This window comes from Globicephala melas, chromosome 17 (genome assembly GCF_963455315.2).
Source record: "Globicephala melas chromosome 17, mGloMel1.2, whole genome shotgun sequence".
NCBI classification, from domain to species: Eukaryota; Metazoa; Chordata; class Mammalia; order Artiodactyla; family Delphinidae; genus Globicephala; species Globicephala melas.
The window spans coordinates 5,533,952-5,777,744 of NC_083330.1; the positions used below are offsets into that span (position 1 = coordinate 5,533,952).

Consider the following 243,793-nt stretch of genomic DNA (forward strand, 5'->3'; position numbering starts at 1 on the left):
TATTCATTTAGGAGTTATTCTAAATAGTCTTATGGTTCCTACAATAAGGCATTTTAAGAGGTTTGTTGTTTTGCTGAGCCTTCAGGATAATGTTCTGTGTTCTTAGGTTCCAGAAATGGTGAAGGATTTTTTTTTCCTTCTGGAGAGATTTGGCCAGTGTATGGATTTCCCTTGGCCTCACTGCAGAAGTTAATTAGGATAATTTTCAGTTGAATTCCCAGTGCCCAGTAACATTTATCCAGCGCTGCTGTGGACAAGGATCTCGACTCTTTCCACGTGGACCATTGGCTTTGCACAGTCTTAGAGTAGCTGCTGCTTTCTAGCTGGAACTTTTATTAAACTCTGTACCTTCTTAGGTAGATTAGAATAATGTGGATGTAGAGGGGCCCAAACACACCCCCCGACCCAATACCTCAGAACTGGGAGGACAATAAGAGAGGTAGTTTCCCTGTAATTTAGTTGTTGTGTCACAATATTCCAAGCACATGTGATGTTTTCAAGGTTTTCTATTTCATGTATGTGTGTCCTTTTTTTAGCTTTATTGAAGTATAATTGATTTTTAAAATGTATATATTTAAGGTATGCAATATAATGATTTAAATCATTGTGAGATGATTACCAAAATCAAGCTAACTAATATTACCTCACATAGTTACCATTTTCTTTGTGTTGAGAGCACTTAAAATCTACTCTCTTCACAAGTCTAAAGTATACAATATAGTATTAACTATAACCACCATGTCGTACATTAGATTCCCCAGAACTTATGCATCTTATAAGTGAAAGTTTATACCCCGCGACCAACTCCCCATTTCACACAGCCCCCCAGCTCCTGGAAGCTTGCATTCTCTACTCAGGTTTCTGAGTGCTAATTTTTCAGATTATGTTATGTTAGAGAACATTCCCACTGCTCACCTTATGAGACACTATGATATTTCCCACCTCCCAAGCTCCACAGCCACTTATACTGAGAGTTTTTAAAGATTTTTGAGGAAAAAAGAATGTCAGAAGTCTTCAAAGCATAATTGCAGGTTTAAAGCCTTTGGCAGGATCAGAGAGTGTCAACAGAACTGCTCTAACATTACAAGGCCTAGTAATTAATGAAACTATTTACTGAAATAAATTAAATAAATAATAAATAAATTAAATAAAATAATTCATAAATAATAAATAAAATAATTCATATGATAAGATTATACTAATAAATGAAGCTATATGAATAGATAGGATAAACTCCCAGTGATCTCTAGAGAGCTGAGGGTCTCTGAAAATGAATAGTTCTATAGCCTCATATTTCTGCCTGGCATTTTATTACATGTAGAAACTTCAGCTCCTCTTGCCTTACCTTTTGGCATCTAAAAATAAAGACTACTTTTATGCATGGTGCTCAAGTTTTAATGGTGTTTATGAGTAACGAAAAGCATTCATGTTTAAAATTTAGAAGTTATGCCAGGATCGACATTAGGGTTTTCTATTAGCACAACTGAGGGAGATTTCATGTTCATAATTTAATTGAAACTCATTGCTTTAATTTCAATTAATGTAAAAACTTAGATGGTAGTGCAGCAAAAGAAAGAGGGGCTGAAACAAGGCACTCATGGCATCAGATTTCGTCTCAAGACCTTTTGTCAACTGCCCAGAAGCTGAGCTCGAGGAGGGGCGGGGGATCAAAGACACATGTTAAACTGAATAAGAATATAAAAGGTTAAAAATAGAAAAAGCCCTGAGATTTTGCATTTTTCAAAGTAGATGAGGTGAGACTACAGTCCAGACCTGCATATGACTCCAGCCAACTGGTGACCAGAGCATGTTCCCGGCACTTGACCGTATCCAAAACCTTGGCTTCTCCCAGTCTTTCAGAACCACCTGGAAGTCTAATGCTGGGTCCTCCTTAGTATTAATGGTGTTGTGAGCGCTAACTATGTCCAGCTACTGTCTACTTAAGCTTTATATACACATTACCTCTCAGTGAATATTCATAACTTGTCAACTGAGGCAGATCATTTTACGCTTGTTTTGCAGCGAACACATCTGGGTTTGGCAAATTGACTGCTTTTCCCGAGTCACACTGCCCCTAGGTGTGAGAGCTGGGAAGTGATCTCAAGGCCTTCTCTTAAGCAGCTAGTCTATAATACCACATCTTAGAGTTTGTCTGCTTCTCTCCACTGCTGCCATGATCCCTGATGATCATGACAATGGTAACCAAAATCCCCCAAATACAACAATAAATCTTAGGGGTAAAACAAAGTGCTGGATAAACATCCTCTTAGGCAAGGAGCCCAGCCCCATTCTGTCTGAAAGAGACAGGAACACAGAGAACACAGGTATGCACAGTACAGTGAGCTCACCTCCGCTCTAGACCTTGTGGGAATACAGGAGAGATTCTGCTTATAATTGTCAAGGAGTAAGCCCTTCATGCATAAATTGAAGAGTGACGTCTTTGCTTAAATGCTGGACTCTAGGTTGAATTCGTGGACTGTTTCTCCTGGCTGTCAAATAAAAGATGTGAAAAAGGAAGTAGAGGCTTATCAGCTGGGCGGGGTGGGGGGTTGTATATTTAACAGTTCGACCTCAGTTGGCTCAAACAGAGCATCACTGAGTTAAGAAGACAAGACAAACATAACCACCAACTGATACAAAAACCACACACCATCACGGGACACTTGGAGGGACCAGGGAGTGAAAGTAAGAGGACCAGCATGGTCGGCTACGCTTTCCCTGGAGGAACATTTTATTTGGCCATTGAGTTGTAGGCGAAGGGGGACAAAAAGAATTGTCCCTGAGATGTGGTACAACTACTACTGAGAAAAATATTCAAAAGGTATCTGTGGCATTGATGCATTAGAAATTAAGATCTGAGGGAGGTGTTTGATACTAAATAAGCATTTGTCAAATAAGAAATGGAAGGATGAATGAATTCATCTGACTAATCTGATTAGAGCTGAACTCTAACAAATGCTACAGTCTAACACCCCATGTCAAACATCAGCTGGGGTCCATAGTCACAGGATATAAGTGTGGTATTAGTGTCATAGGGTTCCCATAACAAATGCCACAGACAGGTGGCTTATAAAAACAGAAATAGATTGTCTCACAGCTCTGGAGGCTAGATGTCTGAAATCAGGGTGTTGGCAGAGCCGTGCTCATTCTGAAACCTACAAGGAAGGACACTTTCTAGCTTCCTCCAGCTTCTGCTGGCCCAGACGCTCCTTTGCTTGGGCAGCATAACTCCAGTCTTCACTTGGCTGTCTCCTGCCTGGGTCTGTTCACACAGCGTGGTTGTCTTCTTCTGTACATGTCTCTGCATCCAAATGTCTTCTTTTTATAAGGACACCAGACGCATCGGATGAGGACCCTCCCTAATGACCTCATTTGAACTTGATTACCTCTGTAAAGACTCCATTTCCACATGAGGTCCCATCCAGAGTTCCTGGGGGTATGATTTCAACATATCTTTTTGGGGAGCACACAGTTCCGCCCCTAATTAGCACCTCTCATTCTCCTGACGTCCTAGCAGGACTCAATGAAGACAGCTGATGGCAGGGGAAGATCATTCAGACTTTAGCCTTGAAAACTGGAACTACTGATGACACTAGTTCTTGGGAGGCAGACTAGGGTTACCAGTCACACCATCACTGGCATCCCTGTGTCCACCTCAGACTCCCCCCAACCCCGTGCCCGCTGAGCACCCTCCTCCCTTTCCGAGCCAGTCCTTGACAGAGGTTTTCTATACGTATGTTCAGATCGGTGTAAATTTGTAAGAGCAGCTAATGCACGGTCTTTGTTCTTTTTGACCAAATTATTCCGCTACACTGATAAAGTGTAGAACTAGAAATCTAAACTTAGTCAAACACAGAAGTGAAATTAAATCACACAACACAGTTAAAACTTCTGACTGAAAGGCCAAAGAGAACGTATCTGCTTCCAAAGGCTGATTACGTTGAAGGCTGATTACTAATTATCATCTTGTGATAGAAATGCAATCAAAGGTTTGCATAGAGAAGCAATAGCCTTCGTATTATTTGTAACAGGAAAAAGTTAAAACCCAAATGACCAATTAGGAATTGGCTAAACAGACTGAGGTTTCTTCTCCAAAGGATGGAATCGGATGCGTCTACATTAAAAGCGCATCGTCAATGAGTATTTAAGGTAAGAGAAATACTGAGCCACGTTCAAAGCTCAAACACAGCACATATAATCTGCCCTTGATTTTGCAAAGATTTATTTAACATACATTCTTATTTACGTGCCACTATATATCTCATAGCTAATATATAAATGTATATATATCAAATGCATATGTTTATTTATGCACGTGGAATAGAGCCTGACATGTAGGAGGCATTCAAGGAATATACGTTGAGTGAAATGAGTGGATTTGATCAATGACATGAATGAAAGACAACAGTGTGCTCTGGGCACACGTGGTGGGAGGGGATCTGGGCAGAACTGAGTCAGGGGAGACTTTCTGGAAAATATCACACCAGCTGAGTCTGCTTCGTCTAGCATAGTTGTCTATCTGTCCCTCTACACTGTAAGCCTCTTCAGGATGGAGACCATGTCTAATTAATCCCTGTACCACCAGCATCTAGCCCAGTGTTTATTACTTAAGTGGGATTCTAATGAATGTTGGTTACCTGTGTGGCCTGATTCTAGTTGGATATAAACTCGAAAAAATAAGTTACTTAATCTATTTTACGAAGTCAATCATTTGGCTTCCTCATTTCTTCCTTACCACACTGAAACACTTTATAAATGGAAAGTTTCTTCCCACTGAGAGTTTAGAATGGAAAGAATATCCATATATATGGCATCATGTTTCAAAATGAAAGTAAAAGCCAAAAAATTTTAAGGCACATAGAATCTCTAGAAAACTTTGATTTAGAGTGCCTTCTTCCTTTCTTGTGCAAAGATGAAACTGCTGTTTCCAAAGACTGCAGTGGACCCAAAACTTGGCCTCGTAACCAGGCAACGATGTTGAAAGTGAAATCAGATGCCTGTCCCCATCAGGAACCTGGCGATCCTCTAATTAGCCCCTAGTGCAGAGGTTGCAAGCTATCAATAAAAGAGTTATTAGGAATAGTGACAGCAGTTATAAATGTTGGTAGAAGCAAGTTCAAAGCTGGCCACTCCAAACACTGTCTTCCAAAGACAAATGTAAATCAAGTTAATCTGACCATCTTCTATCATAGCCAAATATGCGTGGATGTGAATAGTTCTTGATAGTTATCCATATAATTACTATCGGCAGTTGGTATCATTTTTAGTGCCCTTAAAATTATTCTAGACAGTTTTAAATAAATAGTTATTCATTTTGTTATTTATCTTCTTTTGAATCTTAATGAACAATCATAGTGATAACCATGCAGTTACGGAAAAGAGCGATTTTGTATTTATCAATCCTATATTCCTGAATTTGAAGGATCACCAGCAAGGTTGGAAGCGACAAAGGTCGTTTCAATATCGTAAATTATATTACATGCCAAATGGTTTACATTTGATTAATTGGAATGAAGACCTATTATGTTTATGGAAATTTAAACTATTAAATTTATATAGTATTTGAAGACCTTATTTATACATTGTTTGAATAACCACAATAAAATCAGGGCATGGAAGTAACTGAACTGTAGAAATAACTTTATGGTTTCTTTTCCTTGAGATTCTTCACTGTTGCCCATAAGTGATGTCATAGGCAATAAATATATCAAACATGCCGACAAACATTTAAACATCAACTCCTATGAATATGAACACATAATTGGAGACTTCCCTCCACAACTAACTTTTTATGCAGTACCCGTGATGTACCAGGAGCTGTTCCAGGCATGGAGATTCAGCCACGACAAAATGAACAGAGTCCAAGTTCTCATGAAGTTTGATTCTAGTGGCTAAAATGCTGTGCTTTATAAAGGTTATTTGTTCTCAATTATACATTTTCTAAAATATTGGCATGTTATTAACTCTCTTAGCAAGGCAAATTCAATCAGAAAACTGTGCTTTGGAAAACAGAGTATTTCAAGGCAATTTTTTTTTACACTTTTAATGTCACATTCCTTTTTCTCATTGCCTCTGTCCTGGACTGAAAAATTTGGTAGTTCCTAAGGACATGCATAACCAAGAGACAGTTCTTTTTATCATGCCTCTAGTTTTAAAAACTCTTAATTTTTGATTCAACACAATCCAGAGTCTTGGCAAACATCAGGTAATTTAGACTGTGCAAAAAAGAGTTTGGTCCACATACCAAGGCTCCCATCTCCTTTAGCCCAGGTACACCTAACCTGGGCATGCTTGTGAAGCAGAGAGCACAGAGAAATGGTCCTGCTTCCAAATCCTGCATCCTTAATTCTTATGTGGGCCAAGCAAGCCTCTGGCTAAGACAGTGAGATCAGTTGTGATGGCGTAAAGGCACGTTCAGTATGGCTCGCTGACCACTGTCTCCTCTGTGAAGCTGGCCAATAGCATAGTTTCTCAACATCTCACTCATTTGTCTCTCCCACTCCCACTCTGACTGCCAAAGTTCCACTTCAGAGCTCTCCACCCCTCTCACCTGTGTTACTCCCATCACTCGCTCTTAAGGTGATGGATTTCGAGGGGTTTCTCATTAAGGAGGTGACTGGACAGGGAGACCCCAGAGCAAAGCAGGAAGTGCAGGCAAAGCTGCAGCTTGAGGGGCAGAGTTCAGCCGGGAAGTGTGAAGCTGGCTGGATCTGGGACGCATCCGCTAAGCAGATGGGCATGCTTTGCAAGAGCTCCGTAGGTTATAATGTTGCCAGCTAAAGGCCACAGCGAAGTCTGCCAGGGAGAGATTGCAGGCGAGAAGCCAAAAAAATGTTCTGATTGTTAGAGATATATTAAGAACTACTAGCGCAGCATAATATTTGATGGTGGTGGTAGTAGAAGCTTGTTAATTTCTCTTTTTTCTGAATCTTCAGGTACAAACAAGTCTGACAACACTCCTTCCTGAGAGTTCTTACATGTCCTGAGAAACGTGGCATACGGAAAGGGTTGCTTATGTACCAGTTTGAATTTTGACGCTACCCCTAAACCTGTGAACCTGACCAAATCATTTAATCTCTGTAAGTCTTTGCTCTTTATCTGTAAAGAGAGAACCATGGGGGACATGGATCGTTCCTTAAGGAAAAGCAGCCACTGGGGAAGGCAGAAGGAAGGGTCAGAGAACAAGGAGGAAGGAACGATTGGGTCCTTAGAAACCGAGGGTAGGGCCTTCCCTGGTGGTCCAGTGGTTAAGACTCCACGCTTCCACTGCAGGGGGTGTGGGTTCAATCCCTGGGTGGGAACTAAGATCCCGCATACCACAGGACCAAAAAAAAAAAAAAACACTGAGGGTAAAAAAAAAAGTTTCAAGGAGAAACAAGTTGTCTATAACATGCTGCAACGAGGGGTAAGATGTTAGGGCTTGCTGTCAGGATCCCCAGTAATGTTTTCCAGAAAGGCTCAGTGGACAAGGGGAGGGATGCTTTGGGGCAGGAGGTGAGGTGGGGAAGGAAAAGCTAATGATTAGATGATGCTTCCTTGGAGTTCAGCTGTGAAAGGAAGGGGAGAAATAGGCAGGCACAGAATGGAGGAAGGGATTTTTCGCGGTAGGAGAAACCTATCATGTTTTAGACCATGAAGGAAGATCCAGGAGGGAGGAGGTGCTATAAATAAAGAAGAGCAGTAATGATTGAAGGAGAAAGAACACACAGGGAGTGGAAAGGGTGGGATTAGAGCACCAGAGGGAAACTGTCCTTGAAAACGAGAGAAGCGTGAAAGAGCTGCAGGTCCAGGTAAGTCAAAGTGTGGGCATTTGACTCACCTGGACCCGAAATTGAGCAGAACCTGGGACGTGGGCAGAAATTGAGAGCATTTCTAATCCATCTCTCTATTCTCTGGATGACTCATTTCATTCAAGTGACACCCAACTCCTGCAGAAAAACCATGTGTCAAGCCGTCTGCCACCCTCCTTCAGAGAAAAAATCAGTTTCCCTTTTTTTTTTTTTTTACTCCCCGCCTTGAGTGAGTTATACAAACCCAGTTTTTTAAACAGGATCTAAAGTGGTATTTCTCTTTAAGCTTAAAAAATGAAAGTTATAATGATGAAAATAATGAAATTAATAGTTTCTTGCCTTAGCAAGTAACAGCTAATATTATTAGCTGACCTGGTGGTGACAACTTTTATTTATTTATTTGCTTTATTTATTTATTTAATCTGTTAGTGATAGTAAGAATTAGTTGATTTTTTTTTAAAGCTTTTTTTGAAAGAGGTAGATGACACTGAAACGAAAGCCATTTTGTTTGGCAGTCGTTCACAAACATTTAGTCAGACAAATTTGGCTTTCAGTAGGTGTACTCAAAATTGACAGCTAGCTAAGCCTGGTGGTGCATTTTTAAAATCTAAAAGACAAGAGTCTTATTGATGTATTTTAAGAAAGGGACAGGAAGCTATTTAACTTATTTTTTAAATGTTTAGATTAATCTCATGTTCTCATGTTATAGGATATAGACTACACTTTGGTGGGTAAGCCAATCACCAGAATGACAGCTTGACATTCCAAAACCCTTTTTGGGGAAAAAAAAAAATCACATTTGCTCTATCTTCAGGTTCCCCACTGCCCCTGCCCTGCTGAGGGCTAGCTGCCGTCTGAACAAGTTCCAAGTCCACCCTCAAAGGTCCAGGGCCAAATGAAGCTCTTCTTCTTTTATGACTAGTGGCCAAACGGTTCCCTCACTGCGGTCTCTAAACGTTTTTCACTTGGTATTAGAAGACTGAATTGTGAAATGACTAAAATTCAGAATCCATTCAAAGATTCAGAAGTCACGTTATTATTAGAACTTTCTAGATGCTTGCCCTACCTTTAAACTAAATTATGAGAAAACAAACTATTTATTCTCTACTAACACGCTCCTCCAGGGTTTCCTTTATTATCGCGTAATTCAATATTGTGTTTTTGTCCTATACAAAGAGTAGGTGCTAATGTCCAACCAAACATTTCTGTATTTTTCTTGTTAAAATTGGTTTAAGGGTCCTTTAAAATAGACCTAGTCAAAATTTTTGAAATACTTTGTTCCAGGAGAATAGCCAGCACGCAGACATGTATGCTTTTTAAAATCAAAAATTAAAACCATTTTACTTAATGTGTTTGGTGTGTTGTTTTTGTTTGGTTGGTTTTGAGTCTTGTTGTTTTGTTTTGTTTTGTTTTGTTCTCCGTTTTTTGTGTTTTTTTGTTTTGTTTTGCCTTACTTGCCTAAAATCATAGAACTAATTTTTTAGTGTCCAAGTATAAACTTGTGCTTTATTATATAAAACTTTTAGAAAACTGTGTTTCAAATCTTAAAATACTTAAATATCTTTTTGCTTTTTTAAAAAATAGGTGAGCAGCCCCTTCAGGTAAGGGTACAGTTTTGTCCCATTATTTGCAGGGTCAATTCCCCACTCCTTCTTACCCACGACAAGTACCCCAGACCCCAGTGGCACAGACCTCTGCACCCACCCCTCCTGGATCTTCTCTCCCCAGCCCCAGAGCCCATTCCTCTAAATAAGTCAGGCCTGGGCATGAAATCATGGGCAACCCTTGCCTGTCTCTCAAAACATTGGAAGTAAGCCAGAAATAGCTGAAACAAAGGACCCCTCTGATGATTTTGCTTCCATGGTTAGTAAGACCCCTGGGTTGTTAAGCTCTGCACAGCTTGGCCTGTCTGTACTCCAGAGCCCTGTATATTTGACTGTAAAAGAAGCATTTCAAGTTCACATAAATCTGTCAACTTTTTCAGCCACTGGTTGAGTTCGCACTTGGCATGAGGACATATTCAGGTCACAGCAGCAGTGATTACCAAAAGGAGACAAACAAAAGACAAGTACCAGAAAGAGCTGAAACACCTAGCTCTGTGCTGACTGCCTTCATGTCTGCATGTCTCCGAAAGTCCATGTGCAGGGGGCAGCCATGATGCTGTGTCAGTTCCAGGCCACAGCCACCAGCCACTGCAGCACAAAAATAAACAGAGGAGAAGGCCGGCTTGGAGCTGGAATGGGGAGGTCAGCTCTTCCGGAGCTCAGCAGATTTTCTGCCTGACGCTGATTCTCCAAGCTCTCTGGGTGATCCCACCACTCAGGGGAGGCAGGGGTTCATGTCAGCGGAGTGGAACAGACTCCTTGTCCCTTCAAAGTGGAGACTGCTACTTTCTAGACCCTTTCATCTCTCCATATAAATAAACCAAGCCTGGAGAGTCTCCAAGCCACCTTTGTTAAACAAGACAGAATTTAAGCTCCTCCTGAGAGCTTTCTGGTAACCTGATTTCCAACCCAGTGAAGAAGTAAAGGTACCAGTGTTGTGGTGACAAAGCAGAAAGAGAATATGAGAAGCCGCCTGTGGACACGTGGTCCAGTGGTTACATCACTCACATGGATTTCCTGTTTCTTCGTAAAATAGATATGAATATTGTCACATTGAAAATTCACAAAGTTCCACGTGTTTGGTTTCATCCTCACCTTCTTTGTTGATGAAGTGAAGTAGGAATTTTCTATCCAAGTTCCAAAAATGTGATGATGCTGAGAAAATTAAATTTGATGTGATTTGGCTACTCTTAAGTCCTCAATCAGGAAAGTCAATAAATAAACAAAACCATGAATAACAAGTTTCTTGTGAAATCACATGGCTCTTCTTCTCTGTAGTCAGAAAACCAGCTTTGGCCTGACTGAGGAATGAGAGCTTATCGTCCATTAAATTGAGTCGACAGCCATGGTAACAGGAGGTGTTTCTGGCCTGGGTCCTTGGGTATCTGATGCCAACACTCAGAACAGAGCTGGACAGGTGGACAAACTGTGTGTGTGTGTGCGTGTGTGTGTGTGTATGGTATGTGTGTGTGTGTGTGTGTGTGTAACATGGTGGTCTAGCAGGCACTACTGCTGCTTTCTGTGATGTGTGTCTGCCATCAAAGGAGAGGCACAAAGGCAGTAGAAGAGAAAGGAAAAGCAATAGAAGAAGTAACTGATTTCGAATATAGGATATTGTTCTATAGAGAAATGAACACCTCCTGGAAATAAGCTCATGTGTGCCTCTCTGCTATGGGCTGAACTGTGCCATATGCTGAAGCCCTAACCCCCAGTACCTCATTTGGAGACTGAACCTTTAAGAAGGTAATTAAGGTAAAATGAGATCATTAGGGTGGGCCCTAATCAAATATGACTGGTGTCCTCATAAGAAGAGATTAAGACACAGACGTGCACAAAGGGAAGACCACGTGTGGACACATCAAGAAGGTGGACATCTGGGCTTCCCTGGTGGTGCAGTGGTTGGGGGTCCGCCTGCCGATGCAGGGGACACGGGTTCGTGCCCTGGTCCGGGAGGATCCCACATGCCGCGGAGCGGCTGGGCCCGTGAGCCATGGCCACTGGACCCGCATGTCCGGAGTCTGTGCCCCGCAGCGGGAGAGACCTCAACAGTGAGAGGCCCGCGTACTGAAAAAAAAAAAAAAAGAAGGTGGACATCTAAAAGCCACGGGCTGAGGCCTTGGGAGAAACCAACTACTTATAGCTCAGAATTTCAGTCTTCAGAACTCTAAGAAAATAAAGTCTTGTTATTTAAGGCACCCAGGCTGTGGCACATTGTTAAAGCAACCCTGGCAAACTAATACCCTCTTTTTGACTGACTTCCTTCCAGATGACGGTAGTTTCTGCCTCTGATCACAGTAAAGGACATTCCAGTCTTAACGACCAGTCACAGGCCTGGGTGACTTCTCAAGCAGGAGGCTGTACCAGGAGCAGGTAGAGGAAATGTCCCTTCTTTCTATGTCTTCCAGAACCCATAGCTATTCTGAATCCATGGGAAACAGACACTAAGTTTTTGCTATAGAAATATCTTTTTTTCATGAGCCTTTTCTAAAAGAGTCCACTATCACAAGTTAGTCAGACTCCTTTTCACAGCTCACAATTTTAACAGGAGAGAGACATTAATAACACATCCCTCTCAGGAAACAAGAATGTGTTTCTACCCTTGGAAGTGAATCCCAACTTCTGTGTAACACATTAGGCCACACAACTATTTTCTGTTTTAGTAACATAAAAGAGCCCTCTTGAAAGAATTATGAAGCGTTTACAAATATAAGCAAGTCAAATGAAAATTAAAGGTTTTTTCCCTCCGAAAGTCTATCCTTTTATGTGATTTCATCACTGTGCTTCATTTTTCTCTCTTAGGGAAGATGTGAGTTACATACGTAGTATACTAGGTAAACAACAATATCCTTAATAAAAAAATATATCTAGTTAAAAATATATATTTATATATATATAATATATAAAATATATAAAAAATATATATATAATATATATAATATATATAATATATATTATTATATATAATATATTATATATAATTATATTATTATTATATATTAATGTATTATTATATATATTATTATATATTAATATAATATATTATTAATATATAATATATACTATATAATATATAGTATATATTATATATATACTATAATATATATAATATATATTATATATATTTTAGTTAAATATATAAGTTAAATATATTTAGTTAAACTATATATATATATAGTTAAATTCTGAAACTAGATTGTTTGAGAGATTTAATACTATTATTGATGAAATTACATGCATAACAAATGAAAACCTAATCAACTAGACCAACAAAGTATGTAAATTTTCCTTTTCTTCCCAGTTGTGAACAAGGACAAAAGTTCAGATTCAAATATGCATCCTTTCCAATAATTTTCCGAGGAAGGCAATGTTGATTAGCTAACTCAATTGATACTCAAGCCCCTCTCTTCGTTTGCCTGTCTTCATTAGAGTTTGTGGAAATTACATACTTACTTTCTAGCCTCCCTTGCAACCCAGGGTGGCCAAGTGCTACACAGTGAGATGAAACCACATGTCTTTGCTGTGAGGGATGGAGGGGCTTCTTGAAAAGTGTTTGGATTCTTGATAGAAGAAATTGATGGGATTGTACCATCCATTTTTCTGTCTTCCTCTCTTCAATATGCATGTAATTCTTAGAACTGTGCAGTCTTCTTCTGATTAAAAGACAATGTGCATATATATGAATGACTAACACATTTAAAGATAGTCTAACAGAAAGATAGGAAAAAAAAGAATTTGAGTCTTTATGGTATTGGTGAGAAATCTAACACTAAAATCTAACACTAGCAACCATTTTCCTCTAGACTTCCTTTTATATGAGAAAAATAACCCCTTATCAGTATAAGGGGCTGTTCGTTGGATATTCTGCTATTTTCAACTGAAATCATTCCCAACTAATTTGTGGTCCCAATCACTCAGTCTCTCTATTGTCTGTAAGAGGATTGCATATCTCCACCTGTCCGCATGTAGCTGGCAATACCTCCTCCATGTGGAAAGCAAAGACACCCTTTCCCACTGCTGCTGGGCTTGTCCATAATATACACTTTGGTAAAGAGGCATCCGGAGTTTCTCCCAGCTACCTGTTCTTTTCCCTCTGCCATGAGAATGAACTTTCCCTCAGCTTGTATCACAAAGTGAGGAGATATGTGGAGAAGAGGCACTGCCCCCAACTCATAACAACTCACGTGCAGCATGCGTGAGATTTGGAGGTTACTTGTTACTGCGGCTGGTTGCAAAGCAGACAAATACAAAACCAATACCAGAAATGTGCGTGGTTATGTGACATGCTTTGGCCAAGGAAATATGACCTACAGTAATATAAGTAAGAAGGCAAATCTTTAGAGGATTTCCACCTGCTATTTTCCCTTTGCCATAAGAACAGCTTGTCTAGATCCCAGAATGAGAAGAAATTAGAACAAAACCCTGACAGCCAGCCTGCATCTGCAGAAAGGTCGTGTGAATGAGAGAAATATTATTGCAATCACGGGATTATTTTGGCTTAGGTTATCAGAGCAAAGCTAAATGATATATATGCTCCTTAATTTTTTTCTCTTTCTCATTGGCCTTTTTAAAAACCCCAACCCTTGTGTCCTAGTCCCAGAGGAGTGAGCAGGGGGTCACAGGGTCACATAGCCCTGGGCTGACCTCTTACACACCACTTAGCAGCTATGTGTCGATTTGTCTGTAAAATGAATATGATAATAAGATAGCATAACATTTCTCAAAGGGTGTTCTGTGTAACCTAATTACTGCTGACCTAATAAGTGTTACATAGAGAGAAGATGATCCGTGATCAGCTAAGTTTGGAAGACACTGAACTGAATAAAATCAGAAAATGTGTTACCTTAAGGTTTCTCAGAGCATTTAGTGTTACTGCAAATCTTGAAGACCAGAATTTAGTCTGTGGGTCTCCTAGATTTTTCTTTTGTCTTAATACCATTTTTACTTTCAGAACATCTCTTAGGAGATAAGATAATTTGGACCACAATGAGATAACGGATATGAAAGAACAGTTTGTACGACACTGACCTTGAAGTAATGATGCATCTGTGCTCCTGAGCTGCTGCTGTCAGGAGGAGACCAACACCCTTATACAGAAGGAGCCGTGAACCTGCCCCTGAGGGCACTGAAGTTTAGCTCACACTCCAAGTAGTAAGTGGTTCTTCCCACCAAAACTGCTTTAAAAAGTCCCTACAGCTCACCAAGAAAGCTGGTTATGCAAAGAGAATTCAGTGTGTCAAATAACAGGGAATTCAGAGTGAAGCAAGAGACAGAAAGTTCAAGAACTTTGAAGACATGTTCATAAACTAGTAGGACAGCCAGCATTTTGCAGAGGCTGTTGGAGGGAAACACGCCTTCTATAGAAATTTAATTGTAAAAACTCAGTACTTAAAAATTGTAATTCAATCAAATATATAATCAAAAACCACACGTTCTCTACAATGACTAGGACTCTGAAGCCAGAAAAGGCCATTGCACTAGACAAAACATGATAAAAAATATGAGACATAGAACCTAGAAACGAGAAGATGAAGGAAGAGGAGGGGTGTAGATGAAGTGAGAAGAAGAAGAAAGAGGAGGTGACCCACAGCACACTGTAAGACCAGCTCAGCAGGTCTAGACACCCTCAGGAAAGAAGAACCAGCAATTCAGAGAAGGCCACGTTGAATACTCTTCATGTGAGTGTGTAGACTTCTCCAATGATGTGGATTTAACCCTGGAGAGAGGGGAGGAGGAAAGTGCCTGGTTTCTACTCTTGCCTCTCAAGGGAGTGGGAGTAATTAGATCCCATCTCGGTCGAAGCGGGTGGAGTGTTTACCTTGTGCTACCCAGGTGCTGATGACATTAGAATGATTGCCTTGGAAAGCCGAGATCGTGGTGGAACTTCAGGCCCAAAGGCCAAGGTAAGGATGACCATGAGAGAGAATATCCTTAGGTCACTAGCAAGACACAGCAGAATCCAGAGGAAATCAGGTTTGCCAAGAGGCCCACAGGAATAGCTCAGTACGGAGACTGTCTGAGGCAGCGGTCCCCAACATTTTTGGCACCAGAGACCGGTTTCATGGAAGACAATGTTTCCTTGGACGGGGGTGGGGTGGGTGGATGGCTCAGGTGGTAACACGAGTGAGCGATGGGAAGCGGTGGGGAGTGGTGGGGAGCAGTGGGGAGCAGTGGGGAGCGATGGGGAGCGGTTGGGAGAGATGGGGAGTGGTGGGGAGTGGTGGGGAGAGATGGGGAGCGGCAGGGAGCAGCAGATGAAGCTTCGCTCACTCACCGGCCACTCACCTCCTGCCGTGTGGCCAGGTTCCTAACAGGCCGTGGATCTGGTACCGGTCCTGGGCCCGGGGGTTGGGGATCCCTGGTCTAAGGGATGGGCATGCAGAGGCCCCCAATTTCCTGATACTTGGAGCGGGTTGTGGGGTCAGACAGGGCAGTTTGTGGAGCTACGATGTTTGAACAGCATATTTTGAGGGAAGTTTCCTCCTTTATCTGTAGTTTCACAGCAAAAGCCCAGACCGTATTCGTCCATTGGCTATACTTCCTCGTGGTCCTGTCTATAGAAGAGGAGAAAAATCCTGTTCCTCTGCCTATCTTGGGCTCTCCATCTGGGACCCTGTGCATTAGACTAACAAAAGGCAGATAAATGAGAGAACAGAGACAGAAGTTTGTTTCCATGCTTAGTGCGCACACATGGGAACACTCAGCCATGAGTAATTCAAAGGGGTGGTTAGAACTTGAGCTTATACAGCACATCAACAAAAGAACAATAAATTTTCAGAGCAGTGACAAGACAAAAGAAAAGGATTTTGAGCTTCTAGGGGTGGCAAATACTGTGCAGGCAAATATGGGGGAATTAATTGTGGATAAAGGCTGGTTTAAGCAAAAATTGTTATGCAGATTTCTCTGGTGCCATCTCTGGGCTAATAAGGGTCTAGAATTTTCTCCAGTGATCAATTTCTATTCCTCATGGTAAAGAGGGAAAGGAGGACACTTTTGCAAATATATGTCCTACTTTTTAGGCATATGGTGGGGGGGGGGCAGTGAGGGCAGAAAACTTCTCGTACCTGCTTCTCAATTGCTTTCAGCTCAAAATAATCCTTATGTCAAAGTGGCATGGGTTTGGGGTGGTGTATGCTGCTTGAAAGATAAAAAGATAAAGAATTGTAAAGTCAGACATAACTACAATGATCGACAGAGGTATAAACATGAAGATGTAACATATGACATCAAATATATTCTAAATAAACAGTGATAGCACAGGGACTGTGAAAACAAAAAGAAACAGAACTTGAGTTACTTCCATCCTGCCATCCCATCAAAACTGCCAGTTGTAGATTTTATTTATACCTAAATTTCAAACAGTGAAAGGCATGTTTTTACTTGGTAAGTGCAAATTTTAGTTTACGCATGAAAAATTTTGCTGAATTTGAATAATACCTTTAAATTAAAAATTTGTTTTTAGTCATTAAACAATGAATCAAGAAAATAAAGTGTAATATTTTTGATGGTTACCTAAACTAGACCTTTTACAGACTTTTTGGCTTTGCTATATTTTACTTAATATTGTTGTTTTTATTGGCATGATTAGGAGATTCAACAAAATAACATGTTCATTGTCTACGTTTCTTTTTGGCCACTATTATTATTTGTGTCACTTCAATATTATTACTGAAAATAATTTTCCTATAGAGAGGAGAGGAGTTAAAAGGGGTCCACACCCTAGGTGTGGAAGCCACTACCTTCCACTTCCATCACTTTGTCCTTTACCGTATCAGAGTGGCAGTGGGCGATGGTGATGTGGCCCATGCAGAGCTGTTCTTGTCACAGAAAAGAAGGGTATAGTGGGGTCCCAACTGCTCGAAAGTAATCCATTAAATAACTTTGGCACGATTAAAATAATTATTTTAGCAGAATAATGTTTTAAGTTAATTTAAATATAACAAAAGGACGAGGCAGAAGAGGATCAGGGAGGAACTGAACCATAAATGTCATCTATATCACAACGGCTTCACTAAAGGCTCCCGTTGAATTTCCTCCATGAGCGAGGGTTTCTCACGTGAACCATGGGAAAGCTGCCCAAAGTGTGTTGAGTTCCGATATACTTAGTCTGGAAAGATCAGCAGAAACGAGCATGAGCAGTATGTCTCAGAACATCCAGATAGGAAGGGGGTGATGCCAGGAGAGCCACCCAACAGTTTGGAAAGCAGCATGAAATCAGGTCAGAAAGCTCCTGGTGGTAGTTGTTCAATGTTGAGCTCAGGCTTCCAGAGTCAACTCTCCTCATCCTTCCAGTTGGCTCTGGGGAGTGAAAAATCAGTTTCCTTAAATCCAGAGCTGCCATAGATGGCTGTCCAAACTGGTGGCTACCCTTTCTGCTCCACAGAAATCTTACTGCCTACGGTCTCAGTCTCCCTTTCCTTTCAAAATAAAATGTGTTTTCTGCATTTGACGTCTCGCAGAACTCCTCTAAGGTGGGGTAGATAAAAATCCATGCAGTATTTCAGAAAAGACTGGAAACTTGCTGATTCTCCGGAACCCAATCCGTTTCTTAATTTTATACTGAAATGTAACATGCAACAGAAAAGTGCACAAATTCCAAATGAGGAGCCTGATACATTCTCACAAAGGGAACCCACCCTGTAACCAACACCACATCGAGAAAGAAAACATTACTAGCGTCCTAGTAAACCCCCCAAGTCCCCTTCTACTCACTGCTCCCCAGCAAGGATAACCGCTTTCTTCACTTCTATCATCAAAGGTAAATTTTGCTGCAATGAAAAATTTATGGTATTTGGTGTGTATATTCCTACGTGTCTGGTTCTTTAAACCTAACACTATGTATGTGAAAATCATTTTGTTGTATTTGTTCATTTATTCTCCTTGCTCTATTCCATTGTAAGAATATAGCACAATTAATGTATCCCTTCTACTGTTATGGGCATTTGTGATGTTTCAGTCTAGGGCTATTACAAATAATGCTGCTATGGAAAGTCTTATACATGTGTTTTGGTTCACAAATATACATATATACCTGAACAGTAGGCATCTACCTAGGAGTGAAACTGCTAGGTCATAAGATGTGGCATGTTCATCTTTTAAAAATACTGCCGAACAGTTTTCCAAAGTAGTTATGTCAATTTACACACCCATCAGTTGTGTAGTCATGTGGTTGGTGCCTAGTGGCGTTGAATTATAGTTTGCATTTCCCTGACGGCTAATAAAGATGATGGCCTTTTCATATGCATATTGGAACTTTGGAAATCTTCTTTTGTTAAATACCGTTCAAGTCATTTGCCTATTTTTCTATTGGATTCTCTGCCTTTTCTTATTTGTTTTTATAGTAAGAAGCCAAGGATATGAATGACTCCTTGGTCAGATGGATAACGTTGCAAATATCTTTTCACAGTCCATGGCTTGTCTTTGTACACTCTTAGTTACATGTTTTAATAAACTGAAGTTTTTAATTTCAGTGTAAACCAGTTTGGCTCTTTTTTCTTTACAGTTAGCGTTTTCTGTATCCTGTGTATTAAATCTTTGCCTTCTCTGACAATTCAACCCTCCGAACTTAGGCACGATGGCCCAGTATCTCATTTGGAAGCTGTTCTCCCTATGATGAGTCCTCTGAACTCAATTTGTCCTCTCTCCCCTCCCCCAAAATATATAAACACTGAAAGTGGTATCCAATTCCTTGAGTCTCACTACCTTGCTTTGTCCCAGAACAATTCAGAAAATTCCCTCTTGAGCCTTTTACGCATAATGACATCTCAAGCCACTAGACAGTAAGACAATAAGGGTCTTATTGCCACTAGACAAAGAGGACTCCTGTACCCACTGGTCCGGTGTAGCTGCCTGAGGCTGCCCTTTTCTGGGAAAGAAGCAGTTGTCCCTACACTGACAGAAACCTGCCGGCAGCAAAGTCCTTAATCTGCTTTTTTTTTAATGTTCTTGTCCAGTAATGTGTTCTGAGATTTTTATACACAACCTATCATACTAGAAGTCAATTTTTGCTGCATTTTTTTCACAGAGTAGGGTACGTGGGATCTGGGGGATCTGGAATCAGAAAAATTTCTACTAACCTACAATTCCATCACTGGCTTTTTACTGGCCCGTGGGGGGACTACAGTACTTCAACTTTCTGAACCTACTTAAACTTTCTCCACCTGAACTCCAGTTTCCATCCCCTGTAAGAGGGGGGTGGTAATGACTATTTCACACAGTCTCGGGGAGGTTTACATGAGATGATCTGTCTGAAAATATTTGTATCATCTAAAACACACATATACCATAAAAACTGTCCATGTAATTACTGCAATGATTAGGAATTTTAAACACTTAAATGAATTAGAATTAGAATCTGAACAGATATTTAATAATACGAGAAAATTCTGGAAACTTAATCAATGTGTCAACAAATGCATTAAAAACACACTGAAGAGAAGTCACTAATATATAAACCTTTTTTTCCAGGATTATAAAACCTACCAGGAAAATTAGCAACAATGGCAATGAATTGTCCTTTGATTTTATAGGATTAAAAAGACAAGGGAAAGCAAATTCATTTTCTAGATGTATGTACATCCACACATATGAGAAATCAGAAGTGTATGTCTAAGGAGAGCCAAAAATATGTTTGTGTGTCTACAGATAATATGGGTCTGGTATTTTCTCCCCTTTAGCAGGGAAAGAATGCTACATGTGAAAATTTTTACGACTTATATTAAAGATTTAATATATTTAGGATGCAGAACTATATAATGTTAAGCTAGCAGTCATTTTATGACCTTGTAAAATAAAACATATATTATTAATCAACAAAATAAGATTTTTATTACAATATGTGATGAGCCTGATCTTGCCACTTGTAGGTTAAAGGTCGAGCTAAAAATAAAACTCAGTCACTTTACAGGGTTAGAATACAATTCATATCTTCATTCTACGGGGATGGCAAAAGAAATCTGCTCTTGCTTATCTAGATATTATATTCTTTCTTCCTACAGCAAAAGGAAGGAGAGAGTTTATGGGGGAAAAGGCTAGTCCTAAAATACACAGATTGGAAATAAAGTAAACGAGTGGCTAGACTTCACCCTTATCAGTCTTCCATGAGTCTTCTAGACCTAGCGATCAGGATATGATAGCCTCAAGTCTTTGATTTTTGCAGCCATTCTCTGCTCTGCGGCCACCATCACATCTGGAGCTTCCTCTATCTCTCCTCATCTTCAATTCAGGGACAGCACAGAAGAAGGAGCCTGCAATAAGCCAGTTCTCGTACTTTCTTGTCCTTTTCTCAAGGCTGCCAGGATGCAACGCTGTTGATTGAGCTACGCTGCCAGCGGGACAGGAGAGCTGATGGAAGTCGGTATGCCTCAGAGATCAGTCACAGAAACTTAAACAGCTACTTTTGAAACAACAAGGTAACAATTAAATTAAGTGAAATTGCATTTTAGAAGTTACCTAGTATGTGAATGCAATTTGCAAACAAACTGGCAAAAGAAAGATTGGATTGAATAGGAGAACTTTCTGGAAGTCCTTGGAGATGGCGAAAGAAAGCATTTGGGAAAGAAAGGTACAAAGGCTTGAATATAACTGAGTGACATCTGTGGGAACACAAGCTGAGCTGAGGGTAAGCAAGCACAGGATTGGGGAAGTGTCTTGTTGGGATAAATGTGCGGCAAGTTAGGAAATCTAGACTAGTGTTTCGGTATTCAAGAATAGGTAACGGGGGCTTCCCTGGTGGCGCAGTGGTTGAGAGTCCGCCTGCCGATGCAGAGGACACGGGTTCGTGCCCCGGTCCAGGAGGATCCCACATGCCGTGGAGCGGCTGGGCCCGTGAGCCGTGGCCGCTGAGCCTGTGCGTCCGGAGCCTGTGCTCTGCAACGGGAGAGGCCTCTCACTACAGTGAGAGCCTGCGTACCGCAAAAAAAAAAAAAAAAAAAAGAATAGGTAAAGGGAAAATTTAAAAGGGAGTAAATTAAAAGTAAATAAATATGTGCCTCTATGGTTAAAAGATTGGTCCATTTTCTCTTTATTGATTTTCAAAATCAGACCATTTCCCCTTAATGGATTTGGGTTTTTTTTTCTGCTGACGTGATCATGTTTACTGCGCTCTTTTTAAAATTTCCTTTTACAACTCTTCAATAACAATGTTAACTCCTATTATACCAGAAAACTCCCTCAGCAAGCATGACTTACCCTTTTTCTGCTCTCCACCCCCTACCCCATCCTGCCAATACAGCCCTGAACTTCGTTTCCTTTTTCCTTTTGTCTTCACTTGTATAGTGACAGCACACATGAGCCTCCTTCGTGCTGCACAAAGCGAATTCACATACACTACCCTTCATTCATTCAGTAGACGCTCACTGGGCCCATATTATGCTAAGCACTCTACTCGGTATTAATAAGCTAGAACCATCAGATTAGGTACAAGGAGTGGGCAGGGTTGTCTTCCTCTTGTAGGCAAACTACGCTCCGCAACACTGACTGGCTGAGGTGAGTTTAATGCGGAGAGCCTATGGTACAAGACACCAACCCACTGGGGACCGTTACTCATCAAAGGATCCTGAGTTCATGGTTTAATCCCTTCAAGTCTCAGTGCTCTCGTCTGGAACTGGAAAACAGTGATGTTTACCTCCTAGTGTATTCTGAAGGTGAAAGCACACACCATGTGCAACGTGCCTCATGCAGGCGTGGCTCGTGTATGCACTCCGCGAGGGAGAGAGCTGAGTGTCCTTGTGAAAAGTTAAAAGACTGCGGTCCTGCAGACACGTGCTTGAATCCTTGCTCTGCACAACAAACGTTTTTAAAGTATAATTGACCTACTTACAACACTACGTTACTTCCTGGTACACAACCGTATGAGTCCATATTTCAGTCCATTTCCAAATGATCCCCATGATAAGTCTAGTTACCATCTGCCCCTATACGAAGCTGTCACATAATTATTGACTCTATTCCCCACACTCTCCATGTCGTACCTCGGACTCATGTATTTTGTAACTGAAAGTGTGTATTTCTTAATGTATTTCTTTTATCATCTGAAAAAAATATGAAAATACCGATATTCTCTAAAATTGAATTGGAAAGATATACCATAGCACGAATGACATAATATAGTTTCTCATCATTTTTTCCACAATGTCACTTGGTTTCATCAGCTGACAATCCTGACTCTGCAATCTCTTGGCTGGGGGTATGCAAGTTGGAAGATCTCCATCAGTAGAAAGCAGAGGGCTATTTTAAGGATATTATGGTCCCCATGAGAGCCAGGGAAAAGCTAGGCAGGGGGCTAAAATATTTTGAAGTTATTTGGGGGGAAAATGGCAGATCCATTTGGAAAAATTCTCTCATTTCTGGAGGCAAAACCATTTTAAGTCATACTTCCTGAACAAGAAAATAAACGATTCTTATTGGGTGATGCGATAATGGCCTTGTGCAATAGTTTACGAGGCTTACGTTGTAGGTGTTTACTGTAAAATATTTGACTTCTACATGTAAGTTAAGGAAGAAACAGTCTGTGTCAAAGAAAAGCACAGCCTCCTCACAGCTGGTTTTTCCAGCAGCGTCTCTGCATGTCTGTGGTGGCGAGGGGATGTACCAGCCACTCATCCGTACCCAGGAAAAGAGGACATGTCAGTCTGCCCGCATGGTTCATTTCCACGCTCTGAAACGCTGTGCAATGCCACGGTCACGTTGAATGGCCCAGACAAAGTACAAGAGGAAACCTGCCATCCTCTTAAAGCTATGAAGCGCTGGAGAATGAAGCTGGGACCAGAGTGTTGGGAGTGTGCACCTAACACACTTCTGAGTTCTCAAAACAAGCGAGGGCTGGTCCCCGGGAGCCCTATCCACTTTACAGGCACAGCCTCCTGAAGAATGATGTCAGAAAACGCTCTTAAATCATTTCCTGTATTGTGCTCTGAAAGGGCAGCCTTGTCTAAAACTATCCCGAGCACTTCATTCTATGGCACAGGGCATATGTTTATCTTAAAGAGAGCATTGCTTCCTTACGTGGAAAGTGATCTAAGGATGAAAGTGGGCTTGGTCTGGTTGATTTTTTTTCAGAAGAGGGTCTACATGCTATTAAGAGCAGGTAATCCTAATACCTGCTCCAAGGCTCCAATACGCACAATAACAAGACCTCATCACTACCGTCTCCCGCCTGAAATAGACTCCACTTGATTTCTTGCAGACCTCAGATGGGTTCCTGCCGGGGCCACAAACCAACCAGACAGCATCGTCTCCCCTATTGTTCTCTTCCTTCTGACCACACTTGCCACTTGGAGAAGCTTTGTCACCATCACATCACATGATGAAAAGGCCACCGTCCATCCCCAAAAGGCATCTCTGAGTGTCTCTAAAATGTACAGGCCTCAACGTGTCACAAGCACAGGGTCCAGGGCAAAAGTATGGGAAGTTCTCCTTTCCATCCAATGACAGTCCTTTTGAGTCTTAAAAAGTGACACCCAGATAGTTCTGTTGACTCCTGGCCTTTGCTTCTTGCACAGAAAAATACCATGTTTCTCAGGAAAATTCGTTTCAAACATCCATAGTCCTGGTGTCGCAAACAAAACCTGTGGAATTTGAAGAGGAAGAGCTGCCATTACATTCCCTGCGCGTTCTACCGCTTAACCAAAAGCCCCTTCATCCTCTCCAATTACACAGGTTCCCACGTGGGCATCGGTAAATTCCAGCAGATGCTGGGTTAGGGGAGCAGGAGGGGGGGTTGGGGAAGACGACAAGTTTCTAGGGATAACATCCTGGTCTCGGCTTAGCCAGACTAAAAGCCCCAGGCGTCAGATTCAGGAATATTGGTTTTTACCTGCAGGCGAGGATGAAGGATTCCATCGGCAGGAGCATTCATCACACGTGGCACTTGCCTTCCAGCTGAAATAATGTACTGTAGAGTTCAGAGCTGTTGACCAGAAGTAAAGAAATTTTGATTCCAGTTCTGGTTCTGCCTCCTTCTCGCCTGGTGTCCGTGGACACACAGGAGGGAAAGCACTTTGTCTCGTCTGGACCTCTGTCTTCACAGCCTGGCAACTGCTTGATTAACACTTGTAGCCCAACGTCCTCTGAGCTCCCCGCATCCGTATCCATAAAGCTGAGATGATAACACCTATCTTACCTGCCAAATGGGGCTGTAAGATTAGATACATTAGACGCAAACATGTCCACCAACTAGCTCCCTTCTTATGAGTCGAAACACAACCCCCGTGAAGTTTGATGGGCATAGGATCGTGCAGCTGGACCTCCTCACCCGGGAAAAGGACCAGCACCCAGCTTTTCAAATCCTTTCTGGAAAGTACTCAGACGTCTCCTCCAGAGGCTCCTGCACCATCACAATATATGAGCACCTCCTCCTCTAAAGAATCTGCTTTGTTCAAGCATGAGCATTCAAAGAGAATCTTTAATGTGTTTATTATTCATTTTATCCCAAGTATCTTCTACTATTTTTCACTATAAAATGGCTCATGCCAGAGCCACCGAAAGGGCCACACGTGGCTGATAAAACAACCACAAGGCCATGGACCCTCTGCTCACATGGGTTCTCCAATGACTACAGAGAGCAGAGCCCCTGCCGACCCTCGCTGGCCACACAGCGAGAGCAAGGAGACAACTTCCTTGCGTTCAGCCACGGGAATTTCAGGGCTAGTCTGTGATCTCGGTGTAAACTAGGCTACTGGAGAGATTCAGGCTCGTGATAAAAACCCACCTTTGTTGGGATTTGATAATAGTTTGTAACTATTGCATGAGTTGAGAACATGCTGCAAAACAGTGATCACAGAAAAATTCTTGTACGCTAGGGCTCAGGAGCCCAGACTCCAGCCCCACCCGGACCACTCACTGTTGTGTGGCTGTAACATCTCATTATACGATACAGGCCTCACTCTCTTTCTTTAATAAATGAGGAAAGAGGACTAGGTTGGCTTTAACGGCTTTCAAGTCCAGCATGTGATAAATCAACTTCTGGTTGCTTGTTTAGGAACCTACCCATTGGGGCAATACGCTTATTTAAAAAGTAAAAAAAAAAAAAAAGAAATACTGACAATTGTTTGGAACACAGCATATTCACGGGCATGGGATTACGTTAAATTCAAAACCTCATTTACTGTCAGGTTACTTATAAATCCTGTATTTGTATGAAGTAGTTCTACCTTATGAAGCAAGTTTTGTTTGTGTGTGTGTGTGTGTGTGTGTGTGTGTGTGTGTGGGTGTGTGTTTTAACCACGCCACGAACACGCCTACAATTTATGCAATTTGAATACACGAAATGTGTGTTCCAGATTATCAGTGAGTGAATTAACAAAGTGATAATAATAATACTCATATTCAGAGTAATAAAGGAGAAGATACTCTAGAAAGAAGCATAAATGAACAATAATGAAATTAAGCTACCGTCATAGCAAATGGAACCGAGACGGTCAGGGAGCTTCCCATACGATGTGGAAGCAAGCCTTGAATCCAGAAGGTCCAGTTCTGCCTTTTGATTCTTATGTCACGGAGCTTTCACAGAACTTTAGAAAAATTGGATTACAACAAGAGCACAAACGTTTCTGGAAAGGGTATGAGGAAGCCAAGCCTTTGTATTTTCCTATGAACTAAGTTTTCATCTCTGGTTTGGAGCTGAACTTCTGGCTTCGGCTCAGGTTTTCCCTGTAACGTTTGCCTTGGCTGCAGAGCTAAGCTGTAACGGCATCAGTTAACATCTCCCGCTTTGCCCCATCCATTTCCTGCTTGTCGCACAACATTTTACTTGAATCGTGTTCAGATTCCCCCTTCTGAAAAAACCTGTGCTTATCCCATGATCGGGTCCCAACATAATCAAGTCATGTTTGTTCATGTATTCTCTTTTACTTTTATAGAGTGGATAAAAAAATGCAATTATATTATATTCTAAGATATATATATATATAATATAATTATATTCTATTTTTTTTGCTTTCCAACACTACTTTGTATTTTATAAAAATATGTGTAAAACAAGGAAAATAAATATAAATGGAATAATATTTTGAAAATCATTTATGAGTTTTCCTTTTTGCCTTTTTGCCTTTGCCAGCCCGAAGCGTATGTGTCTGGGAGGAGATTTGTACCTATTACAGGAGTTAAGGAGAAAGACGGAGGCAACATTCAGCGTCTGACATTCATAAGATTTTACAACAGGTCGAGGGTCTTGAGGGCCAGGTGTTGCTCGGGGAAAGGCCTTCCCATCCCCTTCTCTCCTCCCTAGGCTTATCTACCGCAACACTGGAGGCCCAAGCTCTGTGTGTTCTCCTATAATTCAGAGATTCCCTTTCTGCCCAAGAGGTAGAGGCTATTAACTTGATGCTCTGTGGTAAAAAGAAGATAGATTTAAGGGAAATGAAAGGAAAGCTTTCTCCTTCTGGTCTCCAGAGACGGTAAGAAGAACAAAAAGAGGCAGAGACAGAAGCCTGCCCCACATCCGCCCGGGGCCCAGAAAGGGGGTGAGATAGAAGTCAAGGGACAGAACACCAGCGATGGCTGAACCCTCTGACTTCCATTCTCCCTGGGGTTTCTGGGAGAACCCCTTCCTCATGACCACCTACAGCCCATGTGTAGCTAAGCCGGCAGAGGCAGGACTTGAGGTCTTACTCTTCCTAACTGTCCTTGGCTTTCTCACGGGATGGACAGAAAACTGTGGCCACTGAGGGTCTGGCGGCAGAGCTTGCCAGAGGGCATATGCCAGAGGGGGACGGACAGTGTCCTGTGGCGAGGAATGCAAGCATCCAGTTAAGGATGCCTGACCCACAGCCAAGTGAGAATCCCAACCAGGCCAGAGAGGAATCTGTGGTGCCAGGGAGAGTAGAGCCAAGGGAAGCTGGGAGCACTGCTGAGACACGACCACGTGTTCCCCAGCCTCAGCCAGCGGGGACCCAGCACCCAGACTCACACTGGAGAAGCCAGAGGACCCTGGGCCCAGGGGCTCCCAATGTCTCCTCTGTGCTTTGTGGTCAACCAAGCCTTAAATGTCATCTTGAAAAGAGGGAGCCAGGAGAGAGATGGACCACTGTTCAGACTGGCACCTCACTGTTCATCTTTATGGACTGAAATGTTAGTTATGTTTGCCCAACGACCATCAGTGGAGATTCATAAAGGAAACGAGATCACTATAAATGAAATAAATTACATTTTTTTTGCAGATCTAAGCTGTCATCGGAGTTAAAATGCTCAGTGCACTACACAAATATGAGGAAGTGAATCTAAAGTAGATTCGAAAGAAAATAATACTCTTGTGCTAACGGACGGTGTTAACTTACCTTTAAAAAACATCATCGTGATGGGATTGATTAGGTTTAAAAAAGGCGTGAAGCGCGTACATCAAAGCAAGATGTTTACCTTCGGAGTCAGCTTTTGAACAGTCCTGTTAAAACTGCATTAATTAGGGCTTCCCTGGTGGCGCAGTGGTTGAGAGTCCGCCTGCCGAGGCAGGGGACACGGGTTCGTGCCCCAGTCCAGGAAGATCCCACATGCCGCGGAGTGGCTGGGCCCGTGAGCCATGGCCTCTGGGCGTGCGCGTCCGGAACCTGTGCTCCACAACGGAAGAGTCCACAACAGTGAGAGGCCCACGTACCACACACACAAAAAAATACTGCATTAATTAAAGTCTTTCGAAAACCAAATAATAATAATAATACTCTTGTGCTTATTGATTCTCAAATGGTTCCATCTTTGGTCCATGGCAACCTTTTCAAGATGGGTCCTGAATCTTTGTGCCATGACCCTAGTAACCTTGGATGTCTTCCTTGGTTTAGGTATAAGATGTTCCAGGGTTGTTGCTCATCTCCTGCCCCAGACCTGGGCACTGCCATTCTCCAAGAAGTGTCAGTTTCTTTAGCATAAATCTGCACCCTCAGTTACTCCCTGCAGCAGAGTTAGTCATTTTTTTCTAAATTTTTTTGATTAAAAAAAAGCTAGGAAATGTATGTTTTAAGATAGAATACATCATGAATTTCCAATTTTACATTCAAAATTAGCTCTACAAGATTTTTACATAATCTCATTCATTTTACATCTCAAACAGTCTGAAAATCCAGTTTTTAAGGTCAAAAAGCTAATTAGCTCATTTGCCCCAGCGCACACTACATACACAGCCTCAGAATAAGAAACCAACACAATCACCGAAAATCTAAGATTTGGGCAGGGAACCATTGTTACCACCGTTGGCCTTTTTCTCTCTATTTGTAGAAGTTTTTATATATAAGGAATACTCATATTTTGTGAATATGGTACAAATATTTTTCCAAGTGTGTTCTTTTTCTCTCTCTTTTTTTTTTTTTCTTTTTGTCTTGGCAATGGGGGAACTGCCACATAATAGTGATTATTTAACATACAAATTTATCAGCCTTTTTCTTTTTTTTTTAAATTTATTTATTTATTTTTGGTTGTGTTGGGTCTTCGTTTCTGTGCGAGGGCTTTCTCTAGTTGCGGCAAGCGGGGGCCACTCTTCATTACAGTGCGCAGGCCTCTCACTATCGCGGCCTCTCTTGTTGCGGAGCACAGGCTCCAGACGCGCAGGCTCAGTAGTTGTGGCTCCCGGGCCTAGTTGCTCCACGGCATGTGGGAATCTTCCCAGACCAGGGCTCGAACCCGTGTCCGCTGCACTGGCAGGCAGATTCTCAACCACTGCGCCACCAGGGAAGCCCCAGCCTTTTTCTTATTGCTTCTGAGTTTTGAGTCATACTTAAGAAAGTTTTCCTTACTACCAATTTACAGAGAAAGTCACCTACATTTTTGTCTAAAGTCTTTGCTTGATGTCATATTTTACATGTAAATCTCTGGTGTATTTGCAATTTATCTGAAGTTCAATGAGAGGAATAGTTGTTTTTTATAGTATACTTTTTCAGTAATCCCAGTGCGGTTTATTAAAAGTCCATCTATTACCCATGTATTTGAGTTGCTGCTTTTGTTGTACTGCTAAATGTCACTATGCACGTGAATCTAATTTTCCATTTTGTTCCATTGCTCGGTCTATATAAACCAAAACCAAATTTTAATTACAGAGGCTTTATATTATCTTTCAGTATTTTGTAGGGAGTATTCCAATTCATTGCTCTTCTTTTTCTAATAGGGTTTTCTAGCTATTCTTGCTTATTTTCTCACAAATAAACCCTACCCCCCAAATCTGATGGCATTTTGATACAGAGTATATTAAATATATAAATCATTTTTTAAGAATAGCTGATATCTTCATGATGTTGAATCTTTCTATTCATAAACATGGTATGTCCTGCTGCTTATTCAATTTGAATTGTGTCTCTCAGGATGTCATACAGTTTTCCTCATAGACAATTTTGAAATTACTTTTTAAGTTAATATTACAATATTTTTTTCTGGTTTGCTGTCATAAACACAGTCTTTTATTCCATTACATTTTATAACAGGTTAGTGTTTGAGTATATGAATATAAGAAGCTTTTGGTAACCTACTACGTTACAAAATTTTTTACTAAATTATTATTTAAAGTAACTTTCCTTTCACTTTTTGAGGTTTTCTAAATATATAATCACATCATCTGCAAGTACAGACAGTTTTACCTTTTCCTTTCCAATCCTTATGCCTCTAATTGTTCTATTTTTATCTAATTGCACTGAGTAATTCTTCCAACACAATGTTTAACATAAGAAGGCTTTTCCCCCCTGAATTTAACAAGAAAACCTCTAGTGTTTCTCCATTAAGTAAGATGAAGGCTTTGGAGATAGTGCGCGCGCACACACACACACACACACACACACACACACGCACATATGCACGCACACACACACATATGCACGCACACACCCACACACACGCACATATGCAGGCACACACACACACACACACACAGTAGAGATATTGTAAGTTTTAAGGAAGTATTCATTGATTCCTACTTCATTTTGTCTTTTTCACATGAATGGTTGTTGAATTTTGTCAAATGTATTTTCTGTGTCTATAAAGACAATCATATTATTTTTCTCCCAAACTCTATTAATATGATGGATTATACAAATGCATTGCCTAATATTGATCTATCCTTGTATTTCTGAAATAAAACACATTTGGTCATAGTTTCTTAATTTTAATGTACTTTTAGATTGTATTTGCTGATAATTTATTTAAGATTTTTACATCAATACTAATAGGTGAAACTGGCCTGTAATTTCCTTTCTGTTGCAATCTTTGTCAAGTGTAAGGATCAATGTTACATCCACTGTATACAAAGTAGAAATTCCCCATTTTATATATACTCCGAGTTGAGTAGAATTGAGATTACCTTATCCTTAATAATTGGGTAGATAGAACCTACGAAGCCATATGGACCGGTTTGGTTGGAGGCATTCTAACTGATTTCTTTGTTCTGTTGTAATTAGTCTGTTTAGGCTCTCTGTCTTCGCTGAAGTCAATTTTGGTAAGTTGTATTTTTCTTTAAAAATAATTATCAATTTTATTTATTCATCATTCAGTTATTTCACTTACTATGTGGTTTGTTTCAGACAATGCAATTTTGCAAATGTGACACCAGCTAAGGCTTGAAAAACACTTGTGCGCCGAGGCTTGCTCTCTTGCTGCAGTTGAAGTGTTGTGACCACCATGTAAATGAGCCTGAGCTAACCTGCTGGAGGCTGAAAGACCACGTGGGAAGAACCAGGATGCCGCAGCCATCAGCCTGCCAGTGGTCAGATGCCCTAGTGAAGCCAGGTTGGACCCTCCAGACACCAGCTGATCCAAAAGCCCCATAAAGATGAGCCAAGGTGGCCTAAACCAGAGGACCATCCAGTCAAAACACAGAGAGAGGAAAAACAGTTGATTATTTTCAGCTGCTGACCCTGAGGCTGTTTGTTTTGCAGCATAAGCCTATTGATATAGAAGCCAACCAAACAGAATCACAAAATTCTGCGGGGGGAGCTATTTAAATGGAGAGCCACTGAAGAGGTGATGTTTAAGCTGAGGTCTGAAGGGTGAAAAGAGCCGAGGTTTTGAATGACGTGAAGGTGGGGATGGGGATGAGGATGGAGAGGGAAGAGAAGAACAAAAGCTGAGGGTAGAGCCGTAAGGCTTTTCAGGGGATTGTAAAACAACATATGGAATTTGGAGTTTACATGCGCTAAGAAGCGTGAAAAGGGTCATGAGGAGGAATGTAACATGGGGTTTCTTTTAAAGCTTACAGATGATTCCGATATATAAGCCGAAGTTGAGAGTCACTGGTTTCGAAATTAAAGGAAAAGCCAAAAGGGAGACTCTGAAATAAATCACTAGCTATTTTAGCCTTCCTTCATTTCTTCAGTCATTTATTTAGTGTCTACTCTGTACCAGGCACAGCTGGTGATTTAGCCCATAGGAGCTCAAGATACAAAGAAGAATGATACTATGGAGAACAATAGGGAGGTTCCTTAAAAAACTGAAAATAGAGTTCCCGTATGATCCAACGATCCCACTCCTGGGCATATATCCAAAGAAAACTAAAATTCGAAAAGATAGATGCACCCCAATGTTCATAGCAGCACTATTTGCAATAGCCAAGGCATGGAAACAACCTAAGTGTCCACTGACAGATGAACAGATAAAGAAGATGCAGTGTATATACACAACGGAATATTACTCAACCATAAAAAAGAATGAAATAATGCCATTTGCATCGGCATGGATGGCCTAGAGATCCTCATACTAAGTGAAGTAAGTCAGACAAAGACAAATATCATATGATATCTCTTATATGTGGAATCTAAAAAAAAGATACAAAAGAACTTATGTACAAAACACAAATAGACTCACAGACATAGAAAAATAACTTATGGTTACCAAAGGGGAAAGGTGGGGTGGAGGGATAAATTAGGAGTTTGGGATTAAAATATATACACTACTATATATAAAACAGATAACCAACAAGGACCTACTGTATAGCACTGGGAACTATACTCCGTATCTTGTAATAAACTATAATGGAAAAGAATTTTTAAAAAGAATAGATACAGATATAGACACGTATAACTGAATCACTTTACTGTACACCTGAAACTAACACCACATTGTAAATCAACTATATTTCAATAAAAATTTAAAAAAGAAGAAGAATGATAAAATGGCCTCCACCTAGTGGGACAACCAAATAAAAATAAATAACATTAATGCAAATCAAAATGAAAGTTTAACTTTGACTAAAGTCAATACCATGGTTTATGTGCTGAGACCATCTTACACTTTCATAATTTCAGTTATTCACTTGACCTGTGAATACTGAAGAGCAGTAAAAGGTGGGGAAGGAAGTACCCCAGAAAAATGGAAAATAAAGGCATTGCAAAATGTGCAGGCTCAGCACATGTAAGTCATGGCGGAGGGTGAAAAGAAAAGAAACGTGGCAACAGCATCTGGGGATCAACCCTACAGCCAAAATGTGAGTGTCCAGAAGGAAGGAAAGGGTGAGCTCAGCTAGTGCACGCAGGCCAGGCTTCAACCTCCACCAAAGACTGATTCTGCTGGTAGCAGCTCAGGCTTCCGAAGGCCTGGGCATCCCTGATGGTGTTAGGAGAGCAGCAGCCTGGGGCCTGGGCACAGCAGACTTTGTCCAGCACAGCAGTTCAGCCCGGTCCCCATTGGGCCTGGCGCTCCCACCTTACAATCTGATCCGACCAAGGCTGACTCAGGATTTAGGTGGGGATCACACACCAGGCTATCGTTTGAAAGCGTATGCTCTGCAGGGTGGACAAAACAAATGCCAAACGTGCAGGAGCAAAGCAAGTAAAGTAAAAGAACAAAGCAAAAGAGATTTTAAAATTTGGGACATTCTACGGCATCCTACTTTTTAAAAGCAGGACAATAAGCCCCAAATGGAGTTGCTTATGCTAAGCCCCACCTAACCAAACTGAGACTTATTTAATTACAGTTTCAGTTTTCCCAGAAATGGAATCTTAAACCAGTCAATCAGGAATCACCTGATCAGTTAGGTCATCTTCCTGAGAGACCCCTGCCTTCCCCGAAAGTAAAATAACCTTGCAATAACTAACCTGCTTTTTTGCCAGGATAGCTTCCTTGTTCCTACTTCCTTCTGCCTATAGAGTCTTTTATTCAGCTCCTCAGAGCTCCTTTCCATCTGCTAGATTGGATGCTGACTGATTCGAATTGATTTTTGCTCAGATAAACTCTTAACTTTTTAAATATGCCTCAATGTATCTGTTGACATACTGGTTTTGATTTTCTGTCTTTCACCTCTGGGCTGGAGGGTAATAGAGAAAGGTGAGGACTGTAGCAAAGGGAAACAGACATGCCCAGCTAAAGGCAGCTGACAGACTCCAGTAATTCAAGTGCAGAAAGAAGGCCCAGTGTTACTATGGTTTTTGAATTTTTTGAGAGAAGCCAGGAGATAACTAAAAGAAATCCTCCAGGGTTTTTTTTTTTTTTTTTAATATTATGACTTTTTAAAAGTTTGGTTGCTCTCCCCCAAAAAAGATACTGCAGATGACACACCTATATGCCGAATCAGGTCCTCAAGTCCCCAGTTGAAGACTTGTGATCTATAAAAATTTCAGTTGAATAAGAGAGAAAGGGGCAGAATCTGACAAGTGAGGTTTTCAGTAACAGAAAATTCCTGCTGCTCCAGGGGACAGAGAGCAGAGGTTCAGGACTTAAAAGAAAGTTGGCGGACAGGCGGGAACAACACACTTATAACATCAGCCAGCGCTTTGCGGTCACTAGAAGTTAAAAGCAGATCTTGGTTATAGAAACTTAAAGAAAAAAAAAATCAGACTGTCTTTGACTTCAAGAATCTTTTTTCTCTATCCTCTTCCTCTGACTTTTCTAGCAAGATTTTATTCTCTGGCTTCTTTCTAAATGCTTCTAGCTCCCTAATCAACTAAGTTAATTGTATCCTTTCCCCGTTCCAGGATTTATTGCTTCAAGATTCTTCAGATGAACCATTTTCTCAACCCTAGAAGTTCATCTCATGGCAAATAAGCACATAAAAAGATGTTTAACATCATTAGTATTCGGGAAACGCAAGTGAGAACCACAATGAAATACTTCTACACACTCATCAGTGTGGCTGAAATAAGGAATCGTGACAACACCAAACGCTGGCAAAGATGCAGAGAAACTGAATTACTCACATCTTTTTTGGTGGAAAAGCAAAACGGTATAGCCACTCTGGAAAGCAGTTGGACAGTTTCTTATAAAACTAAACCTGTAATAGCTCTGTGACCCACTAATTTTGCTTGTGGGCATTTATCCCAGAGAAATGAAAACTTATGTTCGTGCAAAAATCTGTACACAAATGTTCATGGCCACTTTATTCATAATATAGCCCAAATGGAAACAACCCAGATGTCCTTCATGAGGTGAAGAGTTAAATTACGGCACAAGTTATTGGTGGAACAAACTATTGACTTTGTAATCTTGTCCTTCTTATTAAGATCTTTAATCCATCAAGATTTCTCCTTTGTAAATAGTGTAATAAAGACATTAAGTGTTATTTGTCCTAGCGAGTTAGTGTTCTCAATACCACCCGACTGAAAAATCCACCACTTCCCCAATGTTTGAGGCCCCGTTTTTATCACACATCAAATTCCCTTAGATACATTTATAAGCTTTCTATTTTGTTTCACTGGTCCTCTTGCATGTTCTTGTACCCACCGTTTAAGTTTTATATTATCACAGTTTTTATAGTGATACTTGATCTGGTGAGTTTCACCTCTTTGCTCTTCTTTTTCAGAGCTCTCTTAGCTGTTTAGGCATATTTAATATCCTAAATGCAGTTTAGAATATCTGTCGAGTTCCATAACAAATCCTGCCAGAAGTCTTATTGAAATTGCATTGAATTTGTATATTAACTTTGAGAAAATTTACCAAATACTGTTGAGTTGTCCCACCCATGAACAAAGTATACGTTTTAATTTAATCAAATTTTGCATCCTTTAATAATGTTTTTAATTTTTCCTATAAAGTTCTTATTCATCCCTTGTTAGTTTGTTTCTTAGATACATCACTTTTTGGTTGGTTTTGCAAATAAAACTTATTTTCTTTTTTTTTTTTCTCGTTAACTTTTGCAGAATGGACGAATATTGTTGATTGGATGCATTTATCTTGAATACACAAACTTGCTGGACTTTCACCAGCTTTCATTGTTCTTCTGTTTATTCCATTGCTTTTTAACTTAGATAATCATATCACCTGCCAAAGATGGCATTTTGTCAACCTTATCTCATTATGACATTTCCAAATATTGCACTTCTTATGTGGTTTTCTTATACAAAATTAACATCACCTTCAGCCACATTAATCAGTAACGGTGATATTGAACATCAGTGTCATGTTCTAATCTTAACGGCACTGCCTTTCTAGCTTCTCCACAAAGTATGATGCTGCTTTGGTTTGGGATATAGCCCTTGTGCCAGGCAAGACCTGTTTGCCCTTGAATCCACTCCTTGCCTTTCCCCTGCTAAGTAAGCTCTTAATTCAGAAAAAAAAAAACGCAGCAGTTGCATATCCTGGTGCCCGCGTCGGCTCGTTCCCAGCTGGGTCTAGCCTCCTTTGGCTCCCAGCCAACAGTCCTACTGCGATTTCTTCTGCCAGGTGACCTCAGCTCCGTCTCCTCCCTGTGACCCCCACGGTTGGGGTATTAGTGGCTTCCTGCTTGCCGATCTCCTCGCTATCTGTGCCTGACATTTCAACCTTTATCTGTGTAACGAATTCCCTGCATTAAATTTCCTCTGTTGTAAATATTAAAGTGCTTTCTGTTTTTCTGGTTAGACCCTTGGAAAGTTGGATAAAAGGTAGAGCCTTTATAGGGTTGATAAATCTCCTTCCATGGCTAGTTTTCTGAAAGCGTTTTTAAAATAATAAGCAAATATTACATTTTGGCAAATATTTCTTCTGCATCATTTGAAATAATCATACGCTTTGTCTTTTTTAGTCTATTAGTATAGAGATTATACTGGTAATTCTGCTGCTATTGAATCATCAAATCATTTGGTTACCTACTATTTCGTTTATAATGATGGCATCCTCCTGCTACGTCTGATTACCTGAGTCATGTCTAAGCTTCTGTGCTCCTTGGACAAGGCTGCCTGGGACAGCCCAGCAGCTCTTCCTTATCAGCCTCTGCAGCCAAACCCAGCCTGGCAAAGGCTTCCCCAATGTGCTTACCCTTCCCTATTCCACACCCACACCCTACCAATGAACAGAATTCCACCTGAAAACGAGCTTCCTCTATTGATGGACCAAATTTCTTTCAACTGCCATCGTGAGCTTCCTACTGCTCACATGCATTCAGTCCTAGTAAATTGTTATGGCTGAATTGTGTTCCCCCCCAAAACTCCTATGTTGAAGTCCTAACCCCTGGTATGTCAGAATGTGATTGTATTTGAAGATAGGGTCTTTAAAGAGGTAATTAAGTTAAAATAAGGTCAAAGGTGGGCCTTAATTTAATATGACTGGTGTCCTTATAGGAGGAGGAGATTAGAATGCAGACATGCACAGAGGCAAGACACGTGAGGACATCTTGGGAAGAAGGTCACCTGTAAGTTGAGGAGAAAGCCTTCAGAAGAAGCCAACCCTGCTGAGACCTTGACCTCAGACATGTCGCCTCCAGAGCTTTGAGGAAATAAATGCTCACACCCAGTTTAAGCTGCCCTGTCTGTAGTACTTTGTTACTTCAGCCCTAGCAAACCAACGCAGAGGTACATGAGAGGAGAAGTATGTGCGTGTCACAACTGGGGTGGACCTGGAAGTGAGCAGACACCATCCCCACCCTAGGGCAACATGTGCATTCATTCCCCTTTACCCACACGTGTACATGAAAAGCGTTTACTGAGGAAAAGCTGAACGACATAAAAATGATTTCTGATAAGTAAATGACCACTATCGTATTTGGGGTGGGGATGGGAACTGATAAAACAGAAATAGTAGTAGTAATAAAAAATAATAATAACAATAGTTTAAAATATTAATGATTATAGAAACTGGTTACTGAACACGTACTATTAGTCAAACCCTGCACTGTAAGATTTGCAAAGGTTGGTTTTTTTTTTAATCCTCAGAATCCAACGAAGTGATTCTCATGAGCCCCATTTAAGCGATGGAAAATGGAAGCTCTCAAAGCAAGTAACAGATCTGAGGAACACAATAAAGGGCAAAAGAAGATTTTAACTGAAGACCTGACTCCAAATGTTCTTTCCATCTCAGCATAATGCTTTTTAAAATTACTCTATCTTCAGTTGATTTTTACCAGGGAGAATAAATGTAAACAGGATTTCATTTAACACCTCTGGTAACGTAAATGATTTTACGTCTTGTCCTGAGAGGAAAGTAAACCTATAATCAGCACAAGATAAATCGCCTTTATCTTTCACAGAAATAACTATAATCAAAGCTGTTCTCATATCTCATGGATGCTGACTTCCTTCTTAATGGCTTGTATTTCAAACTTGAGCTCAGGCACAAATAGAAGACAAAATGGAATATGAGTACATCTGCATTAGCCAGAAGAATTCTCGGACTATCTAGTATTAACCATTTTATACTCCAAAAGTAGAATCTAAGTATTTTACCCATGTTAAAAGGTATAGGAAAAAAGTTTCAATGCAAAAATTGAAAAATACTAACCAGGTTTAAGTGGATGGAAGAATTTGAAATCTCTATAGAACTTAATATAAGAAATGGTAATAAATACATTCTGACAGGAAAAAAATTGAAGCATATTTTAAATAGATTATTCCTATTAGCATGTTTGGGGGACATTGTGTTTTTCTCCTTGACTTATTTCCATGTATCTTTTGTTTAATTTAAGAGGATTTATTCAATTTAAGAGGATAATAGGAATCCTCTTACATTAATTTCATCAAGCAGTATCTTGCTTTTACCTTTAATATTTTATCCAAATTCACCTAATGTAAGACAGCTGTGTCTCACTTTGCTATCATTAAGAGTTGGGACTAAAATCTTTATCTAGGGAAAGAAGTATAAAGAGAGGCCACCATAACTTTATGGATGTGTGCTTCAGAAGACAGATGGAATTTAAAATTTGGGAGAACAATGTTTAACCTTTTAACTACATTAATAAAGATTTTATCTTTGTCCAAAGATGTGATTATATTTTATAGATGAGGTCTGGTCTGAATAGAATGTCTTGTCTCTCCCTCACCCTACACCCCTCCAAGATCACTGTTGCCTGAGATTTTAATGCTATATTATTGGGTTGTTTATTTTCCAGATACATGTTATGACCTTAGAATCTGAAATCAAGAAATGATTAGATCACAGTAGTTTTTAAGGAACTATGGAGAGATTTTAAATTGAGCTATCTTCTGTTTTCTTCCAAATGCAACTTAGTTTTGAAGGGATCCCTGGTGAATGAATGGCTGTTTTGCATAATGCCGTCAGTGTTTCTCCAGGAGGATCAGACTTAGATGGTGCACATGAGGTAAGTTCTATTCTAATCCTCATTGTACCAATGAGGAAACTGAAGCACATGTTCCTGCCTCAGTCTTCTGATTTATGAATGGAAGGGTGTATTAGTTATCTACAGCTGCATAACAAATTACCCTGAAATTTAGTGTGAAACAAAGAGTGCTGTAGCTGAGTGCATGTGGATGAGGTTTGCATCACAATGTCAGCTAGGACTACAGTGACCTAAAGGCTCAACTAAGATTGGGGAAACCACTTCCAAGATGTATCACCTGCATACTGTTGGCAGGGGGCTGTGGGCAGGAGATTTTCTACACAGGAGATTTGTTTATTCTCCCCCAACTATTTATTTATTCTTGTATTTATATCAATATGGACTCATGGATATTTATTTTGTATTTTGGGTTATAATCCTAATACTCCTTTATTTATTTTATTGTTCAAATTGTTCCAGCTTTGACCCATCAAAGCTCTTTCAAGTCGACTCTTGTCCCTTTGATATACCCCTAACATTATGTGTATGGGGTTTTGGGATTCTGTTTTATTTTTTAGCACTGTCTTATTTTCTTGCACTCTAAGATGCTCCAGGATCATCTTGTTTATTTCCTGCCTCAGTCCTGGAATCAGCCATTTCTCCATAAAGCCCTAATTCCTTTTGTTATAGAATGGTATTAGAAACCCAGATCTGGGCACTAGGCCTGCCTGTTGCTACTGAGATATCATTTCTTTTAGGCCATCTCAGCTAACAGAGGAAGGAAATACATATGTGTATAGTAATCTGTGGATATACATATATCTGTAAGTATTTCTAATATGTAACCATCTATCTCTATATTAAGCTAAACAGGGGTTCATCCTGATGTCTTCAACTCTTATCCATTACGCTATGGGTCATTCTAGCCTCTCCTTTTTACATACAGTAACCTCTCACTCCAACAGGGAGGGGACCATCCACCATGCAGTTTTCTTAATGGCTCAATTCCAGTACACGTGTGCAGCAGTGTCAGCATTGGTAACTGGCATCTCCATGGGAATCATCTTTATCAACTTGAGTTCAGTGCTAATCTAGTTTCTTTTGCCTGAGTCTTACAGGTTCCACTCATTTCTGAAATTACTTAGGTCAGGACCTGCTTCCCTTTCACCCCCAACTGGCTTTATTTTTGCAAGAGAAAGGAAGCAGGAAATAATCAAGTGGTAAACTTTGACACTTTGGTATTTCCACTTACAAATTAGAAAACTGAAGCAGGAATGAATAACTCGCCATGCAGATCACAGTTCTAATATTTTATGTGAAAAGAAAAAGCCTTTAGAACAAGAATTAGATAGGTTCTGAAGGAAAGCATTCTTTTTCCAAAGAGAAATATAGAACACAGCAGTTCAGGATATTGATTTTATTTAAGTTTAACTACCCAGCTGTCCCTTTGTGTCAACAGGCCAGCTACACAAAGAAAAAGCATAACATAGGAAAGGAGATAAGACAGGATCCTCCTGATGGAAGAATTTTGCAAGGCTCCTTCAGGATCCCCAGGATAGAAAGCACAGCTGTGCAATTTATCTTTTAAATTCAACATAGTCTCATATATAAATATATTCTTTTAACATGCTCTTTGTTATTAGTAGTAGGATTGTGAAACAATAGCTTAAAACCTCTTTAAGCTGCCAATCTTTAAGGAAATATTTTCTTTGTAAGTTCAACTCTCAAACTAACCCAAATATTTGAGCACGGTATTGATTGGAAATGAAGGTTCTTATTACCGAAACATAAAGACAGATAATCGTGGACTTAACGTCTCTTTAATTACTGGGCACCTACCTCAGGCTCTGTAGCACCTACTTGAAATAGTGTTTCTCCAAATTAATTTTCCTTTCTTCTTAGTTGTATGATGTCTAATAACCTGAGAGCCTATTTTTGAACAAAGATGAATAAATTAGTCAATTATGTAGCTGAGTGTATTTATCATGATTATGCAAGTGGTACATTAAATATATTAATAATATATATATTGTCCTAGCTCAAGGTAGAATACTAACCAATAACAACAAAGAAGTCTAATTTCTAAAAGAGACAATGCTTTCCTCGCTGAAGTTCATATGATCAAGACAAAATTTTGTAGCCTTCTTGGAACATTGCATTTGGAATCGTAGTAAGAATTTAAAGGTAGTTTCTTTATTTGGAATTAAGTTTGGGGATGCTAGCATTGACTCTGAAAAAAAATCTTCTCTCTTTCTCTCATCTTCAAATTTTATCAACTTTTCTTTTTATGTACAGAAGACACAAAAGAAAATTAACCACTTTTCTACATTGAACACCAAACAATCGGCGGAACTTTTTCACTGATTGATTTGTTGAAATACCAAAGGCTATCTTTATTACACAGAGGCGTTACCACTGCTTGAAACGTGATCAGTCTCATTCCTGTCTCCCCTTACTTTGTCAGACAGTCAGTCTGCAAATATGTCTCCTATGCTGAACTCCAGTTGATAGTTAGTTGCTACTTAGATTTCTGGGTTGAAAAGGATTCTAAAAACACATGCATGATCAGAGAAGCCTGCTGTGAGTGACCAGCAAGGAAATGAGTGGCAAAAATTCTCTGTATTTACCTTTTCTAGTCTATAAGACTGACTGACTGTGATGGAATTGACTCATGTTTTATAATCAAGTTCATACTTTATCAGGTAAGCATTTATGACTTTTTCATTTTTCACAAAACTGATTCCATTTCTGTGCTCTGTCCATAGAAATTTGTGCCACTCCTGAGAACCAAAGACTATCAAATATATTACATTAAGCCACACAAAGTATAATTTTTCTAAGTGATTCTTCCTAAAATCCACATTATGGATTATACACTCCATGAGGGCAGAAATAAAGCCCTATTCATCTCTTAACTTCCCGCAATGCCATAACTCAGAATTTACAGTGATGACTCTTGCATGACCCCTGCTTCCCACCCCACTAATGAGGAAGAGTCCAAAGTCCTTACCGTGACCTCCCGTCCCTACATGATCCGCCTTCTGACCCCTTCTCTGACCTTCTCCCACCCCCTTCCCCTCACATCAATGCAGCCTTTCCGACCTCAGTGCAGGGCTTCTTAGGGGTTAAACCCAATCCCACGCAGGAGTCTTTGTACTAGTTCCTGTGACTGCCACACTGCCCCTAGGCCCTGGCATGGCCCACCTACTCCCTCGCTACGTTTAGGTCTGCTCTGATGTCACCTCCCCTGGGAGAAATAGCCTCAAACTCTGACCCGTCCCCCTCCACCTCTTTTGTTTTTCTCCAGTACTTATCACTGTCTCATTATTATATTACATACTTAGGTACATTATATCTTTCTACCACTGGAAGGTAAACTCTACAGGGCAGGCAATGTATCATTTTTGTTCACTGCTAGAGTCCCAGCACCTAGAACACTAGATGACACATAGTAGATGCTCAATAAATGGATTAATTGATGAATAAAAACTGTTAGAAAGAGCTTCTCCTAGAGGTCAACCCCGTGTCACAAGCTCTGCCTAGACCCCAGATGCTTTAGCAGTGAGGGAAAGAGCTAAATCCCCACCAGTCAAGACCTGGGTTGAGGGGTTTCCATTTCAACTTTTTTTGCAACAAAACCCCTCTTTCACACATAGACACAGATATAGAATCTTAAATATATAAAACAGTTTAAAAAAAAAAGTCACGCTGGCCCAGTCAAAGGTAGAGCAGCCCAGAACACTCATTTTCTTCCTTGAAGGGGCCACAAAGGCATCTCTCCAAGACCTTCCAGCTCTCAGATTTCCACGGACCCCTCCCAGCTTCCGCCTGCTGAGTCTGGGCATCTGTACACCATGTTCTGGACACAGCCTGCTGTTCACGGTAGCAACACGGGTGGTTTACCCTCTCTTATTCTTGAGCCTTGAATCACAGAGACGCTGACCTGAAGCATATCGTTAGATTTCACAGGGTAACTGCAGACCACACTTTACTGCATCAAGTTTCTCAGGGGCAGAATGTGGACTATTGCCCTTTTCTCTAGCTGGTACACTAACTAGAGCACATGTGCCCTTAATAAGAAGGTAAGTATTTTCGCTAAGAATTATATATTTCTAAATGTATTTGTACTTGAGACAGGAATTCTTTACATTTAATAAGGTTTTAGGATGCAATTGATACAGAGCCCTTATAGCAACAATTTTTAAATATTCATGAAAATATTATCATACAGTTTGCTACTTTTTCGGCTGAAAATAAACCATGAATAATCCATTTCCATCTTCTGAGAGGACAGAAAACAAGGAGTCTGCAGAATAAGAATGTGTGTGTTTAAATGAGAGCTCAAGGAAGCCACTGTGACAATAGACATCCAGCAGTAGAAAATGTACAGATGGAACTGGACTACAATCATGGTGATTTCAGACGTTGCAACCAGTGTAAATAAGATTTTAAAAGTCAAGTGTGTGGGATGGAGGGAATGTAAGTAAGCCCAAGAGGGAAGTAGCATTTTTCCCTACCTTAAAATTTTCTAACTGATATAACTTCATACGCCAATCATCCAGGCCTTCCAGCTAATTTTACAGTAACACTTCATTTTAATCTCCAATTTTCAGACGGAAATAATGAAGGGAGAGAAGTTCAGTGCTTGGTCCAAGGTTCTCCACCTTCCATATTTTATCAGTTCTCATCACCCACTTGTGACGTGGAAATGGGCAAATCTTGTAGTCATATTGTTTACACTCTGGCCTTTACTAATACAGGAAACAGCTTTAACATCTTCCACACGGACAGTCACCGAATAACAAGGGAGCTATTATTCAAAATCGACTCTAGGCCAGTGTATCAGATTCTGTCGTCTTCACTCTACTCCTTGGCTGTATCTGGAGCTTCCACTCAAGATTTCCTGAGCCTGTGGAGGAGTGGAAGTGGAGCTGCCGTGGAGCTGGTCTGTTCTACAGACGCATTGGTACTCTCTTCCCGTGTGGGCAGCGTCCCATTTGGGAACAGTTATCTAGTTAACAAGCTAATGGGTTAAGGCAGTCATTTAGACCTGGAATATATTTCCCCACGGAAATTGTGTCACAAATGGTATTTAGGTTTTCAGGCAAGACCACAAAGACTGTCTAATTCATAATGAACCAAAATTAACACGTTAACGCACCATTTCCATCGTGCTGAAGCCCATTTTCAACTTTGTATCTATAGAAAAATGGACCCTGAAACCCAAATGGGACCCTCAGGAATATGTGTTTTCTGAGGAGGGGACACTGGGGACCAGGAACTCTATATGGGGTGCAGGATGGATATTTCAGGCAAAAGGAACTTACAAATCTCTTTACCACTTCATAAAGAGAGGCAGCTAAGTTAAGCAGACTCCAAATCCAAAAGGTTGAGTTAAGAAACCAATAGCGGTTATTCCTGATGGGTAGACAGATCAATGATGGGACTCACCTGCCAGACGTGTATTGGGGATTCTTTGTGGGTCATGTGATTGTACAACAGGTTGAGATCTGTTGTTAATGAGACAGACCCTGTAGGTTGTTGTCAGGGACCAGACAGTGTGCTATAAGGGGCCCTGACTAAGCCAGCTTCCCAGAAGTACTTTGCTTCCTTCTCTGGCGTAATACTGCTACCTTATAGTAAAGTGGAGTTAGCAAGCTACGCATCGACAGGTATGCACTGGCAGCTTCCACACTGAAAATAAAAGCACAGGCATCCGAATGCAGATGGCCATTAATCAGTTGGACTTACATCAGTCTGTATCTCAAAAGTGAGATCTGTCCAGGAGATACAGACAGTGTCGACATCAGTGTATGGCTTTAATTTCAGCTTTGAGAGAAGATAAAATTGTTGCAAGATATGTAGAGGGAGGAGGGAAGAGGCAGATGAAAGAGGAAAAAAAAATCAGAAGAAACGCCAAATGTAAGGATGGGCAGAGGAGGAAGAGCTTTGAAGGAAACTAAGAAGGAGGAACAAGAGTTCACAGCATCCAGGGAAAAGGAACATTTCAATTCTTTCAAAAAGGTTAGCTGTGCCCAGGAGAGATGCAGGGCAGCAGCTGGGGGAAGGAAGCAGAGTTTAAAGACGACTTTTTTAAGGTAGAAGAGACTTAGTACACTAAAATGCTAATGGAGGATCCAACGGAGAGGGAGAAGTTGAGGATGCAGAAAAGTGAGATGAGTGATGCTCCCAGGCAGGGGGAGAGGATGCATTCTGAGCCCGAGAGGAGGGTTAAGCCTTGGACAGCGTGGAAGGCTTTGCATATCAGGCTGAAAGCAGCACTCAGAATCCACAAGCACTATGTCTTCACTTCATCTCCAGGAAAAAGGCAACAATCTTGTATGAGAGTTCCTGGAAAGCTGGATCAGTGGTTAGGATGCAATGGAGTCTCTCGAGCTGGAGCAGAAGTTTGAAAGGGCACACTGAAAACATTTGGAAGGAAGGGGAGAAATAGGACGTTGAGCCTTAGAGCAGGAACCTAGAGCATATGGAGATTCAGAGGATGGGGGAGCCTACAGGAGGCACCCAGTATTGACATTGGTGGGAGTGACCAAGGATAATGGCACAGGATGAGACGACCTGACCCCATTTCTGTGAACAATTAATCAACTTCAAAATATAAAGAACCTGGAAATCGTCAATAACAACTGTCCTTACAACAAGAAAAATCTGGACAAACTAAAAATCAATAAATTTTCTTGGACCTGTCAGAGAACTGAAGTCATGGTACAAACCGTTACCCAGGAATCCTGAGTCAGGTGCGTCTAGACAGATACAGCAACAAAGGTCTGCTGACCCAGAGCAGAAGCTACTAGAGCCATAAACAAGTAGGAACACTTAGGTAATGTTGACAAATTGCTGGGGCCTGAACATGGCTATCATGAGAGTGAGAAACTCTTCGAGGCCAGAGTCTTAGGGAGACTCCCTCACTCTCATGGGTTTTTCCTTTTCAGAAGCCCCACCAGGTTCTCACAGTGAGAATCCAAAAAAGATCCCCTTCTCTCTGGACTGACACCCAGTTTCTAAAACCAAGCACTATTGCTTTTCGTTTCTTCTAGGTTTAGTGAAAGAGTCACTGATGATCTGTCCCCAAAATGACCAAGCCTTTCCTCTAAACCCCGAGGCCCAGACTAGGGTTTAAATTCTCAACTCAGTGCTTCAGGTCACCCTACTTGCGTATCATCCCTGCCTTGGGTTCAGGACAAGTTCTTTTACTATTTATCAATCCTTCTGCAAATGCTACTTCATCTTATTTTTACAGCAGGACTGTTAGGTAAGAATTAGTACCCCAGTTTAGAAGGGGTAGAACCGAGCAATGATGTGATTTCAGGCAAAGCCCCAGCCTTAACCTGATTCAGCAGGACTCCGCAAGGGAGCGGGCTTTTATACCCCTTGCGCATCCACACATCACACCCTTTGTCTCCATGATTTGTCCCTGGCAGTGAGCTGCCCCTGGGCAATGGATGGTGAGGGTTAGGAATACAGACTCCCAGGCACTTTGGGCAAATCGTGTCCAGGAGCCCGATTACAGGTATGCAAAGACAGCCACAGTCGCCAACCATTAGAAGCAAAAGCTCACAGATGCTAGGGGTAGAGCGCAAGATATGGCCAAAAGGATTCCAAGGGATTTGGATAGAACATTGACAGAATCAGCTACAAAAAGACTAAGTGATTTTCCCAGGCAAATTTGAAATTAAAAATAGATCTTCAAATTTAAAATATCACTACTGCACTGAGTCTTCCATTGTCTAAAACTCACACTTTTTCAGAACGTTCTTTGATATTCCTATCATGGCATATACCGAAGACCTAATTGCCACTCATTCTGTGCAGCCTCTGTTACAAAGCTACCAAAGACACCTAATAAATCCCCAAAGATAAAATAACAAGCCCTGCTAACTTGACTGCTGAAAAAAAATAAGGAACGTATTTTGTCAGGTCACTAATGCGACTGTGGCTTCTCTCAGCAAAACGCAGGCTGGGACCGAAGCAGAAGGACCAATGACGGCTGAAGGAATGACTGGAATAGAACACCTAAAGTAAGATGAATTCACAGGAAATGAACCTTCATTAACTCAGATGCCTCCATATGGAACTAGTTGGGTCAAGAGCTTTCCAGAAAACCAGATGAAACCCTGGGAAATGTCTGTTTTGGATGCAAGAAATCTCAAGGGATTTTATGGAGTCAGATCTTTGTTATGGAAAAAGGAACTTTGAGTTTAGCCTGGGAAGTTTGCTTTCTGGGAGGCATGCCAAACTCCAAGCTGACGTGATTTGCAATAACCTAGTTAATCAACCATAAAAAATCAAGGCTTTATCGTTTTTTTAGAGATAATCACACACAGTAATTTTGGATAGTAAGACTTCTTGTGAGAAAACCATGTGTTTAGCTAGGGTGTATGTTTGTTTAAAAGACAACTGAATGTAAAAATCTCAGCCAGCAGCTTGCCTTGTACATAAATATCCAACAGACTGATCTCTTCAGATACCTTATGCCCATATTTTTAAAAGACAAAGTGACTTCAGAGACCTTTCATCACTTCAACTTGGCTTTAGTAATTAAAGAATTATTCTTTAAGTCAAAGATATTGACTTCCACTGACAAAAGTCAGAAATTCATTCATCACTTATGTGTTGTATGAAGCTGAAGTTTCATGCAAACAAATCATCATTTTGAAACCAGAGCACAGGCAGGCAGGCTCGTTCCTACCAGCATGACTCGGTCTGAGACTGTTATTTCTCATAAGTAATCAGAATTGTACCTGCTTTTTTTCTTTTAATACAGATTATCTGGAATCCTAAACTGAAATTTTATAAAGGGCCTAGCACAGCAGTTTGTAGAATCTGGAAGGAAACAAGGATGAAATTGAAGAGAGGAGCAGATCAGAAAGGTCAATCCCAAGAGAAATAATGAAGAAGCAAAAGTGAGCCCTTTGTCTCCCACTTCAGGCCCCTCTGTTTGTTTGTTTTTAATTTTTTTAAAATTTATTTTATTTATTTTTTATACAGCAGGTTCTTATTCGTTATCTATTTTATGCATATTGGTGTATAAGGGTCAATCCCAATCTCCCAGTTCATCCCACCACCACCCCTGCTTCCCCCCTTGGTGTCCATACATTTGTTCTCTACATCTGTGTCTTTATTTCTGCCTTGCAAACCGGTTCACGTGTACCATTTTTCTAAATTCCACATATATGCGTTAACATATGAGATTTGTTTTTCTCTTTCTGACTTGACTCTGTAGGACAATCTCTAAGTCCATCCACATCTCTACAAATGACCCAATTTCATTCCTTTTTATGGCTGAGTAATATGCCATTGTATATATCCATTTATATATATATATTTATATCTTCTTTATCCATTCATCTGTCAACGGACACTTAGGTTGCTTCCATGACCTGGCTATTGTAAATAGTGCTGCAATGAACATTGGTGTGCATGTGTCTTTTTGAATTATGGTTTTCTCTGCGTATATGCCCAGTAGTGGGATTGCTGGGTCATATGGTAATTCTATTTTTAGTTTTTTTAAGTAACCCCCATACAGTTCTACATAGTGGCTGTATCAATTTACATTCACACCAACAGTGCATGAGGGTTCCCTTTTCTCCACACCCTCTCTAGCATTTGTTGTTTGTAGATTTTCTGATGATGCCCATTCTGACCGGCTACCTCACTGTAGTTTTGATTGCATGTCTCTAATAATTAGTGATGTTGACCAGCTTTTCATGTGCCTCTTGGCCATCTGTTTGTCTTCTTTGAAGAGATGTCTATTTAGGTCTTCTGCCCATTTTTGGATTGGGTTGTTTATTTATTTATACTCAGCTGCATGAGCTGTTTATATATTTTGGAGATTAATCTTTTGATTTGCAAATATTTTCTCCCATTCTGAGGGTTGTCTTTTTGTCTTGTTTATAGTTTCCTTTGCTGTGCAAAAGCTTTTAACTTTCATTAGATTCTATTTGCTTATTTTTGTTTTTATTTCCATTACTCTAGGAGGTGGGTCAAAAAAGATCTTCTTGTGATTTATGTCAAAGGGTGATTTTCCTATGCTTTCCTCTAAGAGTTTTATGGTGTCCGGTTTTACATTGAGGTCTTTAATCCATTTTCAGTTTATTTTTATGTGTGATGTTAGGGACTGTTTTAATTTCATTCTTTTACATGTACCTGTCCAGTTTTCCCAGCACCACTTATTGAAGAGACTGTCTTTTCTCCATTGTATATCCTTGCCTCCTTTGTCATAGTTTAATTAACCATAGGTGTGTGGGTTTATCTCTGGGCTTTCCATCCTGTTCCATTAATCTATATTTCTGTTTTTGTGCCAGTACCATACTGTCTTGATTACTGTAGCTTTGTAGTATAGTCTGAAGCCATGGAGTCTGATTCCTCAAGCTCTGTTTTTTTCCCTCAAGATTGTTTTTGCTATTCGGGGTCCTTTGTGTCTCCATACAAATTTTAAGATTTTTTTGTTCTAGTTCTGTAAAAAATGCCATTGGGAATTTAATAGGGATTGCACTGAATCTGTAGGTTGCTTTGGGTAGTATAGTCATTTTCACAATATTGATTCTTCCAATCCAAGAACATGGTATATCTCTCCATCTTTTTGTGTCATCTTTGATTTCTTTCATCAGTGTCTTATAGTTTGCTGAGTACAGGTCTTTTACCTCCCCAGGTAGGTTTATTCCTAGGTATTTTATTCTTTTTGTTGCAATGGTGAATGGGATTGTTTCCTTAATTTCTCCTTCTGATCTTTCATTGTTAGTGTATAGGAATGCAAGAGACTTCTGTGCATTAATTTCGTATCCTGCAACTTTACCAAATTCATTGATTAGCTCTAGTAGTTTTCTGGTGGCATCTTTAGGATTCTCTATAGTATCATGTCATCTGCAAACAGTGACAGTTTTACTTCTTTTCCAATTTGTATTCCTTTTATTTCTTTTTCTTCTCTGATTGCTGTGGCTAGGAATTCCAAAACTATGTTGAATAATAGTGGCAAGAGTGGACATCCTTCTCTTGTTCCTGATCTTAGAGGAAATGCTTTCAGTTCTTCACCATTGAGAATGATGTTTGTTGTGGGTTTGTAATATATAGCCTTTATTATGTTGAGGCAGGTTCCCTCTATGCCCATTTTCCAGCGAGTTTTTTTTATCATAAACGGGTGTTGAATTTTGTCAAAAGCTTTTTCTGCATCTATTGAGATGATCATATGGATTTTATTCTTCAATTTGTTACTCTGGTGTATCACATTGATTGATTTGCATATATGGAAGAATCCTTGCACACCTGGGATAAATCCCACTTGATCATGGTGTATGATCCTTTTAACATGTTGTGCATTCTGTTTGCTAGTATTCTGTTGAAGATTTTTGCATCTATATTCATCAGTGATACTGGTCTGTAATTTTCTTTTTTTGTAGTATCTCTGTCTGGTTTTGGTATCAGGGTGATGGTGGCCTCGTAGAATGAGTCTGGGAGTGTTCCTTCATCTGCAATTTTTTGGAAGAGTTTGAGAAGGATGGCTGTTAGCTCTTCTCTAAATGTTTGATAGAATTCACCTGTGAAGCCATCTGGTCCTGGACTTTTGTTTGTTGGAAGACTTTTAATCACAGTTTCAACTTTATTACTTGTAATTGGTCTGTTCATATCTTCTATTTCTTCCTGGTTCAATGTTGGAAGGTTATATCTTTCTAAGAACTTGTCCATTTCTTTCAGACTGTCCATTTTATTGGCATAGAGTTGCTTGTAGTAGGCTCTTAAGATGCTTTGTATTTCTGTGGTGTCCATTGTAACATCTCCTTTTTCACTTCTGATTTTATTGATTTGAGTCCTCTCCCTCTTTTTCTTGATGAGTCTGGCTAAAGGTTTATCAATTTTGTTTTTCTTCTCAAAGAACCAGCTTTTAGTTTTATTGATCCTTTCTACTGTTTTCTTTGTTTCTATTTCATTTATTTCTGCTCTGATCTTCATGATTTCTTTCCTTCTACTAACTGGATTTTGTTTGTTCTTCTTTCTCTAGTTCCTTTAGGTGTAAGGTTAGATTATTTATTTGAGATTTTTCTTGTATCTTGAGGTAGGATTGTATTGCCATAAACTTCCCTCTTAGAACTGCTTTTGCTGCATCCCACAGGTTTTGGATGATCGTGTTTTTGTTGTCATTTGTCTCTAGGTATTTTTTAATTTCCTCTTTGATTTTTTCAATGATTTCTTGGTTATTTAGTAACGTATTGTTTAGCCTGCATGTGTTTGTGTTTTTCATGGTTTTTTTTTCCCTGTAATTGATTTCTAATCTCATAGTGTTGTGGTCAGAAAAGATGCTTGAGATGATTTCAAATTGCTTAAATTTACAAAGGCTTGATTTATGACCCAAGATGTGATCTGTCCTAGAGAATGTTCCATGTGCACTTGAGAAGAAAGTGTAATCTGCTGTTTTTGGATGGAATGTCCTGTAAATATCTGTTAAATCTACCTGGTCTATTGTGTCATTTAAAGCTGTGTTTCCTTTTTAATTTTCTGTCTGGATGATCTATCCATTGGTGTAAGTGAGGTGTTAAAGTCCCCCACTATTATTGTGTTACTGTCAGTTTCCTCTTTTGTAGATGCTAGCATTTCCCTTGTGTATTGGGGTACTCCTATGTTAGGTGCATATATATTTATAATTGTTATATCTTCTTCTTGTTTTGATCCCTTGATAATTATGTAGTGTCCTTCCCTGTCTCTTGCAACATTCTTCATTTTAAAGTCTATTTTATCTAATATGAGTATTGCTACTCCAGCTTTCTTTTGATTTCCATTTGCATGAAATATCTTTTTCCATCCCCTCACTTTCAGTCTGTATGTGTCCCTAGATCTGAAGTGGGTCTCCTGTAGACAGCATATATATGGGTCTTGTTTTGGTATCCATTCAGTGAGCCTGTGTCTTTTGCTTGGAGCATTTAATCCATTCACATTTAAGGTAATTATCGATATGTACATTCCTATTACCATTTTCTTAAATGTTTTGGGTTTGTTTTTGTAGGTCCTTTTCTTATCTTGTATTTCCCACTCAGAGAAGTTCCTTTAGCATTTGTTGTAGCATTGGTTTTGTGGTGCTGAATTCTCTTAGCTTTTGCTTGTCTGTAAAGCTTTTGATTTCTCTGTCGAATCTGAATGAGATCCTTGCCGGGTAGAGTAATCTTGATTGTAGGTTCTTCCCTTTCATCACTTTAAGTATATCGTGCAACTCCCTTCTGGCTTATAGTGTTTCTGCTGAAAAATCAGCTGTTAACCTTATGGGAGTTCCATTGTATGTTATTTGTTGCTTTTAATAATTTTTCTTTGTCTTTAATTTTTGTCAGTTTGATTACTATGTGTCTTGGCGTGTTTCTCCTAGTGTTTATCCTGCCTGGGACTCTCTGTGCTTCTTGGACTTGAGTGGCTATTTCCTTTCCCATGTTAGGGAAGTTTTTGATTACAATCTCTTCAAATATTTTCTTGGGTCCTTTCTCTCTCTTCTCCTTCTTGGACCCCTATAATGCGAATGTTGGTGTGTTTAATGTCCCCAGAGGTCTCTTAGGCTGTCTTCATTTCTTTTCATTCTTTTTTCTTTATTCTGTTCTATGGCAGTGAATTCCACCATTCTGTCTTCCAGGTACTTATCCATTCTTCTGCCTCAGTTATTCTGCTACTGATTCCTTCTAGTGTATTTTTCGTTTCAGTTATTGTATTGCTCATCTCTGTTTGTTTGTTCTTTAATTCTTCTAGGTCTTTGTTAGACATTTCTTGCATCTTCTTGATCTTTGCCTCCATTCTTTTTCCAAGGTCCTGGCTCATCTTCACTATCATTATTCTGAGTTCTTTTTCTGGAAAGTTGCCTATCTCCACTTCATTTAGTTGTTTTTCTGGGGTTTTATCTTGTTCCTTCATCTGGTACATAGTCCTCTGCCTTTTCATTTTGTCTATCTTTCTGTGAATGTGGTTTTCATTCCACAGGCTGCAGGACTGTAGTTCTTCTTGCTTCTGTTGTCTGCCCTCTGGTGGATGAGACTATCTAAGAGGCTTGTGCAAGCTTCCTGATGGGAGGGACTGGTGGTGGGTAGATCTGGTGTGCAGAGCTCAGTAAAACTTTAATCCTCTTGTCTGCTGATGGGTGAGGCTAAGTTCCCTCCCTGTAGGTTATTTGACCTGAGGCGACCCAACACTGGAGCCTGCAGGCTCTTTGGTGGGGCTAATGGCAGACTCTAGGAGGGCTCACGCCAAGGAGTTCTTCCCAGAACTTCTGCTGCCAGTATCCTTGTCCCCACAGTGAGCCACAGCTGCCCCCCACCTCTTCAGGAGACCCTCCAACACTAGCAGGTAGGTCTAGTTCAGTCTCCTATGGGGTCACTGCTCCCTCTCCCTGGGTCCTGATGTGCACATTACTTTGTGTGTGCCCTCCAAGAGTGGAGTCTCTGATTCCCCCAGTCCTGTCTGCAATTAAATCCCGCTAACCTTCAAAGTCTGACTCTCTGGGAAATCCTCCTCCCATTGCCTGACCTCCAGGGTGGGAAGCATGACATGGGGCTCAGAACCTTCACTCCAGGGGGTGGACTTCTGTGGTATAATTGTTCTCCAGTTTGTGAGCCACCCACAAACTGGGATTTGATTTTATTGTGATTGTGCCCCTCCTACCATCTCATTGCAGCTTCTCCTTTTGTCTTTGAATGTGGGAGATCTTTTTTGGTGAGTTCTACTGTTTTCCTGTTTATGATTATTCAGCAGTTAGTTGTGATTCTGGTGCTCTCACAAGAGGGAGTGAGCACATGTCCTTCTACTCCACCATCTTGAACCAATCTCCCCAGGCCCCTCTGTTTTTAAATACCTAATACTTTGAAGCTGCTCAGGATTCCACAGTAGGTCTCAACCAGGCATGTCCAGCAGAATAACCTACAGTGCTTACAAAATAAATACAGTTCCTGAAACTTCAGGTTCCCAAAGTATGTTCTAGGTACCACTGGAGAACCCTGAGACACTGTAAGAGAGCTGCACAGGTCAAAACCACTTTCATAAGAATACTACAATGCTATTTGCCTTTTCACTCTTATTTTCCCTTAAGTGTGCAATGGAGTTTGCCAGAGGCTACATAATGTGATAGCGTAACAGATTGAATGCATATTAAAAATAGCTAGAATAACAACTACATAGACATAAAGCATATAATTTCCCAGCAGGTTTTGATTAAAAAAAAAAAAAAAGTAAAAAAGTCTCAGTCCAAAAGAAGGCAGGGAAGTTCCTGGTTGTCCAGTGGTTAGGACTATGTGCTCTCACTGTAGAGGGCAGGGTTCAATCCCTGATCGGGGAACTAAGATCCTGCAAGCTCTGCAGTGTGACCAAAAACAAACAATAACTGTAACTTCTTTTTAAAAAGGCAAATACAAGGTGGGGGGGTGGACAGCAGAGAAGAAAAGAAACAGAAAAATATGTAATAATGGGAAATAAACATAAATGTATGAGAATTCACAGAAGTAAATGGATTAAACCATTGAGTTAAAGGATAAAAATTAATCTAGAAATTATCTTTTAAGTTACTACACATTGTTTATAAGTAAGACTAAAACAGAGTTGGCAAACTACAGTCCACAGGCCATGCTCCACCCCATACCCCACCTATTTTTATATGGTCTTAGGCTAAGAAAGGTTTTTACAGTTTTAAATGACTGGGTAAAAAAGAAGACAAATATGTGACAGTGACCACATGTGGCTAAGATATTTAGTACCTGGCTCTTTACAGAAAAAGTTTGCCAACATTTGTTTTAAAACATAAAATCATTAGATTATTGAGAACAAACTTATGGTTACTGGGGGGAAGGTGGGGGGTAGGAATGGATTAGGAGTTTGGGAATGGCATGTACACACTACTATATATAAAATATATAACCAACAAGGACCTATGCTGTATAGCACAGGGAACTCTGCTCAATATTCTGTAATAAACTAAATGGGAAAAGAATTTGAAGAAGAATAGATACATGTATATGTATAAATAATAAGTAAATAAATACTACGTCTTAAAAAAACCCAAATATCTATTAGGTCAAATCAGTAGATAGTGTTCTTCAAGTCTTTTGTGTCTTTACTAATTTTTTGTCAACTCATTCTATCAATTGTTGAAAGTTTTGAAATCTACTCTAGTTGTGAATTTTTTATTTATCCTTTCAGTTTTACCAGTTTTGTTTGATGTTTTTTGAAGCTCTCTTACTGGTGCATAAAAAAATTAACTAGGGCTTCCCTGGTGGCGCAGTGGTTGAGAGTCCGCCTGCCGATGCAGGGGACGCGGGTTCGTGCCCCGGTCTGGGAAGATCCCACATGCCACGGAGCGGCTGGGCCCGTGAGCCATGGTTGCTGGGCCTGCGCGTCCGGAGCCTGTGCTCTGCAACAGGAGAGGCCACAACAGTGAGAGGCCCGCGTACCGCAAAAAAAAAAAAAAAAAAAAAAAAGAATGCGTTAAGAATTCTAAAACTCCTTTATTTGCATACTAAGTTTGATCAAATAAGTAAATACAGTGTAGATAAGGAGAACCAGATTTCTTATTGTTAGAGAAAGAAGACACAAATAAGGAAAGGGGAAAGGCTAGAATGAACTCTGTGGTACCAGATTGGACATATCAATATGGAGTCATAGTTTATTACCTTCACACACACACACACAGGTAAGTTGATTCTCCAATAAAAGAAACCAGGGATTCTTGGAGAAATGATTGATTCCAGGGATGAGGCTGGAAAAATACAAGGTGAGCCTGGAGCATCTTATGGTTACAGAAAGTAAGAAAGAACTGAAAAAGAAAGAAAGAGAAAATGGCAGGGAGAAAGAAGAGAAGGAAGGAAGGAGGGAAGTAAGGAAAGAAGGAAAAAAAGAAAGAAAAGATGGGGACTTTGCAAAAGTCATAGGAACCAACCTGAAAGAGCTCCTGGTGGCCAGCATTAGAACAACTTAAGCAGCAAATCAGTAACAATAATTTCATATTATGGGACAAAGATAAAATAGATATCCATGAGTTCATATTGATAGAAATAACTATTTTTGGTCTATAATCCAAAAGTATTGTTACTTATTTCTTACTCGAGTTGTTCTGTTTTTGCATTCTGCTCAGCGTTCCACAGCTACTAAGTGGCAAACACAGGGTTGAAGCCAGATTTTTCTAACACTCAAGCCCATGCTAATTCTCCTGTAACCACATACCAGCTAATAAGATACTTCGTTTTACAGTTTACGATCAAGCGATTTTTACTTGTTTTACTAGCTCCAAAGCTGGCTTCACATGCTTTATTTCTCCATGATGAGTCTTTACCTTTAAAACTGAAGAGTGAGCCCCATCCTCCCATAAAACTCTCTCCTCACAAAAGGAATTTTCATCTATCTTATCTTGATGGACTCATCCTAAGTGTGTGAGTAAGAAGAAAGGTTTTCTACAATCTGTATAAAACCAGCCCTGATCCGTGTTCTTATGTGTGAGTCTGGCAACAATTCTTTCTTTTCAAAGTGGCACTTGAATTCATCTGGCATAGCAAGGCATCCTAGTTTGAGCCTTACTGATGAATTATGTCTCCACTGGGTTTTTTTCTAAATAATGTTGAATTAGATTTAATCTGAGAACTTCTCCAGTCGGCTTATTTCCTTATAGCAAGTATTGAACTGGATCTCTCTTCTGACTCCCTTGGTTCTTTTCAGATGAGAATAGCCCATCTAATGAGACCTACATCATTCCTGGATTTGAACAAAACCTTCAAAGCCCATGTGACTTAGCACAGTAATAAATACCTCCAATGTAGGTAACAGAAGCCAAGGTAGAAAGAGGTACCAGAACTAAGGCAAAGAGGGAAGGAGTAGGCAGACATTCTTTGTGGTTAATTGCAAATTAAGTCTGTCTGCCAAGAAAAGAAACCCTTCCTGGTATGCATAACACGGAGTTATGCAAAATCTTTTGATAGTGATTGTCAGTGAATATTGCCATTGTCTTGATACATATTATTTGAAAATTGGTGTTATGGAAGTAATACTCCAGAGTAAGTTTTTATTTGGATGTTTACTCGTCACCCCAAACTAATCATGTTCTAAACTGAACTTACTAGTTCCCTCCTCCCATTTTGTCTCTGGCCATTTCTCTTCCTTGGGTTACCTCGCCCTGGCAGCAGCCTTACCATTCTCATGTTGAACTTGGAGTCATCTCCAGTTTTACATCTTCTTTAAGAGGAAGTACAGTGCTGAGCAACTGGGCTTTGAAGTCAGATCAACCTGGGCTCCTACCCTGAGTCTACCTCCTGTTGGTTACATGCCACTGACCAAGTTATTTTAACCAATTTCCCCTTTGGTTTACTCCTTGGTGATACCAGGAGCATAAAAGTCGCCCTTGCAGCACTATTGTGAGGGTTAAATGAGATAAAGTAAATAGAACATCAGGGCCTGATGCATATTAAGAGTCCAAAGTATTATAATTAGGTTCTCATTCTTAAAGATAGAAAAGAGGGGCTCTTGAAAACATTGCCTGCTTTTTTAACCAAACCATGGGGTTAGTAAGCCAATTTGAAATTGCACCAGTAAGCTGCCATAGAACAATGGAAGCTAACAGAGGAAGGACTCAACAGAAATACTCAGTAACAAGAAAACAGCTTGGTTTATACCCACTACCTCTGGTCAACCAGGCTGAGAGGAGAAATGATTACATGACCCAGAGCAGAATTTCTCAAAGTATGACGTTTGGGGGCAACTGGCTGGTTGCGAAGGACCAACCAGTGGGCAGTGAAAGGCTCTCAGGGAAATGCAATGTCCACGCCCACAGTGTTTTTAATTTCACATTTCACGGCAGGCTCTGTATTAGTAACCTACTACGTGAGTTGTTAAAGATTAATATTATTCATTATTCTTATTCATAAATAATCATGCATAAAGTGAGTGTAACCATTTGTTTATAAATTGTAAAGTTCATACCATGCACACCCATAGAGTTCAAATGCCTACATTTCTCAAGAAAGTTCCAATCTCCGTGTTTTTGCCAGATACTTATGTAAAGGATATTTCTTTTATATAATATGCCCCACATACAAGTGCTAATAAGTAGTAATTATTACTGTTATTTAATTCCCCGTAACCATTCACTTGCCAAGTCCTAGATATTCTTCCTCCAAAAAGTTTCTCTCTCCACTTCTACCATAACCACCTTAACCCAGGCTGGCATCATCTCAGAGTTTGATACTTTCCTACTAACTTTAGGCTCCCTGCCCCTTCTGCTAATCCACCCTACAGCTAAATCAAACTCCCTGAAATACCACTTGAGAGTAGCATTCACTTTCTTAAGATATCTAAATCTAAACACATTGACGTGTCTGATTCTTAAGACCACCATCCGTAATCTGCCCTTCCTATCCAGCTATCCTTAATTCCCACAGTTTGTTGATAAAAATTCTCCCTTCCCAGCAAGCCAAGCTCTTCACAGATTCACAAGGTCTACTGGGAATCCGGGAGTGGGAAGTAGGTGGAGCTTTAATTGTAGATAGGTGGAGATCTTCCCTCCACCTCTCCCAGTCTCGCCAGTCACGATCCACACTCTCTGCCTCCTCTTCCAAACGTTCTTTCCAAACCGCTCCAGCCCACTTTCATTTCCCATCAACCAACCCTCAAAGCACTTAAATACTGTGCCACCCACCCAATTCAACACTGTATAAATAATAAATTAATTATGCATTGTCTCACAAAGTTCTTGAACCACTCCGTATAAACTTCCTGTAAATCATCATTTCCTTTCCAATAGATAATTTCCCCAAGGATGGAAAGTATGCTTTATTCAGCTCCTGCATTTTAAAATAGTGAGCATGTAATATAATGAGTTATCACATAGCATACAGTAATTACTATGAGCAAATTACGAGGCATTTTAGCTGAGTTATTTAATTTAATATAACAGCAATCCTATACGGTAGATATTTATTATAAAGATAAATATTCTGAGATCTGAAAACAAAGTGATGTGCCCAAGGTCACAGAGCTACGAAACAGCAAAACCACGCGTTAATTCCGGGAATAACTGATGCTTGAGTCTTGACTGTGGCACGTACTGAACACAAAGTTGACGGGTTGTTGATCTTTAATACCTGCCTGCCCTAATGTATACAACTTCAATAACTTCCCCACCATGGAACGGGGCAGAGCAGAGTCTCAAATCTCAGTAAATACTTGTTGGTTGATTGACTATAGGCAAAAGTCATGTAATTAGCCTAATAAGCTCTTAGCATTTCAGTGATGAAGAGAGCACATGACTACATTTTCCAACACCACTGAGAATTCTTTCAGCTTATTTTCAAAAACTTGGAGTTCTACTACACATTTTCCACTTGGGGAAACGCACAAAGGCTACCCAGATGAGAACAAAGGGATACTATTTATTCAGAGCTTGTAATAGCAATGGGAGTCAGCCACCATCACTTGTGTTTGGCAGGCAGCAGGGAAGTGGGAAAGCTTTATGTTGTAAAAAGGCAAGGCTTCAGGAACGCCCTGATTGGAAGTTGTTGGCCTGAGGGACGTGGCGTCGAGCTAACCAGAGAAGGTATCTCATGGGATGGGTTTGGGGAGCATATGTACCTTTCTGTGTTTGGCCCTGAGTTGAAATGGAGGTGGGATTGACAAAACTAGGAAAGCTGGCGGTCACTGACCAAGTTCTGATCTTTCTGGGCCACTTGCTGCAGAGACTGTGGGTCAGAGATCCATTGTCCTGGCCATTGTCCGTTGGTTTATTCACTCTCTCACATTTAACTCTGAGCCACGTTTTATCCTAATTTATATTTTGCAGGTATGTGGAGTCCTGCTTTTATTTGTTATTATAGAAATCCAACTTGATTTGTTTCCAAAGACTTAAGTTTATTGGGTTAATAAATTGCTTTCTTGGGAAATGCAATTTTCTATAGAGGCTCCTCATTTCTTAAAAAATAAGCTTTTCTCCCAAAAAAAAAAGTATGAAGAAGCAATTAAATCAGAAGATGACTACAAGCATCACTTTTCCTACATAAAGCACTCAGGGAAATTCTAGTGCTAACAAAGAATGTTATTCCAGCAGCCATAGGTTATAAATAAGGACATTGGCCTGGTTTCAGTATAGATTACAGTGAACCCTCTCCCATAACCACACTCAGCACTATTTTAAATCTCTGAAGGTTTTGACATTTGTAAAGTTGTTGGGGTTTTTTCTCCCACTTTTACAAGATTCTGCCTAGCTTGTTTCTGAAAGTACCTAAAATACAAAAGGCAAAAATCCTACAAGATAATACACGTACTGGGGCAAGGGTTATATGGGAAACCGTTGTGCCTTCTTCTCAATTTTGCTGTAAGAGCAAAACTGCTCTAAAAAGAAATGTTAAGTCAAAAAAAAAAAAAACCCTATTAGGTATCATATTTTTTCATGATAGCAACTCTATACCCAACTCATTTGAATTTTTGTCAACTAGTTTTGTCAAATACAGGTGTTGAAGGACTTTATTCTCTGAGACACTTATCTTTTTTGATGCTCATTTCACTGAATCACAAGCCAATTTCTCCAATTCTCTCTCTCTTTCTTTTTTTTTGGCCGCAATGGGTCTTCGTAGCGGGCTTCTCTCTGCTGCGCATGAGTTTAGTTTCCCCGCGGCATGTGGGATCTTAGTTCCCCGACCAGGGATCGAACCCACGTCCCCTATGTTGAAAGGTGGATTCTTAACCACTGGACCACCAGGGAAGTCCCTCCAATTCTCTTTATGCAGCTCATACTGGGTTGGAAATTACAACTGGTTTTATTCAAAGCTTTAGTCCTGGGTCCAAGAGAATACAGTACTTCATTATTTAGAATTGTGCCATTACCTGTTACCTGAAAATTATGGACAAGTCAGCGTATGCTCATCCAAAAAAAAAAAAAAAAAGCAGTTTTCTCAGGAAAAAGGTAAACTAAGAATCTTTTTAAAAATTAGGATTCTTAAAAATTAGAATTAATTAGCAGGCAACACTTTGTGCTACTGAGTAAACCGAAGGACATGGAAGCTGACCTGGTTTTCAAGAAGTTCTGATCTAGTCAAGCGTCACAGTCCTAAGTAAACACACGGAAACCACCAGCCCAGGTAGAGTGGAAAGAGGGAAATGCAAAGTGCTGGAATGGGGTCATACGCATGTGGGCCAGGAGTGGGCACAGTAGTGAATAAAGCTTCCCAGAAGAGGCCAGTCTTTAGCCAATTCTTGAACTGGCAGAAGCATTTATGATAATAAATATATATTGTAGAGTATTTTAAATATGTTCTACACACCCTAGGTGGGCAAGATAACTCACCTACCCACTGCTACTTAACTTGATGTCAACTTTCAAGCTGTACTTCCTGCCACTCCAAACTATGATTTAAATGGGGTCTTAAAAGGGAAACAAGTTCGGAATTCAGCATCGCATTAGCCCAGCTGCCGGTTCGAATACTATGCCTTAGGAAATAGTTCGCCATATTGTCTTCTAAAAGTGCTTCTAAAACAATTTTTCTTTCTCTCTTCTGCTGCCATAAAAATGAAAATAAGAAATTCCTATATGCCTGGTGTTAGAAAGATAATAGTGAATTAAGCAACATGAACACACACACACACTCAATACACATCTTAATTCTCGCGATAGTATTTGCACTGTAGCTCAGTTGAATGGGTGAGTGGTAATGGTTCAGGTGTAGTTTTGAAATTCTAGCTCAGTCTGCTTTTTCTAGTTATGACTATCAGCTAAGTCATCTGCATTGGAGGTCAGCCCTGGGAGAGAAGGGAAAAGCTTTGTTTCTGGCCCCCAGGCCACTCTTTCCAGGGAAGGAGAAACGCTTTCTTATTTCAGTCCCATAACAATCATCTCTTTATGTGTCCACCTTCCTCACACTAGACTGTGAACCTTTCCAGGGCAAGGGCTGAATTCCCCACGGGGAGATCAAGGAGAGACTGCATCAGGGGGCTGGATGCCTGCACGGTATATCTGCCCACCTGCGTCACTTTCTTTCCTTGGCAAAATCGAACCTTTAAAGCATTTACAATTTTAGCTTCGCGGCAGCCATCGTGGAATTCCTTCTATCAATAGTTTAACAACGGCTTTAGTTGCTTCACCTCTGGAACCAGCAAAACAGCCCTAACGCTCTCCGCTTGCGTGTGTCTGTGTGGTTACTGAACACTTAGTGTGTGATCTTCAAATTTCACTGTCTGACGTTTCTAGTTTACCAGCATTTGGGGAATAAATGCCCTTGACAGCTGCACTTGAGCTGGGTTTTGGTGATGAACTAGACCAGAATGAGCGTGCCTCTGGGGTAGGATGTGTGGTCCCATCTGTTTCTTTGGGGTTTTTTTAATCACGTTTTCCTTTTAATTGACACGGTTTCCTCTCTCGGGTGCACTTTGGTAATGATTAGGCGCCCACCTCTCAAGAACGTTGCATCTGAACAGGCTGAGACAGAGCCAGTGTGAACGCAGACCGCAAAGCAGGGCTTTTGGAATAAAAAGAACAGGAAAAAACAGCCTTTCTCTTCACTTACAAAGGGAGTCACTCAGAGGGTCCAAAGCTCTGTTTTCCAAATATAGAAAACCTGGAGCTCAATGCAACTGGAAACCAAAATATATCAGAAATGAAGCAGAGGTCTTCGTCCAATCCTCCAGGTCTGATCATCCCGCCTCTTCTACAAGGAATGGCCCCCCTCCAGCATTTCTAAAGGAAGATGTTTTGTTTCGATTTCTCTTTCCAACTGGGTATAAAGTCTACTAAAAGGGATGCAATGAATCAGAATAAGTCCGCTCACTCACAAGATACTCCCAGGTAATGATTTTTGGTTTCTGAGATTATTCAGCACATTATTTCAAAGTGGCAAAATTCAGGACAATCAGAAGAGAATTCAAAAGTGGCAGCTACATTCGCTGATAGGTTCAGGTGAGACACACATACAACCCATGTTTCAGTGTATATGTCAAGGGGCCAAGACCCCTGATCAGCTCAATAAGTTATTTTGTACATTACAGTGCACAGAACAACAGAGGGAGAGACACTTTCTTGGAGGGGTTCAATCTCTCTGAAGGAGGCTGGAGCCCAGAGCCCAGGGCCCTCATTAGCTGGACCTCTTCTCTTCTTTGGTTGCGATGGCCTCCGAGACAGCCGTTTCCTCTAATCGATCCTCCTCCTCCTGGGGATAGAGGTCCGGGTACTTCTGCATGCACTCCTGCATGGCCCGGATTGGTCTACACAGTCCGACCCCTTGACATCCTCTGTGCTGCAATGGAAGCGGGAGAAGGCCGCCTTGAACTGTTCCCCACACGGGCCTCCGGCCAACCCCCCCCCCCCACCCCAGGCACGGGCAGTTGCAGTTGATGTCGTCTCGGTTGGGTAGGATCGGTCCGTGCTCCTTGTACGGATCATTGGGGTCGTCGGCCACCAGCTCCGCGTTGCTTGGAGTTTCACGGTCTTCTCTGGTCACCAATGTGATTCTATCCTTCCCTTCGTGCCGGCAGTAGGCCATGGTGCAGCCCGGCGCTCCGACCTCGCGGCGATTGCGGCGGCGGCCTCACGCCGTCGGTCCCATCTGTTCAAGGCTGATGTTGAATAACTGATAATGAGAGACCAGACTCAAGTCGTGTCCTGGTAACAAGACTGTTTGGAACAGCAAATCCCACTTAAAAAAATACTACAGATAAATGGTATCTCTTTGAATGCCTGGTGTAGTACTTAGAGGCCAGTTTACAATTTTTCAATTAAAGTGATTCCTTCTTGGTTGCATTAGTGGCAAGAAAAAAGGGACACTTTATTTATTTATTTTTTGGCTGTGTTGGGTCTTCGTTGCTGCATGTGGGCTTTCTCTAGTTGCGGCGAGCAGGGTCTACTCTTCGTTGCGGTGCGCGGGCTTCTCACTGCGGTGGCTTCTCTTGTTGTGGAGCACGAGCTCTAGGTGCGCGGGCTTCAGTAGTTGTAGCTCGTGGGCTCAGTAGTTGTGGCTCACGGGCTTAGTTGCTCCGTGGCATGTGGGATCTTCCCTGACCAGGGCTCGAACCCGTGTCCCCTGCATTGGCAGGTGGATTCCTAACCACTGTGCCACCAGGGAAGTCCCCCCCAAAAGGGACACTTTAGAAAGAACAGCAAATCATCCGGGTAGAGATATTTTAAGTATAAACAATGATTTCAGGAGCAAGACTAAATATGTAATCACTTTCTCCTTAACTTCAGTGTCAAACTACTAATGATCACAAAATAAAGTTAAAGAATGTAGAAAAAGGAATAGAAGGAAGGAAAGAGCTTTTGTACTTTTTCAGGTTTATCAGCCAGTTTTCTCCTTCCCAACACTATAGCCGTATTATTTAAAATATAGAATGAAAACCCATATGTATTAAGACATGCTTGTTATTCACACAGCAACCCAGATTTGAAGAGAAAGATTAATAAAAACTAATTATGGCACAGAAATAGAATGAGAATTAGAACTCCAGTTTCTCTTGGTGTTCAATCATATTTTTATCAGCCTTAGAAACTATAAGGGAAAAATCCAAAATCAATAAAACCAGTAATTGATGGAAATGTCTTTTAAAGAGGCAGCAATGGATATAAACTTTCTGCACACAATTTTAACGGTAGTGCTGTTTTTCCCCAACATTTCCTAGATCTGTGGCTTTGAGCCCGGCCCCATGCTGTCAGTCTGCTTTAGCACATCATGAAGGGAAGATGGGAAACACTACTTTTGGAACTGCGTGATAGGATTTTCTAACACAGTGCCTGAGTGTGTGCTTGGTATCTTACCACTTGACTTAAAAACCACTTTGAAACTTTGAATTAGGATCATCAATATAATAATTTGACAGCATTCATTCCCCTTGGTAATAAAACGTGATTCTTTTTTGGATTCTCTTAGCCTTACCAAAAAAACAGAGTATTCAAAGATCTCCAACACAAGTTCTGGCTCAAGGACACTTTTGTTCTAATATATATTCCTAATATATATTTGTGTTTAAAAAACATTAATATCCATTAGCCTCATAAATCTCACCATTATAATTTTATTTGTCCTTATTATTAATCTCGTATGAATACTGAGGATCAAGGAATTGAAGTATAATTCGATTTGAGACCGTCTGTGTCAACAGACTCTCAGCTAAAGCCAGTTAAATATGATTTTAGGTTTCTGAAGAGCCCATGGATTATGAAAAATAAATTAGTCATTAAGAGATCTAAGATGTGGGTGATGGAAAATGTTCCAACCAAAAACACTCTGAAAACAAACTGACATAGAAAACAAATGTATGGTTACCATAAAGGGAAAGGGCAGGGGAGGGATAAATTAGGAGTTTGGGATTAATACAATAGCTATACACTACTGTATATAAAATAGATAAACAACAAAGACCTACTGTATAGCACAGGGAACTATAGTCAATATCTCGTAATAACTTATAATGGAAAAGAATCTGAAAAAGATCTGAATCACTTTGCTGTACACCTGAAACTAACACAACATTGTAAGTCAACTATTACTTCAGTTTTTTTAAAAAAAAAACTCTGATAAATTAGGAACTAAATAATGGCAGAGTCTGTGACACAGTGTAGAGAAGAACAAGAGGATTAAACAGTAACCTACCACCCAGATCCATCACACGGGGCCAGAAGAGGAGGAAAAGGAAATAGCACATCTAAGGCGTTAGTGACAACATTCTGACACACATTTCCACAATAGCTTCTATGGTACAGAAGACACACACCAAAATTTTTCTGTTTGCTTCTCAAAATATATGCATTTTTAAAAGTTTACTCAGAAGTGAGTTAATTTAGTAAAGCACAAATTCAATTTGACTGTTGAAACAGGTGCAGGTAATTGCCTAGACTAATAAAATGAGCTGTAAAAACGACTGAAAATGTTAAATGATCTCTTAAAGCTCTAATTTGTCATGGAATAATAATAACGCCATAAGGAGTCAGCATTAGGACTGGTACTGAAACCGTGCACCTCAGGTTGGGACTTGAACCCATGTGCCCAGACTCAAACCCGGCCAAAACCCACAGTCTTCCAACTGAGATCACACACCTAGTTTCAGAACTTAATGAAACTCAGGTTCTCGATGTCTCATCATAGAAAGAATTCAGTGAGAAACAAAGTGATAAATAAGAAGTGGATTTAGAGAGAAACACACTCCACAGAGTGTGGGCCATCTCAGAAGGCGAGGGCAGCACCAGGGTATGGAGGCTGTCAGTTTTTATAGGGCTGGGTAATTTCATAGGCTAATGAGGGGGAGGAGTATTCCTGCTTTTTCTGGAAGGGGCGGGGATTTCCAGGAATTGGGCCACCACCCACTTTTTGATCCTTCTGGTCGGCCTTGGAACTGTCATGGTGCCTGTGGGTGCGTCATTTCACTTGCTGATGTGTTGCAGTGAGTGTATACTGAGGCTCAAAGTCTAGTGGAAGTTGACTTGTCAGCCATCTTGGACCCATTTGGTTCTAATCAGTTTATGTCATGTCCTCAGGCTACGTCATTCTTCTAAAGGTTGTGCCCTACCCCTTTCCCTCCTGTTTCAGTACCCTGATGTAGGTTATCGAGAAATCACGCTTTGTTGTTAATTGCCTGCTCAAAGTTAAGAGAGGCTTCCCTGGTGGCGCAGTGGTTGGGAGTCCGCCTGCCGATGCAGGGGACACGGGTTCGTGCCCCGGTCCGGGAAGATCCCACATGCCGCGGAGCGGCTGGGCCCGTGAGCCATGGCCGCTGAGCCTGCGGGTCCGGAGCCTGTGCTCCGCAACGGGAGAGGCCACAGCAGTGAGAGGCCCGCGTACCACACACACTCAAAAACAGTTAAGTGAGATCAGAATTTGTAGGCTCGAGGCCAGATTCGAGGAAGCTGGGAGGTCTGTGTTTTAGGCTCTTCTCACCCAATCCTTCCATTTCTTTGAGAACCCTGGGAATGTCTAGCTAAACGTCATTTCCTCCAGGAAAACTTTCCTGAATTTTCCCAACTCTGAAAGTTCGCTGTTGTCTGTTTTTCCTACACTTTTTGGCACACATCCCAGCAGGCTTGTGCATGCAGAACAAAGACTGACTCTTCATATTTGAATTCTCAACCTTTCGGAAGTTAACCGTAACGGTAACTAATACGCAGCAATCAGCGTGTGCCAGGCACTGTTCTAAGCACTGCGTGTTTATCAACTCACGTCTTTTCTCATAGCAGCCCTCATGTAGGTAGTACTCTGATCCCCATCTTTCAAGTGAGGACTCTGAAGCACAGAACTGGTAGGTAGGTCACCCCAGATCGCAGAGCGGGCACATCCTAAATGACCTCACCTCTGTCATGCGCTAGACAACGGCACTCCGTGAACGTGCCTGGATTTTGTATTTGACCAACTACCCAAAATCATCCATGGAGAGTTTCCTAAAGTCTTTTCCACACCCTTAACAATTTATTCTTTTAGGGTGTGTGTGTGCGTGCGTGTGTATGCGTGTGCGTGCGTGTGTATGCGTGTGCGTGCGTGTGTGTGCGTGTGTGTGTGTGTGTAAAACCTAAACCTTTTTAGCCTCATAAAATGCAAATTTATTTTGAGTGTTAAGACTTAGTACCATACTAATTCCATTGTGGCAGCCTCCCAGGGCCTGGGATAGAAGCCTGGGGCCACCTGCCTTTTGCTTAGCGATACAGGGCTGGGACTAAGCCCAGGTCCTGGTTTCCTCCAATCCCGACAGAAAAGCTGCCAGTCCGTGTGGCTGTGGATGTGTGTTCTCAGGAAAAAAAAGTAACTTTCTTAGTTCCTTTTCTTTTTCTTCATTTTTCTTTTTCTTTTTTTTTCTTTGCACATATCGGTTCCTTTTATTTACAGGGTAGCAAAATAGTTATATTTTTGTGCACTTTGTCTGAACAAATCACCACAAACTTAAATACATACACCACGAACTTAAATAACATTGGCTCGCAGTGTGTAGGGCAGAAGCCCCAGCGGGCTCAGCTTGTTTTTCTGTTCCAGGCTGCACAGAGCAGGAATCAAGGTGTCAGCCTCCCTATTTGGAGGGAGGCTCAGAGACGGATCTGTTTCCAGGCTCACTCAGATGTTGGCCGAAGGCCGTTTTTTGCAGCTGTAGCACTGACGTCTGTCAGCTTCTGGAAGCCTCTACACTCCTTAGCTCACGGCCCCCTTCCTCCATCTGAAAGCCAGCAAGTGTCCCTCTCCCACTTGGAATCTCTCTGACCTCCCCCTGGACATCCTCATTCTGACCCTTTGCTTTCCTTTTTGTCATTTAAGGTCTCATGGGATTACACTGGGCCCAAACCCGTCATCTGGGATAATCTCTCTATTTTAAGATTAACTGATAAATTACCTTAACTCCATCTGAAAAGTCCCTGCACAGCAGTATCTAAATTAGCATTTGATTGAATAACTGGAGGACAGGAGTCCTGGGGGCATCTTTAGAATTCTGCCAGCCACACCCTGTTGACCCTCAAAGTGTAAACATGAAAATGTTTCCTTGACCACAAGTTAAGAATGCTCATGTGTTTTCATTTTTTTTTTTAAATAAATTTATTTATTTATTTATTTTTGGCTGCATTGGGTCTTCATTGCTGTGCGCAGGCTTTCTCTAGTTGCCGTGAGTGGGGGCTACTCTTCGTTTTGGTGCACAGGCTTCTCATTGCGGTGGCTTCTCTTGTTGCGGCGCACGGGCTCTAGGCACGTGGGCTCAGTAGTTGTGACTCGCAGGCTCAGTAGTTGTGGCGCACAGACTCAGTTGCTCCGCGGCACGTGGGATCTTCCCGGACCAGGGCTCGAACCCGTGTCTCCTACATTGGCAGGTGGATTCATAACCGCTGTGCCCCCAGGGAATTCCCGTGTTTTCATTTTTTTACTCCACATATTTTCCAACTTACTAGCTATGGTACCTGTTAACAACAAATACACTGAAACTAGGAATTTAGTTAGAATTCTAATAAAAAGACGTTTTTACCAGTGGGTGGATTACTTTCTATAACATCCCTTTATGATGTGTAAATATACCAATTGAATTGAATGATATGAAATATATGAACATGTGTATTAGTATCCGGGATTTTTTACTATCAATAAAACTGTCTATAAAAATAATTTCAACGTGGTGATTACATTTTGCTTCAGGTTTTACGTGCAGCACAGTGATGCTAACAGGGAAGATCTTGGCAAGTTGATGGCACATAGCCTCTAGGTGTTGTACGCCTAGAACATTCCAGAAAGACAGTGTCGATCTTTCTCAAAAATCTCCCCAGTTACCCTACTGCATCAGACTCTCAGTGTTCACGTTTCCTCTCCTCTGACATTTCCACTGCGGCAACCAAAGGCCATTTCCTCTTGGCCTGTCAACAGTGAAAATTGAAAACAGCTGCTCCCCAATCCTTTGGATAATAGGTTCTCTGTGTACGTCGGGTTACCAAGTCTTTAAGGTCACCTCCAATACCTGAAGAGGTCACAGAGGTGGAGAGTTTTGAAGTTGAAAGTGGTCTTTGTAATCATGTAATCCAATTTCCACCCAAGGCCGGGGTCCCATCTGTAACTTCCATCCCCCAGCCATCCTCTGGCCTCTGCACAAACACTTCCAGAACAGGAAATTCGTGATCCCTAAAGCAACATATTTCTCGTTTAGATGACTTGAATTGTTAGAAACGTTATTCTTTTTTTTTTTATGGCTATACTATTTTATTATCGCTTAAATTTCACCAAGAATGAACTCAAGTACATGGTAGCCATATGTTCAGATTTTTGAAATAAAGATAAAATGGAAAAACAGCTTTAAGGGTGCAATGTACTTAACACTGCATAATATATTCAACTAGACAATCTAGGGGGTGGCATAACTATACACTTAGGAGCACTTAGGAGCACAGAAAATATAGGGATAAGCTGTGGAATTGGAGGGAAAACCATTCGGGACTGAACAGAGGTCCCTGGTTGCTGACAGAATGTCCCCTTGACTTCAGACTTGAGATAAACCTAGGGAGTCTGTCAGTATACAAAAACCACTGATTTCAGAACAGTAATAGGATAGATTGGCCACAGCCAATTCAGACTGCGGGGTCCAGTATGAAGCGAGCAGGGTTGGCTGGAGGTTGGAAATGTTGTAGCTGGAGCCCAGCATAGGTAGACGAGCAGCCATCTTCTAAAAATCGCTGATTTATACACAAGTTCCTAAGATGCTTTTCCCAAAGAGAATAGAAACGTTATTCTTATATTTAACTGGAATCTGACTGTCATTTCTACAGAAACTTATGAGAATGCATTCATGCATTTTCTTTTACACAGTAGTTCACCTATATGAAGAGGTCTCCTGTTCCCTTACGTGGTTTATTTAAACTTTATCACTTCTTCATGTGAAATGGTTTACATTCATCTTATCCATTTTATTAATTTCTGTATGCTCTTTATTTTGTGAATGCCCCTCTTTTAAAAACGTATCCAAATAATGAAATAAGTGACCCACAGTTACAGTCAAAAATATGATTGACATTTAAAAAACAGAATACTCAGTAGCATAAGGAAGGCTCAAAAGAAGATAGTATATTTCCATTCCTATAAATTCAAAATCTATCTTGTTTACAGTTGCATATATAGATAATATTATTATAAAGAAAAGCCAGTTAACAATTATTATAAAAGTCACTATAGTGCTTAATTCTTGAGACAGAATGAGGTGTGAATAGGGAAGCCCATGGGGTTGGGTTTAGGGAATGTTTTACAGTATCAGCAGTGTTTTTGTTTGTTTGTTTGCTTGTTTGTTTTGATTTTGGCCATGTGGTGCAGTTTGTGGGACCTTAGGTCCCCAACCAGGGGTCAAACCTGTGCCCCCAGCAGTGGAATTGGGGAGTCCCTAACCACTGGACAGCCAGGGAATTCCTCTCAACAGTGCTTTATTTCCTGACTCTAGTGGTGATTTCATGATATTCACCTTACAGTTTCATTAATTGTGCATATACTTTTTTTTTTTAGATTCCATATATATGTGTTAGCATGCAGTATTTGTTTTTCTCTTTCTGACTTACTTCACTCTGTATGACAGTCTCTAGGTCCATCCACTTCACTACAAATAACTCAGTTTCGTTCCTTTTTATGGCTGAGTAATATTCCATTATATATATGTGCCACATCTTCTTTATCCATTCATCTGTTGATGGACACTTAGGTTGCTTCCGTGTCCTGGCTATTGTAGATAGAGCTGCAATGAACATTTTGGTACATGACTCTTTTTGAAGAGTTACTGATTAACTTTGTTATAAAGCAGAAACTGACACACCATTGTAAAGCAATTATACTCTAATAAAGATGTTAAAAAAGAGAAAAAAATTGTGCATGTACGTTGTATGTATTTTTCTGAATGTATATTTCACATCTGTGCCCAGTTAGTTATTAGCATTTTTCTCTAAAAATGTGGATGCATATATTTTGACTGAACAATTCACTTTCTAGAAAATTGTCCCAAGCAAATAATTAAGAATATGCACAAAATCTAGCTCAGTGTATGTTTAATGCAGTAATGATTATAATAGGCAAAAAAAAAAAAAGGCCCAGAGTAAATTAAATACCCAAAGTTAGATTGAGTTATTTATGATATATGTATGTATATATATTATATATAATGTATATATAGTATATGTTATATTATATTATATATATGTATATATATTATATATGTATATATATTATATATGTATATATATGTATTTATGATATATGTATGTATATCAATACATATGTATGTATTGATAGAAAAACAGTTACGATTTTTTTTTGCTAAATATAAAAAAAATAAGATAAAAACCTGTATAATTACATTTTTAGAAAATCTGAAAAGGACTTCAATGAAATATTAAGATCATCTCTCAGAGGTTTAATATGGTTTATTTTTATTTTCTTCCTCTTTTCCATCTCTGCTTTTAGATTATTCTGTAATGATGTGTGCACAGTACAATTTTGTAATACAAGTATTATTAAAAATAAAAATATAATGGACCTCGTGGACATAATACTCTAAATGTGGTGTGGATCCTGGTGACTTGCCTCCTACATAGAGCCCATGTGCAGCCAGTTTTGCACAGCGTTTATAGAAGCAGCTATAGGACACTGTGTGAGAAAAGAAATGGGAATAGTCAAGTGAAATACAAGATCAGCTGAATTCAAACCACACCTTTTTAAATTTAGGTTTTTAAAATCAAAGTTATTTAACAGCATAAAGAGTCAAGTAGTCTCGTCAAAGCCTTGGTAGGAGAAAAGCAAGCATCAGGCTCCTCTCTTCCCCTCTTTTCCACTTCCCAGATGCAACAATTTCAAACCGTTCTGCTGATTCTTGTAGTACCTGCCTCCCTATTCTAAACAACAGGTGGATATGTCTCCATCTTGTAGCTTGAAGAATTATCTATTGATTTCCCACTACAGGAGGTAAAGATTTATCTCTTTTCACTATTACACACATGCACATTCCTGTCCTCCCAACTTCACAAGATCACAATTTAGCTTATAAATATTTAGTGTTTACATCATCATGACAAGATGCAACACAGCTGAGTCATGTAGTAGTCATCACTGAAAACCTTTTTGTTTGCCTTGGCGTTAGTAATTGTTTCCGTTTATTTGCTTGGTTTTCAATGTTCTTATCTTCCTCAGTTGTACAAACCCCAAACTCATCCCCAGTTGTATAAACCTCCTCTCAGTTCATTCAATACATTCTCTATTGATCAGGTTAACAATTTTTTTTTTAAGAACTCTTTCCCAGAGCTCCTGACTGTCTCTCATAGACCTGGATGCTCACGCCGACCTCTTTTGTCATCCTGGGTATTCCTTTCCCTTCTCTTGTGTTGACCTGTGTCCTGGATCCTGTGACATCCTCCTTCTTGAAATGTTTCCTCCCATATTTTGGTGGAACACATTCCTTTGTAGCTTCCTAAACAGAGCTGCATGGAAAGTCATTTCTTTTGCTATTTCAAATGTCCCAAAAGTCTTTATTCTACCTTTTCACTTAATTGATGATTTCTGTAAGTACAGAACTCTAAGCTGGAACCGTTTTCTCTCAGAATTTGGGAAGCATTTCTCCCTGTCTTCCAGTTTCCAGTGTTGCAAAGTCTGATGCCAGTTAGATTCTTGAATTTTTACAGGTAATCTTGAGTTCTTCAGTTTTGGAACTGTCTTGAATTCTTTCTTTAATAATTTTTTCACCTCCATTTTCATACTTCTTTCCTCCTGAGTCCTCTCTTATCCAGATGTTGAAACTTCTGGAAGAGCCTTAATTTTCTTGCCTTTTTTATCCATTTTCCATACTTTGTCTTTTCCTCTGCTTTCTGAGAGCTTTGTTCGAATTTATCTCCCAATCATTCTATTGAGCTTTCCATTTCTGCTATTACATTTTTAATTTCTAAGAGCACTTATTTTGATCTGTGAATGCTCTTTTTTGTTTTTTTTGATAGTACCCTATTCTTCGCTCATCAATGAAATAGCTTCCCTTATCTCTCTGATAATAGTTTCTTTTTTATTATTATGATTATCTTCCTTTTGTATTGTCTCTGTTTCTTCCAAATTGCTTTTCTTTCTACCCCCTTGTTTTGATCTCTTATTTTCTGTGATTCTTGGCTGGATACCAAAAAGCTGATTAGAAACTCTACAAAAGAGAAAAGGACTTGTCAATTATGGGTGTCACTGTAGGGTCATCTGGCTGAGCCAATTAGCTGGAGAATCTCCAATGTTCATACCTTTAGATCTTCCTTCCTGGAGTTACTTGGCTTGACAGAGAGGAATTTTCTAATCTCTGCCTGAAACCAAGCAGGACCCTGTGGGGCTCCTGGGTACGGAAGACTTTCCGTGTTCCCCATTTCTTGTATGTAGAGAACAGACTCCAGGCTCCATGACCTCCCCTGAATCCCAAAGGGCAGATTTGAACAGCCTCTAATCAGGGAAGGGAGGGGATACAGAGACTAGGGAGGAACAGCAGAAAACAATAGTGCAGCCTTAGGGCAGAGACCTGGATTCCCCTCAAGGGATACACATAACAATATCTTTGAGCTCTTTACAGAACTAAAATCCCCAACAATGGAAGATGTCAGCATTCTTCATTCCAGAGAAGATCACCTGAGGCCAGATTAAAAGAGCACAGGCCCTGCACACACCCTAATCTTATCAGCAACCCCATCCTTGAACCCCTGCTATAAAACTCCTCACCAAATTCTCCTGGGCTGGGAAGCACAGTTTTTGAGGGCAAGAGCTCGAGTTCCCTGCGTCCCTCTTTGCCTGGCGGAGCAATAAAGCTATTCTTTTCTACTCCACCCAAAACTCTGCCCCGAGATTCAATTCGGCACCCGTGCACAGAGTCTGAGTTTTCAGCATCACGCCTAGAGTGAAGAGGCCAGCATCCTAGGTCTAGCGGGGGGAAGAAGACTTGGTGGTAAGGGGGTCTCAGTGTCGAAATGTGCATGCTGTCACATAATCCACCCGTCTTCAGTAGAGAACACCAGCTTTCAACTCTCCCAGGAGTCCTCCAGTTCAGCCAGACCCACCCCAGATACTAACGTCCAGTGTTTCCCAAAACAGGAGGGGAAACTGGGAGTACCAATTTCTTAAAAACACTTTCATGGAGTCTTTCAGTTTCTAGCTCCCCTCTCAGCCATCTTCCAGGGGTACTTGGTGCTGTCAATCCTCAGCTCTGGGGATTTTGTCCAACGTAAATCAGGTGCTTCCCAGCTTTCCCGCAGCCAACAGAGATTCAGCTTTCTTAAGTCTGCTAGACCAGTAACGATTCATCCATCTGCTTTCTAGCTTCCAGCTATCTTCTCTCCCTTTTCTTTGCCCTGGACAGTATACATATTTTTTTTTAATAATCCAGTTTATTAGGGATTTGGCAATGTGCATGGATAAACACGTGTGTCTAATTCGCCATCTTAATTGGAAACTACCCATATGCTTTGTCATATGAACTTCTCTCATTACAAGTTTTTCCGTATTTTATATGTTCCAATCTACTCCCTGAAAAAAAAAAAGTAGGCATGTATACTTTCAAATTTTAGCCTTGTGGTTTTTTGCTCGTTTTTCACCATTTAAAGGTAATTTGGAAACTCAATCGTGTGGTAGAAATGACAATAAAAATAAAGAGAGCTACTATTTTATGTGTACACAGCACTCTACTAGATGAAAGTAATATGTATCCCTCATAAATGTATGTTATCTGCACATCTGAAAGCTACGTTCTTTGTCTTCATTTAAGTCATGGGCTGGGAAACTGCAGCCATGGCCCCAACCTGGCCTGCTGCCTGTTTTTGTAAATAGTTTCATGGGAGCTCATTTGTCTACATATTGTTTATGGCAGAGTTGAACACTTGCAACAGACAGCATATGATTTGTAAAGCCTAAAATACTTACTCTTTGGCCCTTTAAGATGAAGTTGGCCAACCCCTGCTTTAAGTTATTGATAAAACATATTAAATATGACAAGACTGGATCTAATCCCATTAAGTGAGGCACTAACCTCCCTGTCGGCGGACATTGATTAATTAACCAGGACAGCTAGACGACGAGCAGTAAGCCTACTTAACTGCATGGTTTTTAGATTATACATATCAATTATATAAGGTAAACACTTAAAATTTAATGCTGACCTTAAACTGAATGTATAGTCTTATAAGAAATCCCCTTTCTCCTTGCATTTAAGTAGTGATAACATTCAAACACAAAAGAATCACTGTAGAAACATATTTGGGTACAGGTTTCCCTAACCCTGTGCATGGGATTCTAAGGAACGTGGAATTCTAAGGGATTCTCGGAACTCTCAAAATGGGTTCTAAGGAATATTAGACCTGTGGAAGAAGAAAAGGATTAATGCTACAAGTTTGTCAAATACCATTTACTAAATTCTCCCTCTTGGAGATTACCAATATGTTAGCACATGAAAGATTTTGAAAATTCCTGCGGTAGAAAAATCTGAATACCTTTGTTTATGCAAATGTTACCCATTGGAAATTATCTCTTCCAATTCCGAGCCTCTGTGATTCCATCTTACCTGCATTTATATCATTAGAAACATTGTCAAATGCTTTGCTGACATCATGGGTACTAACTAAAATGATTAAAAATATTTTTCATGGTTTTCAGAAACCCTAACTTTATGGTTCTCTGGGTATTCTAGCAGTGTTTTTCATGGAAGCTAGTCTAAAAGCAGCAGATGGTTAACCAAGACAGAGTCCAAGGTGTTTGTCATTCAGAATCATTAGTCATCAGGATAATGCAAATTAAAGTGACAAAGAGATACCACTACACACCCACTAAAATGGCTAAAATGAAAAAGATTGACTCTGTCAAGTGTTGACAACGATGTGGAACCATCAGGACAGTTGTACATTCCTGTGAGGACTGCAGAGCGGTACAAACACTTTGCAAACAGTTTGGTAGTTCCTTAAAAAGTTTGACATATACTCACCATGACTCGGCAGTTCAATTCCTAGGTATTTACCCAAAGAGATGAAAATGTATGTTCCCACAAAGATTTGTCCTTGAATGTTCAGCAGCTCATTATAATAACCAAAATCATTCAGTAATACCTGAATGCATAAACAAATTATGGTGTACTTACGCAACAGAATGCTATTTGGCAGTGAAAACAAAGAACAACGGATAAATGCAGCAACATGGATGAAGCTAAAATAATTAGGCTCAGCAAGAGTTGTCAGACACAGAAGAGTGATGCTGTATAACCTCATTGTATGAGATTCTAGAAAGGTGGAAGCAATGCATAGGAACCGAAAGCAGACCAGGGCATTCCTAAGGTTTGCAGTACAGGTGGGGCAAGATGGAACCGTTCCTAGACCTGATAATGGTGGAAATTACACAGTTGAATATACTTGTCAGAACTGTGCACTTAGAATGGGTGTATTTTATTGTATGTAAATTATACCTCAGTAAAGTTGATTTCTTAAAAGTGTCCATACAGAAATAGAAAAAAAAATCCAGAAGTACATAATTAGGTGGTGAAATTATGGGTGGTTTTTACTCCCTTTATTTTGCTCTTCTGTGTAATCTAGCATTTCCACTATTATATATAATGTTAGTGATTAAAAAAGATTAAAAAAATGGTATCTATTCATTAAAAGAGGAAAAGCCATGTATGTGTTTTTCTCATCCCCCAGAGTAATTGTCTTATCTTCTCATGAGAGCAAGGACAGGCTTATTCATCTCTTAATCTCCTTAATCCAACTGTAGAAACTCTAGTCCAGGTGCCTGAGCAGAGCAGCCCTTTGTATTTGGTGAATTGAATTGAAGTGTTAGATTCACTTTAGATTCATCCATACCTACTGCCTGGCCTGCTGCTTCTTGAGAATCATTTAGAACTTTCTCCATCAATGCTCTCTTTCTTAACTATTGTCCTCCACCTAGTTTTATAGCTCTACAGAGTGTATCAATGAAAAGCTAGAGATGGGCGGGAATTAAAGCGGTAAAAAAATTTTACTCAAGAACTATTGCAATGGGGGAAAAGAAATCTCAGTATAAAACTAGGCTCAACTCCAAAGACAACAAGGAAAAGTGAGGATTTACAACCAAGAAGCAGGGTGAGAATTACTAAGATAAAACATCAAGAGTGAAGGGGATTCTGGCTAAGCTGAGATCACATATCATTGGGGGACCTGGAGGATGAGGAATTTGATCAGATACCAAGGGTAGCGATGCTCACTAAACGGACTTAGCAGGATTCTTGCTCTTGGTCTCAAGATGACCCAGGGGAAGAAGGGCTCAGAGAAGCCTGATTCAGGTGTGGTCTTTGCCAGGTGTCTTTTCTCTTCCCACTCCAAATTTCAGGTATCTGCCCTGTGTCGGCAGGCCCTCCTTCCCTTGTAAGACCCAGGCAGGTAGCAGTCCCTGGAGGGAGTCCCTGGCTGCCGTGACAACCTCTTCCCAGAGCAGGGCTGTTGCCCATCCCTGGCCCTGAGCCCACTTCCTGCTGGTAAGAGGGCTCCCCCCTCCCCCAATGTGGGGAGAATCACTTGTGCCGTTCCCTCCTCCTGGTCCCTTCACTCCTGGAAATCGTCTTTTTTTTCCCTTCTCATTCCTCAGGCAGGGAGAGCAGCCTGCATTTACATCACAGCCCTCTGGCTTTTGCCTCCTCCAAGAGAAGATAAAGAACGTATCTAGTCTGTCCTGTACAGCACAAGGGGCTCCCCTGGGCGGGGGTGACAGACCTGATTAATTGAATCAGGGACAACGGGTGAATTCCCAGGCAGAGGAAGTAAACCTCTAACACACCAGGAAGCCAGCCCGACAGGAGGCAGCAAGCTGTCGAAGGTTCCTGTGTGTCTTACCGTCTTGCTTCGCAGCGCTTCCTCTAATGTTGGGTTTTTTTAATCATAGTCTTTTAACCACGATGTCAACAAATCATCTCAAAGAATTGCTGAAAAGGTGCCACTTTCAGAGGATGTGATCAGGAGACTTGCAGCCCTGCCCAGCTGTGCTTCTGCTCCCGGGATGTGCAGGGGGCCTCACAGAGGGCACAGAGTCCTGGTGGCACTGAGCCACTGGTGCAGACAGGACTGACAGCTGTGATGAGCCCTGGGCTGTGGAGACTCTAGTCCGGGTGCCTGAGGAGTGACCCAGACACGTGCTTAACTGGAGGGCATGGTTATATGCATTCTGTGTCTTCTCCAATACAATGTTCCACCTTCCTGACTCTAAATGTTTACTTTTCTGTAGAAGGAAGACAAGGAAATATAGTCATCTCTGTAGGACTCATGGAGTTGCAGATAGATCTGTTGCTAAATAATTTTCAGTTATTTTAGTTCTTATAGAAAACGATAAAACTGATTTAATTCTAATGGGGAAATCGGTGGTGTTGGAAATGCCGCAGACCCAGCAAGGTCACTGTCATAGTCAATATTTGATAAGAGCGTCTGTGAAGGACGAAGACGGGTATTTGGTGGAGAAATAAACCGTTGAGCCCTGCACGGGGTAGTCTCCGTGAATGAGTGTTCAGGGCTGAACAGGGTTAATGGGAGAGAGATACAAAATAATCCAAAGGTTTGAAAAATACAAACCTTTCCTCTTTCCCTTGTTATGTCCTATTTCACTTAAAGGGCAGGCTTTTTAACATGCCCTGTCTATTATCAGTATAAAAGGCAAGAGTAGGAGTCCTTAAGTTAAACAGTTGCTAACTAGAACTCTTTGAGACCTGGTGTGAGTTCTTCCCTTTCAGTTCAGTGCTCTTTGGTCTGAACAGAAGGGACACACAGTCAGTAAGTGGGGTCAATGAGATTACCCTCCTAAATTCTTAATTAAGTATAAGATAGAAGGAGCTACTCATTCTTCTGAAAACTCCCATTTTGCCTGCAATCTATGGCTTTAGTAACTAAATAAAATATTGTCATGATCTTCATTTACTCCAGAACAGGAAATTCATTTATTCTAAAAAGGAGAGAAATACAGACTCATATAAATTTTAAAATTCAAAAACAAATTTTTAATGCATTTTTGCCGGCCAAAATGTTTTCTTAGTATTTCTGTAAAGCAGGCTCACAATAAGGTTGTTCTCAAGATCGATTACAATGTCATTACATGAAAGTAAAATCAAAATCAAAATATATGTATTACCAACTTTTCTATTTTGGTCAAATTTATTTATGGGGGGGTGGGATAAAATACATTAAGGTGTTCTCCAGCACTCTTCCCTGAGAAATAAAAATAAAGTTGTGCTTTTGAAGTACTATGATTTGTGTATTCCTGAAAAAAACTGAAGAATATTTGAATTTGTTCTTCAAACTCATGAGACAAATAGGCTTGATAGGTTGACAACTTAAATGCATCATATTTTCATCAAATTTATGTCTTCATTCTGAGTGTATAATAAGTAGTTATTGTGGGATTTATTGGCACCCGTTATTAGGAAGGGAAAGGTTAGTTATGGCTAAACCTCAGGATCTGGTGACAATCTGTCTCAGGGCCGAACTTGTGGAAACAGCCGGTGATCCTGCTCACTGAGAATTTCTGGGTTCTGCTTTTGTACCAGTCAACCCAGTTGAGCACTTTTGCCAGCAGGAGCCTGGTGAGTTCTGGTGGTACTGAATTTTCCCTGGAACTGTAAGTGCTACATGGAGTAGACACAGAAGGGGGCTCTGGCTCTTGTGGGACCCACCTTGAGTTCCCAGTACCTTCTAGTAGGTCAGAGATGCCTGCTCAACAAGTGCCTGCTTTGGTTCATGGATGCAATTTTTAACTCAGGGGAGAAAGCAAACCACTGTCTACCCAGGTTTCCACCTATTTTGGAAATATGAAAAATTCCCAGGCTGGCCCTTTACTGGACTCCTTCCTCCAAACATCTTCTCAAAGTTTGGTCTGTAAAAGTGGAAACTAAGTTATGGGAGGGAGCTTAAATCAGCCCCGTTTTCCTGCCAACTTTCTAAGATTTCCTATTTTCCACCGAGATAGAAGAATTAGTGGGAAAACCCTTACTGTAATGTTTTGTACCTCTTTGTATACAATCCAAACTCAAAAATGGAAGAGAGCTGTTTGTGGAAACTTAAAAACAAAGGAAAACAAAATAAAACCCCACATTCTTAGATCTGCAGTTGATGAATCCCAGACCTTTGCAACTCTCTTGAATCTACCGTTCTTAAAAGTACTTAATTCTGGAAAAAAATCATCAAAGAAAGGTTTCATTCCCCTTGAATTTAAGATAAAGGCTGGGGGAGGAGGAGGAAGGTGTATAAATTGGAAACTTGATTCAAATTGTTCTCCAGATTCCCTGATTCTCTCCTTCCTTTTCCTTCCTTACTTGAAGTGAAATTTTTTTTGAGAGTCAAATCTTAGTTTATAAGTGCATGAGCTGAAACAGCCATTCAGGGTTTTCTCCTGCATTTCTCCTTCTCTCTCTTTCCTTCTTCTTGCCCTTTGGTTCCTCCTCTGCCCAACTCCATCCCAAGTCTAAATTACAGCAAGTCCCGTACATACAAATGAGTTCCGTTCCGAGAGCACATTTGTAAGTCCAATATGTTCCAAAGTCCAACGGTGTTAGCCTAGGTACCCAGCTAACACAATCGGCTATATAGTACTGGACTGTAATAGGTTTATAATACTTTTCACACAAAAAAGAAAGAAAACATTTTTAATCTTACAGTACAGTACCTTGGAAAGTACAGTAGCACGGTATAACAGCGGGCATCCAGGGGCTGGCATCGAGTGAACAGGCAGGAAGAGTTGCGGGCTGGAGGAGGGACAGGAGGCGGGAGATGGTAGGAGATGGAGGGTGAGCTGCAATTTCACTCACACCTGACGCTGATGGCACGGGTTCTGGCTCCTTGCTGGAACCAGATGCACGTTCGAATCTTTGAAAGTTGGCATCTTGAAGGTTCGTATGTAGGGGACTTACTGTATTTTGTTCCTAAATTATTTAGTCATTATACATTTCCCTCAGTGTTTCGAAGTCTCTTTCTCATAAGTGCCCTAAGGAGCTCACCGTGCTTCCTCCAGACTCGGCCAGGAGAGAAGGACATTGGATTCCTCGCCCTTCATTTCTCATCCACCCCATGAACAGAGAGATCATGGCTCCAATTTTCTCCCCAGAAACCTAGGCTGCTTCTGAAGCTCATTCTGGTGCAAGGAACTTTCAGTGAACGTCGAGAGAGACAAACTCAATCTTGTCCCCGAGCAGAACTGGTAGCTTCTGTGCAAGTTTATCTGCACATAGAATCATTCCCCTCCACACACACCCCCTTGGCCAAATCCCTACCCCCCTTGGACTCACGATTTAGGACTTGGAAAGTTCTGAGGGAGTATCATCTATCCTACATCCTCAGGAATGCATCTAGTAATAACTTCCTCACCCCAAGGAAGCAATTCAGGCACAGTGGAACTTGGAAAATTTTCAAATCAGAGCTCTTATTCTTAGCAGACGTTTCCAAAATCGCGTTGAACCAAATTCATGAATTTTCACTTATAGAAGTCACAAATTCTTTTGTCTCAAATCATGACATTTAAAAAACTAATTTGGATTTCTTAATTAGATAGAATAAGTAATACAATCATTTGCTTGCTTACGAAGTTTATGTCACTTTGCTTAATGATGCTAATAATTGCTATTCACTAGAAATATCAGTGAGTTAAACATACACTCCTCTTCTGTTTTCATTTCAATCATTTAGTGGAAAAGAAAAATAAGTTGAGATATCTTGAGTTACACTCAAATAACAGAAAAAAAATATTTTCAAGGGATTTCTTTGTAGAAATGTTGATGTACTGGTTCTTAGCTAAGAAGAATCCACTTATGAAAATATTCTTAGTGGTCTGTGGAACAACATTAAATTCAGGAGAGCACTCTTGGGTAAAAATTGAAGCATCAGATTGCAATGCCTAACTTCATTTATATGATTGCTATTGTGCTGACCTTCAAATCAATATTTCTACATAAAGAAGAAAGAAGTTTCCCTGGGTAATAATGCATTCCCGGGACTGAATCTTGATTTTCATATCTGAATGTCATTTCCAAACTTACCAAAAGTAGATAATGAAAAAGTGAGTCATGAGACTTCCCCTTACAAACCAAGCATGTTGTGGTGAGGTCAAAGTTTTAAATTCCTCTCCAGAGTCACTTTTCACAAATCTCAAATTTGATGCATTTAAAGACGATGCAATTTTTGAAATGGATGCCACAAACACAGCCTGATTAATATCTACCAAATAATGTTTTTCAACCTGACGAGTCATTTATATAGTCTGGTGAAAATTTGGAATTCAAATATAGGGATATGTCCTAAATCCGATATCATACATGGATACTGTACACATACTCTGCAGATGTCAGCTTGAACTTACAAACCTTTCCCAGGAAACTTTGTGTAGCTCAGTGCAATTTTGGAGCTTCTGTGATTCCCCGATCTATAGCTAGAGTTCAGCTTGGGAAGGGTCGTTACAAATTTTTCCATTTCAGAACTGTCCCTAGGAAATGGGGAAATGAATGACCTCCAAGTGGGCTGAATAGCCTCCAGGATGGGCTTCGCCACATTCTGAATTCAGACACAGTTGTAGAGAGTTTCCTAAATAGCTTATTATAACTCCACCACCACGCAGATCCAATAGTGTTAGGTTAAATCAAAGAATAAGAGTAGGTACCAGTGTGCCCTTGTGAATATCTACTCTCATTTACAACCTGAGAAACAAAAAGTAACTTGCTTTTGTGGGTCATTATTGTTTGATGTCCGTTCTTCAACAGCATATTCAGTGATTCCTGAATACTTTGATAAAGTTACTGCACTTAAGGGCAAGATGGTATAGGCACATGTATATGCTATGTAAATATGTAGAAACTTCTGGTTAATGAGTCTTAGAGTAGCACACTAATAAGCCCTATTCTATTCAGTCATGTCTGCTTCAAGGACCTATACTGAAAAGCCTTATTCTTTAAAGTTAAAGACCTTGAGAACTTTGTGTTTAAAACCATATCTGGGACTACAAAAACAAAATAACTAAGCTGGGTCGAATCAGAATGGTGAGCATGGTGACACAGCCTCACTTCAGTCTGGGGACAATGAAATTCTTTTCCTTCTCTGATAGGTCCCATGGTAATTTTCCCACTTCTATTAGAACTAGTCAACACCCTGTTCATTCACCCAACGTGGTATGTGTACGATCTGCTCCTATATTGGTGAGTGGTGTTTCCAAATGCAGGTCTTTCTTGCCCAGCAAGAGTAATAAATTCAGTTTTCTCTTTTAGCTGTTTTGTATTCTTATTAACACTTACTCTACTAAACGCATTTGTCTGATCAGACTTTTATGTTCATGTATAATTGCGACGTAGACAAAAAACTTGATACCTGTTTGCTCTTAAGCCTCTGACCCGGGCTTCCCTGGTGGCGCAGTGGTTGAGAGTCCGCCTGCCAATGCAGGGGACACGGGTTTGTGCCCCGGTCCGGGAAGATCCCACATGCCGCGGAGCGGCTGGGCCCGTGAGCCATGGCCGCTGAGCCTGCGCGTCCGGAGCCTGTGCTCCGCAACGGGAGAGGCCACAGCAGTGAGAGGCCCGCGTACCGCAAAAAAAATAATAACAATTAAAAAAAAAAAAAACCTCTGAACCATTTCTCCAATATAAATAGAGGTAAATATTCACAGGATTGTCATTATGACTAAATGGATTAAAAACACAGAAACAGTTTGTAAGTTAGAAAAAGTATTTACAAATGTTGTTTATTATTATTATAGTATATAAATGCATTTACTGTATTTTTCCTTAGATTATATCATAAGGAGAAAGAAAAATTAATACTTCAGTAGTAGACTTTGTGAAAACACTTATGGATTTAAAATACTTCTTACTTTTGAAGTAGAGGCTGAAATTCATTAACTTGACAAAAGGATGTAGAAAAAAATTCGTAACTTTTGGAAACTATCAACTTAAAAGCATTATTCACCATTGGCATTACCTGCCCACAGCACACTAGACGTTGGTGTGAAGATACAAATATGCATAAAAGACAGCTCCTAACCTCAAATAATATGCAATTTGTTTAAGCAGATGAAAACTAATGTGTACAAAATAGAGATTAATGTAGTACTAAATGCCATGATCCGGACTAAAATTAATATGAGTTCAAATAAACAAGTATAAATGAAAATTTAGCATTCTTTGCCACTTTTTAAAACAGGAGAATCTCACTAAGGAAAAAAAAAGAAATCCATAAGACTAAAAGAAATAGGTCCTGAATCAGACTAATGGTACGAGAAAAAGCAATTCTGAACCTCAGTTACAGGCCATAGGAAATTATACTCTCATGGTTCATTATATAATAATTTTTGTCTTTAAAAAACTTTACTGTAGTTAATAAAGTACTCTTGAGGAAGCAAATCTTACTGTTTTGATGAATAAAAGAGGTTAATTAAACAAGGAGAAAATATTAGGGTTAACACTATTATATAGCCAACTTCCAGTTGACTAGTTTCTATAACCTTGATTCTCAAACCTTAAGAATCATGTTAAAATGCAGATTACCTGTCCTAGAATCCTTGACCTATTGAATCAGAATCTCTGGAAGGTAGGTCCCATATATCTGAATATTTAATAAAAACGCTGGAGATTCTGGTGCAGTTAGTCGAGGGAAAACTCATAGAGAAACACAGCTCTAAGAAGTGAAAAGAAGTCATAGAGAATATGGCGTCTTATCACTTAAAGGAGTAAGCAGTTTAGTTTACAAGTTAGGAAAAATGTTTTATTTAATGGATATAATTAGAAAGATTTACCCAACTTTTAGAGAATATATATATATATTTTTTTCACATGAGGCATTTATAAATATTTACCACATTCAGTATCATATGAGTTACAGGATATGTCTATGAGAAGAAAATATTTAAAAACTAGAGTTATGTTTGTAAATTTTAAATTATACTTCTAAATAATTAATTTATTATATAGCAGGGGGAATTAGAAAATACCTAGAACTGAACAAAAATACTATATATTGAAACTTGTAGGATATAACTTCAACAGTACTTAAGGAGAAATTTATAGCCATAAATTCTTTTCTTAGGCAAAGAGAAAGGTTGAAATTTAATGAGCTAATTGTCAAAGGTAAGACAGAGAAAAACAAGAAGAATTGATCCAAAGAAAATGAAAGTAATGAGATGATAAAAATAAGAGCAGAAATCAAAGACAGCAATTATATAATGAAGATCAGCATAGCCAAAAATTGTGTTTTTCGAGATATATAGCAGAAAACACCACACACACACACACACACACACGTACACACATTTTCACGAGACCTTCCATTTCAGAGTCTAAAGGACATTTGGTTCATGTGGGGACATATTTCATAACCTTAAGAACGTGGAGTGGCCAAAGCCCACGAGAATGAAATATCATGGAAAGTATATTCAGCGTTACTTGAAAAGAATTTTATTGCAAAATGGTAAAGATTTATGACTGAGTCATGAAGATTAACAGTACAATTTTCTCACTTTCTTTAATAAATAAATCATATTAATAATAGTTTTGTAAAACATCAACCGGTACTGTATAATGTTTAAGTTACATAATACATAGTGACTGGAAATATTACTAAACCAATTAAAACTTATCTTCAAAATTCCCTAGTAAATTTACCTATAATTATTTTAGAGGTCTGTGAAGGTTTCCATCTTGCTGACCTGAATTTAATTACCACTTGATGTATTTTATGCACATATGTTCAAAATTTTAAGAAGATCTACATAGATTATTAATCACTATGTCATATTCTCCCCCTCCAGTTGAAAGGTATATGGAAACAGCGAGAACAAACAAAGAGTAAAAGTTTGCTGTGCGTTCTTCCATGTCCTGTTCAACAGAGTGTAAATGTTGTTCGTTTAGAAATCTGCTCTTCAAGGATCATCTTTCTGAGCATAAAAAAAGAGATTCCTAATGGTATAAAGACAAAGGGAGCCAGCCAGCAGCAGGGCAATGGACTAAACGTCCATTATGAAAAGCAGATTTTTCTGACACAATATAATGGGAGAAATATTTCAGCACTTATCACAACTATTCTGACTTCAAATTTTATGACATTGTTTTATTCTTTATGAGTTTTAAGACCATGGGTGGAATTTTACCGTGATTCTCAGAGCCCTGTGGTTGGTGTGATATCAGCAGGTTTTCAGAGGCGGTTTTCACTGCTCACTCTGCCTAGCTGAGCTCTAAGAACACCATCTGCAGGCTCCTTTGCCCATAAATAAGTCCATTTGCTCCTTTTAAGGAGGTATATAAGACACTTACAGAAGTACGGTGTAAAGCATAGACAATGCCCCGCCAACAATTCTAGATTCAGGTAAGAATATTGTCTTACTGGGAGGTTCAATTTATAAAGCCAAGAACTTCTGGGGAGAAAGTATGTTAAGACCCCAAATATAAATATCCCAAGAGCAAGTTGCCTGTTCCACGACTTTTCTCCCAGCCTCTCGGCCTCTATCTGACCATAGCTTGCCTCCCCAACTAGCTCTGTCATGGGAGGTCGCTAACTGGCACAGAGCATCTAAGAAGCAAACATGGAGAGAACCCTCCGAGTCTAGTTTGGGGAAGGTTTCCACAGCTTTCTGTTGCTGAGGTGTGTGCCCCGACTTCCAGAGTGTCCTCAGATATTATTCCTCTGTTCTCTGCTCTCTGACCTTTTGGAAGCAGGGCCAACTCCACAGTTAATACACTGAATAGATACTGCCCCTTGGGGGATATTAGGCAGGCTCTTTCTCCAGAAATATCTCTCCTTCATCCCCTTAAGACAACTGACATTTCACCATCAAAGAAAACTTCACTTATTTGGGTTTCCAGAAAAAGAAACACCACTGGAAGGTTAATAATGTCTCTAAGACTTGCAAATCCAATAGACAAAGGGACTAACTCATACGTTAAAAGCCCAAGTTGTCAGACTTCTCATTGAACAAGGAAGGGTCTGAGCACCACTTGGCTCACCTTTTCCCAAATTTCCATTAATATCCCAAGGCAATACACAAACAAAAGCATGAAAGCTTATATCTGCATTTTAAACTCAGAATGAGAGAACATGATATGCCAAGATTCTAGGCAAGCTTTTACTCACTAGTATTAGGGCTCAGCTGAGAAAAAGGAGAGTGGGTCACCCTACACTCAAACCAGTACAGCATAGTTGGGAGAAGGAAAACATGATGATTTCTGCTCACTATTCATTTTAAACATCCATCCCTCCCACCCACCAGAAACTGAAACTTCAAGTGCAAAATACAGAGAGCATCCCAGAAAGCAAAGAAACATTAAGGGGGAAAAAAAATGAACATTATAGGCAAGAGAAGAGAGAAGATTCCTCAAAGAAATGTATGCTAACAGACGTTGTCCCTTGTGTACCTAGCCTGGACCAAAAAGAACTGCTTTCTAAGCAATAAGAAGGCAGCGGGTAAAAGAGAATAATACAAATCTCACCTCTCACCTCGGTCTAAAAGATGGTACTGAATAAATATTGGATCAGTCAAGACTCTTTCTGTTGGCAGTGACAGAAACCTGGATCATCGTAAGCCAGAGGGAAGTTTATTGGCTCAGAGTTTATCTACACTCCAGCAGTGGCAGAGGTGAAGCTGGCCTCAGGGGAGGCCTGATACCACATCTAATTACCTCCCTCTCCCTTCCTTCTTTCCATCCTTTCCTTCCTTCCTTCCTTCCCAGTCCCTCCCTCCCTCCCTCTCTTCCTGTCTCCTTTCCTCCCAACCCTCTTCTCTCTGCCCCTTTCTTCATCTTTCCTTTCTTCACCTCAGCTTTATTCTAAGTGCAGACAGGCAACTCCACGTAGTGGGAAAACAGGCTTCCAGCTGCCCTGGGCTCATCCCCAGGGCTCTAACAGCAGAAAGAAAAGGTGTCTTCCCTGTTAGCTCCATTTTAATCTTGAAAGACACCGAGAGGCTTGGCTTGGGTTACAGGCCCGTCTCCGTGACAGGAGAGACAGTAACATGACCAGCATGGCCAGGATCACATGTCCCCATCACCATGGCTGGACTGGGAGGAAAGTCACCTGAAGGAAAGGGAAATGCTTTAGAAGAAAGGGTGAAAAATTCACATTATGTTTTTACTGCAAATGCCTGCAAAGCATTGGAATTTTTGCTAGGTCAGTGCTAACCTCCTCTCCAGGTATAGATTTTTTTTTTCCACAACTTTATTGGAGCACCATTGGAGCACATTAAACTTCACATATTAAAATGTACAATTTGATCAATTTTGACATACGTATACACCCTTGAAATCACCACCACAATCTAGATAATGAACATTTCTATCACCCACAAAAACTCCATCACGCTTCTTTGCAATGTATCCTTCTCTCACCTAGGCAACAACAGACCTGCTTGCTATTACGATAGATTAGTTGGCTTGTTCTAGAATCGTGCCTAAGCAGAATCATACAGTAAAGCCTCTTTTGTGGCCTGACTTCTTTTACTCAAGATAATGTGTCTGAGAATCATCAACGTTGTTGTGCACATCAGTGGGGAGTTCTTTTTATGGCTGAGTTGTATTCCATTAGATGGAAGTCCAATAATTTGTTTATCCATTAAACTGTTGGTAGACCTTTGGGCTGTTTTCAATTGGAGGCTATTACAAATAAAGTCATTATATATACTTGTGTACAGGTCTTTGTGTGAACATATTTTTTTGTCTTTCTTGCATAATTACCTAAAAATTGAATGACTAGCTCATATAGGTGATGTATGTTTAACTTTTAAAGGAACTTCCAAATTGTTTCCAAAGTGGTTGTGCCTTCTCCCTTTCCCATCAGCAGGATATGAGCCTTCCAGTTGCTCTACATCCTTGCCAGCACTTAGTATGATAGGTCTTTTAAATTTTAGCCATTCTATTTGATCTACAGTGGTATCTCATTTTTATTTCAAGTTGCATTTAAACCTAATGATTAATGATGGTGAGCATCTTTTAACGTGTATACTGTCCATTTTTGAACTGTACACTCAAATCTTTTTAAATTGGGCTGTTTCCCTTCTCGTTATTAGCTATAAGAGTTCTTTTTATGTTCTCCTTGTAAGTTCTTTGTCTAATATATAGGCTGTAAATATTTTCTCCCAGTCTACGGCTTGCTGAGGTATAATAACAAATAAATATTTGGTGCTTGTACCCTGTTCTTGGCACAGAGCTCCTAAAACTCTTGGGATTTCCTGAGTGATAGGAAAGTCTTTTGTTATTCATAACAGGTCCCTTTCAACCACACCTGAGTTTTACTAATGAGGTGGCTTAAGGGGAGGCCAGTAAATAGCCTCAGAATGGGGTCCCCAGAAAGACCAAATAATTAGAGCATTGTTGGAACTTTAAGTCCCACCCACCTATCTTAGGGGAGGGAGTCACCTGGAAACTGAGCTCTATAGAAGCTCTTGAACATGAAGATTTGGGGAGCTTCTGAGGTGAACACATCCACGTGCTGGGAGGTACCATGCCTCAACTGCATGAGGTGAGAAGCTTCTGAACCAGGATCCTTCCAGACCTTTGCCTTATGTATCTCTCTATCTGGCTATTCATTTGTATCCTTCACAGTAAACCAGTAAACATAAGTAAAGTACTTTCCTGAGTTCTGTGAGCCATTCTAGAAAATTATCAAACCTTAGGAAGGTGTCATGGGAACCTCCAACTTATAGCCAAGTGGTCAGAAGTGTGGGAGGCCTGGGACCTACAGCTGCATCTGAGATGGGGGCTGGTCTCATGGGGCTGAGCCCTTCAGCTGTGGGGTCTGTGCTAACCCTGAGTAGGTAGCAACAGAACTGAATTGCATTGAATTGTTGAACAACCAGTAGGATTGTTGGAGAATCAGAGCTGGTTATTGGTGTTGAAAAACACCCAAACTTGCCTTTTCATTTGCTTAATGGTGTCTTTCACATGATACAGTCCAATTTCTCAATTTTTCCTTTGTCTTTCATGCTTTTGGTGATCTAGGTAACATATTTTTTGCCTAATCTAAGGTCTCAAAGATTTTCTCCCTATGTTTTCTTCTAGAAATTTCTAGTTTTACATTCTATATTTAACTCTATGATCCATTCCAAGTTAATTGTTGTTTATGTGAAGAGTTGAGGTTCTTTTTTTAATGCAAAGATCCAGTTAATCCACCACCATTTGTTAAAAAGTCTTACCTTTTCCACATTAAATTTCCTTGGTATCTTTGTCTAAAATTAATTGATACACATGTGTGGGTTTATTCACAGAAAATGGGAGCAAAAAGTGCCCCAGCAAATCTCCTGCATTCCAGATACACTGTTTATATATTCTGTTCCACTGATCTATAGTTAACCTTTTCACTAATTTCAAAATATTTCCATTTACTGTAAGGTAAGACTAAAATCGAAGAGTAGAGTAAGCCCTACTTGTGAGAGATTGATAACCTGTCTCAAAACTGTTTCATCTATCATAGGTCCATTGCATTTTAATATATATTTTATTACCGGCTCTTTAAATTTGTATAAGAAATAAATGGAAGATACGTTGGGAGTGTACTAAATCTATCGATCAATTTGGGGAACTTGCATTTTTACAACATTGAGTCTTCCAATCCATGAGCATTGTATACATCATTTCATTTATTTATCCAGGTCATCTTTAATTCCTCTATGCCGTACTTTATAGCTCCCAGTGTAAGGGGTGGGTGCTTCCACTTCTTTTGTTATATTTATTCCTGTGTATCTGTATCAGTTACAGTTCAATCAGAGAAGCAGAGATATTAGATACATATATACATTTGTAACAGGAATTTGATCTAATGCACTTGTGGGAATCTCTAAAACTGTTGTCTTTGTGTTTAATGCTGAAACCTGAAGACACAGAGCAGGCAATCCTGAATGCAAGATAGTTGCAAAGTGAGGAACAGCAATCCATGAGTCCGAACTGGAACTTATGAGTACGAGCTGCTTGGAACCCACAAGGACATACTGGGTCCCTGTCAGTTCTCACTGCCTTCGCCCTGATGAACTGCGTGTCCTGCAGCAGAAGTGAAAACCTCAGTCATGGAGATAAACACACACCTGCAGAAGCTGAAGGATGACTCATGGGAAAGTGGAGCATTTGCAGGCCCAGGCGTTGCCCCAGACCAGCGAGCTGAGCCGGCAGATAAACACCAGCATGAGTGAGCTACAGAAGGTGTTTGCTCCAGCTTCTCAGGTAAATACACAAAATGGCTCCTTCTTTACTTCTGCGTTCCAAATCTCAGTTAAAAATATCTCTCGTAGGGACTTCCCTGGTGGCACAGTGGTTAAGAATCCGCCTGCCAATGCAGGGGACACAGGTTCGCGCCCTGGTTCAGAAGATCCCACATGCCGCGGAGCAACTAAGCCTGCAAGCCACAACTACTGAGCCCACGTGCCTAGAGCCCGTGCTCTGCAACAAGAAGCCACGGCAATAAGAAGCCCACACGCCGCAACACATAGTAGCCCCTGCTCGCCGCAATTAGAGAAAGCCCGCGCACAGCAATGAAGACCCAGCACGGCCAAAAATTAAAAATATAAGTTAATTAATTGATTAAAAAAAAAAAGAAAATATCTCTGTGGCCCTCCTGGACTGGAAATATTCAGGGAAGGGAATTCCTGGAAACGATGATCTTGGACGAGTTGACACATTACAAAACCACACCAGTCCACACCTTGTCAACTTGCCACTCATACACATGTCTTTAAGCCATGCTTAATTTCCAAGTAGAAATAATAGCAAAGTCACATTTCTCCAAAACATGAGGCATACAACAAAAACAGGGTAACCCTTTGCCCAAAAATGAATGCAAAAACCCTTCTTTGTCTTAGGTTGATGTTTATTCTTCTTCTAGATGAACTCCTCATTTGCTATCTTGTAACTTAAATACTGAGCCGTAAATAAACCACTATTAACATATCTTATGTTAGAAGATTGGGAAAAGGGGAAGAGAAAAACATTGGTATTAAAAAACATTCGTATTAAAGTCAGGAAAAATGCTCAACTATTACAATACTCGGTTCTCTAAAGGGTACACGGTCATAGGTGGGAATTATAAATAAGTTCTTCCACCACCCATTCAAAATTCCCTTTGTCTTCAGGAAGTGCACAGTTGATGGTGGCTGGGCTCTCGCAGGTGACCCAAACCTTCCTTCCTGAATGGTCTGGTCATTAGCAATCCTGCCTGAATTGGGTTTTTGTAGTTTCCATTGAATTTACTCTCAGGACAGAGAAGTACTAAGCCGTGCCCCCAGGGGACTGTGTGCATTCCAGTCACACTGCTTCTCACCCCACTGCAGAGTAGAACCCAATTTTTCCTTATGGTCATGATTAATCATCCCAGCCAATAGAGTAACTACCTTCTTTGCCTGTTGGTTCAGTGGCTACAGCATCCCAAAGTGGCCAGGTGATAATCTCTACTTCCATTTTCATGGAATGACTGCTGTTTTCCCTGATGGAAGCATTCCTCCCACTGGAATTTAGATCTCCAGATAAAGAGTCTGAATTTGAAGGAACAGGAAGTGCACATTTTTTCTCATGCATCACCAAGAGTCAGACATTTCCAATCCCTGATTCCCAGATGCCTGAAGCCAGGGTACGAGAGAAGCAACTGATGAGGAGTATTACCGTATCCTGGAGGAAATTTCCCTAGCTCCCCAAAGTGCTGCTGTAGAAATGATGCTATACGTGCGTCTCCAAGGTCAGTGTATCCGTTGTTTCAGGATGCTGGGGGACGTGGTAAAACCAGGGCCCAGAGGTGCACTGCATTTGCTATGAAGTGAGTTTCTTATCAGAAGCAATGATATCTGAAATACCATGATGGTGGAAAAGGCATTCTGTAAGTCCACGGACGGTGGTTTTGACAGAGGCATTGCGGGCAGAGAAGGAAAATCCATACCCAGAGTAACTGACTATTGAAGTGAGCACAAAGCACTGCCCCTTCCATGATGGAAGTCGTCCAAGTAATCAACCTGCCACCAGGTAACTGGCTGACCACTGTGGGGAATGTGCCGTAGCTGGTGCTCCGGGTTAGTCTCCACTGCAGCCTGGGCACTCATAGTGGCTGTAGTCACACCGGTCTTGGTGTGTAGAAGTCCATGTTGCTGAGCCCAGGCAGAACTTCCATCCCTGCCACTAGGGCCATTTTGTTCATGAGCCCACTGGGTGATGACACGGGGGCCTGGGGAATGAGGCTGACTGGTATCTACAGAATGGGTCATCCTCTCCACCTGTTTATTAAACTCCTCCTCTGCTGAGATCACCCTTTAGTAAGCATTCACATGGAGCACAAATAGAGTCACATTTATTTTCCAATCCTCAGGCCTATCCCTTCTCCCCTTCCCCTTGTGACTGGCGCTTACACTATCCTGAGAGCAAGAACCTCCTTAAATCTTGTGCTCACTTGTCTCACCGTCATGCTGACCCACGCTCATATCTCCAAGTCCACGTTACTGAAAGACCAAGCACATTCTACTTTAGAACTTCTAGTGTCTAATTTTTTAGAAATTGAGGAAAATGGAAAAGCTGCCAGAAGACTGAAGAGGAAGAATTATTGACCAATCCTGCCCAGAAATTCTGGAAGCTATCGACTCATGCATCTCTTTACATAACCTCTAGAGCATGTCAGGCTGGGCAGTTTGGACTTTATGCTGAAAATAATAGGGAGTTATCGAAGAGATTTAAGCTTATGGAAAATGACAGGTGTCATTAGAGTTGTGGTATTCAGAGAAGTCTCTCTGATCGCAGTGTGGACCAGATTGCAAACGAGGAGGACATGTGTTTTTCCTGAATAAGCTTAAAAGAAATGGTGGTCATTACACCTCAAAAAAGTTGATAAGAAAAGAAGTAGTGTTCAGTTCTCATGCTAACCTAGTCTAGGGGTGAGGGTAGGGGTATTATTGGAGTAGGAGAAACAGAGAAGTTGTAAAGATGAGATAATACTTACAGAGTCTTAGAAAAATGTGTAGATAACAAAGAGATGAGAAAAAGGGGAAATCAAATTCTAGGTAAAAAGTGAGCTGATGATACGGATCTAGTTTAAGAATTATCAGGATATGTACAGAGTTGTTAATATGGCCCCGGACAAGATAATGTCGGGGAACATCAGCCCCTAGGGAAGAAGTCACTTTTTTCATCAAACTCTGAGAAATTCTAGTGCACGCAATGACACGCACATATCTATCTGAGTACTAACTGTCCTATTTCCTGTTGTGGTCCTCAGACAATTAATTTATTTAACCTCTCTCACGCCCAGGTTTGTCTTATGCACAATGCTCTGAAGGTTGTTTGGAGAACTGTGAAAAATTTAACTCCATGCCCTTGTGCCTTAATTGCTCACAAATGCTAGTTATTATTATCACAATTATTAATAATGGCAACTTGAAGAAATGTATAGTTATGTAAATTTGTGAATCCCTCCCCAAAACTGATCCATTGGTTACTGGATGTTATCCTGAAATAGGATTTGGAATTGATTCTCTCTTTGGGTTATTCTTGATTTGGTCCTATTCAAATTATTAGCAATAGCTTCAATGAAAAATAGAATATAAGTTTATTAAATTTACAAATGACATCAAGCTGGGAGAAAAAGTAGGTTTGATAGCAAACTAGAATTCAAGAAGGAAGCAAAAATGGTGTCATGGTAGATCATTAGATGCAATTAGCAGAGATTTCTTTGTTTGGTTTGGTTTGGTTTTTTGTGCTACGCAGGCCTCTCACTGCTGTGGCCTCTCCCGTTGCAGAGCACAGGCTCCGGATGCGCAGGCTCAGCGGCCATGGCTCACGGGCCCAGCCGCTCCGCGGCATGTGGGATCTTCCCGGACCAGGACACAAACCCGCATCCCCTGCATCGGCAGGCGGACTCTCAACCACTGCGCCACCAGGGAAACCCAGAGACTTTTTTCAAAAAGAATAAACCTGCATAAATTTTCTTTTTATTGTTCAAACACGAAAACATACTGAGTTAATTCTTGCATTATGGCCTTTGTGCTAGTTTTTTTCTTGCCAGAAATGTTCCACTCACTTGGCTGGCTCCACAGTGTCATTCAGATCGCAGCTCAAAGGATCACCTCTTTGGAGTGGCTTCCTTGACCCCGTCTTAGACAGAATATCCTCTTCCTACCGGCAAGTTATCTTATCATTTTGTATCATTGCTGTCATTTCATTTATCCAAGTCTAACAGGTTTTCATTTCATGAAGCTCAGTTGGAATATGGCAGGTTCTTCCTTTTGTCTAATGCTTATTTCTCTGACAAGATTCTTCTTCAAGGCATTTATAAATCCAAGATCCTACACATCCAGGACTCTTCACATCTAGGCTCTGCCTAGACTCAGAGTGGGCGCTGCTGGTCCCATAGTCAACTGCCTTCCATCATCTCTTTAGGGAGCTGCAGTCTCCAAGCTAGAAAAAGAGCTACTGGTAACAGTGGGGAGAACAAATAGGGAGGCCATTGTCTTCTCTCTGAATAGGGCCAACTCTTGTTTTCTGTTTGGGTTGGCAGGAAACGAGGGAAGGAATTGCTGGATTCCAACATTTATTCTTGCTCGGAGCTTTGCTCCATTTTATCTGACCACATAGCTTCAGGCTAGTGATAGAAATTCTTAAAACTCCACTGATTTTTAAAAAAATACCTTATAGAAATTCTTAAAACTCCACTGATTTTTTTTAAAAAATACCTTCTGGAAAATTGTCCCAGAAAATTGTCTGATTTTTGCAATAGGTTGACTGACATTTTGGTCTTTTCATTCTATTATCAGCATCTCTATTGCTATTTTAGAGAAGGGTTAACAGGGGCTTGGGGACTACTATCTAAACAACATTTTAACCACTTCAACCCCCCATTCATACCCCTTGGACAACTTTTACATGTTCTGTTGACTGCGTAAGAAGAGGTTATTTGTGGTTCTTTTAAACAGATGAGAATGACTTCATACTTATACCTATTGAGCTCCACCTTGTAGATTTGGTTTATTGTCCCAACCTGTTGCAATCCTTTAAAAATCTCTTTCTGTCAGTTTTTTCCCTTAATTAGATGCAACTTTGTGTTTCTTGAGATATAATAGGTTATGTTCATTGTTAGTAATTTATCAGTGTTATTTTAACTCCTTTCTTTGTGCGTTTTTAGTACAATTTTAACTGAAACATAACTGACATGCAGATATTATTTACACATATTTAGTTAAAATGTAACAATACAGATTTACATATCTATATATTTAATGAGTATAACTTAGTATACAAATCTTGAATGTAAACTTGCTGAATTATCACAAAGTGAATCCCCACGTAGCCACAGCCCATTAAATAAACATCGAATTACTATCAACTCTTTTTTTTTTTTTTTGCTGTACGCGGGCCTCTCACTGCTGTGGCCTCTCCCATTGCGGAGCACGGGCTCCGGACGCACAGGCTCAGCGGCCATGGCTCACGGGCCCAGCCGCTCCGCGGCATGTGGGATCTTCCCGGACTGGGGCACGAACCCGTGTCCCCTGCATCGGCAGGCGGACTCTCAACCACTGCGCCACCAGGGAAGCCCTACTATCAACTCTTAAGCCCCTCTTGTGCTGCTTCCAAATTACTAACACCACCCTGTTGCCCAGAAGTAACCTTTATTCTGACTTCTAAAACTATAAATTAGTTTTACCTAATATAAAAAGATACTCAACATTGTTAATTATTAAAGAAATGCAAATCAAAACTACAGTGAGATACCACCTCACGTCGGTCAGAATGACCATCATCAAAAAGTCTACAGACAATAAGTGCTGGAGAGAGTGTGGAGAAAAGAGAACCCTCTTGCACTGTTGGTGGGAATGTAAATTGATACAGCCACTATGGAGAACAGTATGGATGTTCCTTATGAAACTAAAAATAGAATTACCATATGATCCAGCAATCCTACTCCTGGGCATATATCTGGAAAAGATGAAAACTGTAATTTGAAAAGATACATGCACCCCTATGTTCATAGCAACACTAATTACAGTAGCCAAGACATGGAAGGAACCTAAATGTCCATCAACAGATGAATGGATAAAGAAGATGTGTCATATATATATATATATGTATATATATATATATATATATATATATATGTCATATATATGTGGAATGGACGACCACTCATCCATAAAAAAAGAATGAAATAATACCATTTTTAGCAACATGGATGGACCTAGAGATTATCATACTAAGTGAGGTAAGTCAGAAAGAGAAAGACAAATATCATATGATATCACTTATATATGGAATCTAAAAAAATAATACAAATGAACTTATTTACAAAACAGAAATAGACTCATAGACATAGAAAACACACTTATGGTTACCAAAGGGGAAAGGGGGAAGGGATAAATTGATAATTTGGTATTAACAGATACACGCTACTATATATAAAATAGGTAGACAACAAGGACCTACTGTATAGCACAGGCAACTATATTCAATATCTTGTAATAACCTATAATGGAAAGAATCTGAAAAAGGAGATATATATATATATTATATACATATATAATCACTTTGCTGTACACCTGAATCATTGCAAATCAACTATACTTACTTCAATTTTTTAAAAAATAAAGAAATAATAAAATAGTTTTGCCTATTATTAAACATTTTATAAATGGAATCATGTGGTTCTGATTCTCTTATATCTGGCTCCTTTTATTTCATGATGTGTTTGTGAGTTTCTCCCTTGTGGTTGCACAGATCAGTAGCTAAATTATTTTCGTGCTGTGTAGTATACCATTGTATGAGCATACCACAATCAACTTATCCATTTTGTTGAAGGACATTGGCTTTTCCAGCGCTTGGCTCTTGTAAATACTACTACTGTGAACATTTTTGTGCATGTCTTCTGGTTCATGTGTGTACATATTTGTTGGGGGCATATATCTAAAATCAGAATTGCTGGGTCTTAGCGTATGAGTATGGTCAGCTTTGGTGGACACTAACACAGTGCTTGCACAAACTTACACACCTCTCAGCTATGTATCAGAGTTGCAGTTTTTCCACAACTAGTCAGTTTTTTTGTTTTTTAAGTTTACCCATTCTGATAGTTGTGTAATGATAATTTATTGTGGTTTTAATTTTCATTCCCCTGATTGTTAATGAGGCTGAACACACTTTTCTTATACGTTTTCTGGCCATAGGGGCATCCTTGTTTGTGAATCCTGTTCAAATGTTTTGCCCAGTTTTCTTTGTTGTCCGTGAGTTCTTTACATATTCTGCATATGAGCCTTGTGTCACTCATGTGTGTTGCAAATGTCTTCTCTTACTTCATGCTTTACCTTTGGATGAACTGAACTTCATAATTTTAATGTAGTTCATTTCAATAATCTTTTATGTTTTAATTACTATACCTTTATAACAAATCTTGGTATTTAGCAGTAAAATTCCTCCAACTTTGTTCTTTTTCAAGGTAGTCTTGAATAAAATTGTTGAAATGTTATTTAATTATTCTTTTGTGCATTTTTTAATCCAATGGGTTATAAGTTACTAAAAGGCAGATCATCATTTTTCCTAGGAAAATGATTTACAAATTGTGAAAGTTTCACATCTGTGTGATAAAAATCTCTATCCCTCTGTTCTTTTCTGTAAACTAGATTAAAATCCTTGCTGACCCCAAAATGGGATCAACAGTGTTTCTGTTGTACTTTGGCTTATCCTCAATCATATCAAGCAACTGGGAGAGTTTTAATTCACTCAGAAGACACATAACCCGGTTTTGACATTAGAGAATCATATGTTCCTCTGCTTTCAATAGATGGTCTTAATTACCCTGAACTAATTGTTTTCTTAGTCTCCTAGGGATACAAGACTCAAAAGAATTGTGAAGTATACTTTGTTTCTTAAATCTACAAAGTTCTTCCTGACCTCAAAATGGAATATTTTCCATTACTAATTGATGTCACTTTTTCATGCCTAGTCCTTTACAGAAATACGGAATTGCTCAATCCACTGTCCTCCCCACTACTCGAACTCTCAAAAATTTTAAGGGTCGTCTCTCTCCTCAGTCCATCTATGACCTATTTCTAATTCCCTGAAAAAATTATCTTTAAAATGTGATAATAAAAGCTAGACAAAACAGAAAGTGAGGGAAAGGCTATTTCTCAGACTTCGAAATTAACATTTTTTTTCCAAATATACATTTCCACTATCATACTGACTTTTGTAAAACAAAAAGTCTCAAAATTGTCTCATATGCAACTTATGATTAGCTGAATGAGGCTAATGAAACCGTGGTTTCCAGATGGGGTCTCATCACTGGAGTGTTTAAACAGAAGCTCTGTGACCACTGCCCACAATGAAGTAGGTAGCTGGGGCTTGAGACTAGACTATACATCCCATAAGAGCTAAGGCTAAGATTATTTGACCCCTGAAACTGTTCCTATTAGTACTTCCTTAGCCTGCATTATATTGTATTTTCTTTTATTTATTTATTTATTTTTGGCTGCATTGGGTCTTCTTTGCTGTGCACGGGCTTCTCATCGCGGTTCCTTCTCTTGTTGCTGAGTACGGGCTCTAGGCACGCGGGCTCAGTAGTCGTGGCTTGCGGGCTGTAGAGCGCAGGCTCAGTAGTTGTGGTGCATGGGCTTAGTTGCTCTGCCCTGGTCCGGATATTCCCGGACCAGGGCTTGAACCTGTGTCCCCTGCACTGGCAGGCGGATTCTTAACCACTGTGCCACCAGGGAAGCCCTATATTGTATTTTCTATTGTCAGTATTTATCATTAAGGGTTACCATTTTTTAAAATTCTGTATCTATATCTAATTCAATACATTATACCATCCATCTTCAAGTTCGATTCATTGAACGTTCATTACACATTCCTCCGTCTTCGTTACGGCCACCACGTAGCAAGCTGCCTCCATCTGCTTCCCTAGACCCCTGAGAAACTTCCAGACTGGTTTCTCAGTTTCCATTCTTAACACCATCCACCTCCCCTCACCTGCCCCCTGCAATCCCAGCGAATGTGTGACACCTCAGCTAGATTAGTCTTGCAGGAACACAGGCAAGTTATACAGCTTCCAAAGGTTCTCACCACATGCAAAATAAAATGTACATTCCTTATCATGACCTTGCCTCTTCCCCAGCCTCACCTCCAATTCCTCCTTGCTCAATAAAAATCCAGCTATACTAGGCTTTCTTTTTCTCAAACACAGCTAGCTCCTTCCTGCCGCAGGGCATTTGCAATAGTTATTCCTTCTGCCTGGAATGCATTTTCTCCTTATTTTTGCATGGCTGGTTCCTTCTATTTCCTTAGCTCTCAGCTCAGATGCCATCTCTCCAGTGAGACCTTCCTGAATACCTGGTCTAACAACTCCACACCTCCATAGCCACTCCCTTTTTATCCTATTTAAAACAAACACACTCACCATCATCTGAACTTACCTTATTCATTTATTCATTTATTATTATTTGATGATTTTTGCTCTTCCACCATGAGAAAACGGTACAAGCACCTTGTCTACTTACCTCCTGTTGTATTACCAGAGACAGAAACTTAACAATATATGTTGGTTGAATAAACAAGTGAATTAATGAATAAATGAATGAGTGAACTCTTTTTATGATGTACCCATCCTTTCTGCATTTTCCTTTACTATCTTCCTCCTAATTGACTTGTTATTGTAAAAACAACATAATGTAATTTATGTTTATAGTTTGTAGAGTATATAACTGCTAAGGTCTCATCTTGCTTGGTGAATTCTATAAGTCTACGTACATACAATCAGACAACCATTATCTTCAGCTTATAAGTGTTCTAGATTCTTTAATCTTTGGTTGGTCAGGTTGTAAATGATTGGAAGGCTTTGCCTGTCATCTGGAGAAGCAACAAAGATACATCATACTATTGCTGCGGTCCAAGTAACCTTATACATACCTGGAAATTCTCTTATATAAAATACTAGTCTTAGCCTCTCTTTTAAGAGTTTTGAAGCTTTTCTGATCACTGCAGAGAAAAAGTCCAAATAAATTAAAAGGAACAGAAGCTGGAAATATGCAGGCATATTTGTGGCTGGAGTTATTCCACTACTTGTACATTACGTGGTTTACCTCAATGTGTGGAAAAATACAGTAAGTGCTTCATTGTATGGGGTGTAGTTACAGTATCGTGTAACTTAGATGGTTTATTCTTTCTTGGAAATATTTTATGATAAACACACAATATGTTGAAGTTTTTTCTGAATAATTAACATCTACTTACTTAAAGAAACCTAATTGTTATCTATAAAGGCTCTTTTTACAAAGTATGTTTCTGCCTGCTTTACCTTTACCTTTACTAAAAACCTTCACTGAAAACATTCCAACCCCACAAATGTGGGAGAAAAAGTGTCTTCGGGTTTACTGAAGTCATTTATGCATGGGAATATATGGAATTAGTAAGACCTGCCCATCAAGAAAGAAATAAAGGAAGAATTCTGAGTTATAACTATACCAGACTTGCTTACAACAGGAAATTTACAACTTTTCTATTCCAGTTAGCAACATTTCTCTACTATTGTTTGGGGAGGGTGTGTAAATTAATGTGTATAGTGTTTACAGAGTTTTATGTTCCATGTTTTGCATTCTTCAATATGAACTATTTAAAAGTAAAATCATCAAAATATTTGGCTTAGTTCCTGACACTCTCAATAGTGTTATCAATTTCACTAACAACAAAAAGAAACACTTTTTTCTGTATTTAATCTTGAAAATTAAGAGGGTCTTCAAGATCTACTGCTTTATTTTTCATTGCAATCTTGAGAATTATGGGGACTTAATGTTATTTTGCTATATCTGTAATATTCTGATTTAGACATTCTAATCTGAATATAAAATTAAGGTGATTTCAAAAGCATAAACTAAAACTCTTTCTTATTCCAAATGCTCACAGTTGGTTTTTTATGTACAATTTCAAAACATCTGTTTTATATTAAAATTTGTTGAATAGTAAATCATACAATTATGACTCATATTACTGTATACTTCAACTAATCCTGTCTTTATTTGTACATTAGAAAGTCTTATTTTACCAATTAGTCATGCCTGTCTATAGAGGTCAAAAATACCCAACAACAGGGCTTCCCTGGTGGCGCAGTGGTTGAGAGTCCACCTGCCGATGCAGGGGACGCGGGTTCGTGCCCTGGTCCGGGAGGATCCCACATGCCACGGAGTGGCTGGGCCCGTGAGCCGTGGCCGCTGAGCCTGTGCATCCGGAGCCTGTGCTCCGCAAAGGGAGAGGCCACAACGGTGAGAGGCCTGTGTACCGCAAAAAAAAAAAAATACTCAACAACAATATTCTATATTAAAGTTAGAGATAAAGGAACAGTGACCCTCTTGTGACTATCTAGAATCTTTGGAAACACTGTGTAGAAGCAATAAATGGCTGGCATGCTACTGGTCATTCACTGGTGATTCTTACCCTCTCTACTTCCAAACTGTCTTCCTTTAATAAATCTATCTACCATAGACTCTTCAGAGTAGTTATCAATTTTTTTCTAATTTGTGCCTTATTTAATTTATAATTGCAATTTCTCTGTAAGAAAAACATGACCCTCCTCTTTTTAACCCTCTCATTATATAAAGTCCTATTAAAACTTCACTTTTCCTTAAAGAAACTTTCATAATCTTCCTCCATCTGATTTCTCTATAAAGCATCTGTTTGCACTTATTTGAAACTGATCCTGCATTATATTTATTAGACCTTTTTCGTCTGCTCAGTTTTTTTCATGGGTGTATTATGTTACTTAAAGAAACTGAAAATTACTTATGGATAGAAATCCCATCTTATAATTTGCTATGACTCCTCGCAGCCCTCCTACATCATATGCACAATGGATGTTCTACAATTTAGTGAGTGATCATTGTAAAACCTCTTGTTATGACAGGACACAATTACCGATGAGGTTCATCTCCGTAAATTATGTAATCGCTTTATTCTGGTGGGACAGGGCAGAAGATCGCAACCTGTATATGCCAATCTATTCCTCATGCAATGGTTTATTAAAATGCCCTTTAAAATACAATAACCTCTGACATTTAAGTAGTTTTGTCCTTGTTTAAACGATTCTCTCCTTAAGAACAGCAAAGACTTTCTTAGTGAAATTATTAGTACGTGTACATATATAGAGATAGGCAGAGAGATGCTAGTGTACACATAGAACACTGGAAGCTTATGAACAATACAGTTATTGCCTAATGTCACTGTAAGTCACAAAACACTTTGCAAAATGATTTATAGTACAGCATTTATAGTTACAGCATTGGGTCTGTTGTGCCAGGGCGGAAATCAGAGTCTGTGGTGGGGAAAGACAGAACAAGTTACAAAATAACATTTTCTAGCACCAGAGTCGGTGTGTGCAGTTCCTTCGTAGGGCACTGTCTGGAGTGTGGCCTGTGGAGTTGGGCAGTGGAAGCTGTGTGGTTTTGTGTGGCAGCCCTGCAGAAACCAGAGGGTATAGAGATGCATGCTGTAAAGTCTGGACTAAACGTGTTGGCTAAACCTAGTGTGGTGATCACTTCACAATATATACATGGACCATATTATTATGCTGTACACCTTAAATTTATACAATATGTCAGTTATACCTCAATAAAATTGAGGGGGAAGGACAGAAAATATTAGCACAGCCATATGCTCCTAGAGGGAGAGAGCCGAGTCAGGTGACAGGCAGGCATGCCCAGAGGATACCCCTGCCTCCAGGGTGCCAACATTCTGAAAAGCCCGTTCTCCTGCAGACCCTCCATCACCCCCATAACCCTGCCCGGGTGATTCTCGTATCTTGTTTGGTATGAGAACTCGCATCACAATTCTATTTTCTCAAATATAATATTTACTTCTAGAGAAAAATAACACCTTATTCATAGGAGATTAACAAGAATATTTTGCAATTCATATTCTTAAATGTGTGACTTTATGCATCTTTTCAGATCCAAGAAAGAGTTAGATCTTCCTGGAATGCCCCATTCTCATTCTTTCCTGGATTGTGGTGGGTGTCGCCAGCTGGGAAAGGTGCCCTGCTGACTCTCAGTAGCTGCACTCAGACTTGGCCCTTCTCCAGAATGACAACACTTCCTGTGCTCAGGACTGTGCAAGAAATGCTACCGTGTCCAGAGTTTGTACCAGTTCCTGGGGACTGGAAGTTCTTGACTATAAAGTGACATCATAATTATGCCACTATTGGAGGATCTATGTACCTCAGTGAGTGTCTGATGAAATTCTGTCAGTTGCCTCTGCTTTTGCTAAGTAGTGTGAGAAATCGCACCAGTGGGGTCAGCTCCATCCCCTGTTTTCACGTAGCTCACAGTCTGGAGAGGTTAAGGAAGAGACACTCGGATACCATCTGTTGAGCTGGACAACTTATTAGTGTGTAGTGAGATCTGAGTTCCACTCTGCAATCGAATCCAATGTAACTTAGAAAGACCTTCTAAGAACAGCGTGAGTAAGATGTTCACTCAGAGTTTGCGAACCCAGCCAACGCAAAATTCATAAGGAACTCTTCTTCTTTATGATTATGAGAAAATTGTGCTGGTATTTAAATTACCTACCACTTTGCATAAAACTCTCAGCTAACAAATAATAGGAAGTACAGGCTGTCAGAGGAAGACAAGTGCAAATTGATAAAATGCCATAATTACACACGGACATTTTTGTAGTCGATGCTGATGTGTGTGTTTCCACACTTCTATCAGAAGCATCAAAATGGCAACATACGCTGATTTGTTTTCCCCAAAGATTTCAAAACAGACTCTGATTTCGTTCTCCAGCTGAGTTTGGACAGAGCTTTTCTGATTGGGTGGAATGGTGCGCTGGGGAGTAGAGACACCCCCTCCGTCAGCCCGTTTTGTTTTCTCCCAACCGCCCTTCCTGCATTCCTCTACCTCATCCCTCTCCTGTGACAAACTGGCTGGCAATTCGCAAATGTTGATATCCCAAAAGGATATCTACTTAGAAGTATTGGCTGCTGGTGGTGAGACTAGCAGAAAATTAAGGGTATGTGGAATTTGTGAGTAAATAAAACAAGTTGGAATCATTGAGTGGCTGCTCAAAAGATCGATTTTTACCAATTTCGAGAAAGGAAGAATAGTCATAGAAGAGGTAACAAAGAATCCATCTGACTGGTTGTGTGATTACACAATGAACAGGGAAGCTATTGTACTAAGGGCAGGTAAGATGTGAATGATTGGATGCACAAGTGAAAACACTGACAGTGAGAGATTCGGTGACAGATAAGTGAGGGAAGAATGAGTGGGTGGATTAGCTAAGATGCACATCCCTCCCCAAAGCATTCTGACATTTTGCTAAAATTTCCCGATAATTTGCAGGTGATTTCTACAAATGCCAGTTATAGCATTGCTCATCCTTACGATTGATACCAGGTGACTGAACAATAGAATGCCTACATGAAATTCTGAATATATCTTTATCAAACGCTGAGAAACCAGAACATCCATTTTAAAAAGAGTTCAGGAAAAAGATACACATTGAACCATAAGACTCAGAGGTCTGTGTACCTACGTACACGTGTTTTAAAGAGAAGAAACTGGTGATTAAGCGTCGTTACCATCTGTGGCTCAGAGACCTCCTATTCCCTTACTTGTCCTTTTCTCCTTGTTCTCTCCTGCTTATTATCTATTTTGCTCGTTAGCTGCTCTATGATATAATGGTAGAAAGAGGAGAAAAATCCAAATTAGTTCATTTTTCTGACTACTAATGAACTGCTTTAATATTTGATTAGGAAGAGGTTGGCATGAAATTAGAGATTCCAGTTATTTGTGTCACCTCTGATTTTTGATTCCAGGGAAGACGAGAATTGGTGAGCTCTGCACAAAATAGCTGGATGAGAGTTCTATGAAGTAGACGAACATTCTAAGTTCACCTTGTCACACATAGTTTAACTATCCTTAGTACATTATTCCACCCTGTCTATGAGAATACAGAGGGCACATAATAAACCTAATATTCCATGTACTCTGCAAGCAAATTCTGACAATTTAATCCTTTTGAAATAGTTGAAAATCTTGAAGTAAGTGAAAGTTCCCAGCCAAATGAAAATAAGAGTTCATGCATTTATTTCACAGAAGCAGACACAGCATCTCAGTGCTGAAGCCTAGATCAGTTTTAGAGGTGGAAAGGGGACCTGAACAGCTTCAAAACTTCTGCATCACTAACTTGTTATGTGCAATATTTAGCGATCAAGAGTTCCCCAGGAAATTTCTATATGTGCTCAGTGTCGATAACAGAATAGGAAATTCAGTTCAGTTCAGTTAAACAGAGATCATCTGCCTGCCCTGTACCGTCTCAGCTCCTGGGGGCAAAACTCGTTATTCCTGGTAACTGATCAGTTCATCAGCTCCAAATCCCAGGGCCCAATGACACCACCTTCTCCTTTATCTGCTCTCTTTATGGGAGGGTTTCCTGCTCCTGCTAAAATCTAGGTTGGCTCACCTTCTCTTGTTTGTCTTTTCAGCTTCTCCAGCATTTTTGTAAGTGGTTCCCTGTATTCACTTCCCTGTTTCCTGCCTGGATCCTGACTCATGCTCGGGGGATAATAATAACGTCAGTATTGACAAGTATAGGTAAAGAGCAGTAGGGACCCGGGAGACAGTCATGTGGAGTCAAGTGCAGTGTTTGTTTGTCTGTTTGTTTTAAATTTCCAATCCATGGCGGTTTGTTATTTACGTATATACTACGGAATACGACAAATCATGTCCCAGCAGTGTCAGATTGCTATAAAAGTGTCTAAACACAGGCTTCCACCTTCTAAACCCATCTTGTCCTAGAGCAGTATCAACAATTCACAGACCACTGCTGTGGTCCAGAGACAGCACTCTGAGTAGCACCGGTCCGGTAAAGGGGTAGAAAAAGAAACTGTTCTGAAGATCAGAAACTGGGGTGGGAGTTAGAGATGAAAATTCTGCAGTCACTGGCAAACTGGTGGTAGTTGGAGAGATGGAACTGGGAAAAAACCCATAGGAAGCGTGCATGGATAAAAGTAGAAGCAGGCTGAGGGCGGAACATCAGCGAGCACCAGAATGTGGCCAAAAGCAGGTAGACAGTCTGAGAAAAACAAGGAGTAAAGGTAGAAAACAGAGGGGCCAGTGGACAGAGAAACATGGGCTTGGGGTTGGCCATTTGGGTCCAGTGAGGTGGATGCCTTGCCCTGAATGCTTCAAAGAGACATTTCGTTCAGTGTGCTCTGCTGATTAAGGCAAGCTGCAGTGTTTGTGCACTCCCAAAATTCATTCATTGAAATCTTGTCCCCTCTCAAAGTGATGATATTCATAGCTAAGGCCTTTGGAGGTTATTAGGTCATGAGGGTGGGACTCTCAGGAATGGGATTAGTGCCCTCATAAAGGAGACCCCAGAGAGCTCCCTGAGGGCATTTGAGGGCACAAGGAGAAGCTGGGCTCTCAACAGACACCAGATCTGCTGGTGCCTTTGTCTTGGACTTCCTGGCCTCCAAAACTGTGAGAAAATAAATTTCTGTGGTTCATAAGTAACCCAGTCTATGGTATTTGTGTTACAGCAGCCCAAACAGACACAGGCACATAAATGTATGACATATTTTAGAAAAAATTCCATCCAAACAGTTAACATAAAGTTGGAATAATTTACTTGAAAAAATCCAGTCACAGAGAACACGGCCTTCATTGATGAAATAGACAAACATGTGAAATGTCACTGCTGCTAACAGGGATTTCTGGGATAATGTTTTTTATCTGCGCCTCCAATGTGTGGCTAGTGGCACTTGAAAAGGGGCTAGTGTGCCTGAGAAACTGAAGTCTTCATCCAATCTAATTTTAAGTTATTTAAATTTAAATAGCTCACATGGTCAGGGACTGTCTTATTGGGTAGATGAGTCATAGACAAGTTTGGTTTAGAGTAAAAGACACACAGGCTTTGACACCACGTGGACCAGCCTTTAAATCCCCTAATTACTAACTCTATGACCTTGGATGTGTCACTCACCTTTCCTGGGCCTGAATTTCTTCTTTATAAAATGGGGTCAAAATATTTATGTTTAGGGCCATTGTGATGGCTGAAGATTAGGCAGGTATACAGCCTAGCACAGACCAAATAGTCAATAAATGAGAGCTATTACTGGTATTAAATGATGTGAGTCTGTATTCATGAACATAACTCAACTGCTTTGACTCCTCTGGTCATTAGCATGAACACGTAATAAACAGTGAAATATGCAATAAGAGATCCCCCGGGGCAACTGTCCCTGGAGGAGTCACCTCTTCCCGAAGCAACTGGCCATGCTTTTCTACTTAGAGAGTCTCTTATCTCCGCCTTGCTGTGAGCTGTCCTTTTTCAGCGTGATTGCTTCTAGCAAACCCTCCTCCTCCTAAGGAGCATTCCTCTCTGTTTTTTCTATAACCTTGGAGGAACTAAAGGCTGTTCAGAGGAAAAGATAAATTGAGCTTGTTCAATCAACAACTTTAATTTTACATACAATCTTAAATCAGTGGAGTCTGATCAGAGGGTTTCTCAAGTCTCTTCCTGTGGAATTAAGAGCAGGTATTCACAGACCTTATTTAGTTTCACCCTGGCTGATCATCACAATCTCTTAGGGGAATTTCTTTTAAAAATACACGTCTGTCCCTCCTCCCCACAACCTGGAGACCTGGAATTCAAGAGTACTCAGGTGATTCTGTTTCAGGGTTTGAAATCCAGTGGTGTATGCCCCGGGGTGGGTTCTACACAGACAGATGAGGCTGTCGGAGCCCAGGTGAACTGGAAGATTGCTCTTTTCACTCTTGGGTAAGAAAATGGCACAGACATTACTTGGATCCGGTACAGGGATGAGGGCAGACTCTGCATATTTGATAGACATTTTCCCTGGAGAGTCATAGCCAGTCAATTTGGAGGTGTCATTCAGAGCCGGGCTAGGATTCCAGAACTACTTTTTCTTTACTTTTCCTCCTAGGTTGCCCTGTCATGTTGCTGGAGATGGTTCACCTCCGTGTACTGTTCTTTTCTGGGACTCAGATCGGTTTATGATATATTATTATTTGGCTCGTGGGCTTTTATACATGAAATTTCACTAGTTGTCCACACAACTGGGTACATATCCATGTGAACTGAGATCAGAGTTCCCATAAGAAAAAACTCTCGGAATCAAAGGCTCAAAGCAATGCCTTTGGGTGCATCCAGCCCACTCCCTTGCCCTCAACTCTCCTACTGTTCACAGTGACCTGTGAGTCATGGTTAAGCAACACACTGATTAGTGTGTGAGTGCTCGTTAGGGTACTAGTCAAATATTTTTACATACTTTTAGAGACAAAAGTCTCTGTGAGACAAAGAATTCCAGGCATAAGCCAATGGCCTACTTCTCCTCAACAGTAAACTTCCAGCACAACAAACCAATCTCACCAGTCCCCAAAAGTCTGAAGCTGACCCTACAATTGTGAGTCCAGAAAAGTAGAAAGGTCTCATATCAGCACATATTCGGGATTATGAAAGCAACTTTTATTGGAATAATTGATAAGACAAAAACATTTACTGGGATATTCTAGTTTCGATGCGTTTTTCTCTTCTCTCTCATTTTCTAACCACATCTTTTATTAATTTTTGGTTTGGGGAAGGACAATGTGAAAATATGAAATCTACCCTGGGCAACAGTAATTCTCTAAATGAGACCCTTAGTCCTGCCACAAGGTAGGTCTTCCTGGTAAGTGGACTTCTTGGTATCTACTTTATTATGAAGATGCAATTTTAGTGACAAGGAAGCTACAACTCATTGGTTACCTTCCTGATTTTCAGAGCATGGGTCATCTAGGAACTTCCACGGCTTTTTATATGAGTATTTTGAAAAGCAACCTAGCTCAAAATAGAATAAGCTAAAAAGACAATTTATTGGTGCATTTCCTCAGATGTCCAGGAGTCTTGACCGGTTTCAGAGATGGCCGCCTGGAGGGGCTTGTTAATGTCATCAGGACTCTGCCTGTTTCCGTGGAGCAGGTGGCTTTCTTCTGGTTTGGCTTTCTTCTCTAATAGGCTACCTCCAGCTGCTGTAGGCTTTCATGGCATGGTCTCTGAAGCTGCCATATCAGTTCAGAAAAAGGACCCTCCCGCCTTTGAACATGTGCCAGCCCTCTCCCCTTGGATGGGGGCTATGAGATGCACTCTGGTGGCCAGACCTGGTTCTTGAGCCCCTGAAATGGCAGGGGGGAGGGTGTCACACACAACAGCACAGAGCAATTCCCAGAAGGAACTTGTTGGGGCAAAGAAGTTATTATTATTATTTTTTAATAGACTACTTTGGAGTGAGAGAAGTTGGTTCATTTGCTATGGGAATGATGAAAAATAACTTCATTCTACTGTTACAGGACTTTTGGAGTTAATGGAGACCACAACATAATCTGTGATCACATGGAATGCATTAGTATGCCAAAGGAAAGTTCCATTGAAAACCCAGTATCATGTCACTTTCTTAAAATGGTTCTCTTGTAAATGACCAAAAATTTATTATGGGAGCCTGAGTTTTATTTATTTGATAATTTCTGAACTAGAGTGAAATAAGAGTCATACAATTCAAATATAGATGATCTTTCTGAGAAAATGGGATGAATGCAACTGTATTTCAAATGTACTAAAAATACAAAATACATATTTGCTACATATTTTAGAGACGTAATCATGTTGTGAATTCGTGTCGCATTCAAAATCAACCGTTTTGATAAATATAGATTTTTGCCTTTTAGAATTCCGAGTAGCAAACACTCAACCGGAATGGGTTTAATCTTCCTAAAACAGTAAAACCCTCAAAACCCCAATCAAGTTATTAAGCAAATCTAAAGAAAAAGCATTACCAAACCATGCAATATGAGATGAATAAGGATGCACCCCAAAACGCTTACTTGATTTTGAAACATCAGCTGGCCCATTCTCTAGGGCCAGTACCTTGTGCTCAGAGATTTTTTTTTCTATATTCTCTACTGTCTTCTTCAAATCTTTTTTGGAGTCTTAAAAGTGCCTTCAGAAGTTTAGTCTACAAATACTAAGGCGGTCCGTCTTATGTATGAAAGTTAGTCAACAGAGAATGTTGTCAGGCACCGGGATCTGGACAGGCTGACTGGCGGGTTATCACGCTCACAGAACAGGCTCCGGGTCTGGGGTTTCCTGGCGGTGGAGGTCGGGCGGTTCTCCACCGGGGAGGGAGCGGGGGTCGAGCGCGGGGGGTTTGGAGGCGGGGCGGGGGTTTAGGGGCGGGAGTGAGGGGAGGGGGTGGGGCCGGGGCGGGGCGCTCGGGGGCGTGCACACTCGGCGGAGCCACGCGCTCGGGGCCGCGGCGACTCGCTCCAAGTTCCCTCCCTCGCGCCCTGGCGAAGGCTGCCCGAGCCCTCCCACTCGGCGCAGACCGAGCCGCCGCGGCCGCCGCCGCCAGCCGGGCCCTCAGCCGCCCCGCGCCCCAGGGCCCCTCGGTCGGCCCCGTCCACGCTCCGCCCTCCCGCGACCCCGGCGGCCCGGCCCCCGTCCCTCGCGGGCCCCGACTCCTTGTCCCCGCAGCCCCCGGAGCCCGGAGCCCGGCTCGGGCCGCACCGCTCGCGGCCGGGGAGCGCGGCCGAGGTAAGGCTGGGCCGGGGGCCGGGTCGGGGGACCGCGCCGCGCCCCGATCGCGGACAATGCGGAAGCCGCGCGCGGCCGCGGAGCCGCCGGGTCCGTCTCTGCCGCTCCGGCCCTGCCTGGGGCTCGGTCCAGCCGGGCCTGGGGGCCGCATGGCCCGGACCGACGCCGGCCGGCGTTCCGGGCCGCGAGCTCGCCGCGCGCCCAGGGTCGGCGGGAGACCGGGCGGAGGCCGGGGCGGGGGCGGGGTGCGCGGGGCGGGGGGCGGCGAGTGGACCCCCTCGGCCAGGGCTCCTCGCAGGGCCTCTCGTCTTGGGGGCTGGGTGCTTTGGGAGCATCGGGCTCTCCCCGTCGCGGGCTGGGAATTCCTGCAAGAAATGCAGATTCGGAGGCAACGAAAGTTTGTTTTTGGTGGCCCCCTCCAGCTCCATCCGTGGTCTCCGTTGTGTCGACTTTATTTGAAAGCGTACAGATTTGAAATGGAATTAAGTGACCCCTGGCGCACTCGTGCCCCGTCACGCCGCGGAGCTCGGAACTCGGCCGCCCAGCGCTTGCAGGTTGGGGGAAGCCGCGGAGCCCGCTGCCCAGCCCGGGGGGCCCCGCTGGTGGTGAGAACCCGTGCGGCAGGGTGTAGACGGGGGTGACAGCTCTCCCTCCGTGCAGGGTGCAGGCCGGGCAGGGAAGCGGAGAGAACTTCGCTGTAAGCTTAAATCACTCTGGAGAGCGGAAAGCAAACACCAGGTGCCCGGCTTTTTAACCCTTTCGAGTTGGTATTCAGATGTACTTAGCCACAAAAATAAGCAGGCTTTATTTCCCGCAGGAGATGCAAGCTAACTTTGCACTTTTCCTCCCGGCCACGTCCTGTGCAAAATCTGGCTCACATCTGTGACAACAACTGCATGGCTGGCGTGGTGAGGACTGCACAGGGGTGTGATTCTGAGAAGGGGAATATGATAGTAGACTAAGCATTTTTGCAGCATAAATAGTAAATGACTGTAAATGACTTCCATTTTCTTCATTTCCCCTGTTGGCCGTGAAGATATTTATTTAGCCTTTTCCCCCCGATTTAAACTTAGAGTCATTCCATGGAAAATACCTATATTAACTTGTACTTGTTTTGTGACATCACCACCCCTGGTCTTTCCAATGAGCTATTTATTAAGCATAGTGTTTTTTTTAACATAAGGGTGAGTTAATGGTAAGCCAGACTTCTTCCTCGGGTTAACATTCCATTGCCTTACCCTATGGTACTTAATTTATGGTATTACTGTAGATGGTATTTTGACAGCCTGATAATCTGTAAAGAGCTTAGAACAGTGCCCTCCCTCCGGAACACGGTGCTAGGTGCCAGCTGGTTTTAGTTTTCATTTGTATCACCGGGTCATGTGTTTTTTCTCTTTGGAAAATGGTTGTTTTGGTTTTTTAAGTCCCAGATCTTTTAAATCACGGTCTATTTTAAGTCTGCAGTTTAATTTTAGATCAGAATTGAGGTTGGGCTGTTGTTTTGCTTATGACGGACGAGCTGTTCTGTGTATCCTTATGTATGAAGTATAGCAGGTTTGTGAGGACGAGAACACAGTCCTGCATCAGGTCGTATGCCGGTACGTTTCGCGAGACTTCATTATCCTGAAGGGCCTACCTGTCTAAGGAAAAGCCTAGACATTAGGAGAAACCTGGGCTCTGAACCCCTCCCCGAATCCCCTCGTTCTATAGGTTGAAAATCATACTTTCCATTCCGCGTTGCTGCTAGCAACAGCCGTTAGGTAACTCCTACCATGTCAAAAGGTAATAAAAGATAAATATATGTACTGTATACACACGCATCAACCAGCGCATATAAATCTTACCCGTGCTTTAAAATCTGCAGAGCAGAGTTTATAGCGTAACTAGCCAAGAAAAATTAAAACTACTTAATTGTTGTATGTTAGTAACCAAAAGATTATGTTTGTTGTCTAGGTATTTGAAAAGATTGTCAGGCGTTTACCTTCATTCTGAGGTCGCCCCCGCTTTTAACTTTGAAGTGACATCTTTTTCATTCCTAAACAGTTAATTTAGCTAAGCCGAGGCTTGGCGTGAATTCTTGGGGGCCCTGCAGAGCCAGGGCTGCTGTGCGGACAGTTGGGCAGTAGATGGTGCTGAGGATAATGCTGGGGGACAGACGTGTGCTCAGGGAAAGCTGCAGGGATTCCTTTAGCAATTTCATTGCTTGCCCTCTCCGCAAAATATACTCTGTCTGCACTGACACATCCTAACAGTCTTCTTAGGAATAAACTTTTAAAAAAGTTTGTCCTTTGTCTTTTCAACTTTTAAAGAATATTGGCCAGATTTTTCTCTCTGAAAACCAGGGTATTCCAGGTATTAAAACATTGTCAAAATATTATTTAGTCGACTGTACCCTTTACTCTTATTTTCCCATAATAGAGTAAGATTGACTGTTCTGAGCGTTGGGGATCTCCAACAATCCTGGACTTTTTTTTTTTTTTCTTCGGTATTTAACTTCTAGGAGAGAGAAACAAATGATAAGAAACCTACTTGCTTGTTGACTTTATTTAAGACAACAACTTCCTAGGGTGAATTCTCATTTATTCTGGTTTTTACCACCATTCTGCCTCCCAGTATGATGCAGTGAGAATTGAAATTCAGGCTGAAGGCTCTGGAGCTCTGCAAAGCCATGACTCATCCACGAAAACATATATTCATTCTACTTAGTACAGCGCCAAGGAGAGGAGGTGCGCTCGGAACAAAGGCTTTGTGGATTGTGATGGGAGTTATCTCTGCGGCCGGCGCGGGGACCGGTCCAGTCCCAGACAGATGACGGTGCGTTCCCTTAACTCCTCCAGCGTGGGGTCCTTGCTCTTATCTCCTTGCTGCAGGTGAGGCAGGTGACTCACGGAGCTCAGAAGAAGCAAAGCTGATTTCATGTTGTAATGGTGATCTTGTTTGGTATTGAAAGCATTATAGAAACACACAAAAGTAATGCTTGAGAATTTTTCAGAGGAGAACACAAATTATGCCCAGAAATGTTCACCGAAGAAGCTAAATGTAACATTCATTCTGAACTTCGTCAGGATAAGTTACGGGGTGATTTGCATGGAAGATTTTGGAGAATAGTAGTTAAGAAATTTAGTGTTTCATTGTTCATGGATGTCATGGTCCAAATAATTAATTGCAGGTAATTAGTTACTGGCAAGGAAGTGTATTGCAGAATACATTTTCATCCTGTTTTTAAACCGGGGTTAGTTTCTGGATGATCTTTTGTAATACAACATTAATGAACTTAAGTCATGCATATTCACTCCTATTCTGACATGTTTGGTTCCCTCCTGCTTGTGAGAAGGGCCTGCATGTGATTTTCACATTTTTAACTTTTTGTGGTTTGAGTCTCACAAGGAGAATCACGTAAGAACACAGCATTTGAAGTCATCAGTCTTGTTTATTAAAAAATTAAAAAAAAAATTTTAAGGAAATGTTAGTAGGTGAAACAAATTACTTCCTTTTTCCAGTACGATTAAACAATTCTAAAGTGGAACTGGCACTAAAGATGGGATTTTTAAAATTGTAAACACTTTAGGGAGAAGTTCAGAGGTGAATCCTCAGCCCAAGGAAACAATACGTCATTTGGCAGACAGGTGTCTAGAAGAACGATAAGAATTCTCTGCTGTAGTTTATACCTCAGAGCGAGCTCAGTGGGTTTTGAAATTGTCCAGTTCCGGATAAAGCTTTTCAAAATACAATTCGGAAGCATATGGGAAATTTTGGAGTCGTTATGTTGTAATGCAAAGCATTTTACCCCTCAGGGCCCCTTCAGAAGTTAGTTGCATCTTTTTGTCTTTTTCAGGAAGAATCACTGGTATCCTTCAAAACGGTCATTTTGACAGCAAGTTTTTTGTCCCCTTGACTGGACTGTGATGAAAAGGAAGTAATTATGTGAAATAATGTAATTTAGTAATTTCTTCTCTTATGATTGTTATATATTTTTTCTTTATTTTTTGGCTGCGTTGGGTCTTCACTGCTGTGCACAGGCTTTCTCTAGCTGCGGCGAGCGGGGCTGCCGTTTGTTGCGGTGCGTGGGCCTCTCATTGTGGTGGCCTCTCCCGTTGCAGAGCACGGGCTCTAGGCCCATGGGCCTCAGTAGTTGTGGCACGTGGGCTCTAGAGCTCAGGCTCAGTAGTTGTGGCGCACGGGCTTAGTTGCTCCGCGGCATGTGGGATCTTCCCGGACCAGGGCTCGAACCCATGTCCCCTGCATTGGCAGGCAGACTCTTAACCACTGCGCCACCAGGGAAGTCCCGATGATTGTTACGTTAAACAGATATTTATATATTGATTGTGTGCCAGGTGCTGGGGATAAGCAGTGCCCAGGAAAGACAAGGTCCCTGCCTCTCTAAGGCATCCTAGTGTCAAGTGGGGCAAAATAGATGATACAGTAAACAAGCAAATAAAAAGCTAACTTGAAGCAGTAATAATTGCAGTCAAGAGTGAGGGTGGTGTTCTAGTCTGGGCTGGGCGGTCTGGGAGGGCCTCGTGGAGGATGTTTGAGCTGAGACATATGTGAAAAAAAGGGGCAACCTCTGGAAGGCCTCTGGGCAGAGAGGACAGACAGCCTGTGCAAAGGCCCCGTGGCCTCTGTGAGGAACAGGAAACAGTGGCAGAAGAACCAGGTCAGCAGGGCCTTCCTTGTAGGCCACCTCTGCATTGGAAGCTGCAGTGGAAACCTGCGTCCTGTGCAAGTGGTCTTACTGATTCTTACAAACCACATGAGAAGGTATTTGCAGATGCCGTTGCTTCCAGGTGCACTGAAGGCTGATGGTGTCAGAGATTAAGGAGACTGGGACAGCCCGGATTTGTCAGGTTCAAGGGGAGTCACAGACACCATGAGCACATTCAGAATGGGTGGTAGATCCCTTGGGAGTTCTAGCTTTGTTCGTCTCTCTTACTCCATTGAGGGCGGGGCAGGGTGAGGGCTTGAGCTGCGGGGATTCCAGGCCAAACACTTAGCTGTCCCAGCAAATAGGTAAGTCGGTGCCCAAGGGGCTGGGAGGGGGAGCATTTCTAGTTGAGCCTGTCTGGGCGCAAAGATCGGCTCTGTAGGTTGAACAGGTTACCCAGGCTTCTGGAACCTCAGTATCCTGATCTGTAAAATGGGGAAAGCTGCAGGAACTACTTCATGGGATCGTTGTGAGGTTTTAGGAGGATGATGCTTGCAAAGTGCCGGGCACTCCATGGCGTTTGATTGCTGTTGGGTGTTACTGTCTCGTGGATGTCATCCGTCCCTCCATCCGTCTTGTATATTCTTATCACACGGGTAACAGGGTGAAAGGCCCTTTTTCAGAGACTCACCCTGACTGCTGAAGCTAAGGTTGCCCCTCCTCCAGCCACTCTGTGTCCCCCAGTCCTATGTTATTTTATTCACAGCCCTCATTCCTAAGGGAAATTGTATACTTTGTTTACACATTGTTATTAGTACATTTCTCCTGGTTGAGAGGGTCACTGTCCTGTCAGCTGCTGTATCCGCAGGGCCTGGGATGGGACTTAGTTACCAATCAACTGTGCAGGTGACACTGCTGACTATGGGGTCCTTCCCACGGGAGCCAAAGGCACAGCAGAAAGGCCTGTTCTCAGGCAGGGTTCTTCTCTGACTCTGTTTTTTGTGCTGAGATGATGGGCCTTCCAGCCCAGGTGTATAAACCCGGGGTCCAGTGGGCAGGCTCCAAGCCGGCCTTGAGAGAGCATTTTGGGGACGGGGGTCAGAGGAGAGGGAGAGTTGGTATCTGGAAACGTGGGTTTCTCGGGGTAGTGGGACATGCTTATGGCTTCACCCCGGCCCTTCAGAGGGTGTCACCTGCTTCATCTTCCATAAATGTCAGCGGGGGCTTGCCTAACACCTGTGATGCCAGCTTAGAGGCACCCACCTCCTTCTATAAACCACAAGAGGAAACATGGTGGGGAAGTGCACCCGCTGTGAAAGGGACCATGCTTGCCTCCCCCCTGCCCCCGGAAGCGGGCACTGAAATCAGGACCAGAGCTGGCAACCTGGTGGACCTGCGTAGTCAGCACTCGGGACCGTGGGTTATTCCCCCCCGTTTCCAAGTCATATCTTGTCACTAATGATACTGTGTCCCATTATAATGACGTTTGTTGGTGCACTGATTTTGATTCTATATTTTTGTATTTTTCAAAAGGAAATCATACCCATTTTACAAATAAGAATATTTATATGTTCTTCTCCAGGCTTTAATCTTTCCCAGTACTTGCTTGTTGACTGTAGTCTTTGGGTGAAGTTTAGTGAATGAAATGTAAAGACGTGTTTTCAAATCCTTGTGCAGACACTCCACCATCCTAGAGGTGTGAGCCTGTTTATTTGCACACACGCAAGCTGTCATCTTCTGATCCCTGGCTACCGGGGGGGCCACCGTTTCCACTAGGGGGTCAGAAACGGACAGGTGGAAACGGGAAACTCAGTGGTGTTGGGAAGTACCAGTGAATCCTGACAGCACTTCTGTGTTTTGACTGCATCGTTAGAACAAGGTGAATTGGGAGTTTCCCTGTACACTTAACTTGAGTTGGGGATTTTTCAAATCCTTTTAATCTATCCCTGGCCGTTGCTCATTCAAATGGTCACGGATTGGAATGTTGTGATTTTTAAGAATCAGATGTTTTTCTTCCCAGTAAAGTTTGTTCTTGTTCAGTGACCATGAAGGAAGAAGAGAAATCATTGTGTTGGTTTGGAATTTGACAAGTCCTGGGTGCTCCTCACAGCTTCTGTGAGCTTTGTTTTAACTTACAGCAGGACTCGGGTGTGTAACTACAAACCTTCTGACAGTTTTTGGTCAACGTGGCCACCATATTTTAAGGGATAGACTGGCTGTCTAGTAACTTAGTTATTTAATTTAACGGAGTTTTTTTTTTTAATCCTTGTTAGTGAATTTATATTTACAGTTCTTATAGGGGGAGAGTATTATAGAGTCATATAAATCTATTTTCTGTGGGAAGTTGGGATATTCTGTTAGGTCATGCTAGAGGAGATTTGGGCTTTATCTGTAGAGTCTGGAATTTGGTTTTAAGAGAACTTTCCATATAAGTGATGGGAGTCCCACACATGTCACACAGTTGGGGTGTGTGTGTGTGTGTGTGTGTGTGTGTGTGTATGTGAGAACTTCACTTCTCCAGCTCTAAGCCCTGTGTTCAGTGTGAGCTTCCCACGGGCCACGATTCCCCGGTTAGATGCCGCCCTGCCCTCGCTGCAGCATTGAAGGGTTCCAGCTCCCGTGGCCTGATCGGCTTATCGGGTCTCTCCCACAGGTATTTTTCCTTTCAGAATCCACTGGCACGGGACCGAACCGCTTTGGTTCTTAGCCGCCCATTGCTCTTTCCACATGCTTTTTCCAGAGGGATTTCAGCACGAAGCACTCAGCTGTTGAAAAGCTCTGTCCTTTCCTTGGATCTTTCCCCAAAAGCGTTTAGGTGAGTTCAGTTAATGATAGAGAGACTGCGTCCCAAAGCCTTTTAATTCAGCGCGCCAAGACGTTATCAAACATCCTTATACGTTTTGTGTCGGAAATACCTAAGGATCTTCATTTGAATTTGGATTTTTCATGTTACCAGGTAGTACTTATTACTCACATATACCTGGTGTCAGTCAGGGTACGCCAGAGAAGCAGAACCGATAGGATCTCAGTCTTGATCTCAAGGAAGTTTATTGTAAGGAGTTGATAGGCGCGTGTGGTTTTGGAGGCGGAGAAGCCCCAGGATCTGTCGTCTGCAGGTGGGAGACCCCAGAGAGACGAGGGCTCAGCTCCGGTGTGAGGGCGGGTGGAGACCCGGGTCTCAGCTCAGCCGGGCGGAGGGATCTCCCTCTCCCTCTCCCACCTCTTGTTAGGTTCAGGTCCTCCTCGGATGAGACAAGGCCGCCCACACCGGGGAGGGCCACCTGCTTTACTCAGTGCACCAGTCTGAATGTTAATCGCATCCAGAAACGTCCTTACAGACACACCCAGAGCCACGTTTCACCAAATACCTGGGCACCTCGAGTCCCAGTCCAGTTGATGCGTAAAATTGACCCTGACACATGGGCAGTATAATCAAAGCATTTCAGGAACTAGATGAGCTGTTGTGAAAACATTTTGTAGAACTACTGTTTCCCAAGCCTGTTTAAATGAACTGCCCCCCGGAGGGCTAAGGCCATGGACCCGCCTCCATGAAGGCTCTCCCAGAAGGACCGGCAACGTTGCACCTGTGCCTTGCCGGCCAGCACTTCCTGCACTCATTCAGTTGATCGCTGTATTTTATGATGTGTTCTTGGTTCCTGGTTCCTTTAGTGAGACAGTGAGTTCATCAGGGATGGAGGCACTGGGTGTATTTCTCCGCATGAGTGTCGCCTGCGTGAGGAAAACACGGTCGTGTCACTGACACCCCTTCTTCTCCCTACTCTGTGTGGTCCTGGTGTAGCCCACACCCATGGAGATGACCTTCACAGCCATGAGCACGGAGGCCTAAGTCTCCACCTTATGGTGGATCCCCGACACAATTTACGTTCAAGTTTAAAGCAGTTTCCTTGTATAATTATGTCTGATTTCCAGTTTGTTTGTTTTGGGCTGCGGCTTGCGAGATCTCAGTTCCCCAGCCAGGGACTGAACCCAGGCCACAGCAGTGAAAGCCTGGAATCCTAACCACTCGGCCGCCGGGGAACTGCCTCCCTTTTTCTTTTTTTGAATGAAAGATAGGTGCCTTTTGTTAAGAGAGTTCCCCTCACTCTTATTTGGTCTTAAGATTTCAACCTGTTAGGGAAATGTCTCAAAACTTGGTGCTCTGTGATGAGCTCGATTGGTAGGATGGGGGCGGGAGGCTGGGGGGGAAGGAGGTCCGAGATGGGAGGGGACGTATGTACACATAGAGCTGATTCACTTCGTTGTACAGCAGAAACTAACACACCATTGTAAAGCAGCTGTACTCCAATTAAAAAAAAAATGGAAAGAAGAAACTTGAAAACATACATTCCTCTGGTTTCAACAGAAGGTAGTTTTCAGATTTGATGGTAGATACTATTTATTATCGCATAACCTAGTGCATATAGGAAGGAATTGAGTGCAGTATTGGTTTTCTATAGGATTATTCATACCTCTGATTTTTCCCCGCCTTGGCCTGTGTAATCAATGATAATGATAGCGATATCGTTATCACGTCAGACCCTTATACAGTGTTTAGTACGTTCCATCACTCTTTTCAGCACTTTACCTATATTCTTGGTACTTGCATGGTGGCTCTGCCATCTTCTAGTTGAAATAGTTGATGCATTTACGCTTCTTTTCTTCAGTGACGTTGAGCTTTAAGAGGTAAGTAACTGATCAGTTGCCTATAACTAAAACTTTAATTTCTCCCAGAGGTCACTTTTAGGTTGACTTGTGTAGAATGGTCTGGGCTTTCCTGAGGTTCCTTATCTGGCCATGTTTGGATTATGAGTTGGTTTGAGACGAGAAGCAACCACAGGCAGCGGTTTGGTACAGGGCCTGGTGACCTTGACAGTGGTGGGTGGCCTTGGCAGGTTCCAGAAGGCTGACTTTCAGGTCTGTACTAGACCCCAGAGGAGAGCTTTATCTAGTATCCTGATCTCCTTAGATAAAACTGGCTGAGGCCAAGGTACGTAGAGCTAAAATCTTCTCACCTGCCACGTTTCACCATTAGGCCATGGACGCCATGGCTTCACTGAGCTGTTTTCCGAAAGCAGTGTTCAGATTTGGGTCAGCTGATGCAGGGACTAGTGGTGTCCCTAGTCACTGGTACCACTTCCATTTCAGCACATACATGCTTGAGAGCCTGCCGTTGGCCAGGGACCGTGCTGCCACCGGGTCGCGTGGACGTCGCATCCTCACTCGTCTTGAAGCTCTGCGTGGCTCCGGGCCTATGGGCCACCTCCCTCAGAACTTCATCCTCATCTCAGCCATCTTAGACCTTCATTTCTTCAGTTCTGACCCCAAGACCCTGCCTGTCATGGAGCATCGACGTGACCTCAGGGTGCTTCCAAACGCGTCCATCCTCTGAAATGTCCTGTTGCTCCTGTTGAAGTTGTCAGGGTTCCTTGTGAGTGGGGTCACGTGATCCACAGTGTTGCCCACTCACGCGGGGACGGCAGCAGCAGTGAAGCGAAGACTCTTCTTTTTATTCTAGGAGAAAAATAGAGCTTCGTCCCTTTTTCTTTTTACCGTTACTTTTTGGCCCCTCTATCCCCACTTTGAACAAAAAGTAATACCGAGTAAAAAGAAAAAAAAAAAAAAAAGTAATACCGAGAGAATATTATTCAGAAAGTATTTTTTTCTTGCATCTTGAGAAGTAGCAGCAAAGCTCCTGTAAGAAACTTCCTTCTACCGATAAGAGCGTGAATTCCTCAAACCTAAAAGAGCAAACTTAGTAGCACGCAAGACAACTTTCATCTGTGCTCGTAGATGTTACATGCTTTGTGGTCTAATGAAGCGACAGTGTAGGAGCCGTGGAAAGCTTGCCTTTGGGAAGGGGTGACTTCTCCACCCGCCCCTGCATCTGAACTGACGCTGCCACCCTGGGAGTGGGAGAAGCCTCCAGGCTGATGGCAGAAGGCAGGTCGATGTTCTTCAGCCTGTGCTCTGCCAGCTGATGCTTATTGGCTCACCGTCACCCCATCCTGAAAGGAGGACCCTCGTCCCGTTTGACATTCTCTCTGGGTTTTCCCCTCCATCTGATTCTGAAATGTCTCTCCTGCCCGGCCCAGCTCTGCGTTCCTGGCGTACCTTCCGTGACCCTCGGTCAACTGAGACCGACCCCCAGGCCTCCATCCTCTCTTCTTTTCTGGCTGATACCCCCGCCTCGGCCTTCTTCCCTTTCCTGCCTCTATTGCACTTTCTCGGGAATTAGCCGCATCGCCGGTCTGTCACGTTGCTCAGCTGCTCCAGGCCCCGCCCAGGTGCCCAGGACAAAGTCTTGTTAACCCACCGTCCAGGCTTCCCTGACTTGGCCCCAGGGCCCCTCCAGCCCCTTTCCTGGGCGCCTCCCGTCCACTGCACCTGGTGTTTCCTCTCTCTCTGCTCCGTGAAGTCCTGGTCATCCTAAAAGGCTCCGTCATGCCTCCTCTCTGATTCTTTTCCTTGACTTCATGTGGTCTGAATAAAAAGAACAGAGGAGACAGTCACGTCTTTTGTGATGCTCAAGTAATGTGAACGCAAAGGCGTGAAAGTATGTCTCTGCCTTGTCATTCGATAGAGGGACGGGAATCATATCCAAACCAGTAGCCTCTTGTGAGAATCTGCTTCAGTCTTAGTCTGCTCTGCTACCCTGAGAGTGGTTTGCATCTCACAATTGAGGTGAAGGGCCTCTCAGGTGCGGAGGGAGTTTGCAGATGGGATCAAGGTGGCACTATTGATAATATCCTGAGAGATCGTGGAGAAGACAGGGCGTGCCAGGATTAAAATAAATGCCCTGAATTTTCAGAAAACGCCAAGAGATCCTAGCCCTGCACTGTCCAGTGTGCTGGCCGCTGGTTATGTGACTGGCCTGAATTGCTATATCCTCTAAGCGTGAAGTACCAGATGTTGAAGATTTGCTTGAAAAGAGAATGTAAAATGCCTCATGAATAATCTTTTACGTTGCATGTTGACATGATACTATTTTGGACGGATTGGATAAAATATATCATCACGATAATTTCACCTGTCTTTTTTTTAATTTTTACTACAGCTACAAGAAAACTTACAAGAACGTACACGGTTCACGTTTGCGGCTTGCATTCTGTTTCCCTGGGAGGGTGCTGTTTTAGATTCTACGATTCATCGCTTTTCCTTCACGTCCTTGGCAACATCCTACGGCACAGTGTGGAACAGATGGCTGAGCCCTCGTAGGAAAGGAAGTAGTCAGAGCTCAAAGCAGGATAGTCTCCCGAAGAACAAATCATGCCAAGCCAACCTCATTTGTTTTCCGTAAGGTTACGAGGCTAGACGATCAGAACGGTTCTGCAGGTTCCTATTTGAAACGCCTCCTCTGATGAGCTCGAGGACAATTTAGGGAACGTAGAGTTGTGGTTGACGGCATGGCTGTGTCTGTGGCTGACTGAACTCAGTTCCCAGAATGTCGTATATTGATGGTGGTGTCGGGAACAGGCTGGGGGATGCTCTCAGGCTTCCCAAAGAGCTTGTTTCCTAAACGAAGGTCATTTATGAAGATGTCAAGTTTGACCAGGTTTTGGTAGTCTGGAGAAGGTTACCCACGCCAGCTGCGGTCTGGAACTCGTTCACTGAGCACGTGTGTTGAGGGCACGTGTGCCCAGGCACCTCGTTGGTTGGGTGCTGGGAGTGAGGACTAAGGATGTATTGTCCCCGACCTCGAGAGTGACCTTCAAACTGTTGTTTCTGAAAGAACATTCTGGCTTTGCCCACTAGGTACCTGTTTGGCTGCATCCGTACAGAAGTGGATCGTTCGGCATCTGGTCAGGGTTTCTGAACTTTAGTTGAAAGTTATGGACCTTCTGAGCTCTTAGCAATCTGAAGCTTGTGGAAAGTTCTTTCTCATGTTTATGCAGCCCATCCACTGCTCTGCTTCCCTCAGAGTTCATCTTCCACGTGTGTAGGAAGTAGCTGTAGGCAGAGTTTAGGTGACCAGGAGTTATCTTAGACCCTCCTAGAATCACCTTCCTGACCGAGAAGCCCTCTGGTCCATCCTGCGCTCTATTGTGGTTGGAGGATATTCCAGAAGCGGCCACGTGACACCTTTGCCTGTATTTTGGTGGAGATGTTGTCAGTATGTCCTGCATTGTTATCACTCAGTGCGCTCAACAATTTACACACTTACAAATTTGTCAAAAACATGCAAGGCAAATCATTTGATGATAAACGGTAAACTTTAGGCAAAATTGAAGCTCGACTATAACAACTTAGTAGGAAATTATGGCTGGTTTCTTCTCTATCTTGTCCTGTTTCTATGCTTTAATTTTCTCTAAGTCCTGAAATTTTAATTTTCTGTTTGTCTCTGATTTTATTTTCTTTTTTCTTGAAGGTATCTCACATCTTTTTGTGAAAGAAAGCAAGGCTTAAAGTAAAACTAGGCGCTTTCTTAATGGTTATTTAAAGTCTTTACATTGGGAAGGTAGGAGTTTTATATTTGACTGTATCGGAGCTTTCATATTACCTATTTAGATCAGCAGTGGGCAGCTTTCCAATTTTTTATTTATGTATTTTTTTGTAGATGAGAAAAATATTTAGAGGTTACATTTTGTTTTTCCATTCAAAATTACAAGACTTATTGATAGCTTTGTGTGGAGGAAGGGTGGGGCAGGATTCTTACAACTTAATTATCTCTTGGGTAGAAAATCTCCAAGAGAAGTTTGGTTATGTTTCTGGGCCCTGAACGGGGCCCTCTCTGGGCGTGTTGGGGTGGTCGCAGTACCTGGCAGGCAGGCTTCTGGGCTCCCGTGCTTGTGCGGGGATGCTCGGGGTCCCCTGGGGTTGGCCCATACATTTCTCAGAAAAGCCTGCAGGGCTGGTGTTTCTACTGTCCCACCGAACTTGGTGCCGAGAGCTGAGGTGGAATCTGCAAGCTGCTGGCGAGGGGCAGAGCTGGTCTAGTGCCTGCACTCAGGGAGCCAGGGCTGTGGCCTTGGCCGTGAGCAGAAAGAGAGGCCCTCACCGCCCTCCTGGCCTGGCCTCCCCTTTCCTGGGGTCGTGCATCTCACCACCCCCGACCTGGACTGGCAGAGGGTGGAGTAAACATCCCCACCTTTGTCTTCCCCAGCTGGAGCTCCCTGCCCGGGGCTGCTCCCAGAGGCCCTGAGGTCCACTCTACCCTGGGCTGTCCCTTCTGCCCACCCGCCCTCTCCAGGCCTAGAGGGGCTGTTGATGGGATGGCAGGGTTGGGGTCCAGAAGGGGCTGGACAGTCAGCTCTCTGTCTCCCACGCCGAGGCCCAGATGATTTCCATCCTGACACGTGTCCGCTTCACCCATAACCTGCTGTTGCCGTTGCCATTTCTAGCACCATCTTTTTTTACTTCTCATTTTGGGTTTATTCCATCTCGTTTAGAAGCTCTGCGTTGGCTCCACAGTAGATTTAACAGTCTATTCAGGGCGCTGTCTCGGGCACATTGCTGGAAAACAAGGTCACGTCTCCCTTTAACACCAAGACAAACTGATAAATGCTTGCAAGAGGAGCGAAGTAGCGGCCTTCAGCTCTGGAGTGTTTGTTCCCGTGCTGGGAAGGAGGTCGGGACCCGTGTCTCCTGGGGACGGGGGTTTTCTGTGCCCTGAGATCCGGGCCTCTCGTGTGCAGCGTTATGCTTCTGCCCTCTGTTCTCTCTGGCTTGGCAAAGGGCCAAGCAAAATGGGAACTCTTAGGGTGAACTTGGTGTCACAGTGCTTCCTCAAAAGGCCCTTCAAGATTACCTGCTCCAGCGGTCCCCACCGTGGACCCCTTAAGGACACCTGGGATTCTGTAGCATCCGAGTGGGAGCCGGGGGAGCACCCAGGTTGCCTCTGGGGGGGCCAGTGATGCACAGGTGGCTTTAGGAGCCCTTGATCTGGGCCATTGATTCCCAGACTCTAGCACATCAGAGTTAACCTGGAGGGTGAAACACGAATTGCTGGTCTGTCCCCAGAGTCTCTGATTCACTGGGTCCTAGAGGGCCTGAGAGTGTGCATTTTTAATGGATTCCCCGGTGATGTTGAACCTGATCTGGGGGAAGTCCTCATTCTTAAAGATGCCTGGTGCTTGCTTTGCGAGCCCCCAGGCACCAGAAAACTTGGCAGGATCCTGGGCTGGAGGGAGGGTGATTGAGGGTGCATGTCTTAGAGGCAAAATGTTGGGAAGACAGAAAGGGTTATAAGCGCTCACCCTGAGGAGGTGAGCTGTGTGTCACAGGTTTTAACTTTCTCACCAAGAATCTGAAACAGCGTGGATAGTTTTTACTGTAACGCTTCTGCTTATAAGCCAGGGATGTGTATGTTTTCCTGTAGCCGCTTTGCCTTTGTCTTTAGTCCGTGTGCATTTTCACAGTTAACGTATCAGTTCCTTTATGGTTTGCTTTGGGCGGGTACCATTTATTAAGCATTTTAAGACATCTGGAAGCAAAACTATGAGCTTCATATTCTATTTTAAAAGAAAATAATTTTAATGGAAATCTGTTCTTGGAGCGTATTCAACTTCTATAACATATTTTAAAATGAAGTGAGTATAAGATATCCTTGTTAATTAACATCAAGACTTTGGACTGTGAAAATGTACTTTATTTCCCTAGACTGAAAAAAATGTTTTTATGAAATAATATCCTTGTCTTGGGAATTTTCGTTTTTTCAGCTGAGTTAGTTCTGTTCCTGCCCTCAGACAGCTTGCTTTTTTTTCTAATTGTTTTAGAGTACATCAAATTTACATTCTCGGAACACTTTTTCTTATTTCAACAAAAATTAATGTAGGTACTATTAAATGGATTATATTTAAATGAATATAGTGAAGATAATTTCTAAATTTAGTTTAGACCCCTTAAGTAAAATTGCCCTCAGTGAGCTGAAACTTTTTTTTTTTTTTTTTAGTTACAGGGATTTAAAATGACATCTAGTGAAATGTATATTCTATAATTAAAATAAGTCCCATTTGGAAACAAATTTGACTCACAGATAGAATGTTGAACTATTTCTTATTATATCATTCAATGCATTCTATTTTTATGGTTTAATTATAGAGTTGACCCATTTAATCTGAGTATCTCACAAAACAGAAACTAGGGTATCTTTTAAACTATTTTAGAATCTGAGCAATCGGCTGTCTCTTTGGTGAGTGTGGCCAGAGGGAACCAGAACACGTATTCTCTGTGTCCCTTTGATGATCTTTTTATCTATGAAATAGATACTTTTAGATAAATGATTACACTGGGCAAAAAGAACACTAGGAGTTGAAGTAAAATCTGTATTATCTACTGTTGCATAATGAGTGACCCCAAAACGTAGCATCCCCAAATGATAAAGGTTTCCCATCTTCACATTTCTGTGGCATTCGGGTGTCTAGGGGGTGGCCGGGTCCACAGTCACCTGGAGGTGGGACAGGGCCCGGAGGAGCTGCATCCGAGGTGGCCCAGCTGGGTGGCAGGTGGGTTGATGCTGCTCTAGGTGGGTCGGGAGAGCTGGGTTCACCCTCACCTGGGACCTTTCCCGGCACTCTCTGAACTGTTTTGGTTAGAGGTCCACCTCTTGGCCAGGGAAACGCCAGACGGGTGGTCCTTTGCAGTGTCCCAGACTGGCTCGCTGCCCATCTCCACGTGTTTGTCCTGAGGTGCCACCTTGTGCCAGGAAGTGCCAGGCACCACGTTCCGTGCCCCCGGTGAGGTGATGCCCTGAGCAGATGTGCAGGTGTGGGAGGGATCCAGCCCAGGGAGGCTTTCCTGTAGAGGGTCCCATCTGGGCCCAGTCAGATCTTCCTACCTCTTAGGGAAAGGTGGGTGTTCGGTAGATGAAGGGATGGGCTGGCGGAAGGCCGTTGGTCGGGCAGAGACTCAGAGGGACATTCTAGCCAGGTAGGTAGGACCAAGTCAAGGGATTAAGGCGTGAAATGGCAGAGCAAGCCTGAGGTGCTTCCGGTAGTCTAGATTTGCTGTGTGAGGTGAAATGCTCGGGCTGCAGAAGGAGTCGGGGAATGGAGGAACCTAGCACGGCAGGTGCAGGGCTTGCACCTCATCCTGTAATTCCGCGCTTCCGAGCCGCACAGCGTGGATGCGTGGTCACATTGTTCATCGTGTGCATTGTCTCGTCATTCCTTTGACTAAGGACTGAGCACCTACAAGGTTTAAGGCTTTGCACCGTGCCCCTTACTCCCGCGAGGTGGACATGTCTCCATCTTGCAGAGGAGAGGCTGGTTGAGGGAGGTGAATAGACTTGTGCCAGTTCGCGTGGCTGGTGAGCACCGGCTGAGGGTTCCTATGCCTCCATGTGAAAACGTAGAGTTAAATGCAAACTGATTTTTCGTAAGAATCACGCGAGGCACATGTTTAAAACAAAGAGTTCCAGCTCCACCTTAGAGTTACTTACCTGTAGGGGAAAGGCCTTGGGGGGTGCTGAGAACTGGTGGAGTTGAGAGCCTAGCTTTGCTTTAGGCTGGGACTTTGTCTCAGTGTGGGTGGGAGAACTGGGGGAGAGGGGAAGTTATATATGGGTTGAGAGGCATGAAGACCAAAGGATTTATTGGGAAAATTCTGAGTGACATTACAGGAGTATTTTCTTCTAAAAGATTTCTAAAGTTTCGAAAAAATAAATTGTGAAAGAAGATACCCATAAGCTTCAGTATCGTGGAAAGCAACACACCATTTGATTTTTGATAATTGATTTGATTTGGTATTTGTCGTTTGGTTTGATTTGATATTTCATTTGAGTGAATAGCTGAAAGGTGCTAATGAGGTATTTGATACGTATACTGGAACCAAAAGCTGAGAAATACCTGAACACAAGAGCCCAGACCAGCATTAATGTCCTGGCTTTCCTTAGAACTAGAGAAAACCGTAAAGAGTAAATTCCTAAGAATTATTTTTAAAAGGTACTTTGGTATTAAGGATTGCTCTGTATTTCAAGTTTATTTAGAAAAGAACACTAGTTAATTATTATGTTTTTAAATGCTCAAACCAATATATTCATATTTTTATACCCTTATCAATTTTTTTGGTCTACTTCTATCAGTCATTGTATGAGAGCTGAAAATCTCCAACTATCCAACTATGATAGTGGATTTGTCTATTTCTCTCCTTAGTTCTGTAAATTTTTGCTTTATTTAGTTTGAGGTTCTATATTAGGTGCATATACATTTAGAAATCTTAATGTCTTTGCGTTGAATTGATTCATCATTATGTAATGTGCCCTCCTTATCTCTGGGGAGGCTTCTTGTCTTGGAGTCTACTTTTTCTGATCTTAACGTAGCCATACCAGTTTTTATGATTCGTGGTGCATGATATCTATCTATATCTATCTGTGTATCTCTAGATATGTAGACACAGATACCTATGGATATACACATAGTCATGCACCATGATATATATTATGATATAGTATATATCATATTACTATATTTTATAAATATATATATGTTGTATTCTTTTATTTTTGACTTACCTGGTTTTTACACTTAAAGGATGTTTCTTATAAATTGCATGTAGTTAGATGTTGCTTTTTTATCCAGTCTTGGCAAACTCTCCCTTTTAATTGAGGATTTTCTCCATTTACATTTAATATAATTATTGATATGGCTGATTTTAAGTCTGCTCTCTTATTATTTGTATTCTGTTTGTCTGATGTGTGTTTTTCTTCTTTCCTGCCTCATTTTGAATTAATCAAGTATTTTTTAGTATTTTATTTTACCTCCTTGGCTTTTTAGCCAAGGTTTGGTTTTATATTTTACTGGCTGCTCAAGGGGTATATATACATACATATAAAACCATTGTCTACACTGAATTAATATTACTACTTAACATTTAATCTAAGAATATTGCTACTATATATTTCCATTTACTTTCTTCCCCTACTTTGTGCTGTTGTTATATATTTTACTTCTACATATGCTATAAACTCCACAATATATTATTATGCTTTGCTTTACAGCCAATTACCTTTTTTAAAAAAAGTTTTAAAAAAGATACCTTTTTACATATATCCCCACATTTATCATTTCTGTGTTCTTCATTCCTTCCTGTATATGTGAGTTTTTCCATTTGGTACTATTTCCCTTCAACCTGAAGAACTTTTTCAATCATTTATTGTAATGTGGGTCTGCTAGTAACAAAGTGTTCAGCTTTCATTTAACAGGAAACTTCTTTAATTTGCCTTCATTTTTGGGGGGGTAATTCTGCCACGTATAGGATTCTAGGATGGTAGCTTTTTTTTTCCTCTTAGCATTTTAACTATGCTGTTCCATTCTGCTTCCCTTGTCCCTGATGAGAAGTTGGCCACCATTATCTTTGTTCCTAGTGTGTCTTCACCCCACCCCCGCCGCTTTTTAAAAGTTTTTTCTTTCTGTGTTTTATTTTCAGCAGTTAGACTATGATGTACCTAGGTCTGGTTTTCCTTGTATTTACCTGGGATTCATTGAGCTTCTTGGGTTGGTGGGATGATTTTATCAAATTTGGTACATTTTATTCACATTTCTTCAAATATTTTTAATCCTATTGTTCTCTTTCTTCTTCTCTAATTACCATATTTTTTATCACAATAAATGATACTGATTCCCAAGTCACTGATACTTAGTTCATTTTCTCCTTTTCTTTTTCTCTGTTTAATTTGGAAAATGTAAGGTTACTGACTTGTTCTTTTGCAATGTCCAATTAGCAAGTCTATCCAGTACATTTTTAATTTCAAATATCGTATTTTTAGTCCTGGATTTTTCTTTAGTTCTATGTTAGAGTTTCTTCTGTATCCTAAAATAATCAGTCTCTTTTCCCATTATATACTTAGTTTCCTATAGATTCTTTAACATACTTATTATAGTTCTTTTAAAGTACTAACTATTAATTTCATTAATGGGGTCATCTGAGAGTCTGTTCTTATTAACTGTGTTAATTCTTAATTATTGATCACAGTTTCCTATTTACTTATATGTTTTGTAATTTTAAAAATTGTATGCCCGGGGTTGTGAATAAAGTAATAGATTGAAGTATAATATTTTGTTTCACTTGTCGGAGAGTGCAAGGGTGGAGTGAGAAGTGGACATTCAGATCCCTCAGAATCGAGCTAAAGTCAGAGTTACACTTCTAACTAGTTTGAGTTCACCTAATCTGCTTTTTTCATCTTTGTCAGTATTTCAGCTTGGAGAGGGTAGGACTACAGTTTTAGCTATTTTTGATTTGCCTTTGGTTTCAGAGATGGAAGCATCATAAGAATGTATAGGCTGTGTGGTTTCTCTCTGTTTTCTAAACTTTATACCGTTACTTTCTCAGATAATTTTGGGGGTTGGGGCAGACTTACTAGGAAAGGTGATTTGCTTTTCACTTGTTGTTCTTGCAGATTCCAGTCTCTCCTTGCAGTTCCCACTGTTGTGTCAGGCTTGTCTGTCCCTCCTGTACCTGCCAAGTCTCTCTGAGGGCTCCTCCTCCCCTGATCCAGGCTGGCAGGGCACAGCCCTCAGATACGGAACCTCCATGGGCTTTCAGCTCGCCAGCGAAGGCCTTTTTTTCTTGTTGAAATTAGGATCATTAAGTCTCCTTTATATTTATTCCTCTTTCCTAGACTCATAGAAAAGTATGTTTTCATTTTGTCCAGGTGAAATTTCTTGTTACCATGAGATCAAAGGCCTTTCATGTGTCCTGTATCTTAACTGGAAATGGAAGTCATACATGCATTTTTTTAACATCTTTATTGGAGTATAATTGCTTTACAGTGGTGTGTTAGTTTCCGCTTTATGACAAAGTGAATCAGCTATACATATACATATATCCCCATAGATCCTCCCTCTTGCGTCTCCCTCCCACCCTCCGTAGCCCACCCCTCTAGGTGGTCACAAAGCACCGAGCTGATCTCCCTGTGCTATGCGGCTGCTTCCCACTAGCTATCTATTTTACGTCTGGTAGTGTGTATATGTCCATGCTACTCTCTCACTTCATCCCAGCTTACCCATCCCCCTCCCCGTGTCCTCAAGTCCATTCTCTATGTCTGTTTCTTTATTCCTGTCCTGCCTCTACGTTCTTCAGAACCTTTTTTTTCTTTTTTTCAGATTCCATATATATGTATTAGCATATGGTGTTTGTTTTTCTCTTTCTGACTTACTTCACTCTGTATGATAGACTCTAGGTCCATCCACGTCACTACAAATAACTCGATTTCGTTTCCTTTTATGGCTGTAAATGCCTGAAAGTATGAAGTCCATCAGTGAGTTCCCTTGCCCTGTGGCCCTGCGTTGACCCATGGAAAGCAGTGGCAGAAGATCAGTACCCAATTGAATGTATTGAGTGACATTCTTCTAATTTTTCTTTTCTGGAGACTAAAATTTGTGATATCTGTGTTATTCTAATGGGCCACTGCTGGTTACAGATAACTGCCAACAGAACAGGATATCTGAAAGGGAATAAAAAATAAAATCAAGCATTGTTCTCTAGGACTTGCCCTGAGACAAACTCCTTTTCAGTTATGAAATTGCCTAATCAAATGTAGGTCAGAGAACAGGAAGAGTTAAAGATATGGGCATAAAGTGCATTCATAGCTGTCGTGGTCTCTTTGGGGGGCTTCCCAGACTGGGTGGCTTGCCCAGCAGACATTTACTTCTCACAGTTCTGGCAACTGGGAAGTCCAAGATCAAGGTGCAAGCAGATTCCGTGTATCATGAAGGCTGGCTTCCTCGTTCATAGACAACAATCTTGTTTCTGAGTCCTTTCTTGGCAGAAGGGGCAAGGAAGCTCTCTGGGGTCTCTTTTATAAGGGCACTAATCCCATTCCTGAGGGCTCCATCCTCACGACCTAATCACCTGCCAATGCCATCGCATTGGGGTTTAGGATTTTAACATTTTAATTTGGGGGGAACACATTCAGTCCATTGCAATAATGGTCCTACTACTAATGGTTTAAAGGTGATGGATTATTTACCATGTTTCAGGTTCCAAGTCAGTGGTGTTAAACGTATTGCCATTTAATTCAGAACAAGTATACCTTTAACCACCAAGATATAAATACTACCTGGTTTAACCACTTTATTTGATGATTAATCAATTTATTTTTTATGTTTTAGATTGTCCTATCAGTTCCTTTTGATCAGCCCATAATATTTTAATCTAACACCTACTTTATTGTGGACATTGATTTGAGAGTAGAACATGATGGACATAAAAGAATTCAAAGACTGTTTGTGAAACATACAATTTAGTTAGAAAAGTAAGGCTTACATAAAAGAGCCAAACAGCCAAAAAATGCTACAAACGATCACATACTAAATGCCCTATTTTATGGAGCAAGCCGTATTTCTTACCATGCCATTTAGTATTGCCATTAAGATAGCAGAACTGCCTTAAATGTAACGGAGCCATTAGTGTGATGTTTACTCATAGCGTCCCACTTTACCTGCCAGTCCTTCCTATTGACGTTCATTTCTCAAAGCCCTAAAGGTAGCCTATAGCAGACACTGAAGACGAAAAGTTCGGTCCTCGGTGAAACTTCACCCTGACTTATTTTACAGCCGTGCCGGTAGCCTGGCTCACACCTCCCCTTGCTCACATGCTGGGGGGCAGTGCTGAAGGTTTGAGGGTTGCACCAGGGAGAAGGGGGCTGACAGCAGCCTTCTGCAGGGCTGGCGACGCTCGTCGTTCGGGAGGGGGCCTTTGCGGTCAGGCTCTTCTTGTCATAACCGCAGTGGTGTATATTTAGCCCGTCCATTCTTAGGGCTTCACAGGTGAAGAGCACCTGACTCTGCGTTTCTATCCTGAAGCTGTTTTCCTGTGACATGAAAAGTAAAGAGGTGCCCATTAGACACCCGCTACCCCATGGATGAACCCGGAGGGTATGGCGCTGACCGGAGTGAGCCGGTCACAGAAGGACCACTACTGTACCATCCCGCTTACAGGAAGGACTTAGAATAGTCCAATTCCTAGGGGAAGACAGTAGAGTGGTGGTTGCTAGGGACTGGGGGACAGGGGAATGGGAAGTTAGTACTTAACCGGTACAGAATTTCCATTTTTCGAGATGAAGGGTTCTGGAGACGGATGGTGGTGACGGTCACACAACAGTGTGAATGTACCTAATGCCACTGAACTATATCCTTAAAAATGGTTACAATGGTAAATTTTATGTTATATGTATTTTCCCAGATTAAAGAAGTGTAATACTATAAAACAGGATGCCTCAGTAAAGCCCTGCTTAAGTGTTCACAAAAAAGCGCCCATAGATTGTATTACATTTTATTGATATTATGCTGAATTTTTGTAGGAGAGCAGAAGATACCAGTGTTGATGTTGGCAGTGTTCTCCACTTGCTTGTTAATGAGATGTATAGCTTTGTTTTTAGAGAAAGCTACAAGTAGAGAATCTTCGGCCTGAAATCATTGCCACGTGCTCTGGAAAGCGCTTGAAGGGGACTCCAGTTCCATGTCTCACCTAGACAGGAGAGCCCCCAACCTCAGGGCTGTGAAACAGGTTTGTTCTCTTGAGGACCAAAAAATAATGTGGGAAAGCTGTGCCCATGTGCTCAGTGAGCATAAGGAGTGTGTGTCTTTCAAACAGCTTAAGTGATACTTGGAGCCCCTGTAGTCCAACATTGACTATACTATAGAGGCTAATTTTTTAAGAAAAAAAAAAAGAGAAGACTTTAATCTCATCAATGCTCTCTCTTATTTGGTATTTAGAGATGCCCAGGAGGATGGAAAATTGCCACTTTATAATCATAGCAGAGAAACAGAAATTTGTTGACAAAATTTCTTGGCATGATATTCTAGGGTTATTTAAATAATATCACGTAATTTCTATTTTTGTTTTTCAAGGAACATAGTGATTTATTTAATAGATAGTCATTTAAAAAATGTAATTGATAGAAGTAGAATTATCATATGACCCAGTAATCCCACTGCTGGGTATATACTCAAAAGAATCTAAAGCAGGGTCTTGAAGAAATATTTGTACACCCACGTTCATAGCAGCATTATTCACAAAAGCTAAAATATGGAGGCAACTCAAGTGTCCATCAAAGGATGAATGACTAATCAAAACGTGGTCGATACACATGATGCAATAACATTTAGCCTTAAAAAGGAAAGAAATTCTGACCTGTGCTACAACGTGGATGAACCTTGAAGCCTTCATGCTAAGTGAAATAAACCAATCACAAAAAGACATACCATATGATTCCACTAATATGAACTACTGAGGCAGAAATTAGAATGGTGGTTGCCAGGGGCTGGGGGAGGGGGAATGGGGAGTTATTGTTTAATGGGTCTAGAGTTTCAGTTCTGCAAGATAAAAAGTGTTCTGGAAATGGATGGTGGTGATAGTTGTATAGCATTGTGATGTCTTTAATACCACTGAACTGTACACTTACAAATGGTTAAGATGGTAAATTTTGTGTTCTATGTATTTAGCGCAATAGAAAAATTGAAAAAAAAAATGAAAGATCAGCCTCCAGATGGGATAACTGCTTTCTGCCTTAGGTTGTCGTGAGTTCCTTATTCTGATGTTTTTTTCTTGAAAGAAATATTTTTCATAATGTAGGTTAGTAAGGGATTTTGCACATCAAAATTTGAGTAACTACAAAATACATGTTTTCTACAATGGTGTCTGCTGGGTAAAGAAGAATAGTAACTTTGTTTTGTTAGTTTTTTGAGCAACCTCCATACTGTTTTCCATAGTGGCTGCACCAGTTGACATTCCCACCAGCAGTGCACAAGGGTTCCCTTTTTTCCACATCCTCGCCAGCATTTGTTATTTACGGTCTGTTTGATGATAGCCACTCTGACAGGTGTGAGGTGACATCTCACTGTGGTTTTGCTTTGTCTTTGCCTGTTGATTAGTGATGTTGAGCACCTTTTCATGTACCTGTTGGCCATCTGTATGTCTTCTTTGGAAAAATGTTTATTCAGTTCTTCTACCCGCTTTTTAATTGGGTTGTCTGTTATTTTGATATTGAGTTGTATGAGCTACTTATGTATTTTGGATATTAACCCCTTATCAGATTATCATTTGCAAATATTATCTCCCATTCAGGAAGTTGTCTTTTTTGTTTCTTCGGTGGTTTCCTTTGCTGTGCAAAAGCTTTTAAATTTGATTAGGTCTCATTTGTTTATTTTTGCTTTTGTTTCTTTTGCCCAAGGAGACAGATCAAAAAATATTGCTACAACTCATGTCAGTGAGTATTCTGCTTAGACTTTCTTCCAGGAGTTTTATGGTTTCCGGTCTTGCATTTAGGTCTTTAATCCAATTTGAGTTTGTTTTTGTAAATGGTATGAGAAGTACAGTGACTTTGGAAGAACCGTGCTGACCAAAAAGAAAATCTCTCTTAATATATTTTGGATTTGGGAATCTCTGGTGTTGTACAAGTTTGAAAATTTTTAAGGAAGGAAGCTCCTCTGTTCTTTCTTCCCAGAGTAGCATATTAGTCCCACAGAATATGGCAAGATCACTCTTGTTTACATTCAGGTTCCTGCATCTAAATAACAGTCCCACCCAGCTGCTGCTGGTATTTAGTCTGGAACCACTATAAACTCTGTTTGCTTTGTTATTTTACTAATCTCTTCTAAATGAGATATTATTTCCAGCTACTGACTCAGAATCATTAAAACCCTGGAAAATGACAATATTCGTAATTGGGTTGTAACCAGTTAATACCATGCTAGGTTTAAAAACATGTATTTGGGCTTCCCTGGTGGCACAGTGGTTGAGAGTCCCCCTGCCGATGCAGGGGACGCGGGTTCGTGCCCCGGTCCGGGAAGATCCCACATGCCGCGGAGCGGCTGGGCCCGTGAGCCATGGCCACTGAGCCTGCGCGTCTGGAGCCTGTACTCCGCAACGGGAGAGGCCACAGCAGTGAGAGGCCCGCGTACCGCAAAAAACAACAACAACAAAAAAACATGTATTTGGGGCTTCCCTGGTGGTGCAGTGCTTAAGAGTCTGCCTGCCAATGCAGGGGACACGGGTTCGAGCCCTGGCCCAGGAAGATCCCACATGCCACGGAGCAACTAAGCCCGTGCTCCACAACTACTGAGCCTGCACTCTAGAGCCCTCAAGCCACAACTGCTGAGCCTGCGTGCCACAACTACTGAAGCCCGCTCGCCTAGAGCCTGTGCTCCGCAACAAAGAGAAGCCACTGCAATGAAAAGCCTGTGCACCGCAACAAAGAGTAGACCCCGCTCGCTGCAACTAGGGAAAGCCCACGCACAGCAACGAAGACCCAACACAGCCAAAAATAGATAAAATAAAATTAAAAACCCAGTATGTACAATATAATCCAAAATTTAAAAAAAAAACATGTATAATAAGCTGTGTGTCAGAGTCCCATTTTGAAGAGTGTTAAAAATGAATATTTGAGGTGTGCAACACTCTTTTTAAAAAATGTATTATTTAGAACCAGGTGAATTTATTCTTGAAAATAAAAAAGTCATGACACCAACGTAAGCGTTTTACAGGTTTTTCCATTATGACATTCTTCAGAAATTTCTGTCTTGGATAATGTGGGTTTGCTAAGTGTTACTGTGTCTGAAGAATCAATGAACAAAAGTGATGGGATACATCTGAGTGAATTTAATGAAACCTCAGTATACTTCTTTTTGTAAAAAAAAAAAGCCTAGAGAAATAGAGGATCTGTTTCAACTCAGTCCAAATAAATGAATTATTGGAGCACATGAAAGCCTTCTTTTCAAGGTAAATTCACAGCATGTGAAGAGCATGACGGTGAGGTGATTATGGTCTTTTTAGTTTGAACCTCAAGAAGATGTCTCTAGTTGTATAATCCTGCCTTTTTGGAAGTAAAAGGTAAATTTCTAGACTGTTTCAGAAGCAGTGATTCATAATCAAGTGACTCCCCTGTGCCTGGTGTTTTTACACATTTTTGCTGAAACATCTTACTCCAAAGTAGGTATTATTTCCATTTGTTGACGAAAAGTGAGCAGAAAGAGGTTGCTTAGCGATCAGCCCCCATTTAGTGAGGTGAGCGCCATGTACTGACGCCTTTGCTAACTCCTCTGTGATACTCCGGCATTTAATCTTTGCAGTGACCCTTTGAGGTAAGGGCCACAGTTATCTCCATTTTCAGACCAGGAAATCTGGGCTTTGAGAGGTTTACTTACTCAGGGTCACATGATAAGTGAAGGTGTGAAAGCAGGATTGAACCCAGCCAATTGAAGAATACTCAAGAGAATCCGTCAGGTAATCACTTTGGTTCCAGTGATGTATCCCGACTAAGGCTGCCTGGATTCCTTAGAGAGGAGCCCATCTCCATCTTCTGTAGCCCCAAGATGATGGAACATTTGCCCTGACTTATTCTATACCAGCGGAATAACCCACATTGATATGCTGCCAATGGGTATAAGATCGGACAGGACATGCAGAACTGGATTACCTTAGAATCCCTGACTCATTCAGAAATACCTATGAAGTGTCACATCCTGGGAACCTAGGGTTTAAGTCTTAGGGATTGAGGTAACCAGGCAGAGTTTATGGTTTATCAGGGAGATACAGCCGTGACTAATCTTTCTACCTGGGGTGAATGTTTGCATGGAGATGGGTGAGGCACCATGGGCATGGGGAGGACAAAGTGGTAAAAGCATGGAGAGGTCCAGAAAATGCTTCTCGAGGGAGGGATGGTCTGAGCTGCTAAGGCTGAGTGGGGGTGATGGAGAGCCACTGAGGGAGTGGGCAGGGGTGGGAGGATGGAACGGCATGGTCATAATCCGATATTAAAAGATCATTTTTGCTGCCACGTGGAAGGCTGACAATCTGGGCTTTGGGAGACGGGTTGTGAGGTGCTGGTACCGATCCAGGTGCCTCATTATGACGAAGTATGAGGACGACAGTGTGGCTGCATTTTCAGTTCAGCAAACTTGCTGCTGCCGGGTCTCCCTAACTGAGGAGGCGCTCTGTTCAAATTTGAGGTTGTTCAAGGCTGGAATGCGTTTATCATGAACCACATTTGCCTCTGTCACTCCTGCCACTCAGAATGATGTCTCTTCTCCTGTAGGACGGTCTGCCTTCCACGCTCCACCCCCCGCCAGGCACTTCCTCAGTTAACTGAAATATTTCTAGGTCCCCTCCCTAACTGTCTGAGCCTCAGTTGTCAAGGTCTGGGAGTACTCAACACTCTTACCAGCCTGGATTGTGTCATAGGTACTGGGTAGTTCCAGGCTCAGGCGTCATCTTCGACGTGTGGCGGGGTTCTGGGGTGGGTGGCAACACTACAGGAGATTCAGGCACCTAAGCTGGCCTTCGGAAGGGGGTTTGTGAGGAGTACGTCCAGAGCACAATAGAACATTACCCACACCCTACACCAGCTGACCAGTGTAGAGCAGAGTAGTACTTGTGTATATCTGCACTGAATTCAGTACTTCTCTCAGCTCAGCCTGTAACTTCACTAGAATTTATGCTGTAGCTAAGAGCTGGAAAATAAACTGGTAGGTCTTTTCCAGACTGATTAGTTCATAACTTCCGTGGAGCACATTACTTACATTTTTTGGATGATGAACTTTGTAAGGTCAAGGGCTCTTTCCTACTCAATCCTGGTGCCTTTTTCCATCTAGCTTAGTGACTAATACACGGTAGCCCTTCAGGAAATAGTTGTTGAATGAATGCAATTTGGGTTCTTTTGACCTATATTTGACATTAGTATTAGGAAATTGTTCCATCGTCACACGTTTGGAGTCATGATTCTTTTATATAACATTTTAGTCATTTTAAACCTCGGATTAGCTGTAACAGTGATAAGCCTGTTTTATATCTTTATTTACATCATAGCTAAGCATGTCCAGTGGACTAGGAGGTAGTCTTGTGGATGTTTAAGAAATATTTCCCAATTAATGTATCAAAGAGTTTTTTTTTTTTTTTTTTTTTTTTGCGGTACGCGGGCCTCTCACTGTTGTGGCCTCTCCCATTGCGGAGCACAGGCTCCGGACGCGCAGGCTCAGCGGCCATGGCTCACGGGCCCAGCCGCTCCGCGGCATGTGGGATCTTCCCAGACCGGGGCACGAACCTGTGTCCCCTGCATCGGCAGGGGGACTCTCAACCACTGCGCCGCCAGGGAGGCCCTCATTAAGGTTTTATTTTGCATTTCCCTGCTGGCTAATTATGTTGATGAGCCCTCGTGCTTACTTGGCATTTGTTTGTTTTCTTTGTTGAAAGTGTTCATTCAGATTGTCTTTTTTTTTTTTTTTTCTTTTCTTTTCATGATGCTGTTTTGGGGCACTGAGTTTTAATACCATTAATGAGTTAATACGAAAAATTATAAGGGAGGTATTTTGTTGCTGACATATTTTCAGGAAAGGAATCTTTTCAATGGATATTTTGTGTCCTGCACCATTTTTCTTTCTTCTTTTGGGCGTGTAGAGGGAAATCTCTTGTCATCTGTTGGCCTATTTTAATTTTTCTTGCCTGCTTCGCTACATGTACTTTTTACTGAATCTGTCAACTCATAATCTCTGGGAAAACCACATGTGAAGGTACTACCTGCCTCTCTAAACCTACTGTCACACGTGTGCTTCCATCGTGCGTAAGCCTCGACTCCCGTGCCACTGTGAAGGCCCCTTAATTGACCCCAGTCGGCAGCCTGTAGTAGGCAAGGACATCCTTCCGTGCTTTTTGGTTCCCTTGCACCTACCACTGTACACTGTAAATTACTGGGGAGTCAACAAGTGACTGTTGGTGATGATAAGCTGCTGATCTGGGTAAATTAAGGGCTATTGAATGATTCCAGAGTTTTAGAGAATAAGAGTCTGTCTAAACTGATGGATCTAATAGTAAATTATCTTGAAATCCTTACTTTAGAAACTGCTAATGTAAGCTGTAGAATACCTACATTTTGCTTGAGAACTATCTATAAAAATCCACTTGAAAAAATATATTGTAGCAAAGCTATGATGATGATTTGGCTGTGAGTAAGATGGGGTACATCTATTTGTAGAGTAGATGTTTCTAGGTTAGATATCCTAAGAGAATCCCAAATTTGGTTTCAGATTTCTCATGGGCCTTAATGGTTTAATCTAGCTGTATCCATAGAGCCAAGGGCAGAGTATGTTCTAGAACATTTTGAGCCGCGTCTTGTATTAACATAAAGTTGAGTTGGCTCATCAAGGGGGGTCCATGCTGTGTAGGATAATGGATGTGTCGGAAGATAGATGAAATTATGAGCCCTTAAGAAGTTATATATGGAGACTATGATCTAATAGAGCACTGGATTGGCACCCAGCAGATCTGAGATCTAGGACCAGCTTCGCTGTGTGATTTTGGAGAGGTCACTTGACCACTCTGGGGTTTCATTTCATTTCAGCTCTGAAATGAGTCAACTGAAAGAATATGTGCTATGAATTATTTCTATTAGGATGGCTTTGAGGTCACATGACAACTTTGAAGATAATTCCAGCCCAGAAGTTCTTCATATATGGTGTTACTCCCCATCGCGATCATAATTGTGTAACGTTCCTGTCTCTGAATTGTGAGGGTAAAAGTTCAGCACTTTGTTACTTTGTCTCTTCCAAAGAATGAGAAGGAAAAGGCAAAAATAATGATAAAGATGAAAAGGAATTTTTCGTACAATTTTAGGACAAAACAAAAATACTGTTTTCAAGGTAGTAAGATACAAACCTCTTTACTTTGTTATTATGGGTCACAATCAATTTAAATGGGGCCCAGAGATATTTTGGATTAAAATTTCTCTAACGTCCTTATGAATGTCTATGATGTTATTCATTTGAATTCCTGGAATCCCACGTATTTCATCAGGCAGATAAAATACAATCTTAAATTGCAGGCAGTAAACAGTCAAAAAGAGCCGTAGAACTTGGAGTTTATATTTCATTTTAATTTAGCACCAGTTCTGGCTTCACGTTCTTGCTGAACATTAGGTAATAAGAGAAAGTAGATTATTTTGAAAGTTTTAAACGTGAGAGTGGGAATTATCAGTCTTAGTGGTTATTTAAGTAGACATTTTCAGGCTCGCTTTTTATTTTTTTGAAGCTATTCAAAATCTAGGTCGAGATTTGCCTCCTGACTCCTAAACCCCTGGCACACTGTTCATTACACATCTCTCCAGAAAGGAGCTACTGGTGGTTGGGAAGCTGGCGTCGACCTTAATGAAGTGGTTCTCAGGCGTCATCTGTTGAAGTCCCAAGTGCCTCCTTAAGAATTTTACTGTTGGTTACTCCTACACGCATGCAAAACATGAGTAACTCTCAACAAAACACACAACTTTTACAGTCAGAGCAACTCCCATCCCTGTCTGCTGGCTCCCACTGTCAAGTAAAAAAAGATGTCGTTATCCGGGCTCGTGGCATCCAACGAAAGCAGATGCTAGAGGAGAAGACGTTAAGACGTTAAGTTTTCCAACATATTTTCTTGAGTTGCTAGATGTCCAGGTAACAATCACTTTCATGACTTCATATCTAAGTATCTCCAAATAGAGTGAGAACACCTACGTGTCACTCAGACCTGGGGACACGACTTTCCTCAAAAAACCTCAGTTTCTTGCCCCCTTTGTAAAGTGGAGTCACATTGTTTCTGGACCTGAGTTATGTGTCCGGTCAGTGTTAATTATTTCCTTCCTAAAAATGAAATACTCAAAAAGTGGGGCAGTGTCACCTCCCAGGGCTGTCCTTGCTTCAGGAGGAAGAAAGTCGGGACAACAAGGCGCGTATTTGTGAGCTTGGGTAGGAACTGCATTTGGAGGACATGATAAGAGAAAATGCTAACTTGTAATATTTTATTCCCTTGCAAACATGAACAAAGTTTCTGCAGTACAAACAATATATTCTTTGTCACCGCAGTTGTGCAGTTGCTTGTGAGGGGGCTGCATCATTTCCTGCGCGGTTTTGTGAATTGGAAGGATGCCCTGCTGCACTGGGGATGTCGAGCTTGGAGCGAGGCGGAGCCTTGCGGGGGTCTCCGGGCTAGTGGCAGCCCACAGGCTCGTTTGGTCATTTTCCATTAAATGCACAAACATAGCCTACCTTATAGTTGATTTTTGTCTTCTTTCTGAATCGATTTAAAGTTTACTAGAGGAGCTATATTGGAAAGAGGCTTTGGACCCAGTTTTTTCCCAGGTATGTTAGGAAATACCCCGTCCCTGTTACTCAGTGAAAATTGGTTTCTTGTTAATGATACTTGAAAAATTCATCACTTCTCTTCTCCGGAATAATAATAATCTGTGCTCTTTTATTTTAGCCATCTCCAACTGGACATCCAGGGCACCTCTCCTGTCCTTTCTGAGTCTTCACTTGGAAGTTAACAAGACTCTACGGCCTGAAAGGGAAATCAAAGGTAATTACATGTTAAAAAGTGTATTATTACATTCCTGTATACATCTGATGATCATAAAGTAACGACAGCCCCTTATTTGTTGAGCGGAATTCGGGTGTCCCCCTCCCTCATTTTTCCATCTTTTCTCTCCTGTTTACCCCCTCCCTCCCTGCCGCCTTTCCCTCCTCTCCTCCCTCCTCTCCTCCCTCCTCCCCCTTTTTTGCATGTATTCACTCAGCAAACGTTTGTGGAGTCTGCCTTGTGGGGTCACTGTTAGGAATGGGAGGGACCACCTCTGAAAAGGGCCGTCCCGCCAGCTCTGTGCCAACAGGCCTGGCTGAGGCTGGCCTGGCTTCCGCCTGTCCCCTTGCCGTCCCCAGAATGCTCCCCCTGGGCTGTGAAACACATGCACTTCTGCTGAAATGCATGGCCTGTTCTGCTCAATAACTGAGAGCCTGGGGAGGTCCGGCACCTGGTGGGCCATAGGAGCTAAGCGATCGATGAGCGTTGGGTGGACATAGGGCATCGTCCAGACCAAGACTCTTTATCCTGGGACAACTTACACGCTGCTCAGAAGCTCCAGGGACAGTGGAGCTGTACCAGCTTTGAGGCAGGCATATTTTCCTTACAGTGAGTTTTTCCAGGGAAACTTGGGAGGACAGTCCCAGCCAGATTTATGAGTTGGCTTGTGGATGGGGGGGGTGCAGCTCTGGTCAACCCACCCCTTGCCCCCTTCCTACCTGCTGTTGGAGCTCTTCTCATAGGTGGGACACAGCCAGACTCCCTGGGGCTGGTGGCTTTGGTGACAGGAGGCTCTGGGTCCGCGTCTGGACTCGGCCGTGTGTAATGTACGTGATGTTGGAAAGCTGTTCACAGTCCGTGCCTCGGTTTCTCCACCTGCCACATCAGGATGATAGCAGTGCCCACATCATGGGATCGTTGCGAGCATTGAAGGATGAGTTGCTGTGTAGAGTGGCACGTGGGAAACATTTAATACGTGTTAGTAGCTTTTGTTCTATCGTCTTCTGCAGAACAGAGGTGATAATATCTATTTCTCGTGGTTACTGTAAGTGTTAAATGAGGTGGCGCGTGCAAAACAGGCGGTGCTGGGCACACAGCACTCTCCGCCTGTGGCAGTCCTCAGTGATAAGGTAAAATAACAACAACATTGTCAGCAGATGTGATCAGAACAGGGCAGATGTTGTGACCCCAAGTGTGGCGAACATCTAAGGGTAGAGGGGCCCAGACAGCTGTCCGTTCAGCTTGTCAACCAGGCAGTGCATGTATATCAAGTTATGTTATGAACTAAAATCTCATCCTTAGTTTATCAGACCATTGTCTACACTTTGGTCACAAAAGTTAATTCATAAATGTTTTGGTTGTGATTGGCCATTGGAGTGAGTAGTTAGGAGTTACATACTCCCATAATCCTTTTATTCTTAGCAATATTCTTATCTTTTGAATATAAAGGGCAGTGTTTTGGGGGTTTATATGAAATTTTAAAAGTAACTTCAGAATGAAGATGATAGATGTTGAATAGCATTAGAATCCATTAGCACCTGTCTGTGATCATGATACATACGTGTAGTTGTTCCGGTTTCTCTCTTTAGATGGTGATGATGCCTTTCTTCCATCACTCTTAAATGTGAAGAATCCTAGTGTTTATCACCCATGCTGTATGGTTGTTCCAAAACTATAAAAAGGGAAGCCAATGGAAATCTAATAACAGTTGATTCTACAATAGCTAAATTAAATGATGCTTGTAGGAAACACTTTGACATTCTTTTCCCGGTACTTTGAACCCCAAAAACATTTGAGCCATGGTGTATCAGAGAATTTCTTACCATTTGTTTTACACATTTCCTTTCTGTACACTTGAAACAAGGGATATTACTTGGCTTAAGAATATCTTTTAAAGAAAAGAGAACATTATGTTCTCTTTTCTGACGCTGAGTCACCTCAGAAAGCAAAGGTTTTTGAGCCCTTCTGGAGGTGGAGACCTGCCTTGTTATCTTCGCACCTGTGCCTGACATCGGGTTGCTCAGTGAAGCTGGGAGTGGCAAGGGGATGGATGGGAGCACAGGAACTCCTTTGTTAGAATGCTGAGAACAGGATGACTTTTCAAATTTGCCTCAAGTGTTACCGTAACACAGTTTAAACCGTAAATAAAGACGTTTCCGTGGGGCGGTGATATTTCGTGTGTTTTTGAATGCAATGAAACTAGCACGTGTTCTGTCCTGAGCTTAGGATGCTGGTGGGCTGGAGTCTGTCTCTTCTTTCTTCCTGCCCTCCCTCCCCATCTGCCCTCTCCCCTACCCCCGCCTCCTGCCTGCTTAGGAGAAAGACCTTGACTGAGGCCCCATCAGTCCCTGCTCTCTCAGTGGCTCCCGAGCAGTCCTGGGCTTCTTCCGGGGTCCTGATGAGAAGTCCAGCTACCATCAGTAAGGAGGCTGGAGCAGTAATGCCACCCCTGCCCTTTCTGCTGCTGACTTGTATTCTGATCGATGACGCTCTCCATATGTAACACACCCAGGGGAGGGCCAATCTGCCTCTCCGTTCCGATCCGTGGTGAGGCATCTCTGATATTGACTCAGACCCACCTCTTTGAGGGTTTTGTCGATGTTCTTTGCTCTATCTTTTCTCAGCTAACTTGGGAGGAAAACATTCTGCTCTATTAGCATCGCTGCTTTGTGGCAGTGAACAGTCTAACCATTGTGTTTCGCAGTAGAGACCCAGGTTCAGGCAGAAGTTTTATGTTCTCTTTGAAATCAAGACTTAGTCTTTTATCTGCAGCGCTCATTCCTACGATAGAAATCGCACACTGTGACTCCTGATCTTACTTAGTGCTCTTCCCAACAGGACACATTAACCTCTTTGATTAGGTTGGTTGGGTTTTGTTGTTTTCGAAATCTGCACAACTTAAAAAATTCGACTTGGTTACATGGTTGCACATAGGTTATGATTTGTCCTGAGAATAAACAAGTAAAAACAATACAGCTACTTCTCAAAATTTGTAGCAGCGCTGAATGAAAGTTTCTGCAAATCTTGGAGTAGTTGAGTTGCTGCTCTGAGTGGCATAGATGAGTGGGTCCCTCCCCTGCAGACGCACAACCCCCAGAGGTGACATTTGGTCTGAACTCTCATTGAGTTTGCCTCCTTATTTGCTTTTGGCATTGATCTGACCTGAGTACCATCAAAGAGCAAACCATTCAAGCAGGAGTATATTTCAATATGTAGTTATATACGGTTCTTCAAACCCTAAGACTTTGAATTTTTTTTCTCCAAGTACTGAGTGTCCTGTCTTTTTGAATTTCTGTAATATAAGTTTAGGTTTTCCTTGACTGGATTTCCCTGATTAATATCCAACCATACTTTTATTTATTTATTTTTACCTTGTTTTACTGTTGAGTTAAAGGAGAAAAACATCTGATGGTAGGTTTTGCTTTCTGAGGGTTTTTTGAGATCATTAAGCTAATTTTAATTGATAGACCTCTCATGTATTCACGGCATAAAGGTACAAGTATGTTAAAAATTTTTTCTCCAACTTGGTCTCTAATCCTAGGCTCTGATTAACCTTCTGCAAAGCCTGTTATCTACAGTAAATGTTTCTAATTGGTACATATGATACTTTGCAAAGAAACACAATACTTAGCACTTTTTCAGGTTTTTGTACACAAAAGTGTAATTTGGCTTTCCTTCTCTGAAGGAAAATTTGTTTATTTTATTGACCGAAAATGTTTCCAATTTAAGATGCACACTTCATTCATAAAGATGATGTTCCATTTTAAGGAGGAGTGCAGTTTATAGTCTTTTAAATTTTTTTAGTAGCGTCTCTTTTCAATGAGTACTGTTCTTGGCTACGTGTTCTGACTTGTTTCCTAAGTTAATTAGAATTGGAAAGCAGACATTTCTTTTCTCTCTTTTTCACTGTCATTCAGGGCCACCAAGTGTCATTATCTTGATTTTCCTCCCCTGTGTCCACCCTGCAGTTTGCATTTTATCTCAAAGGATGCTTCTTTCTTTGGTCTCTGTCTGAGCAGATAGGCATCACCAAAACATGACACAGACAGGGACTGTCTGGGTTTGAGATGCAGGCTGTATGGGACCCAATGAATTCTAGATTGTTCTGACCTAGTAACTCACCCAATTTTTCTTTCTTAATCTTCAAAAGGTCCTTTTAGGAGGGTGATTGTATTGAAAAAGCGTGTCACTCTTCTTTCTGTGATTACTGATGACACATAAATGTGTCATAGCCTTTTCTCACTTAAATGGTATTTTATTTTTTAATTTATTTATTTATTTTTTTGGTCATACTGCACAGCTTGCAGGATCTTAGTTACCCGACCAGGCATCGAACCCGGGCTCCCTGCAGTGGAAGCTCGGAGTCCCAACCACTGGACTGCCAGGGAGGTCCCTTCTCACTTAAATTTTAAATCTCAGGTGTTGCTCACTCTGGATCAGGTGGCACAGCTGGCATCACTCCCTCCATCAACCCTAGGACATCACTGATGGCCGTGCTGTTTACTCAGAGCTGTGTTGTATTTTCCATGTGAAATCCTGGAGTGTTTAAGATGTTGCAGGTTTAACTTTAACTCCTTATTTTACTGGGGAGAAAATTGAGACCATTTGACAGTTGCCCTCATTTAATGTATTTATAAGAATGCAGCAAAGATGTCTTTTTCTATTGTTATTAATATAGGTATTCTTCATGTAATTAAAATATTTACAGAAAGTAACTAGTGCATTAAATCATACTGAAAGTGATCAGCCTTCAATATGCACCCTGGGAAGGGACAGCTGTGCTTCACCTGGGGGCTCTGCTCCCAGAGCCGACACCCAGGAGTTTCCTAAGCGGCCGTGTGGTTGCGTCTGCCCCTTGAATAGTTCACTTGGCAGACGTGCCCTGGGCATCCACAGTACCATGTGAGAAGGCAGGGCTCCTGCTCTTAAGAAGTGCACAGTTAATCTAATCTGCCAGGGTTGTTACCTGATCCCATATTTCTATAAATTTAACATTCGACAGAGCCACTAAGATTTTCTGATAGAAGTTCCCTGATGGAGCTGAAAAAAGCGTACCGGCCCTGCATTAGTGTTGACGAACTGGCATTTTCCCTGTGTCCTTCTGGGGTAATCCTGCAGGGTGTTGCCTGCAGGGCCTGGGATTAGGGTCCATTTGAAACCGAGCAGGACCCTGCAGGGCCTTCCCAGGGACAGAACCCCCCATGCCCCCGTCTCTTACCTGTAAAAAAGCTTTAGCCTCCTAGACTTTCCCTGAGTTCCAAAGAACAAATTTAATCAGAAAGTTTTAAAAATGCAGAAACAAAGGAAAGCAGTCAAGCAGGACAAAATAATAATAGTTTAGCCATAAAGCAAAGTCAGGGACCTTTAGTTCCTCCTCAAGGGCTTATAGATAATATCCTGAGCCATATTCTTGAGTTGTTTTTCAGAGACTAAAACTCCCACCAGGTGGAAGACGTAACTGCATGCTGACCACCAACACCCAGACCCCAGACCAGTTGGAACCAGAAGGTCGAGTTTCCCAAAACACCTCCCTGTTACCTCACCACCAACCATTCAGAGAATTGAGCATGAGCTGGTCACACACCCTGTGACTGTCTCCCTCACCCTGTCTTTCAAAACTCTTCCCTGAAAGCTATCAGGGCTTTTAGGGCTTTTCAGCACTAGCTGCCTGTTCTCCTTTCTTGGCCCTACAATAAATGCTGTACTTTCCTTCATCGCACCCTGGTGTCAGCAGACTGGCTTTGCTGCTCCTTGGGCAAGTGGACCCACATCCAGTTTGGCGACACAGTTCACCTGGCTGTGTTAACAGTTAACGATCCCAGGACCCCTCCTCGCTGGCCTGGCTTCAGGAAGGGAGGACGAGCCCTGGGAATGGTGGGAGGATGACTCCTTGTGAGAGCCGCCTGCGAGTGGGGCGGGTTAAAAGTGCAGAGGCTTTCGTCATTCTGAATTTGAGTGAATGTGATGTGTTCAACACCTGCTTTGCTGGTTGGCAGCGCCAAGCGTGCCCGGGGAACCTCGGGCAGTGTCCCCACGAGCACAGAAGCCTTTGTCACCAGCTCCTTGTTCCCTTTCGAACTTCCCGCCATCCCTGGAGAAAGCCTTGTCAATGTGGGCTCACATTGGGTTTGCTTGGTCTTGCATTTTACTACCTGGAACTCTTTCTGCACAGTTTTTAAAATAATAATTAAGTTATTTCTATGTCATGGACTCTGCGCAGCCAGGCCTGTCTGCTGGGCCGAGGGAAGCACACCAGGGATTTCAGAACTGGGTCCTGCTCTGCCCTCTAACCGTGGTCCAAGCGGCCTGGAGAGAAGTCTGTCTCCTTCTCTGAAGGTCGCCTCTTCTTTGACTTGCCTCAGCTCTCCTTGGGTTGTCCCTTTCCTTTTTTTTTTTTTTTTTCCTGCAAAACATTTACCTTTCCTTACTCTTGATTGGGGCACAAATTATTGTCCCCAGAGCAAATTCATCTGTGTTCTGTGACAATTTATTGACTGTCTAGCAAGCAGAAGCAGTTTGCTTTTCTCTGAGCATTTCATTTTACCAACATCCAAAATGATACACTCAAAGAGAAACTGATGTACACACACTCAGAGGCCCAGACCAGGTGCTCCCGGGCCCTAGGTGCTCTAGTGTCTCCCTCAGATCAGGACCAGCGTTTCGTAAACTCAGTTTTAATGAGGCTTTAAATGTCCACTTACGATTTTTCCTTTCTCTACCGTCCTTATTTCAGCAACTTTGTTGGCATAGGATTTATTGCTAAAATAAATTTTAGTGACAAATGCACATGTTTTTGGTTTTGTTTTTTTAAAGAGAGGTTTAGAAATGGGAATATCTCCATTGCTAGGGCACCACACAATAACTTAACCATGTGAATAAACATTACGTGGAAATGGTAGGACCACCCTTTAATTCTAAACCATGGTGCTGTTTCCCACTCTTCTCCTATTCTACCCTTTCACTCAAACTTAAGACGTCCTGTCCTGATTATGTATTTTGGTGTTCCCCATCACTTAACTGGTGGTAACATTTCAACCAACAACCACAGAACGCATGAAAGTGTTCTTTCATGATGCAGTGTCTCCCCACCCCCCATAGTGACGTGATATTGTTCTGTCACTTCTGCCTGTTTGGGGGGGAGGCCACAGTCAGAGGAAGCCCCAGTAGGTGAGCCGTGAGCTGGGGAGTATTGCTGCCAAGTAGGGAAATTCACTCATCAGGGTGGTCACCAACTGTCACAAGCATGTGGCATTGGGGTTTTGATGGAGGAAGGACTTCAGGTCGACACCACTTTCTGGTGTGACCCGACCGTAAGTGTGCACACGTCACCCCTCTCTCACTTTCAGCTACAGGACTCGACGAACCTGTAGGGACCTGACCACCAGCACTTAAACAGTGCTGCTGTAAGTCAGGAAGCAGCACTAAGCATTGAACTTATTTCCTGGTACCCAGGTCTTTCTTGTAGAGAATAAGCAGGGGTCTGGCTTCAGCCCTTGGCAGGATTTGGCCTCAGATAAGCAGTATAAACTCTCCAAGCCTTAGTTTCCTCATATTTATCTTGAAGAGAGATTGATCCGGATTTCTCTGCTTCCATAAGACATCATTTTTTATTTGACTGTTATAATAAAGCAGTAAGTTAGAACAGGTAATGCTATTAGACTGAAAATAATGTTATTCCTTCTTTTTAGATACCATATGCTATGTTTGATCCAGGATATTACACTAATTACATTTATGATGAAGACATTTGAAAATCACAGATGTTCGTTGATTTAAAAATAGAACATATGGGGCTTCCCTGGTGGCGCAGTGGTTGAGAGGCCGCCTGCCAATGCAGGGGCCGCGGGTTCGTGCCCCGGTCCGGGAAGATCCCACATGCCGCGCAGCGGCTGGGCCCGTGAGCCATGGCCGCTGAGCCTGCGCATCCGGAGCCTGTGCTCCGCAACGGGAGAGGCCACAACAGTGAGAGGCCCGTGCACCAAAAAAAAAAAAATATATATATATATACATATATATATGCATTTTGATTAAGCTGTTGAGAAACAGGGTTTGGGTGCTTTTTCCTCATTTTCTAGCTCAATGCAACAGTGATGAGAACTGTGGTTGAAATGCTAATGTCACTCAGAGATGATGTCATGTGAGCCATTTAGGTTTTGGCCCTTTTACACAGATTGTCTTACACAGCATACCTGTTCCTGGCTTGTTCAGACTTCTGGTTTATCTGGATTTTTTACTATACAAATTTAAATTTTGCCCACTGCAATCTCCCGATCTCATTTCTTAAGAGAGGGGAGCTAGTTAGTTGATGTTAATGCAGCCCCTGGAGAACAGTCTAAGAGGTGGGTGTTCTGGACGATTTTGGAACAGCTGGACAGTGTGTGCATGGCCCGTGTACAGTGCTGGCAAGACTGCACTCTTCTCGTGCACTCGACGGAGGTGCCAGGGAAGAGCTGCTTTCCTGTGCATGTTGTTTTCCATTATCTAAGAGCTGTAATCTGCATCATCAGAATCAGTGATCAAATCTCCCTGGACCCTCGTTTCAAATTTGAAATAGATAAAAAGCATCCGCTCTTTAACGCACCCGGACCTTTTCTGGTTTCTAGCTGTCCCACTTCACATTGTGGAAATAAACCTGGCTCCCTCGGGGCGCCAGGAAGGGACACTGTTTGCACTGAAATGAATGAGATGATTTTCCAAGGTGCGAGTGGAACGCACCGGGGATTGGCTGATATTTAAAAAACATGAATGAAAACAGTAGGCACCTCACCCGGCCAAGACGCAAGAGCTCTCTGAGAATGATTCTCTTCTAGGATTTAAAGTCTCATCGACGGCTGATAATGTACACTGGACTTGTTTGTCCACTGGGTGTGCCCCTCCCACGAGGAGAGGCAGCCAGTAAATGTCAGCCCCGGTGGCCCGTTAGGGATGACCTGTGTCATCATCAAAGCCATGAAGTGCATGGGAGTTTGCTTTTCAGACCTAAGTATTACTTCAAGTCGTAGGTTTTACCTTTTCAAAAAGTTGGAATGTAAAACGTGGTCTCAGGGAAACTCTTTCTTGTAAACCAAGAGCTTTCATTTTCATTCTGGAATAAATCACTGACTAATTCTCACACCCATGACAAGTTATTTAATCTCTTTCTGCTTTGATTTTCTTACCCAATAATACTAACACCAAATCTGAATAGTTAAATAGTGGTTACTATTGCCAGGCCCTGTTCTAGCTACTTGACATGTTTTGCCTCATTCAATCCTCATCCCATTTTAATAAATAAAATAAATAATATAAATAATAAATAATATATATTAATAATTTATATATATTAATAAATAATATATATAAATAATAAAATAAAATAAATAATAAATAAAATAATAAAATGCTTTATCCCCATTTTATAGATGAAGAAACTGAGGCATAGAGAGGTGAAATAGTTTGTCCAGGTTACACAGCTAGTAAGTAGTGAAATAGGATTTGAACCCAATCATACCGGCTCTAGAATTCCGTTCTCAAATGACCTGCCTCTCTGTCCTTCCAAAAAAAATTAATATACTGCTACCTGATTCCTTTGTGTTTGGTTTGATTGTGTGAATGAGTATACATGAACCCGTTCATCGGCGGTATTTGAACCAATGGATATGACTACCCTTCGTCCCGTTCTGACATACCTTTGGGGGGCTTGCACAAAGCCCTGTCTGTGCTGCTTGAGAATTGCTTTCTGTAGCAGCACAGGTACACGTGGAGACATTTGGGTGGTCAGAGGCACCATGTGCACTTACCAAGTGAATGGCGTGCGGTCCTAGGGCGCCACTCACATGGACCACAGTGGTCGTGACATCTCCGAGGATGAGTAGTATAGCACAGCTGTACCACTGTCTGCTTTGTTTAGAAAACTCTCATGAACATATAGAAAATGAATATACTGTACCTATGAAAAGAGTTCATGCTTTATAAACTCACCTTAGTGCATCAAGGCTCCCTTTCAGTTAAAAATGTGTGAATGAAAAAAAAAATGTTTTCTGTAGCAAACTTCCATACGCTAAAACTCCTGTATGAAAGCAGCAGCTACTAGGAAAGTAAAGCTGCTGGGACTGCAACAGAAGAATCACAATAAACCCCGGTGCTAATTTCTAAAGTAGAGGGAGCTGGCCAGGCTGTGGATGTTGCACTTACAAAATAATCAGCTTAGTCATTTTGCAAGTTATAGACCTCACGCAATAGAATCGCAAACTAAAAGCCAGTGTGAAATCACTTGGCCTTGGCCGTCTTCAGCTGCGGGCCAACAGAGCTCACTTAGCGTTGGAATTCGGGGATGCGCGGGTGCTCTAGGAAAGTGCTAGCTGTGGTTAAAATCTGGCGGCACTTGGAAATCCTCATAACACAAGGACAAAAGACTGTGTGGATGAATGAAACGAAGCCTGCAAGCTGCTTTGTGAATTAAATATGTTCAGCATTAAATAGGACGTAGAGCATGTGTACTCCTTAGTTCTAGGAAATAACGAGTTAACTGGCTAAAATAAAAAGCTCTTTTTTTTTTAAAAGCAGCTTTAATTCGTTAAAAGTCGAAGTGTAATAGTCTGTTAAAGAGTTGTTTTAAAAATTAGTGAAGTGACATGAATCGTCATCTGACAGTAAGTGGGTGAGTGCAGGTCTGTGCAGTGGGCCGTCTGTTGCCATGTTTATTGCAGGAGGAGACCCAGCACTGGGTCTCCCACATGTGTGGTTCAGGGCACTAGAACTGCGTTCTGTCTCTCTGTCTCTTTTTTTTAATGTGTTCTTTTTCCATATGTTGGTGGTAATTTTTTTTTTCTTGAAGTATAGTTGATTTACAATGTTTGTGTTAGTTTCTGCTGTATACGAAGTGATTCAGTTATACATATATATACATTATTTTTTATATTCTTTTCCATTATGGTTTATCCCAGGATACTGAATATAGTTCCCTGTGCTCTACGGTAGGACCTTGTTGTTAATCCATGGAACTGTGCTCTCTTAGCCCCTCAGAGTGCCACTGGGTGTGTCACGTCTCTGACACTGTGATCACACTCTCCCTGGCTGCTGTGTTGCTGTTCAGTCAGGAAGTTGACAAGTAGAGCTAGGAGGTAATAAGTGTCGTGAGAGCATTTTGTATGTTTGTTGACAGCTCTGTCCCCAGGGTCTGGAGCAGTGCCTGACCCCAGTGGATGCTCCAGTGTATGAACTGACCTGCTTGCTGCCTTGCCCGGGTACCCTCTGTGCTCAGGAGGCCTGGGTCTTGCATGTTTCCACGACCAGCTGTACTTCATGTGCTGCCTTTTAATGCAATTCCAGTTTTATCTCTTCATTTATTCATCTATTCAGTGACCACCTGTGCAAACCATTGCAGTGGTGGAGCACACAAACCAAGGAGTATTTTCACCTTATAAAACAAAAAGAGGGACTTCCCTAGTGGCACAGTGGTTAAGAATCCGCCTGCCAATGCAGGGGGACACAGGTTCGGGCCCTGGTCCGGGAAGATCCCACATGCCGCGGAGCAACTAAGCCCGTGCGCCACAACTGCTGAGCCTGTGCTCTAGAGCCCGTGAGCCACAACTACTGAGCCCACATGCCACAACTACTGAAGCCCGTGCACCTAGAGCCCGTGCTCCGCAACAAGAGAAGCCACCGCAGTGAGAAGCCCGCGCGCCGCAACGAAGAGTAGCCCCTGCTCACCGCAACTAGAGAAAGCCCGCGCACAGCAACAAAGACCCAACGCAGCCAAAAATAAATAAATAAAATTTTTGAAAAAAGAAAGAAATTGTATTAAGATTGTCATACCAAAAGGCAGGCGTTTCTTTAAGGAGAATTTTTCTTTCAGCTAAGAGCACTTATTCACATCAGGAAAGTAAAATGTGATACCCCCTGGGCACGATGACCAAATTAGCATGGTCACATTAACTATGTTGAATTTTTATATTTTATGCAACTAACTTATCAGAACTAGTTTCTACTATATATTAATACACAATGTAGACTTTAAAATAAAATATTAGTAATTCAGTCTTCAAGATTCTCAGAAGTCATTTGTTGTTTTGTGGCAATTCTGGAGTGCCCATTTCGTAGATGAGGAAACTGAGGCACGGAGAGGTTGTAGGAGCCCAGACATTAACTGTCAGGTATAACCTGAAGCCTTGTCATTCCATGCATTGTGTTCTTCCTGTTATACTGTATATACCAAGAAGCCTCACTAAGTGCAAGTTACCCTTTAAGGAGCCCGAGATAAACAGAATGTCTCAGTACCACTTCTACATGTATAACTTCTTCCTGTCTGGCTCAGCTTTGGGAACCCCTCAGGCCAGGGATTTGAAGGAGGTGTGCGAGCACATCTCCCCGTTTCTTAGTCTTCAACTTGTACCACCTGCTCACATTCACTTTTGTAAAAGAACGATTGATGCCAAGTCAGGCAGGCACTAGTTGTAAGTTTTAAACTCTCCATCTCCTTGCTTATGCTAGACCGCGCTGGGTGTGTGCTGTGTGCCCGAGGACGGCTGTGGGTCACATTCCCCGGATTGATCATGGTCCAATTGAATATACAACGCCAAGTGGCCTTACACGTGCCGGAGAGAATAGTACGTAGGGTCTTAGGTCTTACGGCTTGAATCAAGGAGCCTGTTCAGATTTCTAGAGCTGACGCTGGTGACGACCATCACGTTAATGCACTTTCAAAGCACAAGAAAGTTGGATGGACATCACGAAGAGAAAATATTGGTGATGGCAGGGAGTGTTTTCAGAAAATGTACGGAAATAGTGTTCCCCGTGTGAACCTAATTAGGTGGAAAGTGGGAACTCAGTCGACTTCCCTGCTATGAGAACTGAAGACGATACAAGAAGAGTGAGCTGCTTTACGTTTCGGGGAAGCAGCGACCTGAACCTTCTGCAGGACTCCGAGTGGTGACATCACTCTTATGCCTTAGCCCAGGCGTCCCGGCCGATCTGCAGGGAAGAGGTGAATATGAATGACCTGAGCTTTGGCGTCATGGTCTGTGTTTGGATACGATGCTCGTAATGAGGTTTGAGGACGAGGGAGTCTCATGGGCTGGAGCCTCATGTGGGTGGACCTAGAGGCCGCACTTTTTTCTCTCATCACCTCGTGTTATGCCTGGAGGCTGCGGGGCCTGGGATGTGGTTCCAGGCACTGCGGCCCAGTGGTTCGCCCTACGCCCAGGAACATCACACCACACCTGTGCTTCCCCATTGATTATCCCAACCTTTATGCCACTTGCTAGACCCACGTCATCAATATTCCAGTCCGGACTCAAATTCGCGATGTCACGAAGGCTCCCTGATCTTCCTGTGAAGCCAGCGTCCTCTCCTGACTGTTATTCTAGTACCACTGAGCTTCCCTTACCAAGAAACCGTCTCCGGAAAACCTTGGAGCGTCCGCTCATTAAGTATTTTTGTTCTTTCACGTTTGCCGTTTTCTTCCTACCTTTCGTGTTCCAAGGTAACCCCCATCTTCTCTTACCACGCAGTTTTGCCTCCGATCAGTCCCTCTGGCCCTTAGCTGTTCCCTTTTCAATCTTCCCTGCATGTTGCCTGTAGGTGGATCTCAGTGAAATAGTATCTTCATTTTTAGAAGCCTTGTGCCAACCGCCCTGGGCCATGGGGGTAAAAGGTACGCATGTGGACCCTGGGCGCTCAGCTGCAGCCGTAGTCGAGTTCAGATTTACCTCCCCAGCCATTCCCGCTCTCCTCCTTGGAACTCTTCTCAGCTGGACTGATCTACTTGCCATCTCGAAGGCTCTTTTCTCGAAGACTTTCTGCAAAACCTGCTCTTTTCCTTTGCTTGAAATCCCTGCCCCATTTCTTCGCTCAGCTAAGTAATGGTGATACGTGTCATTTTTGAGGTACTGCGTGCCTGGCAAAACGCTCATGATCATAAAATATTGTTGTCACTTAACCCTCACAACGACCCTATCCTGCTGGCCCCATTCTGTTATTATTTCTAGATTGTTCTCCCGGCACCTGCTTCGAAAGGTTCTGGTGAGAATTACACGCGACACTCCTCACAAGCGCTGGTGCAGTGCTGGGCCCGAGGTGCCCTTCACACAGACGGTCACCATCCCTTTCATTATCCGCGTCGGGCAGACAGGACACCAAGATGCAATGTCTGTGGCGGGGCTGGGGGCGCGTCATGTGTGACCATGGCTCCAGGCTCCCCCGTGCTGTGCCGGCATCTCCCCAAGCCTGGCTCTGAGCGCCGCCTTTGAGCAGCCTTTAGACTTTTGTTTTCAGTTGGGAATAAATGGTTACTCCTTAGTCACTAAGTTAAAATAACTAAATTTTGGTATTCATAAACTGAAGAGGCCCCATCTCACCCCCTGTGGGATGTCGCACAACAGAGCAGCTGCGGGACCTCGTGGCAGGTGGGTTCCCTGCCTTTTGGGACAGAGCAGGGATCATCTGTTGGAAGTATCCCCCTTCTGCTTCTCTTGTTGCTTCGTGTATTATTGCTTTCTAATGTCTTGCGTGTTTATTCACCAAATCTCTACAGCCGACGCATAAACTCCGTGACGGCTTGGGGTCACGTACTGTCCATTGCACTGTATCCCGTCAGCGTGTTCTTCCATGCCTGTGATTTCTAAGCACTGTGTTTTGCATCCCTGACTTTGTCAAGCGCACAGCAGATGTTAAACATCTGACAACTGAGTCTAAGAAAGTTCTTTTAGGAATAATTTTAAGGGGTGGAATTTGAAAACAGCTTGTGTGAAAAGTCACGGCTCATCCTTTTAAAAATAAACGCCAAGTAAGACAAGCATTATCACGGGGAAATTTCTCACTTAAGAAAAACCTTGGTACAGTGATGGGGATTAAGATTTTCATTTCCTCCCAGCAGGACTGGTATAATAGATACTGGGTGTGCGTGCGTGTGTGCGCAGGCATGCACATGTGTGTGTGTCTGTGTGTGTGTATGTGTTCATAAACTATAACACTCAGTATTTTCTACTTTAATGACTCTACCCCTCCAAGAATACAATTATTGTCACTTTACATTGCTGGGTCAGGGGTGAAGTGTTTGGTTTGATTTAGGTCCCAAACTCTCATATACTCTTTTTCTGGGGAGTCAGTGTGATTTTAATGCCACTTTCTATCAGAACTTTAGAGGTTAGCGAATAAAATGGTGTTCCCTTTCCAGGGGTGGGTAAAGTTTTGTTGTACTAAGACTGTTGTGTTAGAAATGTGTGAACTCAATTGTGACAGATTAAGAACTGGTAGCTGCCTTTCATATTTGAGTAGACGACAGTGCATAGACGTGTTTCATGAAAAGCTAGTTTTCCCTCGTTAAAAAAATGTACTTGATCACAGTCCTTAGGCGCACAGCAAATGTCAGAACGGCCCTTAGTTCGGGCAGATGTTTCCGTTTAACTTGTAAGCGTCTTAGATGGATGGATGGATGGATGGGTGGACGGACCGACAGACGGATGGATGGATGGGTGGAGATACACACTTTCTTAATTGACTACTCAGCACCATTGCACTGAACATTATATAATTCCCAGGCTACACTGCATCTTACGTAATCCCCACACCACTAATATTGTACTGATTGAAACTGCTCGTTTCAATTCTTAATAGCCTTGTTTCTCTCTCTTAATAGACTCTGGGTAACTGGAAATCAGGGGCTGACTTACTATCTATGTTTCTTAGTGCCTAGCAGAGAGCCTAGCGTGGAGTAGAAATGAAACAAATATCTATAAATTAAAATAATTAAGATTGCTTATAAAAGCAAAACGAAACACAGAACATTTGTATTTTAGTGATTAATGGTTACTGTTAAGAAAAACAGTGGGCAAGCATCCTCTAATATTTACTTTTTCTTGTAATAATATGTAGATGGCATGTTTTTCTTAGCCTTCCCTGGAATTAGTCAATAAGCACTTACAAAGGATACTGTGTATAGTAGGTAATTAGTTATTCTTTTGATGAATAAAAGATGAACACCTTTCCTAATATACGTCATAGGAACCTGAATAAATTATAATGTTCATGCGGCCATTATTGATGTTAACGTTAGTAAAATATCGTGGAAGGGACGATTCCTATTTTAACACTTCTGAGAAGTATTGCTTATACATGGTGATCTTTAGAGCAGACACTGTCTGTCGTTACAGATTCGTATACTCTACTTGTTCCCAGATCTCATGGTTTTGTAAGAAGGATAGAGATTTCCTTGGAGGTCTCTTATGCTTTTCTTTCTCTTTGTCCTTTTTATACATTCCTACCCATGAGAACAGTTGACAGTCTTGGAGGTGCTTTTAGGATACCGTTTCATGTGAGCAGACGCTGCGCTTAGAGGAAAGCATGTTGGTTTTCTGCATGACATTTCCACAAACAACAGCTGTTTCTCAGCGCCTATGAGTCCTGTGGTCACAAGTGCTTCCTGGTTGGACTTGGATCTGCTCAGGGCCTCACAGTCAAGATGTTGGCCAGGCCGTGGTCTAGATCGAGGCCCTGGGGAGGAATCAGTTGCTAAGCTCATTCAGGTTGTAGGCAAGACTGAGGCCAAGGCTGCTATCAGTTCCTAGAAGTTTCTAGAAACCACTCACCGTTCCTTGCCCCGGACCCTGTCATAACATCACAGCAGCATCGCCTTGGACCCCCTCAGCTTTCAGTCGCTTCGTTTTCTCTTCTGTGACCTGCCAGAGAAAACTCTGCTTTTAAAGGATGCGTGAGAGTGCAGGATCCATCCGGACAGACCCCCTAGCTGAGATTAATGTGACATGTAACATTCCTGATCACAGGAGTGAGATCCACTGTGTTTACCGTCCTGGGACTGTGCAGGCCTGTGCTCCGAGGGGTTGGGAATTCCTGGGGCCCCTGTTGGAACACTGCCTCCTCAGAAAGCTCAGTTAAGATGCTTGGGAGGACTGCCCTGGTGGCACAGTGGTTAAGAATCCGCCTGCCAATGCAGGGGACGTGGGTTCGAGCCCTGGTCTGGGAAGATCCCACATGCTGTGGAGCAACTAAGCCCGTGTGCCACAACTGCTGAGCCTGCACACCTGGAGCCCGTGCTCCGCAACAAGAGAAGCCACCGCAATGAGAAGCCCGCGCACTGCAACCAAGAGCCCGCTCGCTGCAACTAGAGAAAGCCCGCGTGCAGCAATGAAGACCCAACGCAGCCAAAAATAAATAAATTTATTTCTAAAACGTAAAACTACATTAAAAAAAAAAGATGCTTGGGAAATGCCAAATTTACCTCCGTAATACTTTCAATTTACCCTTATTGTGCTTCACTTTGAGATGCTGAAGACCATGTTTTATGGACTTTCTTCCTTCTTAACCTTGCTGTGTTTCTAAGGGAAAGAGAAGCAGTCTGTCCTCCACGTAAAGAATGTCTCTGCCGTCAGTGGGGCTTAGGGTTTGATGTTTGTGATTTTCATTCATTGATCTGTGTTCTTTTAGCCAGTCACTCCAAGGCCAGTGGTGGCCAGATGAGGATGGAGTCAAGTGGTCAGAGTCTTGCTGTTAACATAGAAACCAGACTGACCCAGGCTACGGGCCTAACCCAGGTTAGGAACTTGACAAGCGAGACCCCAGAGAGGGCTGTGAACTTGAGGAGCGAGGCCATAGGGAGCCACCCTGAGTTCATAACCAGAGGAGGGACTTCCCAGAATCACTGTTTTTGGCAGATTAACCTGGACACTGTACATATGGTTAGAGGAGGAAAGCCAGAAGCAGAAACCAGCCAGGAAGGCAGAAATGAGTGCTCATTTATCTTTGGTGAGGGAGAGTTAGAAATTTATTGTGTTCCTTGAATTGCATTAGTAGTCGTAGCGCTAGTAAAATAAACAAGAGTGGGGAAAGGTAAACAAGATGCAAGAGACAATCAGCCTGCCTTTTACAACCTGTGGTCACCTGAGTGGCCTTCGGTTACTTTTAGTGGAGGCCGCGTGTGCGTGGTTTTTAGTCTGGACGTCAGGTAATCATCAGTTTGTTATAGAACTTGCAGTTGGGTTTATGAGTATTGTTTTTGTGCGGACATTTTTTGATCGCCTAAAAGAACGTTGCTGACCACAAGCGCATGGGGTAAAACAGACACCCAGTGTGTATGTTTCACAGTTATGTTCACTGCCTCTGAAAACCATACTTCTCTCGTTTCAGTCACCGACTTAGTCACATACTCGTGGTTTTCTTGGAGTCATTGTTCAAAGGGAGCTTGGCTTTTACTTCCTACTTTCTCCACTGTTTGACTGAAGATTATTTTTCAGATTAAAAAACAAACAGAAGTCATCTCAGAGCCTGGGAACCGGACATGAAACGTATCTGTTTTCGCGTGTGCTTAAAAATGGTGGTTTTGCAAATACTCAGGGTGGCATTCTCACTACACAGTTGGCTGATAAAACTATAAATAAACTAAAACTATATAGCTTTGCGACCATGGGAAGGATAACATTTAGCTTGATCTTTTGTGACCAAACAAAGTTCTGATGTAAGGCACCTCACTACAGTGGAAAGAGGTCGCAGAAACCTGTGCTTAGCAGTGGAATGGGAGATGTTGAGATGCTGATGGTTTTTAGGCAAGCCTAGGTAGTGAATCATTCATTCATTCAATAAATATTTGTGGGTAAGTGCTCGGAGCCAGGCAGGATTCTTTTACAGGCTGGGGTTATAGCAGTAAACAAGAACAGGCAAAACGTTCTGTCCTGGTGAGGCTTATATTTCAGTGAGATGAAGCAGAAATGTGGACGTGTATAAGGTATTTATTATTTCAAATGGTAAAAAGCACTATAGGGGAAAATAAAGCGGGGGGGTATATATGCGTGTTGTGGGAGTGAGGGGCAGCATTTTAGAGGCGTGGCTGGCAGAGTTCTGAGGTGCCCCCTGTGTTGGGTGGGTAGGGCTAATAGCGTCTGGTGAGGGTGATGGATAGCACTGCTGTGATTACCAGGTTACCTCGCGTAAGACTCCGTCTCAGCAGACTGGAGTGGAGATTCTCCTGCTGGCCTTGGAGAAGGGAGCTGTGAGCTGCCCCTAGAAGAGGAGGGTGGCACCCTCACTCACAGCCAGCAGGAAAACTGGGGCCTCAGTGCTCCAGCCTTAAGGGGCTGAATTCTGCTAACCACCATGGGAACCTGAAGGAGGCCCCTGAGCTTCTTAGAGGAAGGCCGTCCAGACCACACCGTGATGGCAGCCTTGTGAGACCTGAGCCTAGGTTGGAGCCAGCCAAGCCATGCCCGGGCCTTGACAGAGACTGCGATAGTAAGCGAGTGGGGTGCTTGTTACACAGCAACAGAAACTAATGCAGATGGGGGGCCAGGGAGGGCCTCACTAGGAGCAGAGAGACACATGGAGACCTTGAGGTGCTGTTGGACATACCAGTCTGGAGGTCGGGAGAGAAGATGGGCTGGAGATGGACGTGTGGGAGCCGGGAACACATATATGGGATATAGAGCCACGTGGTCCCAAGAACAGTGATTGCAGAGAGGCAGGAAAAGGGGTTCAGACCTGGGCCTTGGTGCTCCAGGAAGATGTTTTCAGTTATTGTGTCTCAGTGACTTATGCCTTATTCTAAGCTTTTGTTCGATATTTGGCCTGACTTACAATATTTTTCTCTCCCTCTCTGGAACTTCAGCTCAGTTTAAAGTTTTTTCTGCTTGGTTTCAATGTGCAGTATTAGATGCGAGACCCTGGCAGGTGGGCAGTGAGGCTGGGTGTGAAAGTCCTCCTGCCATGTCCTGATAGGAGGAGTCTAGCTTCAGCCAGGAGCAGTGTACACCCAGATCCCTTCCTCCTGACGGCAAAGGGATGTGAACATCTCAAGTCTCCTTCAACCCCAGCTGACGAGAGCAAGCAGATCGTTTCTGTAACTTGCCCTGGTCCTCAACTGCATGACTGAAGAATCAGTAGCGATCGCTGTGGTTTTCCAAAACGGGATTTGCAGAAGACCCATTGCTAGCTGGGTTTAGTTGCTGTATTTCTTTAGACACAACGGAACAAATAAATAAAGAAGAGGAGGGTATACTCTGGGGATTTAGTAAATAGGAAAAGATGGAGACTGTGAAGGTCAGAGCAGTTGAGAGGAGTCTGTGGACCGTTTTGTAACCTGCATTTACCGAGATATTTGTAGCTGGAGGCCTGTCGGACTTGACGGTGGGAGTGTCGCTCAAAAGCGAAAGACCTCTACACGTGGATGCATCTGTTTGTATATAAACAATAGCTTTAGCTGGTAGTTTTCTTTTTCAGACTAGTTACATGTTTATTCATATATCTTAAAAATTAACAATTATTTCACAGCACCTTCTCAGTCCTTTGTTTTTTTGTTTGTTTTTCCTCTATTTTCTACACCATATTATCAGATGGGCCATTGAATCTTGGACTGAATTGCTACCTTCTCAAAGTAGTACTTTTTTAAAACGACTCCCACGGATGGTGATATACAATCTGAGATCATTATTCATACCCTCTCTTGTTCCAGAAAGGACTCAGACGGCAAACTTTGAGAGTTTGGGTTTTGAGTAGTTTGCCTTCCATAGTGAGGGTGCCAGCCCGGGGAAGCCCCTGTCACCCGGGAGAGTGAGCATTTTAGCACGTGCCCCGCGGTTTACCATGTTAGGAGTCCAGCAGGGCCGTGCCTCTACCTGCCGGGAGCCTTTGCTGACCCCTGGTGGCAGGTGCACTGCCGAGGGTCTTGCGTTAGCCCACGTCATTTGAATAGGCTCATTCTTCTCCCAGTTCTCTACTTCAGCTTTTTTGTCTCTTTTTTCCCACTGGGGGTTATGTTCCTTTTTGGCATTTGAATAGTCACCATTCCTGATCTAAAGATTACATTGTAGTTAATTGTCCTTAGACCCGTGGACACACATTCTTTTGTGTCATCTGAGGACACGTCATGCTCTTCCCTACTCCTCCGTGTTTTGTGTGTCTCTCACAGCCTGGCATTTCCAGTGCCCTTTGGGAGCTGAGGGATTCAGTTGTGCTCTTAAGTGACAGCAGTGGCTTTTTCTTTTTCAGGTGCCTTGGGCCTATTGAGATCCAGCCCGAGTCAGATGAAGCCTTCCCTTGTGAGTAGAACCCTTTGTTTGCCATCTCGAATCATAACCAGGACACGCTGTTTCCAGCTGTGATCAGCATGAACACCCATTAATGTGCCGTGTGGACTTTCAAACCTTGTAAATTAGTAACATCCAGAGACTCAAGAAGCATTTGCTGCATCTAACATTATACAGCGGGATACAAGGGGTTGCTTTCTCTAGTTCTTTTTTGCTCTGAAGTATCAGTTTCCAGTACACATTAGAGACCAGATTCCACACTATTTTAGTCTAGCCTTGATCAGAGGCTGGCAAAGATGGCCTATGGGCCAAATCCGTCCAGCTGTTGGTGTTTTGTAAATAAAGTTTTATTGGGACACAGTCATGCTCCTGCATTGAAGTGTTGACTGCGGCTGGTTTCAAGCTGTAGTGAGGACTGTGTGGCCTGCAGAGCCTCAAATATTCACAGTCTGGCCCTTACAAAAAAAAATTGCCAAGCTCTGGTCTAAAATATATAACTTTTTTTTAAACTGAAAATTTTCAGTCATAAAATAATTTTGGAATAATGGATGTCTCTAGCTTCTTAAAGTTCTCAGGACAAGGCTGTCTGAAAAATAGCCAGTGGTTTAAAATAAATGAAATTTAATTTGTCATGTTTTTAGTACCATTTCAATTTCTACAGGTTACCAAAACTTATTTAACATAAGAAGCATAATGTGTGGAAATGTAAAATAAAAACATCAGCTCACACTAAAAGAGAACACTGACATTTCTGTGTGAACCTAAGCATCAGATTACATTTTCACTGGGCTTGATCACATTTAAAACTAAAATCTTTGGGAAGGCAAAATTCACACGTCTCCCGAGGGCTCCCTTATAAACTGCCCAAGACGATACGTTTGTAGCTTACACTGAAGGCTGAGTTTGCTTTGACTAAAATCAAATGAGAGCTGCTTTTGCATAGATTCCTGTGTGTATGCATGTCTGTGAAGGTTTCGGTGCTTTTCTGATGGGTTAATTAAATTTTCACACTGATGCGTAGTTTATTTGAACTGCTGTGGCATTTTCCAGCTTGTGGTTGTTAATGTGGGTTCCAGTACGATGAGGACAGACCCCTCTCTCCCAGTGCTCTTTTCATCCCCATCCCCGGTGCATTTGCAGGGTGTTGTCACTGAACCTGAACCCTGAGAGAATGTGCTTTCCAGGGCTGTCTAGTGCTTTGGGGGCCAAGGTGGAGCACAAGCCAGAGTGAAGAGGCCTGCGTTTTCAGTGGGAAGGGTCAGCCTTTCTTTTCCACCCGGGCCACTAAGTGAGGGCAACAGAGGGGTTGGGTTAAATGCTGCAAAATCTAATTACCTCTTGATTTATAGCCACGTACACACCATGGTTGAGGGCCGAGTTCACCACCTTGAAAACACACTCTGACGGTTGTGGGCTGCCAGGAGGGCTCTGCTCTCCTCTGTTGGCCCCTCGGTTGGTCATGGCTCTTCTCAGTGAGAGCGCCGGCCAGCTCGCAGGTCCCCTGCTATGGGCCCACCAGTGAGGCTGAGGAAAGGCTCGGCCTGCTGGTAGAGCACCTGAGAGGGGCTGGGGGTGCCACGCACACACATGTACACACACACGCACACATACACACATACATATGTACACATACGCACAATATACATACACATGTGCATACATACTTACACACACACATACACATGTGCACACATATCCACATATACACATGCACATATACAGGCATACGTGTACACATGTGCACACAGACATATACACACGCACACGCACGAGGCACATTTAGGTAGCTAAGCGCACCATCTGGGGCAAGGCTGCTCTCCTCTGCTTCCCGACGCTGGGGGATTAGCGTGTAGGAGCAGGACTGGAGGCTCTGCCCTGTTCACTGTGCTGCTTTCCTGTCCTGCTGCACATCACGCTGGAGGGTCCAGATTCTTCAAAACTGTTTTAGTCGAGATCGCCCCCCTTCTGACCCCGGCTCCCTCGCCATCACCGGAAGGGTGAATGCCTGGAAGCTCAGAAATAAGAGTGCGGCTTCCTGGTCAAAGGCGGGCGTTGGACTGACCGCCAGCCCCACCCGCATCCCACCACCCACCCGAGGAGCCTCCGGAAGGTTCCCGACCTCTCAGCCAGTTTGCTCCACTGAAAAGTGGTGACAGTGGTATCTGCTTCCTGGAACCGTCGCAAGGATTCAATGATTAATGGGCTTTAGTTCAGGGCCAGGCTCGTAGGAAGTGTTCAAGGAAGGTAAGCTGTTCTGGGTCCTCAGAGGGGCTGCCAGGCTGTGACTCTGGGGACGGCTTGCCCCATGGGGACAGGTATTTTATTCCCGATGTGCTTTAGAGCTGTCTGCAAGGGGCTTTATGATTATCGTTTACATTCTCTGCAGACAGGGCGCCTCCTCAGCAGCTGCAGGGGCCCAGCTCCCACCCCCCTCCTTTTTATGAAGCTATGAAATAGCTATTGGTACAACCATTTTTATTTAAGAAGAAACTGTCTTAAGGAAATTAAATAATTTAACCTAAATTCATGTAACTCGTGAAAAAACAGGCTATTCAAACTCAAGACTGTTATTAAAATCTCCTTTGGCCTGAAGATGCTTAGTTGTGAGTTTCTTTTATGAGTGATATACAAGTCAGTCTGGGGGAAAGAAAGGCCACTGTATAATTATATTCGTATAAAATATATACTGATATCTTCTGGAAAACTGCTTTCTGACAAACATGAAACAAACAAAAGAAAAATTGGTCAAAGCTGACCTCCCTTACCAAAAATTGGTCAAAGCTGAAGAGGTAAAAATAACTTAAAAGAAAGGTGTTTTAAGTGGATGTTAACAGCGGTTCATGGTTTAAAATGAACTGAGGGCCTATGAATCAAAAAACAATATTCTAAGGTTCTGATAAAGCAATAACATAAGGTACAATATGACATTCAAATGAGTAAACTTTAACTGTTGTTTAAAATCACGTAGAATTAGAATTGAGTTATCCTTTTCTTCTCTATGTATACACAGCATACTACATATAAATAAGAGATTGAAAGGTTCAGAAGAATTTGAGATATAAATAATTTCATTAGGATGTCAAATCAGTAATACAACCTTCTTCAAAACTTTGTAGCAAGACTATATTGGTATTACTGTTTTTTAATACGATATGGGTTTTTTTTTTTTGAGGTAAAGTTTACAGATCTTAGATGTACAGTTTGGTAAGTTCTAACGAATACATGCACTTCTGTAATCACCCTAATAAAGACATGGAACATTTCTATCACCCCAGCCAATTCTCTCTTGCCACTTTCTAGTCAGATCCCCCTTTTCCACCCAGGGAAAAATGATTATTCTATCACCATAAATTAGTCTTATGTGTTTTAAAATTTATATGGATGGAATCATCCAGTGAATACCCTTTGTACTGGCTCCTTTCTTCCCATACCATGTCTTAGAGATTCATCATGTCTTTGAGATTCATCCTCGTTGTATCAGTAGCTGAGTAATATTTATTTCATTATGTGCGTGTACTGCAATTTGTTTATTCTTCTGTTATTGGGCATTTGGATCGTTTCCAGTTGGGCATTTTGAATAAAAGTTGCCATGAACATTGTTGAATGAGTCTTTTTATAGATATACGTTTTCCTCTACCTTGGATAATACCCCTTAGTGGAATTGCCAGATAACGGGGTCAATGTTTGATTAACTCAGACTTCCTTGTTAGCAGTGTGTGAGAGTCCATTTGTTCCATATTCTTGCTAACGTTTGCTATTGTCTCTTTATCTTTAGTGATTTAAGCGGCTATGGAATAGTGTATTATTGTGGGTTTAATTTGTATTTACCTCATGACGAATGACGTTGACTCTCTTTACATATACTCACAGGTCTTTTGTGTATCTTCCTTTGCAAAGTGTTCGTTCGACTTTTTGCCCTTTTTTAGAGTTGGATTGTATGTCCTTTTGTTATTGATTAGTCACTCTTCATTTTTTCTGGCTAAAAGTTCTTTTTCATATCTATGTATAAGATATATTTTCTCTCATTTAGTGGTTTGTCTTTTCATTTTCTTCACAGTGTCTTGATGAGCAGAAGTTGAAAATTTTTTTAAAGACCATTTTGTCAGTTTTTTCTTTTACAGTTAGTGTTTTTGTGACTCTAGGGAATTTTTACCTACTCCCAGGTTGCAAAAATATTCTCCTCTGTTTTTTTTTTCTAGAAGCATTGTAGTTTTAGTTTTTAACTTTTAGGTCTCTGATCTATCTCAGGTTGATATTTTAGGTGTGAGGTAGGGATCAAAGTTTCCTATTTTTTCCAAATGGGTATCCATTTGTTCATCATCATTTGTTGAAAGGGCTTTTCATCCTTCATTGAATTGTCTGGGCTCCTTTGTGAAAAGTCAGCTTTAAGTCTGTGGATCTGTTTCTGAGCTCTCTCTCCCTTCTGCCTCGTTGATCTCACTTGTTCATCCTTATTAAACCACAGTGTTGGAATTTCAGTGTCTTCATGGAACAGCTCCCCGTCCTCTTCTGGGAGGACAATCCTTTCGTATCCGTGGGAACTCAGGGGAACCACCGTCTGGACTCCTCACTGTTGCACACGTCTCCCCAAAATGCAGAACATCGCTGATGGATGACCCTGACAGGAGTTCTGCAGGTGAACGGAGTTTTGCAGTTGGATGACTTCAGTTTGTTCATATATGAAAAATTTGGTGTCATACAGGCCATTTCACCGCAATTTAGGTCAGAGAGTCACGCGGAAAAGAAGCACGTATGGAGGCATGAGTGAGCACAGACTTCAGAACAGCCTCCAGACTAGTAAATCAAGAAGGACCAGAGGTTAACTGAGATTCCAGTTAATTTCACACCACAAAGACTCACCAGTGTTTAAAATGTCAGTGCTTTCAGATTGCTTTCTCTTGGTTGCCAACAGAGGGGGTTTTTTGTTTCATCCTTCCGAAAAGTACACAGCATCAGCATCTTTGGGGAAGACAGAAATTGTTATTTTTCAAAAAAGAAAACAAATAATAGCAAAAATTCTGTATAAGTTCCATTGCTGAAAATGAGGACATTTTAAGGAAAGTTGTAATTACAAATCAAAAAAGACGTTTTTTCACTCTCCTTCCTCCCCTGGCCTGTCCCAGGCTTGGGCTTGGGGCAAGAGGCCCTTCATCTCTGCAAGACCCTGGCTCTCACCGAGAGCATCTCCAGGGGTTGGAGTATTTACTCTCATCAGCGGGACCACCCATCACTACCGTTGGAGGAGCAATCAGATTTTCTACTTACTTCAGCCAGGGAAGCCAGGATCCACTCTTCTATGTGGATGAGCTGTGCCCATTGTAGACAAAATAAAATTAACTAAGAACCACCCACTTCTCCCCCATCCCCACTCTCAGGATAACCTGGTGAGGTACCATCTTTCTAAAGCCTGGTACTGACTTACATCACATATTCAAATTATTTTTGTTCTTAAACAACGCTGAAAACAAACGGGAAGATTATGCTTACACCTTTGGAGGAAGATGATTAAAACTTCAAAAGCTTCTTCACTCTATAAAAGGTGCAAAATACCACCAAGACGTCAGGTGGGCAGTTTCTGTCGCTGCCCTGCCGACTCCTGCAGTGCCTTTACAGTAACCTGTCAGGTCCTTTGTGCCATTTATTCCCATGGCAGCACGTCTCTGGGATATTCGTTTAAAAGCCTCCTATATAATTTAGTACAAAAAATCCCACTTGTGTAGGCTTGACTCAGACTTTATGATGAAAAACCTTCATCATGTGCGCTTCCATGTAAGAGGAATTTAAACTCTCCTCTTCATTAGGAGACCTGCCTGCAGTGGAATTAAAATAGCTTCGCCCTGAATGGGAACACTGACTTGGCAACGATCAGGAGGAAGTCATTCAAGAGGAATGTAATCAAATACTTGAAATTTAAATTAGCTTGTAATCTGACTTTGAAAATAAAGTAAAAGACAAGCCCAAGAAAGTTTCCTTTAAGGTGAATTAATGTCCTTCAAATCACTTCCAGTCTCAAAGCTAATAATGTACACACGATAAAAGGAATATGCAGTGAAGCTTATCTTTTCTGTGTGCTTGTTCTCCCTGATACACTGATACTGGGCTTAGGAAAGGTGCCCTACATAGAGAGAACCCACGTCTGCAGAAATAACTTGCAAACTACACCAGAAATTTACAAACTGTTTCAGTGCCGTTTAGAGGGACAGCTTTTTTCTTTATTGTGTCCATAAAGCATACATTGTTAACCCAAGAAGGAACCTTAAATAAGTGACACAGATTTTCTTCTTTATTTAGAAACTATTCAGATGTTCATAGTTTCAAAGGATTCTTTCTCTTCAGTAAGTTCTTCCTCATTCTTGAAGGACACGGTATTTTTTCTGTTCAAATCACTGAGTGGTAAACTTTCCAGGAGAATAACATTTGTTAAGTGAAAAAACTTCCCTAATCATTGTCCCTGCCTTGAACAGGATTACATAATGAAAAATTGTCTCTTTGCTGTAAAAGAAAACATAGAAAAGGATCTCTACATATGAAAACAGAAACAGGAGAAATCTAGGGAATCCAGATTCAGAAAACCGTTTATGAACAACTTAACATTCAAGAAAGCAACTGGGGGGCTTCCCTGGTGGCGCAGTGGTTGAGAGTCCGCCTGCCGATGCAGGGGACGCGGGTTCGTGCCCCGGTACGGGAAGATCCCACATGCCGCGGGGCGGCTGGGCCCGTGAGCCATGGCCGCTGAGCCTGCGCGTCCAGAGCCTGTGCTCAGCAACGGGAGAGGCCACAACAGTGAGAGGCCCGCATACTGGAAAAAAAAAAAAAAAAAGCAACTGGCGGGGTGATTATTTTCAGTAAGAAAAAAAAAATTCTTGGCTTTTGGCTTTACAGGTAATTAGACACTTAACGGTATAAATAGAACAGAGCTCAGTTTGCTTCAAGGCAAATTTCTGTTAAATAAATCCCATTTGCACATTATTTTCTATTGTAGAACTTTAAAAATTGGTCCCTAGATATAATAAAATTACCTTTAAAATATACACATATAAATGGAAATATCTTTCTAACAAAACCTTGGAACCATTATCTGTTAATGATACTGAGCTATGGTTCACAAGACTTTTCAAACTGTGAAAGCAAAAACAGAGTCAGTCTAGGCAGACACACTGAAAGGTGATTGCTTTGCTTTACCTTATTTTAAACTCGATTCCTACTGGAGTGGGTAACAGTCCATAAGCTTCCGAAACTTGCCAAGGTTCCAGTCAGTCTTCAGTGACGCTAATGTTTCTAACTTTATATCCAAAGAAATTATTTTCCTTTCTTTCTCCATCACTTAAACTTACTGGTGTCTTTCCAGGCGTTTGAACCTGGACATATCTTTTAAGTGCCGAAGAGCGCCTTTAGATAGAAGGAGAGAATTACACAAATAACTCAGGGAAGGAATGTCTGGGCTGTACAGTAATTTCCAGGGAGGACTTGCTGTAGTGTCCGCAGAGGCCCTAATGCCGAATCATCATCAGCAGACTGACTGACAATCCAGGCTGAACTTTAGGTTCCCACCCTGACGGTTTGAGTTCTGGCTGGGATCGATTAGTACATCAAAATTGTGTTTGCTAAGGCTGCTGCTTACTAGCTGGTTAGAAAAGCTGAGCTGCATCCTGTAGACTAGCTGAAGGCCAGAGCCGATGACCAGGGAAGGCAGCAGGAACCTCCAAGTCTGAGACTTCAGAGGGGCCACTCATTAAAAACTTGCCACCCCTAGTTTTTTCTTTTCCTTGGGTGGGAGTGGGAAAAATATCAAGTTTTAATTAAAAATTTATGTTCGGCGTGAGTAGCACAGTAGAAAAATGAAACAATTTGGACGAGTTGACCATGCAAAGATAAAAACTATTCACATTGTGACATTTGCCCCTAGACTTTTTCTCCGTATATAGTCACAGAGATATGTGCGTGTATACACAGAGAGGTAATTTTAACAAAAATAGAATCATAATATACATCGATTTGACTCTCACTTAATATTCAGCTATATTTCCATTTAATATTCTATAATATTCTATAGTATAATATTCTATATTATAGAATATTATAGAATATTCTATATTATAGAATATAATATAGTATAATATAGTATAATATAGTATAATATTCTATATTATAGAATATTATAGAATATTCTATATTATAGAATATAATATTCTATAATATTCTATAGTATCACTTGAATAGCTGCATACTGTTGCATTCATTTTATTTATACGCCATCATGTATGTAGTAGCTATTGTTGAATATGATTTTTGTTTCTTTTTTTGTTTCTTTTCCTTTGGTTCTATAAAGGATACTGTGATAAATTCCTTACTTGTATTTTTTTTTGCACATGTCCTTAATCATTTCTAATTTAGCACATGATCCCAGCTCTTTCCTGGGGATGATTTTCCCTAAGTGAGTGGCCAGGGGAAAGGTATACATATTTGTAAAATTTTCAAGAAGGTTTTCCAAATTGTCCCAGAAAAGAAGTCACGCTTATATAAGTTTCAGAATTTCTAGATGTTATTAACAAACTCTTAACAGTATAGCATTTCCCATCTGGGTTGTGCTCAGGGCATGCATGATAGTTATTTATTTTTATTATCTAGTTCTTTTTCTACAGAGGGTCAGTTTTTCTAATTACATTAAAATCATTTGGCCTGGATGTTTTAATTTTGCCATCAGCCAAGTGGAGAGAACTTAGATAACGTTTACAAAATGCTGAGTGCTCCCTAAATGCTTTCTATATATATTAACTCATTTAATTACACATCATCGTCATACTCATGTTACAGATGAGAAAATTCAAGCATGAGGAAGTTAAGTAATCTACCCAAGGTTACCAGCTGGAAAGTGGCTAGATTGGGATAAAAAATAATGGAATAGAAGGTGAGAAGTATATGATGATATTGTCCTAGCAACGTAATTCTCTCAAGGAGTGTCCTGCAGACTGTAACCTCCGAAGTTCTGATATGACATTTTTCAAGACAGCTATTCTTTGGCCTCTACTGACTTGAAAAGTTTCATAAGGACCCCAGATGAATTTCATACCAGATCGTGTTCTGTAGTTACATATTTGTTTGGATAAGAGCCTAATCTTTCAAAATTAGTATGTTAAAACATAATTATGAACATTCATGCCATGCATACTTGAAGTTCTTCCATGAAGTTTTTACTTAAAGTAGCAGCATGCGTTACCCATGCAAGATGATATGCCTTGATTTTGGACCATACGTGTAGTAGAGTTATATTCCAGAACTGGTACTGATGCTTTACAGAGCTTTTTAGAAGTGTAGGAAACTGCATTTAACTGAAATGTGTGGGCATTCCACTTCAGAAGACAGAGCTGAAATCTAGGACGTTAATCCACTTATTATAATTTAAGGTTTCGTAGGAATTATGCGATGGTCAGTAGAGATAGTCTAATCCTGGTCCCTTTGGTAGTACAGAGATTACCCATGAGGTAAACACTTTCACGACCTAGAAGATGCCTGACAGCATTCAGAAGACATGGTACGGTTTGAGAACAGAAGAGAAGCTAATAAGCGCAGGAGAACTTCTGCCACCTAATTCATAGCTCTTATTATGTAATGATATCTAAATATTATTATTATATCTAATTATTAGATTATAATAATTATATATCAGATTACTTAATAATATTTAATAATGTTTAATTCTATACCCATGAGTTATAATAATTCATTTTTTGTGTGTTGGAACAAACATGGTTTTAGTGAAAAGACGAGCAAAATAGGAAGGAATTGAGTCTGGAGTCCTGAGCAAACCTGTAACTGCCCTGGGCTCGTTTCCTCATCTCTAAAATGAGAAAAACTGTAAGAACACCTCCCTGACAGCGCTTAGGAGAGACTCAAAGCAAAAGTGAATGTGAAATTTCCTTGTCAGTTTGAAAACTTGGTTCAGATCATTGGTGTTGTTTTATTTGCCTCCTTCCCTGGTTTGGAGGGTCCATGTCCGCCTCCTAGCACAGCATCTGACAGATGATAGGAGCTAAATAAATACGAGTTAAGCATCATTATGACGAGATGCAGGAAGAGCCGAGATACCAAGGAACGCCATTTGAGAACCGAGTAAGTTCCAGGCCCCAGCGGAAGAGGAATAGGAACTTCTCAGCTCCGGGTGTTACCCGGTGGCTGGCAGCCTTCTCGGTGCTTTCCACGTGAGTTCACGTCTAATCACCACAGGAACCTTGGGGAGACGTTCTGCTGGTCGGTTTACTTGCTGGGTGAGGACAGTGCGACACCCACGAGGCTCAGTAACTTGACCGCAGTCACAGTGCCCGTGAGTGTTGGGGCTGGATGCCCCAGTCTGCTTCCGAGTGTGTCTAACTGCAGGGCTGCCCACCTCCGGACCCGCCTTCTCAGCACTTTGAGGCCAAGGCCGTTCTACTTATCTTCATGTTTCAGTGCCCCGCAAAAAACAGCACCAATGTTTGCCGAATAAATTCAGGAAATCCTTTCTGTTTTACATAATTTTTTTTTCTTTTTGGCCAAGAGCCTTTACACACCACATTGAATAACATTCATATCAAGATGGCCCCATTTTCTCTGAAAAGTCTGAGGTGAAGATATAAAAGAGTCAGTTTTTATAGTTTGTGGAGAGAAATCCATATGCTTCTGTGTGCATATATAGAAGATGACGTCAGTAAGTCTTCCGAAAACAAAGATGCGGTCTCTGCTCTTCCCGCTGTGAGGCTCCAGGACCGTCCCCAGTTGGGTCTCGACCTGACTTCCAACCTTCTGTCTTGCTGTGTGTCCCCAGGCCCGCGTCTCTGAGGTCTCAGCTTTGTCGTTGGCCAAGCGGGGTGGTGAACACAGTGGAACTGTAAGGACAGAATTCCACATTTGAAGACAAAGCCTGCCAGGAAGGCCTGAGACAGCATTTCAGTGCTGTCCTAGTGTGGTGGCTCTTTTTCTGAAGCCCATCCCCCTCCGGCAGGCTCCCAGGTGTTTAACCGTCTCCCTCACTGGTGAGCTGTGTTCGGGGAGGGGCCACATCCCAACCCATGATCACATCATAGGTGCTCAATATGTATTTCTTGAATTAATGAAGCCGTGTCCCCTTAGTATTTTAGGTTCTCCCCCCCCCCCCCCCCGGGCAGCCAGTGTGAAATATACGTGTTTTCACACCTAGTGCAGAGAAGGGTAAGTGAGGGTGGGACTTGGAAGATAACTAGAAAGAAGGGGAGCTGGAGGATACATCCTTCCTGTTGAGGATACAGTCAACGCGCAGCTTTCCAGAGGCTCGGACCAAACCCTTTCCTCGCCCCGAGTCTGCTGTTTGCGGCTGTGCCTCTACCTTCCGTCTGGGTCCCCTGGCTCCATCTGCCTCTCCGGGACTCCATAGCTCTCCTGGTCACACCCACCCTCCAGCCAAAAGCATCCTTCAACTGCAGACCCGACTCTCACCCCAACTTGTATCCTTTCGCAGCACTTTGCCTCCCATCGTAATTACCCCTGTGTTGACGCATCACTTACTGGTTATCCCTCATTAGAATGGAAGCTCCACTGAGAATCCGGGGCCCCTGCCAACTCCCTGCACGGTCCTTACACAGAGTAGGTGCCCCAAACTCTTCATTGAGTTTTGATTTTTCAGAATCAAGGCAGAGTTGACTGAAGTTCAAAGACAAAAGCCCTCATTCCAGGGGTTAAAAAAAAAAAAAATCTAGGCTCCCCGGCAGAGGGGCAATAAGAACGATCAGCAATTAACTGTTACTCAGTTTCAAACTAATATAGGGGCTCTCAACTTGAGACCTAAGAAAGGATCAGTTGCTTCTTTCTCTTACAAAGTGTCTGTTTAAATGTCTTGTACAAAACAGGAACGAGACAAATTAATCAAACAGCTTTTTTTTTTTTTTTTTTACGGTCCGTGGGCCTCTCACTGTCGTGGCCTCTCCCATTGTGGAGCACAGGCTCCGGACATGCAGGCTCAGCGGCCATGGCTCTAGGGCCCAGCCGCTCCGCGGCATGTGGGATCTTCCTGGACCGGGGCACGAACCCGTGTCCCCAGCATCGGCAGGCGGACTCCCAACCACTGCGCCACCAGGGAAGCCCTCAAACAGCTTTTTAAAAGTGCCCCCTTTTTGAGCCAGCAGTCTGTTACATGAAGAGGAAGAGCTGTTAGCATTTCCCAGATGAATGCCTGCGAGTGGTACCAGGCTGTATCCTGGCAGCCTCCAGGGAGCGCTGCCTTAGGCCGAATCACTGAAGCCAATTCCTCTTGAAGTTTTACTCCTGATAATGGTGATGGTGGTTTGATAATCCACATGGACACTGCTTCAAGGTAGCACATGTGAGGGTCATTTTAGGAAGTTTGTCTCTATCGTATTTTCTCACAGTTGGTGTCTGTGTCTACATTTCTACACACGTTTTCACTCTTGGATGTATAGACCATGAGTTTCTGTGCTTTCCCCTGACGTTTATGGGCCATGCTGTTCCTTTCCTTAGTTTATTTCCCATCCAGTTTGTGGTACCCAAAGATGGAAGGATGAAGGATGCCGCTTAGTCAGTATTTTTTTCCACAGCTACTAATTAACCCCTGAGAGTATTTGGTTCCTCAGAGCAAATCATAATGGCTGTTGAGCATGTCAGCTTTTTGTAAAGGTTTTCAGAGAAAAACCAAAGCACAGCATAACTGCAGAAATGAGAAGTTTGCATGTTATCATTGGATTGGAACTTGACTGGTGGAACATATACGGATTTGGGGAAATTACAGAAAATAAGTTTAACAGATTTGATTAATATCATTGGAGGACTGTTAATTTTGTAGAACCTATTGAAGAAATGACTTGAAGGGAAAACAAATAAATAAATAGATCCGGGGACAAAAGTTGCACTTGACTAGCTGACCTCTCTCCTCTCCCCTTTTCACATAAATGCGTCATTTTAAATTTAATCCACCTCCTCATTACAGACTTGCCCCAATTTATAGTCCATCGAAAACACTTTCTCAAATGTATAATGGCATTTAATCTATATTGCAAATCATTAACGAAATGCAATTTTAAACCCCAATTTCCTGCAAGTTCCTTTTGAGATTGGTTCATATAGAATAAACTGAAATTAGTGACTAACGCATATCCAGAAAGAAGTAGGTGAAATAATGTTTGTGACTACAGTGAATACCAATAATGGTTCTGCATGATGAATCAGGTCTGCTCCTGGCTTGTCACCATTAATTACTTCGAAATGATATTTCTGACAAAGCTGTACACTGGAGAAGTTTAGATGCTTCTTTTTTGAGTAGCCTGATACCAGAAAAGAAGGGAGACACTATGGTATTGTGAAAACATTGCTGCTGTTAATAATAGCTTAATTTAGAACTCCCTCTGTGCCAGGCCCTGCGCTGAGCGCTGAGTGCGCATCGCTTCTGGCAGTGATGCTGCAAGGTGCCTCCCGCTATTGCCTCTGACACTCAGAGACATCCAGTCTCTTGCCCCAAGTCACCCAGGAGGGCGTAGCTGATCCAGGCAGCCTGGATATTGGAATGCATGGTTTTCTCCTGTGCCTCCTGCAAGATTCAGCTTCTAGAACTCTTATCACCAGTAAATTGTGCCGTGGGCAGATTTCCTTAATTTTTCCTTTACAATGACTTCGATATTCCTTTTCCATCTCTTGTGCCTCTGAATTATTATTCATCAGTGTAGCCAAGGTGATGATTTTTGACACCTTGATTGGTACATTTCCATGATGGGTGGAAATTAGTACATTTCCACGATGGATATTTCAAACTATATTGAGAGACTAATTAGCCCTTTAGGACAAATAAGTGGCAAATTGCTAATCAGGGTGAATAAAGTGAAGTCTCAGATTTTATAGCACCACCACTAATACCTTCCTACTATTGACTTTATGATTTATTCTTCAGTGCTGGAATCTGTGAAGTTTTTTTTTTTTTAATTTATTTTAGGTAAGTATAGTTGATTTACAATGTTGTATTAATTTCTACTGTACAGCAAAGTGATTCAGTTAAACATATATATGAATATATATAACTGAATATATATATTCAGTTAAACATATATATACACATATATATATGCATATATATATAGTTTTTCATATTCTTTGGAACCTGTTAAGTTTAAGGAAACTGGCTATACCATACATTGATTTAACCACTCTTTGTTTCTCCAGATCGGAAGAAAAACAAGAATGCACTTTAAAAACCACTTCTAGTTTATAAGGTGACACATTAATCCTCAAAATGACAAGAAATCAGGATGATTGTGTCTGCGGGGTTTTATTTATTAAAATTTAATTTGCTCCCGTGCTCTGCTCCAATCGCTCTGTGCTAGCAAACTAGCTATAATTAGATTAGCAGCCTGCTAAACGCTGCTGACAGCCGGAGCCTCAGAGAGCATGTGCCGGATTCCGCCCGAGCCGCTCCTCATTGGCTGCCAGCCTAGCTGCTCGCCGGTTTGATAGGTCTCCACAGTACTCTTTATGCTGCATTGGAGACACGGATACAGAGATACTCTGCTGCGTTCTGCCCACTGTGGAGGTGCTTAGCTGGTAGCATTACAGGAGGAATCAGGCACCGAGGAGAAGGCGATCGTCTTTGTTGAGGGAGCACGGCAGTCACCGACTGCCGGCTGCCAGAGGAGATCAAGGAAGAAGTTTCAGTTCATGGTAATTACTCTGAGTCTTTATCTCGCCTGAAAAACACGGCCATGCATGAAATGAAGTGTGTGCATCATGTCATCTGTTTAATTTGATCTTGCTTTTGTTAATATCACACGCTCTCCGGCGTTCCATGTAAAATATGTCCTCCCGGAGGAGGCTGGGCTGGTAGACAGCTACCGTCTTCATGTAGGAATCTTGTTTTTACCTGGATTCAAGAGTGCATGTGCTGCGGAGCTCTTCTCATTGGTTCTCTGCTGTTTAGGAAAGCCCGGTGTTGCATCCATTTAGGTGTCTTTGGAGGTGCGTTTCAGTGCCCTGTCGACTTTGTTTGCATGGGGTCCGGACTCTCCTGAATAATGAGCCGTGGAGGAGAGTTCGGAGAAACACACTTTAATTAGGACAGAGCAGCGGGTCTCCTGGTGTCAACGCAGGGTCTCAGCAGAAGTAATGTCCATTGTTTCTTCAGAGATGTGTGCAGCCTTCATTTTGGATGGCTCTCTTTGTTTCCCCTTCTGTAGTTTTCAGGAAGCTTTTTTCATATAGAGGATGTTAGCATATCCCGCTCTGCCAGAAACACTCCTAGGTGTGTATTCGGCCTGTGCTGAACAGAATTTTTGACTCGGGCTTTGTTTAATAAGGATGTTGTTTAGGGAGTTGAAATCACAGAAGGTGGGATTCTCACCCCTTTGACTTATGTTTGACAACATTTAAAAATTTCTGTTCATGGTTGCCTGGATGATTTTCCAAATCAAACAGTAAATAATCTTGAATTCTGTGATAAAGATGATACATTCAGAAGGAAAAATATTTAAATGGCTAAGGCTGAGCTTAAATAAATGCAGACAAATGCAGTGCGAGCGTCTGCTTCTCAGCGTACCTTCTCCGCAGAGTTCTGTTTTATTCGGGAAGAGCCCCTTGCCACCATTTAGCCCTCAGACTTCAATACTGATGTCCTCACTGTATGAGACGGTGGAGACCACAGAAACTTGTGTATTGAGTCACCAGTCACACGGCTGGCTGGCTGCCACCATGCGTCCGGGATCCGTGGAGAGCTCTGCTGGTATCTGAAGGCTGTCAGGAGTTACCTCCTGCTCCTGAAAAGCCAGACATTGCCATTTCAGAATTTGCTTAAAGTAGCTGCTTTGATTTGAAGCTATAATCGGGTTCAAGGGGTTCGTCGTGTTCTTTGGTCGAGGAAAACTTCAGAACCCTAACTGTGCTTCCCTCCCCATCCACACCCTCAGCCCCTGCGAATTCCCTCCCTCGTCCATTCCTGGGGTGTACTGTTTCTCCCAAACAACAGTTTGAAGAAAAGAACAAGGAATATTCTGAAAGTTTGTCCTTTACTGTGATAGGGTGTCGCCTGTAATAAGAAAGTTGAGTGTGGTTCATTGTCATCCGGCATCTGGGTTTTGAGATGCTGTGTCTGGTGAAATGGGCACTGGAGGGGTCACCCTGCGGGGAGCACTGACTTCCTCTTTGGACGCCCCGATGATGCAAACCACACCCCCGTCACATTTCACAAGGTTGCGTGGTGAGGGGCGGAGGGCGCAGCTCAGTTCTGGGCTTTGCTCTTCGTCATGTGCCCGGAGCCCTCCTGCCTCTTCATTCTCTGCCTGAGGTGCTCCCTGTGCAGACGTGGAAAATAACCTCCTATCCACAGACGGGCTTAGACCCTCACTTGGGGAAGAATAAACAGATGCAATCCCATCGTTGTCTGTCCCTCTCCCTTTTCTTAATCTTGTGAAACGCTTCCTAAATTACCCTGGTCTTAGAACATTCTAAGAAGTCGGCTGCCTTAAAAGTAAATTATTGGGCTTCCCTGGTGGTGCAGTGGTTGAGAGTCCGCCTGCCGAGGCACGGGACACGGGTTCGTGCTCCGGTCCGGGAAGATCCCACGTGCCGTGGAGCGGCTGGGCCCGTGAGCCATGGCCGCTGAGCCTGCGCGTCCAGAGCCTGTGCTCTGCAGCGGGAGAGGCCACAACAGTGAGAGGCCCGCGTACCGCAAAAAAAAAAAAAAAAAGTAAATTATTGTTCAAACGCAAGCTGTGTGACTCTCCCCTACAAGCATCGTTGTTCAGCTGTGTGTCACGGGAAGCCGTGGGAAGTGGTTCTGGCCGATGCTGACTGTGAGGGTTGGATCTTAAAAGACTTTCTGTGTCTAGAAGGAACTTCTTACAGAGGTAAATATAAATATAACCGTGTGTGAATACTGTGTAGTAATTTACTATGATATCCCGGAGGGCCTTTTAACATACACTAAAGGGGCATTTTTCTAATAGCACTAAGTAAAATGTTATTTATGTTTTTGCAAAGTAACAAAATCTGCACTTTTATCTTCAGATGAGTCACATCTTAACATTTTTTTTTTAACTACACGAATCTTTATGTATTTCTGAGATAAGAAAGTAAAAACAAATGTCTTGGGCACTTAAAATTTTGTTCTCTCTCATCCTTATAATTCCATAACTCTTCATGGATGAAGGACATTTCTGACCAATCAAAAATAGGTCTATTAGCATGAGCTAGAGCATAAAGCGTATAATATTTTAAAATTAAAACACTGTCTGCTATAAGAGATACTTTCTCACTTTTTCTTCTAGGGGCTGATAATGACAGCAGGAAAAATGATAATCAGTTTAAAAATGAAAAGTCCTTCCACGTAGAATATGATGTGCCACAAAGCAACTGGGCTGCACAGGGCCTGAAAGTTCCAGTGAAAAGGAAGGAGTGGGGGGCAGTCCAGGGCATGCGGTGAAGAGTTGCCAGGTGGCGCCCGCAGGCGGCTCTCTGGCTGGTCCCCTGGCATCTGTGGCATCAAAAGCACTGAGGGAGGCCTGTCATTCACAATTGATAAGTATTTCAGGGTCAATCCTCCAGAACCTGCCTGGGTTGGAAAAATGTCTGAGGAGCCGTTAGGCCTCATCTAAGTGTGTCTAGTCTTTCTTTCGTTATTCATTCTGTAATTACGGGCACCTACCATGTGCTAGGTTCTGTGCTAAGCCTTAAAAAAGGAGAGAAGGCGCAGCCCTCTCAGCAGGCAGTGGCAGACTGTGGAGGAGAGGCCGTGAGATAAATAATAATGGGGTGCAGGGAGCAGAGGGAGGCGGCCAGCTTGGGGATCCTGAGGAGGAGTGACCAGGGGTGCGGTGTGAAGACTTCAGGGCAAGGGCAGTAGTGCTTGACCTAGAACGTTTTTGCACCACAAGCACCGCTCTTAGTGTCAAGTAGGAGTCAGCGTGGGCCACAGACCTGGTTCCTCTTTGATAGGGACTTTCAGTCTCCCTGTTGCCGTATGTGTGATCTGTAATAGTAAATGTCATAAACAGGAACTGTCGTGTCTTTTCTTCCTCCTCCCAACCCTCCTCAGAATGCACACTAGATTGCTGCCTGGAAGTTTTGGGTTTTTTTTTTTTGTTTTTTTTTTTTTTTGCGGTACGCGGGCCTCTCACTGCTGTGACCTCTCCCGTTGCGGAGCACAGGCTCCGGACGCGCAGGCTCAGCGGCCATGGCTCACGGGCCCAGCCGCTCCGCGGCATGTGGGATCCTCCCGGACCGGGGCACGAACCCATGTCCCCTGCATCAGCAGGCGGACTCTCAACCACTGCGCCACCAGGGAAGCCCTGCCTGGAAGTATTTTTATTGCAATAGATTTTTATCACGTGGAATTCGAAAAAAATTTTTAAATGCATCCAGTAATTTAAAGATGCATCTTAAAGGCATCACAAAACACCTTCCTCACTGTTGGACTCTTAAGTAATTTAGGGATTGCTTTTAGAACTGCTTGCATTGCCAGGAGTTATCATTTGCGATGGGATGCCGGTTGACTGTTTTATTTATTTAATTAGCTCCTTTATTTATTTCAGTCATTTATTTTGTATGTGCTCATTAAAGACAAGCTTGTAAATTCTGGGCTTGGAATATAACACTTGCATTTGACCTTCCTATGATTAAGGCCTTCTGCTCTCCTTATACATTTGATGGAATTTAGACAGATTTTCAGTCTTGCCAGATTTGGAGGGGAAGTCCCACTTAAGAGTCACACACATTAGCTCTTGCCGCCAGGAAAATGTCTACATGGAACCAGGCCCTGCATTTCCGATACTTTGGGGCCTGCAGTCAGAACACCCTCCAGATGCTCTAGTGTTCTGCCCTGTCAGGCTTGCACACCGACATTTGCACAGCCCGTCAGAAGAGCAGCCTCTGTCTTTCCCTCTGTCCTTACCCCGCCCTCCTCGCTGAGCTGGAAGTATTCTCCGTCAGAGCTGATCGCAGAGCCAGCAGCCAACCCTGCTGGCTTCCCATCCCTGGCTGTTCCTTCCCAGCTGCCTTTTCTGCCCCCCTTTTAAACAGATGTTCTCCAAGGTTCTGCCCTCCGTTAGCCCCCCTGTTCCCTGCATTCCATCGGTTGGTTCATCCATGGCCACAGACTCAGCCGCCTTCCTGCGTCTCCACAGTGTCCCCGCTTCAGCCACATCGGCCTCCTTGCTCCCCCTGCTCGGGGCCCCGGCTGCCCCCTTGCTCGGAGGGTGCTTCCCCCAGTAGACCCCAGGCTTGTCCCCTCAGTGCTTTCGGGATTATGCTCAAGTGTCCCCAACTGCCATTCCAGTGGGACCGTCTAAGACAGTATCTGTTGTTATTTAGTCTCCCCTCTCTGGAGGTCAGAGACTTGGTCTTAACCCCCAGAGCCTAGAATAGAACTTGGTCCATAGGAAGTGCTCAGTCAGTCCTGGAGAGTGAATGAATGAATGAATGAATGGCTACAGGCGTGGCAGGCTGCAGTGCTGTGAAGGGTGCCCCTGTGGCAGTCAGGAGCTCTGCCCCAGCCAGCTGGGTGGTTTGTGCTGAGCCCTCGCCCTGAGTGGGCTCTGTGTAGTGGACTGAAGTGGGGTTTGTCCCAGGTGGGCTCTAAGGCCCTTTGAGACTCTGACAGCCTGTCACTCCCTGCACACACGCGGACTCCCGTGTGTAGAGCAGCAGTTCTGAGGATGAGATGACGCCCTGTCAGCCTTCGTTTGTATGACCTCCCACAACTTGGTGTTGACATTCTTCTATCTTTATACTTGCTATCTGCGGTTAAATGTCTCCTTCAAAAACTAGTCAAGGTGAACAAAACACTTAGCTTCTAACTGAAATGTGTATGTAAAAACTAACACAGTTTGGTTTACCTCCGTGTTCGTTATCTGTCTTTTTAAATTTATTGACCAATTTTTAAAAGAATTTTCATTTTCTGTTGTTGTAAATATTTAATAGCCTGCCTATTTTTGTCAAGTAAAAAAGCAATAGCGATCTTTTCTTTTCTCTGTTTTTAGATATTTCGCGCAGCAGAGAGTACTTTAAGAGAGGGAGGATTCCCTGTGACTTCTGCCAGCAATCTGTAAAATACTCAGTCCTCTTTCAAGTAAGTGTGTTGCTTTGCTTTGATCCATTCTGAGCAGAAGGTATTGATTCTCTCTGAAAACCTCTGTCATATTACACTAAGACAAAGAGGCTGAGGTTTCAGATATTTTGCTATCTGGCAAAAAAAAGAGGAGTCCCACCTTTGAGGGCCTGCAGGGCCAAACTAACAGTGATGATGATTTCCTTCCCCAGGGGTTTCTGTGTTATGTTGCCTGCATGTCTCCCAGCAGTTCTGGTCTTTTAAGGGCTGTGTAATATTTACTCGTAATCTCCCTGGTATCTAGAAGTGCATGGATTCGAAAACAGTATCCAAAAAATGAACGTTTTTACACTCCAGTGCGAAGTCCACTGTCTGTGCTTGGGGAGTGAGGTGGTGTTTTCTGGCAGCCCTAATGCTGTAGGGACAACAGCAAATGCCTGGGAGCCTGGGGCACAGAGATGTTTGCAGGATGGCCTCCCTAGGGAGGTCCCGTCAGGAGGGCAGAGCCTAGATGTCAGCCAGGGGACAGACCAAGAGAGTGGGGCAGGTGTTGAAGGACAGTCAGCAGACGTGGGAGTGTGTGTGTCCGTAAAGGACGTTGCTGGGTGCTTTGTCCCACGTCCACGCCACCGGATTCCTTCCTGATGGCGAGCCTGGAGACATCCTTTAGCCAGACCCATCTTCCCATGAAGGAGCTGAGGAAGTAGATGAGCAGTGGTCAAGGTCCAGATGGTTCCTCCCCTTTGACAGAGGGGCTGAGAGCTCAGTGTCACCAAATGAGGAAGTTGAGAATGTTTAGGAAATGGACAGACAGCTAGCTCTCCAGTTAACTCACGTGTGCAAGGGCCTGACACGTGGTAAAGAGCAGCCCTTGTGAGGTCACCAAGCCTTAGCCTCGGCACCCGTGTCCCCGAGTGACCACGTGCTTTGGTTTGATTGGCAGCTATCCTCGAGCCTCTCTTCCAGCATCCATATGTAACGTACCATTACCTGGATAGCACGCTGTTTGTCATTCCGTCATGCAGAACTTCGTTGGGTAGACGGTGTGGGTCTCCTGGAATCCTAGCATCTAGCTTAGGCTGACAAATAAGAATCAGCCTCTACCAGGTGGAATTCTGCCATCTGTGGAAAGGGGGATTGAAGAAAAAGCCAACAGCACGTATCAGCGAGACACACTGAAATCCGTCAGTCTTCTCACCGTGTTCCCTTACCACAGATATAAGAAGTTCTGATATGAAAGCCTTGGGCTCCTCTTGGCTGGAGGGAACTCAGCATCTCCCATCCCCAGCCCCCAGCTCGTAGAATTGCACCTCCACACAGGTGGGCTTAATGGGGGTCGTCTCTACCAGGGCCTGTCTTCCCCACTCTGCTCGTTCTAGGAGCCCACCCATCTCGATTTGCCCACACGTGAGAGGTTTTCTGGAACGTGGGACTTCCAAGTGCTAAAAGCAGGACAAGTCCCCAGCAATCAGGGGCCTCTTGTTCCCTCTTGGGGTTCCCTGCGCCCCTCCTCCCGCCCAGCTGGCTCCTGCTAGCAGGTGAATTGGCAGCCCTAGTGGCCAGGAAAGAACTGCAGTGTTGAGTAGAGGTGAGTGTATACCCAGCTCCGCTGCCAGTGGACTTCACCTCTAAGCCTCAGTTTCCCACGTGCCAAGTAAGAATACCAACACGCTCCTAGGGGTTTGGGCAAGGTCACATGACACAGCCACAGCATGTGCCGGGGAGAGGGTAGGCCTGGAGAAGCGGGGGGCCCCTCCTTCCTTCCTCCCTCCCGGATCAGATAGTGGGTTACCTTCACAGGCATAATCGTCTTGAGCTTTGTCAATATTATTATTTGGCCACAGGCCCTGCGTCAGGAAGATTAGAAAGGATTCAGCCCTGTCACTCATTAACACAGTGTCACCTGGGTTACGTAGACTCTAAATCTGGGCTCCTGTGTCTGATTCCCAAGTAATGCCAGGTCTCTGTGCTGGTTACTTTAAATCGTTTTTATACCAGTTTCCCCTAAAGAAGATAGAAACGAACAAAAAGGTGCTCTAAAGATTGTTGTGAAAAGCGTAACTTTTGTCTTGTTATCCAAATGCTTTCCATTGTTTTAGGCTATTTTCACATTTAAAGTTCTTTAAAACTTGTTCTTTTCTGAGTTTGTAAATGACAGATAAGTCGCCTTATAAAGGATATGTATTATTAATCACCATCAACATTTTTCACCACTCCTCAATACGTGTATTTAAGGTTATTATGTTTTAAAAGTATAAGATGGGTCTTTTTAAAAAAGTGATCCCTTCTTTTAGGAGACTAAAAAAGAAAATGCAGGCACAAAATGACCTTGTAATGTGCTTTGAATCAGACTTTGGAGTTTTTTCAACCTAGAACCTCAGTCGTCCTATGTAATGTACATGTGAGTCACCTTTCAAGGGACACACAACCACCAACCTCTGTGCATTATTCAGGTGATTGCAGTTTCAGGAAGTAAGTTACAATGTTTCCCTTGTTTTTAGTTGCTCATTATCTTCATCAAACTGAAATAATTGATAACGTGAGTTTCTCCCGGAAAGTTGCCATTTTCAAAACTTCTCTGGGATGGAGTTTTGTTCTTTTAGAGTGTGAGCGCTGGGAACGTGAGATTGCTGGGACCAAAAGCAGCCTTGCAGTTTTGTTTGTGTGTTAAATGGTCCTGACCAAGACCACCTGCTAGCTTGCCACAAACACCTTTTCTCCATCTCAGTGTTTCCTGAGGCTGGTCCTCCGCAGCGAGGGATCCGTTTCCCCTCCATGACTCATCTGCCTTTCACGCCAGCATCTCTGACTTCTGCCTTTTGCCACATCAGTTCTTTGCCAAGCGAGTGACTCAGAGCTCAGGTTCCACCAGAACCGTCAGGTGACTCCCCGAGGCCGGCTCGGCTGACCTTGAGCAGGTCTCCTGGGGCCGGGGAGGGCAGGCCGCTGCCGAGACCCCCTGACCGGGCTCACTGCCTTTTAAAAAAGAAGAGGGAGAGGAGGGGGCATCCTTGGGAAAAAGCAGCTGGGATTTCAGTTGTTTTATTCCCCTTGTTCACAGAGATCCTATAGGCTTCTGGAAGGATAGATATAAGGATACTTCCCTCTCTAAAATAAATACCCCTCCCCACGGGACTTCCCTGGTGGTCCAGTGATTAAGACTTCGCCTTCCAATGCAGGGGGTGCGGGTGCGATCCCTGGTTGGGGAGCTAAGATCCCACAAGGCTCGGGGCCAAAATAAAGCAAAAGAAAAAACAGAAGCAACATTGTAACAAACTCAATAAAGACTTTAAAAATGGTCCACATCAGAAAATCTTCAAAAAAAATAATTAAAAAAAAAATAAAATAAATACCCCTGTATGCAGATTCTATTTGTGAGGATTTAACACACATGTATCATGAGGTTCAAGAAGCCACTGTTGATTACAATTTAAATGACTAAACTACCGTTTAAGTTATTTGGCGTATTTGAAATCGAATGAAAGACAAATTCTGTGGGTTGCTGTGTGTGCGTAGTTTGTTGTTGTTCATTATTAATGGCTGTTACACTTTAAGTCAGTTCATTGTCAACGAACTGACAATGAACTGTCAGTTCATTGCTTTCTTACAAAGACCAGCAGAAAGGTTAAGGCCGTCGTCTGTGGAAGACCTGCTCTGGGACCGCACTGCTGGAAGCATCACGTGTCTGCAGAGGAGGTGTAGAGTCTTCATGGTGTAGACAGGGGTACGAGAATCAAAGAGATTAACCTCACGTAAAGGGCAGCCATGTGACCAGACACACGCTGGGCGTAGAACCCAGGTCCACCTCTTCTGTAAGACCCCAGACCTTTCACACCAGTTGATTTCTTTATAGTGATGGGGTCATAAATGGAACAGGAAAGTTGGTTGAGGGCCCCATAAGAGCATGCCCATTAGAGAGAGAGGAGGACGCCTACGGAGGGATTAGACCTTCACATTCATTCTCCAGCCCGCTCCATGTCTGCTGCATCCCTGCGGACTGAGAAAGCGTTTATGCGTTCTGAATACTCAGCGAAGTTCAGAAACATGGAGTGTCCTCTCCACGCTGGTCCACGCACGACAGCCCAGTGCTGTGGTCTCAGTGTGTGTGTCCCCCGCCCAAATTCATATGTTGAACTCCTGGTGGCCAATGGGGAGGTAATTAGGAGATGGGGCCTCTGGTAGGTGCTGAAGTCCTGAGGGTGGCGTCCTCATGAATGGGAGGAATTAGTGCCCTTTACGGAAGAGGCTCCGGGGAGATGCCTTACCCCTTCCGCCACGTGAGGTTGGGGCAGGGAGTCTGCAGCCCAGAGGGGAGCCTTCACCAGAACACAACCGTGCCGGCACCGTGATCTTGGACGTCCAGCCTCCAAAACTGTGGAAAATAAACGTCTGTTGTCCCTAAGCCACCTAGTCTGTGGCGTTTTGCTATAGCGGCCTGAACATTACAAAGACCCCAGGATAAAAGTATGTTCCATGTTCACTTCTGTTACTTTGTTACATACCTGTGTTCATAGATGCAACAGAAACCTGAGAATCCTCCTAATCTGCGCTTCTTCTTGGGGAAATTCCTCCTGTTCAGCTGAGGGGGAGAAGCCTCTTTCTCTGCTCCTGGTCTTTGGGCGGTGTTTGGACATGCTTCACGGGGCACTGGTCCATCGGTGACCAGAAATATTGATCTCTTGCTGTTACTTGAGTCTTGTGGGTCTGATTCTCTGTAGGACACACTTAAAGCTGAGCTCTGCATCATCCTAGGTCAAAGAGAGGCAGCTTTGACCAGGACGGTCAGCGGAAGGACCTTCCTCTGGAGGACGCCCCATGGCGTGACTCCTGGTTCTGTAGCCCACGTGCCTGTATAGGCGTCAAGCTTTGCGGACCCTCCGTGTGCCCCGTGCGTCGGCACTGGCATCTCTTTGTCACCAGACAGCTCCATTCCTGACTTCGCCATCTGTTCGCGGGCCTGCCTTACTCTTTGCTCTCAGACCAGTCCACTTGGTAAGCAGAAAAGTCTTTTGCAAGCACTGTTTCCATCTTGTTACTTCCCTGCTCCAACATCCTGCTTCCTCCCAGTTACCCATGGGTCAGATTTAAATTCCAGAGCCTGGCAGTTAAAGCCACCTCTCAACTGGGATCCTCACCCTCATCAAGGCAGTATCCAGGGACTTCCCTGGTGGTCCAGTGGTTAGGACTCCGAGCTTCCACTGCAGGGGACACGGGTTCCATCCCTGGTTGGGGAACTAAGATCCCACATGCCATGCAGCACGCCCCGCCCCGCCAAAATTAAACCCCCAAACAAAAAAAGCCCCCAAAACGCAAATATCCATTTGCCTCCTGTTTTTCACGTAACTGTCTCATCAGAGTGGACGAGCGTTTCCTTGCCTGGAATTCCTTATCAATTCCCGTCTCCCAGAGGCTGGGCGTTCTTTTGAGGCCCATTTCAAAAGTTACTTTTTCCTTTTAAAACAAAAGTCTTGGGGAACTACGATCCCTCAAGCTATGCTGCGTGGCCAAAAAAAAAAAAAAAAAAAAAGTCTTTTGAGCAAAATCCAAGAATTTTTACCTTTCATTCCTTCAGATTTTTTCACAATTCAGTACATACTAGGTACATTTATAAGTAGTCTGGAAATTGTTTTTTTGCTTTAAGCGTTTATATGATTCTCAAGTTACATGGTAAGTTGATGTAAAATTTTTCCCTTAGTGCAAAGACGGCTCGGGCTCTCAGTTGTCTGAGAGAATGAATAAACAAGCAGCACTACGCAAGCCACCCCAGGCGTCCACAGGGCGCACAAGGAGAAGGTGGGCTGGAGTTGAAATCCGAGAGGAAACTGCGGAGCGTTTTGCCACGTTAGCAGAGTTCTGAGGACTGATTAAGTTACTGGACAGGGATGAAGCTGTTTGTCAACCTGGGAAGCCCTCCACAAAAATAACAATTTTATTCAACAACCCAGACTGGAAAGCTGTTGTCAGTTCTTTTTTTTTTTTTTTTCTTTTTTTAAATTTATTTATTTATTTTTACTTTTGGCTGCGTTGGGTCTTCGTTGCTGTGCACCAGGTTTCTCTGGTTATGGCGAGTGGGGGCTACTCTTCGTTGCGGTGCACGGGCTTCTCTTGTTTCGGAGCATGGGCTCTAGGCACACCGGCTTCAGTAGTTGTGGCACGTGGGCTCAGTAGTTGTGGCACGCAGGCTTAGTTGCTCTGCGGCATGTGGGATCTTCCGGGACCAGGGCTTGAACCTGTGTCCCCTGCATTGGCAGGCAGATTCTTAACCACTGTGCCATCAGGGAAGCCCTGTTGTCAGTTCTTAAATGTCCATAATTGAGTGACATCTAAATAGACATGTACTAACAAAATCAAGAGGAAAGTAACAGCATCACCTCCAGAAGGTAGAACAGACCCACTGACAGCAAGAAGCACAAGTAGAAACTCAATCAAAATCCCCCTCAGTTGGGGGGCTCAGTTCAGATTTCCTCTGCTGTGTGGAGACTCTTCTTATCCCTAACTCTGCGTTTATTCAGAATTTACAGATTCCGTGTACTCGTGGTCCCTTCGGGCTATGCGTGCAGTCACGTCCTCTTTTCATTCTCTGAGGACATAAAGGGCGCTAATTAGTCTGGTTTGTGTTACGGGAAGTTGCTGCGCCTGTTTCTAGTAGATTGTAAGTGATATGAGGGTAGGAATTTTGTTTTAACTCTGTGTCTTTAGAATCCAGCACAGAATCCAACATGATAGAGGCCTGAGAACAGTCTGTGGGCTTTAACAGGACTGAAGGATGTCCTGTACGCGAAAAGGACAGTTGTGGGTTTCACGTCTGCTGTCATACAAGTGTGACAGCAGCGTCTGCGCATACAGGACATGGCCACGCGGGGGTTAAGAGGGCCAGCAGCCCAGGACCTGTCTCCGTTATGCAACGTGCTGCATTCTGCTTTTGTGGAGCTGTTTACTCCTCGCTGCATTCCTTGAGCACCACTGGTTTGCACACGCAGCATTGGTGTCCATCAGCTGTGTACTGGGCTCACTTCACAGCTGGACGTTCAGCTCATCTGAGTGGCCTCCAGGAGGGCCAGCCAGAGTCAGGTGCCTCATTCAGAGCCTTGGAGAGAACCTCTTACTCTTAACACCCTTTGGTCACTAAGCATTCAAATAAGAGATGCTCAGTACAATTAAGAAAAGCTATATTAACCTGTGACTTTAAAGCTCCGATTAAGAACCAGGAAATTAAGAAGACATTTTATGCCAGATCTGCAGCATTTTAGGGTTTCTCATTGTACTTTATTAGTGACACTTGACATTATGTGTGTTTGCAGTGTATCTCATTAATCTTAAATACAACGACTGTGTTTCAAAGCACTTTTTGATAATTAGACATTCGCATCCAATCGATCTCTTATTTTTAAGACTATTGAAACCCGGTTTTGAAGTGCTATGTGAAGTGTTCTTAAATTTTAAACTAATGCGTAGCCACTTTATTGGCACTTAGCCTCATGCATGAGTAGGATGGCTGTGTGCTTCTGAGGATACGTCGTAGAGCGCTACTTCTGTTTTCAGCTTGTGCATTATTGCTGCGATGTGTGGCATACTTCACAAACCGCCTCCTTTAGTCCCCAGTCTCCTCCCAGGTCAACCCCAGAGGGTGATGCTCTAGAGTGCATTTCGGGGCTTGTGCATTTGCCAGCGAAGACACTGGTGTGGGAACAGACGGATAGCTCCAGAGGGTGAGGGTGCACGTGATGTGGCCCAAGTAGGAGACTGTGGAGCTGGGGCTTTGCTTGGCATGTACTGGGCACTTCTCAGGGGCCAGGTGTGGCGCCAAGTCCTTTATGTGCATCACCTCCAGTAGTTCTCACAGTGGGTAGTTGCTGAACAAAGCAGGTAATCACGTGGTGAGATTCGAGCGCTTGTCTGTCTGGCTGCGGACCCGTCCTTGCCCGCCTTGCCAAAGTGCGTCGACTGTGATGGTTTGGTGTGCCCGGTGTTTCTCAGACTTTGGAGGAAAGTGTTTGGTGTTTTGGTTTTTGGGGGGGTTTTTCCTATTTAGAAACTGTATTCTTTTGACAGTTTAGATTTACTGAAGGTTTCTTGGAACCACAGGAGTTGCTGCAGGTGCCAACCAGAGGTTCCCCTTCCAGCGGGTTTATCACATGGTGGCCCCGGAGAGACCAGTGCTGTCCGTCACCTCTGTCCTCAACTGGGGGCCATGATGGTTCTCCTGGTCACCGGGGACTCAGGTCACGGGCTTCGCTCCCAGCCCTCTGATTTGAGGCTACCTATCAGCAGTAGCGATTAGCTTTTTGATGACAGACTTACACGTTTCACAAAGTGCGTTCACTTCAACAGCCCTGAGGGGTGGGGGAACTGTAATCTCAGCTTGGCCGATGAGGCAGCAGGTGCCTGGGAGACAGTGATTTTTCAAAGTTGTGTGGTTCACACAGGAAGAGCCAGGATACGAGCCCTTCTGTCTCCTCCTACCTACATCCAGGCTCCGAAAGGAGACCTCTGCTGGGGCCGGCACCTCGTGGGCCAATCTGTAGAACGAATGACTTCACCTTCATCGGTAATTTTCCAGCTGTGTCCCCTCAAGTACTAGGGACTTCAAGGCCGAGGGGCATTGAGATTGGAGGCTCTGCTCTAGCCCAGGCCCTCTGCGTCTGCCTGTTTTACACGTTGATGTCCCAGTGAGCTCGACGTGAGGTGATGCTTCTGCAGCTGGAACATGCTCCAAAGACAGCCGAACCCCAAGGTTCTCACCACGCTCGGGCCCAGTGCCAGTTTCCTTTTAAATCAATGAAATTACTATAAACATGAGTCAATTGTCAATGGGAAAATATTATTTGGCTTACAGAATTTGTTTGCAGCTTTTCAAAAATATCTGTTGGATGAGGCCAAGAGACGCCCCTCAAAGGAAAACTCCCTCCTGCACAGCTCATTATGGGACACCTCGTTCAAACCCAAGTCCCTCCTTCCCTGGAGTTTTGCTGCCCTCCTTGCCCCCTTGGATCTGCTCTGCACACTCCAAAGAGCACCAGCCTGACTTAAAGCATCAGGTTGCTCCCTTTCAAGGTCAAGTTCAGGCCCCCTCACTTGGATATAGGATTCCCTGAGACCGTCTGTCCACCTCTCCTGCTCTGTCTTCCTCCCTCACAGGGTTTCCCACAGGATGGGGAAGGGACCCACGGCCCCCGTGAATGCCAGGCTCCCTCTGCCCTCGGCCTTGGGCTTGTGCCGTCCCTGCTCCTGGCACGGCCTCGGCAGCCTGCTCCGGGAGTCCTTCCTTCCGGGACGGCTTATTGTTTCCCTTGAGCCTGTGACTTAGCCTCGCCCGCCCCTTGCAGGTGGTTTCACGGCCCCTCGTGTGCCTTCATTCTGCACTGAAATAGACCCTCTCCATTCAAACGGAGTCTCTTCTCTCCGGTCTGTGATCTCAACGACAGCACAGATCGCAGTCATTTTTGTATCCCTCGTGGTCAGAACAGCACCTGGCTCCTAGGAGCAGCCCAGGAACTGTTTTGCCAAAATGAAATTAAATGAAAAAGTAAATTGTATTATGGTGCCTGTTTCAGGCAATGCACAGAATATAAAATATGCAATTGCTTTACACCTGGTGTAGTGCGCTAGGATTACAGATAATGTCATAATTAATTGTAAACAATAATCACAACTTCCAGTTTTTCCATTAAAACTCATTTTACTACATGCATACATATATTCAGTGAGTCTGTATGAAACACTGAATTTCCTCACCTCCCCAGTCACTCCACAGCTGTCTTCATTATTTTACTGACTTGCTGAATTCCCAGTTCCTTTAGGGCCCAAATGATGTTTTCAAGTCATATGTCTAGTTTAGAACGCCTACAATAAAAGGACAGACAGAATGCTCCATCCTTCACAGTTAAGTGCTGAACTCAGTGAAATATTCCTCTTTCTTTCCATAATGTGTTCTCTTCGTTCTTGGAAGAGATTTGAGGGGGGATCGTATATGCTGCTTTTTATGGGATACTATGAATATGAACACTGGCTTCATAAACCAATTTCTATTTCTCCCATTTCCCAAACTTAAGAAACATTTAGGATTCTCGGTTGATTGCATGCCCTAGAATTTGTGTGGACGCTTTGAAAACACTGAACGCCAATGCAGAGTTAGGCCCTCATCCTCGGCGTGAGAGGACGGGGTGGTGCCAGAGGGGAAGTGACATTTCGTCCAAAAGCCATCAAGGACAGACTTTTTGGCCTTCACGCTTGCTTTTCTGTCAGAGGGCTCACAAGGTGAAACCCAGGCACATCCACTTGCTACCATGTAAATTTGATCCCTTGTAAATCTGCGACATTTTCCCTGGTTACAACAGTTTTATCTTCTCATGGGCATAAATACTGTCTTTGACAGGAGCAGAGCCCGGCGCCATGAATATTCCTTTAGCAGCGGTGAAAACTCTGCAATAAAGCTTTGAGGTTTTAGGATGACAATTAAATGGTCCGACAAAGGGCAGGGACAAGCTGAAATAAAACCTTCACAGACGAGTGGTTTTATTTCACAGCAACTCCATGGTCTCGATGCTGCCCATCATAGGCCGCCTCTCTTCATCGGCCCCGTGAAGCCGTGGACTTCACTGGGCAAGGATCATAAAGTATTTCGTCACTTGAAGGCCATCGGTGGCTAAGCTGTAATTCCTTCAGTTCTGAGAACATGAGCGATCTCTCTCAACCTTATCCTTGGCGTTGGGGAATCTATTTAGTTGTTTAATGCTTATATCTGACTGCTACTTCCCTCAGCTGGGGTGCTCAAAACAGTGCCTTAGACTCTCAGTAATTTAGTTCTGTGATTTGATTTACTTGTGGGTGTCTCAGTTTTATGGTTTTTGCTTTCCACAAAAAAGACGTAATAGAATCTGAACTCAAAGCCGTGACCTTCTACTACTCAAAGTACATTTCTTCCCCTGGTCATTTTGTTGTTGTTGTTATCAACACCTGTGGTTTCACTTTGCAGTTATTCAATTTGGTGTGATAAATGGATTACGACGCAAATAAGGACCAAAATAATCATGACAATTTGAAAAGACACTCACTTGCAGCAACACCATAAACATCCTAGCATTGTAATGATATGACAGAGACTTTGAGAAGTAGATGTAATATGGGGGCATTGATGATAAAGTTTACTTCTAAGTTAAAGTTATTAATTTTCAAAGTTCGTATGGCCCTTCTTTACTTTCAGATCGGGAGATCATCGTTTAGGGGAAAAAAAGCATTTCATAGAAGTAAAATACCATTGAAACTAATTTTTACTTTAAAAACGTATTCCTGTCATTATGGCATCTTTTAGAAAATTTTCTTTGTTGCCCCTGAAGTATGATTCTGTCCTTCTCCCCAAATGTGTCACCCGTTAGCAAGATTCAGTTCCAGTTAACTAGTTTTGTTAAAAATAAAGGCTAAGGTCTGTGCACACTCTGAAAGAATGTCAGTGTTTTCCTCTCATCATTTATAAAGATTGACTTGAGTTTTTCTCCACATGGCCTCGCAGAGGACACTGCCTGATTTTTAATATTAACAGTACTAATAACTTGAACAGTAATAGTTACAGCAGCTGACATTTATTGGATGCATGCTGTGCACTCCGCCCCCTTTTAAGCATTTACCTGAACTTTCTCACTTGATCCTCAACATGGTCCAGATCCTTGTACCTGGAGGAAACTGAGGCACACAAGTCCCGTCCCCGTGGGACTGCTCTCCACTTAGGTCCATGACTGCAGGTCTGGCCGGGCCCTTGTCCCCCTAATAAATGCTGCCCTTTGGTGGACCACAGGTGTCTGTAGAGGGTCAGAACAATGCCTGTAAGACAAAAGAGAAGGGCATTTTCACACTCACCTCTCCAGCCAGAATTGCCGGTGAAGCAAAGCAGAATGGGAGCATTTCCTTCCAGCAGCATCCCTGGTGGAGACGCCCTAGTTCAGGGATTGGTGACCGTCAGCGTCCGGTCACGAGCATCGCTGCACCTGTTTGCAGTTGGGGTGTAAGCCTGCCCTCGTCCATGCTTTCTGCTCGCTCCTTCTCGTAACCCCCTGGCCATCGGTCACAACTCATTTGTCCAGCTGGTGTTCGTGAGCCCCTGCTAGACAGCGGCCACCGTGTGCTCCATCTACTTGAAAGCTGTTGTGAAGGTCCCACGTTTCAGCTCAGCCCATCTCGTCTCTGGGGACACAGCGTCAGGACTGGATTAAGCGGGGCGCTGTAACTCACAGCAGGAAGCAGAGGGAAATCTGTGGGTGACTTTGTCACCCCCGAGGCCCCCATCAGAGCACACATCCCAGGTCGTCCACACACTGGAGAAGAGGAAAAATTGAAGCCTAGGCAACTTCTGACCATGAATGCCGTGTGCACGCTCATAAAAATAGAAATTCTACCAAAAATCACCATGGATGATGACCCTGAAAAGCGAAAATGCAGATCTCTCTTCTCCCCTTGTGGTCGTTGTGTTTTAGGGAATGCGTGAAATGATCTCTCCCTGGTGAAGCAGTCTGTTACCATGGAAACACACTTAATAGTCTCTAAGCCCTTCCGGGTAGTTCCAGGAACATTAACTCTGCTAGTATTTTTTAAAAAAAAAAGTATCTAAGATTAATATCTGGCTTTTGAATAGTTATAATGATTGAAAGGAAAGCATTCATTTCAAATTACTAATAGACTCTTCTCATCTGAGAAGTATTACATTTGATGTTATTAATAATCATACTTCACATAAGCAGAGTAACGCCTGCTAGGACACGGCATGTTCTCTTGCTGCTAATTGAGCCTTCCTTTTCCATGACTTTGGGCCTGGCTTTAGACTGATCTGGGGAACATAATTTTATTTAATCATACTTTGCTGTTTCTGTACTCTTTCTGTCTTTTAAATCTCAACTTCCTTATGGAGACGTGCCCACCGTCCCTACCCAGACAAAATGAATAATTGTTCACTGTTCCTCCTGGACAGTAGATTTTGTGTGCAGTGTCTATATTCCTGCTAATTTCTTAGTTTAAACTGAGAGTAACATCTAAAGGAATGTATGGAAATATTCAAGGTTATATAGTAGGTAACTGTGATACACTTAAATATTTAAATGTAGTTGTTTTTGTTTTTTTGCGGTACGCGGGCCTCTCACTGCTGTGGCCTCTCCCGTTGCGGAGCACAGGCTCTGGACGCGCAGGCCCAGCGGCCATGGCTCACAGGCCCAGCCGCTCCGCGGCACGTGGGATCCTCCCGGACCGGGGCACGAACTCGCGTCCCCTGCATCGGCAGGCGGACTCTCAACAAGTGTGCCACCAGGGAAGCCCTAAAATGTAGTTTTTAAAATGAATACTTAATAAGTTTATAAATTAAACACGAGTAATTTTCAGTGTTTAAATGTATTTTTGAAACTCTGAGAAAAGTATGTATTTTTTATAACATTTCTTAATGTGTGTTTTTTTTCCTATCATGTAGTATATGGCGTTACATGGAGGTGGGCCTAATGAAGGCTGTATGTTTTACATGCTTATTTTCATTTAAACACTTTTTGTTGATTTCCGTCCGCCCCTCCATTCTCTTTCCTGTTCCCTAATTTCTAAGCATTCAGAATACCGCCCTTTTGTTCAGTGTCCTAGTTGCGTTTTGTGAATTTATCCAGGCTTTCTGCATCCAGAAGTGCTCCGGCAATGCTGTCTGGCTAAACTTCTCCCTGCCCCGATCTCTGTTCTTTGTCCCTTTTTTCCCTCTTGTAGCTTAGATTCTAGGAGAATCTTTTGGAATTCAGGGAGTATGAGCTCTCTTCTCCTGGTGCTGTGTCATACCCATCACATACACGTTCACAGACTGCAAATAGTGAAATAGCACTTATTACACTTAACCTGGCTCTTCCTCCGTAACTCTGAAAATAGTCATTAGTTCAATTTGCGGGGCTTGTCGTTTAGTCCCATAAGATTATTATTCCCTTTGAAGGGGGGTAGACTCCTTCACAGAGGGCAACCTGCAGGTGTTATGTGTTGATTCTGTTCTCAGTTGAGTACGTTTCACATACTGTATTCGTTTGCTAGGGCTGCCTTAATGTGGTGCCACAAGCTGAGTGGCTCAAACAGCAGAAATGTATCGCCTCACAGTTTAGGACGCTAGAAGTCTAGGTCCGGGTGCCAGGGCTCATTCCTTGTTCCATGCCTCTCGCCTGGCTTCTGTGGTCTCTGCTGCAGTTCTTGGGGTTCCTTGGCTTGTGGAAGCATCACCCTGATCTCTACCTTCATCTTCACGTGGCGTCTCCCTGTGTGTGTGTGTCTGTGCCCAAATTTCCCCTTTATATAAGGACACCAGTCATATTGGATTAGGAGCCCTCCCACCTCTGTATCATCTTAACTTAACCAATTACATCTGCACAACGCTGTTTCCAAGTAAGGTCACATGCTGAGGTCCTGGGGTTGAGGGCTTCAGTATAGGAATTTTAGAGGGACACAATTCCACCCATAACACCTATCGTTACAATAAAACTTGTTTCATATCCTAAGTCTGTTCAGCAATTTTACAACAATCAGTTCTTGTGCCTGGATCACAATACAAACCAAACACAGGTGGTGTGGATGCCTTTAGTAAGCGGAGTCCTGAGCCTTGACCAGCTCTCCTGAGCGCTCTGCTTGCTCTTGACCTTGGAGGGTCCATTTATTCTTAATCATACCAGCTTAACCTCATTTAAAAAGTAAATTAATTTGTGTCTAAACTTGCGCCAGCAATTGTTACTCCCCAATGGCAATGAAATCTCTAAACATCTTTCTAACCTTTTCATCAAATGATAACTTCATTTTAATCCCAAAATAGCCTTGACTATAATGAGTATTTAGTTAGAATTAACCACAGGATATCATTAATTAAGAGCTGTATTGATTTCCAATCTAGGTAAACTGACTTCCTCTAAAATCGAATATTTTTCGTGTTTCAAGAGTTAATTTCTCGATGGTGCATTACTGCACTGTAATTTAATCGTGGTGTATTTACATCACCAGCCAGCAAGACGGCCAGGTTCTAAATGGCGAATGGCCTCTGGCCGCTCACCATCATTTGTACCTCTTGGTACCTATTTCCTTGATTCTGCAGGTCTGTGGCCACCAGCCAGGAGGCAGTAGTAACTGTCTTAGCTTGAGTCCCAGGCCATGTGCTTTGTGTATTCCCCAAGGGAGACACTAAAGCCGAAAGCCGGAGCTATAGCGTTTGCTTACTTGTATTCATTCTGTTTAAATGGTGCTCAGGCCCTGTATCTAAAACTTGAAAGGAAAGGAAATCTTCTGTATTAACGCTGCTTGTAGTTATTTTCTAGACCAGCCCATCTTACTTTTCCTTTCTTTCAACAATGCTGACTTATTCACCAACACGTTTCAATAACATGTTTACATTAAAGCAGAGTGAGGATGTTAACAGAAGCAGATTGCAGATAACTTTGCCACCGCTTCAGTGGAATTCAGAGTGAGGCACCCTGCCTCAGTGACAGAAGGAGGACCTCTGATCGACAGAACTTGGAAAAGATGACCCAGAGCAGCAAAAGGATATTCCCACAAATCAATTCACTTCTGTTTTAGAGCAAAAAAAATAGGAAATGATCTATCTACAGTGTACTAATTTCTTCTTGTGTAATTTGATTGTAATGCTAGAGTTTACCATTGTTTACATAATTTGATCTTCAATAAAATTATATATTCCTCATGTCTGACTTTTGCTTCAGATTATACCTAAATTAACTAATTAATATTTTTTTTAATGTAGCCAACTACTTTAAACCTAGAGTACATGATTTCAGTTATGGAAAGGTATTTGTTTGGGCAAAGATGACTATAAAGCTAGTCACATTCGTTGTCTAAATGAGTTGATTTCCACCAAGGTCCTGGCAATACAGGTGCCTTGCGGCTCCCTCCTCTGCCTCCGCCCTCAGCTTCTGTTTTCTCTTCCTGCTGCTGTGCCTTTGTCACAACCCCCAGTACGGGCTCTGCTTTTCTCTGTTCTCATTCCACGTGTGTTTTCAGTGGGGCATCTCAACTTCCGCAAGCCCCCACCTCGCCCTCCCTACCTCCACAAAGTCCACTGCCTTCCCACACACACTGCTTCTCATACGTTGGGCATTCCATGAACCAGGATGGACGTTGCTCGCTCAGGCTAGAAACTTCAAAACTATTAAAGAGGTTCAAGAAGAGAGTAACATGATCAGACTTGTGCTTTAGAAAAGTCAGTCATTCTGGGAGAAAACATTATTGTCATATCATTGGCACGTATTAGGCAGTGGGTACTAGCAGTTCTGTACAGAAAAAGAAGTCTGTCTTTTCTTTGCCTTTCCTGTGAGATGAGAGCTTCCTCGAATGGGTAACCAAACACGTTGCAGCCGAGAGCTGTCACCAGCAGTAGAACCAGGTGCTCTGGTATGGGGGCGAGGAGGGGCTTGTTTCAAAGACTTTGGCCATTTCCGTAAAATCGCTTTGGGCTGCATGTTACCTAAGGTTGGAGAACAAGTTCTGGAGCTGGATACACCTGGGTTTCATCATAACTGTACGACCTGATGGGTTGTTATTTTTCAGAACGTTTCATTTTTCCTAGATTCAGATGTCTTTTTCAACTCTGAATGTTCATGCAAACCTTAGGAACGTGACTGCTGTCCCAGCTTAAACAAATAGGAAACACTCTGTTGTAGCCCGTGGAGCTGGAAGAAAACTGGTGCATTTGAATTCTGCCCCATCATTTCTCTTTGCTTTATGGGGTTCCAGTCTGCGTCAATTTCTGTTACACGTTTTAGCTGAATAAAACCAGTTGCTTAAAGCCACTGTCCAAATTTCAGTTACTGTAGTGTATTAGCTTTAGTTGCATGAAGTACAAACCTCATAGCTAGCTCTTCAGCCCATAAATCACGAAGTAAACAGCAGTTGTGCATCTTGACCAATGACCAGTCACATCACTTTATTCAGAATCTGACAGTGATGGGTCACTGCACAGTTACTAGTCAGTTCACCCAGAGACAGGGAAGCATGGAGTTGTGTTTCCTCCTTGTCCCAAGGTGATAACTTGTGACATTTTATAAACCTGGATACTTAAAAAGGGAGCTTCCATCAACCAAGATGGAAATACAGCAGAGCAGTGAAAGTGATGATGCTGGAAGTGAGATTCCCATCAGACGTCGGTAGAGGCCGTGCTGACTTTGGGGAGGTCAACACCGCTGTCATCCCAGAGGCTCTAGAGATGCAGACTGAAGCTGAGCGAAGAGAAGCGAGGAAAGTGATTGTGACAAGAACAAAGACATCCCAGAGCAAATGACACCATTCAAAACTTCACTTTAAAGGAATTCTCAGACATGTTCCGACTTTGAAAGCACGAAGTACTAAATGTTGGAAGCTGATCCAAACTTAGGAGAGTGACAGTTCTTGAGAGCATAGAGAAGATGCTCGCCCCGTTCATATGCTGTGGGATGAAATGAGGAAGGCAAACACAGAGCATTCAAACTGCTCTTAGCAAGCTCTTACGAAGGAACAACAAATCCCCGGTGTGTTTATGTTGCTAAATCAAATGTATTAAGTTATAGTGTTCCTTTCCCTATGCATTTATAACCAACAGTAAAAAGAGTCTTAACGTTTTGACAAAAAATTGGTAAAGCACACAGAACCATCATTTTTTGCTATTGATCGTTGAGCACACATGGCCCGGTTTCAGTGTATTTGGTTCTTTCGACAGTCCTAACCTTTTAAAGCGAGGGACCATCTGTAGTGAAAATAGTCAAACAAGTCCTGTTGCTATTTGGAATGTCTGTCACTGAAAAATTGTTTCACACATCCAGTTTAATATTGGCAACTATTTTTGCAAGTATTTGCAAGTATTTTCCTAGCCTTTTAAAGGCAATTCATATCGTCATAGATGCCTTAGTGATTGTAGAACTTCTCTGACTTTCTATTATTTGTTACTTTTAATTATCAGAGTCCAGAAGTTAATATTGAGAGACATGTATTTTCGTGGTGCTTTTAGTGAAATATTTTTGTACTATAAAAGTTTTTGTTTGTTTGTTTTCATTGTAAAAGAAGGCCCCGCTGGTATGCTCCATAGGCAGACTGCCAAGTCGCTGGATTACACAGAGCGAGTCCTACTGACAGTTCCAGAATGATCGCTAGGTTTACCGTTCATATCTGCCGTCTCTTTGGGGGTGAGAGATGCCGTCTTCTTTGCTCGTTAAATCAACAAGCTGTCTGTGGGGCTTCACTGTGTGTTTTGTGGTGTGCAGGCAGAATCTCCTGACTTTAAAAACGCCTAAAATAATTAAAACCGTCTTGGATCATTCAACCTTGCAAAGAACACCTATAATTTAAAGCCTCCAGTCGTTTACTTTGGGGAGACGTTAGTATAATGAATAATAATAAGAGCCTCTGGGTTGTCTGAATGAGTCAGATCCTGTGCTATGGTCTGTACAAGAGAAAGGGGCCTTGATTACAGTTTTGGAGAAGGTCCCCAGTGCCACCAGCATGCCCAAGACGTTGTGCTGGTCCCTGTGGGGCTGCATGCTGACAGCGTGCTGGGTCACAGATGGTCATGAAAAGCCTTGGGTGGTGAAGGTTTGCACATTTAAAGATTGCAGCACTATTTACAATAGCCAGGGCATGGAAGAGGCCTAAGTGTCCATCAGCAGACGAATGGATAAAGGAGATGTGGCACATATATACAATGGAATATTACTCAGCCATAAAAAGAAATGAAATAGAGTTATTTGTAGTGAGGTGGATGGACCTAGAGACTGTCATACAGAGTGAAGTTAAGTCAGAAAGAGAAAAACAAATACCGTATGCTAACACATATACATGGAATCTAAAAAAAAAAAAAAAAAGCTTCTGAAGAGCCTAGAGGCAGGACAGGAATAAAGACGCAGACGTAGAGACTGAACTTGAGGACACGGGGAGGAGGAAGCTGGGATGAAATGAGAGAGTGACATGGACATATATACACTACCAAATGTAAAATAGCTAGTGGGAAGCAGCCGCATAGCACAGGGAGATCAGCTCAGTGCTCTGTGACCACCTAGGGGGTGGGATGGGGGGGTGGGATAGGGAGGGTGGGAGGGAGGGAGTCGCAAGAGGGAGGGAATATGGGGACATATGTATACGTACGTATAGCTGATTCACTTTGTTATACAGCAGAAACTAACACAACAGTGTAAAGCAATGATAGTTCAATAAAGGTTTAAAAAAAAAAAGATTGGTTTAATTGTGTTCAGGGAGCAAAGCTGATTTAAACACAGCTCAGAGTAAATCTGAGGGTGGGAAAACTGACTTCTGTGCTGCCTCTTCCAACTTGTTGCTAAACTAACCTCCTCAGTGGCCGTGTGGGGCAAAGGAACTCACTGATTTCATTCTTTTAGGGGTCAGCCCTTCTCACACACCCGAACGTTCATATAGTGTTTTGTGTGATTTATTTTATCATATTCATCAGCTCTATAGAGAAAAAAACAAAAATTTTTACTCCAAAACACTTTTACCTGAACCTGAGGTGAAGATTCCCGGGAGGAGCAGCATGAAGCTGCCAGTGTCAGTAAAGAAAAGGCTTCAGAAATGGTGATTTTGAAGATTTTGAAGATCCTTCACTAATTCTCAGACTGTGGACGTTTATTTTATTTTTTTCCATAAACAAGGGCAATTTCTTTTTCCTTTAAAATAAATTTATTTATTTTTGGCTGTGTTGTGTCTTCATTGCCGCGCGCGGGTTTTCTTTAGTTGCGGCGAGTGGGGGCTGCTCTTCGTTGCGGTGCGTGGGCTTCTCATTGCAGTGGCTTCTCTTGTTGCGGAGCACAGGCTCTAGGCACGTGGGCTCCGTAGTTGTGGCACATGGGCTCAGTAGTTGTGGCACATGGGCTCAGTAGTTGTGGCACGTGGGCCTAGTAGTTGTGGCACGTGGGCTCAGTAGTTGTGGCTCGCAGCCTCTAGAGCGCAGGCTCAGTAGTTGTGGCGCACGGGCTGAGTTGTTCCACGGCATGTGGGATCTTCCCAGACCAGGGCTTGAACCCGTGTCCCATGCATTGGCAGGCAGATCCTTAACCACTGCGCTACCAGGGAAGTCGAAGGGCAATTTCAGGAATAGGGAAATGGGGGCTATTCAAACCTGAACCAGCACTGACGTGGGGAGACCTTCAGAGTGGGTGCAGGACCCCAGAAGGCAGCCCTGATGCCACCTCCAGGCAGGCCTTAACTTCAGACTTGACCTGAAAAATTCCAGGAAGCCTCTCCTCTGGCTTGAGTCCTGTGTGAGGCTTTCCAGTGCACTCAGGAAAACGGGCGACTTGGAATCGGCTGCTGGTCCTTGTTGGCCTCCTGGACTGCAGTGTCCCCTCCTGGAGACATTGCTGCCCCAGAAGCCCCACAGATCCCGGGAGCCCGGGTACCCAGGAGGCCTCCAGCTCCAGCCCTGGCTCCGCCTCACCCCCCCACCCAAAAGCAGCGCCTCCCACCCTCCCTGGTTTGGCTTTTGGTGGGTCATGACTTCTGCCAGGGGCACCTGCCCCTTTTCCCGCTTTGCCACCTTGTGAACCCCAGTGAAAATGCTGAGGAATTCTTCTTCACCCTTCCCAGGAACTTCATTACTTCCTCACCGGGGTCCAGCCGGAAGTAATTTATTCTTCCCACCCTGATACCTCCTGTTTATTGGGTGCCTATTATGCCCCAAGGCACCCGATATGCAGCATCTCAACTACCCAGTGACCCTGTTCAGCTCTGACAGATGCTCCTAGAGGTGGAAGCAACTCCTCCGCTCTGGGTGCTGCCAGTAGAGTGGCCTTTGGATCGCAGCGCCGTCCTCTTTTATAGCACACTGCACGTGGCAGGACTGTAGTCTGCCTGCTTCATTTTTATCTTCCCCCCTAGACTGTAAAGTCCTCTGTCTTATCTGTTTACTGTCACTTCCGCCTCCACCCTAAACCTCCAGCCCCGTGATTGGCCCAAAGCCCTCGTTCTAGAAATAAAGCTTATCAAAGGACCAGATGAGGGATTGAATGGAAGTTTGCGTCGGTTCCCAAGGAGCCACATGGTCGGAACAGAATCAGCAAGAAAGACTAAAATCCACGTTAACAAAAGTAACCTAATATGTGCAGGAATCATTTTCTGCTATTCAGGTTTGGCCCTGGTGAGAGTCTTGTAAACAGAAATGTTACAGACCCCAGGGCTGAACTTACTCATCGCTCTCAAACACAGTCACGGTAGCTGTTTCTGTTAAGGGCGCTAAAAAATGCTGATTTCGTTTTCTGCAGTACGAAGCCTGGGTAGGACCCCTTTTCTGGTTACTGGCCAGGTGGTGCATGAGGGCAGTTTGGGAGGACAGCTTGTCGGTGTCTCGAGTGGCTTTTATACTCCTCCACTGCCATGGTTGAAGGACAGACAGGAAGATGAGGTCAGCGATCCTGGACGGTGGCAAGGTGCCCAGACACTGATGCAGAAGGAATTGAAGTTGCTATCTTCTTAATATCCATTGTTTACATTTGGGCTGTTTAGAGGTATTTATTCAAGAAACTCTTTCACGCAGGTGATTTATATTATCATACCTACTTGTTTGGAGGAGGAAATGTACTTAGCAGTCTAATTTGCCCCAAACCAGAAAGTACTACTAAATGCTATGATTAGAAAAAAGAAATTTATCTTTATTTATTTATGAAATGTACTTATGACATTATTATGCACTTTAATTTGTAGAGGACAAAAAGGAAAGGAACTGGTTAAGACAATTAAAATGTAAATTTCTCCTATGGAGAATCAGTGAAGAAATAAATAATAAATAAATGATCACAGTTGGAAATGTTACACTGGTTTATGTATAATGAAAATGTAATTCAGTTTTAAGTAAAGATAACAGTATTGCAAGTATATTTTACCTGGCAGCATTATTTTTCTCATAATTTCTTTATTTAGCATAAATCAGCGCCCCTGGACCAAGCATTCTCTTTATTCTGGAAAAATTATATCAAAACTTGATGTGGACTGTGTTATTGGCCAAGTATTAAACATCCTTCTTTTATTTCAAATGCAGACCAACAGAGGGAAGAAAATCAGATTAAAACAAGTGCATTTTTTTTCCAGTTTTTGTGAAAATTTCCACAGAAAGTCAGTTATATATTAAGCATTTGCATGTGTCACTTGAACGGTGCTGTAAATTGTGCCAAACACTTTAAGGAATGACACAGAAGGGGAAACACTGGTGGTTACTGTTCCCCAAATAAAAGGTTCCTCTTTAAATAGCTCTGAAAGATGCTATGGGAAAATAGATTCCAAATTATAATAGGCCAAATAGAAAATCTCTTCTAAATGTTATTTTGGAACTTTACTTTTCTGAAGATAGCTTTATTTCTGATTCTCTAAAATGGATTTGATTGGATAATGTTACTTGATTATAGCAATTTGTAAATTTTATGTTAGGAAAAAGGTTGGACTTTTGAATTATGTGAATTTATTAATCTTTATAAAAATAATTTTATGTTTATTTGCAATTCTCTGCATCTCTTTTGCAAACAGAAAGCAACATTCTAAATGCACACATTGTTTTGTGCCAGACCCAACCGCCATCTACCTGTAAATTTAAAAAATAATTCTGTGCTCAGAAAATGGCCCTCTCAGTATAATGCCGTGAAAATACACTCTTCCCTCCTAAACTGTCCCTCCAGTGCCTAATTGACTTATATTTAATGCGGATTTTTAAACTTTGAACTTAAATAGATTAGAGGAAGGAATTGTGAAGGGGTTGGGAGACTTCTGGACACAAGAGTAATGACAAGACAGTTCATAACTAATGGCCTGGTTCCGTGAGAAGTACCGGAAGTCTGGAAAAGCGGACACCTACAGACAGTGTTTACATGTACTGTAGTCATGTGATAGCCGTGCATTAGCAATAAACAGGTGTAGAAGTGTATAAACTACTTCTAAAAGGTCCCAGCACAAATGCTTCTTTAAGCAAACTGTTTAGACCCTGAAATAAACATGTGGTGAGTCAGTAGAAGGGCTTGTCTTTTCTGTGTCCCCGCATAGGCCCCTCATTCCCTGACTCCAGGAGCTACTGGAGGGCCTAACACTGCATCCTCTCAGCCATTCACTGAGGCCAGGTTTGTCCCTGGCCTTGTGCTCTGCACTTTCTGTGTCTCATCTAACTAAGAAACAAATTCACCCGTGGATATCCGGATAGCCATAGCTCGGACTAGTTACACTTACAGCCAAAGGCCATGGGTAAAAAAAATATAACTCTGTTTTGGGTTGGTTTTAGTACAATTTACAATTATAACAATATTAAAGTTTAAAATTAGTATCTTCCCATCAGTAGCTTACTTAGTCATTTTTACAAGTAAGTTCGAATTCACTTTTGCTTGAAAAATGATGACCTTGTGTAAGATCACCCTGTGTAAGCTAGACTTCCAAAGTCTGAGTGCCCCAGTCTGTCCTTGAACATTTGTTTGTATCGCTCATAAGGACCCCCATGCATCCTGCAGCTACACCTCACTGCTGGGACTGCTTGACCCAGCCTGGTTCTAGATGAGTGCTGGTTCCCATCAAGCCTGGTAACAATTTCTAGCCATGTGTTCCCAGGAACATCCCCAGAGGAAATATCATCTGGCTTTATGGCTTTAAGGGATCTTTTAAAGTTTCCTGCAAAAGAAGAAAACAAATCTCTCACTGAGAGTGATTCGCTGGTAAAGCAGGGTCCTCTGGGTACAGATCTTTGACGGTGTTTCATAGGTATCTATATCCACAGTTGCTCTGGACTCAGGTCTTGGCTAAAACTCAGCAAGCAAAGGAAGAAGGTAGATGTCAGAGGAGGGTATAAGTGACTTCTCCAGCTTTTTTTTTTTTTTTTGCGGTACGCGGACCTCTCACTGTTGTGGCCTCTCCCGTTGCGGAGCGCAGGCTCCGGACGCGCAGGCTCAGCGGCCATGGCTCACGGGCCCAGCCGCTCCGCGGCATGTGGGATCTTCCCAGACCGGGGCACGAACCCGCGTCCCCTGCATCGGCAGGCGGACTCTCAACCGCTGCGCCACTAGGGAAGCCCTCCAGCATTTTTCAAAACGCTCACACTCACTCCTGGCCTCTTTGTTTTGGTATTCTATGTTTTAAAGTAACTCACATCCTGCCCTGCCTTCAAAGCCATCCACGAACTTAATAAGTTTGCTCTAGCCTGCCCTCTGGGTCTTTAATGAGCAAGTCCTGTCCCTTAAGAAGGGAAGGACTCACTACTAACTCCAAGGCTAATATTTGTACAGGGAGACACCGTTTTCCCAGATTATTGCCGTGATGTGAGATGGACTCAGAAGTCCTGACAGATTCTATGACTGGTCGCCTTTCCATGACAATGGATAGTATTAGCCCAGGAGGATTCTCCCAGAAGCCATAGTTGCTGTCCCCAAAGTAAAATAGATTTAATATTTAATAATTAATTATTCTGGTAACGAGACAAGAATAAATTACACATTTCCAGGAATTCTCAGGACTTTCTTTGAAAGCTGTAGTTAAGCCCCGGGGCCTCCCTCATCACAGCCAACCTCACACTGGCCTCGTGGTTTCCGTCCTTGAAAATAAGACTTCACGCCGATCTCTCTTGAACCTCAGGAGTGGGATGCAAGCCTTCTCCTCCCGGACTCACACAACAAAGAGGGTTTCGTAGTTACCTGGATGGGTCGGGGTGTTAGATGCATTTGCTGGCACTGGGGTGAGAGACAAAGCCACAGGTGAAGTAACCAGCGTTCAGTAAGGGTTAATCATCCCTGTGAGTCAGGCACTGTTCTAAACGTTCTGCACGTGTTAATTTATTTCATCCCGATTTCATGTTCCTAGGAGACGGGCCATATCTCTTTTTACAGGTGAGGCAACTGAGACACAGGGAATCGAAGTATCTTGCCAAAGGACATTTAGCTGGTCAGGTAGAGGCCGTATCTAAGCCCAGCAGGTGCCTGTCCAGACTCTGTGCTGTGCTGTCCTCGGGTTTCAGGCAGCACGAGAGACAGTCTTAAGTGGCATCAGACCCCAGACAGGCCGAGTGGTGGTGTTGCTGTTTTAATTTGTAGCTGCATCGCTGTGAATTCTGGGGAACTTCACCTTCCTCAGAACCTGTGACTCACCTTGACGAACACTACTTTCTGAACTATTCCATTGCTCACCTACTCGTGCCCATCCCCACACCCTATCCCAGCCAGTTTCTTAAAGTGACTTTCCTGGCTCGTTTTCCATTTTCTTTAGGACTACAGAAGGGAATTCCCCTGCACGTCCTCGTAATGTTCTGCATGTAACGTTAGCAGAAGCAAAACAACACAGTGATTATGAGCTGGAATTTGGAAGTGAGACGGGCCTGGGCTGGAACCTAGTTTGGCCATTTGGTTGCGCTTGGAACTTGGGCAGGTTCACCAGGTATCTGTAGACGTGTGTGTCCCAGGCACTGCTCTGGGCTCTGGAGACGCAGAGAACAGACAAAGGCTGCTCCAGTGGAACTGAATACTAGTATAGGAGACAGACAGTGAACAAAGGAAGATACAGCAAGTCCCCTACCTACGAACCTTCAAGTTGCAAACTTTCAAAGATGCAAATATGCGTTCTCAGGTCCAATCACGTAAGTTAGTTCACGTGTCTGGCGTTCACTGCCACGTGCGTGCATCCTCTTTAAGGCTCGTGCTTTTGTGTACTTTGCGGTACTGTGTAGAGCACAGTAGTACAGAATCTTTATTTCAAGCCCAGGATGTCCGGAAGCAAGCGTAAAAGCAGCGGTGATGTAGCTGGTCCTGTGCTGTACTTGTCAAGGTACTGTACTGTAAGATTAAAAATGTTTTCTTTATTTTTTGTGTTTGTTTTTTATGTATGATCTGTGTGAAAAGTATTATAAACCTATTACAGTAGAGTACTATATAGCCAATGGTGTTAGCTAGGTACCTAGGCTAACTTTGTTGGACTTAAACAAAGCGCTCTCAGGACGGAACTCGTTCGTATGTAGGGGACTTAACTGTACAATAATCCTGTCAGCTCCACCTTTAATATATATCCAGAAATTGACCAGTTCTCCCCACCCCACTACTGTCACCAAGCTCCAAACCCCTGGGATCACTGTGAGAGCTGGTTTGCTGGGCCCCGCTTCCATCCTGGCCCCTGCAGCCTCTTCTCAGCAGAGCATCGGAGGAGGGCCCCCTCCGACTCCTGAGTCCAAGCCCTCACTCCAGTGGCGCCGGCTGTGCGCGGGGAGAGTCGTGGTCCTGCAGCAGCCCCTGGCGCCCGCCTCCTTCCTCTCTTGCCAGCCACGCGGGGGCCTCCGCACTCGTCTTCCCCCCGCGTCTCTGTGATCCCTCCCTCACCTCCTTCGCAGCTTTGCCGAGATGTCCCCTTTCCAGGGAGGCCCTTCTGTCTGACATGTAGAACCTTGCCGGAATGTAGGAGAAACTGACTTAGCCCTTTAACATACAAACATGTGCGCCCTAAAATTCAGACCAGATGTGTGTGCCTTCACACTTCTGGTCGTTCTGTGACCTGGCCGTAGAATAATAAATCAGCCCATTTCACAGGTCTTGGGAGTCCTCTTCCTCACAGACACTGAGATTTGGATGTGTCATGACAGTTAACCCAGAGATTATGAAAGAGTGAACATTCATCCTCTTAGGAAGAGATACGGAAGAGACAAGTAAATGACCTTATTCTTGTCCAGAACAGAATTTATTCCATTTCAGGCCTGTGATTCTGGATTCCAGAGGCTGGAGGATATAACGAACTGGAAAGCATCCGGAATAGTTTGTTAACTCAAAACCATTTCGAGCTTCTCCTTATGCGATGCACACGGCATCTGGGGGCTGCCTCTAGGAGTCTAAGCCTAGCCGCTCCCTCAAGACCTAACAAAAAGCAAGTGAGAAGTCCAGAAAGCACATGTCTCATGACCCCATGGGATGGCTTAAAGCAAAGAGCCTCTTTTGTAACAGGTTTATTTTATAGCGTTTTTGTGCAGCTCTGTCCAGAATCCCTGAAGCAGGGAAAATAAAATAAAACATAATCGATAGTAGGTAAACCAATTAGGGAATCTAAGTGACGTCACTTCTCTGAGTCTAACAAAGCAGGAAGCAAACCGACGCCATGAGAAGAGTCGATAGGGTTCTGCGCTGGGCTTTCCTAGTGGCAGCTGGACGCAGAGTCAGGAACAAAGAGCCGTTTGTTCAAGTCCACTCCTCAGCGGGACAACCCGTGGACCAACATTCAGGAAAAGAGCTGGGGAAGCTTAGAGAGAGGAAAGGTGCAGAGGTCTCAGTCTTACGTGTAAGTACAGAGAGACAGAGCTATTGCCAAAGGTGGGGGGAGCAAGTTTGGGGGTGTCCTTAACCTCTCGGGACCTTGGTTTCTTCATCAGGCAGACGTGATCGTGGCCCTGCATGGTCCCATTCACGTCCCAGCTCCACTTCTTTCCAGCTGAGGGGCAGAGAGCATTTTCTTGGGCAAATTCTTGAGCATCTTAACATCTCGGGGCCTCGGTTTCTTCATTTGTAAAATGAAGGCTCATGACAGCTCCTGCCTAATAGAACTGCTGGGGGGAGTTGATGTGTGAATATTCGTAAAGCCCCTTCCAGCTGACCTGATGCACAGTGATACCAGCCAGGGGTGATTTCTCTGATCATTGCTGCATGTAGTAGGTACCTAATGAATACTTACATCAATAAACATGGTCTGTCTTTATAACCAGAAGGCATCTTTGCAATTTCCTTATTTAATCTGCATTAAATTTAATAGAGACTCTGGTTTCCTCTTTCATTAGAAAACACAAAGAGATTAAGTACAGGACAGCATTTTAAAAAAATAAGTCAAAATGTATCTGTCTTGGGCTTCCCTGGTGGCGCAGGGGTTGAGAGTCCGCCTGCCGATGCAGGGGACATGGGTTCGTGCCCCGGTCCGGGAGGATCCCACATGGCGTGGAGCGGCTGGGTCCGTGAGCCATGGCCACTGAGCCTGCGCGTCCGGAGCCTGTGCTCCGCAACGGGAGAGGCCACAACAGTGAGAGGCCCGCGTACCGCAAAAAAAAAAAAAAAAAAAAAAAAGTATCTGTCTTTATAAATACTTCTGCAATATTGGGAAATCTCTTGTCCTCCAAAATGCGAGTATCAGAAAGATTCTAGAGTGAGATCCTTAGATATGAAAATGATATGTCCTGTGTGCACAGATGTCATTAAGTTTTTAAAATGTTTCCCAGTTATCATCAATCTCTTTACTGATAACAATGCCTTTTCCATAATCCCGAGGAACTTAATTGGACATATTCCTTTTCTCTTTCCTCCTCTCTGCACCGACCTTGTTCTGTGACATCATTTCCACGCCTTTGATGAATGAGCTCATTCTGTCGTGGAAATGCTTATCCCACTAGTGGGGGCCATGCAGGTTGATAAAACCAGCCTCGCGTTCCAGGGTGTTCAGATTTCAAGCACTCTTCCCATCCTGAAACTGGCCGTCTTGTTTTGCAGGACCAAATGGGACACCAGGGCGCTGTATCAGAAGGTCTGTGCTGGGAGGTTTAGTAGGTGGCTGGCTGGGATGAAAAACTTCATGGCAGATGATTACTTCTAAGCAGGGGGTCCTCAGGGAGGCATGTGTGGCCATGGTACAAGGAGCCGAGAAGCTTCCAGAGAGGCTGCACTAAGGAGATTTTGACTCAACATACTCTCACTTCCAGCTGCAAATCAGCAAGCTCTGCAGAAGCTTCAGTTGCGAACATCTTCCAGGGCACTTAGGTTAAAAACTCCAAAGATTCCCTCTTGAACCTTAAAAGTGTGGTTTGAAAAGTACCTTTTTTTTACAGCTTAGACATGCAGACGTTAATGTGGTGCAGTAGTTTCCCTTTGCTAGTCTAAAACAAGTAACAATAATAATAATGATAACATTTTAAAAACCACTCAACCATAGTTGTGCTCCTAGCCTTACAATCTCATCTTTCAATTCTCATTTTAACATTGCCTACAGACATAAGTTACTTTAAACATTCAGAGTGAATGTGTTACTCATGATTTTTCTGAACACGTGGGATAATGGTATCCTCCCAAAAGTCTGAGATGTGCCCATCCACACGCCTCTGTCTCCACAGCAGGACTCAACCCAGGATGGAGGAATAAAGATCGGGCAGCCTCACTGAAGAAAGTGAATGTTTCTCTTAATTTGAGTTTGAGGGGGAAACAGTTTCTCATTGGGATCGGAGAGCTAACACAGCAAATGACTTGCTTCTCACTGGTAAGGGTCGAGATAGATTCTTTACTTTTCATGGGGGTCCTTGTAGCCTTCTTCTGGCAGTGGCCATAGAACGTATTCAGAGAACTCCAAAGGCCCTGGTCCCTCCTGATGGCCCGTTAGCAGACACCGCAGGCTGTGCTGCTTCTCCGGCTGCCCTTGGGCAGGGGTGTGGCCTGGCTCTGGTGTGTGTTTACTATTCTCAGCATCCTGCTAAGTGCTTTGCACCTGTTACCTCGTTTTCAACCCGCAGGCATCCGGTAAGGTAGCTTGTGTGTGCCGTTCTTTTACTGTCAAGAAAGCCGAGGCTCTGGTATAGGTAAATAACCTGCTTCAGGGACATACAGCCAGTGAGCGATGGAGCCCAGGGTCAAGCCAAGTTCATGCTTACGTCCGGTCAGCATTTGTGCTGTCACTGAGATAGTGAGCAAAACACCCTGCTTCCCACACTTGTGTCCCTGACTCCAAGGGCACCTTCTGCCAAGGCACGTGGCCTGAGCGCGTTTAAAGAAGCTAGCCAAACTGCCTGTGCCCATAAATACTTTATCATTATGCAGGGTGCCCTGAATGTAACGCGCTGCCTTCCCCCTGACATGGCTTTGGGAAATCTTCATTACGCATCCCTTTTTCTGGGTGCTTCCCTTTTGATCTTCCTGACCTAGGTCTCCTGGTCTGAATTATCCTGTTAAGTGTTTGACAGGATGGTTAAACAGTTTAGTGAAGAGTGATGGGGGATGTAGGAATAAGAAAATAACCCAGTGACACTCAGTATCTAGCAGGAGACATCCCAGGCGGGGCACCTCGGGAAGGACGCCTCGTATTTCAACAGGTAACTTCATTGTCTGTAGTTTATTTTTGAATCAGAACACGTGCTTACAGGTGGCAGGATCCCACCCCAGAAGCAGCTGCCCCTTTGTTGCAGCCCAGGTTCAGTGGTCGAGAACTCAAAGGGGGATTACCAGCCCATATTGTTGACGGTTTTGACTTACCCACCCAAGAGCGGAGTGGTAAAGAATCCGGCATTTAAGTGCACGCCTCTGGGATCCATGCAGTTCCTGAGGTGGGGAAACAGAAGGGATGTGAGTCGGGGGAGTTCTGTAAAACACGGGAGGGCAGGCTGGGATCAATCATCCAAGGTCATCGTCCATCAGACACGTGCCTCGTCCATCCGGGCAACAACCCGTGAGTGGAGCCTGAGGACTGGTGTTCAGAGCGCCCCCCAGGAGAAGCGCCAGGTTAGGGGTGCTCGGTGGAAGCTGCTTTGGAGGCGTGTGAGAACCACGTGTCTCCCCCTTCTTCCCATTTGAGCATTCAGTCATTTGAATATTAACGACGCCCCTGGAGATACTGAGGGGAATAACAGAGGCTGTGATGTCCTCATGGGGCTTGCGTTCTGAGGCAGGAGACAGATGATAAAGGAGTAAGAGTTCAGTCCGTGACAGGTTTGTGCAGAAAAATAAGCATTGTGAGAGGATGGGGAGCGATGGGAGACCAAGTGCCGCGACTGCTGGAGGGAAGAGGTGACATCAGAGCAGGGACGGGAATGAGGTGAGCCAGTGGGTCCTGGACTCCTCTGTCCCTGTGCACACACCGCAGATGCAGCTTAAATTGTCTCACTGACAGAGACACATACTAAAGGCTTTGGTTTATCCTAACGTGGGTCTGAGAAGTGTCGTAAAGATCATCACATCAAGAGAAAGCGATTTGAATTGTATTCACCGTTAGGGTCCCAGGTCCCAAACATCTATCTGAGAATGCTCTATATATAAAGTTTCGAAGCTAAAAAATTTCATCTGTACTGTACGCAGGTGCAGCGTTTCAAGCTCACTTTCTATTGTTTTATCACTTGAATTAATTGCCCAGGGAATAGCCAGACAGCAGAAATTGTATAACGTGTAGTCTTTATAATTAGTTTATGTTTTATGTTAACTTGATTAGGAACGGCGTGACATAACCACACACTCCGCTATGTACACAATTAGTTGATGTGCTACAACCGAATTTTTCTTTTCAAACACTGTCCTGTTTTGTAGAGTTCCTCGTGGCCTCTTTCTGTCTTTTACCTTACTTTCTAATCTACCTAGAGTCAGTCTGTATCCCGAATGTTCCAACATTTCTGCCATATGCCTCTGAACAGTATTTCACCAATACTCACACAGTATCGGAGCGTTTTCTCCCGGGGCCATTCCAAGCCCAGTTGCTCTGAGCTGCTCAACAGCTGCTGTAACTTCTCGTCGACAGAACCCGAGAACCGACCTTGGCTGCTTCTTGAGACGCGGTGTGTGGCGGGGGGAAGGAACCCCCGCCTCTTTTCTTGGGTTGCTGTATCTTTTCCTTCCAGGTTTATACCCCCATCTGACAAAGCACATCCTCTGTAAGCCTCAGTGCCTGGGAGGTCTATTTTTGAATTCTTACATGTCTGAAATGTGTCTTTATTCTGTCCTTGTGCTTGAAGAAGGATGACCTGGACATAAAACTTTAGGCTAAAAAGTATTTTCCCTCCCTTGTGAAGACTTTGTGCCATTGTTTTCTAGAATCTAGTGTGCCCTTAAGAAGTCCAGGGCATTCGGGCGCCTTATGTATCCTGCTTTGTGAGACCTCTTTATCCAAATGACCTGAAATTTCACAGCGACATGAGTCTTACTGTGGACTTTTTTTATTTGCGTCTTTATTCTTTGGACTCTGCTATTTCTGCCTCTGGATTGCTGGACCCTTCCATCTGACTAACTTTTTAGTGTTATTTCTTAAATAATCTCTCCCCTTCCATATTCTGTGATCTCTTTGCCTAGAGTTTTTAATTATTTGAATATTGGACCTTCTGGATGGAGACTCGCATCTTTGTCATCTTTTCTTCCCTATTTTCTAACCTCTGTTCTTTTGCTCAACTTTCTGAGAGATTTCCTTGATTTTCCTTCAAATCCTCCTATGGAAGAAATCTTTATTTCAATTAAATATTTCATTTCCAACTCTTATTTTTGCCTCTTCTTAAATTTTTTTTAAGAACATCAGGTTTTTATCTTAGGGCTTCCGTAGCCTCCCTTATTTTTCTAGACGATATCCTTGACTTTTCGAAGTTTTCATCAAATGCCCTTTGAATTTCTCATTTTCTTCCCAGTTTCTTTTTTTGTTTCTGTTTGATGACTTGAGTCTCCAGCTTTCACGTTAGATGCTTGACTGACCGTTAACACTTACAAGGGAGCTGCTGAGCATCGAGCATCGGGTGGGGAGCTCGGTGTGTGAAGGTGAGGGTTGTTGATGGCGGGACGCACTGGATGGGATCACACGCTGAGCCAGCTTTCTCCAAACTGGAACCCCTAAACCTCAGTAGGTGCCCCGTCCCCGCATCCCAACACACACCCCCTAGCCAAGGCTGATCAGTTTTTTCAGAGAGGAAAACGTGCTTTCCTTCCTGGAAAGCCCCCCTCTGTCCCACCGCCGGCACTGGGAGGGTGCAGGGGTGGAGGCGAGCTTCAGGCACCTTCACCATAACTCACTCAGTCCTGCTATTGCAGGAAGGGGGACCCTTTCCAGGGCCCGAGGGAGCTCTTGTCTAACACTCAGAAAGGCACTGTCCGAGGAGACACACGTGCTGACAAAACAAAAGACTTTATTGGAAGGGACGCCCGGGCGGAGAGCAGCAGGGTAAGGGACCCCAGGAGGACCAGTCTGCCACGTGGCTCACAGTCTCGGGTTTTACGGTGATGGGGTTAGTTTCCGCGTTGTCTCTGGCCAATCACTCTGACTCAGGGTCCTTCCTGGTGGCATGTCCTCAGCCAGGGTGGATTCCAGCGAGGAGGATTCTGGGAGGTTGGTAGGACATATGGGCTGGCGTCTCCTCTCTCCTTTTGACCTTTCCCGAATTCTTCCGGCTGGTGGTAGCTTGTTAGTTCCGTGTTCCTTACCAGGACCTCCTGTTGTGACATAACTCATGCAAGTGGCTACTATTGAGCCTGGCCGGGGTGGGGGGTGGGTTCAGTCAGTGGTTCCCCTAACACTGCCTTTGGCTGGTTTCTGCCCACCTGGGAGTCCTGTGGGCCACGCAGAGGTCACGGTGGGATCTCGAGCCAGTGAGTACTGTGCTTGGAGTTTCATAAGATCCGTATTTTCAGCTGGGTTTCTAACCCTCCGCTCTGGGTCTGTCCTGCTCCGAGGTCCTGTCACTTTGTGGTGGTGGGAGCGATGCCAGAAAAATCAGCCGCTCTTCCCTGGAGTCTTCCACCAGACACTTAGAGTATAACTTCCAAGGCCCGTTAGGTTAGTTACTAGTCACCCTTCTGCTTTGTGTCTCTTGCTCTTTTTGCCTTTTTATTATTCTCATTTTAGCAGGGTCCGGGGAATGAAAGGAGATAAACAAAGGCAGTCACACTACTGTTTTGAACCAAAAGTAACGTTTGGGATTTTTTTTCACTTTCTTTATGTATATTTCACATCATTCAAATGATATACATCTGTTGTGTGAGCTAATAATAGTCCCCCTAGGATACTTCCATCTTTAGAAACCATTGTGCAGAAGAAGCTAAGTCCTGTAACCCATCGACATGATATGGTAAAGACTTTGTACAGTTAGTGATTATAAATTATTTGATCATTCACATGACTTCTGCTTTATAAAGATTAATTGAGAGAGAATTTGTCAGTTGTGCCAGACTTGGTTTTGTTGCTGTCCTGATTATAGATTCTGAGATACAGTTTCCTGGTGTACAGACACCCTTTGGAAGACAGAATAAAAGCGGACTTCTAAGTTAATTAATAGTGTTTGCGACAGGGATTCAATTTTGTTCTATTTCCATGGAAAATGTGTTATTCCGACTCCTTACAAATAGGGAGGATTTGATAGCCATATAGGAAAAGGGTTTTCAATTTTGTATCTTCTTTTATGTCTCTGTGAATCTCCTTTACCTTATCTCTCTTGTATCTATTTCAGTTCTTTATTTTGGGGAGGGAGTAGGGTGCTCCCTGGTTAATTAATAAAAGTGTCAACCTGGAGAAATTGAAAATGGAAGCATTCAGCCCTAAAAAAAAAAAGACTGGGTTCCCAAGTGACATCTTCTTGGCCACAGGTCTAATAATTAGATTTAAGCTTATTCTACAGATCAGACGCCATATATACTGGCAGAACCTTCAGAACTGGATTACTCAGTCACCCTGCAGTACGATGAATTGGACTCGAGGGGTCTTTCAAGTCCCTTCTGACTATGAAATCTGTGAAATCGTCTGCTTCCTTGATAGCGAGGCATAGTGGACTTGTAATAGGTCCGTTCTTGGGTTGCTCTGTCTACCAGAAAAATTTATCCTCAAAGCCAAACAGATCTAACAGGCTAGCTTTAAATAGAGATTGGGATTCCATATTACACTGCACAAGTCACTTTTTTCCTTAGACCTTTTTATTAACTTTGCTTACACTCTTTAAATCCCAGAAAAGCGTAATAGCCCATATCCTAGTGACCTGTGTCGAGGGAGGTAGGAAACAAGAGGGATGCCTCCTGAACTGGCCTGGGGCGTTTTTGAGACCTACCAAAGGATAAGAAACCTGTTTGCTTATTTATTCATTTAGCATCACTAATTCTAGAACAGGTTTCCACATTTAAATAGAACTCAAGTATACAAAACAAGTGTTGTTTTTAAAACTTTGCCGATCACTTTATATACATCTTTATTAGCACGGTCATTTAAAATATAGAATTAATGAAGAAGATTTAGGAAAGGTCAAGTATGTGTCTGAATCTTATTCTTCTTAGTAGACTATAGAGAAACTGAGGAATTTTAAAAGAAAAATGATTTATTCCTTTTAAGTTTGACCAACCAGTCAGTTCTGCCCCAAATCCTGTTCTTTGATGCTGACTTTTTAAAAAATATAGCTGACATGCAATATTATGCTAGTTTCAGGTGTGCTAGGTAGTGATTGGACATCTACTTACGTTACAAGATGATCCCAAAGGTAAGTCTAGTAACCATCTGTCCCCATACAAAGTTACCACAATACTATTGACTATATTCCTCATGCTGTGTATTACATCCCCATGGCTTATTTATTGTATAACTGGAAGCTTGTACCTCTTAATCTCTTATCAAAACAAGTTGAAAGCACTTCAGTTCAGAGTAGGAAACCATTGAAATCTGGAATTGTTCTGTTTGAATGATGGAATCCTTATGTGAAAATATTTTTGGGAAACTATTTCAGAAAGCACCATGAATGTATTAATTTTCTTTGGTTTCTGGTCTCATCTGCTCTTACCCCTTCCCCTTGGTATTGCCTGGGCAAGAGTAAGTTCATATGATAGTGCCTTACTGTCTGCAGTACTGTTTAAATGACACATCCCAACCCAGGCCATATTCGGAACCATAATAAGGGAAAAACACTTTTTTTCAAAGCAAAGTTTCATTTTAGGATTTTGGAGCAATTTAGGAAACTTAGTCCCGGTCTTTCTGATTTTGAGGCCAAAGTTTGAGCCTTAGGTTGTTTTCTCGATAGTAAGATATGACAAAACAAACCAAAAAACCCTAGAACTAAAAAAGTGATTTGGCAAGATCACAGGATACAAGATCGACACGCGAAAGTCAGTTGTATTTCTGTATAGTAGTGACGAGCACATGGAAGCCAAAATTAAAAACACAGAACTATTTACAATGGCTCAAAAAAGTGAAATACTTAAGTGTAAACCTAACAAAACCCATATAGGACTCATATGCTGAAAACTCTAGAACTCTGATGAAAGGAATCAGAGAAGGTCTAAGTCAATGGAGAGACATAACCATGTTGAAGAACTGGGAGACTCAATCCAGTAAAGACGTCAGTTCCTCCCCCGTTGGTAAACGGATTTAGTGCGATGCCTCTCAGAATCCCAGAAAGATCTTTTGTAGATACAGATTCTGGTTTGATGCATTTCTTTTTGACAAGAACATCTGGAACTTCTGTGTGACTTGAAAACAATAAATTGACCAGGGAAATGATTTTCCTGTGATACCTATAGGTACTTTCAGTGCTTTCAGTCACGTTTACTGTAAAAATACAGTGCCTGCCTTCTGTGAGCCAGGCCCCATGCTGAGTGCCTTCCGTTCTCTGTGTCCCGTCATCTCACAGCCACCCTGTGGGGAAGGTGCTGCTAGGATCCTCACTTTACAGACAGAAAAATGGAAGTACCTAGAGGGAATTTACTTGTTCCTGGCCACAGAGCTAGAGGATACAGAAGCAAGATTCAAACGTAGACCCACTTGGGTCCAAAATCTGCTCTGCACTCAGTGTTCCTGTCCCTGTAGGGGTCTCAGGCCAAGTGCCCTCTTAGATAACCCTGCTTTTTGAGAATCTCTGTAGTCCTTACATCACTGTACTGCCTAGTTCCCTGCCAGGCTCTGTCGTGAGTATCCCCAGTCTACACTCCGGTTCCAGCTAGAGAAATGCACCCAAGAACTGTTCCAAATTACCCAGCTAGAAGGGAACATTTGATACTTTTCAGAATAACTTTTTTTCTTGAAATTCTTATTTAAAAGAGACTTTCCCATCTGGGATGACTATAGAAGTATTGTTGCTTGCCTTGCAAGAGGGAGAAATGGATTTTGGAATGACACATCACTTTTCTTAGGTGTCAGGGGAAATAGGTCACTTTAGAGTGTTTATCATAATATTTGAAAAAAGCTGGCATTGAAAAATGAGAAGTTGAATATTGAGTAGTTCTCCAAAGACTAGAAATGGACTGCTGAAATATTTTCTGAGATAGACCATAGCTTTTTTATATAGTTTCTTTTCCCCAGTGTCTCCCTAAGATAAGTTTTATTTTAATGGTCAATTGTAGCTTGGTAAAGGGAGCAATTTAGTCTTTATGGTATATATATTGGCTTCATTTATTGCAATGTCTTTCTAGATATAAACACAGGAAAGCTCTAACCTCCTTGAGTTGTTGAAACAGCGATTGGAGTGATCTAGAGGTCCTTAGTAAGTAAAATAGATGAACATGAATGCTTAAAAGCCTCCATCTACCTTTAAGGCTGTTAAACAAAAGAGAAAAGTCCAATCCCCTCTCTGTAGAAATCAATAAAGAACAAGCAATGTCGCAGAAGCGTCGGATCCCCTCTAAGCTAACGGAGGAGAAACTACACAAATCCAGACGTTCGACTGGAGACGTCGGCATCGCATCCGAAGTGGTTTCTGGCAACATCTCCCAGTTCGGAGCCCATGGCTTCCTTTTGCACACATACCAGGTCCTGACTGCAGAATTTCATAAGTCGGTTACTAAGCTGCAGTGCCGGCTAAATGTTTTCTGAAGAATTTGGGGTGACGTGATCGCAAACACAGACTGACGTGTTACACGCCAGTATAACTGCCGTTAGCATGTTTACTACAGGGACCATCCAGCCCTTGGTAACAGGAGAGGCTGCCTCTGACCTCCAGGTACCAGCCCCCCTTCCTCAGCCCTGGTCATCACCTCTCAGCCCCGTAAATGGTTCCTGGCAGTGATTCCCTCCATCAGGCTGTAAACTCATGGGCAGTTTCAGAGTCTGTGCGCTGCTTAAAGAACTCTGCACGTTCTCTATACGGAAACAGGCTGCGTAAAAAGTATGAGAATTTCAAGGCCATAAAGGGTATAAGAGATCATCCGTGTTGCAGATCCGGGACGACTAGAACAGAGCGGAAGGAAAGGTCCACCACGTTCCAAGCACAGTTGGGTCCTGCTGTCTCTTCATCCACCCCACCTCGCTCATACCTTCCTCTTCTTTACTCTCTGTTTCTTGGGAGATTTAATCCACTTCACGTTCTTAATATATTCCATTTGACTCTTTGTTCAGTGATCAATACCTTACATACAGTTTATCTTCAAACTTTCCTCCTGTCTGCATCTTTTCTCTGTCCCCGTGTTCCTGTCTTCTTGCTTTGAACACAGTAAATTAAATACCAGGAGTGAGAAAAAGTTTCAAAGAATCACAGGACTTACTATTCGTCTGCCACCCCCTCATCCACTGCAGGAATCCCCTCTAAGGTTTCTTGGGCTGATGGTAAGGCTTTGTCTGCACAGGCCCATTCTGGGATGTAAAGCTCACTCTTTACAAAGGAGTTAATACCAGTTTGGGACAGTTTTAATTCTTTAAAAATTCTTCCTTAAATCGATCTACAAATTGCCTCTACAGTCTGGGACATTCTGATGGCGTTGTCTCTAGCTCATTACAAAGGACAGTGGCTAACATGTGTTACCCCCAACACACCAGGAAGGGCTCCTGCTGTCATCCTCGTGGTGCAGGTAAGGAACCCGAAGGTTGGAGAGACCCGAGGTCACACGGGCGTAAAGAGTGGAGCTGGGAGTGCGGAGCTCGTATTCTGACCCCAGACCCTGGAGGATGGGCCCCGCCAGCCCCTCCTCTGCCAGGACGCTGTCCTCCAGGGTCACACCTGCTCTCTGGGCCCCTTTCTCCTTGCTGTTTTCTTACCCCGCTAGGTCCTCTGTCTTGTTTCCCAGATGCCTTTCCCCTGTCTCACCATCGGAATGGTTACGGGTTACCGTCCTCTCGTTTCCACTCCGGTGCTCTGCTGCCCTTCTTCCCTGGAATCTCCCCGCCCTGACACTGCATCGTGCAGGCTGCAGCCGGCACACTGTGAATGTTGTGACGGCCACACTGCTTCCGTCTCAGGCACGTCAGCCTCTCCTGGCCCATGGTAGGCACTGAGTGGTCTTTGTCGAAGGATTGCATTCCCTTCCTTGGCTATTATATACTCTACGACTTCTTAGTTGTTTTCCCCTGGGGTCTCTGATTCCCCGTGGTTAAACCTTAAATTTGCAAAAGCAGTACATTCTTCCTCTCTCTGCTCGGAGATGGAATTAGAATCCATCCAATGATTTGCTTTTGGCAGGAGGAGAAGCAAATGGGGACTTGCTGCTTCCCAGCACTGTTGAGTGTTGCTTCTGTGACAGCTCAGCAACTGTACTAGAAGGTAACTGCTGACTCACTGGGTCTGTATCCTGCAGCAGCATCACTGCCCTTCTTCTCGTCCGTCGGCCCCGGCAGGTGCTCTGTGCCCCGAGCCCAGCTCAGGCTCTGGGGAGGGTCCGTACAGGTACTGCCCTCACCCCCAGGAGTGCTAGCCCCTGCCACTGCTGTAGCGCTGTCATCATCTCCAGAGGTCTCCTCCGATGTCCCGGGCCAGGTATGAAAAGTCCTGTAGAGCCTCCTGACACCTGTAAGCCAGAACTTACCCCTGTGCTAAGGTTTCTGCTTCTCATTTTTATTTCCCTGTTTTCAGTGCCTCCGTATGAAATCTCTCTCCTGCATCCTGTGCGATGGTTTTTCTCTTTCCACTGTACCGCTCTTGTCAACATACAAATGTGCTGTCATTCTACCGTCTTAAAGAAAACCCCCTGTGTTCATCCTGCTGACACCTCCAGCCCTCGCCTCCTCTCAAAGCTCCTGGGACACACCAGCAGCCCTTTTCCCCACTACTGAAATCAGCAGTAGTTTCCACCTTGCTGAATCTTGGTTCTCCCCTTCTTTATAGCACCTGGACTTACCATGCTGCAAATTGCATTGAGTTATGCCATAGTTGTGAGCTCCATCTATGTTGTGTTCATTGTGTTCACTGCCTGGCATGAGTAGATGCTCGGGAAACATTATTTTCTGAAGGCACAGATACATAACTGGTGCTTTGTGCGTTCTAGATCTTCGGTCTGTATAAACATGCCCCCTTGGGGGTCTGTCCCTTGAGGGTGGGGGATCACAGGAAGTGGTCTTTGTTGTATTGGGTGGGTCTCCGTGGCCTGGAGGATTCAGGCCCAATCCCCCAGGCAAGTGCAGGGAAGTCTGATTTTTATCGAATCAAGTGATGGCTAGATTGTTATTTTTCTGTTGTTCAGAAGATATTCTAATTTCCTTAGCAAGATATTAGAATAATTATTTCCTCCCACAAAGGGAGCAGTGAAATTTTGAGAGCTCCTTAGAGAATTTTACCAAAGGGCTTTTATTGTCACTGCCACAAATTGGATTTCGTGGGCCGATTCTTTATATTTTAGGAATGCCGTCTCCCCGCAGAGTTTCCAGAGCATCTTCCCGCCTCTTAACTCCCCCTCACTGCTTTCTCCTCTGGCACAGCAAGTACTGCGAACTCCAGCTTCTCTGGTAGTGGGCACACAGATTCTGCCACCACAGCAGGAAAGAGGCTTTGTTCTGGAAGCAGCCTAAGGCCTGGCAGCCTCCGGGTTAGGCGTGGGGAGGGGGGCGCCAGCTAACGTTCTTTCCTCCCTTCCTTCCAGGCTCCCATCCAGATCCAGCCCCTCTCACCCCGGGAGCCCGGGACGCTTCCAGGCCTGTTGACGGCTGTACCTGGGACATTTCCATGACTGTTGAGGGCTGTACCTGGGACGTGTCCATGACTTTTGAGGGCTGTACCTGGGACGTTTCCATAACTTTTGAGGGCTGTACCTGGGACGCTTCCAGGCCTGTTGAGGGCTGTACCTGGGACGTTTCCACGCCTGTTGAGGGCTGTACCTGGAACGTTTCCAGGCCTGTTGGGGGCTGTACCTGGGACGTTTCCAGGCCTGTTGGGGGCTGTACCTGGGACGTTTCCAGGCTTGTTGGGGGCTGTTCCTGGGCACAGGTTTAGAAAACAGACGGACCTGGGGTTGCTCCTTCAACTGACCAGCTTCAGGCAACTCACTTAAACCTTCCGAGCCTCAGTTTCCCCATCTGCTAAGTGGGACAGGTGATACTTGTTGATTCTAAGTTGTCCATCCCATCTGGCCGGAGGTGTTGCAGAAGGAAGAGTCCCCATAAATGGTTGCCGTTGCATTTCTCTCCTGAGCCGTTAAGTGATGCGCCCAGAATCAAAAGCTTCAGATACCAGGAAGCTGTAAACATCAACAACTACCTTTCGCCCCAAGCAAAATAATCCTCTTTCTTGTTAAAAAATAATAGAAAATTTCATTTCTCACTAAACAAATTTAAACAATGATAGAGACTGAGGAAAAAAAAACTATTTCTAAAAGCCAACTCCCTTTTTTCACTTTGGATGAGTCATTTTTTTTTTTTTAGTAAACAGGAATGAGAAACAGTTAATCAAGATAGAGGCAGATAGTTTCATTTTAAAAGAAAAGCATGAAGGAATAGGGTAAAAAAGCGTATTGTGTTGGAAGGAATATGGAAGGCAGAGTTTTCAGATCTCAAGAAAGATTTGCTTTGTCCATCCAACAGTGTCTGTAGCTTTTAAAGTATTTATCAAGATTACTTTTAATATAGGTTTTTTATTATCATCATCCTTAGACTCTTCAGTGAGCTGGCTTTGTTTGTTTATTTGTTTTGGCAGCGGGACTAGGAAGGTGGGGAAGTAAGCAAAGCCTTTGTGATAGTTTTAGCTTTTTATTCTTTTGCATTGGGGCAGACACACATCCTGTGCTGGATACATGTCAGACAAGGATCCCTACAAGAGATTCTGAGCTCTGCTGTCCCGCAGGGTCCGGTGCTACGCTGGGCTGACCAGGTGTCCGTGGCTGGGGAAGGGCAGTGCCAGGGAGGAGGGATGGGACACAGAACGAGAGGTCAGAAAAGATTTCGCAGTGTGTTTGGGGACACTTGGAAGGCTCTGGTCCAGGCCAGGCAAAGGAGGGCTGGGGGATGCCAGGGCGAGGAGCAGAATAAGAAGGTGCCGGCATCAGAGAGCGTGCCCGGGAGGAGGGGGCCCTGGGGGCAGGGGAGGATGGACAGGCAGGGGAGGGCCTGTGGCCGCAGAGCATAGCAGTTTGGCCACCTGCCCGCTGCTTTCGCTTCAGCCAGCTTGGAGCAGAGCTGGAACGGGCCTGGGCAAGGTGCAGTGACCGTATCAGCCACTCCCGAGCTCCTTGTCGCTTGGACCCCAGAATGACATTTGCAGTGTAGACTGTGGTGAAGCCTTACCTCATGCCGTTCTAGGCTTGAAAATGGTTTATGTGAGACGTGTCAAGTGCTGAAGATTAAAATATGTGCTGCAAAAATAGGTGTCTGCAGACTTGCCTGTCTTACTCTGAATTGTCCCAGAATTCAGTGTGAATTCTTAAAAGTGAAAAAATACTGTTTGTCTTCTCTGAGTACACTTGAGGCAAGGAACTAGTTGTTTAAAAAACTGCTGAACTTCTCCAGCACTAAGATTGAGTCCAGAGATGGAAAATAATTCTAGGTGTTGCTTGGCAAATAACATAAACAGTATTCATTCTTTTTTTTTTTAAAGCAGAACCTACTGGTTCTGCTTTAAAATTCTACCTTGTATTGATTTCCGTTTGGACTGGATTTGTGTTCTAAGCACAGTTCAGGGCTAATGTGTTCGTTAAGCTGTGAATAAACACTTTCTGTGCGTTTGTGGGCCGGTGCCCCACGCTCTCCAATCAAAAGGAGGCACTTGGAGTGTTGTTTCCAATTTATAAACAGCGCATCCTGAGGTTCGCTTCCTGGGTTTTTTATCTGAGGGCATCATTGAGCTTTTATCATCTAAAATAACGTGCTAGGTAGTCTACTGAGGGTTTTGCATTTTACATTTTAGTTCAGCTGGGTGCCCATTTTAGTGAGCGCCTACTGTGTACACGGCTGGGGGCTTTAGTAGAAACGGCAGTAAAAAGTGAGTTCTCCCTACTCTCCAAATGCTCCGTGTCGTAGACAGAATGAAACACAGTCTCTGTTGCTTGTTGTTCTTAATCTCTCAGATTTTCATCAGAGCTCAGCTAACTCTGATGGATCTGCAGTCACTGGTGTCAAGAAAGAAAATGAAATTAATGGAACTGAGTTGATAAACATTTCACCTTCTCTGCTTGTGCATGTAAGCTGTAAGCAAGTAACGTGATTATCTGATGTAAGAAAAAGTTTAAGCGATTTCTTGTCCTCCTCTTCCTGCTAGGGGAAGCCGGTACTCAGCAGTGAATGGCCGAGAGAGTAGATCTTCGCGCTTCGGGACTAAACTATAATTAGTGTGTCTTCCTAATGGAAATGCACTTGCATTACTTAAATGTAAACCATTTAGAACTACATCACACCCATCTTTCTAAGAGCTGGAATGAGGGTGTGACATGGAGAGGTGGACCAAGGGGTAGGTATGCAGGTGAGGTTGTGGAGCCCTCAGCCACCCGGTAGCCGAGTATCTTAGACAACTTTGTGGGTGTCTTTGGACATGACTTTCCTCATCTGTAAAGTGGGGATAATAACACTTGCTTTAGAGATGTTGGTGGATTGAATCTTAAACCTTTAAACTGCGTTAGTACAGTTCTCTGTGCCTTTATTACGTCATACGTGCTTAACAGGAAATGGTCACTGTGAACAGGTTAATTTTTAAACATAATTTAAATAGCAGTTTTCCTAATACACTCCCAGTGAACTGGGTCCACTCCCCCTAAAATGCTGCTTTATTTTTCCTTCTTTCAAGTTGATATGTGTCACCTTTTTTTTTTTTTTTTTTTTTGCAGTACGCAGGCCTCTCACTTTTGTGGCCTCTCCCGTTGCGGAGCACAGGCTCCGGACGCGCAGGCTCAGCGGCCATGGCTCATGGGCCCAGCCGCTCCGCGGCATGTGGGATCCTCCCGGACCGGGGCACGAACCCGCGTCCCCTGCATTGTCAGGCGGACTCTCAACCACTGCGCCACCAGGGAAGCCCGTGTCACCGTTTTAACACATATTTTTTTCAAAGTATTTACACACATATGTATTTACACATGTATTCACACACATATTTAATACATACTTATTTCACTAGAAATTGAAAATATTTTCACAAATAAAGGTTCTGTCTATATTGCCACCCTGCTACGGCTGCCGTAGAGTATGTACAAGTTTACACAGCCAAAGAAAAATGCAAATTGTGGGTGCCTACAACCCACGTCAGTGGGACAACCAGATGCCGGGTCCCCAGATCCACGTAGACACGCAGGTACTCACCCTCTTGCTGGTACAGGGGGATCAGACGCCTCGTGAGGGAGTAACTGTGAGGATGGATGAGGTGGGGCACGTGAGCCCTGCACGGTGTCTCCATGAGCTGCTACTAACGTTCACAGCCCTCGAGTTGGCTGAGATGTCATTGCTGCTGCCAGAAAGTGCGCTCCTGGTCAACCTAACTGGGGAGCCAGCTGACTCTTAGCCTCACGTTAACTAGCAGTTCTCCTGAAGCCTGGGACCTGAAGGGGCTAGCCTGCGTGAACGGCCGGGGCTCTCACTAGAGTTTGGCCGTGCCTTGCACGTTCTCACACGCCGAACACAGAGCCGAGTGAAGCCCCCTCCAGGAGGGGACAGAGAGGCCGTCATAGGATCACTTTATGTTTGTCTGGACAAGGCAAGCAGTCCTCTTGGAATTCTGTCATTAGGAATTCTAGTAACCCTGCTTTTAATTACTTGTCGTTATGTCCATCAAGCAAGCCTCGTATTTCCAAACGATTTTTGGTGCCAGCTTCTGAGATCTCGGGTGCAGGGCAGGGCTCCCCGACATCGACACAAGCTGGTGGACCTGTTATAGCAAAACTTCCTCTGCCTTTGGCCACGGAAGACTGTTGAACCAGAAATGTGATTTTTTTTTTTTTTTCTGATTCTCGATTTCATTTTACCTGTAATTGTCTTAAATAAGAGTAGGGCATTTCAAAAGAAACCCATGACATTTCTTTTTAGAATGGACTTACTTACAAATGAAAGTGAAGCCTGTGAACGTGTTTTCTAAATGACCTTGGAGAATGACGTCCAAGTCAAGACTCCATCCCAGACTGAGATGTGACCGGCTGTTTTTCTCCTATCAACCTTAGGTTTGATTTCATTTTTAATAATGGCTTTATTATTTTCTCTAGGCTGTTTCACTCGCACAGCTGTTTGCTTTGAAATTTGAAACCACATATTTTTGTTGTAGCTCAAATAAAAATGGGGTCACACGAGTGACCTTGTAGATAGAAACTGCGTGGTCGACCCACTTTGACAGAAATAGCTCACACGCTCTCACCTGAGACCAGCGGAATCATTTTAAGACAAAAGATCATTCAGTGACCGTAAAGCTGGAAACCTGATGAGGGGGGACGAAATGTAACAACAGCTCACGTCGCCTGAACAGACGCGAGGCTACACACTGGTCCTTCAACGCGCTCCCTCGCGGAATTGTCACGACAGCCCCAGCGCAAGTAGGCGTCATTACGGTCAGCGTACGGTCAGGAGGAAAGTGAGGCACACCGACCTCGGGGAACGTGCCCAGGGTCGCAGAACTGTGAGTGGCCGGGCTCCGGAGTAAACGCAGTTGACCTTGAACCCTGGACCTGGCTCTGGACTGAGGGGCTCCGCGTCAGCAGGCGGACAGACAGAAACCCCAAAGGATGCCACCTGGACCGGTTCTACTGTCTGGCCTGGATTCATTAGGGGATGAACAGGAAGCGAGTGTCCTCTTTTCTCAGGCCCTAAGAATGCACCCTGAATTCTCCTCTCAACACGACCCGTAGCCTCTTCGGTTCATCTTAAATAATTCAAAGTCCTCAGGTCAGTTTCAGGCATGAGCGACTGAAAACCTCCAGCCTCTCACCCTGTTTCAGCTGGGCCCCCACCCCCCTCCCAGCTCAGGCCTGTGTTGGCTTCGAAACCTCGGTGGAGGAGGGGGCTGAATAAACCTTGTGGGTTTCCCAGCTCCTTTCCGGCTCCGTATTAGGCATCACTTCTAACCTGAGGGCAGGTCCATGGGGGTCTATGGACGTGCGGGGGGACGATGACGGGTCCTCTTCTCGGCTCTGACACCCGTCATCCCCTGGGCATGGGGGAGTCCAGAGCTCGTTCTCTGTGGGAGCTTTTGGGCTCCCTGGGGGCAGCCGCACATCTCCCACCGCTGGCGGTGCTCACGGCCTTCCCCTCAGTGCAGGGCTCTTGGCTTTCTCAGGGCGGGCGACTCTTTGGGCGCAGTTCCTTTTAAGATGACCCTAGACCACTTTTCCCCAAGTTCACGTGTGGCCTAGGAAACCCTTGTACTCGTGGAAACGCAGCTTCCTCTGGCCCGTGTCCTGGGTGGAGCGTCCAGCACAGACTCTTTCTTTAGACCTCTCAGACTCCAGCTACAGCCAGTCTCCGTCAGCTCCGGGAGACCTGGGTCGGGCTCTCTGGAGGTGGGCAGGGCTCCTGAAGCCAACCTCAGTCCGTCTGGGGTGAGGGTAGGTGCACGCCAAGGTCCAGACCACAGCTCTGAGCCAAGAGTGGAGTCAGCCCCGATACCGGCTCCTTGGGTGACATTGTCTCCCACTCCTCCTTTGCTCCCTGACATCACGGGGAAGCGCTGTGGGTAACAAGCTGTACCCCCTCCGTTCTTCCCTGCAGATTTGCTCAGGTCACAGTGCCACCTGGAGGCTGCTGCCGTAATACAGTACACGACCGTCAGTAATTTTCACGCGTTTATCAAAACGCCTGTGCAAGTGTGTGCTGCTCACCTGTGTGTCCGGCACACCCTAGGAGAGCCCTGGGAGGGCATTGCTCCTTGGTCCATATCCGTGAAGGCCTAGAAGGTAAAGCTGGCCTCTTGGCATCTCTTCGCTACTCCAACGTGCATTTCTCTCCTCCGGCTGCACAGAATGGATGTGTCAGAAGGAACGAGGCTTAAAGGACCTGCTGAAAAGTGGACAGATGGTTTACCCAACAGGTGGAAAATGAAAACAAAATCATGAAAACCCAGGGCAAAGATTTTTTTATTATGTAACATTTGACGACCTACTCTAGCCAACTGAAAAAGTAAGCTAAAAAATGACTAGGATACCAGAATCAAAAGTTTTTAAATGTTGTTAGGACAAGTCCATGGTTTCCAAGAATATACAGAGTGAGAGTGTTGTTGGCAAGAAGATTATTTCATTTACAGCTTGGAGCTGATCGCTGATGGCAACACTGAGGTCAGAAAAGAGAAGATCCAGCCATCAGGATTATAGATGTTGAGGGATTTCACCAGGCAATAAGCAAGGAGGCACGTCATTTAGTAAATGAAAAAAACAACAGGTCCTGAAGGGGCGGTGGTTTTGACTTAACGCTTCCAGATGTTTGGGCCTCTCATTTCTTAGTTTCCGTTCAATTTATCATGTGCAAATTTAGTCTTTTTTGGATACATGCTTTTGTTACTCCCGTTTACCTTCTCATTTTGTTCTCCTTTTGCACTCTTTACAAGTTATTTTCGCAGCATAAAAGGAGTTAATAAAGTGAACGGTGTTAGGAAGGGAAGGAAAAGGGAAAATGGTGAAAACCATGGCATATTAATTAAGATGGGTAAGTTAACGTCTTCCAAACGCAGTGCCATTACTTCCTTTAACCTACAGAACTAAGCATTTAATTTAGGAATACATCTTGCTTCTAAATATAATTTTCACGATGGCCACAACATTGTTAACTATTTGCGATGCGTATTAAGGAGATGACAAGTTTCCTCTGAAATCCTGCTGGTTACAATCGTCTCGGGCAGAGGGAGGACAGATGTGTGAACGTGCACAGCTGGTTCGGAGGGGCTGCCGTCGTTCTGTTTGGCTCAGGCCTGGGGTGCAGAGGAGGAAGCTAGGGAAGATTAGACTAGAGTGTGTGCTTCCTGCCCACACACCACGTGTCAGCAGTCAAGCAGGAAGCCCGGAATCAACCTCAACGGCTCCCTCACCCTCCACAACCAGACCGACACCAAGTTCGGCCCAGTGCAGGTCTTAAGCATCTCTTGAAATTGTCCACACTTCTCTCCATCCCCGAAGACCCCCTCCTTATTAGGGTGACGTGAGTGAGAAGTGCCTCTGTGCCCTTATTTAACCTTCTCAAGTGCCCTGAATAGGTAGGTGGCATCATTATCCCCATTTTAGAGATGGGAAACCTGAGGCCCAGGATGGAGAAGTGACCTGCCCAGGGCTACTCAGCCCTTACGGGGCAGAGCCAGGATTCGGACCCACGGGCCGTGCCCAGGGGGCCTCCGCTCAGAGCCCACTGCCCCTCCCTCCCCTGGGCAGCTCTGCCCAGCCTCTCTGCAGCTGCTTCTGCTGCCGCTCTCGTCCTGGTCCCTCCCACAGCCAGGGGAGCTCTTAGAACTCCAGACCTGACCCTGTCACTGATGCATGATCGCCCTCTAGGGCTCCCCCATTGCTCCGCATGAAATCCAAAGTCCACCTGCCCCATCATCGCCCCAGTAGGTCCGTCCCCGTCCCCCCGCCACCAGCACTTTGCACCGGCTGTCGGGTGTGTTTCAGGTTTCTTGAATGAACCACGAACTCAGTGGAGAGCTTCCCTGAGGATGGAAGCCCCGTGTCCGTGCCTTTGCTCCGGTTCTTGCCTCCCGCTCTGCCGTCTGACTCCCGAGAGGTGGTTGGTGGGGAAGTGCGTTGTGACAGTCCTGCCACACTGATCAACATTATTTAATTAATATTCACTGTATGTATTTTGAATGTTTTTTTCTAAATTGCCATAACTTTCCTGTTTCTTTACATCTTACACGTAATTGCTCAGTCACTAGGTACTAATCGATTGATTCAACCCAGCCCACAACTCAGGAAGCTGAATTAGATTCCGCACTCTTCGATTTTGAGTGCTTTTCTCTTACATTTGTAAAGAATTCAAAAGTTAGCGGTGTCACCTGAGACTGCATTCTTACTTCAATTATAAGGAGGTTTCTCTGCTCTTAAATGGGATAAATCAAGAATACAGTTATGAAGGTGGACCCAGTCAAGTTGGAATCTTACAGCTAAAGTCAGTAAGCACAGATGCTGTTCCCCCCAAAATTAGAGAGCAACATGCGACAAGTTTGCCCAGATTGTACATGTTTTGTGATCTGAAACTAGAAGAATCGGTTCTTCCAGAGTTCTTATTAACCTCAAAGGTAAATTGCTTCTTTTGCTCTTTGTCTCCAAGAGTGTTTGAGTGGGGCTTCCCTGGTGGTGCAGTGGTTAAGAATCCACCTGCCAATGCAGGGGACACGGGTTCAAGCCCTGGTCTGGGAAGATCCCACATGCCGCGGAGCAACTAAGCCCGTGCGCCACAACTACTGAGCCTGCGCTCTAGAGCCCGCAAGCCACAACTACTGAGCCTGCGAGCCACAACTACTGAAGCCCACGAGCCATAGCTACTGAAGCCCACGCACCTAGAGCCTGTGCTCCGCAATAAGAGAAGCCACCGCAATGAGAGCCGCAACGAAGAGTAGCCCCCGCTCGCCACAACTAGAGAAAAGCCCATGAGCAGCAACGAAGACCCAACACAGCCAAAAAAAAAATGTTTGAGCAGAAAGCATTTTCAAGCTCGCCGAATTCAACACATTCATTTTCATAGATGAGATCCAGACACCGAGATTTTAGGTGACTCAGAGTGGAATTAGTCAGACTCCCTCTTTAAAGCAGTATTTTCACCTTTTTTCTGCCATAACACATGAGAAATGACCAGTTTTCACATATTTGAGAAACTTCTACGGGTGAATCTGGGATTATGTTCATCCCCAGGGTGCTTTGCTGTAACTGCAGGACTCTCGTCCTGCCTGGAATGTAAAGATCAATTAGGCGTTAATTGTCTGTTTCTCTTTACCAGAAGCACATGGCCCACGGTGTTTTCTATGATTAAATCTTAAAATCAAGAGACACCACACAGAAATCTGGGTTTGCTGTGTCAACTGTGAAAGCCATTCCCCGCGGCAGCCCCGTAGCTGGAGGCCCCTTCACACAGGCCACAGTCACCGTGATCCGACTGACCTCAGAGGCACCGAGGCTCACGTTGCCTGGGTTACAGGAAATTGGCTTTAAGCCTTTTTCACATAAACTGTGTGTACGGCGGCTCACTTTCTATCCCTCACTGCCCCCAGGGTTGTAAATGCCCTGAGACCAGCGTGCTGGGTCTCCCCAGTGCCGCCCGTCAGCCCAGGTCCTGGTCTCTACCTAACTGCCCCCATGAGCAGCTGGCAGATTTGAAGTTAGACGGATCCAGGCCACTTTGGTTTGGGAAGTTTCAGTTCTCTGGGATTGCTGTTTCCATGTCCCCAAAGCCCCAGACTTTTACTCATGTAAGAGACAAGAAAGCCTGGCTCACGTTCTCCATGCCAGCATCTAGCAGCGACTCTGATGCTCGCTGGTACAGGGGTGAGATTCTTTCCATTTCCTCTTGCCACTCAAAGGCTGGACCAGCCTCCCGGGCGTCACCTGGGGTCTGGTGAGAAATGCAGAGTCTGGGGTGTCCAGCAGATCCCCGGATGCACAGGCACATTCAAGCTTGAAAGGCATCCCTAGAGCCAGCAGGAGTCACCGTGTCTTTGCCCCTGTGTCCTCTGCCCCTGGCTGGCTCTGTGCCCCATCAGCCCTCCCCATGCAGATAACATGACCCCTCTGGCCCTGGTCCTCCATCGGGAAGGAGCTGCTGGGGGAGCTCTGCCCACGATGACCCCCCGGGCTGCTGTTGAGTGCATGTTGCCCTGACTCAGAGGGCCGCTCTGTCGGTCCTGCCACATTTCTTTCTCCAATCCATTTTATGCTTTCATGAAATTTTTAAATGGATATTCAGTGGGGTAGAATGTAGGCAAAATGGTCTGTGAATGGAAGCTTCCCTCAGGCTTGTGTTCTCTCTCCTTAGTCCTCCATCAGGGATGAAGCAGGGCCGGATAACTACTTCTGTTGATGAAACCTCACGTGGCTGAGGTCGAAGTTTTCTGAAACAAGATGAAGAGGCATAGAGGCCCCTTCAGGCCTGCTCCCACCGATGCCCGGGCCTGTCCTGATGTCAGGGGCCTGGGCAAGGCTGCCATCAGCAGAGGACCGTGTGCCGGGTGCTCCCTGAATACAGGCCATGGTTATCACATGTGTGACGTCACGACGTAGCTCCAGGCTTCCAGGTGTCTTGAATGTACCTGGTCTGCATCGCACCGAAGTCCACACTCCAAAACCCTGGGTGGGTCTGTACAGCTCCACCCCAGCCAGCACTGTTTGAACATCAAAAAGCCAAAGAGCAGGGCTTCCCTGGTGGCGCCGTGGTTGAGAGTCCGCCTGCCGATGCAGGGGACAGGGGTTTGTGCCCCGGTCCGGGAAGATCCCACATGTCGCGAAGCGGCTGGGCCCGTGAGCCATGGCCGCTGAGCCTGCGCGTCCGGAGCCTGTGCTCCGCAACGGGAGAGGCCACAGTAGTGAGAGGCCCGCGTACCGCAAAAAAAAAAAAAATAGAGCAGAAGCTAAGGATTATGTCACAATTAAGAGAAGGAGCATCCTTTGCCACCTTCATTATTTTTGAAGTAGTGCGTTGGCTAAAACAGGTAGAAAACATCAACTGTACCGTATTATTATCCTGTAGCACCCAACCAGTTCCTACAGCTTTTTCCGTGGCTTTCAAGCCTTCTAATAAGACGCTTTCCTCCTCACCTCCGGGAGTTTAAATTAGAACGTTTCAGCTGTGACCACGGTCATTTCTAAACATCATCAGTGTGTTGACAGTTATTAGGGAAATTGGGAATAACAAAGGAAGGACAGACGGAAGACGGGTAGAATCAGAAAGGAAATGGAGTGTAAATTAGTTACAAATGATTACTGTTTTTCTGGGCTTCCCTGGTGGCGCAGTGGTTGAGAGTCTGCCTGCCGATGCAGGGACGTGGGTTCGTGCCCTGGTCCGGGAGGATCCCACATGCCGCGGAGCAGCTGGGCCCGTGAGCCATGGCAACTGAGCCTGCGCGTCCGGAGCCTGTGCTCCGCAACGGGAGAGGCCACAGCAGTGAGAGGCCCGCGTACCGCAAAAAAAAAAAAAAAGTTACAAATGATTACTGTTTTTCTAACATAAACTCTCACGCTGGTTCTGTGTCTAGTAACTGCTTCCTCAGGTGTATGGCGTGCACAGTGGGGGTGCTTGGAGGGGCCGTCCTCTGGCTCTGGCCTCTGTTCACCCATTCTCAGGCCTTCTTTTCCGTGAAGACAGAAAGCAGGGCGGAAGGAAGACGAGCTTCCCGGGAAATGCTTCCTAGAAAGTAGCCTGGGAGTCCTCGGTCCTGAGCGTGCAGAGAGATGACTTTCATTTCGTTCTGAGCGGCACCAAAGTCCCCCTGGACAGACAGCTCGGCACACTGGAAAGTCGGTCAGTAGCGGTGGCCGTTTGGGGCTTCCGGTCCGAATATGATGGAATTCGAAAAGAACAGGGTCGCGCGGGCCAGCGTGAGCTTTACCGCCAGTGACCGTCACGTGATAACTACACCTCATCATGTGAAGAGCCTTCTCCTAAGAACAGTGAATGCCGGGAGCATCGAAGAGTTCACAGGCCAGTATTCCCATGGGCCTTTTGTGAAACTGGAAATAACTCACTGGTCCTTAGCCCCTCAGGGCCACGTGCTTTTAGAGGGAGAAGGACTAGTGGGAATCTCTTCCAAGCACTCCTGTCACAGATGAGGACCGAAGGCCCCAGGGGAAAGGGCAGAGGCTCTACCTCCTGCCACCCGCTGGGCGATCTTCCCACTTGCTGGAGGTTTGCCCTGGTCCTTAGGCGCAACGGACACAGGCACAGATTTCCGTGGTGTCCTTCACTCTGCCCCTGTACCTTCTGGCACTGTCCCCTCCGTGGACACATTTTGGAAGCTGCAGAGGTAACCAGTGAAGATGTTATATGCGCTCGGGAGAAACAAGGCCTATCCAGGGGGCTCTCAGGTGCCCTGGGGGTGATCCAGCCCCCTCCTGGAGGACCAGGCTCGTCCTCCGGGTGAGATGTACCCAGGGTAGTGGACGAGCAGACCCGAGGATCTGCAGAGGAATCCTCACTCCTCCTCTGGTATTTCATTCAGAATATGTTCAAAGAAACAATCTTACTTCATCTTCATGAGAGGAGGTGATTTTTTTCAACTAAATGGAAGTATCATTAATAGAACCGCACAATTAAAAGAAATCATTACGGAGGAATTACCTTGGGGCTTCTTACATCTTGCATAGGAAAATATTTTTATTAGAACGAATCCTTTTGCAGATTACCAAAATGGTCTCTAACAAAACATGACGATGGGTGTAGTTAGAGATTAAGAGTTTTAAAAGATGTGAAGGAAAAATATGAGCCCCCCCCCCCGCCCCAAGTTTATTTTAAGACACTTCATTTTCTTCCCCTGAGAGCAGATCATTTCATAGTGATACCGCTTTATTTTGTAAATTAGTTATTTGACGAGTTAGTTGACTACATTATTCTCTTAACACTCCTAGTTACAACCAGAGATGCTGAAAAGTGCTTTGGAAGGCTGATGCGTGCATCCGTGCTCTCTGCCAGCAGTGATGGGCAGAGAGGTGGTTGGACTTCAGAGGGCTGCAGAGATAAATGTTTCACTGTGTTATGCTCTAAGTAGAAAGCGTCCCTCAAGATTTATATTGGGAGTATTGATGAGTGTTTCCTCATAGTGGGCTTGGGTGGGGGGTGAGGGAGTCAAGTTGTTCAGAAAGCCATAAAATAAGCCCCATGAATGCTTCCCTATTATACAAGTTTTCCATAAAGTAACATATTTAGGTGTGATTGACACCTTACGATTGTGTTCTTAGTTCTTTAGGGGATCTGAGAAAATACATACCACAAAGGAACTTGATTCTGCTCATTGTGTGAAAAATTTGTGGAGCATTTATAATCAGTATCTATTTATATGGTTGATCTAGAAGTATTTCTAGGCTTTTTGTTTGTTTTAGTTAAAAAATAAGCCTGTGTTTAATGGGTTGAACTTCATACACATTCCATGCGCAGGAGAATGGGTTTTCAAATATATTGGTTGGCAAAAATAAGATAAACATGTCGACTTTTTAAAAAATATTTTCGTGTCTACTGCCGTTTCTTGCCCATCTTTTCAGTTTTTGAAGAGTTGGGTGCTTGTTGAAGTGTTAGGAGAGATTGATAGAAGTCTGAAGGTTTGCTTCATTGCAAAAGAGGCATATTAGACGTCACCGATGCCGTAGCCTAAAGCAGGAAAGGGATTCTCAGGAACCCACTGGCATTTCATGAACTGGGAACGACCCGCATTTCTGCACTCGTCTAGTGTTTCCGGGGTTTGGGTATAAGTGATGCCAGCCGGGCGTGATCGGGAGGCGGGTCTCCCCGCTGGGAAGGCGGCGGGAGGAGGTGGCGCGTGGGAACCCTCTGCCGCTGTTTCTCCGAGCGCGGGGCGCGGGCCTCGTGCGGCCGCCGGGATCGCCTCCCTCCCGGGCGGGCGGCGGGGTGCCCTGGGGCGGGGGCGCGCGGCTCCGCCGTTGCTGCAGCCGTGATGTCACTCGCCCATCCTAACCCGCGGTTGGTTGTTGTGTGTTTCAGCTCTGCCTGCAGTCGAACACAAAGACCTGGAGGAGACTCCCACATCCTTCGGGGAGGAGAAAGGAGGCGGCGAAGCAGCTGAAAGGAACTTGGGGCTTGGGGCCTTTCCGCACCGGGCGGCCGGCGAGGCGGCGAGGAAACTAAAGCCACGGGGCGGTGAACGAGCCGGGAGATGAGGCGCTGCCGCCGCTGCTGCTGCTGCTGCTGCCGCCGCCGCCGCCGCTGACACTCGGTTCCGGACCGTCCGCTGCCCTTTGTGCCGCCCGCACATGTGTCTGCCCGGCGCATCCGGAGGCGCGCAGACGAGCATCCACCACGGCCGCCGGGGAGAGAGCGCCCGCCATGCCCACGGAGAGCCTACAGACAGGTAGCATGGTGAAGCCGGTCAGCCCCGCCGGCACCTTCACGTCGGCCGTGCCCCTGCGCATCCTCAACAAGGGGCCCGACTACTTTCGCCGGCAGGCGGAGCCCAACCCCAAGCGACTCAGCGCCGTGGAGCGGCTGGAGGCCGACAAGGCCAAGTACGTCAAGAGCCAGGAGGTCATCAACGCCAAGCAGGAGCCCGTGAAGCCGGCCGTGCTGGCCAAGCCCCCCGTGTGCCCGGGCGCCAAGCGCGCGCTCGGCAGCCCCACGCTCAAGGGCTTCGGCGGCGGCGCCAAGAGCGAGGGCGGCGCGCCGCGCGAGACCCTGAAGCTCGAGATCCTCAAGAACATCCTCAACAGCTCGGAGGGCTCGAGCGCGGGCTCGGGCCACAAGCACGGCGCGCGGAACTGGCCGGCGCCGCGCGCCGACGCGGCCGAGCTGCACCGGCACTCGTTCGCCGAGTCGCTGCGCGTGCGCCCCACGCCCGGCCGCGGCAGCCCGCAGGAGGGCGGCTCGCACGTGGGCCGGCGGCCGCTCGAGCCCGCCCCCGACTCCTTCCTGCACGTGTCGCACAGCTCCTCGGACATCCGCAAGGTGACGGGCGCAAAGCCCCTGAAGGCCATCCCCTGCAGCAGCTCCGCCCCGCCGCTGCCCCCCAAACCCAAGGTCGCCGCCCCGGCCGCGGTCAGGTCCCCCGAGGCCGAGGCGGCCGAGCCGGCCTGCGGGGTGGGCCGGAGACCCTCGCTCCAGCGGTCCAAGTCGGACCTGAGCGACAGGTACTTCCGGGTGGACGCCGACGTGGAGCGCTTCTTCAACTACTGCGGACTGGACCCCGAGGAGCTGGAAACCCTGGGCATGGAGAACTTCGCCCGCGCCAACTCCGACATCATCTCCCTCAACTTCCGCAGCGCCAGCATGATCAGCTCGGACTGTGAACAGTCTCAGGACAGTAACAGTGACCTTAGAAACGATGACAGTGCCAATGACCGGGTGCCCTATGGCATCTCCGCGATCGAGAGAAACGCTCGCATCATCAAGTGGTTGTATAGCATCAAACAAGCCAGAGAGTCGCAGAAGGTGTCCCACGTGTAAGAGGAAGAGCGCGCAGCGGAGGGAGGGGGGGTCTCTGTCCGTGCCTCGGCAGTTATGGAGGTTGTGAGGTCTCCTTGCAGTGTTGTGAGCTTCTCCACTCTCTTTGTGTTGCTTGTTGTGCAATGTCTTTCAAGTTGCATGCCCGCCAACGTGGGGACTGACCTGGCGTCCTCGGCCACCATCGCTGCAGAACCTGGCCGATCGCTCGCCATCCGCCAAAAGTCCCAGGCCAGATTCACACTAGGGCTTCGATCTTCAGCAAAACTGTTTACAAGGAAAACGGTATACAACTTCTTCAATATTTATGTGGTTCCTGTGTTTTTATATCCCGCGCTATGGTGTCTTAATTAAAAGTTTTATCCACTGGCTTTTAAGTTGGGAGTAGCATCTTTTTGAAATAAAAAAAAAAAAGCCAATCTGCCTACACTGGAGACCGAAACAGTGGGGAAATAAATGGGGTCTGCTTACCAAACAGATAGTGACTGACCCGAGAGAGAACCGGGCTGGGCTTTCTGAGGAAGAAAGTGGGGACCCTGGTGTTAATCATGTAGGTATTGACATCCGCTCGTCACGTACTCAAGTAAGGGTTGGGGCGGCGGTGCTATGTACGTTTTGTGTCCGATTCGGTGTGTAAATGTTGGTGGTTCTGTGTAATGCTGACCCCAAGGAAAGACAATCAATGAAGGTGATTAAATCCGGAGGTTGGGTGTTGGCGGGGTTTGTTGATATTGTTCTGATTTAGGTTGATTCAGAAATTTCCACTGTTAATCTTTTGACAGAATGGCCACCCTAGAGCTGATACTGAATGTCTTTTTTTTTTTTTTTTTTTTAAGTTTGTTTTTTGGTCAAGAACTAATCCCATGCGGATTCTCTTCCCTCCCTTTGTTGTTGTTGTTGATAAAGGGAGAGGGGAGTGGGGCTTGGGCAGGTGGGCGCTATCTGAAGACATGAACACAAACGGAAATACCAGCCATATCGGTATAGAGCCTCCCATTCACAAGTCAATACCTTTGGTAGCTGAACCAGATCTAAGCAGCACGACCGTGCCCTCGCGCATATGTTAATCCGTCAGGTTGTGGACCTTTGTTACGCTCTAGGTAACCAGAAACACAACTCTAGGTAGCTTTAAGAGCCTGTGGTCCCTAGAGCTGCATATCAGCTTGTTCCTTTTCCCCCATAACCTGTCCTCCAGGTGGTCTAGTTAGGAGTCCATCAGCTGCTGTAGCAGAGAGGTCCACCTACAGTGCCCAGCTTCCTTGCTCTTGTAGACACGCTCTGGAGCTCCCAGCAGCACCGCCTTAGGCTTCATCAGCTAATAGGACACTTTGTACGGTGTAAATGCTGTAAGACTTTGTACATACTTCAATTGTTATGAAATCTTTAAGAAGAAAAAAAGGAAAAGTTACTCTAATAAATAGCTCTGGTGCAGGCACTCATGGTGGTGGTTTCTTTGTCCCTTCCTTTGCTCCCTCCGTGGAATTTTCACCTTGGACCGTGAGCCAGAAGCAGATTTTTGATGGTCTTGAAGGAGCAGCATTTCATTGTTATTTTCGCCATGACACAGTTATTCTGAACAGCCGTGTTCTGCATTGTGTGCGTTTTGCTAAAATAGTTGCATCGAGGTTCCTAAGATATGCTGCTGCCGCTTTACTTAGTTCACACTTTCAGCATTTTCATCTTTTCTTAAACATCAGAATTTTTCACATCTTCCACCAAACTCTTCAGTTGTAAATATTTGTGAGTTCTGACGGTAGAGACATACTTTTGAAATTTATAGCCTTGTTCTTATTTGTACAAGTCCAAGTCATTAACATTACATGTGTTCAGACACTGGTCCACTCATTCATTCATTCATCCATTCCTCTTTCAAAGGGGTGTTCGTTGAGTGATTCCCTTTTCAGGCCTCACCGTTGACCCGGGACTGCTGTGGTCAACAACACAGTGTTTGCCTCAAGGAATTTAGATTTTCACTTTTACTTTAAGAGAAGAATCATTCCTCTCAATGGACATGTCTTACCTCCTGTTATTAGGACATTGAGTATTCAACAGGTATTTAATGAATCAAGTTATCTGAAGATTAACATTTCTTTTAAAGTTCCATATAACATGTAAAAGTAAAAGAAAGGATTATTTTTAAAGTTTCAGAAACAGAAACGATATGATTCCCAACTCTTACTGTTCACAAACATTTTCCTTTTGAAAATCAAATTTGGTTCCTTGACTCTCCACTGATTTTGAATTTTTCTGGTTCTCTGCTTAACTTCTAGTTCAACTAGAGCTCTACTTTCCATAAGAAAGACTTTGAAATACTGCTATGAGTGGTGATACTACAATGCATTCAAGATAATAGGATGAAAGTTTTATATTTTTATATACACACACGTTTTCTTCCCTCACCATTTGGATAGAAATGTGGCCATTTAAAATATTCATGGCTTAGCATTTATATATCCATCTCTTTCTTGGGCTATTGAAATACTAAAGATAGATGTTATTTTCCTAAGGTAACTGGTTTTGGGGGGAGATGAGTACTTGACGAATTTAATATCCCTGCCTATGCTGATTTTGTTTGAATCTCCCAACACTTCAAAACCACCTTTAATCTGTGTTCCAACAGAGCTATAAATCACCCCACTATAGTTCAGTCTAATCTTCTGGGGCCTCTTTATACCATGGACAAATGTGAGGCTTTGGGTTCCTATGGAAGATGGGAGTTCATTATTTTCTTTTTGTTCTTGAAATTAGAGTTTCTATAAAGGACAATTTCAAATGCTTAATATTAAATCCTGAGAGTAAGACATTTCCTAATTGTGAAGTCCTCTTTGCAAAATGCTCACTTTTGTAGCTCATGGGATTAAGTATCTTGAGTGTGTGTGTGTGTGATGATGATACTGTTGGTGTGAATATACGGCTGTAATATAGTTCAGCCCACTTTTATTACCCCACACGATGCAGAGTGACACAGGATTGCACTAGATGGCTCTGGAGACTGGTCGTTTCTTTTTTCAAACCACCATGTCTTAAGACAGTCCTCCCATATCCACTGCCTCTGCTATTACCGTAGTTCAGGCTCTCATCTTCCCTTAACTGGACTGTCTCTCTAACTGGAATTCCCCCTCCCCACAACCAGCCTCTTCCCATGCCATTTCATGCCAGGGATATCATAATCAACTCTGATGATGTCACTCCTCTATGCAAAAACATCCTCCAGCTTGAATAAGTTGCTGATAGGATAAATCCTAACTTTTTGACAGAGAAAGTCGGGCATTTCCTTCTCAGACCTCATCTTCTGTGTCCCCTTCAGCCACCCAGCCTAGGCCTC

General features: G+C 43.2%; 1 protein-coding gene and 1 pseudogene across 8 annotated transcripts; one reads left to right on the forward strand and one right to left on the reverse strand.

Moving 5' to 3' along the window:
* Positions 1–62,827: 62,827 nt before the first annotated feature.
* On the reverse strand, positions 62,828–63,235 carry LOC115855066 (mitochondrial intermembrane space import and assembly protein 40 pseudogene; annotated as a pseudogene).
* Positions 63,236–111,572: 48,337 nt separating this feature from the next.
* Positions 111,573–240,887, forward strand: FAM110B (family with sequence similarity 110 member B). Of its 8 annotated transcripts, none has more exons than XM_030859706.2 (5): positions 111,573–111,707; positions 143,509–143,604; positions 164,575–164,624; positions 184,589–184,677; positions 239,017–240,887. In XM_030859706.2, exon 5 carries the CDS (start codon positions 239,359–239,361, stop codon positions 240,469–240,471), a length of 1,113 nt encoding a protein of 370 aa, XP_030715566.1. In that variant the 5' UTR covers positions 111,573–111,707; positions 143,509–143,604; positions 164,575–164,624; positions 184,589–184,677; positions 239,017–239,358; the 3' UTR covers positions 240,472–240,887. The 8 variants fall into 8 exon arrangements, with proteins under 8 accessions (XP_030715566.1, XP_030715568.1, XP_060143216.1 ...); XM_060287233.2 differs by lacking the exon at positions 111,573–111,707 and adding an exon at positions 112,209–112,261; XM_060287237.1 differs by lacking the exon at positions 111,573–111,707 and adding an exon at positions 112,429–112,445.
* The last annotated feature ends 2,906 nt before the right edge of the window (positions 240,888–243,793 follow it).

Excerpts from the sequence above, each read along its gene's own strand:
- FAM110B (XM_030859706.2), top strand. The coding sequence starts at position 239,359 with ATGCCCACGGAGAGCCTACAGACAGGTAGCATGGTGAAGCCGGTCAGC.